The sequence below is a fragment of the Anopheles funestus genome, chromosome X (genome assembly GCF_943734845.2).
Source record: "Anopheles funestus chromosome X, idAnoFuneDA-416_04, whole genome shotgun sequence".
In the NCBI taxonomy this organism is placed as follows: Eukaryota; Metazoa; Arthropoda; class Insecta; order Diptera; family Culicidae; genus Anopheles; species Anopheles funestus.
Genome location: NC_064597.1, coordinates 13,753,300 through 13,998,947, shown reverse-complemented (window position 1 = coordinate 13,998,947; position 245,648 = coordinate 13,753,300). Strand labels below are relative to the sequence as shown.

The 245,648-nt window shown below is 43.8% G+C and overlaps 13 protein-coding genes across 26 annotated transcripts; 8 read left to right on the top strand and 5 right to left on the bottom strand.

The window, feature by feature from the left end:
* Positions 1–2,796: 2,796 nt before the first annotated feature.
* On the top strand, positions 2,797–22,400 carry LOC125760593 (echinoderm microtubule-associated protein-like CG42247). Of its 3 annotated transcripts, XR_007418018.1 has the most exons (10): positions 2,797–4,726; positions 16,037–16,231; positions 16,312–16,823; positions 16,888–17,037; positions 17,118–17,385; positions 17,946–18,083; positions 18,169–18,429; positions 18,511–18,931; positions 19,007–19,633; positions 22,308–22,400. XR_007418018.1 is itself a non-coding variant. In XM_049420861.1 (9 exons), exons 1-9 carry the CDS (start codon positions 3,203–3,205, stop codon positions 19,558–19,560), a joined length of 4,023 nt encoding a protein of 1,340 aa, XP_049276818.1. In that variant the 5' UTR covers positions 2,797–3,202; the 3' UTR covers positions 19,561–19,679. The 3 variants fall into 3 exon arrangements, 2 of the variants coding, with proteins under 2 accessions (XP_049276818.1, XP_049276830.1); XM_049420861.1 differs by lacking the exon at positions 22,308–22,400 and having other exon boundaries at positions 19,007–19,679; XM_049420873.1 differs by lacking the exons at positions 2,797–4,726; positions 22,308–22,400 and adding an exon at positions 13,111–14,534 and having other exon boundaries at positions 19,007–19,679.
* A 5,688-nt stretch (positions 22,401–28,088) lies between these two features.
* Positions 28,089–103,702, bottom strand: LOC125760522 (uncharacterized). Of its 6 annotated transcripts, none has more exons than XM_049420744.1 (18): positions 103,616–103,702; positions 96,155–96,966; positions 65,699–66,270; positions 53,264–53,377; positions 52,943–53,197; positions 51,656–52,860; positions 51,480–51,571; positions 51,083–51,340; positions 50,396–50,959; positions 49,295–49,601; positions 48,506–49,012; positions 46,046–46,256; positions 36,545–36,910; positions 34,415–35,506; positions 34,205–34,337; positions 33,839–33,984; positions 33,388–33,754; positions 28,089–31,445 (listed from the first exon to the last, which is right to left on the bottom strand). In XM_049420744.1, exons 3-18 carry the CDS (start codon positions 65,927–65,929, stop codon positions 30,040–30,042), a joined length of 7,254 nt encoding a protein of 2,417 aa, XP_049276701.1. In that variant the 5' UTR covers positions 65,930–66,270; positions 96,155–96,966; positions 103,616–103,702; the 3' UTR covers positions 28,089–30,039. The 6 variants fall into 6 exon arrangements, with proteins under 6 accessions (XP_049276701.1, XP_049276692.1, XP_049276685.1 ...); XM_049420735.1 differs by having other exon boundaries at positions 103,603–103,700; XM_049420728.1 differs by having other exon boundaries at positions 103,567–103,698.
* A 602-nt stretch (positions 103,703–104,304) lies between these two features.
* Positions 104,305–108,700, top strand: LOC125760650 (protein scarlet). The gene is made up of 4 exons (XM_049421007.1): positions 104,305–105,924; positions 106,858–107,732; positions 107,806–108,376; positions 108,449–108,700. The coding sequence occupies exons 1-4, from the start codon at positions 105,450–105,452 to the stop codon at positions 108,619–108,621; spliced, it is 2,094 nt and encodes a 697-aa protein (XP_049276964.1). The 5' UTR covers positions 104,305–105,449; the 3' UTR covers positions 108,622–108,700.
* Positions 108,701–109,703: 1,003 nt separating this feature from the next.
* Positions 109,704–111,758, top strand: LOC125760807 (zinc finger protein 467). Its single transcript, XM_049421329.1, has 2 exons — positions 109,704–110,236; positions 110,320–111,758. Exons 1-2 carry the CDS (start codon positions 110,021–110,023, stop codon positions 111,319–111,321), a joined length of 1,218 nt encoding a protein of 405 aa, XP_049277286.1. The 5' UTR covers positions 109,704–110,020; the 3' UTR covers positions 111,322–111,758.
* On the bottom strand, positions 111,738–112,601 carry LOC125761004 (39S ribosomal protein L22, mitochondrial). Its single transcript, XM_049421728.1, has one exon. It carries the CDS (start codon positions 112,433–112,435, stop codon positions 111,800–111,802), a length of 636 nt encoding a protein of 211 aa, XP_049277685.1. The 5' UTR covers positions 112,436–112,601; the 3' UTR covers positions 111,738–111,799.
* A 602-nt stretch (positions 112,602–113,203) lies between these two features.
* On the top strand, positions 113,204–123,640 carry LOC125760827 (post-GPI attachment to proteins factor 2-like). 4 transcript variants are annotated; one of them, XM_049421375.1, is made up of 8 exons: positions 113,204–113,473; positions 114,526–114,809; positions 115,507–115,973; positions 117,060–117,194; positions 117,921–118,082; positions 118,148–118,253; positions 118,336–118,554; positions 118,638–123,640. In XM_049421375.1, the coding sequence occupies exons 3-8, from the start codon at positions 115,608–115,610 to the stop codon at positions 118,796–118,798; spliced, it is 1,149 nt and encodes a 382-aa protein (XP_049277332.1). In that variant the 5' UTR covers positions 113,204–113,473; positions 114,526–114,809; positions 115,507–115,607; the 3' UTR covers positions 118,799–123,640. The 4 variants fall into 4 exon arrangements, with proteins under 4 accessions (XP_049277332.1, XP_049277316.1, XP_049277325.1 ...); XM_049421359.1 differs by having other exon boundaries at positions 113,204–113,573; XM_049421368.1 differs by having other exon boundaries at positions 113,204–113,590.
* LOC125762343 (SKI/DACH domain-containing protein 1-like) lies at positions 119,555–126,355 on the top strand. Its single transcript, XM_049424311.1, has 3 exons — positions 119,555–119,632; positions 125,695–126,285; positions 126,332–126,355. The coding sequence occupies exons 1-3, from the start codon at positions 119,555–119,557 to the stop codon at positions 126,353–126,355; spliced, it is 693 nt and encodes a 230-aa protein (XP_049280268.1).
* On the top strand, positions 125,699–210,971 carry LOC125760897 (protein scalloped). 2 transcript variants are annotated; one of them, XM_049421493.1, is made up of 9 exons: positions 125,699–126,394; positions 161,760–161,804; positions 188,461–188,603; positions 189,223–189,361; positions 204,606–204,736; positions 206,041–206,244; positions 206,318–206,541; positions 206,611–206,845; positions 206,921–210,971. In XM_049421493.1, exons 1-9 carry the CDS (start codon positions 126,358–126,360, stop codon positions 207,032–207,034), a joined length of 1,272 nt encoding a protein of 423 aa, XP_049277450.1. In that variant the 5' UTR covers positions 125,699–126,357; the 3' UTR covers positions 207,035–210,971. The 2 variants fall into 2 exon arrangements, with proteins under 2 accessions (XP_049277450.1, XP_049277442.1); XM_049421485.1 differs by lacking the exons at positions 125,699–126,394; positions 161,760–161,804; positions 188,461–188,603 and adding an exon at positions 205,190–205,375 and having other exon boundaries at positions 188,793–189,361.
* A 2,654-nt stretch (positions 210,972–213,625) lies between these two features.
* Positions 213,626–215,233, top strand: LOC125760988 (probable alpha-aspartyl dipeptidase). 3 transcript variants are annotated; one of them, XM_049421680.1, is made up of 3 exons: positions 213,626–214,018; positions 214,227–214,354; positions 214,426–215,233. In XM_049421680.1, exons 2-3 carry the CDS (start codon positions 214,257–214,259, stop codon positions 215,075–215,077), a joined length of 750 nt encoding a protein of 249 aa, XP_049277637.1. In that variant the 5' UTR covers positions 213,626–214,018; positions 214,227–214,256; the 3' UTR covers positions 215,078–215,233. The 3 variants fall into 3 exon arrangements, with proteins under 3 accessions (XP_049277637.1, XP_049277659.1, XP_049277648.1); XM_049421702.1 differs by lacking the exon at positions 213,626–214,018 and adding an exon at positions 214,025–214,148; XM_049421691.1 differs by lacking the exon at positions 213,626–214,018 and adding an exon at positions 214,068–214,164.
* Positions 215,234–215,408: 175 nt separating this feature from the next.
* On the top strand, positions 215,409–221,956 carry LOC125760949 (protein MAK16 homolog). Its single transcript, XM_049421576.1, has 3 exons — positions 215,409–215,625; positions 215,702–216,517; positions 221,254–221,956. Exons 1-3 carry the CDS (start codon positions 215,611–215,613, stop codon positions 221,440–221,442), a joined length of 1,020 nt encoding a protein of 339 aa, XP_049277533.1. The 5' UTR covers positions 215,409–215,610; the 3' UTR covers positions 221,443–221,956.
* A 2,682-nt stretch (positions 221,957–224,638) lies between these two features.
* Positions 224,639–226,386, bottom strand: LOC125761028 (enhancer of rudimentary homolog). Its single transcript, XM_049421765.1, has 3 exons — positions 226,130–226,386; positions 225,603–225,844; positions 224,639–225,535 (listed from the first exon to the last, which is right to left on the bottom strand). Exons 1-3 carry the CDS (start codon positions 226,278–226,280, stop codon positions 225,434–225,436), a joined length of 495 nt encoding a protein of 164 aa, XP_049277722.1. The 5' UTR covers positions 226,281–226,386; the 3' UTR covers positions 224,639–225,433.
* Positions 226,387–226,500: 114 nt separating this feature from the next.
* LOC125761042 (enhancer of rudimentary homolog) lies at positions 226,501–228,663 on the bottom strand. The gene is made up of 3 exons (XM_049421807.1): positions 228,478–228,663; positions 227,997–228,234; positions 226,501–227,930 (listed from the first exon to the last, which is right to left on the bottom strand). The coding sequence occupies exons 2-3, from the start codon at positions 228,183–228,185 to the stop codon at positions 227,808–227,810; spliced, it is 312 nt and encodes a 103-aa protein (XP_049277764.1). The 5' UTR covers positions 228,186–228,234; positions 228,478–228,663; the 3' UTR covers positions 226,501–227,807.
* A 131-nt stretch (positions 228,664–228,794) lies between these two features.
* LOC125761049 (enhancer of rudimentary homolog) lies at positions 228,795–230,359 on the bottom strand. Its single transcript, XM_049421819.1, has 3 exons — positions 230,099–230,359; positions 229,678–229,905; positions 228,795–229,610 (listed from the first exon to the last, which is right to left on the bottom strand). Exons 2-3 carry the CDS (start codon positions 229,864–229,866, stop codon positions 229,488–229,490), a joined length of 312 nt encoding a protein of 103 aa, XP_049277776.1. The 5' UTR covers positions 229,867–229,905; positions 230,099–230,359; the 3' UTR covers positions 228,795–229,487.
* Positions 230,360–245,648: the final 15,289 nt, after the last annotated feature.

Below are 245,648 nucleotides of genomic sequence, written 5' to 3'. Positions count from 1 at the left end.
GATATATGGTCACGATGGAGGCGCCTGGTGGCTATGGTGATACGAATGGCTGATAGAGGTGCCCTACGATGTTTTTAATCAATTATAACAAAAAAAACTTAAATACTTTTAATGTTTAAAAAAACATCTCATTACACTTTGTTTCAATTTGCTCCCTTTCTAATGGCTGTCTCTGTTATAGGCTATTACTCTTTTGAGCTAATATTGTAATTAAGGACAACGTGTTGTGTTGCCTTTGGTTTGGAAAAAAATAACCATTTTATTTGCATGCTACCCTGGCCACTGCACATTCCTGTATCGGGTGAGAGCTAGGGTTCGTGCTGAACCCACGGCATGCTCGTTCCCGAAAGCCATTAGTGTAATTACATTTTTTTGAAAGAAATCTCATTAAAATCGTTTAGCCGATGAAAATGATTGAAATACAAAAACAAAAAAAACTACAACATACATAACCTCGCAAAGTGAAAAAAAGTAAAACAAGAAACAAAATGGACGCTGGTGGTGCTTTGCGGGCAGGAAATTATGCCAACAATTTGTGCCCCGTTTCCAGCGCGGGCCACCTTCCTCGCGCTTTCTTCGACCATTTTGCACTTGACGGCTGTCATTGTTGTTTGTGCCCTAAATATGTGCCTGTAAATATGTTCCACCATATTGTTTTCTAGTGTAAATGACGTGTGACGTAGCGCTGCACCATGTTCGTGTTTTGACAGCTTTGCTGGTATTTGCTGTGCCATACACCCACACAGCAACGCACACGCCACACGCTTGCTACAGTTTTATCTCGCATATAATTTAGCACGTATCTGTGTCACGTTTTGGGGGAACGTTTCGTTTTTGCTCTCTCTCTCTCTCTCCCTCGCACACTCTATTCATCATGTGGCATCAGCATCATCACGCTATTCGCCATGTCGCACCGGTTGTCGCTATCTTGATGCATGACATTGTTTGGCTTGTTCCCTTTTTTTCTGGTTGTTGTATTGTGTACCTGTACCTGTAGCCTATTTGTTCCCTTGCGCCAGTGGTTTCGGTTCAGTTTCGGTCATCTCTCCCTTCCGTACGGGCAAACCATTTTCGTTACCGCACTATACGAAAAAAAAAGGCAAATATTGGCCCGAGGCGATAATTCTTTTGCTTTTGCTTTCGGTCCGCTGCTCTCTCTCTCTCTCATTTCAATACAATATTACAATATCCGTGGCTGATGGCCGTGTCGAAATAGCACCGTTAACAGCTCCTTCAATGTCCACTCACGGGATGATGGTAATACCGTGCCTTGGTGCGGTCACCAATTTTATGCTTCACAGTAAAACACAGTTTATTTTTTCTTCGCAGACCTTATTAAGGTGCTTTTCCACTTTCCTTTTTTTTTGGTTCTGCTTTCCCTCATGCTCCAACAATGGTGGAAAACGTGAAAAAATGAATATTTAAATTACACGCTAATTCTTAGCTCTCCCTTCAAAACGGTTTTTGTCCTCAAAAAGGAGCAAAAGAAGAAGAAAAAACCAATTGAGACGAGGTCAGCGTGGAAATGAAATGAACCGGTAGGGTGTGTACCTGTTTTTACATCGCTACTTTCTTACCGTGAATTGAATAATTTGCCGCTGTAAAACTGTTTCTTTGCTGCCACCAGTGGCCGTCACGCGCGGCGGCGGGGGGGACACTAAAGCAATCAAATAAAGCTGGAAGATTGGATGCGGTCGATAGCGCACACTGTTTGAAGGAGAAAGGTGAACCTTTTGAGTGTTTATGTACTCAAGCAGAAATGGGGAGAATGGAGGGGGGGGGGAGTGTTAAGAAAAGGATGACATACTGACATCCTTTTTATAAGCAAATTTGCTGTTCAAAGCTCCAACAAACGATAAGGAAGAAAATGGCCCCGAGTGCCAGAACAGTGAGCGGTTCTGGAAATTCCGTTTTACTGCCATGTGAAGCACGTAATTATGTTTAACGAAAAAAAAAAACCCGTACCGGTGGCCCCTTTTTGATGTTTGGCTTACATGTTGAGTGATATGATTTATAGCCTGGCAAAAGGCGGAGTTTCAGAGCGTACGTTGTGGCTGTTTTAGAAAGAAAAAAAAAACAAAACAAAAACAAACCTAAGGCTAGTGGCGTCATCTGTCGCTTCTGGTTGACATATAAATCGAACTGCGGCTGCGTCGAATTTCCGTTCGGTTTGTGTTTCAAATTGTGTCACCTGAAGCGTCAAATGTAACCATCAAATAGAAAACAAAGAGAGAGAGAGAGAGAGAGAGAGAGAGAGAGCAAGAGAGAAAGCAACTGTAAAGTATGATGCCGATGATGGTGTGATCCTGGTCACGGCACCAGCCAAAAGGTAGCGTCTATTGCGGTATGCGGGAAATGAGATGGCAAGGGAGAGAAGCCGTCGATCGAAAGCCGATTGGTTTGAGGGGAAGGAAGAAAGGTTCTGGGATAGTTAAAGTGGTCGGTGGGATAGGGGAGGAGGGGCGGTTTTGTGGTGCAAAAAAAAAATATAAAAACAAAAGTGGGTTAACCGAAATCCGTGTCCGTACTATTCGGGCAGGCTTCGGACCCATCGGAGACGACCTCTACCAGTGAGTTCTACGACGACGAGTACGACGACGAAGACGACGTCGAGGACAAACGCGTACAGCAGCCGGACCAGCGGCGGCGGGTACGGGGCAAAGGTGCTAACAGCGTCAAACAGTACGCCGGGACCGAGTACGACGACGAAGGGGAAGAGGACGACGAGGAGGAGGAGGAGGAGGCGGCATTTATTGACTGGAGCGACGGGACGAAGGGTGGCCGGTTTTTGAACGGTACCGAACGTGCGTACCATGCACTAGTGGACGCGTTTGGCGAGCCTGAACAACCGGACGGGAACGCTAGTCCACCGTACTTTGGCCGCGTGCCGGTGTATAATGCAAACAGGGCCAGTGGCCCAGTACCATCGACGCCCCTGCCACGTCCAGCTGCGGTACGACCGTACGTGCGGCCCGGTTCACGCTTTTACCGCCGCCATTCGCCACTAGAACCACCGTCAGTGCACGGTTCGTCGCTTGGCTGCTTGCGTGAGAAACCACCGGTACAGCCACGGTACAGCAGCTACACCAGCCAGCAGACGAAGCAGCAACAGCAGCGCGAACCATCGATCTCGTCACCGGGCAGTCCGGCATCGAGTGGGGACGGTCCGCAGCAGCGGGTAGCAAGGAGCCGCTTTCTCGCCATGTCCGGCGACGCAGACGCGGTGCAGACCGAGCACGAACCGGACCGTGCGAGAACGCCCCCAAATACTTCGGCATCGATCGGGGGCACCAATTCCGATACCGGAGCGCACGACGCACAGCCGATGTCGGTCGACACGATGGTCGGGTCCGGTAGCAGTGCCGTCACTTCGGGCCCGCCAGTAGCATCGACTGGCTCGAGCGCGACAGTGCCGTCGACAGCAACGCACGCACCGACCAGCAGCAGCAACGGTAACAACCAGCAACAGCAGCAGCAGCAGCAGAACCAGGTGAACAACAATCACAGCAACAGCGCAGTGGACGCACCGAATGATACAGGTGTCGCCGGATCAAAGCGCGATCTAAACCCGAAAGGTGCGGCACTGGTGCGGAGCAAGGAATCCGTATCGCCACTGCCGCTAAAGCGCCCGCACGCGCCCGGCATCGGGCAGAACGGTACCGGCGGTAAGGACACGAACAACAACGCACCCGGTGACGGACACCGCAGTCCGCTCGGTGCGGCCACGCAATCAACCAACGCAAACGGGCCGGGTCAAACGCCCACCAATCCGAACCAACCGACGCGCCCGATAGGTGGCATCAAGGGTCGCAAGGGTGGTGGCTGGAAGGCCCGCCCGGACAGTGAATCGTTCGGGAACGCGCTCAACTCGCCGACGGACGAGGACGAGCTGCTTGCTGGCAGCCCGGTAACGGTCCGTCGACAACCGATCAACGTCAATCCGGTCATCACACGGGATAAACTCGCCAGTTCCGGTGGTGGTAGTGGTGTTGTTGGTGGGGTTGGTAGTGTTAGTGGTGGTGGTGGTGGTGGTTGGGGACCAAGACAGCGTGGAGGGGCAGTTGAGCGTGGTAGCCGCATCCAGAGTCCAGCCACCGGTACAGTTCCCCATCTGCACGGTGGACTTGGTGGTGGTATAGGAGTAGTAGGAGTAGGAGGAGGAGGAGGAGGAGGTGCTGGTGGAGGAACCGGTGGGACGTCGATGGACGTTGGGAGTGAGGGTGCGTCGCAGCTAGCAGCCGCTAACGCAACCGGCATTGCCACCGTTCCATCCGGCGGTACCGCCGTACCAGGTACAGCAGCAAGCACACCGGGCACCGCCCCACAACAGGCTGGTCCGGTACCGGTAAAGCGCAGCCAGTCGCGAAACGACGTGCTGGACCTGGACAGTGTACCCGGACCGTCGGGGCTACTGCCGAGCAACCCGGGCGTACCGGGCACGATCGGGGGCAATCCGCAGTCACGCTACTCAAACCTGTCGTTCTGGAAGGCGCGGCGGGTGCTGTTCTACCGGAATGGCGATCCCTTCTTTCCGGGCGTCGAGTTCCGGTTCAAGCCCGGGCGGGACATCTGTACGCTCGAGGCACTGCTCGACAAGATCTCCGCCCGGATGGATCTGCCCCGGGGTGCCCGCTACATATTCTCGATGGATGGCGACCGGAAGTACTCGCTCGATGAGCTGGAGGACGGTTCCAGCTACGTCGTCTCCTCGTTCAAGGTGTTCAAGGTGAGTCGGGATGTGAGTCGGCCGGATCACAGGGAATACGGCTACGGACCCATTGAGGTGGAGAAGGTGGGCGGGAAGAAGGGGTTGAGGGGAAGAGAGGATGAGGGGAAGAAGTACAAAGACATACAACTAACTTTACCGGGTAGGGTACGCAATCAGGGTCACATCGGTTGTAGGTTTCAAATGTCGGTTTCTAGGTTAGGCTTCTAGACCACCCTCTCAAATAGGACTAACAAAGCACACCCCCCCCCCCCCCCCCCCCACACACATACACACACCAGAAAACACGAAGAGGACCTCAGTATCCTGTAATCTTGTTCCTTCATTCCCACCTTACGGTGTGTGGAACGATGGAACCCCTTTTTTCTCGTCTAATGGGAATGCAAATAGGTCAGCCAGGACGCTAGGCCGCGATGCGGCTCCTTTAAGGTGTTTGGTCAAGTAAAACCTCTACCCAAACGCGGTCAGTATGTTGCTCAATTATATCGTTAACGGGGGTAAAATGAGAGGCAAACACGCGCGCGAGAGAGAGAGGGAGAGCGCGAATCATAGAATGTCGGCGCGCCCTAAAAATGACCATTGGAACTCCTGGCGGTGGTGCGAACGCGCGCGCCCCCGAGGGTGGGAAAAGTAAAAGTCGACTTCGGGGTCAAAAGTGGAACAGTTTGCATGCCCAAGTGATTAAGAAGGCGACGTGTACCGTTGCAAAGAAACGGGCTGGCTAAGAAAACTGTATTATCGATTTTCCAGACCCCTTGTGTTGTGTTTCGGTGTTTGTTTTTGTTGTTGTCGTTTTGTAGCGCTTGGCGTACTGGAGTGTCCTGAAGGATGGTTAGATTTTTTCGTCTTGCGGGCAGTCAGCTTTTGCCAGCTGTAATGCATTTTACATATTTTCGAATTCTTAGCCAATTCCATTAATATGATTGGAGAGTATGATTTATGGCTATGGGAGAAACACCTTACTCCTCAAAATCGAATAAAGGTGTGGTAGAATTGCAATCGGGATTAATGGCACTTTATGCTGCTCCTCAATAATGGTACAGATATTGAGGACGTGTTGTAATATTTCCCAATTTTTTTGTTCTCTTTTGTTGCTCTTTTGCCAAAAAACCAAAACCCCTTTCAGTGCGCCAAGTACACATTAGGTAGATGGTTTGGTATAGGACGGTCATTTAAGTGATCCAGTTTGAGTGTCCTCCTTTTCGGGAGGCTTTCGCCGAAGCATAAGCCGCAGGATACTTTTTTTTTGGTGGTACAGGTGAAGGTATTTACGACACCAGTAAAACAGAGAGAGAGAGTGGAAAAAAACAAACCAAAACAAGTACAACTTCCCACACGACACGGTGCAAATTGGTGGCCACCGTACGGGCAAATTGGGAACAGGGTCAAGCAAATTAATTCCTCATCGACACGACTGGAAGCAGGACGGCAAAAGGCCACAACAAATGTTTGCCTTTAAGGCACCCCTAACCTCGTTTTGCTACCGATTCGCGCGACTTCGCGACCCATGAAAAGTAAGAGCAGCGATTCGGTACAAGAACATGGGAGGAGGGAATGTCCCTTTCTGTGCAGCAGCTAGAATCACTGCTCCTCGGTCGGCGGTTTGCGCAGACGTGTCCAACCGCTGACTATCAAACGGGTAGTGTCAGGCACGGACGACGTATCGGCGTGCTTTGTGTTGTGTGAACGTTTGTCTAGCGCGGGGGTTCGTCGCTTGACCGGGCGCGCAAGTTCACCGGAAGTGGGATCGCGAACAAAGCGCGAACACACGGTGCCAGTAATCATTACCTCTTCCGGTTTATTTCACCTACTGTCTTGTGCTCTCTCTCTCTCTCTCTTTCTCTCTGTCTATCTCTTCTTGTGTTCTTTGTGTGGACATGTGTGTTCTTTGTGTAGTGATCTCGATTGATGAAAATTGACGTGCGTTTGCTGGTAGGTGACACTTCTAGATATAAAGTTTATATTTACAATGTGTCAAAAGTGACAACTAGTATTTGTGATGGCTACGGAAGGAAATAGTAATCCATATCAACCATTAACAACTTATATTTTATGGTATAATGCTTTTGTTAACAGCAAAAGGATCATTCAATCATCAATAAGAAGATATTACGGCTAACTATAAGCTGTTGTTAAAAGTATTACAAATTAGAAATGAACAAGAACAATTATTCTAAGTATTATACATGAAATGGTTTATAATGGCAAGATAAAATAATTTTGATGTAAAGTGAAAACTCGCATTTCCCAAAAGCGTCCTCATTTCTGAGACCAACAAACGCCTTAATAAATCGGAATGAATGAAACTGCCCTCCAACCAAGCTGTATCGGAATGTTTGTTCCCCAAAAGCTGAAGGGAAGCGAAAACAAAACGGTCGATTTTTCCGATTCAAAACGAAGCAACACCCGAACCGGGGGGGGGATAATTTCTCCATTCTCCGTTCGGGCATTGGTCCAATCGGAACAAAGTAAACAGTACGATGACCACGTGCTTGAGTTTTCCATTCGAATATTTTATGCTTTTTTTTTCACACAATTTCCCCACACTGTCTTTCTCGTTCACGCGTACATGCGCGTTTGTGTGGGTAAAATATTTTCGTCCTTGTTATAACGGCTTCGTGTTACGCTCGGGTACGAAGTTGCTTCGGGTAACGCTCGTGCCACCATCGTGTGCGCGCCGATATACCGAATTGATAATTCCATCGTCCACTTACGCGTTGGTCACAATCTGTTAAAAATGAGCCCCCAAATTGGGATCCATTTCCTTCCCTTGGGTGACCCTGTGTTACCAAAAAAAAAGGGCACAATTTTTTATGGTAGAATGGTATCAAAATCAAACGAAAGGTTGAATGTGGGTTGTGCAGGCGTAATGACCACCGGGGGTCTTGGGATGTGAAACGGTGTGCACCGGACGTTACAAATGACAGTCTGATAAGCGAAAAATGGGTTTTTCTTCCAATTTTTGGAACCGCTGACAGCGGTTCCATCCGTCTGTTTCATCCGTCACTGTCGCCGATTTGCCGTAGCAAAATGGACGTAAATTGCTCACCAAATAACTGTTGAGGTTATGATTTGTGTATTTGCACTGGCTCAAGGACGGGGCGCCGGTGGTACTATAATCTTCATCTTCAACCTGAGCCCACGTTGATGTTGATCGATCGACCGATCCATCCTTGCCGCGATGAGGAATGGACACTTCCGTTTTTTGGACAGGGAGTTCTAACTTCTTTTTTTTTGTTGGACACAAAATTATTTGCAAAAATGAACCTAAAGTAGCCTCATTTCCAAGCGGAAGGCAACGAAACAGGGACACTTATCCTTCAAGGTTGCTCGTATCGGGCACGAGGTGCTCGCAATTTTCAAGTTTTCTTGGGTTTTTGTTTCGTTGGAAAAACTAGACCAACACGACGGATATCTTGCGGGTATTATTTTGGGTAATTTGATGTTCTCCTTTATCTTCAGCCGTAGAAAACAGCGGTTAGGCAGCAAACAGTTTAGCCCTTGAAATTGATTCAAATTAAGTGTAATAGTTTTGATGGGCAGTCAGCAAAAAAAAAAATTATCTGCGGTACAGTTTATAGTGCGTGTGGCACGCAGATGAAATACTACTGATGTATGGTTTCTGCCCCCTCCGGAACACTTTAGAGCTTGTGCTAATAGATGCTATTAAAGCAGAAAATTGAGGTTATCTTCATCGTCCACAAACACACACACTAAAGCAAATAATAATAGACCAATTTGATGTATTTTAGCAAAACTAGTAAAACTATTCCCCGTAGACGTTAATCCTATTCTCTCTATCGATCTGTCTTTCTCTTCCACTATCTATCTTTCTCTCTCTCTGTTTCTCCGTATATTTCACTTCCTTTTTCGGTATTCGATACGTCTTCGCTTCAAGTGTCCATTTTACGACACCGGTGTTTCCTCCGCTGGGGAAGCGCGACACCATCGTGCAACGGTGAGTTGTCAGCGATTTCGTTCTCCGTTGCACGATCTGTCACACGTTTACTTTATTTTATTCTTTTATATTATATTCTATCCAATTCATTTTCTCTCCACAAACACACACACACATAAACACACCCACACTAGCTGCCCTATACACTGACATTAGGCAAAATAAAGCAGAGCACAGAAACTAAAAACTAAAGTTGTAGTAATTGCACAAGTACACGTGAGTTGGAGAGGTATTCCAGTACCTCACAATACTAAAAAGATAACTCACAACTCATTCTCCACACACACACACGCACTGTGAAGAAAATCTCATCATCTCATTAGTCGATCTTCATCGTCGATTAAACGGTGTATTCAACAGTAATCCGAAAAAAGGAGATATAGTACAATAACTTGTATAGTCACAGCTAAGGGATATTGCGAAGGTTGGCATTCTTCGATATACTCGAAGAATTCGATTATCTTTACCAGTTAATTCAAGGACCGGCTAAGGTCAAATCTTCAGTCAACTTCAGGAAATTTCTGGAAAACATTTGGTGACTTCTGGAAACATTTGGGGATCTCCGTAAGTTCACTGGGAATGAATTCTCGTTTAAATTGATCCTCAAACGATAGAACACATTAACAAAAATAAAAAAAAAATTATCAAAATTGAAGACCCATATGGTAATGTACTCAGATTTCAGTTCTACTAAATAGTTATCATTTTCTAGTTGCTTTTGAGACCGATAGACGCCAATGATGCATGTAATCTTTTCATTCCAATGTACAACCTTAAACTTCCTTTTAGCTATGATGGTTTGTATGTTTGATTGTAATCTTTATTAATTATCCCTCCGCTTTAATAGACTTCCTAATGGACCGTTAAACGACTTACACGCGTGTATCTCATTGCTTTAATCAAGCTCATCAATCAAAAAAACCTTCAACTTGCAAACTTTGGTACGATTACGAGCAACATTTTCATGCTGATGCACACACGGCGGACACTAGAGGCATGGGTTATTAAAAAAAAACCCTAAATCCACACCGGCACCATGCAGGGAGTGTACACTTCCGCCCAAAAACACCCGGCAGGCGGGTCGATAGGCAAGGAGGGGCAAAATTCTGCAGAAAAGCTTCATTAATCATATTTCGCCATCGGTTCAGAAAAAAAATTTGACCTAAGAGGGTGATAAAAGTAATAAACCATTCATCGTCTCAATTTCCTTTCATTTGCGTTCGGTCGTGCCGTAAAGTAAGCAGATGCCCTTGCTGTTGCTCACTGCGTCACAACATTCGCACCGTGTCAGCATGATCGGTGGGAAAAGTGTAGCAAATATGAGCGATTTGGTCAGTTTGGCCCCGAAAACCAATCTCGTCCAAGGGCTCACACTTGTATGTGTGTGTGTGTGTGTGTGTGTGTGTGTGTGTGTGTGTGTGTGTATGTGGTACATAGTGGCGACCTGAACCACCCAGATCTGTCGTGTGGCACGCGTCCCGGTTTTTTTTTTGAAATGAGGTCTGAAATTGCTCGAAAATTTTCACCAAACCACCAACCCAAGGCCACTTTCATCGCTTGATGGGTTCGTTTCTTGTTGCTTTTCTTTACCGCGCTCCCATTTCACATTTGGTGTAACTATGGAATGCACGAACCAACGGAACGTCAAAAGCAAAACCTGCTTGAAAGAACAAAAAGGTGCGAAAGAGGAAGAGAGAAAGAGAGAAGAAAGAGAGAGGGAAAGAAAAACATAGGTGCAAAATTTAAATACATTATACATCGATGCCGCCATTGCGGGTAAATGCTGGTAAATGAAATCGATGGCCTACCTTTAGGCGCTTTGGTCACTTTGGGTGAAAACCCCCTCACGGGGCAAAAGGCGTGCATGTCAATAACGGGCAACGTTGCTACTTAATCATTCGAAGGTCGAAGAAACTCGGACTGTAAGGGTGTTTTTGGGGTGTTGGTGGTGTTGGTGGTGGGCAGTTGATATCGCATTTCGATCACGCCATCATGTGCTTCCCCTCTCCTCTTTACCCCTTCACCGCTCTCCGCCTCTTTTCTAACCAGCAAAAAAAAAAATAAGCCAGCCAGGATAATGACGGGCTGCACTTTCACCTGCAGCGGTAGCGGTGCGGGTTCGTTTCTTCGCTACCGAACTAGATCTTATCCGTGACCTCGACCAACCCTTTTGTTTGAAGGCAAAAAAATGGCCCGGTGTGCGGAAAATGACGAAGGCACTGCACTGGGAATATTGGTTTGAAATATGGTGGTGCCATCACCCTGGTGCCTACTGCTGAGCCCACTATAAGCCGCGAGACCTTCAGAAGGTGTCCAGGGCAGGGTTTAAAACGACTCCAGGATTTATGGGCCGTATGCCACCTTCGCTTTTGACGCTGATTACTGATTTTCTGGTGCGTCGCGTGAACATCTCTTCAGCATTTGCCACAATTTCCACACCACTATTTGCTTTCCCTTCGAAGTTGTTTCTGCTTGATTTGCAAGATGCCGATGCAGCCGACCAGACGGCAGCCACCCGGAAGAATGTACGTTGCGTGCACACACCTAATCGTGGCGCGCAAGTGCTATTAGATAACGAGCCATTTTTATGTTTCTTCCCATTCCGAAATGAGGGGATTTTTTTTTTTTTTTTGGTTTTTTCGTACGACCCCGTGCACGCGTTCGTTGAAGATCTGTCGTCCCGGCCGGTATGTAGTTCTGGAAAGCATTAGCATTTTATTGATTTCCACAACACAATTGCCACACGAACTCTTGTTGGGGGGGGGGGGGGGAATCCACCGATTCGGAAACATTGTGTGGTCATGTGTGTGTGTGTGGAATTCCATGTCCCAGGGTCCGGGGTTCGCGGTATGCCAATCGATCCAGCTATATTTGTGTACCATTCTAGCAAAGAATGGATGAAGCAAGGAGTTCCCAAATCGATCGGATTTACCTGGTAATATTTTTGCGTTGCTTCCCTTCTTCAGTTCACACAAGCCTTTGTGCTTTCTCACTCATGTTTTTTTTTTTTTTTGGAGGAATGATATTTTCGCTGGTCACTCAATTTTCGTACCACAAACAACCAAAAACCGGAGGTTTCCCTTTCTTTCTTTTTTTTGTTTGATAGACCCACCCGAAGGTCGAAACCGTCTTTTTCTTTGGATCCCCATGAAAACAAGAAGAGAGAAAAAAATCCCCACTCGGTTCTAAGATATAACGACGAAACGAAACGCCGTACCGGAACTCGCTTATCGTCGCTTGTTTCCGAGATATATTGTAATATTTACATCAGGCATTAATTAGTTGACAATTTTTTGGAGCAAGTCTCCTCTACCCAGCGGGGGGAAGGGGGACAAGAAAAAAAGGGGGGCGAAGAAGGTAGGTGGAGCGCGGCATGGTCACAATCGAGGCCAGCTGAACGAAAACCTGAAGGTCGCCTTTAAGTAACCGGTACGCCGAAAGCCGAAGGTGGCACTGAACAGAAAATGAAAGATGATTCTTATCGTGCCGGGTTCGGTCGGTACGGTACAAAAGCGAAAATCGTCCTTAAATTACCTTGCCCTAAGCAGGTTTTGCCGCTCCACGCGGTGGTAGATGGATGGATTGTATGATGATTGTTGCGGGCATGTCGTCGCAAAAGATTTCAACCTGATTTTACTCTTGCACTACTTTTGTGAACTCCTCGTTCGCCATTTTTTTTCTCTTCTTCTTCAAGGTAGTGTTAGGTTGGTATGAGAATGAAGGGCGAGCGTGAAGGGATGGGAAGGATAAAGTTTTCAATTTGTCTTAATACTGTGTTTCGTCAAAAGAACGGACAAAGTCCACCACTGTACTTGCATTCATATTTGTAAATTCCGTGCAAAATGGAGTAAGCGGATATGTGGAATACGTTGGAGCGAGAGAGACCTGAAGAAGAGATCCGGGGGGGTGGAGGGGGGTTTGGAGAATGTGAGTGAATGAATGGGGAAAACCCCGAAAAACAATTTACCGCACCAATTCAGCACGAAATTCAGCGAAATGAAGGCACATTGTTTGTTCGGTGTTTCGTTTTTCTTTTCGCACTAAGAACACAAAAAGACAAGTTTTTCAGGTAGTGTTGGTGGAGTCGTGTGAAGGCATAGAAGGGAAGGGAGAAAGGAAGGAAGGGAAATGAAAAACGAAACTGTTCCTTCCGTTTGTTTATTTTTTGTTGCATCGCCTTCCAAACGGATCCATTCTTTCTTTTTGTTTTTTTTTTCTTTCTTTTAAATGGTGGTTTGAAACGGTCATAATACATCGCATTGATATGGGGAGAGAGGGGAGGGGGAGGGGGGAGGGGGGGCTAAGGAAAGAAAACGAGATCGACCCGTACGATGCAGCACGAACGCCGAACACTTTTGGGTTGGTACAAAAGGAGGCAAGTAGCAAACGACAAACACAAAAAAACAAGTCTAATGAAAAGAAAAAAAAAACAATAAAAAATAGTTGAACAATTTAAATTAACTCATTGCTATGTGGCACCTTCCTTTGGTAGAGGATGAAGGGACATCCCCCCAAGAAGGAGAGGCTGGAGTTTAAGTTTTTCCTTTTTTCCCATGCATGTTGCTTCCAATTGCTAAAGATCCACTATCACGGTTTCGGTGACCAGCGTTAGCACAACAATAATATTGTCACGCGCACATAAAGGAAAAGAGGTCCCCCCCCTTTTATTAGGGGAGGATAAATTCCATTCCGTCCCCTTAGAGGGTGGTTATTAGCACCTTAAGTGGTGTGTAGAGCGGCACAAACAAATGTGTAAAAATGAGCTCGTTTCTCGTTAGTGTCCTTGCACCGAGGGGTTGACGTTCTAGCGTGGGGAAAGGGAAGGTGTGGTAGTGTGGGCCGGATGGGGAATCTTATGCTTGGAACCTCATTATGCTGTCCTTTCCACTGTTTAACCCGTAGCAGCTCCCACACTGACAAACACACACGGCAAAGCCTCATCAAGCTACACGCACAGCCACACATATGTGTGATGTGGGGAAGGATTAGGGCAACCATATGGGTACGAGCTGAAGAAGGAGACGCAGAAGGTGGAACAGTGGAAGGAATGTGAAAGTGGTACCTGGTGAAAGTTGTGGAGACACACAGCACGGTGCAAAAACGTCGTGTCGGCGCACCCAGTTGAAACAAAGAGCGAAAAATGGTATCGACTTCGCCAGCTAGTACTAGGCGAGTATACTAGCGACTACCCGAAGTGGACCCGAAGCTAGATATTACTTTTTTTTCGCCTTGTCCTTTCGTTTACGGGGTTCCCCGTTCGCCCCTTCCTTGGGCAGGAATATTAGCAACTTTACAATTCATCAAAAAAAAAAAACCCCCCGGTACAGTGGCCGGTTTGCGAGCACGAACACCTGGCAGCAGACTAGGCCGTGCTCAGTCGAGGGCAGAACGTGCTCCAGTGCTGACCAGAGACCTCTAGTGTGGTTGTACCCAGTGCGGGTACTGGTGTCGCTAGTTGTTCGGTGGTTCTTGCGGGGTTTTTTTTTTCGTTGTTGTTGCGTGCGCTGTTTTGCAATCTTGCTGGTGCGATCTTGGTGTTCTGATACTACTCGCGTTGTGCGTGTATACTGTGTACAGGATAGTGGTTATTGTTTTTTTTTTGTCATTCGGAATACTACCAACCCCACAACCAATCAACCACACTGGTTAGGCTGCCCGGTGCCAAAATCTGGTGGGCGATGCCAGTCAACCTGCGGAGCATTGCGCTGAACTAACATCGTGTGAAACATTAACACGCTTCTGCCGCGAATGTTCGACAGCGAGGAGGAGTCTGCGTTCGTCATACTGACCGCACCGATGTATCATCCGCACCATTATGGAGGTGGCGGCATCGGAGGCATCTACAGTCAGGTGTGGAAATTTACTTGATAAAACAGACATTGAAGATTAGAGCAGTTAGTGTAGTTCTGTAGAGTTCCGGCAACATTCAACCAGAAGAAGCAGCAATTCAAACATTTAGACATCTCTGGGGAGGTGTATCTATCGCACGGATATCCACTACCTGATCGGGATTTGTACGAACTCGCTAGAATTGCAATTCTGAGCAATTGGGGACATTATATTTGTTACTGTTATTGCATGTTCTATGCTACTTGTGTTACGAGTTGGAGTGTGTGATCCAGTTTCTGTTTGTCGCAAAATGATGTCGCCAATAGTACCTCAAAGTAGGTTGCGCACACCGTCCCCATCCATCTATTCCTTTCTGTGACCGTATGTACATGTGTTTGTGTGTAAAGCTCTGAAACTTGTGCCTACTAGAAGTTGTCTACTTGTATTTGCTTTGGATGGAATGTTTCTTCCATTGCTTCAGGTACCTGGTACGTCTACGTCGACCAGTGCAAAACGTTTCCGGTTTTGCAACCGGAGCCTGTGAGCGATGGCCTAGTGACATCAACTAATGGAGAGCTGTGATGGGAAAGGGGGTTTGGAATAAATTATGCTCTCACAGGGCTTAGTGATGGTACTTCAAGTTGCAAATTGTACACACATGCCCACATGCGGTACACACAGTGGTACAAAGAGGAAACGTTCAGTAGACGTCGGGTGCCTTCTATAGTGTGGCGGCGTATGGGCAGTTGGGGCACATTGTTTGGAGGATATTTTTTTCGATTTATTCATCATTCGATTTATTCATCAACGCAAAAAAGTAGCTGTACTTAAAAGCCAGAAGAAAGGTAAAATGTGCTTACTAATACACACGCGACATATAAACATAGTTGTACAATTAACATCCGAAGACGTCACATACGTTAGTTAAAAATGTTCTTGATTCTTCCATTTGGGGCGGGGGTGGACTCCTCTTTGGGTATGGGACTTTTATTCCACCTAGCTCACATTCTTGCGATCCGCCAGCTGGAATCCATAAACTTTGTAGAAAACCGAAACGGGCGTACTCGAGTGACTCCAAATAGTACGGTTAGCCGAACGAAATCGCTTGGGCACACGTCCGAAATGGTGCAAAATTACTGTGTTTAAGTCCGAGTCCGAGTGTAGCGGACCCTAGTTGGGCGAATGGATGGCTTGAGGGTCGATTGCATGTCGATAGTTCACGTCACGGTAAAAAATGTAAAAAAAATGAAGGAAATTCCCAAGGACTACCTTTGCCCGCGTCAAAACCCTCGACAGAACGTCACGCGGGATATAAAAATTAAATAGGACGGCAAAAGCAACAAACTTCTACCAGAAGAAAAACTGCAATAAACAAACCTCGTTAAAAGCGCGTAATGTGCTTTTGCCTCACCACTGCACTGGTGAAAGAATGTGTTTCTGTGAGGTTAATAAGCTCGTGGCACACTCTCACTCTTCTTCACTTCTGTCTTTCTCTGTGTGTTTTTGTTGGTGCGTTTGTATAGCCGGCCAGCTACGGCAAGAAGAACGGCGTGTGGTACGCATCACCGGGCAATCAGGGATGGGGGAGTGGTGCGGGCCCGGGCCGACTCGGCCGCAAACCGTCCGTCACCGAGGTGGACAACATGCCGTCCGGCAGCTTAAAGCCGAGTGCTGGGCGCGTTATTAGAATAATCAACAGTCACGATCACAGCGTACAGGTAGGTGCAGACGGTTGTTTTCCTATCTGCGATCTGCGAGAATTGACGAGTTTTGTCTGGACGTTGCGTATCTTCAACAGTGTCGCGTACTGCTGAACCTGCGCACATCGCAACCGTTCGAGGAGGTGCTGGAGGATCTCGGCCAGGTGTTGAAGATGATCGGAGCCAAAAAGATGTATACCAGCAACGGGCAGGAGGTGCGCAGCTTCTCGCAACTGCGCAACGAGTTCGCCGAGGTGGAGACGTTCTATCTGAGCAACACACCCTCGCTACCGGTCGGTGCGCTTGGGCCGGGTGTGATTCCACCCTCACCTGGTCGTCGTTCGCGCTCCCGGCTCGGCGGCTCCGTACCGGACGACCTGTCGAAGACGACGGCCCGGCAGCGGGCACGCAGCAAGAGCCGCCCGCGGGTACTGTACGCGCCAGAAAACGAGCTGGTCCGCGCCTCGTCCGACTATCCGCTGCTGGACGCGATGAAGGAGGAACCAACGCGCATCACGATCCGCGGACTGCGGCGTACCTTCTATCCGCCGCTGCACCATCCGCCGATAGATAACGCACCGCCCGATAAGAAGCTGTCCCTGTTTTGGGTGTAAGTATTCAGAGGCAGCTGTTTGTCGACCCTTTGCACTACTTGGTTGCTCTCACTTGTTTAGGCATGGTTACCGTGGAATTGATTCCAAGCGCAACCTTTGGGTTTTGCCGTCCGGTGAACTGCTGTACTATGTTGCCGCCGTTGCCGTGCTGTACGATCGCGAGGAGGACGCTCAGCGCCATTACACCGGCCACACGGAGGACATCATGTGGTAAGCCACGCCAGGTCGTCTGTATCATCCAACAAAACCCACTTTCAATCATCTCCTCCACTGTTCTCTACCCACCACAGCATGGAGGTGCACCCATCGCGGGAACTTGTCGGCTCGGGACAGCGGGCCGGCCGGGACCGGAAGTCCCAGGCGCACGTGCGCATCTGGAGCACCGAGTCGCTCCAGACACTGTACGTGTTCGGTATGGGTGAGCTCGATTCTGGCGTGATTGCGGTCGCCTTTTCACAGCTGAACGGTGGCAGCTACATCCTTGCGGTGGACGCCGGCCGCGAAAGCATCCTGTCCGTCTGGCAATGGCAATGGGGCCATCTGCTTGGCAAGGTGGCGGTAAGTAGATGGAGAGTATTCCGGGTTGCCCTAAATTCCCTTGGCAGTGCATTCGAGTGAAAGACAAAGTTTTTCTAGCGTTTTTTTTTTTGGTTATTATTTTGCAACCGCGTGTTGACGGTTGTTGGGAAAGGCATAATTGAAAACTTTTCGCAACACTTTAACACCTTCCATGTTATAGAGCTGGTAAAGGGGAATTGAAGGGTTGGTAGCCAGAAAAATATAGCGTGCCGCTTGGAAAAACGGCGGAAACACGTTTCGAAAACTTTTTGGCATGGCCAATAAAGAACCTCCGTGGGAGAACTCAATGGACAGGGTGGAACCTTCATCACCACCTGGTAGTTCTATCCTGTTAGGCCTTGTTTGGTGTGAAACTGTGCTTACTCATGAGTTTGCGACGGGTTTTGTGTGTGTGTTTTGTTTTGAACGCCTTCTGCATTATGTAATAGTTTTAGAGCATTTGTCCTCCAGCAAACTGTCACGATTGATGACTCTCCATGTTGTGCATTGAAGAATCTGTTATTCACTGTGAATGCAAACACTTTGCCATTCGTTTGCAGACTCTGCAAGAAGGTATCTGGGGCGCAACATTCCATCCACTGGACGATAATTTACTGATCACACATGGACGAGGTCATCTCGCGTTTTGGCACAGACGGAAAGACGGTTTCTTCGAAAAGACAGACATCATTAAGCCGGTACGCATGATAAGTTCTCACCAGCTTGCGCGCTGTAGGCACTTTCAGCTCATCTGTTTCCTATCTGCCATTGTTGCATTTGCAGCCTTCAAGAACATTTGTGACCTGTGTACAGTTTGAGCCAGATGGCGACGTCATAACAGCGGATAGTGACGGTTTCATCACAATCTACAGTGTCGATGCAGACGGTGCGTACTTTGTACGTATGGAGTTTGAAGCCCACAACAAAGCGATCAGTTGTTTGGTGATGCTATCCGAGGGTACACTCATATCCGGTGGCGAAAAGGATCGCAAAATTGCCGCCTGGGACTCGCTGCAAAATTACAAACGCATCACGGACATTAAGGTAGGGTTAACTGTGGAGATTTTAGGCGTGAACTGGTTCATGATGATTCATGGTTGTGGGTGTGTTTGCGTTGTGTTGCAGCTACCGGAGTCGGCCGGCGGTGTACGCTCGATATATCCGCAGCGACCGGGCCGGAACGATGGCAACATCTACGTCGGTACGACGCGCAACAACATCCTGGAGGGTTCGCTACAGCGGCGCTTCAACCAAGTCATCTTCGGACACGGCAAGCATCTGTGGGCGCTGGCAGCCCACCCAGACGACGAGGTGTTCGCAACCGGTGGCCACGACAAGTATGTGGCGCTGTGGCGCCGCCAGAAGCTAATCTGGACGACGTCTGTCGGGTACGAGATAATAGCGCTTGCGTTCCATCCGTACGGTGCTGCCCTGGCGGCCGGCAGTTCCGAAGGTCATCTGATCGTGATTAATGCGGAGAATGGTGCCACGATGCTAACGATCCGGGTCTGCGGTTCACCGCTGAATGCGGTCGAGTTCAATCAAGGTAGGATGGTAATGTCACTGGTGACCAAAAACTCACACCTAATATGTTGATTGTTGTGCCGGTATCTCTCTACAGTCGGTGACATGATAGCGATCGGGTCGCAGAATGGCAGTATCTATCTATTCCGAGTGTCACGCGATGGGTTCTCGTACAAAAAGATCAACAAGATCCGTGGTTCGCAACCGCTGACACATCTCGACTGGAGCAGCGAGGGCAACTTCCTCCAGTCGGTGACGGTTGATTTCGATCTGCTGTTCTGGGATGTGAAGTCACTGTCGCCGGAGAAGAGCCCGATTGCGATGAAGGATGTGAAGTGGTTGTCCAACAACAGTACCGTCGGTTTCCTGGTGGCCGGTCTCTGGAACAACCGCTACTATCCGGCACCGTCGAACACAATCATCACGACGACGGCCCGTACCGCGGCCCAGGATCTGGTGGCGGCCGGTGACGCCGACGGTTATCTGCGTCTGTTCCGCTATCCGTGCATCACACCGCGGGCCGAGTTTACCGAGGCGAAGGTGTACTCCGGTACGCTCGCCTGCGTTAAGTTCCTGTACGGCAACCACAGCCTGGTGACGGTCGGCGGTACCGACGCGTCGCTCATGATCTGGGAGCTAACCGAGGAATAGCCACTGTGGCCGCCGTGGCGCACCGGGGTCGGCGTCGCCGCAGCCGCAACCGCCGGGTCTCCCTCACCAGCAGGTAATCCTAGCACCGTACTACCCGTACCCGTAGCAAGCAACCATCACCATCATCCCCACCATACCCATCATCGGCCGGAAGCAGTCGCAACCGGCGGGTTCTGTCAGCGTCCGGGCACCCAGCCAGCCGTCACCGTCGCTACCGCCACCGTCGGCACACCGCCAGCGGTAGCGAGGCCCACCTCCGTCGACCATGCCAGCACACCAGCCACAAACGGTACAGCCGATCGTCTATGGGTATTTATACAACCGAAAAACTGCAACTGCAAATCTCTACCTCTCAGCGTCACTTTATAAAAGCAAACCCAACCCAAAAAAAACAACCCTTCTTTTCTGCGCAAAACCTCTGCAACTCTGCATCTCTACTCGAACCTCCATTTTCAAAGCCTGATCTTTGACAAATATTTGATTTTATCTCTCTTGCTCTCCGCTCTATCTATGAAACTACTTCCCGTATTTAAGCCCCCCCGCCCCAACACCCCCTTATCTCCTCCAAATGCTGCCATTAGTAGTCGCACTGTATACTATTTTAATTTACCTTCTCTTTCTACTAAAACGCAAACCCCTCTGTGTGAACGTTATCACACTGCTACCGATAGAGATTGATCGATTTGAACTTGTTGCGTGTCATTTTTGGCTGCCCGTAGGCAGTTTTAGCATGAGGTGGCATATACTCCTCCACACAAACGCTTCTAGCTCCTTTCAATACTATTTCCCTCTCTTTCTCTTTTCTTGTTTTTAACTCTAAATTAATTCTAAGTAGCTGATCTACTGATCTGCCCCTATTCGCTGACTAGTAAACATTGGCAAACCGTAGTACGCCTTATCTAGGGTAGTAGATATGTTGTGCACCAACTTTCCTTTTTCTATACTCAGCTTGCAGAAAGTATTTCTTGGTGCGTTATGTTTTTTTTTGTTTTGCATTTTGTAGTGACTTTTGTTTACTTCACTCGATACCAGTGATTATGTAACGTTTTTGTTTTATAGCGACAAGTGACGACCGTTCTGCTTTGGTATCTCTTTTGATTAGTTGAGCAGAGTTCGTAAGCGTATCGCGTAGTTTCGGTAAAGTTCTAACTCTAGACTTTATACCTGAAGTTTGTCTCGTTTTTTGGAAAAGTTTTTAGGTTAGGACACAAATATCTGAGGTGTGTTAGATTGTTTCTACACTAATACACTAATACATTAATACACTAAGGTATTTTTCCAACAAAAAATAAAAATGCTTTTTATCTAGTAGAAGAATTCGCCAAACGAAAACAGTAGGCGCCTGGCGACTTCTCCATGTATTTTTTTGTGTAGCAGAAAATCTTAGCTATCTGTCTTTCGCCATCTAATATGATTCTCCTTTCAATGATGGCTGTTACCGATTTATTTCTTTTGCGCGAGAAGATCCCGTTTCAGACTCAACAGCTCTTTTAACTAACCAGCAACACTCAACAGCTTCAAACAGTGTAACAGCAACGAACAGTACCTCAACTAGTGGGCTAGTCTACTAACTGTCAAACTGTCAAAGTGACAGTACGACAGCGTCATCGATAACGAATCATTCTATCCGCCTTCTTCCAGCTATCATTACCAGTACAGCACAGTCCAACTTCAGTACAACTTCAGCATCGGCATTTGACATTCGGGCGTAGTGCAACTGACAATTGGCTTGCTAACATATGATTTAATATTTAAACAAAACAGAAATCCTACCTTAAATTATTTCACCGTAGTGCCTTTTTTCTATATCTCTCTTTCTCGCTCTGTCTTCACTAGACACTAGATAAATCGGGAATTCTTTCACTCACCAACAGTTATTTAGTTTCGCAATTTAGTCAAAATTAAAACAAACGCTTCGAATGGTACGGAATGTAATGATGGGAAGAAGCAGTACGAACTATCGCATCCATTCATCTACAATCAAGCAATTCATCAATCATTTAGTAGCTCACCGTCACAAGCCATCCGGGTGTAGCATTATCAACCGATTCCGATCGCATGAGACCAAAAAAAAAACCCTCTTTTGCTCCTTACGTTATCCTGTTTCATTTCTATCATCCACATATATGCTATTTCTCTTCCATTATCTCCGTTAATTGTTCCTTCGCACACCTAGAACGTTATCTTTTTTCGCTCATGATCTCGGTTAATCACTGTTCTGTTCGATTCCCTGTCACATCTGTCTCACCTGTCTGGACACTTTCTCTTTTTCTCTTTCTCTTTTCTCTCTTTCTCTTTCTCTCTTTTTCTCTCTCTCTCTTTCTTAAAACATTTTTCTTTCTTTGATGTTCCCTTACTGGTATCATTTTATTTTTGTTTTTATTTTAATTTATGTTTTTCATTGTTTCATCATACCATAACGACATTTGTACGATTTACTCAATTGGCAAAACATGTGAATTTTTATTCATTCCATTCCATTCCCGATCCCTAATCCTGCTAAATTCATGTATTGGAATTTCGGAATTGCTATGATACGCACATTACATTTCTCACCAACGAACTCAATCCAACACAACGTACATAACACACACTACACACCAATACACAACACACATATACACCGGCACTGGATCACGTATAAACACTAATCACCAAAAATTGCTCCCGACTCCACACATACACGCATACCAATTTCTCACACATGCTCATTGTTGGCCCTTGCCTGTCCTGGTGTCGGTGGGAAGAGTCGAACTCGATTCACCGGACGACTTCTTCTTTTTGTTGTAACTCGTTTGTGCAGGATCAGGACCTGTCACCACCAGCCGGTGGTACCGTGGGTGAGCGGAAGACCCGCACCATACCCGTACGTGCCTGCCGGGCGCACGAGAAGCAGAATGATGAGGACAACGACGAGGAAGAGGAGGAGGAAGAGGAAGACGAGCGTAGAGCGTGCGGTTTCGACTACGAAGAGCAGGAGCACGAAGGTGACGATGAGGGCGAAAATGACTCCGAAGACAATGGGCACCATCAACCGAATACGCCTGCACACCACTGCCAAGAACAGGTGCAGCCGCGCCCAAGCGTCAGCCAGCAGCGCCGCATACGAAGGATACGGTCGCGGCAGGCAGCTGAACAGGCGAGAGGGCGCAGTGCCAGCTACGGGCGGTATAGGGCGCGCGGTATGGCGGTGGTGACATCACCTGCCGCGACTGGATCAGCCACACCGCCGGACATGGATCCATCTCATCGGGCGGGCGGTCCAGTGCGACTCGACGAACGACACACCGAAATGGATGATGATGAGGAGGAGGAAGAGGAGGAGGAAGACGTTGGGGTAGAGTATGCCGTGCTGTTGCCGGACTCGTTCGCCGTGCTCGATTCGTCCTTCTAGCCGGGCTTCCCCGTTCAGGAGAGCACACTTCGGACGTGGTGTGTGTGTGGAGTCACCTCTTAAGGCGCTTAAGACGATGTGTTCTCTCGTTCTCTCTCTCTCGCCCCTAGTAGTATCCGTTCCGTTGTCTTGCCCCATAAAAGTGTCACATATGATACAGCGGCAGTTGGAGGAGTAGCTGCTCAGTAGTAGTACTCCAAGCCTTACTGCCTCAGAAATGAAGCAAAGTCACCTTTGAGTTGTGCCTTAAGGATGATTGACAGCGCTAGTCTGCCGAGTTTGGAGAAGTTTGTTTGAAATCCAACATTATAGCACATCGATACAGAAGTGCAGTAACTGACATACTGGCGTTTCAAGTTTTTCATTCGAGCAGAACTAGACCCTGTCCTTTATCATGTTTGACAATTTAGTATTTGACTCTCTGATCTCTGGATGTGACTCACGGTCGTCCTCGTATATGTCTGCTACAGCTGACGTAGCCACCTTTAAGTAGCGATTGTCTGAGATCTTTGTACTGGTTAGTATCCTTAGCGCCCGGTAGTCACTATAGTGACCTCGTTTCGATTACCTTCTCGCTTTGCAGAAGCAAACATTGGAAGTTGTTGGAAACGTATAGTTGATCACTAGCGTGAGACGGTGGTATTGTCTTTGGCCATGTAGATTAGCAATTGAAGGATTAGTAACGGAACCTAGATGATGTGAGTGTGGACGGGGGGGAACAAAACCCACTAACACACATCGGTGTAGAACACTCAGCTCTGTTATATTCTGTCGTACACAAACACACACACACACACACACCTACACATACATACACAGTAAACAAAAAGTCCAATGGGAAATGACGAAAGATATGTACTGCCAATAGTGAAGTAAGAAGTTAATATTCTTTCTCTCTCTAGTGTATATCTTCAGACACTACTTCCTGCGATACTATTCAATGTCTCACTATCTCTCCCTCTTCTTCTATCTCATTATCACTTCTTCTTATATGTTTTAAAATTTTCATACAATAATCACACCGTATTGAAATAGACATTCCAGTAATTGATATTTAGTGTTGCGGTTGTTAGTGAACAAGAAACCAAACACTAGTTGTAAACTGTAGTTGTTTTGACATGACGTCAAAACTAGAATGTGATAGAGCGAAGGAGAGGAAGAAATAGAGAACATCGGGATAATATCGCACGACCGTTGTCATGTGTTTGTGACTGACAATCGTTCAGTCAGAATGTTTCTGTTTTTGTAATTGTTATAATGGCACGTATAAGGTTTTTGCAGCAAGAAGCATGAAACCGAAACTCTTTGTAGTCAATGTTCAAGTCCTTTAATAGAAATCGTGCAACAATCCTTTAGAACAAATTCTCCCATTCCCCCACTCTCTTCCCATTTCCTTCTTCCTTCATCCTTGCAAGTGATAGGAAACAGTGCACCTGTGTGTAGGGCGCATAATGCAACACTGTTCGCTTATACCAGCGCATCATCAAAACGATGGTGAAGGGTTCAATACACATTTTAACACAAAAAAAAAACATACACCCACATACACACAAACACATTCATTCCACTAAATAAAAGGCAAGGGCAACGGTAAACAACAACAGCAACACATTTACACAACCATACACACGGACACAACTAGCTTTGTATTCCTTACCCCAATAGTGTGGGGAAAAGAATTTTTACAACGAACAAAAAAAAACAATCAAATTAAACATGTTTCTAGTTGGGATATAGCATTTCTTATAATACAGTTGAACTACACATTTGAGGTATATAAAATGAGGTAAAATGTTAAAAAAAAACATAAGAAGTGTGTAAAAGATTAGGCGCCTCCATCGTTCTCAGGCAAACGCGCACCGACATCAGTAGCGTGGATAAGCAAATTTTGATGTAACAATTAGGAGAGAAGGTGGAAGCAGCACTGGTAAGAATCGTTATTAAAGGTTTCCTCGCCCTTTTGCTATAGCAACCGCGACCATCTTTATCCGTCCATTCCCATATTCCCGCCCCGGTTACAATTGTTCCTTCCAAATCTTCCTTCCTAGAGTGGTTGGGTGCGAAACCGAATTAAAGCAGTGAGCGAACATGCGACCAGGTTGGATAATCAAATTTTAGTAAGTGTATCTAAACACAAACAAAACATAAAACCAAAAAAAAAACTACTTATAACTTTAAATTAGAAGACAAAACGTAATAGTAAGCAAAACAAAAAAAGAACAAAAAATAAAACAACCCAAGATAGAGAGAGGAGAAAATGTTTTGTGTCGCGGGTGTGTGACCAGGGGACATATTGATTGGTTTGGAGGCGTTTATGAGCATGTGGCGGCATAAGCAATTCAGCAGATGTTTTAGAAATTTTTAGCCAGAGAAAAAAAAAAACAAAACGCCTGGACCAAATGTCACACAAGATACAAACACAAAAGAAAACAAAATTGAGGAATACAGTAGAAGCAGAAAGTGTGCATTGTGCGTGTATGGGAGCAGCATTAAAAGCGCTAGCTTTTCATAAAACGGCAGTTTAAAGTCTTTACGCGAGTCTCTTGAGCGTTGCAGTTTCAACGGTTAGTTGACGCAGGTTCAACAACCATACCATTAAGATGATTAGTGTGGCATTAAGAAGAAAAATGCATCCATGAAAAAAAAGAAACACTCTCACACACACACACAGATTAACAATCCCACAGAAAACACACTAACACATACGCAAAGGATGGAAAACAATAGTGGAAATGCAAGGATGCTTCAATGGATGAAGGAATAATTTAGCAATACAGTAACAAAAATAGCAGAAGAAGAAAATAAAACAAAGCGTAAGAAAAGTCAACCCATAAAAGATAAATCGAGTAGAAAGGTAAGAGTAGTAAGAAAGAACGTTAAATAAAAAAAAACGACAGAAAAGGAACGTAATTTTAGGGAAACGAATGAGGGAATGCAAAAAAAGAGAGAATAAATGAGTAAAACAGACACAACACACAAACACAATACACTCACCATACCAACAAAACAACGCTAACACAATTAGAGATTGCCCTCTTTTCCTCTCTTTTTAGCTCCCTTCCATTCATCGTATCCTTCTTCCCCCTGGGTCTCTGGTACATCAGTACATTGCATTGAACCAATTGGTTGAATTGGGAAATATTTGGTTTGATATTCGGAATTGGAATCATGTGCAAAATTTAATCAATTCCAAATATTGAAAACAGAAAAAAACAAGAGCAAAAAAACAACAAAACTAAAAAAAGCAATCAAAATAAGTAAATGATAGAGAGAATAGCGATAGGAGCAAAACCGAATTGGGGGCGGAAGAAAAGAGAACAAAGTTTAAAAAAATATCAGTGCGAGAGCATACACTTAAAACATGATAAAAAAAAACAAGTATAAGGAAACAAACAGTGATTAAAGGATAGCAATGAATGTTAAAAGTGAGATCTTTAAACAAAATACACACAGCAATAGATTTTTCTGTGTGGTAACGTATTAACAAAAAAGCCCCTAACATCTGTACTATTAACTAAAACAAAACCAAAAAAAATGGAATTTCAAACCCTTTTCTGCCCCCTCCCTTCCTGATTCTATCTCCCCAAAATTTGAAAAACTGCAAACATACAAAAAAAACAAACAAACAAAACGGTGTACGTGTATTTTCTTTCAAATGATTTATGCTGTTGGTTTTATTGTTTTTTTTTTTTTATTTCGATTTATTTATTTATATTAAATTATTATGGCATTTAGCCGTATTGTCAGTCTCAAAAGTCTGAAGTGTGTACAATTTTTACAAGGCATTTCCTCCTTGTAGTTGTGCCTTATCCCGGGCATAGTCGGTTATAGATGAGTTTTGGAGTTTTTTATATCTAGTAAATAGAGAAATTGAGAATGGGTTGTACAACGTTCTTCCATATACGTGATGTTTATAAGGTCGTTATCGACGTCTGCCCGAAGGCAAACATCTGACTCGCAAAGTCTTCAGTCATCTGCCAATATATTATTCCGGCGGCTTTGATGTATCATCGCCATCACACCATCTTAGTTTGAGCCTACCATGTCTCGTCTATCTATATGTCGCTTCAGATTAGATCTATATGGGGCCTATATAATGGTAAAATCCTCATGCTCATCGAATTGGTAGAGCCCATCATCATAGTGTATCCTCCATGAATCAAATCAGCCCAGAAAATAAGTCTTGCACTCTTCACTGCGCTCCTTTAAGATATCCCCGATGTGGCGTCAAAAGAATTGAAGAGAAAGGGCTCGGCTTAAACTTCGTAACATTTGAGAAGTTGTTGGCAGCTCAAAAGCACATTTGTAGATTCATTTATTTTAACTCTTAACGATTGTCTGGTATTACCGTCGCTATGCAGGTCTTCATGGACATTATTGTGTTGTTGTATTTGTTGATCCGATTCAAAATTTCATGGTTTCTATTCATTGTGGTGGTATTGGGGGTGGCTTGCAAGATCTCTTCCCCAACTCCCTGTCTCGTTGGAGGGTCTACACATCCTAGCTGTTTGAAGCTCCGTAGACGCTGGCAGACGATAGCTATTCCTCTTCCGCCTCAGTTTAGCCAAATAACCCATCTTCTCTAGGTGTTGGGTTTCCCCGTATACCCAGGCTATGTTCGGAGATATTCGGAAAGATACGTTAACTTTCTGTGGACGTATGCATTCGGAGTAGAGTATGGAGAGCCTGTATTATCCTTCGAGAGGCTTCGGATCCGTACACATATCAGTGCGATATTGCTACATACACTGACAACAGATCAGCGGCGATTGGAAGCAGCCCGTGTGGAGAAGTAGAATGAACCACGAGCTAACTGAGCTGTTTGGCGGTGCAGACATCCTGACAGCTGTCAAAGTCAGAAGGGGCACGTGGCGAGAATGCTGAACTCATACCCCACCAGGAAGATGTTCGTCAGTGACCCGTTCGGTACGAGACGTAGAGGAGCCCAGCGAACTGAGCAGGCCAAGGAAGAAGAAGTATTGCTGTAATAAAGAATCACTTCATATCAATTTAAAAAATCTTCCATTAAGTGTTAATAAGCTTAAAATAAGTATAAAATCATTAATTTAATAATAAATCTTACGGCTGTGATATAATTATGACAGGTTGCACTTTCCAGCAGATGAATCACACATTTCATTGTTTCAATTTTTATTAGCAATTAATATCACTTCTCCTGCCTTTGTGTACGCCGTTGCAATTGTTGTTTCCCTTTGTTTGATGTTGTTGGAACTCCTTTCGCTTCCCTACTTAGTTTACCTTCCTGCATTCGTGCTATCGTCTTCTAAATTGCCCTTCAAAAAAAAGCTGGCTAGAAAATCGTTTCGAAAATGGCGACCCGGCTTACGGATGCGCCCTTACTTTTAATACAGAGATGCCTAAATTTGATAATCCTTTATACTTCGCTTTGTGTTTTCGTTTAGGTTTGCTACGCTTTTTCGGGCCTATCTGCTCGCATCCGTGTAAAGCTTACCGAACTTTTCCCTAATTTAGCAGCCAATGGTCGATAAATTTCTTTTCCTAGCCCCTGTTTCCTACATTCCCACCAGGTGGTTATAATCCTTGCTACATAGTTCGCATCACGCGGAACGAGACGAGATGAAGAGAGAGATAGAGAGAGAGAACAATCTCCGGGAAAGTGGAGAGACAGCTTTTATTTATCGTTCAAGTGTACTTTTTTTCTTCTTCTTTAATGCTTAATTTCATCATTTCGCGCCGCTTTCAGCAGATTTTTGTTTCTACCACAGAAGAAAAACAAAAAAACAATAAAAAAACAAACACAAACAAACATGCAATACATTTTCTGCTCCATAAAAGTAAATGGGGGAGCATTTGTTTTTTACAATACATAGGCGCACACGTACAAGCACACAAACACGTACAATGATAAAGAAGACACGCATAAACACGTACACATTGATTGGGTATTGTATGTAGCGAAAGTAGTAGAAGTAGAAGAAAGCTAATGTAATATATAACGCAAAACCGTTAACACACGCACACACTCGGTTTAGCTGGTTCCGATACACGTAATTAGAAGTTAAAGGGGGGGCACAATAAGGGACGTAAGAATTGAAAATTAAACATTATACCATTGCGTACACACACCCCACCCACACGGACACAGTCTTATGTGGTTAGAACCAACCAATAAAATACGAACAATACGGCACCGATACAAACACGGTACGAGGTGGCGAAAGAGATAATAGCAATTATAATAATAAACAATAACCGAAGGGCTTCAAGCAACTTTGTTCATCTTGTGTTACTTATTCTTGTCGTTCTTTGCAAATGCATTATAATAATTCGTACTGAAGCCGCTTTTTTTTCGTCCTTCTCCCACATCTCATAGTTATCACAATTTTGATTTCGCACCCGTCCAACCGTACCGTTTGTGCTTCTTGTTGGGTATGCGCATATGTGGCGGTGTGTGGATGTGGTGTGTACAGGCGGTTGAATATGAAATTAATCTACTAGAGCACCGGCAGGCTAGAAGCAGCACGGCTTCCGACAGGCTTCCATCTTACCGATGCATATACATCTACCTTTACCGCAGATTGGCTCGTTAATTCGCTTCGAACTGCGTCGAACTGCTACGACCGGGTTAGCCTCCGGTTGTATTGTTTGGCGGTTCGGGGCTCGCTTCACTTATGCTTAAATACATTACTGTACTACGGTTGTATAAACTGTATGCGCGTAACGCGTACGCATATCGTTTCGATACTGTTTCGAAATTACAATTAATGTTCGCTAGCTGGGAAGATCTGCTATCTATCCTTCTATCTGTCCCCTCTCCTCCTATCCTCTCCCCTCCGTCTTCCCTTCCTGCCTATTCTAAATTCTTCCATTACACGTCTAATGCTCTCTCACACACACGCACGCATTGCACAATGAAACACTTAACACAAGCATGTAAAGGGGAGATATATTGTATAAATCGTGTCTATCAAATGGGCTGGGGATGAAATCTTCTACACAACCTGTACCTACAAACAACTATGCACTACAATAGACAGAGAGAAAAGAAGAAGAAGAAGAAAAGAAGAAAAGCAACGAAACAAAATGACGGCTCATCACGCAGTTCAGTTCTGCGGCACCGGACAGCAACCCGGTCCGACATGATTATGATGCGGCTGGTGATGCGGATGATGATGGTGGTGATGATGATGATGCTGGCCGTTCATTTTGTTCGAGTAGTAATCGTGCGTACCGCCCACGGTGTGGCGCCGCCGAATCGAACGGCTACCAACATGGCGTCGCTGGCGGGTGGAAGCATTCGGTGTAACCGTTGCCGGTGTCAGTATAATCTGGGGACCGCACGGTTCACCGCAGCTGCTACTGTCGTTACTACCGCTTGCGTTACCGTTACCGGTTACCGTACAGCTACTACCGCCGCCACCGGATGTGGCCGGTGCAGACGCTGTACCGGCCGGCTGGGGCGTTACCGATGTGTCGTGTATCTGACGCCGCCGGTTAATGTTTTTGTCCGTTTTTTCGTCCTTGGTAAGGGAGAAACGGGAACGCAGACTAACGATGGTGCCCCCAACACCTCCACCCCCGTTATGGTTGTGGCAGCTTGTGCTGTTGTTGTTGTTGAGGTTGTTGCTGATGTGTTGTTGCTGCTGCTGTTGATGCTGGCAGCAGTGTGCTGCGAGCGGTGCCTGGGACGAATGCGTCATCGGCAGACCGTGATGGGAGCAGCAGCAGTCGCCCCCTTTGGGCGATTTGTAGTTCAGCGAGAGTGAGCGGTTTAGATTGAACTTACGCTCCAGATTGTTCGCTTTGCGTTCCAGCTGCGTCAGGATGCGGTTCATCTTCTTCAGCTTCTCCGTATCGATGCGATACGTGGCGGCGGTTAGCTTTTCGCGCGGATTGCTCGTTGTCGAGGTGTCGGTTTCGTCCGAGCTGAGCGACACGTTGCGACCCTTGGCCGCGACCGGTTGCTGCTGCCCATCCGTCTCTCCCTCCTGTTCCTCACCGCCAACATCCGCATTGCCGCCGCCGCCACCACCACCACTACCGTCGAGTGTTGCATCAGCTTCGTTCACAAGCGTTAGGCAGCTGTTGTTTGTGCTGGAGTTCACCGTACTACCGCTATCGATCGACTTCTGCGAATGTGCCGTCAGTGCCTTCTTGAGCTGCTGCTTGCCGGGTGTTACAACCGCTGTTGGCACACTATCCTCCTGGTTGTTGTTGTTATTGTTCGCCGCAATCGTCAGCGAACGCTGTGGCTTCGCGCGACCCTGTATGAGTGGCCGTTCCGGGGACTCATCCGCGTACGGTATGTTCTCGCCTAGCGTTAGCGGCCGCGGCGAACGGCCCATGTGGCTCCATTGCTGGTGAAGCGAATGCCGCCCATTACCGTACCCGCCGCTAAGATCACCGTCACTCTCCTGCGTCTGATCGCGATCGGAATCGATCGAGGAGTCGCGCAACGAGCGCAACTTGTTATCCAGTGCGATCGTTACCGTCTTCAACGACATGGAACCTGCGGGTTGAAGACCGGATTGTAACCGGTAAACGGTAGAAAAAAAGCGGAATTAGAACAAACTTTGTTTGGAAAAAAATAACAACAAAAGACACAAAAACAAAAACATCCGCTTACGCCTACCTTTCGGCGTCCTACAACGCCTCTAGGTCAGAATTGGAGCTAAAGAATAACAATACAAACTTAACATGTATAAAACAGGGTAAAACAAACGACACACAAAACAAAAGAATCAAACGGACAAGCGATATAACTTCAGCATGGTAATATGGTGCGATATGAGGCTGAAGTTGGAACGGGAGCTATATTCTGTTGCAGGGGGTTGCTGTTGCGTGATGAAGTAAGTGAGAGTTAATGAGGAATCTCTTTGATTATTTGTTGGTCCTTTTTTTGTTGTTGTGAAGTTTCTACCAGCTTGCGTTAGTGTTATGGGAGAAGTTATACTTGTGGTAAACTTATTTTTTGAGCATGAGCATAAATTACTAATACTGTTATCGTATTGGGCCTTATACCTAACAATGGTTGGAGGATGAGAGTGGGTCCCTTTTCTCGTTTATTTACACATTTAAGTGAATTTTTGCTACCGTGTCTGACTTTGTATTAACATAGAGATTTTTTTTTTGTTTTTAATATAAAATTATCTCAAATATCTCATTGGTATTGTACACATCCATGTATAAATTGTATAAAAAAATAATTCTTCTCTATTTCCCCAACCTTCTGCATAGAGATTTTTGATAGAGTTTTTTTTTTGTTAAATTTTAAGAACAAGCTGACTCGCACAAATTCCTTTAACTGATACTATTTGCACAAGGTCAAGAAAGAAGGAAATATTCTACTTCTTCTTTTGCCTGTTCCACACGAATGTGCGAAGAATAGAACATGCACGAAATAAATGACGTTATAAATTCTCTAAATATTCCTTTACAATTTAGTCTATAAATGGTTTTTCTTTTGCAGTCTTGTTCTTTTTCCAAATGCCTACAAAAATGGTCTGTCCAGCTGTACACAAACCTGCTACGTTTGCAGCCTTGTACTTAGTACAGATTGTACTAAATTAGTAGAATAATTAGTACACGTCTAAACATGTCCTTACGTACGTCTACTGTTAAACGTAGTCAAATGGTTAGCATGATTTTAGCACGAAGAATAAAACAATACATGGTAAAAACATAACGCAACGACTCTGCATGCGCTGGTTGGCAAAAAAATGCGTGAAAAGTATAGAATAGAAAACAAAATGGATAGACATTCATATAGGCAGGCATATATAGAAACAAGAGAAGAAAGTTATATAAAAAAGGAAAGAAGAAAAATACAGTCAAAGACAATACAAAGCGCAGCACATCGCACGCGAGTCAGTTTGGTTTGTTTACCGGCAGGAAAAACCACGGCCGTGTTCGGTGCCTTCATCGTGACTAGTGGTATGATGAGGGGAAGGGTGAGAAAAATAGAGCGTTGCGGTGCGTCTGCAGTCGATGCCCTGTATCACGCAGCATCGGGTGTATCACTTTACCCATTTCGATGGGGCAAAAGCGACTGCTCGTAAAGAGGGGGGGTAGAATTGCTGCTGACCGGTGCTGATCGCTGAAGGTGCTGATGCAGTAAAGGTGTGGGACTGGTTTTGCGATACCAAACAAAAGTAGGAAAGAAGGTGCCCCGAATGCTGGCTTACAGCCTTCTTCTCTTCATCATAACTTCACCTCTTATGTGTGTTGTGTTTAGGGTGTATGTTTGTTTCTTTATCGGGGCAGAGGATGGTTTCGATTTTGAAAGTGAACGTAAGGACAAGATAACAAGACATAACGAGAGTACGACATGGGATGTCGTGTGTTGGCGATACGAGATGAAATGGGGAAGAATCGTGTGCAAATATGTGCGTCCCCCTACTAAGACCAGCGTGGCAGATACGGTCCGGTGGTCCATCCACCCCAGCGCTTACCGTTGTCGGCGAAGGCACTGTCGTTCGAGTCGTCCTCGGAAGAGCGATTTAATACTGATGACGCATCGTCATTGCTCTGGCTGCTGTGGTGCCGGCTACTGCTGCTGTGATAGTAGTGATGATGATGATGATGGTGATGGTGCAGCTGTAACAGACTGTCGTCAGTTGGCGGTTCGCAGCCGGGCCCGGCACTGCCAACCGAGCGCGGACCCCGAATCGTACCCGGTCCAGTAACATCGTGTACGACCTGCAAGGCACGCTCCGAACCACCAGAACCCGCACCAACGCTCATAGCCGTTCCAGGCTTTGGGCCCAGTTCCAGATAGCGCCGGATGACACGTGACGACTGCTCCTTCGATTCCGCCGACTAAAAAGAGGAACGAATTAGGTTTGGGCATGAAGAATGAAATACGGTTTGGTGTGACTCCAGCAAAATTTCCGCTCTACCTACCGTGGTGCTGTCGAGCGAGAGCGTATCGGGAGTGGTCGACGACATGGTGCTCTTGCGCTGTGCCGTACGGCGTATCTTTCGATTTGCTGCTTGTACAATGTTCGCGACAAAGCCGGATGTACTCTCCTTTGACTGCTCCTTAAATGCTGCAAACGATGTTAAAGGTATGACGTATGAATGAACTGCACAAAACGGGTTTGTAAGGTATACAATATGCAGAAATGGGGCACAAAGCAAGATGTAAATTGTTTGTAACCAGTGACTAGCGACTCTGGCTTAATGCTGATTTCCTTACGCGATCCCAGCTTTCACCCGTTACAGTGCGGTAGAAGTTACTTATTTCAACTGTCGACTTTTGACACTTACGCTCGATTTTGGCAACGTTATCCAGAAGCAGTGAGGTTGATGGTACCTCCAGGCCGGAGTCGACGACGGTACCGGTGCCGTTTTTGCTCTCGTCCACACTCGGCAACAGTCCATCCTCGAAGAAGTATTGATACTAAAATGTAGAAACAGAAACAAAAAAAACCTCAATAGACGAACGCATCTAATAAATCTCCATAAAACTTCACTTACGTAGTTGATAAGCACTTCGACGATCTGGCACTGGTGGCGCATATCCTTTACAGCCGTTTCGAGCGACTCGTTAGCCGAACGGACAACGGACGGTCCGAAAACGATTGCTAAATTACGGGGATCCATCAGGTTCACCTCGTTGTGCGTGCTGACACGGTGCAGATGTCGCATGAGATGCTTTAACGTTTCGTAGTTCATCGGTGGTACGCGACGGAGCAGCTGGCGCAGCTCGAGCAGCCGGCGCTGGCCGGTCATCTTATCGGCGGCAATGAACCCACCGTACAGTTCGTTCGGTAGCAGCGGTTCGGGCAGGTTGCGGATGAACGATTTCAGCAGCGACGAGACGACGTTCACATCCTCCCAGCGTGGATCGCGCAGGGTGGCCTCATCTAGCCCACGGTTGATCGTTTCGGTTAGCTGCGTGATGGCGGCGGTATTCCCCGGTATGCGATAGATACCGACCACACCCATGCCCTTCGATTCGACGATACCGGTACACTTGGTAAGCACGAGCGGTACGTACGGGTTTTCCTCCGACACCGGGCACTGCTGCAGTGGCACATTGATCGAAGCACCGTCCGGTAGGGCGAGTAAATCCGACCCACCCGTAGCAGATGCGCCCGGTGAACCGGGCGGTTGACCCTGCATCTTGCGGAACTGGCGGGCAACAATGCCCTTCCAGGTTTTCGATTTCGGTGAACCACTTTCCCGATCGGAGCTATCCTTTGTGCCGGCAAACTGTTGCTGCTGCTGTTGCAGCGTTAGATGTTGCGGTTGATGGTGCGGTTGATGGTACTGACCGGTTGGTTGATTGGAGGTAACCGAGACGGACACGATCGGTTGGTCCGCGCTACCCGTTGGTGAGCTGCAACCAGTTTGTGGTGTCTTACGGCTTTTCGTTACCGGCGACTGACCGGACGGTGAACGGGAACCGAGCGCATACTTTCGCTGCGATTTTGCTGGCAGCACTGGGGAGTAATCGTCCCCACTGTTAGCACCACCGCTCACACTACCCGCATGCACCTGTACGCTCGTTTGTGCTGCTATACGTTGCGGTTCTGCCTGTTGTCCTCCACGTCCACTAAGGTAGTCCTGGGAAGATAAAAAAACACACACCGGATGGTTAGGGATTCATCTGTAGAGGGTGTGGTGTTTCGCGCAGAACGTTCGCACACTCGTGTTCGGCAGACAGCTAACAGTACCAGCTGACCCATACGTCGCTGGACATCGACATACGCGTATGCCACGTCCCAGGGTGACGTTCTGGGGAAGTACTGCCGAACGATCGGAGCTGTCAGGATGAGATCCATCGGTGCACACTGAACATACTGAACTGTTGTTGTTGAGTGTACTAGAGGAATCCAACAACAACAACAAAAAAGCCCACACTGACCACACTGGCTAAGTTTGGTTACACGCGCCACACCACTTGCGCTTATCGGACCAGCGCTTATCGTTCGCGTGTATGTGGAGGAGGCTCGCAAACCAGCGACATCATCGATAAGAGGTTTGCACCTGTTACCTGTACACTCGCGTACGGCGCTACACTACTCTACATTCATTGATGTTGTTTTTGGCAATTGAATTTTGCAGCACCAACACCAAACGGTGGTAGTAGTGAGGGTGCTTGAAGGTGATGGTATCATCTATCGTCGACTGCTCCGAGGAACACTCGTCAGACAACAGCTATCTTATAGCTGACCAGGAGATACAAGATCTAACGTTAGTTCCGGTTTGGATTAGGCTTGTTTGCGTCTACTTAACTTATACAAGCGATACAATTCTTAAGTGGTAGTGGAGTCGCACTTGGAGGAGAGTAGAGATGGTAGTGGCTCCGATCTTTACAAGAACGGGTATCAAATCCAATCCTGGCCTAACCTTACTACGCAGGACCGACTATCCTGTTAGGTGTGAATAAAGTTAAGAAAAGCCAGTGATGGCCGGCCAAGACTTCTTGAGGTTGTAGATCCACAAAAGAAGAAGAGCAGGATCTTACTCTATAGGACTAAGTGTCGAGCTAGATATATAGCTAGATATAAAGGAATGGCAAAAGGCACCTGCTAAGGTTGTGATCCACAAAAAAAGACAACTAGGGATTATCAACGTGCAGTGATATGTACGACTACTTACCGGACTATGAAGCTGATTGGTGCTGCCTCCACCGCAAACAAGACGCAACGACTCCATCCACTGCTGCATGTCACTGTGACTGTCGGCTTGCAGCAGCAGTTCACGCTCCGACCCGGGCAATCCAACAGTGGACGCACTGCGAATGGATGATCCGCAGGTGCTGCCCGCACCGCCAACATTAGCCAAACCGGAAGCGGACTGTGTGCGGTGAACCTCGGCATGGCCAAACCCGGCGACGGCGGCCGCCTCCAGCGGACAGTACGAACCAACAGCTGTCGTCAGCTTGAACACGTTCTTGCGCTTCGTGTAGTTCCCTTCGGTAACGTGGAAGTTCGTCAGGTCGATCGTGCCACATGGTTCCGGACTCTGTGGGTGGTAGGATGAGAAACGTAGAAAGGAAGATACATCAGCACATCAGGTTATCGTATGTGTTCCAAAATCATCAACATCGACAATTTTTTTTACAGATGATATAAAATATAACACAAGACAAAAATAAAACCGAACGATATTAACCCACGACCCGGTTGAGTTCCAGCGACGTAGACGAAGTTTGCGCAGCCCCGGTGCATTGCGCATCCAGTTGAGTAGCCGCGCCCCTCCATGACTCGTACCACCGGTGCCACCGGTTGGACCGTCCGTACTACCTCCACTGCCGTGCGCCCCTGTCCCAACCGGACCGGCCGAACCGGCCCGACTGCGCGGATGACGGCTGGTGGAGGCAACGGTCGGTCGCTGTTCCGCCAGTTCGTTCTCACTGTAGTAGGACAGCCTGCCGGACCGTCCCGACCACTCCCGATTGACGGGTACTTGATGCAGCTGATACTGCTGATTGTGCTGCTGCAGCAGTGATCGCTGACGATCGTAGCCGTGGAGATGATTGTGATGCGCGTGTACATTCGGTTGGTGCATTCTAGCACGGAACAACCAATAGCCAAACCTCACCTCAACTGAACCACTTCAAATCTTTGCTTTCGTTCACGTTATGCTTTGCGCATTGAACCACTTGTGCACTGTAACGCTGTGTAAACCGTTTTATTTTTTTTACGCCCAAAAAGTGTTCAGTAGTTTCAGCAGGAAGACACGATTATCACATAGATATGTATAGCTTCAAGCTGGAATATCGATGATTGTAGTATCTTTACGATAAATTCAAGCGTATAAACCGATAAACTAGCATCATGAACCACTAGTCGATTTGCTATAATTTATTATGGCACCATGCCACTTAGTAACCCTAGCCAACAGTTCTCAGCAAAACACCAACAAGCTTGTTAGATGCTGCTACCTCGAAGCACAGAACACGAATGTGAATATCCACTGGAAGACATGCACTATTTCTACTGGTGCGCATATGCAATTCCCTTTTCATAGAGGACGATCGTAAAACGACTGACTCATCGGTCCAATCGCCAAGTGTACCGGCGACAGGGTGGTAGTCACCAATACATTACCATCACGAATGCGCAGTAGTGTAAAGGTAGAAGAAATACTTTAAAGTATTATTTTTAAACAATCGCTAACATATTAAACTCTTTGGAAGAGTTTTCGCCTAACAGTAGGCAAAAGGAAATGAGGGGTTATTAAGCGTTACATTTGGGTTTGTTTGAACTTTGGGTGTTTGATGTTTTAGGATCGATACATCACAGCGAAAGAAACCCCGAGATGAAGAAAGAAAGAACACATGTGGGTAGAAATGATCAAAGATTTGAGAACAAAGACAATACTTTATCCTTCTAACTGCACCAAAACTGTAAGTTCTTGCCTACTATTAGGCGACGACCTTTTCATTCCCTTAATACATGTTTGATCAATTCAATTTAGGAGTCGAGTTTCAAGTTGGTGTAGGAGGAGTTTGTGAACAATGACAACCATTGTATGCTGGATTCTTGGTGTTTGTGTTTCATATTGATTGTGGTGCAAGTATTGGTAAAACTGCAAGTGTATGGGTAACATGGAGGAAAAAAATTTGTTGCTACAAATGTCATTGAGGATTTGAAGGAATCTATTCAAAGAGGTACTAGGCATGCATTTGGAAGCATTGCTGAACCCAGCTGTTGCACTGGTGCTTGGTGACAAACGAAATCACATCAACCGCATTAATCGAACGCACAAGTAAACCGCTTTGAGAAAATATGTTTAACACCCGTTTGACGATCGTTTTATTTTATGATCGTCGGGGCGCCGACACACGACGAAAGTGATGAAAGAACAGACTGCAAGAAAGCAGGAAGCAATTGAAGATCGATTTTTTTTTCACCCACTGGTTAATATGATTCCTGACCCTTCTTCAAAGGACAGAGTCACACACGTGAATGAATAGTGTGTGGTTGTGTTGTTTTGTTCTTGCTTCACTCTCTGTTTGTTTGATGAAGTATGTTTAAAATACACACAAAACATTCGGCAGCTTGGTGAAATGCACCGGACAGGGTTCGCTAGGCAAGGCGGCCATCATATTGCAACCAGCTTGGTTTGCAATACCTTTTTTTTTGTTTTTATGTGCGTGTTCACACCGACCGAGGGCCATTTGCTGCACGGTTGGTCACGGGTGCGCGAACCTATGTTACAGCTATGATCGGCGGCATACCATCACACACAGCAGGCTGCACCACGCCTGCCTGTACAGCCAACAATCGAACACTTTCGAACCGTCCTAGAAGGTTTTGCCCAGAAGCGCAATTTGTTTTTGTTTTATCGTTCGGCAGTAGATTTCATACTGCACTCCAAATGTGTGCAGCCGCGAAGAAGTCGCACTAAATCGATGTGCAAATGAGCAAAAAAAAAAAAACAAGGGAGTATATGGATCTGAGAGACGGTGTCGTCGCCTGTTGTAAATAAACAAAGCACGTCAGATGGGTTGCAAATAGAAATGCGCAGGAAAAAAAAAGGAAAATGAAATTCATTTGTTTATTTTACAAAGGAATGTTAGCATAAAGGGTTATGTTTACCACTTCACGATCATTAATTAATTTATTTATAATCGTTTTTTTTTAAATTGATGAATTCAAGAGGATCTTTTAATTGCTCGTTAGAGTTGCAATTTTTTTTTTGGGAAAAAAATTCTATTGGCTGCACTTTTATTATTAATGTTTCTTACTGTAATAAAATAATAAAATTGAAATGATTTATTTTTTAAAGATAATTCTAACTACAGTGGAACTTCGATTATCCGTGCTCATCGAGACCCACCCTTTGCCGGATAAGCGAATATCACGGATAATAAGCACAACTCTTTTTATTGATAAATATAAGTGTTTAGTGCTTAATTGGGTGGACTTTTTTCTATAAAGCTAGATGTTAACTTTGTTATTTGCACTTTGCGAAGTAAATCTGTTCAAATTTGTTTCCTTTTTTTCGAATTGAAGCAACTTTTTTCATTCCCTATTGAGGCTTTTATTTTTTGCCATCATCGGTTTTACATTTCATATTTCAATTCTTCTTCGGAACTGTCATTTCCGAGCTGCACGGATAATGGGACAGCCGGATAAAAGGTACCCGGATAATCGACGCTCCACTGTAATACGAATTAATGTCTTGCAGTGAATATTTATATAAAACATAAAACAATTGACACTAGCAAATTTATTCACGATTTGCTCGCACACCCAAACAGAGAAGAGAAAAATTAGCTTCAAAAGTAAATTCACCCTTTGTGGTTTTCTTTTTTCTTTTGGTACTTTTTATACTAACACCGCCCCGCCCCAGCATTGCTTTTCATCCCCCGTAAACGATAGTAGCGGGTTGTGCTATTTTGATATTCTACTCTCTCAATTTGTGTGCCACTGTTTACCACCTTCGATAGTGTTTGATTGTGTTTTTGGTTTTGTTTTGTTTTTACTTCAAACCTTTGTAACTGCAGCGAAACCTTACAAAAATATAGGGAACCTGTGCAGTATTATTTTTTTTGTGTGTTTGTCTGGTCTGGCGATAAACGTGATGTGCGGTGGGTGTGATAGGAAAGCGATGAAGCTAATATACGAATGTGGGGTGAGATGTCGAAAGCTTCGCTTCCGATCGCCTTCAAGCACCGGTGGGTTCGTTGACGTGCTCACATCAAGGTCCCCCTCCCCCCTCCTCTCTCCCCCGAAAATGCAGGAAAGGGGAAGGGAGTAACCGTGGTAGCAGAGGTTGCCAATTTTCTTTGCTGCTCGTAACGGTACGCAAGACGCACCGAAAACATCCATACTCTCTACCCCTCTGCAACCCCCCCCCCCCCCTCAGATACGTCAAACGCATACGCATCAGTGAGGGCGGCGAGGCAGGGATGAAAGATATTGGCGATGCGCGCAACAAGACACGAACCCGCCCGAAAAAAAAGTAAAACACACAGCAGAAGGAAAAACTACACAAACAAAGAAGAAATTAAAAATAAAACCGATGGATCAAAGTTCAGTTCGGCAAACGGCTAAACGCAAGATGCAAGGTGTAGGAGAATGAATTGGAGAAGTAAAAAAAAAAGTATATATAACGCGCGAATGCACACTCGACAAATCGGCAACTTTTCACTTTCGTGTACGTGCCTTGGAAAAACGATCGACGGTGGGAGGGGGCGATGAAGAAGGGCGGAGAGGCGGAGAGACCCCGTGATATAATTTTTCGAAATTCACCAACTGCACGGACGGCGTTTGGAAGGCCGGCGGTGACCTACAGCCCTACAGAAGTATGGGGCCCCCGGAAAGAAAACTCACGGAGGACACGGAGAAGTAAACACAAGCTGTGTTGCTGTGTGTGTGTTGGTCGGTTGGTGCATTTTGAAACAAAATCAGCATTACCGGAAGTAAAAAATGATCGATTGATGGGCGTATGTGTTACAAGCCGTATACACACACGGTTGTCAGCAGTATGATCGTATCAGCATAAGGGAAGAAGCAAGCACCAAGTGTTAAATCTCCAAACCTTTCCCCTGCCCCCTGTGTCTTCTTTCTTTGGCGGTGCAAATGCTAACAGTACGCCCCGTGTGTGACAACGCCCTGCACAAACATGGTGTGGCGGGTTTGGGAAGGTTTTGATACGCGATTTGCATACGCAAGGGCCCATCCTCCCCTTCACACATCTCCCTCACATGGGGGGCTCCCTATTGCTACAGCGTTTCGATCCACTGTCCGGATCGGAATGTTGCAAAACCCTCTTAAGAATCGGTCTCCGTCGAATTAGGTGCGCGCGATATGGGACCGAACAAAAGGGGCACAGATTGTGGTAGCGGTGAAGGTTACCAAATAGGAAAGGGTGACCATATCCAAACAAGGACAACGGTGGACAAAAATTCTTCACCAATGATATCACGGCACGACGCGAGTAATAGTGAAAAGTCGCTTTCGAATAGCAAAAACAACACAAAAAAATAATTGGAACTTTGAAAGAAATAAATGAATGAAATAGGAGAAAAAAAACTCTTCCACCCGTACAGGACACATTTAGAAATGTAACAGATTAAATATGTTTTAAAAAAATGAGGAAAACAACTCATTAAAGAAACGAAATGAACGAAATCACTGATGGAGTCGCATGGTTTGCGGTTGGTTGCAGGTTGCTTAATTGAATGTTGGTTGTATTTTTTGGTTTTGTTTAAATCACACAACACAACACGAAGTAACGAAATCCACATAATTTACACAAACAAAACAGTTCACATGCTTTTAGACACTTCGCTTTTGTTCGACAATAAAAACACACGATTTTTTAACCAATTTTTGTTTTAGTCAACTTTTTTTTCAAATATGTAATAAATTGCTTTAATTTTGCGCTTGCACCAGCTGCCCTATTAAATCACGAAAAATGTAAACACCACACTACGATGACGGTTTACCGCGCGAAAACACTAAACACGGTTCGAGAAAAGATTCAATTTTCCCTCAACAGATTCACTCCCGATTCCTTGGAACTCGTCCGATCGCCACTGGATAGAGGGGGAGGTTGAGGGGGGGAAGGAAAGGGTGACGCGGGAGAGATAGTTTTGCAAGGGTTTATTATTTTTTTTGTGTGTGGGAAATATGAAAGGAACGATAGAAAAAGGGTTGGTACGGCACGGGACGCGTACGCGACTCGTACAACGAGGCGCTGTTCGAACTCCCGCTGCGTGCTGTTGGCATCGGAGGACTGAACGGTGTGGCGCACTGTACGGTCGGGATCGACCAACACCACCGAGGCGGGGCGACCGCGGTTGAGCACTCAAACGGATACCCTGCCCGCTCGCACGCCTCCCTCACCCCGCGACGGATCGTGATGCGGACAGAGTGGGGGTGTGGACTACACCACTCAGCCGCAATAGATGGCTCAGTGTCACTCAACGCGCGGTACTCCGTTGACGCACAATGAGTATTCGCTTTTAATTTTTTTTTTTTGAGTGAAATGATTCAAAATCGTAAAGAATATTACCAAGGTTCGCGTAAAGTATTTCAAAAAAGCATTTTTTATATTACATGTATATAGAAAAGGGTTGGAGTTCTTTGTCGAATGTTAGTATGTAGCAATGGACATAAATTCCCAAACGATTCTGAAGAATAGAGGAAGCACTCATCATTCCTTGTTTAGTATTTTATTCCTTTGTGTGTTTTTATGTGTTACTATCTTCTATCTCTTTTCTCTCTTTCTCTCTCTCTCTATCTTTCTCTTTTTTTTCTCTCTCTCTCTCTCTATCGTTATCTTTTTCTCTCTTTTTGTTTCTTTCTCTCTTTCTTTTTTTTTCGCTTGCTTTTATTTGAACTTGCAGAATATGCAATGTATTTCTTCTAGGACACTGCACAGCTGCCCGAGTTCTACTGGACTCTTTAGTGACATTGTTCCACCCTCCCTAATAAGCAGTATATACTAGGAAAATATTTTTTTTTTGTTATTAAAATACCCGACTACCTTCGGCAGCTAGCAATTCGGTCTCTCTCGCTATCGCCTTCCTCCTCCACCTCCCCCTCCTCTTCCCCCCTCATGCAACCCAAGTCTACTTTAACACCCTTTGCTACCGAACCGCCCAAAACAAAAAACGCTACTTCTGTAAACTTCTTTGGCTGGAGAAAAGAGAAAAGCGACAGCCCCATGAACCAGGGTGGCCCACCAACCCCCCCGTTGTATGCGAATGCCGTCCGTTTGTGACCGCGGATACGTGAAAATACCCACCAGACGGTACGCACAAACAAACAACTGCACACATTTGCTCGCATCTAAATGACGCGAGTGCCATTTGTGCGGTGCCATGTTTTTGGGTGTGCGCACACTCTTTCTTATTTTGTGTTGGTGAGCGGCGGGGAGGTAGGGAGGCTTTTCTTTACTTTTCTTTAGGCCCACAGCACCCGGGCCAGTGCGTAGTTATGGAAGTGAAAATGCCTAATTGCTCCGATTTTTATGCGATTCAACGCCACCCGAAGCAGCCGCATTTATGTATGTGTTTTTTTTTTGGGGGGGCTAATTTTTGGTGGTTACGGATGGCGAGGGAGGCGGAGAATGAAACATGAGGAGGAATTTTCGATAGTCAAAAAAACAACACACAGCGCCACAACATTGCAACGGTGCTAGAGCGCAAGATGAAGCAATGAAAGATGAGCATAGATGGTGGTTGTGCGTGTGTGTGTGTACGTATGCGGAATGGATGCAGCTGGGAGAGAGTGAATATTTAAAAGAAGAGCATTAGAGCGTAGAGGGAAAAAAGGTAAATTGATCGATCGCGAGATCGTGATCATGATGGGCAATGCTGCACCATTGCTAGCCGTTTGGAAAACAAATTGTTGTACAAAATAGTACACACGCACAAACACACACAGACACACATCAAACGGAACGTGTCTTCCAGTAGTGAAGATCGCGCCGGAAATGTAACGAAAAACCAGTCAACACCCTCACTACATTCGGTGGAGGGGGGGGGGGGTCGGTTGGAGAAAGAAAGAAGAAGAGAAATGGTGGTGCTATCAAAATTCGAAAAGAAAAGTTTTTTTTCCACCTTTAACCTACCCCCCCCCCCCCCCCTACCGTGCGCCTTCAAGCGCCGTGGAAAAGCTTCGCGTGCGGTATCGACCCTGGTCCCGGATGGGTTTTGGAGATCGGTTTCGGGTTGTGACCCGCAACCGTGTCCGTGTAGGCAGACCGGAGAAGATAACAAATTGAGGCGAGTAGCTGGACACGGCGACAAATTGGAAGGTGATTTTTCAACGTGGGCAGGGAGTGGGGAGGGTGTCCCATTGAAACGCTTTCTGCACATGAAACCACCCAAAAAGGGTAATGTGGAAGGTGATTCGCTTTGGTGATGGTGACTATTGGCGATAAGTTACATGGGTAGCAAGATCATAGCGCCCATTCCTATCTACACTTCACTTTCTCCTACTTCTATTATCATGCCATTTTAATGGTAATCGCGCGACGGAGGTGCTAGGCAGGGGGGGGGGGGGGAGGGGGTTGAAAGGGTGCGGGTTGGAGCGATACGAGGGGATGGGTCGGCATAATCACACGTACGCGATTGGTGTCCACACTTTATGTTGGAAAACAGCATATCAATCGATTTTAGTCCGAAAACCCAAACTTCATCGCTTAACCGGTCGTTGAAGTTCTTTTCGTGTTACTCAAAGCAGCCGCCTCGGTCGTAACCGGGCTGGGAAAATTGTGACCATGCATACGTTATTTCGGTTGCAATGTTGGCTACCCCGTGCGTTATTGCTAGCACAATTTCCAATCGATCGATTCCAACCACCCACGTCTGTGGTGGGACAGTCATGCGACATTAGGGCTGTTAGTGCAATCGCACGTACCCCGCAACTTTTTTACGACGCTCGTTAAATGTTTATTGGTCGTAGGAAAATATTTTAATCTTGATATTAATAAAGCTGACCGGTCAGATCCGGGGTAGGGCTGGTCAACGGTTCACCTTTCACCCGGGCTACAGGGTGACGGTCCGCAAAAACCGGAGACTTCAACGGGCGGTTAAGCCCTATCAAATCGTCACGCCGATCCGTTCTACAGTGCTTTGTGGGTGGGTATTTCTACGGGTAGAGGGAAAGCAAGAGAATTCACCACACATCAGGCAAATGACACGGCGCCCATCAACGGTTTGATTAATTTATGTTTATTATTAAACATTTCCAAAGGATTTCTTCATCGCGTGTGGGTTGGTGACGGCGAAACCGTACCGTATAGCCAGACGCCCGGTTTAATTGAGCAATAAAACTGCTCGCTAGTATTAAGTGAATTTGTGATTCGAAGTAAAAACGCAATTGAAAAGGGGAAAAAATAGCAAACGTTAACGATGCGAATGCGTATGACATAAGGAAGTAGTAAAGGGAACAGTTTGCCATATTTGCACTTTCACTTGCAACGTATCGTAACCATGTTTTATTCTTAGCAAACAAGAGTATGTCTTTTGTCGTTATTTTGAAAAAAAAATCTGTTCCAATAGAAATACAAACCCTGGGTGTGGGAAAATAAAACCGAACATTTTTGTTCAATAAAATATATTCAACCAAGAAGAAGCGGTTGTCAAGATATTTGCTTATGGAGAAGAAAGAAAACAAAACCATCCCTTACCTGATTTGAGTTCTTTCCTTCGCGTACCAGCGTCAGCTTCAGATGGTGACCGCGCAGTTCGGCATGTACGGTGCGCCAGCTACGATCTGCCGACCGCTTACCGTCGATCAGCGTCACCTTGACGTGCAGTTCGCCCCCGCGCACCAACGGTTCGGTGGTGTCGGCCGCCCCATCCCGGAAGTGTGCCAGTGCTTTCGATTTGGTTCCATGGCTGCCAGGAAGAAGAGTGAACATGTTAAGGCAAAAAAAAAAACACACACACACACAAATTAGAAATCGGTCTCGACCGCTGCCATGCATGACATCTATAGAGCATAACAACAACAACAATAGCAGCACACACACGCACTTACGCACTAAACATACACTCTCACATCAGAAAAGGGATATGAGATGAGCGATAATACATATGTATGAGACAGAGAGGGTGAGAAAGAGAGAGAGAGCGAGAAAGGGAACACTATACTTCGGAGATATGGAAAGAAAAGAGAAACAACAATGATAGTGAACGGTGGAAATTCGAATCCCCCGCACCGGTGTGCCCCTTTTTGGGGTGGAATTCAAATTCTTGCCCACATACAAACAAACACACACACACACTTAAAGATGGGAAAACAAATACTAGCTAACGAAAGGATTTGGTGGGTGTGCAATTTCACCTCAGGAAAGATAGTGTCCTAACCGGTTCAATTGGTATGACACTTGAAAACACTGAAATAAAAATACACGCGCGCACACACAATGGTTATGAAACACACATTGTTGAGGTGAGATGAGTGATTTGAAGAAGAGAATAGAAGCAGGTTCTAGCAGAATAAATTTTCTTTTGGCGCGAAACACCACTGAAGATGCCTTTATACACGAATTTTTACTACTGATGGGTAAATTATAATGGGATGGGTGGGGCGGCCCGGTGGTGCATGTGATAAACGGCGCCCGTCCACACGGCAGGGACCGGGTTCAAATCCCATCCGGACCGTCCCCCTGTAGCATGGACTGACTATCCTGCTACGTGGTAAAAATGAGTCTAGTAAGCCAGAAATGGCCGGCGTGACCTGTAAGGTCGTTAAAAGCCAAGAAGAGAGGAGAGAGAGAGAGAGAGAGAGAGAAGGGGGGGGGGGGGGGGGGCGGGGTAAATTATAAATGTTGTCGGAATCGGATAGGTTCAACTCCGCCCCTAGCTGGAGTCAGATTCGGAATCCGGTTGAAAAGAAGTGGGGAGGGGAAGGGGATCGACTCCTGTTGAATCTGGTCGAGTCCATTTCCATCCGACTCCAACTGAATTGATCGGACTAGTTGGGACTCATCTGTACGCATCAGGACTCATCCGGAATCGAGCGGACCCATCCGGACTCATCTGGAATCTATCGGACCCATTCGGACCCATCAGGACTCGGACTCGAACTCGGAGTCGACCGGACTCAACCGGAGTCGCCGGATTTTGATTCATTTGGATCAGTCGAAGTAACAAACAGCTAAAGAAGTAAATTGTGAATAATCCGGTTGGCCAGCTATCGGGTTGATATGGGATAAGTATGAGAAGGGAGGGTAGCGATCGGCTTCCGATGTGGTGTAATTCGTGTCGCTTTATAGTCACCATACCGTCGTATCGCAAAACGGGTTAAGGCTTTTCTTTGCTATGGGAAAAAGGCAGCTAAAGTCTTTGAAAAACCGATCAAATGTGCACCGAAGCAGCCAGACCGCCTTTCGTTCGATTGCATCTGGAGTGCAAATGCCCCTACATCAGTAGCGTAAAACCTTCTAACGGTTGGCTCGTAAAATGTCCATCGTGCGGGTGACAGAGTGGAGGAAAAAAGAGAGAGCGAAAGAGGGAATCCATGCGTCCGGTAATTCCCGCGATTGCTGATTTTAAATTAAATGTTTTAATCCCATCCCGGCACGAGGTAGCTCTTTTTTACGATCGAAAGCGAATGGATGTTGCAATTACACGCGTATGTCGCAGTTAGTACGTTTCAAACGAGCACTGCCCGTGCGCTTTTAACCCTCCCCCTTCGTGGGATCAATATGAAGATGACTTTATGTGGCATAAACATTACTTGTGTGTAACGTATAGGAGTAAAGAAGAATGGACAAACATGAAGTGAGAGGTTGTGTGCATGCTTGTGTGTATGTGTGTGTCTTTGTGATTCTACTGATTTATAGAATGAGGTAATTGTTAAGAGAATCTAAAAACTATAAGCATTTGGGCATATCCATACATCCAGAATTCAGTATGAAGTACGAAGAAAAAGAAATACAGCGGATAAAGAAATACAAGATGTCGGACAGTATACAGCGCGTTCGAATAAAATAGAATAAACACACACACGCACACACACACAAACACACACACAAAGGAGTCAAAAAACATCCATCAACAACGATAACAACAATGTAAGGGCGCATGTACAGGTGCGGTTGGTATGGGACTTGTCGTCCAGGAAGAAAGGATGCGCGAACCTCTGGGCGAAGAAGTAGTTGCGCGTGACGACACCGCCCGCAGTGGTTGTGGTGATGACGTGCAGATTACCAAGGCTGCTCGCCGCCCCAAACAGTCGCCCACCGGTTCCACTACCTAGCGGAGTGGTCGTGACCAGGGAAGCCGAACGGCCCTTCCCGATCGTAGACCGTGCTGGCGTAGGTCCGGGACGTGATGATGCACGCCGATCATCATCATCCAGATGGTCCACGTCGACGTCATCGTAATCGTCATCATCATTGTCGTCATCGTCCACGTCTACGTCATGATCGTCTTGGTGGTTGGGCGGTCGGGGTATGGGGCGGGGTCGTGAACGCTTTTTGGAGCTGGGTTCGGTGGATGGGGCGGATGTTCCGGGCGTATGTTCAGTTTCAGGGATGGGCGGAAGTGGTGACGATGTAGTCGAATCGGATGACACTGGATCGAACAGACGACGCAGCGGCTGAATGTCGGTAGTAAGACGAGGCCTTCGCCAAGGACGATAGGCACTGCACAAACGAATAAGTGTCACACATACACGACAAATGTCACGTGTATAGGAAGAACAAAAAGAGAAAGAAAGAGAGAGAGAGAGAGAAAAAGTACCAAAGGAGAGAGTATTTGTGAGATGGAAGACATTTAAAGGGATGGGACCGAAGACCGACTGGGCAAGATTACTGTCCACCACTGGAAGTGATTTCAGGGACGGGATCTATGTTTTGTGGTTTATCTTTCAACGGCATCTACTAGAAAGGGTGATGAAGCTGTCGGGCAGAAGCGGTAGTACCTACCTCTTGAGCTGCTGCGGCTGCATCTTGCCGGACGCTGTCGCCGAATCTTCGCTTGCACCATGCGAAACCGTCGTCGGCAGACCGGGCGACTCGATGACCGGTGGTTCCGTTGCGTCGGTGTCTGGTGTATCGGCCGATGGCAATGACATTGGACTACTGTCCGCATCACTTTCCAACATGTGGAAGAGGTTATCGTGCGCTGTTGCCCGCAGGTATGAGATCCGTCGCATCTTACGCTCATCATCCTCCAGCAGCAGCGGATGGTGCGGTTGCTTCTGGCGCATCACCACTGCCGGTACGGAACCATCTGTAGGCAGAAGATAAACACGGTGCATTATTAAACAGTATTCTTGTCTGCGTTTGTGTTGGTAAGTTGGTATTAGGGATGATTCTACTATTACGTAACGCTAAAATTATGAATTTTAGACCCCATATCGTAACAAAATGTAACGCTTGTAGTAACCCCCACTCCCACCTTCCAGTGTTACGCAATAGACGAATGATCCCTTATTGGTTAGATTAGCGATCTGCACGCATCAAACCGCAATCGCACAGAGACGCTCATGCAAACCGACCGTTAGAGAGTAGTTTTAAGAAGAGGTTTTAATAGTTTGAAAGCAATTAACAGTGGAACAATTGGTAGGCAAGGACCTCTAGCTAGGTTTCGCAAAGTGGTGAGGAATGTCTCTCGGTAGACATTCGATCCACCGGATATGGAAGCATGCCAACCAAACCTACGTCCAGGACTTTGAACAGCACACCACTAGAGTTACGGATGTTTTAAGGGTTTAAAACATACAGCGTGACCCGTTCCAACAATTCACCTGCTCAAAGTTTTGCTTTGTTCAGCACCTTCAAGTTAGTAGACATGCAGCGCTATTACAGTTACGAAGACTTCTCTTCAGCACAAGTTAGGAGCCAAAAAGGGGAAGGTGATTGTTTTGTTTAGGGAGCACATGCTCGACGTTATTAACGTTAGAACGTTGCGAAGAAGGTGTTGGATTAGTACAATTTTAGAACCAAAAAAAAAAGAGGTAGGAAGGTGACAACACACGACTCAGTAGGATGGAAGCGACAAATTTCGTGTAAGAGTGCGCCAACCTGTGCAAAGGTTGAGCGTTGTGGGACGGATCGGACCACTCCCTGGACGAAAGAAAGTTGATGATGATGTTGGCGTTGACGGTGGTGCTGCTATGCCGGATGTTACTGGACCAGCGCTGCCATGTCCGGTCGCGTGTTCAAGCGTAACGAGATGCGTGAGCGGTACGGACGAGGTGGACGTAACGGATGACGCTACCGTGAGCGGTGAGAGTGGTGCGAGCGGTGGCGAGGTCAGTGGTGGACGTTGAAACATCTCGATATCGCCACCGATAGCACCGTCAATACCACCGTCACCGTCACCGGCAAGGAAGTGACGCAGCTCAACAATCGTCTGGTTGCGGTGCAACATCTTCATACGCATCTGCTCGGTATCTGCCGCAGACAGTGGATGGTGGAGTCGGTGTGCGGCAGCATACGTACGGACCGGTGGTATCGGAGGTACCGTACAGGCCGTATCACTGTCCGAACCAACCGAGTAGGTGGACGAACTTTCTGCCAGCGCTGACGGGCCGTGCACCGAGGCCGATTCTGATGCTGTTGGTAGCGGTCCTTGCAACCAGAATGCTGAACAAATTGAACCATTCAAATTGGCACCCAAAGGGTACAGTGGAAGAGAACATCAATCATTGGTACGTACGTCCCAACCCCCCAAAAACCCGCCAAACCGTGCCACACGGTTAGCATTACCTGTCGAGTTGCGGACAGCATTGCGGTACGAATCGTCCCGGATCGGCTTCTGGCGCAACATCGCAACCGGTGGTACCGGGTGCTGCTGGTTCTCCCGTTCCTTTTCGGCAGCATCAAACGTGTCGGCCGTTAGCAGTGATGAGCTGGCGAGTGAATGTCGGGAATCGCGCGTTGCATTTGACTCTACCGAGAGTGACCGCAGACGTACCGGCGTACGTCGTGATTCCGAATCGGAGCTAACCGAACGGGGCTTGTCTTCTGCAAAGGTCGAAGATGGTTAAGAATGGTTTTAAATAAAATCTATTTCTTAGAAATAAGAAATTGTTGGTGTTTTTATACTTCTTTCTACCAGAAATTCTTCTGTAGAAAGAGAGCGTGAGAGATTAATGGTGCTTACCGATAGATTTTCGCCACCCCGTACTTTCGGCCTTCAGTTCAAATTCTTTCCTACGCACGGCCACATTCGGTACGACCTGTTTTGTGTTTATCCTGCAAAATTATGTACACTTGCGTTAGTAATTCAACTCGCTACACGGCTACAATTGGCAGCACACCAAAAAAAAAACTCCCTACCTGCTCAGTTCACTCTTGTACAGATCCATCCGGTCGATACCTTCCGGTGACAGTGGACGGCCAGACTCGAACAGTTTCGCCTTTTCCGAGACGGCATGCATGCTGTGCGGTGACAGCGGTACCGTAGCGGCACCGGTCGGTGACGATGGTCCCGCGGTCGTCGTGACGGCGACCGGTGCAATCGCAAGCGATGGTGGCGCCGACTTGGGTGGCAGCTGAAGCGAACCACCGATGCCGCTGGTAAAGAAATGCTCCCGTATAGCGGACAGCTGGGACGCATGCTCGCGCAGCATGTTGGTGGAGCTGACCATCGGTTTCGTGATGGTGCTGGTGGCGACGGTGACCGTTTGCGAAGATGGCGGTGTGGTTGGGGACACGTTCGTTGTTGGAACGGTACCAGCCAGCGAAGGGGGCGATACCAAACCACTGGTCGATTTGTTCGGTTCCGCTGGTAAGCCGTAACTGACCAGTGCCGTACCGGGCGTGGAAGTGTTTAGTTGCGTTTGGCTCGGTGGCCACACAGATTTCTGCAGACGGTTCGGGCGTGCGTAAAATTCACGCTGCTGCACATCATGTGCGGATGGTAGTCCGTTGATCGGTGGCTGCGCCGTTCCCATCGGTACCAGTGCACCCTGCATCGTCGTCAGTGGGCGGCGCAGAAACTCTTCCTTCTGTTCGAGACTTTTGCGCAACCGGGACATGATGGCACTGTCACCTTCGCCGAGCGGTGCATAACCACCGTCACCCGTTACCGATAGCGACTCCGCACCATCCTTGCCGTGTAGGGACATCTTCTGCAGAAATTGCTGCTGCTGCTGATGCAGCTGCATATAGTGCTGCTGCTGCTCGTACGGCATCGAGATCGGTTTCGGTGCGATCGGTACCATCGGTTTCTGCAGATGGGGCGCCATATGGTGCACCAGCGGTACCGCTGCATGGGTCAGCATCTTTGGCACTTCGGCGTGTAGAGCGTGATTCTTGGTGGCCGGCTGCGGTGCACCGACATTGTCCGCAACGATCTCCTGCAGCGTGCTGTACAGTGATTCCTGCTTCTCCTGCACACCCTCCACCGTCAGTGGATGCGGTGGTGCCGGTTTCGATTTTGGGTAGGCACCAGCCGCCATCGTTATCGCTTTTGGTGCGTACGGTTGCTGCGGTTGCGGTCGTTGATTCGTTTCCGGGTTGTGGGCGGTTTCGCTAAAAAACTGCACAAAAAAAATATAAGAGTGTGTTTAATGTGGTTGGGGATGTTCCACCTTACGGTGTTCGTTTCCTTCCGTTACTTACCGTTTGCAAGATATCATAGTTCTTCGGTACCACCTGCAGGGTAAGCGTTTTCGGCGTTTGCTGAATGGTGGCGACAACCTGCGAGTACGGTATGGAGGTAACCGGTACACCATTCACTGCCAGCAACCGGTCACCCTCCTGCAGGCCGGCCATATGAGCCGGCGTGTTCGCGTGCACCTTCTTCACGAACACCGTGTCCATCGGTTGCGCAAAGTTCAACACGCCCGCAGTGGTCAACGGATTGATCGTCGGTTCCTGTGGTGATAGCGGACGGGATTAGATAGATTCGATACTGTGTGCGAAACACGAGTGATTGCTTACCGTGAGCGAATCCGGTGGGTAGACGATGAAATGACGCAGTGTGAAGCCGAAATCACCATTGTAGCGGTGCAGGATCACAATTCTCGGACCGCACACCACACCGGTGGCGATGAGCTGGCGTACGATTAAAGACAAAAGTGTTATTAACCATGAACGATATGATAATTGTGAATAATTTCCTTAGTACAAAACGTCACTTGGATGCAGATGCTTTTGGGGTTAGGTTTGCTAGTATGGTAAGGTACATACAACACACTTCAGTTTAGTGATGTGAGAGCAGCTTGTTTAATGCACTGAGACTATTTTCTTTTGTCATATCGACCGATTTTTGACTCCATTTTTTTAACCTCAACATTGTTTGAAAAATTTTTTCGGTTTGAAGTTTTCCCAAAACAAGATTCTATCTCCGTCACATCTCAATTATATTGAGCGAGATATTGAGTCGGCGATCTTTGGCAAAACGATTATATTTATCGAGTTCTTGGAATCCTCGGGATCCTTGTGATCCATCACAAACTTTCTTCTTGCGTTATATTTTTTGACTATACTTCTTTTAGAATAGAGATCCTCTGTCATAGAGGTAAAGAGTCGTAGAGATTTCGTTGGGTTTTGATCCTTGAGAGCCTTCAAGGTTTTTCTATCCTGAGTCGTAGAACGTACCTGAGAATTAATTTGTTATTATATCCATCGTTTTGTTTTATCGTTTTTTAACGATAGATTCAAGTACGGCTTCAGAAAATAGACATTTGAGATTATTACAAAAATTCTTTTTTGTACAAGCGTACAAATTGGAGCAAAAACACATGTACGTCTATCGCAAGTCACCGGAGTATATTTTTGTTATGGTTAATGTTGTTCAATTGAATGAAAAAATGTTAACTAAAGTATCAGAAAAAAAACAATTATAAAAAACGAACAATAAAATATAATTTTAGTACAGTTAGTGCTAAATAAGAAGAAAATTAAAAACTAAGTTAAACTCAATGACATTTCAGTATCAGTGGTCAAATGATCAATCATGCAATATTTAAACGATGCTGGAAGGAGATGAAATACGATCAGCAGCATAAACGGTAGCTGCACCCGCGGTTCAAAATTAAGATCCATTACAATCCACACCTGGTTTTTTTGCAATTTTCTTTTCGCCACGGAATTGTTTCTTGTCTGCCGCCAAAGTTGTTTAGATGTAGCACGTATCGTATGTTTACATTTCTTGTTTTACTTCGCTAACAACACAGCGTACGGCGCGTGGCCGTTCACCACGAATCGGTTAAAGTGCTCGGTTTGCGAGTTGCATAATAAATTTTCCGCCAAAAGGTAACAACAACAAATGGCAAAAAAAAACCCTTGACTAACGTTGATCCGCACCATAAAATTGCACTCCAACCATGGGGAATGCTGCACATGTCGAAGGGATAATTGAAGTGAATTATCAACCAATCAAAACAATTTAGCTGTGAAGTTGAGTGGAAAAATATCAAACGGGTAAATAAAACAATACCGAAACGGACTGTTAAATCAGTGCATGGAATTTTTGTGTATTTTTTTCCATCCAGACATATAATTATGTGTGAACTTTTTTGCTCCCGCACGGCGTTACTTGAATGAGAATGCAAGAATAAAGAACCAATAAAACGCAATTACGCTACATGCACAAGTCCGAAATCATTCTGTCCCAAAAATTTCACACGTTCGAAACACGCACACACACACACAAAACCGCAGAATGTTCGGGAATTCGTGTTTTGAATGATTGATTGTGCTCATTCGTTTAGTGAAAGAGAAAAGACTGCAAACTTGGCACAAGCGACGAACCCTGGGACGTAAAATCACGATGCGCAAAATAATTTCCAACGTTTTCCATTCTGGCAGACAGTGTAAAACTATTAAATTACAGATTGATGGGAAACCGATAATGAGGAAAATGAAAAGAATGCAAGTAAATGAAATTTTTTGTGGTTTCTTTCTCATGACAACAACCAAAAAAAACTCCTGATTGACACACGCTAACGATCAGTATAAATACCCGAAAATAAATTTAAAAGCAACTTGAGCAAGGTAGAAAATTCGAAACGATGTGTTTCGATTGCAGGTTGTGTAGCAAATTATTAAAAAGTTTAAAAATTTAACTTAATATTAACACTAGAACTACCGGACCAGACTTTTTGACTGGAACGCTTAATTTTCGTCACATTATTTTTTGGGGTTAAAGGCTAAAGTCTGAAACACGACCCCCCCCACTCACGGTCACTCATCTGCGTGTCAATTTTTCGTACAGGGTGGTTCGGAGACTATGCAATGTGGCCTGAATTTGATTTTTTTTACAATTTCTATTAAATTGTAAGGAGGTTTTCGCATAGTGAAAAGTGATTTATTCATCGAGGAACCAAGTTCCATACGCTGTTTGTGAAACCGTAAAATTTTCCTCATTTTTGGCCCAACTTTGCCCCATAGCTCGGCCGGTATCCAAGATATCGCCAAACTTTCTTCTGGCCATGGCTAGATGGCACTTGTGGCTAGATTTCGTCCATGCACCACTAATCGCTACCATGTCTGTGGCCGGAGCTATTCGCGAAAGCTCCAACGGATCGCCAATCTTTGACCTGTGGTCGATAGATGGCACCAATTGCTACATTTTCTTCTTCGACGGCCATGCCCTCAGGTGTCTGTGTCTCGAAACATAATTAAAAAACACGCAACCGATTTCGAACCACCCTGCACGAAGAAAAGTCACTCAAATGAGTGCCCGTGAGTGGGGGGGGTCGTGTTTCAGACTTTAGCCCTATAAAATAGACTCCAACTCTTCGAAATTGTTTAAAAATTAACCACGAACGAAAAACGCTTAAAACGCTTGGTAGTTCTAGTGTTAAACACACATTTGCTCGAGGACTGATTCCGTTTCCGTAAGCTAGATTTGTACGTACGCAGCTTTACCACAAGCCATAAAAAAAGAAAGAAAGATCATCTTCCATATACAGCCGAATAAATCCCGTACACCGTTGGTCGGTGATGGTTTTTTTTTGCGAACGGAAAACGGCGGAAGCTATTCTCGTCCATCGTACCACATGTTGTGTTTATGTGAGGTTTTACGACTTGTTTAAAATCGTGTAAATCATGCAATCTACGTTTTAATATTTTATTACTCCAACAACAGCCTCCGGTCACGGTAAGATCGGACGGATAAATCGAAGGACACTCCATCGACGATGTGCATTATCGCATATTTATTTTCGCCCCACAAGTAAAACAAAAGACAGCACACAGGACGGATTGGGTTTCGGGGCGTGTGTGTGTGTGTTTTGGTTTGTCATAAATTTGGCGAGTGCGAGCACATCTAGACATCTGCTCACTTTATGATGCGATTGTTTCTCAATCAATGCAATGGATGCTCAAGGATTGAGTCAAGATCGCTCAAGAACCGGACAAAGATTCACTTGTTAAAACAATATAGAAAAAAATGCTGTTTAGCAATGAAATTTTTGCGAGAGGGAGTATTTTTTTTTTGTAAAGAATAATGTTATAAATTAGAAAATAATATTGTTTAATATTGGTAAGTAAATTTGTATTAAGATAATTACTGTGTTTTTTTATTCTTAACTCCCCAATCTACTAGACATGACATATTGAGCAGCGGTTTAAGTACTTCGTCAGTGATGTATCCTTGCAAACGGACCCACGCGCAGTCCTACGTACTTACGCAGCTTACTGTAAAATCAAGCGGGAACAAAAATTGGGTCACGCCTGGACTGAATGCTAAACCTGGAAAGCCCATTCACTGGGCACTGCTCTGGCTGGGAATTGCCCACTTCCATGAGCGTGCGCACCAAGCGCAATCGCGACAAAAAAGGACCTTGGAAGTCCTGCGACGGTAACCACTTTTAATGCTGTGGTGAAATTTACTTTTAACCAAACATTTTTTTTTGTAAATAAATTCAAGCAAAACATAGGTGAAAGAGCGCAAAACGAAAAGAGTCCGTGGAAGAACAAAATAATAACAAAAAAAGCTGGTTTCGATTGACGCGACAAAAGCCCACGGCATTAAACGCACACCAAACCAAAACACGCAGAAAATGGGAGAATCTGAATTATTTTTTGTTGTTGTCGTTAGTTTTTGAGCTGCTGGAGTAATTTATTGTCACCCGGTTTCCTCGCTAGGCAAAAGTCACGATGCACGGGGACGGATTATGCTCATTCCTGGTATCCCGCCTTTCCGCTTCTCTTTTCCCTCGTTTCCAACCCGTCCTTTTGCAGTGGCCAGATCAATACATGGGTTACATTTAGAGCTAATAAAATGTAAGCTAATAATGCTGAAGATGGTGGAGGCCGCCTGCCGCTTAGTCCGCTTATGATCAACGCAACACTAAAGCTTATCGTGGTTACACCATCCGTGGGCAGGAAGATAGAAACCGTGAAGTGGGGAAATGATCGTCCAGCACCCCTTTTTTCTGTTTTCGCCTCTTCCCCGAACCCCCTTCACGCCAGTTGGGGTTGGGTTTTTGGAACTGGTTCCTGAAGCCCGACCAGGAACAAAACCGCCCCGATGTAAAGATATTACAATTAAAAAAAAGGGACGGATTGGATCGGAATTTTTTGGGCTAGAATATCAGAACCGCATCAGCTATTCCTACTCTCCAAACGAGTACAATGACATCCGTAACACGCCATCGGAACCGGTGCACTGTTTTATCACACCTCGCCCGCTATTGGAAATCACAATCAGAAGCTTAATTATAGGTAGCTGTTGTTCTGTTTAGTGTCGTAAAGAGCGAAAGGGGGCGGAAAGGATCCAATTTAGAGATGTCCAAAATGAGGTTATGCTCATCTTTTGGAAATGGTTGTAAAAAATTAGGAAGCAAGCGAAACCCGTACAGCGATACTGAAGAGTATCTTCATCTTTACCACTTTAAATACAAGTTCTTAGAATCCTTGGAAATGTCACTTGGACAAGCAAAGTAAAAATTTCCAATAATATTCCAAAAATCCTCAGAACATAGACAAGACACATATGGATATGGTAAATAAGGTTTATTTGGCTGTTTCTTGAACAATATCTACCTCAACAATATGAACCTCATCATCATGACCATCATGATTCTGGGCGATTCAACCAATTCGACTCAATTTGACATCACAATTAGCGTAAAGTGATTGTAAGATGATCTTCATTAACACTAGAACTACCAAGCGTTTTAAGCGTTTTTCGTTCTTGTTTCATTTTTAAACAATTTCGAAGAGTTGCAGTATATTTAATTGTTTATTGGGGATCTTGCTATAGAATACGTATGTAAAATTCATGTTTCAACCACCTTAGAATTGTTTAATCCCAAAAAATAATGTAATAAAAATGAAGCGTTCCAGTCAAAATGACTGCTCCGGTAGTTCTAATGTTAAACCGTTCTAGGTGGACGAAATATTCAACAAACGTTAAACATTACTCATTCCAGTTTAAAAAAAAACACACACTTTTTACAATGTTTAAAATGAGTTTTTAATATTCTCGGGTATTTAGTTTCATTCGCAAAAATAAAATAAAAACTTCTTGCTGAGCTCTCGACGATTTTAAGTGTATAAATTCAATATTTTATTAATTGCGTTAAAAGTTTGTGTATCTGCTGGTCTACAGCGATTGAATACTATTCAAGAAACGTTACATCGTATGAAGGAATGTTTCCAATAAACAATCTTGCTTAATTAAAAAAATCGTTTTCATTCTTTTTGGTAAACTCAGCATTTTTTCATAAGTCTCATAACTGTTTCTTCATTAAAAAGAAATTGAAATAAATCTATAAATAAATGAAGAATCACATACAGAACAACATTATAATAACGTTGATTACTCAAGTTGAGTTTTGCCCATTAAACAATTGTTCAATTGTTCATTTGTTTACACGACAGGTAAGAAATTAAATTTTGTAATAAAACATGCACAAATATATGTGAAGCGATTGCAATGCCAAACAGGTTAAAAGCGTACGACAGCTAGAAGAGAGAGAAAAAAAAACAAAGTTCTGTGCGAAAATGTTTTGCCCCTTGCTTTGGAACTTAAAAAGGCCTTAAACTGCAACCAACGCTGTCAGCTCGTTATACGGTTTGAAAATCGGATAAACTAAAACAAAACAAATTTAAAAAAAAAATCCACCTAATGTACCAATTTGCCGAAATAACACAATTACCTAATTTCGGTAAGTAGACGAGCGTTTGATTGATTGCAGATTGAATTTTGACTGCTAGGCTTTTCACACTGTCACTTTTTTCTCGTGCTTTTTTGTACTGCAATATCCCTGTACCTCTTCATGGCCATCGCGCATTTCCAGCCCACCGTTACGCTCGGCAATATAGATCACCACGAAGGCGAATTGCACTTTAAAAGCGTCCTTCGTTACCACAAACTGCTGGTACGCGGGGTTCTTTATGCGGTTCGCTGCCATATTTTCCAGCATCTCGGACGTACGGTTTAATATCGGCATCGGACTGGGCAGTACGATCTCGTCCTCGGTATCGGAGGACGCCTCTAGCACCGGGTTCGGTACCGGCAGTGGAGGCCGACGCGGTAGCAACGGTGCACCCGGTGGTACGATCGGTGTACGCGGTGGTACGATCGGTGCAATCATTTCGTAGATCGGATTATCGCATCCGATCGGTTCGGGCCGCGGTTCACGCGAACGGCAACAACCCATTGCGGAAGAAAGGATTCGGTTTCGGTTTGGCAAATATGGATAACAGGTAGTAAGCCCACCACCACTTTAGGGGACAGAAGAAAGGGTAGAAAATTCGCAACTCACAGGAAGGAAATTCGAAATCTTCTGCAACAGGAATATCCCGCAGGACGAGGAATTTGATTGATATCGGGAGGTGTTTCACACCCACACACTTGATACACACACACACACTTGATTCGCAAAACACCAAAAAACAAAACGCACAAACCAGGATTAAGTGGCACTTTGAGAGGAGCAACCCAAATTGAAGAACTTTCTTCCAGCTTGGTCGACAATCGACTGAACGGGTTGCGCTACTCGATAGGTTCAAGAACTTCATTCATACCCGTATGCCATGTCGCCACCCATCTGCCCATCCGCGTATCGGCTCTCGATTTCCCCCGGATCCACTGTATGCGTGTACAGTGTATAGGCGATGGCATCCATGCGCATGTTACCCCGCGCGCCGAACATCCCGCCGGTTCGAATTTCCAGCGACCGGGGAAACGAAACTATCCCGCGGGACGCGTAACACGGAGATAGTGCTAGGGACGTACGTATGTGTTGGTGCTTTTCGATACCACCGTATGGGTGTGAGGGTTTTTTTCCCTTCTGTTATTCCTGCTGCTGCTGTTGTATTATAATTTTCATTTGCCGTCTCATACCCGCACGCAGATCAAGAACGGTGAAGAATAGTAACAACTACAACAACAAAAAACACTGTCGCCGCCCATCCTACACTAAACGGAAGTCGCTTCTTACCATGCGCACTAATCGGTGCAGGGATGCTGTTTTCCCGCGCAACTCGATCAGGTGCATCGAGGTCGAAAAATGTCTGCGCGAACATCTGAGGAACATCTCAGCAGGTATTTATGAACTTTTTGAATGATTTTTTTTTTTTAGAACTTTGGTCGCGAATCGAATTGCAGCAAATGTCCAAAAGTTAAGATGCACTTAAGAAAAAGTTTGGAAAAAATTAATTTTACCACCTTAGTAACGTATTTCAGATCGTAATAAATGTTACAAATTATTTAAAAAAATATATAAAAAATGGGATTTAAAACCGTTTTTATGATAAAGTACGGTTGAACAGTAAAGTATTTAAATATCTAAAAAAAAATCAACAAAAAAAATATACAAATCTAATCCCATTTTTAAGTTTTTTTTAATATATTTTTTCTATATTTTTTTATTTTATTTTCTTTATATTCTTTTTCCTTTTTGAAATGTTTAAATATTTACAAATTTATAGATTTATAAAATATTTTTAAAATTTAAAAACTATTGTTTTGTAAATGTTGATTAAAACCCCTAAACGTGAAATGAGTTTTAAGATTAAGATAAAGCGTAATGATTTGATTCATCTTAGATCGAACAATGAATGCACCTGAAACCGCAATACTCGGATGCGTAGCAAAACTATAAAATTTAAAAATAAATGTTTGTTGAAGTATGCTTGCCTTTGTACGCCGGGACCATGCATTGTGCTAATTCAAATACTAACTTCCTTCACACATGTTTAGTGTGCATTCGGGCAAGAATTGTGCTGCACGCAGCAAAAGCTATTGCCCCGCGCACAGTAGCAAACATACGGATGAATTTGTTTTCATAAGCCATTAGCGTTCGGAGACCGTCGCCATCGTAATATGCACGCACCAACAGTGGCTGATGTAGCCCGTGCGCAAAAGTAGCTAATGAACAACAAAAAAAAACAGTATTAAAGGATCGCCCTTACCCCCCCGGCGGGGAACACGATAATAAAGTCCGCTCTCAAGTGAAATCCCGAATTCAATACACCACTCACATGCAGCGTAGGTTAGCTACGCGCGGTTCGATCGTCCGTTCGTCGCAACCTACGGCATAGCGGCTCGTTGTTGTTTCCTTGCAATGCGCGCACATCTGCAACGGTTTTGCAATCGTACCGGGTAGCGGAAACGAACACTGCCTAAGGGCCCACCGTCGATGCGACTAAGACAATATGCCGTATTCCGGCAACAAACCAAAGAAAAAAACATAATTTTCCAAGCCGCGGTCGAAAAGATGCAAATGTTATCGTAGGTAAGGGATGGGGTGGGAGGGTGAAGGAGGATGAAGGAGGGGGAGGGAGAGTGAAGGAGCGGAACGGAGGGTGAAAGAGGAGGACGGAGGGAGAAGAAGGAGGACGGAGGATGAAAGATGGGGACGGCGGGTGAAGGAGGGCGACGGAGCGTAAAGAAGTCCGAAGGAGAACAGATTTTTTTTCACGCCGCGAATGTTCATCAAATTTCCGGTGCGTTGGTTTGGCAGGGGCACACATCAAGGCGTATGCAGTTTGTTCTATTTACATTACCAAAAGTACAGTTCAAAGGGTTTTACGTTGCATCAACTGATGTTTCCGCCCTTGAAAACATCACACAGGCGATAACTATTTCCCGGATTTGACCGAGACATTTTTGTATCAGCTTCTACGTCTCTAATACAAGAGGAAGGTAACAGGGTGGCGGGGTACAAAAGAAATACCTTTCTTCATCAAACGCAATGAGTTCCTTTAGTATACCTTCGTCAAAGGTCGTTAAACAAAGAAGGCGGAGTTTTCCTACTACTGCTGCTGCAATGCGTGTTGACTAACGCTAATGAACCTATTTTTAGTAGTCCAATAGTCTTATACTATCCCCGCTTAACAGCTTAAGCTAAGCCAATTTTGTGCCCTAAGCTTAAAGATTCTTTCTTCAGGCAGGCTGCCTGAATGAAGTGATTCAATTCGTAGCAAAAGATATTCAAATTGCATCTGTTATCAACACTGGATGGAAGATCCAGGAGTAGCACCGAAGGAATGTGCATAGATGCACATTCCTTTCCTACGTACATCATCCATCGACACTTATCAGCTATGGTTCCGCTCGATACTATCCTCGAATGATAGGGAATTGAAGCTGACGAACAAGAAATTGGAAACCACAGGAAATGTTTGAGGTATTCGTATCGGCAATGTTTATCTGCATGACTGTTAGACCTATTTCCAGGAGGTATCTGAATATCTCTAAAGCGCAGTTGATAAGACAAGACAATAACAACAAGCACGTTTGGGAGATAAAATCGTGACTGAACCTCATGCAGATGTTTCAATACTACTGGTGAATAGCACATGACAAAAATGTCTCCTATGGAGGAAGAAGGGTTTTTTAGATACGTTGGTATGTAGGTGGTAGCGTATGTGAATTCTCTCAGACATCGTTGATACACTTTTAGAAACTCGAAAAACATCTTCGCTGCCCACATTGAACTGCTTAGCACATTCAACGGATCTTCCCCAAAAAACCCACGATCAACATATTTCATTGTTTTATGATGTTCCATCACCTACAGTTATTAGATGCACAGCACACTTGGCGCCATTGAACCGATTTTTCCGACAAGCATCTTGCCGCCCATTTGAACGTTTGCTATTTTCGGTCGCGGTGCCATTGCACGCCGCTCTCGGCAAGCTTGCATCAGGCAAAAGCACAGAAATAATTTCATTTTACGAATTGCTTCCACCCGAACATGCGGTTCGGTTGGATTTCCAACGATATTTCCATCAATAGTTTTTGGTAATGATTTTGACTTTATCTATTGAGGTTCTCTAGCGGCAATGTCAAATTGGAATTTAGGTTTTTTTTCTAAAGTTTTGTACACAAACAGCAAGCATGTGATGTGAGCTAGATCGTGCAGAAAGTTGGTTGGCTGATTGATAAATTTATCACCATCTTAGCCGAAGCGTCCATCTGCAACCGGCCCGTGGTACAAGTCTCGACGCGAAACCATCTTTCGATTGCTTCCATTCAGTTTTTGCCCCAAAAGAACATTCTACATGCACGCTTACGTGAAGGAGGACAATATTTTTTGACGACCACGAATGGATAGACATGTTTGCACTTCATTCCCTTAAAACAACAAGACACAGCGCTTCTTCCCGAAATGTAAATCGGACGGTGCCGGGCCCAAAGAGTATGACTCTTGGGCTGCGATGTCACGCGATGATGCAGATCATTCCCAAGCTATAAAATCGTACAACAACGCGCGATGTATGGTTGCAAGATGAAAATGGTCACATGCATCGGCATTACTGCTCGCTACCGTGCTACGTGCTGGTTTCCGAGCTACGGTACATGCTAAATGCATGCTTATTGTGCTGTACTTTAGCTTCAATTTTTTTCTTCCTCCCTACGGGATCGTTCCCTTTTCGGTATTTGCATTGCGTGGGACATGGTTCAGATCGTCCTTGACGCCAAAATGCAATAAGTATGCGCCGTTCAATAATGTTGTATTGCTTAATTTTATGTATTTTAAAATTTGCTATAATTTTATGGCAAGTTTTATAATGAACAACAATAAACTTCAATAAAACATTTCGTGTTTATTGAGTTTTGGATTGTGATTTTAGTGTACCGGTGTACATTTGTAAGGCTTCCCCGGTAATGGTTAAAAAGTAATCAAAAGCACATCAGTAATTGACCCTGCCTCACCCTCTTTATAGGGCTTCTTCCACGAGTCGAAGTATATAAATTGTGCGTTTAACATATTTTTATTTTAAAGAATGGTTTTCAATCAACATTTTATTCTTTGAACGATGAATGAAAAATCGAAGATTGATATCACTGTTATTATTTTTTTGACCTCTTTTCATGGATGAAACAATTTCCTGCATGTTATTAAGTAGTCCTTTGTTTAAACGATTTTAATTTTTATCGCAATCTTTTTACGCTCATATCCAAATAAAACGATAAATGTAATGCCAAATGCATAACTTAAGGCGCATAAATAATTTGATAAAATAACGTTATGAAAATAAAAGTAAAAAACAGAGCACAAAACGAACACATCTCCTATCACAGGGAAAATAAGTGTGCCAATGTGCACTTCCTACTGACGTACACCTGCCATATAAGGGAGCGCAATCAAATGGACATAACGCATAAACGCATCCGGAGCGCACGTACGCACCTCACCATCTCCGGTTGCATACTTCCGCTTCCGCACTCGCGGCACCGGTGATGTAATGTGTTGCGTTACGTGAGCGACTAATTTGAAGCCACCAGCTAGATCTGCACACTTTATGGCTACCGCAATGTGAAGTGATTGGTTGTGGTATAAAGTTTTTGCAAACATTTTATAGCATGACACTGAATGACACTATAATTTGTAAGTAGTAAGACTCGTAATGAGTCTTATTTTCCATGTCAATGTATTTCTTGGGTAGAAATAATCTCTCTAAAGACTAACTTTCATTTTACTTCACTTAATTTTCGATACATTCGGCTTATATTTGTGATTGATGAGACGAATTGATGTGATTGCTAATATTTTATAGCTCCTTTTCTATTAGAGCAATTGAGCAAGCTTGACTGTAATTATGGAAAAGATAGCATACGCACCACCAGGATGGCATGGTGGTGTATGTGATAAAAGGCGCCGGTCTACACGACAGGACTGGGGATCAAATCTCATCCGGACCGTGTACCTCCGTAGCAACGCTTGACTATCCCAACTACGTGGTAAAAATAAGTCTTGATACGGCCTGGCCGTTCTTAACAAGCAAAATAAAAAAATAACAATCAAAAGCATAAATGCATTTCAAAATGGCGTGCGATGAATAAATATAATTTAATCAATTTAAAAATAAGTGAAAAAAATTTACTTTAAATCAAAAACATTTCACCGCAAGTGACGTTTTTAAAGATGGAACAGTTAGTGGTAGTTCTAGTGTCATAACACTTACCGCATTAGACGCCGGCTTAGGAATGCTGGAATGCGGCGGAGGTGCTACCCCCGGATGTACCGGTCGTCCGTGGGTTAGATTTCCACCCGGGGCCGGCGCTGTGTGGCCACGGGTCGGTCCCATACCACCCGCCGTCCCGTTCGCACCGGGTGCCCCACTGTCGGCCATCCTTCTGGTTGACGGGCGGTAGTTCCCTTGCGGCGGTGATGCGTTACTAGCGCCGCCAACCATCGGCAACACCGAGTGACATCTCTTCGCTGTTCGAACACGTTCGCTTCACGCACAAATGCCCAGCTAACCAAAACAAATCGTTACACATGCACGTAGGGCGGTTTTGTCTGTGTGTTTTTGTTTTTTTTTTTTTGGTTTTTGTTTTGTTTGAGTCGCACCACACTCGCTGCAGGACTGTAGACGACTGACGGCGCTTCGATACCTTGTTACGCTGGTAAGATGCAAATGTTGTCGCGTCGTTTTTTTTTTTGTTTTTGGATGACTTTCGCCTAGCAGCTACATAACGTACGGCCTCGGTCAACGGAACTGGCCAGCGGGCTGTCCTAAAATGGAAGGAAAAACTGGAAACGTACGATATGAGTGTCGCGTGTCACGTGTGTTTCCGTGTGCGTGTGTATGTTGTGTGTGTGTGTGTTGCATGACGGTTGAAATTCAATTAATCGAACATTGGTGAGGTTATCCCCAAGGAGAGTTGTGAAGGAGGAAGGGCGGGAGCGGAGGGAGAGGGAAAGGGGGAAGTGATGACTACGAGACGACGCAGACATTTATGGACGTATCAGTGAGACGCATTGCATGCTGCATGCTGTACTGGACCGAGAGTTGGCCGGCACTTTTTTGAAGGTTAGCAAAGAGAAAGGGATGGCGCACGAGCGCAACCGAACACGCGTGTCCTTGGGGCGACATGTTTGGCCGACGGTTTTGCAGGCGGTTGGACAATTACAACAACAGCAACAACAAAAAAAACGAAATAAAAATTTCTGGCAATTAGCATAAGAGGTAAGGTAACATTCGTTTCCCTACACGCGTGGGTGACGCGAAAAGGTGTTTGGAAGGTGTTAAACGGACGCGAGACGATGCATTTTATTTGACACTTTTAAGTGTGTCCCTTTTTTAAGTGTTTAACACCTGCGTTAGTTGGCGAATGAGCGCTAACCGCTCGCTCCACGGTGTTACGTTGGCACGTGAAAAGATTGCACAAAAAATCTGTTACCAATTAACTTCTCTGTCCTCAAAAAAACAACCAAACATCACTCATCTTCACAGTTTGCTGATGCGTGTCCCTTGAACTGGTGAGGTCCTCCTTGTAAAAGTCACAGACACACATACACACAAAACCGGAAGTGTAAAACTGTCTGTTCGGGTAGGGTGTTTTAAACATGAATGTTTGCATGCTTCTACCATCATCGCTGAAGGCCACCCCCCGGGGGGGAAGGGCATAATCGTGAAATAAATAAAAAAAGAGACACTAATAAACGGTCACTTTAAAACGCTTTAAATCGCAGCCTGGCCCGTTTACCATAATGCGACGTAAATGCAAGTTGATGATCCCATCCTCAGCAAAAACGAAAAAGGTCAAGCTGAGGGCTTCGACCAGCAGCGGGAAAGATATCGACTAGGAACGGTCACAAAGTCGACATAGTTCAGGATTATAACTGACTTCCTTGAGGCTTTTATCGGGCGTCTGTTACTACCGAAACCACAAAGGTTCAGACAACAAGTAAACCATTTAGTCTTCTTAGGTAACTTTCACGTAAATGAATGAAATAAAGCAAAAGTTTTGTTGACTAATTTGCTGTTCTTTAAATTTATATACTTAATTTTTAAGTCTTAAACGTCCGCCTGTGGACGATTGTGCCAGGGTCGCACAGAAGATATTCTTATGCCGATGAAGGATATTTGTCCTCACCGTACACCGATGTTTGTACACATCTTATTGTTGACTAATACCATTTATAATGTAAAGAAAAAAAAGCCACCTTTCACAACACACTTATCCAGCCACCTTAACCCCTCTCCCCCTCTCTCCTTCCTTTTCCGTAACCCCCCACAAGATGTCAACTCGCTTTGTACGCTGCTGGCGAGCGATGGAATGGTGGCGAAATCTCCATCCATCGACGAATGACCAGCACGGGCACTGGCACACTAGGGGGTTGCAATTATTGTGATAATTATCGAGCAATTTGCACAAATTATGAGTTGCTTGGAAAGGATGACGAAAGGGAAAAGCGTTTGGGGCGGTGGAGTTTGAGGGTGAGGAGGAAAGGGAATGCGACGGTTGTGTGTATGTCCAGCTGACCGGTGTTGTCTGTTGATTTTACCACTGGTGTGAAATAACAAAACTATTTCTTACGACTGTGACGAATCTGACGCTTCTTGCGGCGGTCTTGCTACGTGCTAATCAGTAGACCGTTTCCATCATACAAGGTATTTGAACTTTTAATCGCTACAGATGTTTGGTTAGAATAAGGATGGTGTGGTTAAATATTATATACGTTTTAAAAAAATTCTAGACTTTATAAAAAATACAGAACAGTACAAAAAAAAACAATTGCAACTGAGAAAAAATAGTTTTATATTATTTGACTTCAGTTTATGCATAAAAAACACACACACAAACAACATTTTTTGCGTGATAAGCATTTAATTTACACGAAGAAAGTGCTTGAAAATGATTTATGACATTAAATAGTACTGTGTTCTAAAATTAAATCACCCCCCGGTGTTTTATTTACAAACGACTTAAACGCTGCAATAGCCGACGAACTTTTTTTCTTCGTTTTGTTTTGAGTGAATTTTGAGCAAAGCTTAATACACACCCAATATTTCTGATACAGAACAAGTAAAATAAAACAAGAAAAAGCAAATGCATCAAACATGCGGACGCTCTCGCCTGACGATGACTAGTATTACATGCACAGGTTGTTATCTTGCGCAGTGCCGCGCATAGTTCCGCACTGTTTGCCCGGTATTACGTTACTCGTTAGAATGGGGTGGTGGAAGGTGTCTGCAGATGCAATTTTGTCGCCAAACCCAATTCATCCTCGCCTCGGTCGGACGATAAAATGTGCCACACAAAAAAACAACCAGGCGAGCGCGTTGCTTATCTGAAGTTTGTTTATTGTCCACACGGCACTTGACGTTCCATGATGGAAATAAAACAAACAAATAAACAACAACAAAAAATACAGGAAAGATATTCCGGTGGGGAGATGTCAAATAAGGGGGGGGGGGGGTTGAAAAAGGAAACAAAATAGAAGGAAAAAAAACGTAAAGCATAAAAATGGGCTTGTGCTTTGCAAAAACCTAGCGCCAACGCTTATGTAATACAAATCGAATGAGATTTGTATATTTTTTTCTCCCCTTTCCGCACTCTCGTCCAATCATTCCACACCACCTAACACCCCCTCTTGCCTCCCCCCAAAACACTCACTTCACCCTGCTGTATACTTTGTTTTGACCCGCGCAATGCAAAAAGCCCGTCCAGTGATAGTGTGTTTTTGCGGCTGTTTGGCGGCTAACGATTTCTAACGGCACATTCCGGCACGTTTCAACAAATGCAGCCGGTGCATTTTCTGCATCCCCACCTTCCGCCTCGGTTTTGTGTGATCAACCAGTCGGTTATCGCGGTTAAATAAATTGCGCCAGTGTCGGGTGGGTTTGGTGTACACTAACTAGCGCACTTCATGACATCGGCGAAATTGTCACGTTGTGGCAGCTAAAGGTAAGACGATGTGTGCGAATGGGAAGCGATGCAGCTGATTATCGTACGTATAATCTCGCAATTGCATCTCGCCCAGCGAATGAAGCTGCGCCAGATTGGCGTCTGATAGGCGGTACGGGAAGGGAGGGGGAGGGGAGGGGAACAGACGAGATAGTTTGTGTAAAAGGATGGCTGATTATAGGATGCCACGAGCAAATTTTCTCACTTCACGGAAGTCGACCCCAGTATGGGTGCGCCTGTCGCACTATGGGAAAAAGCAGGGTTTTAATGGAAATAATAGAGCGTTAAATATTTTATACTTCAAAAGTACAATAGGGAATTTAGTGTTAAGATTGTGTTGATATTTCAGATAAGCTGTATGTTAACTTTATATATATTTTTTTTAAAGTACGAAAAATTGTTGATTAATTCATTTTAACGCAACCAAATATAAAATTATTTAAACCGCTTTGTTAAAATGAATATTTAATTTAATTATACATATTACAGAATTAGGAATATTCACTTTGAAAAATGATTTAATTGTTTTTCATAATTTTGAACTTCAACTTCAAACAAATCTGCACGGAACACTGTATGTTGGCTTCGTGGTGACAATGGCACGACCGATTGCAGCCGGTTTTGAGAGGCTGAAATTGGCTGTTCCCAGCACAGCAGGGCGATAAACCCGTGTTGAGCTCTCGGACCGGAGTATCAAACTCCGACCGAGGGTGAGAGAAGGTAGAAACTAAACTAATTTATCCGCGGCCAACCGAAATAAAAAGGCTTTTTGTTCCGGTTGTGAGAAAGCTTATTTATTTAGGGCTACCTCCCCGTAGCCCCCTTTTATCGTACATGCTGCCTTAGCGATACATAATCGATACATTTCCTTGACGGCGACGCATAACCGTGTTTTCCTCGCGTTTCTCAACCCTTTATTCACCCTTTATCCTTTCGCCCTACTTCTTATTTATATTATTAATTCCTGTAACAATTTCCTAATTTCCTGTAATTCCTGTAATTTCCTCTAATTTCCTGTAGCTATTTCCTCAATTATTTCCCTATTTGCCTAATAAATTTAATAATTTTGGGGAGGATTTTTCGCGCCGATCCCCGCATTGTCCTTGCATTATCTGTCTGCGCCTGCAGGAGCAAGCGAGACAGACAGAGACGCTTAACTTCCCTCTCACTCATCGCTTCACGGTGAAGCGATGCGAGAGAGGTAAGCTTAGTCTCCTAGCTTATCTTTACGTTGAGAGCGGCTAAGTCCGCTCTCCTGCTACTATTCTCCTAAGCTAGGGACCTTTTTTGAGCGCGGACAGCGGTTCCTAAAAAGGACATAATTTCCGTCAGCGACATCCTCTCCCCCGTAATTCCTCGTAGAGGTGTTACAAACAATAATAAGCTGACGGAATTATGTCCTACCTATTTCTTCTTCGGCGCGAACCTCCAACCGTGCGACCTTTACCGCTGGTCTTCTAATAAATAAACTTCCTACTCTTATCGTTACGGATCGAACCTGTTTATCCTTTCCTTCTTGCACTTGCGTAATTATCCCCTTACGCCACCTTCCGCGAGTCTGCTCATCTGGAAATGCTACTATGTCGCCTATGCGCAATTCTTTCACTGGTTTTAACCATTTCTCTCGCGTTACCAATCGAGGTAGAAATTCCTTTATCCACCTAGACCAGTATTTTTGTGCAACCCATTGGGATTTCTTCCAATGTGTCTTTAAAGCTTCAGCTTCCGAAATCTCACACTGAGTTGGTTCTGCTTCTCCAGAACAGCCTATTAGAAAGTGGTTTGGTGTGAGAGGCTCATCGTTTTCGTGGTCCGCAGGACATATTATTTATCATGAATTGCATATAGGTTTCATTAAATAGCGAGAGAACGCTGTTTACTTCTTGTACCTGTGTCAAAGACCAGTCTTGGTTTACGTATAGGTTTGTTGTACTTTACTATAGCAAAGTTTGGTACATAATTAGCCTTGGGACTAAACTTATCTCTTATTGTCTCACTTCGATCGTTTTCACGCGCGCAATCTTTTTTGCCGTATGCGTCTGTTTCCTTACGGTGTAATTTTTCTGACGTTCCATCTCGTGTCAATTTTCTTTCCAGGCTTTGTAGTCGCCTCAAAGACTGACCACATTCTTCTGGTATACTGACGACTTCCGTTTTCCCTATCTCGTGAACAGTTTCTGTTTTCCTTATAGTTTTTTCTATTTCCACCCTCTTTTCGTCCTTGGGCTGCGGTATCTTATAATTCAATTTAACACCGAAATCTTCCTTTGGGACGTGATTTCTCATCGTGCTCGCTATATCCTTGTTAGCATTTTTTGCTTCGATTAGAGAAAAGAGTTTTGGTTGCTTGCTATTAAGATAATTTGTTCCTAACAATACCCATCCCAAGTGGGTTTGAATTGCTATCGGTCCGCCTGCTTGCCCAGTTCTGGTTTGCAATGCGCATATTAGATGCGCATGTGGTAATCCGATAATTAGCTTCGGAGCTCCATCACGATAGCTTTGTAAATCGATGCCTCTCAAATGGCGATATTTTCTTCTAAGTTCCATTCCGTTAACTGTTTGTTTTGGCAGCACCATAGATTCTACTGTCCTTAATCCATCAAGGCTTATAAATCTCCCATCCTGATCCTTAACCGAGATCGAGATGGTTTGACTTTCCGGCTCATCTTGTATTGATCCGTTAGTCCAAGCTAGCGAAAATGGTCGTGGAGATCCATTTACCTGCAACTCTTCTTTGAGCTCTCGATGTATTAAACTCGCAGATGAACCCGTATCCATGAACGCGAATGTATCAACCTCCCTATTCTTATGACGAAGCGTTACTGGGATGATTTGAAAATATAACTCAGGCAAATCAGAACCGTGGTGAGTATTAACATTCTCAACCTGTCTTAAGCCAGTAGGAGTTGCTCTATGTAATAGGGTATGATGTCTCGCTTTACATCCGTATTGCCGACATTGTGGTGGCAGAAAACAATTTTGGGCGTCATGATTCGACTGGTTGCAACAGTTTGTGCAAATGCGCAACCGTCTAACCGTTTCCCATCTTCGTTCGACCGACATGTTTTGAAATTGAAAACATTCTGTCGTCCTATGATTTTGGCCACAAATCAAGCAACCCATTCTACGCCTTGGTTGCGATTGGATATTCGCTTGGAACTGTTGTCGTGGTTGAGCACGAAAATTCCTATGACCTAACTGTTGGTTGTGCTGATGCGCTTGTGAATTCACAACATCATTAGCAACATCCGCTGTTAGCATAATAGCTAAATTTTCGGTGGGCTTAAGCCACTTAGCAAAATCCTCGAGAGTCCTAAGCTTGCTTCTACCATAATTCTCGTTGTCTGCCAAGATATGATTGTACCACTTGTGTTTTAAATTAGTGGGAATCTTATTCTCCAAGTCCTTTAAAAGACGTTGGTCGTTTAAATATTCTGGCTCTCCTATAGTGTTCATGTTTATGACCAGGTTGTTTAACGCATGCATAAACGTTATAAAACTTTTTGGCTTCTGCATCGTTGGGTTCTCTACTGCTAGCAATTCTTTTAATAACGCACTGTATATCAAATCAGGCGTACCAAATTCCTTCTCTAGTCGCTGTAAAATTCCTTCGATGTTTTGCGCATCGAGCATCAAACCACTCACGCATTCCAGGGCATCTCCCTTCAGAGCCTTTTGCAGACGATTTAGATTTTCCAAATCTGAAAATTTAGCCTCTTCACTTGTTTTATAAAACACTGATTTGAAATGGTTCCATTTCTTAAAATCACCATTAAATTCAGGAAGCTCCATTAAGGAATCTCTTTTAGACCGCTCGTTTAAAGCATCGACCAATCCCTTTATGAGCAATTCGGAAGCAGGGCTTGAGTTGCTTGTCGATGCGCTTGCGACTGTAGCACTTCCATCTTGCAATTCACGTTTCTGTCCCTTTTCCTTGCGCAATTTCTTAGTTTCTGCCTCTTTTTCCGCTAATTGTGTGACTAATTTGGTCTGTTTTTCTTGCGATTCGCGTTTCGTTTCTTCATGTTTTTCGGATAAGTCCTTATATTCCCTTTTCAACCTCTCTATTTCTTTTCTCATTTCGCACACATCACTCCCTACTTCCTCCTCAAATTTGGTAATTTTCTCTTTAGTGTTTGCCATTTTACTCACGGTTTGTTTGCGGGTTCGTCGCTTCTTGTTGTGCTGCTACTACTGCAGTTGCTGCTACTGCTTCGGCTGCTGATGCTGCTGCTGCCGCTGCTACCGCTCCGGTTGCTGCTGCTGCTGCCACCGCTGCTGTCGTTGCTGCTGCCGCTGCTACCGCTCCGGTTGCTGCTGCTGCTGCTGCCGTCGCTGCTGATGCACTCTTTTAAGCCGGTTTAGGCTTAACCACTGTTTCTGCTGCCGCTGGAACCGTCGCACTATTTTTTTTTTTTTTTTAAGCCGTTTTAGGCACCACTGTTGCTGCTGCCGCTGGAACCGTCGCACTATTTTTTTTAAGCCGTTTTAGGCACCACTGTTGCTGCTGCCGCTGGAACCGTCGCACTATTTTTTTTTTTCTTTTTTTTATGCCGTTTTAGGCACCACTGTTGCTGCTGCCGCTGGAACCGTTGCACTTCACTATCACTATACCTTACGACCGGGAATGAACGTCCTCCGGTCTTCACAGGGCGGTTGCCCCTCTCCTTCCTTTCGCTGACCGGGAATAACGTCCTCCGGTTTCCACAGGGCGGTTGCCCCTCTCCTTCCTCTCGCTGACCGGGAATGAGCGTCCTCCGGTCTTCACAGGGCGGTTGCCCCTCTCCTTCCTTTCGCTGACCGGGAATAACGTCCTCCGGTTCCACAGGGCGGTTGCCCCTCTCCTTCCTTTCGCTGACCGGGAATAACGTCCTCCGGTTTCCACAGGGCGGTTGCCCCTCTCCTTCCTCTCGCTGACCGGGAATGAGCGTCCTCCGGTCTTCACAGGGCGGTTGCCCCTCTCCTTCCTTTCGCTGACCGGGAATAACGTCCTCCGGTTCCACAGGGCGGTTGCCCCTCTCCTTCCTTTCGCTGACCGGGAATAACGTCCTCCGGTTTCCACAGGGCGGTTGCCCCTCTCCTTCCTCTCGCTGACCGGGAATGAGCGTCCTCCGGTCTTCACAGGGCGGTTGCCCCTCTCCTTCCTTTCGCTGACCGGGAATAACGTCCTCCGGTTTCCACAGGGCGGTTGCCCCTCTCCTTCCTTCCTTCGACCGGGAATGAACGCCCTCCGGTCTGCTCGAGGCGGGTGGCCTACTCTCGTCCTTCCTTCAGCCGGGAATGCGGTCCTCCGGTCTGCTAGAGGCGGGTGGCCCTCTCTCGTCCTCCTTCCAACCGGGAATGGGGTCCTCCGGTTCTCTTCACCACTTAGCGTCTTCCTTCCTTCCTTCGACCGGGAATGAACGTCCTCCGGTCTGCTCGAGGCGGGTGGCCTACTCTCGTCCTTCCTTCAGCCGGGAATGCGGTCCTCCGGTCTGCTAGAGGTGGGTGGCCCTCTCTCGTCCTCCTTCCAACCGGGAATGGAGTCCTCCGGTTCTCTTCGGCGCTTGGCGTCTTCCTTCCTTCGACCGGGAATGGGGTCCTCCGGTTACCTCGTGGCGGGAAACTTTCTCGTGCCTTGGAACGTTAGCAAGTACTACCTTCCTCTCTGGAGCCACCAATGTTCCCAGCACAGCAGGGCGATAAACCCGTGTTGAGCTCTCGGACCGGAGTATCAAACTCCGACCGAGGGTGAGAGAAGGTAGAAACTAAACTAATTTATCCGCGGCCAACCGAAATAAAAAGGCTTTTTGTTCCGGTTGTGAGAAAGCTTATTTATTTAGGGCTACCTCCCCGTAGCCCCCTTTTATCGTACATGCTGCCTTAGCGATACATAATCGATACATTTCCTTGACGGCGACGCATAACCGTGTTTTCCTCGCGTTTCTCAACCCTTTATTCACCCTTTATCCTTTCGCCCTACTTCTTATTTATATTATTAATTCCTGTAACAATTTCCTAATTTCCTGTAATTCCTGTAATTTCCTCTAATTTCCTGTAGCTATTTCCTCAATTATTTCCCTATTTGCCTAATAAATTTAATAATTTTGGGGAGGATTTTTCGCGCCGATCCCCGCATTGTCCTTGCATTATCTGTCTGCGCCTGCAGGAGCAAGCGAGACAGACAGAGACGCTTAACTTCCCTCTCACTCATCGCTTCACGGTGAAGCGATGCGAGAGAGGTAAGCTTAGTCTCCTAGCTTATCTTTACGTTGAGAGCGGCTAAGTCCGCTCTCCTGCTACTATTCTCCTAAGCTAGGGACCTTTTTTGAGCGCGGACAGCGGTTCCTAAAAAGGACATAATTTCCGTCAGCGACATTGGCCGTCTAATGGAATGGATAATTCAATCTGCGCGCGGGGGACACACCTTGGAACCTTTTTTTCGGGGGGGGGGACAAGCCCGCTGAACCGCTGTCGGTGAAATCCAATACCGGCACGCCGCACCGATAGCCGAGAGTGTGTGACGAAATTTACACCCGAATATAGCAAATCGCACACCCAAAAGCGTTCCATTCTCAAAAAAAGGGACGCGCTAGTAGTGAATGTAATTGCTGCATGGAGAGTTTTGTAGCTGTCGATGACTTTACTTAAACACTTCGCTCCACACACAAACACAGGAAGGTGTAAGGTTGCTTTGGAAGAGGTTGTCCACTTTCGCTATGAAATTCGAAAGCTTGTCAGGCGATGAATATTATTGCATGATCTATTGCGCCGTGCGCTAATAAACCTCTCATACTACTCTATATAACTTTGATGGCTGTAAACGGAACGAATTCATTGGTGTAAATTATAATCCTGTCAAATAGAACTTCAAAAAACATGAATAATCGTACCAAGGATGTGCAAACCAGAACACAAACCCGATACACATTTTAGCGTGGGAGCTTCCAAACGCTCAGCTGGTGACGTGATAATCTGTAGAAGAAATTTTTACTACCCATCAAAAACCTAGGCAGCTACTACACTGCCCTGTGTGCTTGTCAGTCCTATGCTTATGCTGCCAGCACTCAGCTGGGTAATTTAGCAATTGGCTTTATGAGCGATAAATTTCTCACTGTCATGCCTGCGTTTTACCCCTCATTCGTTTGCCAATGGTTTCCGTATTATTGGCACATTTCGGCACATTTGCGTTAATTAGGCCGTCCACACTTTAGACATGGGAAGGGTACAGTGTGTACTGGAGAAACGGCGCCAGAAAGAGAGAGAGAAAGAGAGAGCTCGCGCGAGAGAAAGAGAGCGAAAGAGTCAACACGAAAAGTTAAGGTCTGTTTTATAGCAAGCCGGAACGTGTGTACACGGCACTTTTACGTGTTTTGGTAACGTAAAAGTATGATTTATTTTTTTTGTGTGTGGTTAGCCGCCGGTTAAGATGAGCATGTGAGTATACATTAGTCATCGAGGTGTGTTGCCAGCTTGTGGATTTTGTTGTGGATTTTGGAGTTCCCCATGTGGAGTGCGCATTTTAAGGGAAGCACGCTAAAAAGCATACAATCAGCATAAAAAAAACGAAAAAAATAGAAAGTTGTAGAATTTTTTTGTTGCAAAAAGCATAACAGAGTATTTGATTTTTTTTTTGTTGCATTTTAAGTCATTTTAACACTAGAACTACCGGACCAGTCATTTTGACTGGAACGCTTCAATTTCATTAGATTAGTTTTTAGGGTTAAACCTAAGGTAGTTAAAACATGAATTTAACACATATATATTCGATAGTAAGATCTCCAATGAACAATGAAATATACTCCAACTCTTCGAAATTGTTTAAAAATTAACCACGAATGAAAAACGCTTAAAACGCTTGATAATTCTAGTGTTAAAACACTGACACACTAGTACTTTCTAGTTTTAGTTTAGCATCTGGGTTCCATTTCTTTAAATCTCACGTATGTCAAACGGATGTTTAATAAAACAAATCTCTGTCCTACACACTATGTAGTACTAGAATTAGTTTAACAATTATTAACTTTTTAAGATTATTTAACAAGATATACTATATAATTGCTTTGCAATGCTTCTAGTGATGTTAATTTGAATTTCACATTTGAAGTACAGTTGATCTGATCTAATCCGTTGGTAAAAGATCTGATCCGTTCCAATAATAAGAGATCGCATTTGTATGGCTATGTGATCCATAATGATGTGACATCACCTTGGTATGGCGATGTTATCTATTGATGGGTAAATCCTCAACATTCCGGAGAGTACTCCGGAGTAACTCCGTCATTATAAACGAGCGGGGGGGTTAAACTCCGGAGTAACTCCTGCATTATTTACGACCGGGGGATGTTGGAAAAGCAAGTTAAGAGATTGTAGAAACAATTCAACGTGTAGAAACGGAATTAAAATCGGAGATTACTTCGGAGTTAACTCTGGAGTGTTCCAGTACCAACTCCGGAGTAATTGAAAGTAAACTCCGGATATCTCCCGGAATTGAATCCAGTTTTTATACGTCGAAGTTGGAGTGGATTTCATGAATCCACTTCGGAGTTCCCATCACAAATGTGATCTCTCCCTCCTTCCTCCAATTTTGAAAATTTGATCCGGATCAAGTGATCCGATCTGATCTGGATCTGAAATAGAATGCAATGATCCGTTCCCAACATTCGGGATCATTACCCGTCAGTAAATGTTTCGACAGCTAATGAAGACTCAGCAATGTGGTTCCGACGACAGTTTGACTTAGTGTTAATGTCGTCCATCTTTTGTTGAGGTGGACAGAAATTATGATTATAGCCTTTAATAAATTAAAAAAAGTTCTCTCCTAATTTGACAACCACTACAGTGTGTAGAAAGATTACTTAAAGAAATTAAAAAAATCCCTTAAAACCGAATTAAAAGGAACTGTCAGCGATAAACAATGAAACCACCACACAGTCGAACAGTAAAGATTGGTGGGAATAAGCTGCAATGTATACATTACATAATTTAACGAGGGGACGAAAATTAAGATCTCATAACTTTATGACGCGATTTCGGCAGCAGAAGGACAACCATTGACTTCCAGCCTGGCCAGGCCAAGGTTAGATCCTTTACCCGTGCTCGCACCCCCGTTCCTCGCAGTCGAGGTCGTAATAATAGTCGTAAAATTAGCATGACTGCCCCTATACGTAAGCGTTCGCTTACTCGGGCGAAGTAGTTTTGCAAGTGCAGCACTAAACCCGGAGTGTACACGTTGCGTACGAACGCGCGTGCAACCCATTAGAACCGGGACTAACACCCTAACACCCAACCGATCTGGGTTCAAACATCAACGGGTTCTGAGGTTCCAAAGGGGGCCGCCTGTAAGTTTGCAGTTGCAGGCGACCGCACTAAAAATGATAATAAAATCTACTGCAATAAAAATGTGACCATGCGGGCAAAGATCGGGCAGCTATTTGGGGGGGGGGGAGGGTGGGAAGGGGAGGAAGAGCAGAGCCAAAACCTAACGTGTTGGAAGCGATTGAAGGTGTACGTTGGAGAGCAAATAGAAACTAATGAGATCATCTTTCAGCTCAATCAGCACATCTCGTCAATGTCTCGGCTAGGGGTGCACGGTATGGCGCCGAATGCAAAACTGCAGTCACAAATTAGCGGGAGAAAGTGGTACACCCGGCAAGGTGCGAGTAGGAGGAAGGCCTGCATATTAACTGCTGCGTTGCATTTTACGCCCGGAAAGTCGTAAAAAAGTGGCAATCATTTTCGTACCGTTTTCTCGGTGAGCGGTTTGTTTCGGTCGCATGTTCTTTTGTTTTTAACAGTCCAAAAACCATATGTTTCTTTTTCTTGCAGCGCTCCTCCTTCACTGTTAGCTAGTGATGTAGCGGTGCCGAGTCCGGGTTGCGGAGAAATAGCAGGCAAATTTAACGACAACTTTGACGAACTTACTACCGAAGCTGGCCGCTACCGTTCAGGTTGCGTTTGGAGTCGTAAAATTTTGCTCCACCTCAGCAAAAATAAAGAAGAAATAATCACCCCTAACACAAACGTCGTCGTTGGGGTTGTTGGGGGGGGGGGGGGGGGGTTTATGGCAAAAGGAAAGCTGGTGGGACGAAAGGAAGCAGCTCTCGATAGGTGATAAATAAAGGTTTTCAAATATGCCGAAAGTCCGAACGAAAATGCTAGGATGGGTGTGACAAAATCGGAAAAGTGCATTGGAAAAATAAGAACGAGGGTGGGGGGAGGAGGTTTAAGGGGAGAAAAAAAAACCGCCGGTGCACGCGGTATATATCGGGCAGCGTAATGTAACACGCAACCGAAGCGACCGAAGATCGGCCTTGGAGTGCATCCAAACCACATCCCAGCAAAACGGGGCGGGAAGGAGACGGAAAGGATAAACAAACAAATATCGTTTCACGTTCTAGCTGGGGATGAGTGTTTGCCGCCCGGCATGGAAGGAAGGTGCGCTGTCGCAAGTGAGGTTTTTTCAACTACCGCGGTCTGTAGAATATAATACCTCGTCTTTATATAATAATAGCAGACATATTTTGCGTCGTTTGTACCTTACTCATCACTGACAGTAGGGTTTCAACAATTATTTTTAACTAACTGTATAACATAGAGGTGCACTTTCATTAATAATTGTTATTTTATTGTTTTATTTAAATTTATGTTTAATTTAAACCGTGCACAGTGTAGTAAAGCAAATTATATGGGTAGGTACAAAGGACGTCTGTCACTTTCGGTAAGATGCCATTGGCCAAGGTAGTTCCTTATGTTGTCGACCCTGACACAAAGTTGCTTAGTGTAAAAAGTGTTAAAATGTTTCAACCGTGTTTTTCTTCTATTGCCTTGCACCCTACTTCCACTGTCTGTTAAGTGCGATTTACGAAAAAAAAAATTATTTCTCAACTCTTCAACCCACGCGTATGTAAACAGCCCGCTCATTTGACATTCCATATCAATGGCACACGATTCGATAACAATTTTGGGCGATTTGCTAACGTATTTCATATTCCCTTGCGCGATTCCCTAATGTGGGCTCTTCACACCGTCCGTTGGGAACGAACTACCGATCCAGTAGAAAATATATTGAGGTAGGCCTTGATCGTACTCATTTGATCTCCAGCTCAAGTAATATTAGTATTAGGTCAAAATCGCTATGATGAGGTTTTTATAGAAAGCTGTTTTATTTTACTATAAAAAAATGTAAGCAAAAAGATAGGCAAAATAAAGCGCTCTTAAAAAATGGTATGGTTTACCAACCAGCAATAAATTTTTAAATTAATCAATTTTCAATGAAACAGTTTCAGACGACTTTCGAGGGTACAGTGTAAATCCATTACGAATTATGATAAGCTCTACCGCCCCGTTTACCATTTGTATCTGTAATGTGCAAAATTAAGTAGCTATACTTTTATCTTATCTAACCCTAATGTCCTATTGAGGGGTTTTTTTTCTCGCACAGCCTGCTTAAATGTTTGCATGAAAAAATCAAATAAAACATAATCACAGTCAACGCGTTTCAAATCGAAAGGCATCAAAAGAGATCTAATCAATCTATTTACCTTGACACGAAAGTTTTAAATTAAGTAAATCTTTAATCGAGTTATTATTTTAGCTAATGTTAATTTTTGTACAAAATAGAAAAAAACGGAGAAAGGAACAAGTCCTTAGGAAAACCCTTTCGCCTTTGAAGAAACATTATTTTCCTACAATGATTAATTATTACACCAATATTAATTGTTTCCTTCAAGAAGTTTTTATACCATTTGAAACGTTTCTAAATAGTAACGCAGAAGCGATAAAATTATAGTTGCTATAAAATATTTATAGTCGCCATTGTTGGGATGTTCCGAACAAAGTTTTAACTTGTCTCGGTGAGCAACCCGGTAATGGTTTAGTGTTACTGTTTAGATGATCTAGTCTTACCTCCCACCCACCGTGTGTGTGTGTTCCGGGGCATTGCTGATGCACATTGGCTTTGCGGTGTGTGGATTTTTTGTTAATGCAATTTTCGCTTGCATCGCTGCCACGTCGGGTACCTTCGACTGGGCGGCAGATTGTGAAAACAACGCCAAAGATACAGGCACACACACACAAACAGGAACCCAACTAACCCTACCCTGGACATCAAAATGTGTATGTGTGTGTGTGTGTTTTTTCTTCTTCTTCAATTCCTTCACTCACTTTACCTCCCTCGTCTCTTTCTCTCTATCGTTCTTCCATTCTTAGTTCTTTCCCGTCCGCTCATCCGAACCGTGCGCGCGGGATGGATGAAATGTAAAAATAAAAGGGAACTGGCGGAGCTGGATATTTATAGCAGCCACGGAACAACGGTTCGCAGCGGTGCAAGCGGATCAACAAAACCCGAACAGACCGGACCTTAAGGGCGGCCTTAAGGCCTGTGGGAAGGGGTTTGTGGGGTGGAGGGAGTTGGGGGGGGTAGGTTCATCATACGCCTAGCTATTGTAATTTCTGCTCGAACTCCTGCTCGTCTCATAAACCCCCTCTCCCCCACCCCTTACCCTTTCTCCCCCATTCCATTCGCTTCATTCCATGTCCAGTGTCGTCGTTCTAGGGCGGAAACCCTTCATGTGCGGATTCTCGCTTATTGCAACAATACACCCTGCACCGGAAAGGAAATGGCACAGTGTTTTTACAGTGTGCGGAACGGATATTTTTCCTAAAAACTATAGCAAAAACCAAAAAAAAAAATAATTCCACTCCTTCCATCGTCCGCCAGAAAAATCTGGCACATAATAAAAAAAAATCTTGCGCGACCAAAGGAAAACTTTCTCGCCCACACCGCGAAACTTTAAACCCCGATTTTCCCCTTCACAACTCCAAACCCCGTAACCGGAAGCGCTACGCACGGATTGTGGTTTCAGCTGGCAGGTGTAGCATCGAACTATGAGCAACAGTGTGTGTGTGTGTGTGTGCGCGCGCGCACTCTAGTGTCTTTCGGTTGGTTTTGTTGTTGTTGTTGGTGTCGCACTAGAGCATGTCGCACTCGCATGCACGGTTTTGCGAAAGGTTTATTTCCAATCGGTCTCACCATCGTAGGGGAGAGTTTTCTTCACGTTCGCGCGTTTTTGGGGTAGTTAGATGTTTTTTTATGGCAAGCATTTATGGCAAGGTATGGAATGAGGGGTGAGGGTGAAAAATTCTTTTTCCATGAGCAGCGGCGTAACCGTTGGGAGAAAAAGGAGTGTGTACACGGCTCGCAAAACAGGCCGTGTGTGTGTGTGTGTGTGTGTGTGGACAAACACCAGGTATGTAAAAATAGCCAACAAAGGTGCGAAACGGCATGATGTATTAAAAACGGTTAAAAATACCGGTGTGATGGGTCCCGCACTGTCCACTGGTTGGATGACGGATGGGAAAAATTGTACGGAAAAAGAGGTGGGAAGGTGATTGGGCAGGGGGGAGAAGAAAGTTTTGAACTACCCAGATGCGTTGGAATGGTGGAAAATTTGAAACAATTTCTCAGAAATATTCCAATCACCTTAGCGAGCTATAAAAATGAACCCCAACACAGATAAGCAGCATCATATATTAATCTTTATGGAATTCTTCAATATTTCATTCGAAAATAAAGTAAATGTAAATAAAAAATTAACTATTTCCATTATGGATCGGGGTAGATTACACAGGAGTACTTCAAAAAACTAATTTTCGCCATACTCAGTGTCTTAAGAAAACATTAAATGTTCAAAACGCCATAAATACTAATCTTCAGGCGTACTTTATAGCATTAAGTAGTTCTTAAGTTGCTTTTTTATAGCATTAACGTTAGAACTGATGGATAAACTACATTTTTTGCCGAAAGATTCGAAAAGAATCGGCATTTTTTTAATTCGCTTGCTTGTAAGTGTAAAACTGAAATGAAATGGATTTATTCAATAAAAAAGTGTTTATAAATTAAAACTGATTTGTGTTTATATCACACAATGTCAACAATATATTAATATACGGTGGAAGAGAAATCACATTCTCTGTTTTTTTTATAATTTTATTACCTTCCGTGTATCTTTATTGAGTGTTTACTATATTGAGAAAATAAATAATTACTCACAATTGTTCGATACTTTCGCTGCGTTTCGCCGCACGTTTGATTCTCCACCGGTCAAACACTTCACGTAATCTAATCGCGTAAATTCGAAACAAATTTGCTTTGCGTATCGTTTCACATATTTGCACTGGGTGAGAGATTTTATTTCCCAAAAACGCGCGATATCAAATACATATGCATAAACGATGTAACTTTCCGCTCGCTCCAATTTGCCAGCTCGTTTGAGATTTTTTTTTTTTTTGTTATTTCTTCACTCCTCAAGTTAACTTCCCTTTCCTTGACTTTCCCCTTCCTCCCCCTCACACCACACATACCCGCTTCCCTTTGATGCTACTGTTTTGCATCTGCCGAATGTGTCCGAACAGTGCCCAAACAACCGTTTTGCCGGAATGAAATATCCAAAATTAGTTGCCGCATCATCACCGGTACGGTTCAGTCCCGAAAAAGCCGTGTCTCGACACGACATGCGGTGACCGTCAGGCAGGCCACTTCTTTCGCCCGGTTTTCCATTTTCCACCCTGTGCTGGGTTCGGGTCGAGTCTGTTTCATACACACAAACGATCGTACGAACGGTCAAGATGACGTACTGCTTCGAGCAATCTTCGCACCCAAAATCGACGACCGATGACCAAGAGCACACACATAATTTGATCCGATTTTTGGATAAACAGTGCGATTTCATGCTATCAGCAAAAAAAACCCCATGCAATATTGGCCTTGTGCCCCGTTGTGTCCAATGTCTACGATCATCGATACGCGCACGCACCCTCATGATGCATCATCCGTCGCCAACCGAACGTATGAAGATTTTCTCCTCTTTCTCCTATTCACCCACGCCTTTCGCTACGGATCCACGCATCGCAAATGAAGCGCGACATAACATCGTTTGACTGGGCATTGAACGGTTTTGCTGCCGTAACGGGTCCATGACGCGACACGACGTACGGCCGTTTCGCCGCTTATGACTCATAACCATCCGTCATCCGTGGCAGACATTGGCTAAACAAAACAAACCGATCACACTCATTGTTGGGCGAGTGTGTGCTTTGTGCATTTGTGCGACTATACATCAGGAACCGTGCCGGATCGGTCAAACCCCGTCAAGGCCATAGACCAGGGACATATTGGATGCTTCCGAGTTGTGATGATCCGGAATATTAAAAAAAACAGCGATAGTTTACAGTACACACCTGTGCTAATGAATACGCAACTGGTAAGGGCATTCAGGGCAGTGATGTTGTCCCCTCTTCAGCTAGACATGTGTACAAAGAACATGCGAAGAAAGAATATAAAGACGCGACCGTCTGGTGCAGTGACCCGACAACACGGTCTTGGGCTCTTTGGTTGAGTCGTCCACAGTAATGTCTCTGTTTCAATACAAAGGCTACAGTACAGTAATAAAAACTGGATAACGTTGGTTAGACTTCAAACATCTTGACTTCAAAAACTAAAGTAATAACGTCCAAAGTCTTTTATCATAGACATTTAGATATCTTGTGCAAGGTGTAGAGATGCAAGGTGTAGAGAAGTTCCGATGATATCTTGGAGCTTCCTAAATAGTCCCGGAACTTTAGACTTCTTTAGTCCGGAACGGAGTACTTTAGAACTAATATTCCTCAAAAATTAGTTATGATATTAAGATGAGGTTGACCCTTCTGGTTAGGTAGTTGTGTTGATTCTGTTTGATAAACCAATAAAATAATTCTAAACAAAACGCTCAATAATGCTAATATTGCAATCAATTAGGATAAGATGAACGAATGTCTAGTGTGTTGTAGCTGAACTTTGCACTAGACACGTCGCACAGGGGATTGCTTGATCAGCGTGACCAAGCGCCAGATTTGATTCGTTTTATTGAATTTATTAAAAAAAAAAAGCACCGCAAACCGCAAGCCTATGTATAATTTCAATCTTCAGTTATGTCGCCACAGTCTAGCTCAAGTTTCCGGGGCGTTGCTGTGGAACGAATGTACGCTGTAGGTCTACCCAAAAAACATGAAGCGACAAAACGATTCCAATGTCACAATGCTGTGTACGACGTGTAACGTCTTATCGATGTTTTGGTAGCCGGCTCGATTGAATTTCCTCCCTTAGCAGCACCAGAAGCAGGAAAAAGGAAATATTGAATCAAGTTGAACCGAGTTCAAGGCTACCGGTACGGTTCCGTGACAAACAGGATCAACAGGTCCTATCGTTTTGTTACGCTCCTTTCAAAGAGGGAAATTAAATAACACCAATAAAAATAAACCGACATCCAGTTAGACACTCTGATGTGTTCTTCAAGATTTTTTTTTTACGATAAATAATCAATGCGTTGACATCTTTGCTGTCGAAAATATTTATAGCAAATACATTCTTCATCGTGTTTTAAAACACTACACGCTACTGGAACCCGTTCTCCTTTCTTATGTCCTCGAATGGGAGGCTCACGCACTTCCTTTACCATAATACCCCTTCCTGCATCTGTCAATCATGAGACAGAAAGAAAACAAAAACCTCACCGATATCCATGTGTTAAGTGTCTTGTTTATGCAAAAGATTAGACAAAAAATAATGTCACATCTAAATTGTAGTAACCAACTGTCTGAGATGACCCAGAAACTGGCAACCCTTCCCTGTGGATATCACAATAAGACGTTTAATTTTATGGCAATTATGGCAAACATTAATAATGCATAATTTTTGCCCTTTCGAGCAACAGTGGTATTACTTCATCAAAACAAACTAAATTTTTCTCAAACTAAATCGTAGTTAATTTCTATTCATATGAATTGTCTTGATAAAAACTACTATTTTCTTATGTTTTATCTTCTTAATTATGGCACAAAAAATCGATCAGCAAATAAGTATAAGTTACCTACTTTTTCAGTCCAGAATTTTTGGGGCAGCAGTGTAAATATTTCATCAGTTCGGGGAAGAACATTAATGCTAGCAGTAAACTTTATGCCACACCTTAAAAGGTGAACCACGCGGAAGAACGTCATCCAATTTGCGTCCCGACCGTATGGTGTGTCTTCGGTTGGTACCGGAATTTCTAGCCCCTATCTTGTTCAAACATTGCCTGTCCATCGCTATCGCTTCCCTTAGCATCCAGTGCATCGTGTACGATCCCATCATCAAGATGCAAGCAATATTTACCGAACGAACGGTCACCTCGATTCCAAATAACAAGCTGTAGCGGGCGAGATAACGACCGTTGTCGTCGTCGCCGTCATCGCTGGGTCTATCTGTCGCCCTCCTAGCTCCTAGCTAACTTTTACGGTTTGTTGCGTTTTATCGATGGAAACGGAAAGCCAAACAACTAGAGCAAAGGGTTTTTTTATCTTTCCTCTTCTTTTTTTTAATTCTATTTTTGTTCTCACCCTCTCTCTGGCCCCGCTTTGCAAGGGCGATGACCACAAACAACATCAAATTCATCATAGATTATATTGGATCGAACCGATATTAGAATCGGAAACAACCGGCGTGAAAGAGAGAGAGAGAGGGAGTTGAGTGAATAAGGAGAAGAAAGGGGAAACATAACGTCACTCCTCTAGTCATGGATGTCCGGCTACACATCACAGTTTGGAGGTGTATTTTTTTCACACTTTTTTTTATTGTTGTAGAAGAATTTTTCACACTTAACACGCGCGCTTGGTAAGCGGGAAAGTTATGCGATGCGTAGAAGAGCAAAAAAAAAAACCCCAACCTTCCCTAACCACCGTTAACACCCCATGGGATGGATTATCTCGCGTATGCTCGGAGACAAACGTCGTCCATGGCAGATGCGGTGATGCCAAAATATTTTCCAACCGAAACGGAACCCCCTTTTCATCTCCCTCCTCTTGCTCCTCCTTACCTGTTCCTAAGTTGATGACCGCGAAAATGTTCTACTAGTAAACCCCCCCCCCCCTTCATCTCATTTATTTTCCTCTAGAAGGAGGTTGTAATTGGGTGGATGAAAAATGAAGTAAAATTTAATGTGCATGCAGGGGGTGCAAGAAAGAAAAAGAGAGAGAGAGAAAGAGAGAGAGAGAGAGAGTGAGAGAGAAAGTCCAGACCATCCTTTGGGGTTGTGGTTGGTGTGGGATGGGAGCAGGGGTTTGGAGGGGTAGGGGAGGATGAGAGGGTGAACTGATCAACAAACAACCCGCAGATGAGCTTACGTCACGAGTGACCGTGTGTTTCAAACAGCATGATAATTAGGAGGATGAAGGGGGCCAGGGGGGCGGGGGGAGCGAGAGTGGAAGGCTGCAGGGGTGGGAGGGAAACCTTTTCCACCCATATTGAAAATCAAACCCATCGTCTCTTCACACATGATGTTTGACTTGTTACGTGGTGGGGAAAGTGGAGATGCTGACCTGTCGTTCCGTTCTGACCTACCTTTGCACCGGAAGTAGAGGTACGCGAGCGCAATAGGAGGAAGGTTGGGTTTTGTGGGGCGCAGCAGAGTGTGACAGTTTCGGTAGCGTATCTTCAAGCCGTGTGCACCTTCACGTGTATCGAACCAGTTCGCACGAGAGTGAATGATAGAGCGAGAGAAAGAGAGAGAGAGAACGAATAAAATCAACACTTTAACAAGGAATTTTTTTACATGTCAAAATGACAGTTGCTTTCTCTGTTTGATGTATTTCCATTTGCTATCTTTATTTTTCTGCTCAGCTTTTTCTCTTTGAATTTTCATGTCTCTTAACCGAAGTCCTCCAAATCGATCGTATGCACATGTAGAAAGGTCGGGAAAACTTAGAAGAAGAAAAACACATTTTCCCTGCACTCTTTCTCTCTCCCTTTCTCTCTCTCACACACACACAGAAAGGTCGAATTTTTTTGTGATGAAAAATAGTGTCAGTGCCAAAATAAAAATAGATCTACACCCAACAAGCAAACGATGAGTTGGGTAAAAGCATTTGAAAAATTGTAATGGAAAATGAAAGCATGCTGCAAATGGTTTTCCAACGGTATGATGCAAGGATGATTGGAACGCAGAAAAAAGGGTCTAAGAAGCAGGGCTGGAGGGAGGGTAAGGGGTGGGACGATAAAAATTTAACTTGAACGTTTGCAGAGCATAAGAAATGTTGCGTTTAGCTTTAGAAAAGTTAAATCATATTAATCCACAAAACAGAGCAAACTAGTAACGACGGTCGACAATTACTAAAGGTCGTTTACATTACGAAAATCTCTAATTGTTTGGAGCAACCGCCTAGGTATAATGATTCGTGACACGTGCCAACGGAAAGCAAAAAAAAAATCGGGAAGCTTTCGGGATAGTTTTCGCACACGAGTACGTGGGGAACGGAACGTAAACAGCTGTGCGCCACACATCCTCTACCCCACCCCCCGGTAGATATGGTACGTATGCGGAAAAATGATTTTTACACGCTTCGACACGGTTGTGAAAATTGTTTTTTTTTCCTTTTCTTTTCCTTGTTGGGGACAATGAGGCGGAAAACGGTACGTTACGGTTGTTGTTGTGCAACCGATTCGTTACAGATTCGATCGGTTTGAAAAAGCAAAACAAAATCAAAAGTAAAGGAAACACTTTTCGTCTCGTACGCAAACTGCACTGTATTTGCAAAAGCATAGCGAATGGCACGTTAGAATGCAACACTTTGTGGATTTGTTTTTGGTTGTTAAGAAGTTGATTAGACCTTTCGGTTGAACATACCTTGTTGTGGAGAGCTGGTAAGAGTTGTAAGAAATATGAATTTATCCACGGTTTATGGTAAGCTGAAAAGTGGATGGATTCGTCAATGATCAACTAAACATAATAATATAAATAAAAATAAAAAAAATACATCTAGGCTGTTACTAAGGTATGATATTGATTTGAACCAGTCCTGACACTTAATAACGCTATACAAAACGCGAGAAACAAAATGAAATCAATTCCATTGTTTCGCTACATGTGCTGCCAGCTCGTCAACATACAGATACAGAACATATGAATGGTGTTTGGAATTACTGCTATACACGACCAACACCAGCCTCGGGGTAAATCGATACGCCCGAGTTTACGAGACCTTTCGCGCCCTTTTTGTGTTTAGTTGCCGTTCTTTTTTTTTATTTAGAATGGCACAACACCCAAGACCAGGCTGCAAGCTGGAAGGATCCGAATAGTGCAAGGAGAACATTTCACACTTCATGCCCCATAAGTTTGCACCATAATAATGTCTGCCTGCTGCCCGTCCATGTTCGCTGCTGACGCTATAGACGAAAGACGCCCAAGGGTTTCACTCCATTGACGGTTAACCTCGAAAGAAAACGAAGGGAACCAGAAAAGATAGAAAAAAAAATTTCGTATTACGTACGTTTTGAGGCTTGAAAACATTTCGCTTCGGAAGCGATTATTAAAACAAACGATTCAGTATTGAAGTTGTACAGGGTAATGAGAGATATTGTGAATGGGAATATATTAACACGCAGGGAAGACTACAAAAACTTTACAAAAGCTGTTCAAGTTAAAAGCAGATCGATTGATGTGCAAAAAGCCTTAGCTTTTATCTCTGCTATAAAACTTAGAACTTGGACTTTGATATTAATTAGGGTTAGCAGCATTTATGAACAACCGCTACTAGTACTACGTATCTATGGCAGCGAAATTCGAAGACTCATTGTTCAAGGAAATCGTGCTTCCTCCAGGCTCCACGAACTCTTGTGATCCTGTGAGAAGAGTCCAGCAATGGATACATCCGGTAGTCCTCTACGGGTACGAGTCCTGGGCTCTCCTAACGGAGGACACCAATGCACTCCCCATTTTCGAGCAACGGTTGCTAAGGACTATCTTATAGGAGAAGGAGAATGAACCACGAGCTTGTTTAGCTGTTTGGCGATGCAGATATCCTGACAACTGTCAGAGTCGGAAGGATAAGATGACTGGAGCACATGATGAGGACTCATGCCCCAACAGGATGGTGTTCCTCAGCGACTCTTTCGGCACGAGACTTTGAGGAGCACAGCGAGCTCTTTGGCTGGTGCAGGTGGAGTCAAACCTGTCGAAGATCAGAGGCAGCCGAGGATGGAGGACTGCCCTGGAGCGAGTTTCCTGGAAATTGATTGGAGATGTCCTGGCCATGTCTTCGTGACGTGCTCGACCTTGAGCAGTCCAAGAAGAAGAAATATATCTATGGCTATGGTGATCTTCTAGGAACAGCCAGGGGGCAGCCAGGAAGTCTTCTGCTTCTTCTTCATTTTTTTAGTGGACCACTACCCTCTATGAAACTAGGTAGTTCAAAACTCCCCAGTTATATTCAAGGATATATCCACCACTTTTAGGCTTTCGACTACTAGAGTCATATACCTCAGTCTGGAAGTCTGGCGGAGTACGAAGTTTAGGTTGTCTAGAATTCCCACTGGTTACATATAAAGAATGTAGACGTTTTACGTCGTTTTTCCAAATATTCTAGCCCAAATAGTAGTTCGATAAATAGGAAGCTGTCACTCTAGCTGCGAATCGGAACATTTTCTTTGGAACATTTCAATCCTTCCATAAGGAGGACACCGCACTATGGAACAGTACTCCACGGTTGACCTAACCAGAGAACAATATAAAGCTTAAATACATAGTGGATCATCCAATTCTCGAGTCCTAGGATTCTGTTCGCTCGCCCAAATATATGTTCGTAGTGCGCGGTAAAAGATAGTTTCCCGTCAAGAATGACAAAGTCTCGTATTCAGGTAATAGGAGTAATTAAAACGTACAATACAACTAACAACGATTAGATAAAACAACGCAAACGCCCGGAGACGTTAGGTTTCTGACATCATTGCTTGTAGAAGCAACCAGCCCGATGCAGCGTATCGTCTCGGGAGGGTGTTGTCGCGTGGCAATTTGACGCCGGAAGTTTTCGGTGTCGTAAGGATGTCCCTGCGTGCGGATGGGGTGGTCATGGATAGTGCATCGAGCACGAGGAGAATGTGAGACTGACCCCATTAACGGTGCGCGCACATTAACATGCGAGCAAGGCAAGACCTCGAATTGTGCGAACAGAATCTGCTGGCGAGACGACCTTAAGCAATGATGCTGGCGATGGTGATGATGATGATGATGATGACGATGGGACGAAACGAAGCGAATGTATGGCGACATTTGAACAGCGCGCATCAGTTTTGCGCAAACTTTTGCGCACGGATGTAGATGACAATAAAAATGTTAAGTTTATGGCAAAAGAATTACTATAAAGATAGAGGAGATTTCTTTTATCTCTTACTAAAAGCTTTACTTAACCTTTTGGAACCGGCATGAGTATTTCAATGGAAATAAAGTCTCAGGAAATAAAGGAATATATTTAAATAATACAAATACAAGTAAGAATATGTAAAAGAACCAACATATTGTATAGCAAAAAGATATTTGAGACAATAACGAACAAACAATATAAATAAATGTAAAATGTAATTAATAGTACAGTGCGTAACGTAATTATAAGCCAGCTAAGTTTTTTTTTTTCAAAATAATGAAAAAAAACTTAAGAGATTATAGATAAAAGAGATAGAATGTTTGTTATAGAAGATAAAAAACAGTTTTCTCTTTCAAACAAATATTACTCTCAAAATAAATCAAACATCAAGAAACCATACAGTTATGGTAGGAACTGTAGCATCGCAATGCTAGTAGTCGTACAACTACACAACACTTCCATTGTCCGGCGAACTTTAAACATCTTCACCAATGGCAAACCAGTCACGGTGACGGAGCATGCCGGGTGGAGGTCATGGCGCCTGTTACGATTCGTTCATTTCTGCCAATTGAGCTTAATTCTAGCGGTTCCAGCCCCTTGCCTGGACCGTTTATATGATCGAGTTTCACTCTTTATCGTGCTTATCAGTGTGGGTCCGTTACTCGAAGTACTGTTCAAGGTGAATTTTATCAGCAGTTCTCTATCTCTCTTCCCTTCTATTCAGTTGTGTTGTAATAAAAAAATTAAAGAAATATAAAAATATATACAAATTTTCATAACAGCAAATACGCAAGTTTGTGTTTTCATCTGTTCTAGCAGAATTTGAAATTAAATGACATAAAACTAATTTTATTTGCAATGAAGGAAAATAATAAATTAAAAACAGAAAACAGAACAATACATCAAAGGCAATATAAAGAAAACTCAAAACAAAACAGTTCAGTTCGTTTTGATAGAGAAAGTTAAGCATAAAAATCGATTGACCGGGAGCGATTCAAACCATCAGACCCTTTCTCTTTGTAAAAAAAAATCCCTTGCACTAGTTTTGTTCCTTCTTTTACTTCTGCTTCTTTTATGTTTGTTTTTGTTTTTGCTTTTCTTTGCGACACCGCTTTTTCATCTGTTTTTTTTTGTATCTCCACTGTTGTTTTATATTCTGCTTTGCTCTCTCGCAGTACATCTGTGGTTCTGATTTAGTTATTGTTTACCTTTTTTTGGTATGTTTGTTATTTTCCAGTTTCATGTGTTTGATTTATATTATTTTTTTCTTTTATATACTTCGCAAATATTTCATAACTTAGGCAAATAAAACTCCAAAAAGTGTAAAACAAATTTAAAAGCTTTAAAAGAAATCGAGAAGGAATAGCATTACAAGATCACTTCATAAAGTAAAAATCATATCAAAATAACAAACAACCTTCGGTGGCACACAGCATAAGCAGCAACAAGAAAGAAGAAATAGAGAGAAACATAGAGTAAGAGACAAAAAACATCCACCAAGCACTTCACCGTACCAAACCCCGTGCATATAAAGGCAAGGCCAACCCCCCCGCTACTGTAGGAGGCGGGTGGTAGAAAAACACAGAACAAAACAACGCGAGACAGCGCGAATGGGACAAAAACTAAACCAGTGCAAAAGGGAAGTAAGGGTGAATAAACAAAGTGACACAAATTTACAACAAACGAGACATTCTCCCGCTCGCTGCCGACTTGCATTGGTAAAAGGGGTGTTAGAGGGTGTAGAGGGAGGAAGGGATAGAGAAGAAGGGTAAAAAAAACGAGCAGCAGAAGAAAAAAATACACCCCAAAGAGGAGGAGAAAGAGAAAGCCAGCGCGCTAGAAAGGCGCACTCAAAAAAAACACAACAACAAAACACCACCTCCCGACACGGCTACCGGAGAATGGGAACGAAACCGAGTTTTCGGATCGGGGCCCCGTACAGGGAATCCGGAATTAATGTCCCGACACCTCGTGCCCATTTTACACGCCTCTTCCCAGCATCATCTACGCGCTTTTCGCAAGTAAATCCTCCTCTCCCTCTTCTTGAAATCCCTTTCCAATTCACTGCACTTCCAAAAATGAATGCATAATAATGCAAGAATAAAATGGTCCAAGCAAGCGCAGCAGCATTTTCGTAGCTACCGGTGGGGAAAAGGGCGACAAAGTGAGTAGATAAAAGGCGGGGAGATTTTATTCACGAAACCCTCTCCTCCTTCCGCCCATCCACTCCCTCCCTCACCAACAAACTTGATCCTCCTTCCTTTCATCTTTTCTTCCCCTTGCTCTTCTCCACCGTTTCGTTGGGCCGCAGACAGTACGATGCTCATTATGTATGCCCATGGGTCTCAACCGATTCGAAATCCATCCAAACCGGATTAGAGATGGATGCTGAGAGCCCTCGAAAGCCGGATGGCGGTTTTTATCCGTTTCACCCTTCACTGTCGTTGTTCCACAACCCCCGTCCCCGTGCACTGTGTTGCAAGTGCATACGTTTTGCGCTTGTGTGTGTGTGCGCGCGCGCAAAATTATATCGCTTCCGTTAGTGCAAGTAAGTTCGAATGGACTTTTTTTTTTAAAAGCAAGCCCAACCACCTTCAAAGGTGGCGGATTTATTGCACTACGGTTATGCTTTATCCTTGAAGCGTACACTTAGCGGTGATAGTGTTTCGTTTTATAGCGCCTTTTATAGCAAAATCATATTAAAGAAAATAATACAAAAAAATGTGCAAAAGAAACAAAATTATGGCATTTTCACAATATCGCACGTTGGAAGGATTGAAACAAATGATTTTCTTAAAGGTAGAAAAATGTTGCTAAATTTGTCTTATTTCCAATGTTGAGCGTTTGATCGCTTTGCGATCAACGGTGAAAGTCAACTACCGGTTGCTACCAGCAGTGCCACCGTTTTAGAAGCGTAAGTGAAAGTGAGCCAAACGCGGAAAGGGGTCGTCTGACTGCAACCGCTAACTGAGAGATACAAATAAAATAATGTTTTTTTTTTATTAAATTTTGGCTTCTAAGGGAATGGTCTGAACAACAACAATTTTGTTGGCAAAATGTATGGATTTTGACAGTTCCAGCAACATTTGTTGCCGACGATTTCAATTCAATTTGATTTTGCCAGCAACATCGCCAGCAACGTTTCAGACGTTTGAGGCTTCAGACGTTAGAGCATTTGAACTGTGCTGGTGTTCGTTGATCATCACTTTTTCTTCCTAGACAAGAAATTGGTTCGAAAATGTAGCTAAAACTGATAAACGGTAATAAAAAGTAATAAAAAGTATTCATTTACTTGCTTAAAACCCGTTTAAAAACGCGTGTGTACGACCAAAAATATAAACAAATATTTGGTTGACATTTTATTTGACGTTATTTTCTAAATGTTGCCGGAAACTTTCCTTTTTGGAACTTTTGGCAACAAGTTGCGAAACAAGGTTGACCGCAACAACATTAGACCAAGCCCTAAAGCAACTATACAAAGGCTCGTAAAAACAGTCAAAAAATTATTTTTTAAATTAAATTTCTTGAGATATTTTTTTTTTCAAATAAAATACACCATTGAACACATGTGAGCACATTCATGCGGCTAAAATGATTGTGATTTTTGAGCAATAAATCCCTTTTCCGTATAAAATTCTAACCTCCATGGCAATAACAGTTTATCGTCGAACTACAACATGCGTCAATTTCTTCTTCTTAAATTTTTTAATGAATTTAACTTTTACGCCATAACAGTCAATCTGAACGTTTCATCATCATTTTACATAGTGGAAAAGGAAAAAGTATTTTTCCTTAAGTGAAGTAAAGTAAAGTAAGTTTTAAGTAAGTAAGAGTCCGTTACTCGAAGTACTGTTCAAGGTGAATTCCATCAGCAGTTCTCTATCTCTCTTCCCTTCTATTCAGTTGTGTTGTAATAAAAAATTTAAAGAAATATACATTTAAAGAAAAAAATATATTTTCATAACAGCAAACACACAACTTTGTGTTTTCATCTAGCAGAATTTGAAATTAAATGACATAAAAATAATTTTATTTGCAATGAAGGAAAATAATAAATTAAAAACAGAAAACAGAACAATACATCAAAGGCAATATAAAGCAACTATACAAAGGCTGGTAAAAACAGTCAAAAGATTATTTTTTAAATTAAATTTCTTGAGACATTTTTTTTTTCAAATAAAATACACCATTGAACATATGTGAGCACATTCATGCGGCTAAAATGATTGTGATTTTTGAGCAATAAATCCCTTTTCCGTATAAAATTCTAACCTCCATGGCAATAACAGTTTATCGTCGAACTACAGCATGCGTCAATTTCTTCTTCTTAAATTTTTTAACGAATTTAACTTTTACGCCATAACAGTCAATCTGAACGTTTCATCATCATTTTACATAGTGGAAAAGGAAAAACTATTTTTCGTTAAGTTAAGTAAAGTAAGTTTTAAATTTACAATCAACCGAACAAACAACCCGACAAACCCTGTAATGGTGTACAGTTCCGCAATGTTAGGTAAAGTTTGCGCGCTACATACCTTGGTTCCTTTATTTTCTCTCTGTACGGCTGGTTTTTTTTTTTTAGCTATTCAGCACACGATACCGGGTCCGGGAGTGCTGATTGTAGTTACGTGCTACGTGTGTTGATTGTTGCCACTGATAGTGTGTGTGCGTGCAATCACACTTCCTGGATTGATCGATCCAACCGCAACGCTGCAACCAGCGTAATGTGACGATTTGAGTGACGATTTGTTGACAAACGGCGGTTACTACAGACGGTTTCGGGGCCCACTGTACTCCTGGCGGTCCGCCACCGGTCACACGCGGGCGCGCACACACACACACACGTAACCCACAGACACACAAACGCACAGGCTCACACCTGGGTCATACACGCGCAATGCATGGTCGCGTGCTGCAACGTGCACACACGTAAACGATGGCGTTGTCAGGACGTCGGATATTACGCAACGTAGCGACGTTACACGCACTCACGCACACTGTATAATGGCACTGTTTTGACGCATTTTTTTGCGTTTTGCTGCTGCTGAAGGCGCTTCCCTACACGGTACACCTCCTTACAAGCGAGAAAATCGATGCAGAGCGGCACAAAGCGGCAAAGTTGCATATCCGGGAATGCGTTGCGTTCGTGTACCAGCCACACGAAGGATATCTCCCCGCTAGCCGTAAACTATCGGCACACACGCATCCACCAGCACACGGCTATGGTGCCGGTGGTTTTCGGGGGGAGTAATTTTCGGACCGTTCCGGGGGAGGTGGGTCGTGTTTCACTTGCAACCTACAAGAAATGTTTTTACCTTTTTTTTTCGTCAGGCGAAGTTTGGTTTTTCTTTTGGGGCAGGAAAAAAAAGACACAATATATTATCTTTGTATGGGGAAGAGCAAAAAAAAAAACTATAGAGTTCCTTCCGGTCAGGTCGTGAAGCCAGCCGGTGTTGTGCCGTATCGTGAGGGATACGCGTGCCGGTACCGCTACACTAACACCGCATTCGATGCGTGTCGCCAAGGGAAATATGGAAACTCCACCGTACATTAGACTACAAACACGACGGTGGCAAGGAAAAAACTTACCACAATTGCGCGCGCATAGCATTTTGTTTGACCACGGCACATGAATGTTCCTCACTCTCTCTCTCCCTGGTGGGTGGGAGGGGAAGGTGTGTTGGAGGAGGCAAGATGACAGAGGGTGAGAATAAGCATACATAAAATGGCACACGCACACCAGAATACCGCGATTGCAATACGGGCGCACGCGTTCGAGTACCGATTTTAAGGAAGCGGCATTTAAATTGTGACCGAATGGGAGAACAAAAAAAAATCAATCAAAAAAGGGCTGCAAGAAAAAAAAACTGCAACATCCAAATGCATCCATATGCACACGTGTATGTTGAGTTAATTTTTTTAAATTTAGTTTTTTTTTAATAAAGACGTCATGACCCAAGACAGTCACCCATGAGAGGAGGAGTTGATAATAAAAAAATTGATATCATAAAATTAATTTTTCCATTTACATTCCCTTTTCCCTCTGTTTATAAAATGTTAAATTTGGAAAGGAGATAAAAGAAATCGATTATTATCGCAGCGCCCTCTGCAGCATGTCAACTAATGTTTGTATGTAAACAAAGTCAGCAATGTCAAAGTAGCAGATGTCACTAGTATCTACGGAGTAGCTGTTTTTTTTTTCTTTGGAAACTGGAATTTTCTTTTTGAGAATTCGAAATCGCGCTTGCTTTCTCTAAATCTATAAAAAAATTCCTTCTAAATTCTAAATCTATAAAAAATATCTTTACGTCAACAGGTTTTTTTTATTCTACAAGACTAAGTAGCTTTTGCTATAATATTTTGAGTAGTCTCTACAAAACTAAGAAAGTTTAATGGCATTAGAAAAATCGATCGAGTGACTTGAATGCTTGCAGAAGATGCAACAAAAAGAAAACAACAACAAATGAATAAATACTTACTCCAGTACTTTCTGTGGAGGTACTTCCTGTCTATCTGATATATGCGGACATGTTGGAAATTTGACTTTTCAATATTTGAAAAAAAGCTGATTGATAATGTCTTCCAACTCGATTCATTTTATTTGTCTGTGAAACTGTCACCTGAAATACTAAATGTATTTCAATAAAATGCGATTTAGTGAAGTCAACTCTAAGACATATAGGTATAAACAATATTACATCCAGATTCCAAATCTGCGGAAATTCAATTTATGCGAGGACTTCAATTTCCGAGCAAATATTGAATAGTGTATTCCAGGTAAAACACCTGTAAAAGCTAGTTCATTGCTTTCTCTCCTTTTCTACTAGACGGATCAACGTCGGTCCGGTGTGCCGACACCAAACGCTAACAGGATGAGCGTTGTGAAGTTTGCCGGGACACTGCCCTTATCTAGCATGCGTACAAGTGTCACCGTCAATTGCACTTTCGCACACGGGGGTATTGGTGTTTGTGTGCAGCTTCCACAGCTGCAGTCTGCAAACCAGAACAGCAAGCAAGGGTCGTTGCACATGTGTGCGACAGTTTAACGCTTTGATACACGTTGCGAGGATATCCCTTTTCCGAACACTTATTGACTATTGGCAGAAGGGCTGCTGCCAGTGGTTTCAACCGTTTTCTTCTCGACACCTTCAGGCTACTGGGTATAATCATTTCCCTCTAATCTAAGACACCCCGCAGTCGGGAGGGATTGAGAATAGCACGAAAGAGTATTAATACAAAAAAATACATCTTCATTTTCCCATCCACACCATATTTCTGCCGAGGAGCAAAGGAAAGCGAACGTATCATGTTGCGCGGAAAAGTGATGCTTTTCAGGACAATTTTTTTTACGCAATTCGTTCCATTGCTTTACGGCAAACATTGTGTGACGACCCTGTATACCAGCGGGGATTTTTTTTACATTTCCTCGGTGTTCTGGGAAGTGTGTTTCCTTCGTGTTTTGGAAGATGGGATAAAACGAACAAAAGAAAACGCAAAAATAAAAAAACGGAGCATATGTGCATATACGTCCATCCAGTGGCGGTTCTGGCTTTTTCGGTCAACTTTCTTTGCACAAATGTGCAAACGGGAATTTAGTGTTTGTGCTGAAAAAAAAACATGCTTTCATGCGAACGGATTTAAATGCAGAATGATATCTTTCTTTTTTCCTTCTCTTTAAATCACAGTCTTGTAAATGTGTTTCAAAAAGCGTTTCAAATGCGTCTTACAGAGCAACAAGCTTTATAAAAATGTGTTAAATAATCGGAAAAATTGGTATGTTTTCCTCAAGAAACTGGAGAAACTTCAATTTCTTCAATTTCTTACAAAATCAAAGTTCCATAGAGAATCGAAGTACTCATCACACTACTGGAGCGATCGAGTCTTGTGATCAATAAATGCGGTATATAAATTTGATCGACAAAAGACCCTGTTCTAGGTAAAATCATAAACGATTCCATCTGTTCCAACTGTGTCGCTTATCGTGCTGGATCAGCAGCTCCAACCAGGGGGAGGCATTCGCATCGTCATAAAACTGAATAGCCACAGCATACAGACCAACCACTTTCATGCCACTAAAACCTACTTTTCAGCGCGTTTTAGTGCATGTCCCAAGGGCACCCTAAAAGGGTTCAGACGGTGCGCGGATGATTGAATGAAATTGCGCTGAATGTTGGTGTTGTTGTGGAGTCGCAATTTTTTTTTTTCATTTGCCTCTCTATAGAGACATTGAACCGTACCCCAGCTTTAGTTCGCTGTTAATGGAGCAGCGGCATTCATTCAAATCTCGACTCACGCTTAATGACAATCTCGTGAAGGACGGTCATTGCGGTACGGCGAACGTACCGTGGCCGGACAACACACGCCTTTAAAAGAAGACCTTTGTCGAGACTTAAGTTCTCCAACGTTCTCGGGTCTTCTCCACAACCATTCCGTTTTCTTCTGCCTCTTCTGCCTTTATATGCCCTTCCTGCCCTTCCTCAAAAACCTTAGCTCGTATTAGCGGGCGTGTGTGTGTGTGTGTCCATATGTGTCTGTATTCCTCTGAAACCGGTGTCCATGTCTGTACGGCTTTTGCTACTTCCTACAATAAAAGGCTTTATATTCCCTGCTCTTTCGCTTAATGTACGGGCTGGAAATGGAATCGCTGTATTCATTGCCTTTTTGCTGCCCGATTTCAATCGTTCGGCGTTCCCGTTTCGGACGGCTGGTGATGCATACGGCTCCCTTATTATGCTTCCACCGCGCTAAGGCCCTTCATACTTCACACCGCTTCCTCACCGTGTACCGGGATATGCTTTTGCCGCATCAAACATCTTCTGGTATCTATCGGCTGTACTACAATTTTGTTGCTGTTGTTGTTCTTTTCCTCATTCTTCCGAACATAAACACCAGAAGCAGCAAGCGTCTCACAGCAAGCAGTAAATAGCAAATAGCAGCAGCATAAAAGCATAGAGAAAAAAAGGCTGCCCACTGCCGATGACGATGACGGTGATGATGATGTCGAACATGAAGAAAGAGAACAGATTAAGACAGAAAGAAAAAGAGAGATACAAAAGGGAGTTGTGTGATAGAGGGAACAAGACAGAGAGAGAGAGAGAGAGAGAGAGAGAGAGAGAGAGAACGAAAGAAAAGAAAAAGACGTTGCACATCCTGGAGTTTCTTTGGCGTAGCCAAAAAGGGCGAATCGGAAGAAGGAGTGGAAACTCAAAACGAGAGGGGGTGGGGGGAAGAAAACAAAAAAAAACAACATCGAAACACGGTGCAAAAGGAAGCGAAGAGAAAATCGAATGGTGAATGTAAAGTGTAGAAAAGCCGGGACACAAGAATAATGCGAGTCTCTGGATCGATTTTTTTGTTTTGGAATGAAGAAGAAAACCCGATGGTTATAAGGGAGGAACATTAATATTACAACAACAACAAAAAAACTTAAATAAAGGGAAGGCGAACACGGTAAAGTGAACGGGCTCTTGGTATGATCACGTTGCGCTTTAATGCGTGAAAGAGAGCGCAACCCACCAAACAGGACAGGAAAAAAAACAAAACAATATAAGTGTGGAAGTGAAAGAGATATCCGTGAAACTTGATGACTTCACAACTACAGGAAGGAAGGTGAAAAAGAGCGCGTAGCGTTGTCGTCGATGTTTGTGCGTCTGGGTGCGTGTGTGCATCTACAGACACAAACTGATGATGATCATCGTTGGTCGCATTCCCCTCTCATCCTCTTTCTCCACCTCCCTTTCCCCCCTCCCCCCAAAAACGGTTGTGAAGTGGGTGGACGCGGGCTGGTAGAAATCTGCGCGCAAAAAAAAAACCCGCGCAACATTGCGACACACCGTTGAGCGCAAGCACCGATGACGTGGGCAGGTGATAGGTGTTTCGCTGTACGATTCTCGACGTGAGCTGCACGTGGTGAAAGTGCGTGCATACCAGAAGAGTAGGGGAGGGAAGGTTCGTTAGCCAAGAGAGAAAGATAGAGAGAGTGTGCGAGAGCGAGAGAGAGAGAGAGAGAGAAATGCGTACAACATGATACACGACAGAGAGGGTAAAAAAACCTTTTATTTGATTAATCAACACACGCGTACTCACTCTCACCCAATTGCAAGCGTGTAGCTTAGTTACTTATACATGCGCACACCGACGCGTATGTAAAACAGTCTCGCGACAGTGTGTTCACGATATATTTTCCAATGATTTATCCCATTTATAGCTCTTCCACCCTCGCTCTCTTGCTTCTTCTTGGGAAGAACCGCAAAACTGTCAAATATTCATGCGTACCGATCACCGATCAGCAGTGAGAGCTGGTTCCAGCTCACAACAGTGAGATGGAAATTAATTATGATTAGATCATTCTCACCCACTGCTCATCACAACAACATTGTGCAGCAACTTCGTCAGCTAAAGCAACGGTGAAACAAAGCGTTGCGATGGGGGAAACGGTGTATAGTGCGGCGATCGTTACACTCCTACCTGTCTATAATGATCTCACCCCTTCCAATACACTTTCCTTCTTGACAGCGAAACGTAACGCATCTATACGTTATACGGAGAGCTCGATCACGGCAGCGACCCGGCCGAAACCGTTTGACAGCTGAAGATCGGTCGCTACGGTCGGTGTGATGCTGCGCTGCTGGTGATGGCGGTAGAAGATGCGGAAGATGACGTACGCGTTTGGAGGCTTTGTTTTCGCACATTTGTCACGGGTGATGTGGTGGTGGGTGATGCCCAGTCAGCCCCGGTACAGAACCGATTCGATTTGCCAGGTAACAACCAAATAACAAAAAAGCGCCTTTTCGTGATCGAACAATTTTTGACAGCTGAAGCGATCGGTTTTGAATGTCGGATTGAGAATCCAAGGTGCAATCGGGATGCTGGATCCGTTACGCACGGTGTATGGAAACAGCAATGAGTGTAATGGATGCGGACTGGTAAAGATAATGGACTTTTGATCTTTGGCACTCTATCTCACTCTATTTGCTTGGGTTTAAACACCTTCCCCCCGTGCAGGGATGCTGGTATTGGTGTTCAGCGGCGTTAGCGATGCACGCACACCTCGGACCCCCACTCAACAAAAGTGTGATGAGGACACCGGGAGGTGAGGGGGGGGGGGGGGCTAAATGCGGTTGAAGCATCATCAAAGGAAGGGGGATTTTGTTATATACCGTACATGATAACATGGCGTGGGTGATGAACAAATTACATAAATTATGGAAGATATGCACACAAACACATCAGCGCTCGCAGGGCTCTTATCGATCGGTTACGATCGCTGGTACTGTTCGGTACCATGTGCATATGCTTATGGGAAGATGCAGAAGCGCATCAGAAGCAGCTGGTTAGGAAAAAGGGACAGCTGATGAGACGGAGGTATTTTTTTTTTTTTGCAAATATACGGCCTTGCCTATTCGTACCTCTCCGGGGTTAGATTCGCACACGTAGCCGCAATTACAAACACAGATTGAACAATTTTGTGACCATTGTAGGCTCCTACCACAGGGTTGATTGTCGAACATTAAGCGGTGGGATATTGTGTTTTTTTCTCTTCCAAATGTACCATATTATTTGCTATGCTTAATGAAGCACATATTTTATGTTGTGTTATTTTTTGTTTTGCTGATAAACATTGCACTACTTACGATTGTTTTTACTATCCAATCCAAAAAACCCAACTTATGGGCGAAACACACACACACATATACACCAAAATTAAGGCACAGTTGAATAAACTATGGTCCGATTAATTTTCACGACCTGCAGGCTTCGGGAGGAACGCACTGAGAGAATGGTACCCGGCACGCAACACCGATGTAAAGCAGCATTCTGCGTGCGTGCGTCTACCTTGCAGTTTGCTTAGCTTTGCTGGCAAGTTCTCGATCTCCCCTTTTTTTTGTCGTTTGTTGAATCGTAATTAAGTGAACTTTTTATTATACCAAAAAACAAAACCTCTCACCCCAATAAACGTATCCACAATTTAACACGCTTTTACCGTAACAACGCACCGTCACACCGTGTGAACGACTCGCGTACACGTCCTTGCGCTTCGACGTTTTCTTGGGAAGTAACTGCAATCTCGTTTATCCGTGTTGTATCGTACCAAATGCCACGGATAAACCGGACGTGCGATCCACCATTTTATGACAGCTTCAGTTTCGAAGCGGGTGGTGAATTTAATGTTTTTTTTTTATTCAAACCCTTATTATCCCTTTCCGTTCATAATTTAGGGGTTTAAATGTTTTCCTCCCAAAAATTCACAATTTAAAAAGAAAACAAATATTATAAACATGAAAACTGCATTATAACCCTGACCAACGCGGTTTATCTTCACCGCTTGAAGGCTATGGAACTTAATTCAAAAAATAAAAATTAAATTATAATTTGAGATTTTGTTTTAAATGCATCAATCATAATTGGTTTGTGATGCAGTCAAATCGTAGGAAAATTCCAGTTAAAACGATTTTTCCAAGGTTATTTTTAAACATCGAAAAACATCGAAACTGCTAGAGAAAACTGCTAGAATAGAGGTGTGAAGCAAATAGTTAAAAGCATTTTGTTTTCAAGCAAATTTAATTATTTAAATTTAAAATTAACAAACATTTGACTAGTTGAAAAATAAATGTGTTGCATTTATATGTATATACGAATTACATTATTCGTATTCGTGCCAAACATAAAATTACGATCAAGGTCATGCAATATTCGAGCTGTTTTTGAAATACGTACTATAGATGTTCTTTCGTACAACATCTACCGGCTGAACATGCCGAGGGATCGGATAAAAACGAAATGAAAGAAAAGCGAAGAAAACATCAAAAGCATCCAGTGTGTGTTGTATATGTAACGCTTCAAACAGAGCGAACATATTTATTATTTATTTTAACACTGACACGTGCATACCAACCGATACGTTAGACTGGTTGTTACTGATCAACGCTTGATGTTATGATGACGGAAAATCCGAAGTACATCAAAAGACACCCAATACAGGTGCATTTGTAGCGGACTGTGAGACCTCCCCCCCCCCCCTTCCCAACCTTCCACGAATCATTACGGTCAAGCCGCTCCATCACCATCGCGGGCTGTTTTATTCTACGCCAATGCTCACCCCAGCACTAGTAAGGATTCACTTAAGGGAAAATTACTACACATCCTACCACACCGGTGTAGGACGTGCAGCCGCGCCACTGTGTCGCCAGCGTGCGCTGTATAGTGTTACGGGGTACGAGCAGAACCGGATTGATGCCGGTTCTCACCTCGGCCGCCGGGTTGTCGTGAATGAATCCTTACACCTCTAACGCCACCATTACGCCCCTGGGTGTATGAAGGAAAACATTTCATGCGAAGGAAACCGCAGCACTGCCAGCCCATCGTTCCGATATTGATTTCCATCACTGGTTGTACCGTGCGGGGTCTCGGTTACATTTGCATCCACATGTCTTCGCCCTGTACGTCTGCCGCCATTTTAACGCCAGTTTCAAATCGTCGGTAAAGAGTGTTTGTAGATGTAGGTGTGACTTAAACTTTTTTTTTTGGAAGAGAAACCAATTCGCAGTCACTTTAGCCTGGACATTAGCTCAGTTCCAGCTGAATCGTGTAGCAGTCCACACCGAAGTTACGTTGCCCACACGCACCAAACTTTCGAGTGTGTGTGTGTGTGTGTATCTGTGTGAGTTAGTATAACTGGATGTAAGTGTGCGGTGTCATCTACCTTTGGCTCCCGCCAAACAATAGAGCAGAAAGTGTGGTCCAGATTGGAGCATAGTCTATGGACCATCTCGTGTATATGTGGGTTAATATTTTTCGTGTTTTTCGCAAGTGTGTGAGTGAGTGGTTTTAATGGTTCTAGAAGAGTTGCCAAATCCCGTGTGCATGCCCCCAGTCGTCACTGCCAGTTCCATGACCAAGCAATCCGCTATCAAACTGCTCAATATGGTAGCGAACGGACGCAAGAGACACTCGTCGATCAATGAGCAACAGCAGCTAGTGCCATTGGAGGCTCCGGCAAGTTGCCTCTCGTCACCTCCGCCAGGCGGTACCAGCCGCTGCTATCAATCATCGCTCCGCAGCTACAGCAAGTGGTCCCCGACGGAGCAGGGTGCGACCCTGGTGTGGCGGGATCTGTGTGTCTACGCTACGGCCGGATCACCGAATGGTGAGCGTAATGTTGGTTCCGGTAGCCATCGTTCCTCGATCAAACGAATCATCAACAATGTGAGTGGTGCCGTAACACCCGGAACGCTGATCGCCTTAATGGGTTCCAGCGGAGCCGGCAAGAGTACGCTTATGTCTGCCCTGGCCTACCGTACACCGCGTAAGTTAATGCATACCTGCACTGGGATAGTCGAATTTCTTATGGTGTTCATAAGATATCTCAAGAGTTTCTCTGGCACTATTTCGCACAACAAATAGTACGATCCAATTCCTCAAGTGATACCTCCATTTCGCATGATTAGCTATCTAGTTACAATACTCCGATACCCCAATTCTCATGAATGCCAAGACTAGGCAGAGCAAATAGCCTTACTGAATAACTCACTGGATGATGCTCAACATCTTCATGAGCCAAAAGTACCTTCATTATAACATACCTAAACTGCTATTATAGACAACACACTATTCAGTAATATTATGTATCGTCTTAGTTCTGCTTAATAATGCCTTTCTTAATGCGTTACTCCCCTTCACGGGTAAATGGAACGTATTGGAATAGTCCTGCAGCATTAACAAGGCTTCATGTGGCGGCTTCTCAACCGGTTTACACATGTATTTCTTCGGAAGGTACGATTTAACGTTGCTTGTGTTAGGGTATATTCATTGGAAAAGTGCGTTGGGTACTTGTGTACGCCTCACTACCTATTAATACCGCGGGAACTCATTAACTATCATGCTTTTAAATATTATAAACAGTTCATTATATTGTGTAATGTCTGGCTTCAAATAATCGGTAGTAATGACTGTTTTCAAGACATAAATAACCTCAATCTCTAAGCAAAGACCATAACCATAGCATATAGGTGAATAGCCAAATGAGAAAAGGAAATAGAAGATTAATTTAAAAAAAAATATTACACCACTAAACATAAAAGGTTTCAGATCAGCAACTTCACACAATGTTGTGACACACAATCCTTCCAGTTTTCCCCTGGTTTTGAAATATTGGGTTGTTGTTCTTTTGGGTTTTTTTTTGGGCCCACCTTAACAATGTATGTACAATATTTTTGGTTTCATAATATCTCCTATCTAGCGGGAACAGTTGTGCAGGGGGATATACTCGTAAATGGACAACCGGTAGGCCCTTACATGTACCGATTGAGCGGATTTGTGCACCAGGATGACCTGTTCGTTGGTTCACTAACCGTCCATGAGCACATGTACTTCATGGCAAAGTTGCGACTTGATCGACGTGTCGGCCACCGGGCAATAGACCAAACGATTCGGGATCTGCTCGAACGGACCGGTTTGGCACGGTGCGCCAGCACACGGATTGGTGAAGCTGGCGACGGGAAGATGCTGTCCGGTGGTGAAAAGAAACGGCTCGCCTTCGCCACCGAGCTACTGACGAAACCGACGCTCCTGTTCTGCGACGAACCTACGACCGGATTAGATTCATACAGTGCCCAGTCACTGGTGTCAACATTGCAGCAGCTGGCCCGCCGTGGTACCGCCATCATCTGCACCATCCATCAACCATCGTCTCAGCTGTTCTCGATGTTCGATCAGGTGATGCTGCTAGCGGAAGGACGTGTCGCGTATGCGGGCCGGCCGCTGGATGCACTTGCCTTCTTCGCACAGCACGGTCACGCCTGCCCACCAAATTATAATCCTGCGGAGTATCTGATCGGTGCACTGGCTACAGCACCCGGATTTGAGAAGGCGTCCCAGCGTGCCGCCCATCGGTTGTGCGATCTCTTCGCAGTGAGTGAAGCGGCCAGCCAGCGTGATGTACTGATCAACCTGGAGGTGCATATGGCCGAGAGCGGTGACTACCGGGTGACGGAAGAGCAACATCTGTCCGGACGACCACACTGGTTGCACACGACACTGTGGCTCACGTACCGTGCACTGCTAACCGTGGCACGCGATCCTACCGTGCAATATCTACGGCTGCTCCAGAAGATTGTAAGTCATACAGGAATCCTTCCCTCTCTCTCTGTGAACTGCTATCTCACCGATATTCTTTCCCCACGGGCAGGCAATCGCACTGATGGCGGGACTGTGCTTTACCGGTGCCATCGAGCCCACGCAGCTTGGTGTACAGGCGACACAAGGCATTCTGTTCATCCTCATCTCGGAGAACACCTTCACACCGATGTACGCGGTACTGTCCGTTTTTCCCGAAACGTTTCCACTGTTCATGCGCGAAACGAAGAACGGCCTCTATCGCACCTCGCAGTATTACGTCGCGAACGTGGTTGCGATGCTGCCCGGACTCGTACTCGAACCGCTCGTGTTCGTCCTGATCGCGTACTGGTTGGCGGAGTTGCGCCCCACGTTCTACGCCTTTCTCGTGACAGCGATTGCGGCCACGCTCGTCATGAACGTGTCGACAGCGTGCGGATGTTTCTTCTCGGCCGCCTTCAACTCACTGCCGCTAGCGATGGCCTACCTGGTGCCGTTTGACTATATTCTCATGATCACATCCGGTGTATTCATCCATCTAAACACGATGCCGGCCGCAACACGCTGGCTGCCGTACATCTCATGGATGATGTACGCCAACGAGGCCATGTCCATCGCCCAGTGGGAAGGTGTCACTAATCTTAGTGAGCTAAAATCCAACTACCCCTATCGTTATTTGGCGTATATAATGAGATAACTTTTTCGTTTCATTACAGCTTGCCCTGCCGTTGATGACAAACTGCCGTGCCTCCGTACCGGTAACGAGGTTCTCGAGCACTATAGCTTTGACGAAAGCCACCTGGCGCTAAATCTGTGGGCGATGGTGTTCCTGTACTTTTGCTTTCACGTGCTCGGTTATTTATTCTTGTGGCGCAAAACTAAGCGTTGAGATGCGTGTGCAGACACGTTACATTTTGTCCGGTACCGAATATACTTCTTGTCCTGTTTAAATACACTAGGAATCCTCAGCTGTGCTGTTCGTTTTTTTTATTACTGTTCACAGAAAGAGAAATTATGTAAGTTTTTTTTTAATTCCATTCAGAATATCTCTATTCAGAATAGGTAAGGAACATAACGACGATTTTCAAGCATGTATTTATTGTGCACGTGGTTAGGGCATTCGAGCAAATAACAAATTCCCAAGTACCACATGGGCCAGTTGATCAATAGCAAAACGAAAAACATCGCCTGTTGGTGAGTTTCATTGTTACAGCATAACCCACATGTAAATAAAAGCAGCGAAGTTTGATTTTCTTCATAGAAATGATGCTTTTCCACATTGTAATGAGAAAGTTTGATTTTGTTTAAGTAATGTGTTTTTTTCTAGCTGGTATCCAAGACACAATGAAAGAACTGTTGTTTACACAAGCACTATGCGAGACACTATTAACCGGCACGCAATCAATTAAGTATATTAGTTTAGGTTCACAGTGTTTGAGCTGCAGGGGCGTTCTAGTAATAGAAGTGCAATAAAAATAGGCTTCTTCAACGCACAACCATGTCCACTAGCGATACCCATTTAGCAGCCTAAAACACGCGAAAGAAAATAATCCAAAATACGCGAGATTGTTCAATCATATAGTGCAAAGACGTAGAGAGACATTTCTCGCCGCGACATTTCTCAAAAGTAGCTCAATTTTGCAAACAAAGCAAAACCGCTCGACGAGACATTTCTGTGGCTACTGTGATGATATAATTCTATGTGTTTCTATGGAAATAACGTTTCGATGCTGTTTTTTATATATGGACTTTTCATCGCATTTCATCGAATATTGACGCGGCGAGAAATGTCGCTCTAGGTCTATTTGCACGGATATATAACAAAAAAGCTTAAAAAATAATATCGAATTTAGCAGCAAAATAATATGTACACAAACACTCACATCACGGAAAGGGCATATCAGTTTTGTCGCCTTTTTGAATTGAAGTGGTGAGTTTGTTATATTCACCACCACACATGACGTACATTTGACATATTGAAAACATCTTAACAATATTGCTACTTGGGTTATCATCTATTGTTTGCTGGTGTTTTATTTGCGTTGTTCAATGTGTTTTACTTTTGTGTGAAAAACAGCGATATATTTTAAGATTTATTACAACAGCAATAAAGGAAAATATTTCAAATGCGTTGTTACGAAATGACACTCGGCTGATACAGTGTCATCCATTCCTGTTGTGTTGACTGACCATCCCCGCAAACGGAGCGCGTAGGGCCATAACAAAAGCTGCGTCTTGCCATTATTCGTCCAGCGTTCGTGTGAGCGTCGTGTTTTGTAATAAAAAAAATGGCTCCTTACACATCGGAAAGCGATCGTCCAGCAACACCCCAGCAATCAAAGCCGGCGATGGAGGGAACCGACATTTTGAACCAGCAGCCATTGAGCGAAGTGCCGGGTCACAGTACCAGCAACCGTAGCCATCGCTACAAGTGTGAATTTTGCCAGCAAACGTTCAAGCGACGCGACGAACACGATCGGCACCGTTTTTCACATACCGGAGTGGTAAGCTATTCAGACGAAATGCATTGTAAGTTGTTCGGTTTGGCAAACATGTTAATGGTGAGAATTTTGCTGTTGCTTTCCAGCACGCATACCCTTGCCTGGAACCAAGCTGCGGCAAAGCGTACTCCAATCGATCACATCTGCTGCGTCATATGAGAACAAATCATCTCGAGCGACCCGAAACGTCCGGCCCGGAGCTAGCTTGCAAACATCCCAACTGCACTATGAAGTTCAGCAGCAAGCACGCCATGAAGCGTCACTACCAGACGAAGCACGTTCTTGGCAAACCGTACGCATGCGATGTGTGCAGCGAGCGGTTCTGGCGCAAGCTACAATTGAAGCTGCATAAGGTGCGCCACACTGGTCAGTATCCGCACCGGTGCGAACACTGCAGTCAGGGTTTCGTCAACCTAAAGTTGATGCGCAGCCACCGGTGCAAGCACCATGCGCAGAAGTGTGCCGACTGCCCGAAAGAGTTCCTCCGCTGGTCCGAGCTGGTAACGCACCGCCGGCTTGAGCATCCGAGCGAGTTCCGTTGCGACCAGTGCGACAAAGTGTTTCACACGAAACGGAACCTCAATCTGCACGGTCGCGTGCATCGTACAGAGGACGAGCGTGACGTGTTCGAGTGTCCGCATGCCGGCTGTCCAAGGTTTTACGAACACCAGCGCAATCTGTACGCACACATACGGGCGAAGCATGAAAACCGCAAACGGGAGGATCTCGTATGTACGGTCAGTGAATGCGGACGAGTGTTGGCCACCAAACAGAAGCTGGAACATCACCGTAAGTTGCATCTCCGCGCGTCAAAGACTGGTCGGGCACGGAAAGCGAAAGTGGTACCGTTGGCAGGATGCAGCAAGGATGTGACGGATGGTTCGCCATGTACTGCTGCACCGAAAGAAACAACAACCGGAAAGGACGAATCCACTGTGACGGTATCGTCCGATCAAAAAAGTTTGCTAGATGTGACCACTGATTCGGAGGTGGAAAACACGCAAACGGTCCAGGATCTGCTTGAAACGCATATGCAACACTTGTGCACACAGCTGGACACGCTACGGTCTGTTTTAGCTCCAGTGTAGCGCGCAAATTTGCATCTGTTTAAGTCGATGAGTATAATGGTTGGCACGCTTTATAATCTTAAGCAGCAATGCATTTCTTAAAGTGTAGGTAGGATTTGTATATCCTATGTGTATCTTTTCTATTTTAGGCAGTTCTATTTAAGAAGCATTTTCCACGGGCGTTGAGGGATTGATATCAAAACGCAGGATATAGTTTTAGATAGATACAAATCATATTTTTGTGGAACATTTATTAGCACCTTAAGTAAAACAGCTTAAAGTTGTAATTATAGTGAATTACGTTAGTTATATTATTTTGCCAATGGAATATTTATGCTACTGTACGTGGAAGTTAGTGCCATGTTAGGATTCGTTTTTTTAAAGAATTTCTTTCACACTGGTTTTTAATGTTAAGTCCCAATAAAAGGAAAAGTGAATTATACATACAGTAATAGAAATACCACGTTTGCTAAAGCTTTATTAACGACTGTCTTACACTTTACAGCGATCCGATTACCTTACGCTTGCGCATCGTTTCTTCCCATTCGGCTAGCTGCTGCTCGCCCGTCTTCGGTGCCGGTTGATAGTAGTGCGCGGGCGGTGTTCCTTCCTCCAGCCGTACAAAGTAATGACAGTGCTTGTACTCAACCTCGCCTGTTCGGCCTCGGGCGTGCCGCCGTAGCCCCTTGAAAACGCGACCCTTGCCGCAGTGTGATTCCGCCACCCACAGGTTCGTCCGGTACTCGACGTTGTGCCGCTTGACCGCCAGCTCGATCGCTTCCAGAATCGTTTCCTTCACGTAGCTGGCACCCTGCTTGTCGATGAAGGATAGCTGTTTGATCGCTTCGTCCACGGACATGCCGCGTACGAACGATGCAACGTACCACATCTTTTTCGGGCTGTACTTGATGTTCGTTTTCTGATGGCACACGTACGCAGGGCGAACCGGCTCGTCCGGTTGTTGGGGCGGGTAGATAACTTTGTTGTACTGCAACCATCGTTGCGGTCCAGTGTTGTGACCGTTCCAATTCTTGGCCAGTGCATTGCCCGTGTGTATCAGACGAAGTGCTGCACAGCTGGTGTTACGATCCGACAGAGCGAGTCGTTTGAACGTGTGCAATAGATAGGTGGCCATTGTGTAGCTGTGTAATCCCCTGCTAAAATGCGATACTAAGCCAAGGTTTTCTCCTAGTTTCGAGGGTACTTTTTGCTACCAGCACCCGGTCTGTGAAAAACACACCGCCGTGTGTTATGTATACACAATGGCATGAAACGTCAAACACAGTGACAGCGCCTACTGCTCGAGTCGAGCCACACTGTTCGGCAGCGGTTTTTTTTTTTCAAATATGTCACGAATTTTGTGGTTGAATAAATTTCAAAATTTAATAATAGGTTTTAAAAACTATTAAGGTATGCTTTACATAAAATCACAACTATATCGATAACCGTGCAAATGATCAAATTTCTCAATCGAGAAAATTCGTTTAGTTTCACACAGTGTTGGCAACACTGTTTCTAAATGTCATCAACCGCCACCAATCGGAACTCGCGAGTCCTTGTGAAATTTGATGAAAACTGAGAGCAAGCGAGAGCGAGTTGCAGAACACGCGCGAGAGCGTTTTTCCTGACGTTTCGAACAAATCGTGAAAAACCCGCACTCGCCCTACCGACAGGCGTGGGACAATGCGTGTGGATGCAGGGCGAAAGGAAGGATTGGGACGACGGAACGCACAGGCAATCGCAACATAATTTTCCCTCGCTCGCACTTTTTTTGTGTATGCCTTTCTGGAAGAGAACCCCTTTGCACAGGACACTCACACAGGTTTTTTGCTCTCCTGCCACCGCTCGCACCCTTACCCGTTCTCCCGCCCACAAACGTGTGCTTCAGTACTGGGCGCCAGCGCGCAGTGAATTTTCCGCTCTCCGTTCGTACGTTATTATTTTTCATTGCTCCCGACGCCTTGCACAATCGGTACCGACGGCACCTAGCAAGCAGGGCGAGCTCGTTTGGAAAATTCGGAAATATCGAATCACTGCTACGTTTGTGGTGTGTTAAATGGTGCAGGCGAAACACTAGGCACAGCACAGGACGGCCTGCCGTACCGACGTTTTCCGTGCCGTGCGGTGCAACTATTTCGGCCAAACGGCTGCTAGAGTTTCGGTTTCTGCAATGGTGCGTGTGTGGTGATGTGGCGCTAGATAGAAAGGATCGCATTTTGTTATGCATGTGTACGGTATAGTGCGGTATTAGCCGAGCGCAAACCTGAATCGAGGTAAAAGGCAAATGTTGGTCAGTACACGGAGATTCGTGCAAAATATTGCGTAGAGCAGCAAACGACACTGCTACTGCTGGTGGTACTATCTTTCTACCCAGCTTTCCAAGACCATCGTCTTTTTAGCTAGTAAAGCAAGAAATAATAACCGACGTTTCAGTACGCATTAAAAGTAGCAACAAAAAAAACTTCAAGTTAAAGTTTCGCTAGATTGATCCACTGTTTCATTTCCACGGCCTAAAAGCCTGGCCTGGAAAATCCTTCAAGCGAACGCATATACACACTCCCATGCACTCACACACGCACACGCATACACACATGGTTCAAACTACACGCGCGCGCATACACCCGCAACACAGGCAGTGGCTGTAGGCGCGCACCGTAGCACGACAGGAAACGGATGCTTGTTTTGCTGTAGAATATGGCCGTATTCCGGAAGGTATAGGCTGGGGGGGGGGGGGGGGGGGGGGGGGGCGAAGGTGAACTATATCCTTACCAGGGTGCGCACAACGATGCGTCTTGCTGGTGTATCTCCCAATTGTGTGTGTGTGTGTGTGTGTGTGTGTGTGTGTGTGTGTGTGTGTGTGTGTGTGTGTGTGTGTGTGTGTGTGTGTGGTTGTATGAAGGTGTGTTTGTGTATTTGTAGGTGCCTTTGCACACGCAGTTTTGTTGTCGCACCCGTTGCGTGTGTTTGTTCCGGTGGTTGTGCGTGCGGGATGAAAACTTTGCTCATGCATATCCTTGAAGTATAGGTGAAGAAACCATTCCCATTCACGTATCAATATTGGAAAAGAGGAAGAGAGAGAGAGAGAGAGAAAGAGAGTGAGTGAGAGAGAGAGAGAGGAGAACAAGGGAAAAAACAAGAATTGATACAATCAGGGCGGCATAGAGTAAACGAATGTCTTACGGGGTTTTGTGCATCTTTTGTTGGTATTGTTTCGTCTCCAAACAGTTGACGAGTGCAGAAGGATAGAGGCACAATCAGGCACCACGCGTCTCCATCCGGTGGTCGGCCATCAAAACCACTCGGTCAAGCGTTATCCACGCTACACATCCACCCAATCAAACGTCTACCAACCAACCCAACCGATTCAGCAATACAACTCGCACGTAGCAGTAGCGGCCACCTCCAGTGCCACTCGAGTACCTAAGGAGGACGGGACACTTGCCGGTACCCAGTAACCTCCATTCAGCAACACTTCCATTTGCTGCGTTTCGTCTACTTCACGAACGGAGGTAAGTATTTCGTAGTGGCAAGCAACGCAGTCGGCCTGCTGATTGATCGTGTTTACAGTGGAGGTATTATCTAATGGTGGCTTCCGCATCTTTAGTCATCGATGTAAATAGTGCCAGATAGATGAACGCATTAGTAGTAGTATGTCTAGCTTATTTAAATGACATCAGCAAAACAAAGTATTGTGATGGAAGTTGTTTCAGAAGTATGGAATGAATTTAATGAAGTAGAGAAAAAATTACATTGGATTATTTAGTTTTTAGTTGCATCTCTCTGGACGACTGTCTGGACAGATGTATTCATATATCATTTAAAAAAAAAGGTTATGTTTCACCCGCTAGATATGAACACTTAACACCTTTCTAAAGATGTCAACATTTTGATCATCACGTACCGAATGGTGAACGTTCCCGTGGTGGAGTATTGCTTCTTTTGTTGGCATCTCTCCACATTGCCCGGCCATTTTGCCTATCGTTTTTGTATTTTTGTTTTCTTCTTGTGGACAAATATAGAATTTTGAGGAGCAAACAAAAAATACACTCACACAAAAAGAGTTACTAGTAAATGGAAGGTAATCAATGCTAGATACGATACTGAGCTGATAAATGTCAACAGTGTATATACTGAAACTGATCGGGTTTGCCTTCAGGACCAAGTACTAAATTGCTTTCCCTACTCTCGTTTGATACTTCTGGATAGGTTCGAATTTCTGGTAGGCGCCCGTCGCCCCAAACACAGCCCACGTGCCGCAGCGAGGACGAAACCGGTCGACGCGAGCCGTCAGCTCCAGCCGGACTACGATGGATGCGACGGTGGATGGGCGAGTGCCGCCGGACGTACCGGCACCAGGCAGAACGAACTCTGGTACGGTCGGGAACTCGCAAACGCTGCAGCAACACAACCAAAACTGTCCACATATGCCGCAGCAGGACCTACACCAACATCATCAGCCACACCAACAGCAGCAGCAGCAGCAGCAGTGGAACTTGATGGACAACGCACACGCCAGTCTCCCCGGTGCCATCCAGCGAAAGTCACGCACCAACGACCGAAGTAAAGAGCGGTCGGGACACACCGAACCACCGACCGGCCCGTTGGAGCTGGACAGTGGACACTACGGCGATGACGGTGGAGGACCTAAAGGTGGCAAAGGTCCATCCGATAAGGTAACTTTTGGGCGAGCTGGTTTGTTTGTACATCTCTCGGTACATCCGGAAGGTAGATTACACAACGCCTGACATTTCGTGTTGCCCCAAAAACCCTCGGTGAATCACTGTTCCGGTAGCGGTTATACATCTCAAGAGGGTACTTCTGGGCCAGTGTGACCAGATTGATTTCCTCGTTATCGGTAGGAAAGCCAAAAATTTATCGGTAGTTGTCGGTATGATCCTAATTCTGTTCAGCTCATGTTCTCTTCAGCTTATACGTATGAGCGGGGAGGGGGGGGGGGGGGGGGGGGGTTTCGTAGGGAAAATAGAAATGTTGAACTGGTGTGAATTTTGTCGTTTTCTGCGGCACAAAAAGATCCAAAACTCTTAAGAAAAATGCAGTCTTTGATTGTCTATTGACAATTCATTCTTGGCATTTATGACTTCTTCAGCAAAATTAAGCCAAATCTGTGATTTCCGGTAGGACTCTTGAAAAATCGGTAGTTTCCGGGTGCTCGTCTGTGAATCGGTAGGCTACTCAAAAATCGGCAGGAATACAGATAAATCGGTAGTACTGGTCACACTGCTTCTGACTACGCTTCTTGTCTAGACTGCTGTCACTGGCACCCGGAGTACAAGCGGCCGCCTTTTGGGCAGCTGAAAGAGTATTTATAGAAACCGTTCTGCTCGCGGTGTGTAACGACCTACCGGGCGGTGGGATTTCTATACCGGCAAAAGATCATCCGACCACGTGTAATCTACCTCCGGGATGGGGCCATCGAAGAAAAAAAAAACATTTCAGTTGGAATTTTTGTAGCCACCCTGTGTTACTCACTGAATGTTCTCCCTAAAACGCAAAACAATACAACGTTCGTACATAACCTACTCCAAGGAACGCCAACGCCATTGTTGCGTTGTACGTGTCAGTACCACGTAGAATATGCTTCCGGGAGTGTAAGCTCGTTGCGTTTACCTTCACAGAACTATTACCACATTTTTCTCCCCCCATTACTGTACTTTCTCCCTTTCTCTTGTTTGTTTTTCTTCTTCTCTCCGGTGTTTTTTTTTTATTTGCTTACGTACCTCGTCGTGGTGTCGTGGTAGCTTGTGGTGCACCTCATCATTGGCTTCCGTGATATCTGTGTGTTTACACTAGTGCTACCGCTTGGTACCTTGTTCGTTTGTTTCGTCTCCGCTTACGTCTTCCAGCCAGAGGAAATCCACGAGACGCACTGTCGGGTATGAAGTTTTAATAGACTAATTTGATCGTATGTATACACCTGTGTACTTGTGTAAGTCATCCCGCCCCGTTGTGAGAGATAGTTCTACTGGCGGTATGTATGGAAATAATCCGTGCAATAGCTATCGAGAGTTGTTTCAACCGCTTCCATTACGGGAAGTTACTACAGTCGAAGAGTAAATGAATGCGAAACTCTAAAAAATAAAAATCATTCAAAAATGATTGTTCAATTGCATACTTTTAGGCGTTACATCGGAAGGTGTCCTTTCAAAGTAATGCGTAAAGAAGCATAAAACATTTGTTGTTTTTCTTTTGGGATTTTTAAACATTTGAACTACATAATATAATTACGCGGTTTGCCTTTTAGCGGTTGATATTACAAGAAACCAAATTTTATTGCAACTATTAAACTCCGCATAATCTATTCTTACTATTCATTCTATTTTTTATATTTTTATGAAATTTATTTTTCCCAAAAAAAATCATAAAGCTTGGAAATGATTTTTTTTCCGATTTGTTTCGAACCTGCCGACTGTATTTCTTCCCGTAAAAGTGTTTGAACAGTTACAGAACAATCTCTCACACCCGAAAGGGCAGTACGCAGTATGTTTTGTAATTAATTAAGTTGCGTTCGTTTCCGTTCCGTTCGGTAACTCGTTTACGTTTGTTGAATGCTAGTACCTTTCTGTCATAACTTAACACATTGTTTGTTCTCGCTGTTGTAGGTGTACAATATTATACCGTCAATCAGTGCCATCACTGGCGTTAGCCCGCAGCGGTACCTGTGGCGTGTGTCGATTGCACTGCACATCGGGCCACGCTTCATCATTGCCTTCGTCTACCGGAACTGGTACCGTGCCATGGTGGCCGGACTTAACGATCCAGGCGTAAGTAGTATTGCTCGGTTAATGTGTACCCAACTACTAATGCATTATCTCGTTTGCGGCAATAGCGCATGTCGAAAGCCTGCCGGATGATCAACATCGTCTACTGGCTGAATCTGGTCGAAATAAGCGCCCTCTGCGGTGTAACGTACATCTCCAACAAGGAAAACTATCGTAAGTGCCTTCTGTCAATGGAATTGCTTAATCAACTAACGACTGACAGTGTGTGTGTGTGTTATCCATTGATATTTCGCAGCACTGCACGAGAAGGTGTTTATCATCTTCATGACGACCTCACTGTCGTACATGCTGGCAACACTGAAGCTGCTAAAGCTGCTGCAACCGGACGGGCCACAAACGCCGTACGAGGAGTCATCGTTGCGCTACAAGCAAGCGTTTTTTGCCCTCTCGATTGCCAGCACGGTTGGTTTGATACTGTTTTTCCTGAAGCATCGATTCCTCTGCCAGGATCTCGGTAAGGATGCGACGTGTAAATTAATTTTCAACCCCTCGAATCGGTGCTATAATGCAAAAACCCAACCGTTTCCAACCATTCAGCATTCAGCTGGTTCGCACTGTGCGAGTACATCGTGGCGTCCGCCAACATGGGCTTTCACTGCACCACCATGCTGGACTTTCCGACCGAGCACTTTCTGATTGCCAAAAATGCGAAGCAGTACAAGAAGCAGCAGACATCGCTCGGCTGGAAGGTGGACTGAGCGGCGTAAACGGCGACCCTAGCGCGACCCGGGCACGGTGTACACAACCATGCAGCGGTTAACGTTTGTTTGTATTGTTTGGTTTTTGGGTTATTGATATTTGTTCGTCTCGATTGTTGTTGGCGGTGTTGGTTTTGTGGCGCGATCCCCCGTATGCGTACTAAAAAAGACGGCAGCCATTTTGACCGTTTTTGCACTACCTGTTTTTTTTTTCTTTCAGTCCCCATTCATACTATCTCACAATCAGGTGCAACTTCACTTTTGTGTAGATGTATGTGTGTGAGTGAGAGAAATTCATCAGAACCAACGCCTAAGCAGGGACGGTTGGGTTGTGAGAATTTAACTGTTCATGCCTAAACAAATGTTATCCGGTAATGGTAAACGAGCACGACGAGCGAACACGGTTTTTAAGTGCATACAAAGAAACGTATATAGGTATCGATTTAATAATATACTATAAATTTATATATTTGTATACATATATCAACCAACACAGCCTGCAAAAGTATATGTATATAAAAATATACTGTTGTATTGTTTATTATTACATCGATAGATTGTATATCGAGTGAAGAAAAACTAAAACACACACACACACACGCATACATGCAGACAAAAATAATTATTTAAACAGTCTCATCCAACCACATGTTGAAGCAAACTTATGTGTATATATATACATATAAATTACCAGATAAATTAACGATTCATACCTATTTATATATAGATATATATAAATATATGTATATGACAAGAATGGGAAGTATTGCGGCGATGGCCAAGTCACACGCCTGGAAGTCGCCGGACGGCGTGGTAAAGTGTGCAGGTGTGCAGGTGAGAAGAAAATAGCAAATGGTGTTTTACGGTGATCAGTAAAAACAAAAAAAAAACACAACAAAACAAAAAACTACTAGATGCTGTATCAAATCGATACTTCTTTCAACATCTGCCACTGCGTGTAGGCAGAGTGCGCATAGTTAATAACGTTCTGCATCGTATTCAGGGTAGCGGAAGATCAAACAGCAGGGTTTAGTAGTACGGTTTGATGAGCTCCTTTAGGTTAGGCGATGATGCAATAGCTGATAGCAAAACACTATATATATATATATAAATATATGGCCCCGTATCGTACAGAAGCGGGTACCCTCTTTTCCAGCTCGCAATTAACACTCTCCAGTAAAGGGGACATCTCAGCTACACTAGTACCATTTTAGTGGAAAACGTAGTCAGAGTCACGTTAGATAGCGCAGTAAGTCACACATCACAGGATGTCCTGAATTGGAAGTACTTCCCCCAAAAACACACACACACACACAGACACACGAATACACACGCATACAGCGAGACGCAGTTAATACCCAAGGCCAAGTTAGTCAGAACGCTCCTATACACATGCAGGTGCACGAGCGCTCGTCGATAGATATACTCTTCCCCACACTGATACGTACAACTGAGGTTGCAAAAAAAAACAAGCGTAAACACACACATATCAAATTTAATCGGCGCAATGATACGAACGGTACGAAAACGAAAGAATATTCGCTATACTTCTACCATCTGCTCCCATATACGAGAAGTACCTAACAACTACAACAACATCAGCAACAAAAAAAAAAAAACCAAGCTACTTTCCCGATGAGAACAGCGAAACATATTGCGATAGAATGGGAAAGTTAGAATACTTAACTTAATTGATACGTAATGCAACGCACAATTCATAACTGATGCTTCCCTACGGAATGGGTGGATTAATACTTAATGCTAAATCGTTGAAGCGGATCATACGGTGTGGCGTCCGAAGGTTAGAGATATTCTTCCCCTTCCATGTTATCCTGCTCTTGCCATGTACTGCACGTTAAACAATTGTACGCTCATTTTACCCAGAAGTGATATCTCGTACAACCCAAAAAAAAAACATCAAGAACTTAACGTACTAACGCATCTACCTGTTGCGTAGCACATGCAGCGATGCATCACATTCACACATTACCCACCGGTTTATGTCGGAGCATTTTTCTTCTGTGCATTTTTGTGCCGTAACTCCTTTGTTTCTAATATGTGATCTTAGAAAAAATAGGGACAGATAGCTTAGTAATTTATCGAAAAAAAAAATTTTTTTGGAAACTAGCAAGGACATTGGCAGGTGAAAGTGCAAGTAATTCAAGCAGAAGCTGCCGTTGAAGTTGTGTCTTGGTAAATTATAAGATATTTTTGACTCTAAAACAGCAATGATAAGCGTGGAAGCCGTGTATTTCATGTCTTCCACCAAGAAGATAAGCATCGACGACTCCAACATCATGTTGCCGAAGAACTTTCGGGAGTTCTTGCGATATAATCTCAAAGTTTCTCCGTGAAGCTGTTGCTTTCATCAGTGAGTATCACGCGAAAAAGTCATTTTTCGGTCGTGGTCGGAACTCCTTAATGGCAAGATAGGCTGTTTAGGGATAAACATTTGCCCAATAGCCCTCAGATGTGGCCATCAGAATTTTTATAGACAAACCTCAAATGGAACATTTGGTCCAATAATTTTGAGGAGATACCAAGAAAGAGTTTTTCGTTCGTCAAATACACGAAAAAGGAGAATCGAAAGCTATCAGTTAAATTTCGAGTATTATGCCAATCGAAATCTGCTCCTTTTTTTCTTAAATGCAACGACAAGGAGAAGGTTTGAGTGCCTATAAGTTCACCTTATATTCCCATCACCTACCTGTTGCATTTGCTTGCTTTTATAACCCAGCAAACGTGGAACAAAACCCCGTAATCTGTCGCGAATCCTAACCGTATTACAAACACGCGTTTATGCGTGTGGGTGTATGTGTGTGTGTTTGTGTGTTCTAAAGATTTATAGTGACGCTTAGAGAAACGTAGAAGCGGGCGTAGAGTCATGATCGAGCTCCACTTTACTGTACATCCCATCCCAGCAGCGGGTTTGGCGTAAACTAAGGCAACGAGAGATAGTATAATGATTTTTAAGTTTTTATTTTTAACTCTATCAAAGTCTAATTCTAACGGAAAGCAAAAAGGTCACGAAACGCGAGCAATGCGGAGCAGAAACGAACAACAAAGCGAACGAGAGTGATGAGCAAATAAGCAAACAAAGCAAATAAACGAGAGGAAAAGGGAAAGAAAAAAGGTTACCTGGTAGCAACTGTAAGTGCAACTCACACACTCACATAAACACACACATGCACACACCCACACGTACACTAGAGAAAATAGGCAGGAGAAGTTAGGAACTTCACTAACAAAAATACTAAACAAAAAGCGATGCTGAGGGTAAAGGAAACAAAAGCAGCTGAAGGAGAAAACGAGAAATGTAATGGGTGATTAGCAAATTAATCTGAGCGCGTAGAACAATTAACGCTATAAGTGTAAGATAGTATACAGAAGTAAAAAAAAAACAACAAACAAATACAAATCTCTCACAAATACAGTTATAACTGGTGCGTAAAGATATAGAAATGGACACTAAAGGAAGAAATGGACATGTACGATGAAGAAATGGCAGGTGTATAAGATCAACAAAAACAGTCAAACCACACACACACACATACACAAAAGCGCATTAAAAAAGATTAACATCGGAAAAATCATCTTTTATGCGTAGTTATGGTTTTCTGTAGCAACTGACTTTTTCGGCATTTTTTTACCATTCCTAAATTTGTTTTTACATAAACACACACACACGCACACACACATATAATAACACACAAATGCGAATGTGTAACGTTTAACACTCGCACACACACACACTCATACCAAAAAGGACTAAGCAAGCTGGGGAAAATGTATAACAGTGTATAACAATTGCAGCGATTTAGGCGCACCGCAGGCGAAGTGCAAAGGAGGAAGTGTTTATTAGTAACGAAGGTAAATACATGCGTGTAGTATGGAAATCAGGCAGTATTGTTCGATGTTAACTGGTGGTTTAATGCGATACAGGCTTAACAACGGTAACGGTAAGTGTCTGCGATTGGCAAACACGCAGTAATGCGAGCAAAGAAAGCAAAGATCATGAAAGCGGTACCTAATGGCTTTCGTCTGCTTTGCCTCTTGCACCCGTATCCTAATCGCTTCTAAAAACAACACCTGGAAGGGTTTGAAACTGTCACCATTTAGGTGCGAAGCGGAAATGTGAACGTGTGTTGCATTGCAATGTGTTGTGCTAAAGTATTTTTCCTAACCAAAACTTTCACTGCATCTTTGCCCATTACCGTGGCGGCAGTTTTCTTCAGAACAAAAACAAAAACTATACAAAACAAAAAAACACACACAACCAAAAAAAAAGCAAGATTATTAATAGCATAAGCAAGCGTTTTGGCAAAGGTGTGAAGTGGTTTTTGGGTAGACCCAAATCGCTAATCGACAAACAGTGCTCTGTAGTGTGTTTGTTTTGCAGCAACGGTGCAATTACGAAATGGATGGATGCGGGAACGATAACGAAGATGAGTAAGATAACAATTATAGTAGCAATGCATTTGAGCAAAAAAGCATAAAAGCGGATGAAAGGGTTGAGAAAAAGAAAAAAAAAAGGGGGAGAAACAATATAGTAGCATAATAATACGTTAAACTCGCAGTCGAAACAAACAGGAAAATAAAAGATGAACAACAACAACAACAAAAAAACATCAAAGCTACTAAACGGAACCAAACATACAGGCGATTGCGGGTAGAAAAGAGAAAAAAAAACTAAAATCCACACACACGCAGCAGCAGCAGCCGCAGCAACTAGAGACAGATAAATGATAACGGAGCATACAGGCTCCTAAATTAATCGCGGAAACGAACGTGAACACTAAGAAAGCGAAGAAGGCGAAAAACAAATAAAGAACTAAAATATAACGTTTTCTTTTTCTCAATTTTTACTATAGCGCTAAACCTTTTTCCCTTTTGCTCTTTCTTTTATTATATTCTTCTTCCTGTATGATCACTTGGCGAATGATCACATCCGAAAGCTAAAGTGTAATAGAAAATCATGTTTTATTCGCTGTTTTTAGTTAACCGAGAAAATGATTAAAATTTATGTTAGAAAAAATAAAAGAAATCAATCGTTTGCATCGAAAATGGGATGAACCGATTATGGAAAACATGGTAAAATTATTTTTATATAATCTAAATTTTTTTTTTAAGAATAAGTATTTACTAAATTTTGTTAAATATTTCATAAATTGATATACTCACTAGATGAAGTCGATCAAGTCGACTAAAGGATCCGGATAAGCGATACTTAATGAGACGGCTTGAAAAGGAAAATAAAAAAAGAAAAAAGATAAATGAACGAAATGAACACCACGAACAAAGTAACTCACCAGTATGATGGAGCCGCCCGGTCCGTGTTTCTTCACAAATGATTTCATTCACGCACCACACGCATCAGGCACCGTTGAAAGGAGGGAAAATCAAGTACACACGTACATCACCATTTTCCCCATTTGTCTCCACCTTTGTCACAAAACGTTTTTGTTTTCCACCTTCCGCATGATTTCAGTACCACTCGCGTATGCGACACTCACGGTCACTCACGGCATTCGTTGCGCGAGCGAGAGCACAACGGTTACGCACGCGAGTTGCGTTTGTTGAGTGACCCGAAACAGAACGGGGCACCGGGCCACAAGATTTGTCTACGCGCGAGTGCATGCGAGCTGTCACGCCGTCAGGAGCGAGGCGCCCTCTTCATTCGTTCGCACGCTAGCAGACGGTACAAAACGGTCACTAGGGGCTTTTACTGTACTCGGTATCGGGACAGCCCGTCATTTGTCATCCCGTCGGTGCTCTTGTGTGTGTGTGTGTGCTCGTGTTACGCGCTTTTTGCACTACGGTTCCGTTACCAGGTCGCTGTATGCAACCGATCTTCAGCGGAAACGGTCGACAAGACATTACAGGTGACAAAATCTGCAACAGTAAGGCGTTTATCTTCCGCCGAAAGATACAAGATCGTCGGGAACACGTGTTGTTGTTTTGGTTTTGGGAAACGCAAACAGTGCGTGTTGGGTGTTGTGTACGGTCAGTGCAATCATTCGAAATATTGGATGTGATTACAACAAAAAAAACACCGCAAAGTGTGATAGTGCGATAACTTATCAAAGCAAAAAAAAAAAACCAAAAAAAAAACGAAAAACTAAAACACCCAAAAGGAAAGAAAAATAAACAAACAACGCATTGTCGATATCGTAAAGATCGCAATTCGTGCCCGGTGTATGTTCAACGCCGTTATCGAACGTTCCACTACTTCAGTACGGTTCTATCGCTTGTCGTGATCGTATCGCACACGCTTCGGAAATTTTCATCCTGAACAGTGTTACTGTTAGCGTGGGTCCGCTCTGTGTGTATCAACTATCCACAGTGCTATTGTTGTTTCGGTGTGTGCTTTGTTATATGTGCGTGCTCGTTAGTGTGCAGGTGTGCAGTGACAAAAATCGGTTCACCGATAAGGGATCTAGCAACAACCCGGCAATCAACAACTTCTTCGCCTACAATCAAACAGCCTAACAACGTCACACGATCGCCATCTTGCGCCTTGTTTTGCCCACCATCAATCGGTACACCGTGTGCTGCAGTGCATCAACTTATCACCCGCCTTCTCCTCACTCGTCCACAAACACACACGCACATACCCATTCCACCTGCTGCGTCTTTTGTCTTCGATCTATTCCTTCATCCCATCTCGCCCCCCCGGTGTTTGGGAAGGAAATTGTTTTTCCAAATTTTCCTGAACTCCCAAAAATTTCAACCCGGCCTATTGTTTGCGGCGTGGTGAAAACAAGAGATATATATATAAGGTGGGAAAAGGAAAAGTCCGTGTGTGTGTGTGTGTGTGTGATTGTTTTTTTTTGGTTGGTTTTTCGCGGGTTTTTCGGTTTCGATCCCTTCGACGCGTTTCCGCGAGACCACTTTAGCGAGTGGTGTGCCGGAAGCAAGGTACGGCCGCCAAGATTGACAAAGGAAACTTCAACTTTTTGAACCCGCTCGCTTATCCGACGGCGGCAAGCGCGGCGGCAGCAGCGGCAGCGGCGGCGGCAGCAGCAGCAGCAGCAGCGAACGGTGGTACGGGTAGCGGGGGCGGCATCAGTAGCACCGGCAGCAGCGGAAGTACCAGTGGTGGTGGTACCGCAGGCTCGATCGGAACCAGCCTTGCCGGGTTGGGCGGTGCAACAGGTGCGGGAGCGATCGGTGGCAGTAACGTTGGTGCGTCGGCCAGCGGCGGCACGGCGTCGGCGGCTGCAGCGGCGGCGGCGGCAGCGGCAGCAGCGGCGGCAGCGGCAGTAAGCGGCAACAACCATCCGCACCATCCGCACCATCCACATCCGCATCATCACCACCATCACCATCCGCACCATCCGCACCACCATCCGCACCATCATCCGCACCACCATCCGCACTTTGGACCGTTGGGCGGCGGTGCGGACGCGGGCGGCTCGATCGGTGGACCGGGTGTCAGCATCGGCGGTGCCGGAGGCGGCGTCGGCGGAATAGGCGGTGGTGCAGGTGTCGGTGGAGGAGGCGTTGGGGTAGGTGGTGGCGGTGTGGGAGGAGGCGGTGGTGGTATACCCGGTCTAAGGATGGACTGCGACTACTCGAAGCTGTTCTACGCTAAACGTAAGTACACTGGGGCGCTGTATAATTATGGGGAAGTTCGTTTTTTTTTGTAATAGAAGCCGAGGTCTATAAAATCCCTCGCAAAGATGGCCGATGGCTGTCGTCCCGGAAGCGGGCTGTCCACCAAACCATGGTGCCTGGGAAATGTGACGCACATTTGTCCCCCCCGCACTACTCGTATCTTGCAAGGGTGTTGAAAAAAAAAACCCAGCGATACAGAGTGGAGGGAAGTGAAGATGGTTCATGGTGAAACAAGAACCACTTCCGCAACACTTTCTCGGCTGCACCGAACGTTGCTGCTATTTTTAAGCGCGTTTTATGTCTGTTCCGCGCCACCACGTTTGCTGCGCGTAGGTCATGGATGGCATCGGGTGCTTATTTGGGGTGGAAATATGGAATATATGATTCCCCGTGAGAGTGGCTCCGTCCAACAGTTCTACCCATTTGCCCATGTGCACGATCGTGTGATCCAGATCTTCATGGATGCGGCGGTACGCCAACAGTGTTTAATTATGGTGATAATTGTGCGGGTTTAGGGGTTTTTTTTGCAGTTAAACCTGTGCCTGCGGTACACAATAGACACAGAACGGTGGAATGGCGGTTTATCCGTGCTCAGCGTAATTCGACCCTGGCCGGATAAGCGAACAACACGGATGAGAGGATTAAATGCTTTTGTTGATGAATTTTAGAACTATTTTTGGTGATGTTTCGCTTGCTATAATCTGTGTTGCGGTTCATCCAAAGGGCCCTTTTGAAAAGTATCATTTCACAAACGGACATCAACACACGTTCCCGACCCAACATAAGACGGAAGTATGTGCTGACTGTACAGTGATTTAGTGTCCCATAACAGCAAACCTAAGTTGCTCCATTTGTGTTAGGCCTTGCCAATTGTAACTCGATCCTCGATCCGTTTCCGTATGGGTGTTGACACTGCCAACATCGTACAGAAGATCATCACTTTCCTGCTTCCTAGATGATCGGGGATGTTCTTTAGCGTTTTGTTTTGTGCCACTTGTTTTTGCTGACACTTCTCCTTTGTGTTAGCTTTTTTCCCCTTTCACAATCTTCAAACTATCCAGCGTACGATTGTGTCCGTCTGGGTGTTTGTATAAAAGAGTCACGAGAAATTCGTGCAACAGCAACAGACGATCTAAAACGATGAGACAAACCAATTTTAAAATACTCCCCCCCCCCCCCCCCCCCCAACAAGTGCTTCCCGCAACACGTTTTGCCAATCTTTCCACCGCAGCTTTATAATTTATTTGTTTGCTTATGTTGTTGTTTTTGGTTGACTTTGTTAAGCGCGCAACATTCTTGCTCTGGGCGTACCAGTGCAGCATCGGTTCTGCTTGATGGTCTGCTTACAGCTATAGGATGTCCATAGGTGGACCAGTAATGTAAACAAAGGCTAACATGTTTTGCAATCGATGACACGCGGTTGCACGACAACCTTCGTTACGATAGAACGGAGTTTAGACAGATGACACCATTGAAAGCTGCTGAGCAGCGCTGGTTTTTTTTCATGAACAAATGTGTTTAAATGACCAGAGAGATGATGACACTCTTGGTTTTACCATTAAAGTGAAAATTCTTGAATAATGACTGTTTGGAATGTTGTAGCTTATGTAATGAATATTAAGAAAACATTTTGTGAAATGTCAAATAATGCAATTACTTACCTGTAATACATACTACCTGTTGATATACAGGGCTATTATGAAACGCAAACGGAAATTTCATAAACGGAAAGTCACAATTCAAACGGAAAGCAAATTTGCATTATGGTTGCTCGTTGGAGTCGATGAAAGCTTCATCGACTTTTTTCTTGGATCAATCAATCTGTCAAGATGAAAACCATAAACAAAATTCAAAATAGCAGTTCGTCGAGAGAAGCAACTGTATGGTTGAACATAGACGAAGCGAGATTTACGCGGATCGAGTAATACGCGGGTGTCAATTTTGGTATAACGTCGGTCAAACAGGCGAGTAAACCGCGCCTCGTGTATGGACCAAACCGCGTACGCAGTGCCAATAGCTTCAGAAAATTTATTTACTGCAGCTATAAACCTACTCTTTTTGTTGTAGTTTTTAGTCCTTGTAGCGAAATCTTTATGTTTTGGTTCTTCTTAGCCAGAAAATCACCAACAAAATTGTAAACAACTCTTTATGTCATCGATCTAGCTACCGAGTAAACGCAGAGTTGCTGCACTTCAACAACTCTGCGGAAACGCGGGCGCGATAGCAGGCGCGGCAAATTTGACACCTGAACTGGGCTAAATCTGGTATAAACTAGCCGCGTATTACTCGATCCGCGTAAATCTCGCTTCGTCTATTTCCAACCTATGATTTTTTAACAAAATTTGAGTTTTGAAGTCGCAAATCTCATCACCACTGTTGTATTTCGTGTGAATAATGAGTTACAAAAGAAGTAGACACCTCCGTATTCACTTTTTTATAATCAATTCTCAAGAAAATTGTACTTTCCGTTGCTTTCGGCTGACGGAAAATTTTCTCTCTAACGGGGTTTCTGTTTGGCACAGGTAATGCAAATTTTTTACTTTCATTGTTATCAAGTAAAAGTATCTTTCAAGTTATCATTGATTTTTGAAACGTCTGAATGTGCCAAACGGAGAGCCAAACGGAAAGTCATAATATGAAAGGCAACTTTGTGTGACGTTTGAAAAGATGTTTGCGTTTCATAATAGCCCTGATAGTTTATAGCAATATTGATATAATAATACCAATGAATGCCATACATTGCCACGTGATATTACCGGGGTAGTAAACTCTGTCGGTTTGAAGAAAAAAAGAAAAAAAGATGATTTTAGAAATTTGATATGAAGATAGCTACACAGGGAAATTAATACTTTTTCCGTGTTATTAATAATTTTTTTTACTATAATGAAAAATCCTTTTAAAAAAAGTAAAAAAATAATATTGGGACTCAAAATTGGACCATCAAAGAAGCATTTCTTAGACCAAAAATAAAGCGCACACATTTACAGTGGTGCGTCGATTACCGTGCTCATCGGGACTCGGTCCCTCCCGAATAAGCGAATATCACGGATAATAGGCACTACTCTCTTTATTGATAAATATTAGTGTTTAGTGTGTAATGGGTGGATTTTTTTCCAAAGCTAGATGTTAATTTTTTTAGGTGCACTTTGCAAAATAAATATAGTTAATATGTCAATTCGCCTTTGGAACTATCATTTCCGAGCTGCACGGATAATGGGACAGCCGGATAAAAGTTACCCGGATAATCGGCACTCCACTGTATTTCGAACTTCTATCGAAAGTACCTATATTAATTATTAATTTGAGTATGTTTTGAGAGTTGAGCATCCCACGAAACTATTAGGCTTCTACGATAAAATTAAAGCTTTATAGTTTAAAATCACTATAACATGTTTAAGGCACTTCAACATCGTTAAAACCATGATCCCACGGTGTGCATCAATCGACAACTGTTGAATGAAGGAAACACACTGGCACTGCGAACGCGTCCGTGATGTTTTACAACCGAATCGTACCAACCAAACAAACCATTACGCCACTGTCGCCTTTCAAGCGTATCGATTGTGACCGAACAACCAAAACGTTGCGTCTCCCACGCTACAATTACATCGCTCAGTGGATGTGGTGGACGATCCGAGGAAATAAAAAGAAGAAAAAAAACCTTCTCCTTGGTCACCTTTTTGGCCATCTTGGCCGGCGGTGGACATACTGTGCTGCCGGAAATTCATTCAATTTTGTTCAAAGTCACAAAGTTTTTTTTGTGATAATGTGCACGTGCACCAAATGCAGTTGCACAATGCAGCTGCATCCCATGTAAAATCTTCACGTCATTAGGGAATACATCGCTTTATTTGCTGGTATTTGATGTGGTGCATCATGTGCTGTATCAAGGCGTCCAAAGAAAAGGCAAAGGGAAGCAAAAAAAAAAAAGAAAACGTATCAACCCTTGCTGCCCTTTTCTTGTCACACACATACAGTCCTTCATGGTTCTACAGCCGAACGAACTGAGATGGAGAAGGTGTGCGCACATCTTCGTCGAACGCGTGGGAATTTGCGGAAACATTGGCATCGGTCGGGAAGTTATTGCCCAGGCAGTGACTTTCGCGCGGCATTTTATTACTTGCCATCGGTTTGTCTGATTTTGCCGAGCCGGTGTTCAGGGTTGAATACGGCGCCGAGTAAAGTATAACGCACGTTTGCCGACCACCCATGCAATGGGGTAAAGCTGGATCACCAAGGGAATAGCAATTGGACACACTCGAGTGAAACTATTTTCGCATTGCTTGTGCTGGGTTCGATTGTTTGTTTTGGGTGTCTGTTTCGGTATTTTGCTCTCATTTGCCAATTTCCTTCGGGTTTAGTAATGTTTAATAAGCATATTTTAGTATCTGCGTGTTGTTTCGATCCTTTAGCTATAAAGCTTTAGTGTTCCGTGACGCGCGGTTTTATGACCCACGTAAGAAGATTTCAATAGGATATTAATTACTATCTTATTTTCGCATTTGATCCATACTGCCGAACTACTAAACAAACAAGAGCAACATTTTCAAACGGTTACATAGAACATAATTTTATGGCAAACAGGGCGCCTCCATTGAACGTTGTTAGTGCTTGCAGGGTAACGACATCTTTATACTAAGCTTACTATAATTAAGATGTTTTATTTTGCAATAAAAGTTATACCACATGATGCAACAAAAAACATTTTTGCTATAAAAAAATTATCTTCTTACGATAAGGTGATGATTTACCTGTCAAAAGTAAAAGTTATAAAAAATATCATTATTATTCTCTTATCATCAAGTTATCAATAGGAGGTATTACACGGTAATAAAAACAGTATTTATTAACTCCTTCAAACTGATCGTAAATATAAAATTATCTGGTAACGGTGACTTCTGTATTGAGAGCTATAATTTCGCAGTAGTTTGAATTTTTATGGCATGTACTTCTCTACACTTAACGCTGAATGGATATGAAATAATATACTGGGGAAAGATATTCCTCTTTACACTTGAAGTGACAGTATAAACAGCAACGAATCATTTCGTTAATAAATCAATTATATTTCATTGCTTTATTTTGACACATTTCACAACAAATTTAAAAAAAAACAATAATTTCATAACCTTATGAACAATGATAATTAAATGCTGTATTAATGCTTTTCTTTTTGTGAGGATTTTTGTTATTTATTTGTGATGCTTCGCACAATAATAAATGGATAAAAGCAATGGGGATTCATTATTTCGAGTGTACCCCCGGTAAATAGAAGTTAGAAATATCCTTGCCTGTCCTCTCTACCGTCCGTTACTTGCCGGTAGTCTACAGTTTTACAGTGCAGCTAGTGCGATGCATGGTATAACATCTTCACTTACACATAAGCACACTTACACACACACACACTCACATATCTATGGGGGAACACATACGCATCGGGGTGTTTTGCAAATGTGCGCGCTAACGTTGGGAGTGAAAAATCGCTATTTTTAGCGTTTCTCGCACGCAAATCACACCCGTTAGCCCGTGTGGTACGGCCGGTTCAAATGCGCGTTTGCCTCTTACCGTACCAAGAAAAAAAAATCACTGCCCCTCGGTATCCATTCTCACACCTACCCTCGGCCCCACGGTGTGTGAATGAGAAAATCAGATGATTTTTCCGTCCAAGAACAAATACAGGAAACGAATGGTCGGTAACGCTTGGTTGAGAAAATCCTTTTCCAAATCTAACTGCCGTGTTTTGGACCGATTTGGTGGTGGTGGTAGTGAAGGTTGGGCGGCGCAAATTTCTTGCAACTTCTGCTCAAAAACCGATAAAAAAAACCGTCACTTTATTCCGAAACTTTTCACCATGTATAACAAAAAAACAAAAACAAGTGCCTGTTTTACGCTCGTTTTTTTAAAACTCTAGCACACGCTCACCACCTCTTCCCCATCCCTTTCTTACAACTTCCTCCCTTCCCTAAATGGGTATGGGTGGTGATTGAGCAGCCAAGGCGGAAAGGGGCGGCTGGTTGTTTCTGCTAAACTGTTGCTATTTATGTACCATTTCAAGTTTTCTGGTTTTTCCCGGCGGTTGATTTTCATTTTCTCGCCTACAGCGCCCACCACGGTGACCACAGAATTATGATGAATGTTTGTACAAATGCATATACACAAGTGTGTGTGTGTGTGCAGGCGCTTAAAGTATGCGTAATGATGGGTGAGTATTTGCAGCAAAACAGAAATGGAAATAAATGTACGAAACTCGCACTTGCAGGACGCGGCACGTTGCCTAACAATCAGGGCGCAAAACATTTGGTTTACGACGGCCCTTGAGACTATTTAAGTACACCGGGAGAAGTGAAAAGTGAAGTAAAAAAAACCCACACTCAAACGCCGTACAAAGAAAGCAAGAAAATCTCTATGAGAAGAAAAGTAAAAGAACAAAAAAAACAGTACGTAAATAAAGCCAAGCCATCTTTGATGGTTGATGGTGCTTAAGTCGGCTTCACTGCTTCGAGCACCCGGTTGTAACATTGTCTCAACGTCGGGGCCGTGCCGTTGTGTTTAATCCCGCACCGTACCTTCCTTGTTCGTCGATAGCAGAGGAAAAGTAGTGTGGATTAGTGATTAGAACAGCTTTGACAATGGGTGTGAGTGGGTGGAAGGGAAGCTACCTTAACGCAAACACACCTTTCCAAGACGGGTAGCCACTTGCACACGGCAGCCACTTCACCGATCGGTGATAGATGCACGTGTCCGCGTGTTTCCCTTTTTTTCTGCACATTCTATCCCCATCCGCCTAGATAAAGTCTATTGCCAATCGGTGATGATCGGAAGGGAGAATGGAAAGGAATCGATGTAGACGGTGTACATGTGCAGTAAACACGACGGTGAAGGGTGCAACAAGAACCAATAAGGGATGAAGAAAGTAAAACATTGCATGGAATAACACTTGAGTAAATGTCCGGACTAATAAGAAGAGTAATACATTTGGTGTAACAACAACATCATTACAAGCAATGGTGGCGTGTGGGGAGGGGAAGATGGGTTATAGAAACGAAAAAGGAAAAACCACCCACAATGTTACATATGTTTTATAGTTTGTCCTGAGGTTGTAGTTTACCAATTGGGATACAGTTACTTAGATTTTACTTCTATAAACACAATCTACTGGACCAACAATGTGGCACGATATGGAGCTGACTGGAAGGAAAAACAAGGAACATTTAAAAAATGTTTGTGAAATTTTGGTATGAAGTCTGTATGATGATAACAGTGTAAAAAGTTAGAAAAAATGCATATCAAACTAGTCGCCAGTATTGGTGGGACTCATAAAAAAATATATATTATGAGTTTCTCATAAATCAGAATATTTTTATTTGGATTAATTCGTTAACGTAGTATGTAAAAATACTAGAAATAGAATTTAAAATATGTTTCGTATAAAAAAATTATAAATGATTTCGGTGGAACATGTGATAAATATTATATTATGAGTTTCTCGTATAAATTAGCATTTTAAAACGCATTCAATGTTAATATAGTTAATATACTCATAACGCATACAGTAAATGCTAAGTACACTTAAACTAACAAACTAGCCGGCAATATTGGTGGGACGTATTAAAAATATGCGTTATGAGTGTCTCATAAAACAAAATATTTTTATTTGGATTAACGCGATAATATAGTATGTAAAAATACTACAATTAGAATTAAAAATATGTTTCTTATAAAAAAATATAAATAAACTCAGTGGAACATGTGATAAATATTATATTATGAGTTTCTCATATAAACTAGCATTTTAAAACGCATTCAAGGTTAATAAAGATACGGTAAATGCTAAGTACACTTAAACTAACAAACTAGCCGGCAATATTGGTGGGACGTATTAAAAATATGCGTTATGAGTGTCTCATAAAACAAAATATTTTTATTTGGATTAACACGATAATATAGTATTAAAAAATACTACAATTAGAATTAAAAATATGATTCGTATAAAAAAAAATAAATAATCTCGGTGGAACATGTGATAAATATTATATTATGAGTTTCTCATATAAACTAGCATTTTAAAACGCATTCAAGGTTAATAAAGATACGGTAAATGCTAAGTACACTTAAACTAACAAACTAGTCGGCAATATTGGTGGGACGTATTAAAAATATGCGTTATGAGTGTCTCATAAAACAAAATATTTTTATTTGGATTAACACGATAATATAGTATTAAAAAATACTACAATTAGAATTAAAAATATGTTTCGTATAAAAAAAATAAATTATCTCGGTGGAACATGTGACAAATATTATATTAAGAGTTTCTCATATAAATAAGCGTTTTAAAACGCATTCAAGGTTAATAGAGATACGGCAAATGTTAAGTACACTTAAATAAACATTTACTTGTTGTGGTATAACTTAAACGTGCAAATCAATTTCTTGTTTAAGCCCCAAGCCCACTTCAGAAAGCCGGGAGTTGCAAAATCATCACAGGCCCCTCACGGGAGAGGTGGGAGGCTGGTTCATGTTATCGGCAAAATTTTCATCATTTTCATTGGGAAGCCGTGAAAATGAAATGATGTTGTTGACCGCTTCATTGCCGTTCATGATTTTTTGTGATCGCAGAAGGTGGCCAGTTGTAGGGTGCGGGAATGGTGAGCTTATTCTGTTGCATGGGAGTAAGAGGATTAAATTTGATGATGTGCGTAGGTGCGTTGAGTGTGTGTTTTTTTTTTTGCTCACATCTCGCCCAATTTTCCACCCGAAAGCTATAAACAAATCATTCAAGGGTAATCAACCGTCGGTCGTATGTGTGTACGTATGTGTGTATGCACGTGCGTGTGTGTGTGCGTGATATTAAATGCATTTGTTTGTTTATTTGCTCATGTCTCATTGAGCAGTTGGTGTTTGGAGTGGACCACCCACCCACAGTGCTAACGGGAAAAATTACGCCTTACGATCACGTTCTACCTTCTGAGAGTTTTTTTTTCTCTATTTTCCGCCGGGTTTTTTCTTTGTACTCTACTTTCACTTCATTTTAACCATCTTTACCAGGCCAGATGATTTTGAAAAACGTTTATTTTTGTTGAAGTAATTTAAACCAAACAGTCCACATCAATGGGTTCATTCGAATGTGTGTTCATGAGGGTGAGTTCCCGCACAACCGGTCACTCAACGCCTTCTCAGGTTCCCGCGTACTCAGGGCGCACACAAAAAGGCGCAATTTTTTAAGACGAATGCTTTCTTTTGTTGCGAAGTTTTATGTCGCACAATTGATTTATCTTCTTTTTTTTATTTCATCACTTTACTGAAAGACCAAAGGAAAATGAATCGCAAAGTTTTAGATGTTGTTTTATGTAATGAGGTTGTCAATCCGAAGCTCCAAATCGATTTTACAGCCTGAGTCTTAGACGTTTAGCTCAGTCACATGGGAGATGCTATTTTTTCCTCAAATTATTTTTCAAGATCTTTTCCTCTGACGGTATTTGTTTTACAAAAACTTGTGCTACCCTCTACCGGCTTCTTCTTATTATTTTGTTTCGTAATAATAAAAAAGATCTCACAAAATAAAACACCTTTTCTTAGAAAAGGGTTCGTGCACTAGTTGCCACCCTTGGTTTATACAATATATCTTTATGATTTTGTTTTTCATTCCCAAAGCATTTCAACATAATTTGCTCCCCGCCCTACACTTGCAGCAGCAGAAGGGGGTTTGAGGGGGAGGGGGGGGGGGTCTAGGTAAAAGGAAGGGAAGTTAGGGGCAACAAACCTTCCTTCTTGCCAAACCCCCTTTGGCTTTCCGCTACAAATTCTCACCAACCCATGCCTGGTTAGCGCACAACTGGCAAAAGCATAAAAATGTAGCTCATTTTTAAATACCATCGAAAGCGCGGTGTAATGGCGACCGGGGTAAAAGGCATCCCAGGCAAGGTTCCCAGCGGCGGCGGGGAACGATTGCGGCAACGAAAGGACCTGAAAGTGTATCGGTGTGGAAAGCAAGCAAGAACGCAGCTTTTCGGTAAGGGGAAGGTGAGATGAGGTAGGCGTGTGGCAGCGCGGGAAGAAGGGAGGTTGTTGAGGGGTGGGCAAGTAGGGGGGAAAAGTAAAAATTAAAAAAACGCGCGAGCGCGCACACACACAAACACACGCACATAAAAGAAAAACATCCATGGCGACAGAGTGCGGTACACTCGAAAAATTATTTTTCCTTTTCCAGTAACAAGTTTTTCATTCCCATTCCCTCCCTTGCCCGCCTTTCTGTCCCCATACCCCTCCACCCCTCCCCCATTTCCATGCTTCGACTCCCTCCAGCAGTCACCCTCTGTGCCTCATGTTTCATCAAAACTAGCGTCGCGAGTTCGCTTGATCAGCACAGCACAAAAATACTTCACATTCCACATCGTTTCATACCGTGTGCTTCGGCATTTCCCAGCGCACTCCTTAGCCGCCCATTTCTCGTTCCATTTCTACCAACCCGTAGCAGCTCCCTTTCGCTTTCCCTTCCTTTTTCCTCCGTTACGGAAACTCAACGAACGAAAAAAAAGGCGAACGAAGCTTAACTACACGCGCACCGAGATGCCGCCGATGCAAATAAAACGCGATACCAGTATCCTTCCTCCAACCAACTCCCCGTTTTCGGGGCTCCCTTCCCCTCCCAGGCAAACCCGCACCCCCTTTATCCCCTCGTTTGCTCTTTTTATTATCGGTTAGTCACCTTTTTCTTTCCTCTTTTTTGTTGTTGCTGCTCCAAACCATTTCAATCGATCCTAGCGCGAAAGCGAAACAGAAAGACAAAGAACGAGAGAGAGAGGATCGATCGTGTTCCGTGAAGAGTTAATGGACAGTTGTCCTTTTTTTTGCTTTTGTTTTTTGTTTTTATTTTATTTGTCACCATTTCCAAGCCTCGTGTTTCGCAACGAATCCACATTCGATTCGGAGTCGAACCGTTTCACACGCTGACACAAGATGCGGCACACAAAGACACAAAGATGAAGTAAGGGAACTAAAAATCATTCCACTTTTTTGCTTTGTTTTTTGCTACACCGCCCCGTGTCGACCAGAAGTTAAGATGCTTGTTTCGCTTTCATTTTGCCCGAATGAAAGATTTCTTCATCAATTTTCCACCGAAACTGCGCGATTAGTCCATGGCGCGATGGTTCGGGCTTTTTGTATATACGTGTGTATATATGTATGTGTGTGTGTGTTCCAGAATTCAACCGGCAGGATATGAATGTTTGCCGGTTGATAAATAAGCGTCCATTTGTTTTCCCGCAATCCGATTTCCGGACGCCCAGAAAAGTTCGCCCCCATTTTTTTTCCTGCTTCCCACCCCGGCCGGGGGGGGAGGGGGGGTGGAATTTTGTGGACAAGAAAGTATTGATGCTAAAACTTTAGCTTTACCTTCCACCCACCTACTCCCATCTGTTAGCAAGGGGTGGTTGTTGCCTCCCATTCTTTTCTTTTTTTTTGGCTGATCTTCGTCCCTCGTCTGCAAAATTAAGCTGGCGGGTTGAAGGTGATGTGAAGGGGAGGGGTTGAGAGGGTGTATAAATTACCCTAATTATTCGCTGCAAATTAAATCACTTATTCAAATTAATTATTTCTCCTTCGACACCCAGCAGGAGCAGCATTACCAGTGAGCAACGCAACGAATGGTGTACCGCGGCTTCCCCTTTTTTTTCGGCTCGGGTCATCGTAAATATTTCTATTCCCAACGAATAATTCATCCCATTTAGTAGTTTTCCTTGTGTTGCCTATCAGTTGATTTTTGCCTTCAACTGGCCTTATTCTATTCCAATGTTAGTGTCCGGAATGGAAAATAAACGTCCAGCCATTAGAAGGGCAACAGATTCCGCTCACGCATAGATATACTAACCGATGGAAGTAATTTATACACGTTCATCAACAATTCTCTTCTATCCATCTCTCTCTCTCTATTTCTTTCTCTCTCTCTCTCTTTATGGTTTTAACGACCTCTATGGTAACGAAGGCCATTTCTGGCTTACTAGACTTATTTTTACCGCGTAGCCGGATAGTCAGTAGTGATGCGTAATCCGGAGTAGAATCGTGGATCCACTCCGACTCCGTGTATGAAACATTGATTCCTACTATAAGCCAAAATTGATTCCGGCGAGTCCGACCGAGTTCCGCCGAGTCCCGCCGAGTCCCGCCGAGTCCCGCCGAGTCCCGCCGAGTCCCGCCGAGTCCCGCCGAGTCCCGCCGAGTACGGCCGAGTCCGGTCGACTCCGGTTGACTCCGAGTTCCATCGAGTCCGAATGAGTCCGGATAAGTCCAGATGAGTCAGATCGAGTCCAGTCATGGGTACATTGTAAATTTTGCAGGACTCGATCCATCACCCCCTCCCCTCACTTCTGCCGGAGTCATTTCGACTCCGACTCCGCCGCCAAGTCCAATCCGTGTCCGACAAAATAATTTACACATCACTATTAGTCAATCCTTGCTACTTGGGGACGGTCCAGATGGGATTTGATCCCTAGTCCTACCGTCTGGACCGACACCGTTTATCACATACTTCTTCGGGCCGCTCCGTCTTCTAACCATCTTTACCTCTATTTGCTAGGAGTTAGAAAGAGAGAGAGAGAGAGAGAGAGAAAGAGAGAGAGAATGTAATTAAATTATCAGCCCTTTAGAAGCTTGAGTTGTATAAGATTTTGCTAAATTACAGAATGAAATTGATGAATGTCTATCCTATTTCGGTGTAAATTATACACACAACAATGGCAATGGTAAGTTAAAACAGGAAGAACTTCTGGAGGGGATCCAACAGGAGAACCCAGGTGGAATGTTTCTAGCCAGGTAGAATGCAGCAACTGCAGACGGTGTACATCTTGCCCAACGGTGAACACCCTTCCTTCTTTCACCATACCTACGAAAGGTGATACCGAATGCCTATTTTCACCTCCTGCCATCCTTTCGATCTGTCCGATCGGCCCGGATTGTGTGTTTCGGTTCGTTTTGCGTGTGGAATCTGGAAATTGGCCTACGCGGTACGTGCCAGATGGTGGTGGAGCGGTAAGTGCAGCGTGACACCAGCGCTGCAACAGAACGAAAGGGAAACACTTCTTGGCAAAACGGACAAACATTCTTGCCGCTCGTTTGTCCCGATTCCGAACCAAAGCCTTAAGTGCAAACGGCACAAGGATCCGGAATTGGGTACTCCTTTTGCAAAACGGGGCACGCTGCATTGCTAGCATTGTTTCGCGTTGCAATGCCCGGCAGAGCATGTCCGCATGCAACGGTACGGTGGAGCACCCGCTGCAGGACTTTGCTGCATCTCACACGATCTCACCAAGTTCACATGTGCGCTTCTACAAAACAGAATATCTGTACAAACGATCCGAAAGAGAGAGAGAGAGAAAGAGAGAGAGAGAGAAAGAGAGAGAGAGGGAGAGAGAGGGAGAGAGAGAAAGGAAGGAAAAGGTAGGAAGCCGCCATTGCAGCAACCGAACGTGCGAATCCTGCCAAATGGTTCTTCAAGGGTCAACAGTGATGTGGAGCAATAGTGGGAGGGGAAGAACGGTGAAAGGAAGGCAATGGATGCAAGGGGATGAGAAGAGGGGGGAATAAAGATTCCTTCGGCGAAGGAACATTTCTTGCATAGTTTCAGGCTCGATTCCCGACCGACAGTGAAACCTGGACTGTGTCGAAAAAGGTGAAGTTCCTTTTTCAGACAATAAGGCTAAACGAGCAAAATTGAAAGGATGGCGGAAGGGAAGGAAAGGAGGAAAGGGTAAGGTATCGAAGAAGACAAAAAAAAGCGAAAGAGAAACGATTCTTACTTGCTGCTGTTAACAGAAATGGACACGACTTTACGGCTTTGTTGTTCCTTTTATTTTCAAATTTAGCTTTGTCTCTTTATTTCGGGTTTTTGTTTAATTTTAATTTGCTTACTTTATTTAACTTGTTTAAATTTCAATCAGGCCGGAAACTATTAAAAATTAAATGTCAAATGAAATCGAAGAAACGTCAAACGAGTGTGAATGAATATGTTTAAGAACGTGAATTAGCTTCATTTTTGTTGTGTTCATTTTTGTTTTCATTAACTGTGACGACTTCTCAACGTATTATCTGCTAAAACATTATTTCCTAACCTCATCTTCTGGTACTAAACGATCGCTACCACAAACGATATGAAAGTGCATTAAATCATGCTATAAAACAAACCGCACTGGCAAACCAAATACAACCGCTGTGTAGCTAATGTTCTTGCCTGCGATGTCTACACGCAGGCATGCTGAAAATCTCACCCATTTCCTTCCCGTACTACTCACGGTTGAAAACGAAAAGTGCTCTCCCACGGCATAGTTACCCGTACCGTCCGTTGGCAGATCAAGGTCCATCAAGGTGGACAGGAATGTTGCACCGAGTACATCCTGAGTCGGAGCATGGGGGTCGTTTGGAAAGATGGCCGCCTCGTCAGCCGTCACGATGGCGGGGAGGCGGACGATGAGGATCGATTCAGGAAAGGGGGAGAGTGGAAGGGGAGTGGGGGGGGGGGGGGGGGTTATGTTACGTTTCTACAAAATGCGCTAATTGGTGATGCGTTCAAAGCAACGGTTACGGCTCTGCTAGATAAAACAATGTTAATTATGTGCGGCGTGATAGTACCGCAAAAACAAGCAACCACATCCAAAGTCGTCGCCAGTAACGTCTGGCCATCTTTCATCTTCATCGTTGGTGGTATGGGTGGGAAAGGGGTGGGAATTATGTGGCACAGGTGCAAGAACGGTGTACATGTTTCCGTGCAACTGTTTGCCCATTTCTGGAAATTGCAAACTTCAACCAGTGCTTCCGGAGCAGTGCGTCAGTTGTGGTACGACGTCCACGAACTCATCATATTCAATCGAGAGTGTGAAAGGAAGCGGTAGAAGGGAAGGGAAGAGGGTGTGCGGGTAACGAGACTTATCGTTCAGTATGTCGATGATGGACGATAGTTCAGTCGCTCCTTTTTAATGACTTCAAGATGGATTGAAATAGAAAGGAATGAGGGGTCACTCGTTGGAATATCCTCACGAGGATCTTCGAACAAGATTTCCCCCGTTACGATATCAGCGTAATACTAATGTCACACTCTATCACTTAGTAAATGAAAACAACAACAACACAAATGTCACTCACAACACTCAGCTTTGCTGCTCGCTCGCTCTTTGGATAGTGTCGAGAGTGCGCACGCGCACCCCAATCGTGTGAGTGTGAAACGCGTGAGTGACCAATGAACAGGTGGAACATCGTCCGGTTGTCCTTAAATTGTGTCGCCTCGTCCGATGAAACGGACAATCAAGAAGCGAGACGGCGCGGTACCGTTTCTGTGGAGCCGAAATGGGATGGGCTTCGGGTTTAGCAATGGTTTTGCCACTTGATGGAGCAGCCCACTGTGAAGGCGGAGCAAACGATCGTACTCGATGCGTTTGGTTTTTTTTTTGTTGGGGTGGGAAGCAAAACCCGGGCCTATTATACCGAGGTACAGAGCCTATCGCATCCATCGTCGCCGGATTGGCGTGATGGTCACCGCACGGAGATGTACTTTGATCGTGTCTGATCCGTGCGTACCGATCAGATATCCTTCAGGTGGTAAATGCTAGCAGAAATGTTCGCACAATCGAATACCCGCGAAGAATTCCTGTATCTCGAAACCGCGTTTGCTTTCCCTGTGATGGAGATGGATCTTGTGGTAAGGTGAGCCTTTTTTTTTGGAGCCTCACTTGCGTCACACTGTTCGCCCTGGCGGAACCTTAGCAAATGCCGATATGCCGTTTGATCTTGTTGCGCTTCAAAGATGTGAACATGATTTTTTTGTTGTTCCTGTTGTTTCTTTTTTTATTTCTGCTACATCTCCTCGAAGATTGTGGTGGAGGGGCACAGAAGGGATCTCTGACTGAGACTTTACACCAAGAATGTTGAACGGGAAGATTTCTACGTGAAACCTCGCGTCGCTCGTTGTGCGTTGTGGCCAAAAAGAGGGAATGGAAGGGTGGGAGCGGAGTGAGGCGAAGCGAGATACAACACCGTGGCGGGAAACAGGTGGGGTTCTGGTAAGAAAATGTAACAACCCGTGGCATTCCTGGCTTCAGCCAACGAGCCCAAAGAAATTGACGCTCCCAGGGTAGAGCAGATGTGGACCGTCACCGTGCTGGTAGATAGCATCACGGCTAGCAACAACCAACCACGGGTACGATGGGCCACGGGTGGGGGGAGGAAGCCGTGGGACCGGTTGGCGGTCGCGTTGCTGGTGCACGAAATGTGAGGATAAAATTAAATAAATGATATAAGATTGCACGTATATTTTAATTCGAAGTCCGCAGTCCGTTCCGCACCCGCGCGTCCCCTTTTGCGTACTCGCGGCAACTAACAAACTCGCTTCCCAAAACATTCCATTCCAATCCGCACCGGTCCCGTCCGCAACGGTTCCGCCTGCCCATCCGCCCCCTCCGCGCACATAAAAGCCAAAGAACTCTTAAGGGCAGAAGCGTCCCCCATCCCATCGAATAGGGGGAGCCCCGAGGTTACTGTGTTGCTCTTGCTTTTGATATTTCTTTGTTAAAATACCGAAAATATTTTCTTACCTACAGTATGCGACTCGCTACGTTACCCCGCCGTCCCCTTACGCTGCTTCCATCTACGGGAAGGGTTTTCACCATCTTTCTTTACCCCGCAATCCACCCCTCCGCCCCTCCTCCTTCTCCAACCCCCTCCACTTTCTTAATTCTTGCAGCTTGCTACGGTTAAAGATCTCTAGATGGAACCATCATCTTCGGTCGGAGTGTGGGACAACCCGGGAAGCGACCGTGCAGCGTTTCGTGAAGAGGCGGAAGTTTTGACAGCCGCAACGAGAGGTTTGGGGGAGTATGGACGGCACGTCGGCAGTGAGATGGATTCCTTCCTATGCTATTGATGGTCTTTCGGTACGTTGCGGTCCGCTGTTCCTGGGGCGGCGGTAACTCACTTGCGATATTTGACTCAAGGAACTCCCAATGTTCGACTTTCATAGACATGATCTATTTATTTGAGCCGGTAACACGACCGTACCCTTCCAAAAATCGTCTTCAACATTACCAAAAGCTACTCCGATAAAACTGATACTGATCAGATGAACGAAATAGTCGTCACAGATTTAGCGTCGTAAACAAATCGACTTCGTACATAGCAGGATCTCCGAAGAATATCACTTTCATTGCTGGCGGTTCATCATTAATTGGCCCCCTTCGGGAGATACGTACGGGACTGCTGAAAAGCGTATTGGTGGAACAGGTAGAGCGAAACACCGATGGTAAACTATCAATGCACCGACATTGACATTTGCCCAGGTAACAATATAACCAGCGCTTGGTATCGGTGAGGGATGTGCATCGATGAGTACGGGCCATCCAGTGTCGGATGGTTGTATTTATTTGTGCTTTTGGTCCGTTCTCTCCAAATCCCCACAGCGTACTTTTTCTCATGCCGGCCGGGCACCATGCTCACCTTTTTAGCACAATGGCGCAACAAAACGGTTGAGAAAACCGAAATATTCACCTTCATTTGCACGCTCCATTGCACACTTCCTGCCACCCAGCCGTTTCTGCACTCCCGTTTCCCTCAGACCCACACCCGGGCTTGCATGCTCCTATTCAGACATTCCTTCCATTCCGTTCCCCTTCAGTTGTGCTCGGTGTGCCGTCGGTTCACTGTACGGTTGTGCCGTTTCCATTAGAACGGCACAACCGTAGCCGTGGCTAAACAAGGCGGGAAAAAGGGTCGACCGGGCTGATAAAATATTTCATGCCGATCATGAAACGTATAAGAAAACAATTAACAATGCCGACATTAGGAGCAAGCATCACCGTGCACGAAAGCAAGCGAAACGACGCTCATCCTGCCGCCATCTTACCTTCGCCCTCCATCATCTCCCCCCCCCCCCCCCCTTCACTTTCCATTCTCAAAATGCTTCCCGCGCAAAATAGCCCCGTTGGAGTTGTAGGGGCAAAAACGAGAAACAAAAAAAGCAGGCACAACAGAAAGCGGAATTCTCAAAGAAGCGCCCGCATTCCGGTGCTCCAGAATTTCTGCCATTGCCTACGGTAATCGGGGCTCTATCTCTCAGCCTAACGCAAGGGGTTACGACGCTTCGCCGACGCTCCTTTACGACATCCCAGCAGCGGAATGGCTAAGGTATGGGTTAAAGGTTCCGCTAGCTTGTCGGCGATTGCTCGCGGTTCCAAGAAACCCTGCTTGCCAGGATCGATCACGTTTGACGACTGGCAGGTCCCGAGTGACATCATCTCGTACAGTCACGATTGACAAGCACCGCTACGTTCACCTACCATCCCTTACGTCCACATGCGTCGTTCTTCACGGTAAAATCGAAAACAGCAAACAACACCGAAAAACCCCGAAAGCGCTTGTGCAAACTCCTGAGTAGCTCCCGTTGTGGACACTGTCCACACTTGCTGGAAATTGGAGTACACTTCGCGATGAGTTCCGGTCGTGGAACTGAGTGGCTTCACATACAAATCACCCGTCTCGTTGGGATATGCGGTTTTGTTTTTGTGCGAAACGCGCACGTGCAAAACACACAAAAAAGCGCCGGGAAAAAAAGGCACCATAGCGCGTAGGTGAGTCGTAACGGGTGTGTGTGTGTGTGTGTAAGGGAACCATCTTCCCTTTCACTAACGTAACTTTCTTCCCGTTCGCACACTCTGCTGCCTGTGTGGAACTCGCGGAACAGGTCTCGCTCCTTGCGGGAATGAATGAAAAGTACAAATTGCCAACTTGTTGCTACCGAGCACCTGATTTCCACCTTTTTTCCCGTATTTCTTTGTGATGTTGCCCATATTCGTCGTGTATATATTTTTTCCTACCTCACAAAATGATCCCCTATTCGGGAACTCTCTTCTTCCTTGCGCGAAAGTTGTTAGTATTTTTTTTGAATGAGCATACTATATGTTGTTACCACGTGTTTGTTACAAGTGGGTAATCTATTTGAATAAAGATAGATAAGCTGTACGTCACGTGAACGTTTCGGTGGGTAGGGACAAGGTATTTCAAACGGATTAGGAAGCTTCGCTTCGTGGAGTTCGTTCGGCAGATTGCAAAGATCCGGAGGTGTACTCACTTTCGAATGAGTGAATCCGACACCGTGTCGGAACAACTTCAGCTTGATCCTTGAGCCTGTCGTTATCTCGCTATAATGTCGTCACTCATTTACCCTCCCCCAGAATCGCCCCTCTACCGGATGCTTTCTTCGCACTCCATTTATTCATCAAATAAATTCTCTAACAAGGACGCCTTGAAAGGGTGAATTTCTTGCGAAAGGAATATTATGTGTTAGTGATGAATAGCCTTACCAATTTCCGTTGTTTTTGCACTGAACATCTTTCATTACCGCTTCCTCGGTATCTATCATTCTTGCTCACTATTTCTACTTTTCTCCTTTCCTCGTCTAATGTTTGCGAATAATAAAGGATTCGTTTTGCAATAGTATGAGTCAATCGTTTCTATTCCCAGAATTGAATGTGATGCTTTGCGTCACCATTTACCTTCTTCACTATATCCTTTCGACCACCATTATAACTTCTCTCCACCATTCACCTCCGATGGTGGATGGGGAGGGGTGTTGGCAACGGTCAAATTCCATTCTTATAAAATCTAAGTCAGTGACTCGTTCAATTGAATTTCTCCCTTCATCTTCTTCTTCGTAGCATTAACATCGGCTCTATGACTGGCTTCTTCACTCCATTACCAATCGCCACCACCATCATCACCATTCTACAACAATGGTAGAGCCGGACAAAACAGATCAATCAATTTTATTGATTTCCCAACAGCTCACCACCCTGTTACACCGTTATCCGGACACCTTTTCGCTTCATCGAGCGTCTAAAGGACAATCGAAGATGTGAGGTTGCTTTTGTTAGTATATATGTATATATACACGTGTATATAGGTGTGTGTTTGTGTTGGGAAAGGATGATTTTTGCATTATCCTTCCCTTTCTCGCGTATTCCGACTATCGGTGTGTAAGGTTTCGATTTCTACTACCTCCAATTGCACGAGGCTTTCACTCCACAGCAAAAGCAATTGGAGGTGGTTGAGAGCAAGGAGACTAATACATAGGGTGTGTTTTCCACCAAATCGTGACCATTCTAATCGATACGGCTATTAAATCAAACATTCAACATTGACTGGTTTTATTCTTTACTGTAGCTCCATTTGTTCGTTGTCTGGGTGTCTTAAAACAGCCAACATCGGAAAATCCCCAATCAGTTAAGGTCCTCCAACATTACCAACCTGTACCTGGCACCTTCGAAAGGGGGGAGTCACCTATACGCAAAACGATCTACGGCGTATTTTGATTTGTTTTTGTCTGTCTCCTTGTGTGCCCTCCGTTCGCATCATACGGTGCAGTAGAAGAGAAATAAAAACGCTAACGCAAAGCAGTGTGCGTCGTGCGCCCGTGACCCTTGTACATTGCTAGAGATGGTGGTCGAGTGTGAAACACAACTGTAATTCATTGTGTGATTAAAGATTCAATTCTTTAATGTATTTTATAGCAAAATTATAGCGTTTCTTCGTTGTTGTATTTTAATTTGCAGCCATTTCCCAATCTGTCAGATTATCGTTAAAAGATCTCACATTCTAAGTAACTCAACACACTAATACAGCGGAAGACAGTTTATTTGGGCTTTCCGGAACTCACTGGTCGAATAATCCGATCGCACGGATCAGACGGCGATCAGTGATTTTAAGTAAATAGTTTAATTTATAATATGACTATTTATTTATTTGAGTTAGTTATTATTATTAGTTTTATTTATATAGTAAATTATGCTTTATTTGCTAATTCATACTTGATTCTTACCAATGAAACGTTTAAAAACAAAATTCGTAATTGATTTGAAGTTCGCAGCAGCACGGGATAAATCAACATCCTCTTAGAATGTATCCAAATTAACGTCGAACTAATGTATAAACACACTTTAAACGTTTTGTCATTAAGTATGTGATTCGCCTGCCAGACAACTGTTTCTAACCTTAAAACAGCTGTGTACGATTTATTTCACCCTTTCTTCCCATCGAACAGTTTGTTCCATTCTGTTATTGAATACTTTGTATGTGAATTTTGTTCCCAAAACATACGCACACACACTCGAGTGGGAAAGTGGGGGAAAAAAACCTAACCTAGTACCGAAAGTTTTGTGGTGAGCTGTGGCTGATCTTACAAACTCTTGCAGTCATTCCGATAAAATAAACACAGTGCTACCTACAAAGTTGTACACATGTACACCAACGCTGTGTTTATGTTGCGTTCGATAGCTAAAATCCGCTGTAAACAATCGCGCTGATCAGTTATTTTCACTGTTACTTTTGGCCGGACACACATTGCAGCACGCAGATTTGCCATCTTGCCTTTAGCTGTTTACATTCGCCTTCCTGTGTTCGCGCGTTGCATTCTTAGACTTTAGTATACCTGTCAGATGTAACCCGTTTGACGGGTGTCTATCTACATAACGCACCAAACGTCACATCGCTATGGGTAAATGTTTTGTTTTGCGGATTCATTATTTGTGCCCATCAACAATGGATTCTCGCCGTACACTTGACTGCGTTGGATCACCTTCCGTCCACTTGGACTACCGGTGATGCCAGCTGACTTTAACAACTAACGGCGCCCCGTCAAGAATTCAAACCAATATATATCAGCTCCACATGTCGGCCAACTACTGCAGCAACGCATCACTGCCCTCGAGTCCTTCGCCGTACACACTGTAGCTAATCGACTATTCATAAGCATCGGGTGGAATGTCTTTCCGACCGGGTGAGTCGGCGACGCGAAGGGTAACTCGATCTGAATGTCCGAATGTGTGCTACACCAACAAAAACAAAAATAATAAAGGGCTACATTGGACAGACACTGAGCACCACACACCAAAACAACAGGAAAAAAAACACATGAAAAACCTCCATTGCTGGATGGTTTCTTTTTTTCGTAGAATTTAGGAATTCGAAAGAATTTCCAGCCCACTCGAGGAAAAGGGTGCGTTCCATCCATCATTGCCCTACTGCTGCAACTGCTGGTGGCCGGTGAACTACCATTCCTTCGTATGGCCACCTTCCACACAGTACGTTCGCATATTGGCCCCGCATTTCATCTGAAGTTGGTAGAAGAAATGAAAATCCAAAACAACGAACCAGCAACAGAAAAAAACTCGCTCTACTCTCGTATACGTCCCAATCACCTCTACCGTTGCACGGGTGTCGGTTCCGTTCCTTGGACTTCGAATCGAAGGGTTGCCTAGCACGACGTTGGACGGTATGGACATACTGAAGCACCCACCCCTATTGTCACCGACTATTTCTCTCTCTTTCTCTTGCGTTCTCTATGCGTTCGTATCAACTGCTCAGCTCATACATATATTAACATAAAAATTTATGCAAATTTAAATATTTCTCCCCAAGCGCTGGAGGTTAGACACTACCTTTCTTTCCACCGTCTCGGTCGGGTTTCGGGTGCCATGGGTTGATTTGATGTCGGTCGAACTACAGGCAAACGTAACGTTGGTTCATTCCCCTCTATCGCAGTCCTCCCGTACCTCAGATTTCCTAAAATGCGCTCTTGGGGGTTTCCCTGAAGAATTCGGTAAAGCCCTCGAGTGACAGTTGGGTCAACTGTCTGTCCAAAAGGCTCGCTTCTCCTTTGCTCCTCCAACCATGTGATAGATCTGGCTTGCCATTTCAGCGAGCTCAGAGAGTGAGATCTCCATGGGATGTGGCGACTTACAATACTAAACATAACCTCAACACTAGTCTTCAACATAAGTGTTCACAATTACCTCAAATAACTGGGGAAAAAAATTAAAGGGTTAAATTTTATTTTTAATATTATTAATTACTTTACAAGGTGTTTAAAATAAAATTTACCAGAACATGATACTAACGTTCTTGGTGCAGCATGCACTCGGGGCTTACATCCCCGTAGACGTGACGCAGTGTTATACAAGTGTACAAGCGAAACAAAGACAATCGCCGCCTGTACGCTGCTTAATAGTGGATGCGAAAGCGAAAGGTGTCGCTTAATGATGGTGGGAAGCTAGCGAACGGGTGGTGTGGAGCTTCCCTGCAAACCGTCCGCAGTAGGCGAATAAAATCGCAAAAAAAAAGCATCAGGTGATGGGGGAGAGGGAGATGGACGGGAATGAACTGGGGGAAATATTCTCACAAAACATGGAAGAAACATTCCACCGGCCGGATATGGAATTTCTACGCCGCGAACGCACGCAAAGGTCCGCGAAGACCCCGCAACCACCATCAGCCCCCCCCCACCCCCCCACCCAAAAGCCTTCCACCGAGTACGATCGAGGGATGTTTTTGGGTTTGCAACAAAGGGGTGAGGCGGGTTGAAGCGGGTGAAAAAACAATAACGATAAGAATAGTAACAGCATAAAATTGCAACAAAAAAACAAACCCACCAGCTCTGGACTGGATCGTCACATCCCTTCCACGGTTTTATGAGTTTGTAACAACAACAATAACAATCCCGAAAAAAAACCGACAACCCTTTAACTAACGATGGACACACACAACGTTACGCCATAAGGGGTTGGAAAATGTTGATAGAGCCGACGGCTGTTGAGGTTATCTTGCTGGAACCGGTAAAGTTGTTAAAGGTAAGGTGCGAAACTGAAGGGGAGGTTAGAAGAAGAAGGGAAAGAGAGAGAGAGGGAGATAGAAAAAGACACGATTTCGAGTGTCTCACGAATAGTGAAACAGGGTTGCAACGTAAAATGCCGCCATAAAATCACGTTAGGTGTGTGGAAAAGTTCTCACAATTGTTCAATAGGCTATCAATTGCTGAACGGGAGCATATGGATGTTTTGATGAAAATAAAATGCACTTTTAAAATAAACAGAAATTGTTGGATTTTTCAGCTCCTTTCACGTATTCACCTCATAGATTTTGTATGAATCCACTGCAACTAATCAAAAACAAACCCTTTTTATTCTTTTTTTTTATCAGTCTAACAAGTTCATTAAAAATGGCTAAGCCTTCTAACAGCACTCGATCCATGCTTCAATTATTCACAATTATTGACAATTTAATTTCTAACCCCAGTATGCCCGCTGTCCCACTGATACGGTCTCTTTACGGCCAGCGTGTAAACACCCAATCGACACTATTTGTGTGATGCATCTAATCCATTTGCTGCTGGTCACATTATTAAAGCGGTGAAAACGCTGCCTGAAATTCATTAAAACCGTACCACGTGCAAAAGCAGCACCCTCGTCTAGGGTTGAAACTGACAAGATGTGGCCCCTTCATTCTCAATAAGTGGATCCGTGGCTAGTTCTTTATCATGCCTGTCCGAATAAGCAATATTAATAGTAAGGGAGATTGAGATAGAAAGCGAGAGAGAGAGAGAGAGAGAGAGAGAGAGAGAGAGAGAGAAGATAAAGTAATAATTCTAATGTTTAATTAAATCGAGCACAATTTTTTTTGGTTCGTCCTAAACATTTGCGAAACAATAGAGCTGCACTGTAACGCATCGCCTAGCGCAATTGATCCTTTTGTGGAGAGCGATTTTTTTTTACCAAGCCATTCCTCCAAGTTCACTTGTACTTGAAAGGCGAATATATATATCACAGGGGTGAAATATATGGTCCCTAGCCTAATATGTGTGTGTGTGTGTCTTGAAAATCCCTGGATGCAGCTGCAGAGGGTTGCACCAGCAATTGCGCACTGCTTTTGATTGCTGCACGTACCGTCCAACAGCTTTATGTCCTGGACATTGAGCCGAGATCAAGGCTGCCTGGGAAATAAACGCTCCGGGTGGTTTTAAGATCTCGACTCGTGGTTCCTATTGTCCATGGAATAGGTGAGTGGGTGTTTTTTTTTTTTTTGCTGTTGTTGGGGTGGAGGCGTAAAACTATTTCTTTGCCCCAAAAACCGAACTCTCTGCTTTGCCTGCTGCACCCAATATCCTGTCGCTTCTTCGATCCGGTCAGCAGACAGGACGATTTCCGAAACAGACGCTATCCCGGAAAATTATCAGCTTCTGCAAAGGGGAATGCGATCGATTCGTGATACGGCCAAAAGGTTCAGGCTGTATAATTACGCCTACCGGTAGCACCCGCCGCCTCTTCCCCGACTGACTGATGGGATGAAGATACCACTTGCCATGGCAAGAAAATAGTAGAACCTTCAAACTCAAAGCTGTAGCTGGGAGTCTTGCACTCGGGACGTCCTGGAATGCCTCCAGACTGTTCAGCCAGAATCGAACGACCGGAGCCGGTAACGATAGAATACCACCAAAAACCCCCCGTTCTCCAACGTATCTCTCTCACTCGACTCGCTCAAGAAAGACCAACAAACATTCCAAACCATACGTACACGGTCGTCGATGTACGCGGTTTGTATCGACACCGTACGGCTTCGCATCTTGAAGTACAATTTCATTTTTCGGCCCAACTCAACGGCCCCCTGAAGCGCACTGGAATGTTCGCAGCGGTGAAGATAAATCAAAATTTATTTCAGAATATCTGAAGCTACCTATACCGCCTCATTGCCCACCCCTAGCTGCTTTCCGGTCCGGTGCTGTTCACTATCCGATCTGGAGACTGAGATTTTGCTAGCTACGTCTGAAGCAACGGTATGGAGGTGTTGAAGGTGGTGGGGTCGGTGCGAACTCTATCGGTGACTCCTTTGTCAGTAACACACACACACACATACACACAATACAACCATCTGTATCGTTTCCAAAGATGAGAATGCTTTGCTCAGGATCGTATCGAAGCAATCCCGGTTCGGTCCGGAGCACAAAATTCCTTTCAATTGCTCCAATGTTCCAGCAGCAGCAGGAAGTTGGAAAGCTTTCCCATAATCCTTGCCACAGGCGTCAGGAATGGGATCCGTGTACCAGGGTGTGCTGGGTGTCCCGTTTTGCATGTAAGACAAATGAAAATTAATTTTCTTCCGCCTTGCCGCGCGGTATCTGTTTTACATCGACCGCAAACATTGGGAGTGTACACGCAGTACACGATGCGGAACGTTGGGCTAGTTTGTGGGGGGGGGGGGGGGTGGAGGTGGGTAGGATGGGCGGTATTGCCGGCACATGGGAGAAGGTCAAAAGTTTATTGGTAGAAGAAGATGTATGAGATGCGTGAACCAACATCAGGAACATACCTCATCTGAGTGGTTCTGTGCATGCGGAACTCCTTTCGACGCTACATCCCAGGGCTGACGTCTCCGATCCGATGTGAGCGAGAGGACGACGGACGGTCGATGTTTCTGTGCGTGCCATGGATGCAATCCCCCCGGGGGGAACGACAGCGGCATTGAATGCAGCAAATCCCCTTTATTGCAAATATCATCATCGGCTATGCGGTGTGCTTCCTCTTTTTGCACTGGACGCTCATTTCTTCTGCCGTCTTCCGAGAAGGCTAGAACGCTTTAGAAGCAGCAAGATTGATTCCGGTACTGGGCAGTGTAATACAATTAACCATTCACATGCAGGAAGTCTAACCAATGTACGAAAGGACCTTTTACTATTCGATGATAGTCCTGCTAGCACACATCGCAGCAGCTCGAAAGAGAAATCGCATGATTAGAATGTGCCTGCCGAGAAATTGTTGTGCCTTACTCTTCAGATGCCTGACCGGATGTAAGGTATCCTTCACGCATTTGCTACTTTTTAAAGATAGCACGTATGCAGCCCAGTAACGGACCAATAAACCACAACAATGTCCGAATTGTGTACAGTATATTGAGAAATTATCCAACATGATGTGTTGAATTTGGAGCTCTCATTTTATTTCACCCAAAAAAGCCTCCTTCTGTCACCGCACGCGGATCCGATTTATGCGGTTGGTGTGAGAGGATGTGGTGAAAATCGGTAGCTCGTTATTTGTTGGTCGGTAATCCTTCTCACCTTCTACCCATTGTTTCCCTCAACCTCCCTCCCCCCACCCCCCGTTGCCTTCTTCGCCATATAACGGCCAGGGTCATGGTGTGGCATCCTTTATTCCCATTCCCGCTTTTCCCATACGGTGGGAAAGGGGATGGAAGGGGGTGGAAGCGGGTGGTAGATTTAATAAAACGCAACCCATCGCATCCCCTTTTGTTCCGTTTCTACCATCCGCCCATACCCCCTGTTTTGTGCGCTACCGCAGCACATCTTCCGTTGCGATGGATAATAAAATAATTTACTTCACTCGCACACACACACACATACACACACACACACACACACAGAAGGGTTGCATTCGTTGCACCGCAACCCTACGGTGTAGTCAACGGATACGGCATTTAATTTATGCTGCGCTGCAAAATTATTTGATTACGCCTGTCTGCCCGCAACCCGCAACGCAATGCCGCACTGTCCGCTTTACAAGCGCTTTTAAAGCGTACTGGCTGCTGCCGTAGCTAGGGTTGCGAATCGGTTGTGCGAGGAAGCAAACGAAAGAGAGAGTGAGAGGAAATGAGGAAAGGGGGTGAAGAGATTTTCCCGTTTTTGGTGGGGGGAATGACAAACCCCGGGGGGAGGGGGGAAAGGTTACGGGAATGCGAGCGATAATTAATTTCTCAAACAAAGTGCAGAAAATCCACACCGACACCGGATCACCATCACCTCCATTGTAACCTCTATCTGTTTTCCCCTACACCCATCCCTTACTTACCCCATAGGGAAATGAACGGGAACTGTCAAATCAAAATCCTGACAAACGATGCGTGTACCCAAACGGTTGAAAATCCTTTCATTTCAATTGAATGCTGGTGGCCATTAAATTGTTTTCTGGAAGTAAAGAGATGAAAACAAAATGTGAAGACAATTTTCTTGGACAATTTCTTTGGCAGAGGTGACTAAAACTAAAGTTCACGATTATAAACGATGTTCAACAGAAGCGATTTGAAAGCAATACGAACATTTTGTCACACTGATTGCATAACGTTAGGCTGTTTCCATGCAGATTGCATGGCCCGATTGATAAATCAATTTTAAAGGTATGCAATTCGCTGAAATAAAACAATTAGCGCTGAAACAAAATTAAGTCTATCTATTGGGAATTTTTACAGTGTGGCGAGTGGCGCTGTTATACAGCGGATCGTGCTGCTACTATCGCTACCACACCAATACCCGATGCTGACAATGCGTGCGATCGTTCTATGATTAGATGCAACACCCGATGCACAAACAAAGCATGCTCTAACACCGTTTAAAGACGAGGTGTAGCATAAACACAATGCAGAGGGAAGCAAAACCGTCTAAGTAAGATCGGAAAGATTGCTTCGTTTTCGTTTTTTTTTCTTCATTTTTTTTTACTTTTGCTGACATTTTTTTTTCTTCTTTCGGTGAAAAAATAACTGAAACAAATTTCAACGGATCGGCCCCGCCATACCGCCATAGCCATACCGCCCCCCCCAACCCCCAAAAACGGTAGTGGAGAAGTAAATAATAGAGAGCATCAGACAGTTATGTTGCACAGGGAACAAAAAAAAGGGACATACCGGAATTCCTGTGCGAAGGAACCACAAGCGGTAGTGAAGGACGTACGGGTATGTGGGGAGTGCAAGCGAGACGTTGCTCACAACAAAATAAATAAAATAAATGGAATTTGGTACCGACTCTCTAGGGGGGGGGTTTTCCGCGGAACAAACGGCTAGGATTGGGAACAAATATACCAAAAAAAAATAATAACAACAACAAAAACAAAGATGCCCTTCAACGTGGAAAGCCCATGAATGTAGAAAAGAAAATGTCGTCGCAAGCTAAGGAGAAAAAAAAACTAACTTCCATACACACTCATCCATAGATAGGAAGAAAAGAATAATACTGATAAAAACAAATAAAATAACGAACCTATCCAGACTAAATGGTACGCAATGTTGTCTTTTCTCGCTTCCTCTCACACACACACACACTCTCTATTTTCTTTTCTCTACGGCCAGAAGGCAGGGAAAAGTGGAGTATTTTTTTGTGGAAGGAGGGCTGCAGTGGAAGGTCTGATCGAGGCCTGCAATTCGCTGCGGAGGTAGATAAATATAGAGATAATAAATGAATTCCAAAAATATCAACCACGAAAATATGTACCCAGCATGTATGCAGCGAGCGATCCCCATTGCCCGTTAACCTTCCCTTTTATTCCTGGAGGGTACAGGATTTGGTATGCAACCCAAAGCCAGAACATAATCGTCCCCGTCTCCCATGCCTAGCTTCTTCATCCCTGTTTCTCTTCAACCTTATCCAAACTGGGATGTACTATAAAGATGTGAAAATTCAACGAAAAATGGTTTGAAAATAAAATAATATAAATCATATCGATTGACTAACGTAATTATTTTTTTTATTAGTTAAAACAAATTTGCCTGTAACGATTGAATTCGGTTTATTTTTACTTCTTCAAAGAGTATTTTAGTTAAAAAGAAAAAATATATTTTTATCTCCCTGTCCCGATTGGCTAACCCTGCATTCCGGTGTGCGATATCGAAGGATGCATTTTAGTACATAATTTTCCACCCATAAAAACACACCAAGATGGTCAAGAATGGTGACCTAAATTCACCCCAATTTAGACAGAATGGCAGAAAGGATGCGATTTGTGCTTGAAAAGGTAAATTCAACGACAAGTGCATTCAGCGGCATCCAATAGTAGCATGCGAGGGGTTTTTCTTTTTTGGCGGAAAAACATTTCCCCACCCCCTTTTGCTTCGGTAAAGGTTTGGCTGGTTTTGGCCAATGTTGCGAAACTGTATTGGCAAAACAGCATTTACAACCATCATCGGTAGGCTTCGTTGCTAACGTTGGAAATGTTACCCCCCCGTTACCCTTTTCCCGGGACCCCTCCCATTGCACAGCTTCCGCGGCGAGAATGCAAACAAAATTGTTAATTAACATGTTGTACAGCACAGTTGATGGTGAGTGCAGCCGGGGAAGTGAGCCGAGGTCTCGAAAATATATTACATTTCATTCCGGTAGTGATATATTTGCTGCCGCATTTGCTACCCGGCGGCAAAGGACCTGGTGTGTACGGTCGGTTTTGCCGATAAATCCTCGACGACCGGGTGTAGCCGCAACTGTGCAACAGACCCCGTACACATGTACCAACCGTCACCCACCATGTCCGTACCCGCTTGCTCCGTTGATCAATCGGTTTTTCCGCGCGTTTTCCTCAAAAAAAAAACGGGACACTGTTACTCTGGTCGGGTACGCTCATACACTAACATCCTCATCTGCTGGAATATGGGAAAAAGCAGGAAAGGGTAAAAAAGAGAGTCATATGCCAGCGGGAAAGTTGCAGCAGGGATACGGCTCTTTCCATTTATCGCAATTAAAAAAAAACAGCTGGAAAAACAAAAATTCCCACCCGAAAACGCATCCCAAAAAGCCGGTACGGTGGAAAACTTCGTTCAGTTTGCATATTGGCCCTATGAGTTTTGGCTTGATGGAAGTGGTTGGTGTCGGAGCTGAAAGGGTGAGATGGATGAGTGCGAGGGGATGCACGCGAAATGCGAAATCGTTTTATTATACCAATATTGCATTTATTTATGCGCGCGCGTTTCGCTCGTTTCACAGCAGGCCTTTACTTACATTACCCACTGCACTGTAAGAGAGAGAGAGCGATAGAGATGGACAGGTGGAGGGAATGATGAACGGGACTTTGGAACGGAGGGATGCACCAAGTGCAGTGTGGAACGTGAACGCATGACGACTTAATGAAGCTGCACAAGAGATCATCATAATTCTCGTTTATTGAGGCATTTACGCGGTTCGCGTTTTCCTGTTGACAGGACGAATTTTGTTTTTTTTCTTGTTTTTGATTTTTGTTTTTTTTTTGCATATCCTGGACTGCACCGTAAACAAATGGCCTTTAGTAGGAAGCGTTTTTTTTTCTCTGTTTGTTACTGCTATATTGGAAAGAGAATATGGAACTTCGTATTGAAAAAAAAACTCCATAGATGACAACGACATCTGTTGCCGGTGCCGCGAATGATCGCATAGGCCCGTTCTGTCATCCACCGATAGAACAGACAAATGAACAGTTTTTGTTTTCTATATGTGTTAAGCCATCCTCTAGTGGGTTCTACTGTACTCACTGTTGATGTTGGTTCTCCTGTTGCATGCTAGAATGCGTTAGTGTGTGTGAAAAATGGAAGGTAAGCAGGATAACAACACCTTTAGTACGGTGCTTCTACTGCTAGATGCTGCTAGGAGATTCTCCCCCGGGGTAGAGCGGGTGGTTATTACCCAACCTTACCGGGTTGTGTGATAAAAAATGAGGCGATGATACATTTTTATCGACTGCTCGGTCTCTTTACGACCGGATGCATCCTTCGTTAGGTGATGATGAATTTGTGCTGCATGTGGAGAACGTAAAGGACTGCAATAACTCGCACGAAAGTACTGCTGGTTGCACTCATATGGTCCCTGTCGCTGGGTACCAGTTTCATCCATTATTCGCACATAATGATGTGTGGAATGTTGGTAACTTTATAGTTGCTGTCATTCTACTGCAACGATGTGAGATAATTCTGTTACCTTTGATGCATCTCGGGCTTGTAATAGTGCAGTGCCCATGAGTTAACGCCATTAAGCCGTCTTCTGCTTCTGGTCTGCTGCACTTGCTATGCGTTTGTTTCGACATCCTGGTACAATATACGCATATATGTTGAAAATTTACCCGACAAGTGAAAGCCTGGAATCCACACTCCAAAATGCCCGGTTGTGTCCCCAACATCCGATGTAAAAAAAACATGCAATATAAACCAACATGACGTTGTTTACGCAAAACATCCGGAGAAGCGTTCATCTGTATAACAACAGTCAATAAAGATCTCATAAAAACCCTTTTTATTGCTGTTGCATTTTCGCACCTTAACAGTTCATTGGAAATGACAATATTGCACCGACGGCAACCCGCTATTGCCATTGGCTGCAACGCGTAAAGATGCACGCCGAACGTTTTGTTGACAGATGTGTTGCATACATTAACACGTCTAGGTGGTGCTAGGTAATATCAGCTGATACCAAAGACCTTGTGCGAAATGCGAAGTTTTGCCACAACCGGTACACCGGACGATCAGCTGCAACTTATAAATCAATAACCTTATGTTATGGTTGCGTACGTAAACACTGTACTTACAACTACAGTAGAACGATTATCCGGGGTGCTCGAGACCGGACTGATGCCGGTTAATCGATTTGAAATTCATTTCAAATATATCGTGACGATTTTAATAATTTTAACCAAATTGATATCGGTACAAATGTTCACCGCGGTTGAATAACCGTCAATTTGCGGCGCACGGTTAATCCGCTTCCGGATAATCGACGTTCTAGTGTAATTACTTGTTAGATGACGCGATGCATGAGGTTTAATGGGTGAAGATCCTGTGAGAAAACTGACAAATAAAAAAGCATATTTTGTTTGGATAGATACAACTGCCGGAAGCATTTTACTTAGAGATGAAACCAAAAATCATACAACACATGTTTGACAGATCGGATCTGTCAGATGCTTTAGTAACTGTCAGTATAAAATCATCATTGAAGCTATCAATAATCCTTATTGATTGATTGCTAGGAACGATTAATGTTGTCCATTTTTTTCTTGCATCCATAAACTACGCTAACGTTAATCGAGTATCAAGTCGTGCATTCTGTACGATCATGTATCTGATTGTGCGATAACGTCGTACCAAAAAAAAAATCACTCAATCGATCCCCCATGAAAAACCCTTACCATTCTGCTTTTTTTATACATTTCGTTTTTTCCCCTTTTACGTTACTCCTGCATCAGGCTGTATCTAAGCTTGTTCTACATGTAGTGCGAGCTGTCAGCGGGGCGCACCAAGCTTAGTTTGGGACAAAATTAGCTCTCCGGCTCGGGGCGCTATAGCGCTTTCTCTGTTTTCTCTCTTTCTCTCCTTTTCATTTCGCTCGCATACGCGTACTGCTGACACAGCGGTTGGAATCGAGTCCTGATCCACTTTTGGGCGAGCGCGAGAAACGTATGACACTGGGACTGGGAATAGAGGGAAGGGATAGCGAACGTGGCCGGTGACGCTCCATGCGGCCGAACCGGTTTTTTATTCCATTTTTGGTTCATTTCCCCGCTCGTAACGTGGTACCGCTTACTTCGACCCTTGTCCTCGCCACGCCAGGCATGGGTTCCCTGTGGATAACACACTGCATCATAAGCTGAATGAAGCTTAATGTTTTGCAATGGATACGTTTATTTTGCAGGACGAAAAATTTTTTTTACTTCAAAACTGAAGCAGGTTGACATACAAAAGAAATACGCCATATTGACAAGATAGTTTGCTACACCAAACTGCGTGACCATCAGCAAAATCACATTAATAGGTACTCCTGTGTGTGTGTGTGGCGGGATTGCAGGTGACCCAATATAAATGAGGCCAGACCAGGGAATTATCCGAAAGAGAAACTAAACGATAAGCGAAGAGAAACAGATGAACGAAGAAACACGCCAGTAAAGAGGGAATGAAAGATAATCGGTACGGAGGCAGGGAATCATGAAAAGTAGAAAGATTGATTGAAACCCTTCTGCAGGGAGTTTGAAAATCAATTTTCACAAACCGTCAAAAAAGATAAACATTCGACGATTCGTAGTGTGGTGATGATATCTGACCGTTAAAACGCACACAATTGACAGCTACTAGACATTAAATTCAATTATTACAATTATCCATTTCATCTGTTTACCCACTGGTGTAGAGAGATAGATAAGCCCACCGTATGGACTCACATAATTTTGCCATAAACACTTAGCCGAATTTTGCCATAAACACTTAGCGTTACGAGCGTTAAAAGTGTAATTTTATTACAACCGTGTTCATGAGGGAACGTTACTAACAATTACTCCAGGGCTTGTCAAATCGATTCGTTTCGTACGTGAAAGTTAAGTAAAAAAACAGATTCATGTTTTGTTCTCATTTTTTTTTGTCTACCATCACCTTTCTTTCTTTCGCATCAAGCGTTGGCTCAGTTTCTGCAGCACAATCACAGCTTCCTCTAGTAACCTTTTCCCTTTCCAGCCCGGTTGCTTCCATCCTCATACCGCTGAAGCTTTCACGCAAAGCCGCCGCGTGCACCAGAATCGGGAGAGCGTGCGCGCGAGCGCTCGCTCCCTACATCCAGAACCGGTTTATGATTCATCCCGCGTCGCGTGAACTAATCCCCGCAAAAAAAAAAACAGCGCAAAAATACACATAGAGACAGCGATACAGCGCGCACAGCTCTACCGTCGGGCGCAGCGAGTTTGATGCTGTTTTCCATTTCTTAATTTTGTACGGTTTTCGATTCACCTTTCCAGCCTGCTGCAGCAGGCTCATTCGGTTTCTTGCCGTCGGATGGTGGGTGATTTGGATGTTTTGCCTCGCTTCTCAACCATCACCAATCGTAACCCATTGGTGAACGGTTATTGATGGTTGGGTCCGGGTGCCTAGAATGGGAACTCATTGACCGATGACGTTAACCGTTCAGAGAAGGTGTCGTTTCGGCTTCCGGTGTTCCTGTTTTTATTTTATATCGTTTTTCTTTTTTCTTTTTTTGTTTCAAATCAATCCTATGCCCGAGGGTGTTGAACATCCGCTACGCGACACGGCAAAGCATCGTACCCCCGGACCTGCGAAAACGTTCTCTTCGCAAAACCCGTAATCCGCTTAGTCAGTCTTGCTGGAGTGGATCGTCCGACCGGTGAATGACTACCAGATGCGGATGGGGAAGCCGATGGCGGTGGGAGCGGCTATTTTTACTACCATGTTGTTTTTGGTCTGCTGCGGCCAGCAGCTTCAGCTGCTCCAGTTTGGTACCATGATTTATGGCCCGTCGCCATACGGGCAGCGCACAGCTTTGGCTTAGCCGCTTCTTGGAAGGATGCCTAATACATTTGTTTCTCAGTAAAGCACCATTTTATAGCCAGTTTGCAAACGTGTTTTTGGGGAATAAAATGGATTTTCACCCTTCGTTTAAAACTGATTTTTCCATTGTCAAATTAAACTGATAAAGTTTTATAGCAATTTTTTGTAATTTTATAGCACAGCTAGTCATATCAAAAGTTAGTCATATCTACAAGTATCGAAATATTATATCAAAAACTAGCGTCAAAACAACAAACCCCTATCTGACGCTTCTATCCTCAGGTGACAACATGAACCTGTTAATTGCTTTCAATTCGCTCCTTCATTTCATGATGCCATCTTAACCAATTTTCTTTTGTTATCTTACTTTTGCTACCTCCACATTCTGCACACGACTAAAGTTGACTTTCCCATGTCACCGCGCAAAACTTGTTTGCTGTTTAATCGCTTAATACGCTTCCTATTCTTCCTTTCGTTCTAGGTGAGTACGATGAATGGATTAAGGCGGATCTTCTGCAGTGTTTCGGTATGTTTGTTTTGGGATTTTCAAATTGAGATAATTGTTGCATTTCACTTCTCGAAGCATTAAAGATCGTAACGATCGAGTAGCAGATTCCGAGGTGACAGTTGAGAAAGACATCTAGAATTATGAAAGAGGCGAATGTCTGTCAGTAGGTGTCTCAAAACCCGCTATAAAAGAAATTAAAACAAATCTGGAATTATGCACATTAAGATTGAGTAAACACGAGTTGTGACAGGTGTATCCGATGTACTCCGACAAAGAAAAAAGGGAAACAACAATTTTTCAAATGAAAAGTATAATTATATGAAGCTGATGGGCAACAAGTGTCCAAACTATCGCTCATCCAAAAAACACCTCTCTGTTCCAACCTCTACTCTTAACCTGTGGCGTCTTCTTGAGCTTTACTCAAAGCACCATTTACAGCCATTTCTTTTGCTTAAGCGCTTCTTTTTGTTCCCTTACTTCTTCCCACTATTCGTGTGGCCCCGATCCAAGTTCTTCCACTTGGCACGTTACCTCTCGAACTATCGCTAGGTACCTTCCAAGAAGTAACGTTAGCGAGAGTCTACTGCCACTAGAGCAAAGAGATCTCATCTTTTAGTTCAAAAATGAAAATATCAATAAATAACAAGAAAATTGAACTCTTCAATAACCGCCATCGATCCGGGAACTCTTCAAACCCGGCGATCGGGTCGACGACCTCGTCACGCTTACACGATCTTTTCCAATGAGAATTGTGGGGTTTTGTTTCTAGAACATTTTAAAACATCAGATAAATTGTTGTTTTGTTTGTGATAATAAACAATAAAGTGTTCCGGTTGTTTAATCATCCACAAGCGTCAAAATTTTATCCTGAAGATGTGACAACAGTGACATTATAAAGTCAACCTTAACGTAGACAATCCATTCCAACAAACAAACGTATCCTGAGCCTTCTTCTTGCCCGGGACGCAGAAAGAGCTAGTGGCAATCGCGATGAAAGCAGAATAAAAAAAAACAAAAAGGGCGCACAAAAGGTGACAGGAGGCGGGACCACAAAAACAAGAACCACACGGCAGAGACACCGCAGAAGGATGACTCCCGGATGGTGCCCGCAAGTGGTGCCGGCTTTCCTTTTGCCATTGTATCCGTCAGCTTCTTCTGCATTTTGCTTTGCGTCCGTCCCGGTCGAGTGTCTTGGTTAGGTGGTTTTCGGTTCCGCTTTTCCTTTGCCCCGCCGTCGAGTGCCGAGTGGCAATCGGATGTAATAGGAGTACGATGCACTTTAGCGGCGCAAAAGCGTACGCCGTTTTGCGCTTTTCCTTTTTCTGTCCACGGATGTGTCGGGGTGTTTGCTCGTGTTCTGTACATCCGCAGCATAAACTTGACGGAACCCACGCGCCTGACTCGACACTCCCACATCGTTAGGGCGGACGACAAAGGGTCGTATGGGGATAAGGGCATTGGTTACTAGCTACACCTTGGTTGCGGTCATCAATAATTGTCCGTTGTGTTTTAACTTGTTGCACATCTTCACTGTTTGAGAAGAGTTTTCCAGCGCTTCTATGAAACGGCTCACACTTAACACGACCATAACCGTCAATATCGATAGGAAGATATCCTTCGGTGGACATCAAAGCTGCTTGGAATACCTGTTTTCTATCTACCCAAAAGTACAGCACGTGGAGCATCCGTGCTCCAAATGAATGAGTCATCGTACAATCGTTTGCAAAACGTGCTGGCCATCTGAACGCACATTTGTAGCTGCTACAGCCCATTTGCGTTACGGTGATACCCATGCGACCCACGTGTCCATATCGCCACGTGTGATGTGAGGATTTGTTTTGTTGCGATTGTTTCTTCTCACTTTGCGTGCAAAAAACGTCACCCGCGATGTTTTCTTTGTTGGGAAAGAAAAATCTGAACCCCCCCACCCCCCTTAACACCCCTCCCCCCCCCCCCCCCCACCCAATGTCCTACCCCTTTGTCCTAGGATCTGTATATTCTGAGCTTTCCACCGTACGCGACCTGTTTCGATTGCGCGATTTATGATACGCCGTGATACGGGTGTGCGACTCGGACGGAGTTAATCTCGCGATGTCTGGTCGATGGGTGCCTGACCCACGGGAGCTGAGTTTTGTATACCCGGCCAGACCAAACAACACGTCGACGCCCGTTGAGTCGAGTCGTTCTATACCGCCGATCAGGCTCGTACCGTGCGACAGACGTGATTGAGCGCACAAATCGTGCAAATATTCGACGTGCAATGGCGCTTTGTGTAGCGGCGTGTCTCGTTGTACGGCATGGCCCAATGGGTGGGATGAGTGTATCTTCAGCGTGACGCACGTGGCAACAACATGCGAAATCACTGACGCGGGCTATGCATAGTTACATTGTATCCGCACGGTGGTACATAAAACCACAAACTAGTGTACCAACCTACATCTCGCTAAAGAGAAAGAGAACAAAAAGCTAAAAGCGAACTACAAAAATTCTAATAAAATACAATGTCTAAACAATCAACCAGCCGGCACACGTCCGGTAAATGGAGTGCAGTGCCCGTTGTTGGTATTTTCTGATCCAATTTAAAACCCATTTTTCCAGAATTCAGCCTTCCAAAGAGCCTTCTCCGAGGACCTTTTCCACATTGTATCCAATATAGAGATTTTTTTTTGGTGTGTGGAAGCATTTCTGTAGCCAATAAAACGAAGAATGTGCATCTTCATCTTACCGGCTACTTTGTTAGTTTGCAGCCATGTTACAAATTCTTCCACAGTTCAAGAGTAGCGACGTTATTGCAATTCATATCTTCGCAACCTATCTCTGCTTCCACACTTATCAAGAAAAATCTCGTCTATGAATTTAATGCGAGCAACAACAAAATAACTTCCTGAAAAGTTCGTCTCCACATTACAATAAACCATCGCAACTGCGTCAACTTTGCAGTTGTAAAGCGTAGAACTGCTTGGTAAAGTTGTTGTCGATATACACAAATAAATCAAATACTGAGGCGAATGATGAAAGGTAGCTTTTATTTAGATAGAAACCTGGTGATGTTATTTAGGCTCTTGAGAAAATTGGTCCAAACTAACGAAACTAGTTAGAGTTAACCTGAAAGTCACACAAAGTCCAGAAGGATATTCAACACGGTGAATATTCCATAAACAACCTCATTGTACTGTCAGTGCACATTGCAGCTGTCAGCTAGTTAGGAGTCATCTCTCACATTGTGTTGCTCTTAATAGACTATTTAATCGATGTCCCATCGATACTCCCAAAAAGCTACCAGATGGGCGACAGCATCCAGCAAAACGGTAGCAAGCAGGATAGAGCGACGGGGCGCGTCAGTGTGACCAAAGCTATCAACGGTAGCGGTAAAGATCTACAATCAAACCGATCCACGATCAGCGTTCCCCAACGACTCATCCTGTATAGATGTATGCGCGCGGGCGAGCGCGCGCACTCGTGTGTGTGCGCTCATCTCTCAACACGAGATGAGATCTTTGGTACTGTGGAGATGCGAACAAAATTTCCCTCTCAATACCCTTTCACCACCAACACATCAAAAAGATACACACAGAAGAACAAAAAACTTCATCTTCAAGTGGTAGTGCGTTGTTTTACACGTCTGTCCTCTCTTTTTCGATCCCTCTCGCTCTCTCGCTCTCTATCCCATGGTTTGTGCGATCTCTCCGATCAGATACGATGCGTCTCCATCGTTCTGCGCACTGTTAGCTCATCGTATTCTATCCGCTTAGGGGGCAACCCACCCCAAAAACCTACCTTCGTACACACACCGCAAAACCATTTTTCAGTCTACTCGTCTACTCACGCTGGCGCACCTAAACACCGCGCAAACAGCAAAACCGTACCCGCACACAAATATGAATAAGTATAAATTTATACAAACGACCGGTTAGTCGTATGATCGCCCGTGAATGGATGGGAATGGCAGGAACGTGTGCAAAGCGGGACCGTAGCAAACCTTTGGAGCGTATGGGGGAGGGGGACAGGGGGGTTAAATGTGTGTTTTTTTTTATTTCCTTCTATTTTTGAAACAGGTTTTGCGCTCACGCGCAGCTTGTAACCGTGTGAGTGCACTTCTTCGATTTCAGTTCGGAAAACAGTGTATCAGAAGGAAACCATTGCTTACAAGAGGGTGGGGGGGGGGGGGGGAGGTGCTACTTGAGGAAAGATGGGGTTTGAGGTGGGTAGGGTGGTCGGCGAGGGAGGTAAAGGGGGGACACGATACTTTATTTTATACATACGAAGCCGTGATTTTGTTTTACAAACGTCATGGATGCGCCTCTCGCGCAAAGATGCTGCGCTTAATGCTTTCGTTTCATTTTGGGGCTTTGCTGTGTTAGCTTCTTCTTCAGCTTTTCTTTTCTTGTTTTATTTTTTTCTTATTTTGTGTGCTATTCATTTGGTACCGTGCATTAAACAGATGTCGGATCGCATCTGATAATGATCGATGTGGTGTGTGTGTGTGTGTGAGAGAGAGAGAGAGAGAGAGAGAGAGAGAGAGAGAAAGAGAGAAAAAAGGAAAATATATTTTTCCCTTTAAATATGTTTTTATTTATTTAAGGATTTTTCACCACAAGCCCACCGTTCTGTACAAACATTAATTAAAAGATTTAAATGATATTACAGTGCACACAAACACAGCCACACTGATACACAAATACACTGTAAATCTTAAACATGCTTCCCCTCTCACTCCCCCTTATTCGATTGTCTGGTTCTTCGCCTGGTTATTCATCGTTCATAGACGAGTGAAGGGGGTTTATTTTTATTTAAATGTTCCATGCAATCACGTCACACGCGCACACCAGACGTATAAACACCCTGGAGGTTCTAGCACACGACCCAAGCGATATACACTATTTGCTGACCCGCTGATCCTCCGGTCCTTCCGTCCTGCTCTTTCTCACATGTTTCCCTACCCTGTTCGATACCGTTTGCACCATGCAGCATCCTTTTCTTGTGAGTGCCCATCGAGTGCCGCAACTTATGTTTTCTTTCTCCAATGTGTTTATCTCCCTTTTACGCCATGATGCTTTCTCGCCAGACGCCGCAGCACTCTCGCCACACGCTCCACTCAATTTCACCCTTTCCGTACCCTGTCTCCTGCCTTTCTACCGCACCTTACGCTGGCACAGCTTCCGTGTGAAGTAGTTTTACCATCCTTCGCGCGCCCGCCCCGTTCCAGGGTTCGGGAAGCGAACTTTTGGACACTTTAATTTAATCTAATTTAATCTGACCCTCTTCTGTTGAAAATTAATTTCGTCGCAACATTCATAAAACTGAACTCTTCTCACTCTCCCCCCCTACCCGTTTCATTTCTTTCTCTTGCAGCGCGTTTTGTTATTATTGTTTTGTCTGTCGTTTTGGCGCCTTTCACCATCCCCATTTACGTTCTTTTCATTGTGTAAGGCATATAGTCTATCATTTATCAACCCTCCAAACCCCCCCCCCCCTCCCCCTCCCTCCTCAACAACAAAAAAAGCGAAATGAGCAAAAGTTACAGCGAAATTAAGCCCCAGAAGAATCGTGATAGTGAAGGAAGGGGATTAATCGGGAGTAGAACATTAAAAGAGAAGTCACAGCCCTGATGGAGGCGCGTGTGTGAATGAGACGGCAACAAGTTGGCACCAGCAGAAATGGGTTGCTAAATAATTCTTCATCTTCGTCGTCATGTGTCGTCGCCGTTTGACTTTCCTCGCTACAGCGATGACGATCGCGTCTCGCACACTTGTCACCCTTCCACCCTACCTTCCGGTTGTGTGTGTGTGTGCAGCCGCAGTGTTGGTGTCGTGTTTTTTGGCGGTGACGTGAAGATTTTGCTCTTCACCTTCCAGTGGCGTTTCTGCGCGTTTTCCAGTTCCTGCTTTAATCCATTGCTAGGGATTTCTTAGTAAACTTCTCTTTTTTCTTTGCTGATACGTCAATGAAGCATCTTGATATCTCTCGGTTTGTTCTGGCTTCTCGTTGATCCAGCGAGAGCGTAACTGCAGACGGGTGCAGCATCCCGTACAGTTGGATTGGCAACGTCCGTTGTGCGGACCTGCTTGACAGTAGCATCAGCGAAGCAAACGAGCTCAGCGAGAAACAGCTGAGGATGAGTGTACGATGGGACGATGAGTGACTGTGAGCTCCACTGCCCGATGATTAACCACCAAATTCGCGGAACGTTATGTCGGGTTCGATGGCGTACAGAAAGGGCTGTTTAAATATAGGCTTGCTGGGGGTGAGCGCGCTACTGTCTGCACCCTCGGCAGCCTTTGATTCGACGGGGAGGGTGCGAGAAACTGTACTGGCAATAGTTAACAGAAAAGTGATGAAATTAAGAAAACGGCACAATCAGGTGCGGGGCTGAAGGGGGAAAACCCCCCCCGGAAAACGATAACAACTACTTATGAGATAATCCGTTCCGGAGAAGACTTATTAAACCTTCATTCCTATGCAAAATAGACGAACAAAATGTACTATCGGGAAGATGACAAATGGAACAGATAATTCGCGTTTTAAAATTTTGAAACGTACCAGCGTCTTTTGCTTAATTGTATTAGTTTGCAACCGGGATAATTGGGTCCGGTATTAATGCGCTCGTAGCAGACTTCTTTTTTCTTTTAAAGACCCCTTGTCGTGACGGTGCAGTCTGCAACGTTTCACTCATACTCGCGCGTATTCCACGGCAAACTTCCCTTGTGGGTTGAGGTTTTATAGCGACTCTATCGCTTTATTGTCATTGTCGTCATGTTTCAACCCCGTTCGTTCTATCTATTACCCACACGGCCAAACCTGCCCTTTCCCTCTCTCCATTCCTGCCATTTGCAATCATGCCCGCCGGTGAACCATTTTACATCAATAAAACCGACTCGGTGTCGGGCATCGTTGTCGCACGGTGACGACTCTACACGCATCGGATCGTTCATTTGGACTGCGAGAAGTATGTACAGGGAGTCAGTGCTAGGCAACGTGTTTCACTAAGACTGATTAGTGATGCAGACGGGTTTTTCTTTAGCCTCTGTCTCAAAAAAAGTAATCTCTCTAAAAATCAGATGTCAAGCAAAGACGTCGTCTAACCTCATTCGAGACCGTTTGTCACAAAATACGGTCAATAGTTCATTAAAAAAATGTTTCTAAAAACATTTTACGATACACCGGAAGAAGTATATTTTAATACTTAAAAAATATAAAACAAAAATCTTAATAATACGACTGTAAAATATTAAAGATTTGAAGTATCGTCACTTAAAATTGTTAACATTTTTTTACATTTCATTACCAGTTGATAAACCCTGCCTAATTCCGTGACCGGTCTAGTGCAGTGCATTTATCCAATTAATCGACTCACACTCGCATTCACTGCATGGTGCAATCGGTTGGTTGCTTTATCAATTAAATCTTCTGAATGATAAGGATGAGTTCAATTCCCTGACATTGCGTTGAAACTCCAGACGCTGTGGGACGGGATTATGTCAAACGATAAACAAAATGGAAAAATCATTGTTTTGGTTTTTGGCGCAATAGCTAAATTGTTTTCTTTTTCTCTAGACGGCCTGGTCTTGTATAAGTACGTATTACGGTACAAATCACATAGGTTGGAAGAAATTTTTTTCTTCTACAGGCTATGAAAGGACAATAGCATATTGAATCCTGTAATGTAAGCAATATAATGTATTTACCTTATCCTTCCATCTTTACCAAAAAAATAAAAACAACCTTTTCCTTCCTGTTTTTCTTTGCCCTCACGCCTACAATTTATGTCGTGTGTGTTTTGTGTAATAAAATAATAATACACCCGTTTAGCGGTGTTTTGTTTTAATGGTCATCGTACAACCATCAGTCAAGTGCGCGCTCTACGCTCCCTCTCCCTCTCTCTCTCTCACACACACTCTCGAACACCAACTTCCACAAAAGTGATCGCTACTCCATGATAGTATCACCTTCCCTTATACCAAACCCCTATTCTTATGCTGTACCGTCGTAATGGCGCGCGTGTCACTGTGTGTGCGTACTTGCGTCGCGCGCGGTACGGGGCTTTAAGTCACCCGATTCTACGTATGTGCCGGTTTTATTTTGTCTTTCTGCTTCTTTCCCTTCCCTTGCACTTCGCACGTTTATTGTTGTACCGTTTTTTTTTCGGTTGTCGTCACTCTCGTTACATTTTTCATTTTTCTCTCGCTGGTGTGCTCTCGCACACACACTCTCTCTCTCGCTCTCGCCCCCTGGCGGGTGGTGTTAAAAGGGAAACCATCAATCGAAGGGGTTAAGCCCGGTGGCAACTCATCGGAAAAACCCGTCACCCATCATTTTCATTGCACGCGGAAAAACGGCAAAAAAATAGGGGAAAAGTGACACACCGCACCCTTACCTAGCGCGCACCTTTAATAACCCCTGGCCGTTCTGTATCAACCCCCGTCAAGCATTGGCTGTGCGTCTTTCTGGACGATTCTAATGCGCGCTCCATCACCTGAGTGTGTGCATGTGTGTGTGTGTGTGTGTGTGTGTAAATGCTGAGTGATGGAAAACTTTTCATCGACTGTTTGTTTCTCGAGCAGGGGTTGTTTTCTTTGTTACTCTGCCTCGTTCGCCTTAACGCGCTTACCCTTATTATGTTTCGCACTTTTCTTTCCCTTCCCAGGCGCTCTCTTTCGCACTGGTACGGGGCGCGCATCGTACCGGTAACGGTAATAACGAACGCACCGCGAAATGAGTGCCGCCCGTGGCCGGGCACTCAAGGCACTCACAAGTAGCCGAGCCGCGTGTGCGCCGTGATCACGGAGTCGTATGCGAGCTGTTGCGTTTGCTTCCCGCTTAGTTGCGTTTTGAGTGTTGTGCTTACAGCGTGTCGGTGCGTTCGTCCTACCAAAACGTGTTCCTGTTCGCTTGTGTTTCTCCGGCAGTTGTTTCGGTGTGTGTTTACTCGGGTGCGACGGTACGCTCTGCTTTTCGTCGTTCCTCTTCCACAGTCCGTACTGTGACCGTCTAGCAACACCTTTTCTCTTTTTTCTTGGCACCCCACCCACCCATCAACTCTTTAAATACGCAATACTATTGAAGCAGAAGTAGAAGAAGAAGAAAAGAAAGGAAGGTGTGGAAGCGTAAATAGGGGAGATCAATTAAAGAGCATCCCTAAATCGAACATCGATAAAGTAGGAGAAAGAGAGAGAGAGCGAGAGAGAGAGAGAGAGAACGAGCCGTAGAGAAGAAAAAAAAAGCGAAAGAGTAACAAAACATCAACAACGCCAAACGGCGGAACAAACAATCAAACAAATAAACGCAGAGTTTTCCTATCTGTATGATTGATTGTATTTCGGTGCATACGAGTAGGTGTATGTGTGTGTGTTTGTATGTGACTGTTTGTGTGCATCTCGTAATGGCGCGCGAAGACACTGGCAAGCGCCAGTTCTATTGAATAACAGCATTTAGAGAGCCACTAATGGTTGCATCTTGTTGCGAACTGTGCTAATTAAAACAGCGAATCCAATCAACTACGAGTGAGTGAGAGAGAGCGAGATAAAGAAAGAAGGAGAGAGGGAGAGAGAGAGTGTGTGAGAATGGGTATGTGCAGGAAGAAGAGAAAACGAAACGCCATGTAAGAAGGAATGAGAGAATTGTAAAAGGATGCGAAAAGATGGCGAGGAAGACAACGAACACAACAGATTTGATGCGTTTCTCTTGTCGTGGATCGAAATTAGGCAAATTAATTTCATTTCTTTTGCATGTGGTTAATGCCGTAGAAATCGCTCTGATCGTGCGTGCGTGTGTATGGGTTGTTTTAGTTGCTCGTTACGCGCTTCGCCGTGATAGGACGGGGACAGCGGGGGAAAAGATATTAATTTCCATTTGACATCAAGAAAAATTGCTCTTGCAGGGCAGCATTTGGAATTAGTTGCCACTTGTATGCTGGGCGATCTGGGCTCCCCTCCTGTTGGTTCCGATTCGGTTAGGTATGTGTGTGGGTACATGTTTTATATTCTGCGGTTATGATGCTGTTTTGCTCCGGTGTGTGAGGATAGGATTTTTTAAAGATTGATGTAAAATTAGAGTTAGAGATCTTTTGGGTCTTTGTTTACCACCAGTTTTACAGATTGTCTAAACACATTTACAAACACTCTTGCAACTCTAGGAGTACTCAGTAAAGTGACAAGAGACATTAAAGATTTTTTTAAATTCTCCGTAAAATTTTTCTGAATTTTGAGTAGTGATCATTACGGTGTCGATTTTTTATTGTAATGATCGTTATAATTTTCCTGGATGTGAACACATAAATGTCTTTCAATTCGATTACCAAGTGTTTCGTTTTCACATTCGATGAACCAAGGTAAAGATAAATAAAAGAAGAAAGCAAAATATAACAAAAAAACGCACACCGAAAAACTATTATGTTGGTCCCCTGGAAGGCAGCAAGTCTCGTTCTTTCCTAACACTACCATCGACGCCTGTCGCTGTCCGGTCACCCATACATTAATACACCAGGCAAACGCAATCTTGCCACCTGAGCGTCATGCTTAATTTGGAACAAGGTGGTGAGAAAGAGAAGCATACAGCTGGTCAGGAAAGTAACACACAACCACACTACAAAATACACTCTACGCAAGCAAGAATCAAAGTTGATGTTTGGTTTTGTTTGGCGGAACAGGAAAGGCGAACGAAAGCGTGAGAGGGTGAAGCGAGAAAAAACGAGAAACGCTAGTCCGGCAGCCACTGTCTGACAGGATTTGTGTCGTATCCAGTAGGAAAAAAACAGTGGACTGCTAGGGAATCGTTTAAGATCGTTAGAGGATCGTTCTAGATTAAGCGAAGAATTAATTACGCATGCACAAACGCTCGCACACATACACACGCCGGGACAGATAAGTTTCAAAATGATTCAATCCGAATGCGTGCACGATGAAACGGGACGAAGCGAACGAAAGGAGATAGAGCGCTGCGGGGAAAGGCAGCTAAACGAAATGGACGTACAATGGCGATGGAGGGTTCGCGATCGTTCAAATAATCCGCCGCGTCTAGATAATGAATTAAACAGAAAGGTACAAGCTGTACAGGAGCGAGATGGAAGCGCAACGAAAATGGGGGAAATAAGAGATAGGACAAAACAAAAAAAAGGGTGATGTCCCGCTACGTGGAACTGCGTGCTCTTCTATAGAAGAAAGAACTTCTATAGAGGAAATAAGGGATGAAAGCTAGCAGGAGAGAAAGCACAACTGAGAGAGAGAATGAGAGAGAGAGAGGGAAAGAAAAAGAGCGATCGCACAGAACATAAGGGTACAAAGAGGAGTAAAAACTTGTTTAGAAACTAAAAGCCGATATTATTAAACATCACGTACTGTCTGATTTTTAAAAAGCAAACAAAAAAAGGAAACAAAAATAAATCCAAAATAGGATAAAATGAGAGGTATACGAAAAGGACCTAAAAAATCCGTCATATTGCGTGAGTAGATGAGGCTGTAAAATCACGAAGGATGCTAGAAAACAGTACCATCGACACGTTATTAAAAGGGTTTTGTTTTGTTGATTTCGCAGTAAAGGAGAAGCTCTAGTTGAAGTCTAGTTTAGATACACTTAAGCAGCGCCATTTTTGTTTATCGGAGCCATCTTAGTGACTTTGTGCCAGAGCTGGTTTGTAAGGATAAAGTGTCCTTTTACTCTGTATAGAAATAATGCTTACATTGTTTTGTATTCTCGATGCTCAATTTTACTGCTGATGCACACAAAAGGGGGATTTGCTTTTGATCGTTGGAACAGGAGAGAATGTCGATCGAAGTCCTCTGCAGTAATGTTTGGGCTATTTTTTTTTGGTTATATCGTGTTGTGACGACACGAACTATCGGACACACACACAAACGTGTACACGTTGAGTCAGTTGAAAGGTAGGGTGGAAAAGAAGAAAAAGCGAATATAAAAACAACACCAAAAAAAAAACGATGCGGTGAAAGGATCTCGAGACGATATCTCGTTTTTTGCTCTCCATTCCGTAACTCAATACTCGCTAAGTAACAGATCGTCTGTGTGTGGATGATGTGTGTATACATGTGTTCTTTTCATTTTCTCCCGTTTTGCTTCGCGCTTGTAAAACCCCCATTTTTGTACCGTGAAGATTTGCTTAAAGTTGTTGTGTCGGGTGGGGTTGTGAGTGTACAAACGGGTGGGTGCCGGGGCGGTGGGAGGGGGGGGGGGGGGAGATTTTCGCGGGTGTGCAGATGTAGCAAACAGGAAAGCATAAATCAAAAAGAACAACCGTACAACACACCAGACCCCGGGGGTTGTATGATGTTGAACGGTTGCTCTAGCGCCAGTGTGTGACCCCCATTTGTATGAGTGCGCATGCTGAGAGCGAACGCGTGCGTATGCGCGGGCGCGCGCGCGTACTCGCATCTGTATGTGTGTATGTGTATGTGTGTTTAGTGCCGCTCAATTCAAAAGCAAATGAATCGGTGATCGGATTGAAATCGGAAAATCGGGCAAAACGAACACAACACCAACAAACCCACCAAGCAGGTCCGAGGGGGGTGGGAAAGGGGGTGATTTTCATCAGTCGCGTGTGTGGTGGGGAGTGTGTGTGTGTGTGTGTGTGTGTAAAGAGCGAGCAAAGAGGGTGGCAAAACCGGTTAAGTGTGCACAAGAAGACCCTTCTTTCCCTTTTCCTTTGTTGCGTTGTTTCTACTCCCTTTCTTCCCCCCCAACATCCCTCCCCCGTCTACAATAACACCAACAGAGGTACTTGGGTATTATGAAATCTCGATCGTACACGTTCGGCGCAGAACACCACGATCACCTCCTGCGCACACTGATTTGTGTCTGGTCTTACTGTCTTTCGCTAACGTAAAGCGAGAAAGAGAGCAAGAGATCGAGGTGCGCGAGCGCGCGCACGCACACTTTCAGTGATGGATCGAATCCCGGCGGCAATCAACCAGATGAAAAATAGCATAAAAAAGAAAAAAAAACAAGAAAAGGAAACTTATCGACACTCAATCTCCCATCGCTTCTATCAACCATGAGTGGCTTCCGATCAAAGCAAACGAAAAAATGAGAAATAAAACCCACAAGTGTTATGCGCAGCGTGCGTGCGTGTGTGTGTGCGTATGATTGTCGTGTTGTTGTGTTATTATGCGCCTAATGTGCCCCGTTCAGATTGTATTTCATCTCCGTACAACACAACCAATCGAGCGCGTTTGTGTGTGTATGTGTGGCGTGCGCGTGTTTGTGTGTATAAATTGTATTGTGCGACTCTTGGGGCAGCATCTCAATATCTCTTGCTTGAAGGGGGGGGGGGGGGGGGAGTAGAAGAAAAAATATGCCTAAAAAAATAGACAATATAAGGAAGGGTGACCTTAAACGGTGTGTCATTGGTCACACTACCTACCCAACGCACACTATTACTACCCTTTTCTGAACGCCTTGTGCGTCATCGAATTTCTACGTTAGCATAGAAATGAGAGGGAGAGGATGAGCGCGAGAGAGAGAGAGAGAGAGAGAGAAAGAGTTCCCGCACGCGTGAGTGAACTCGGCATGAGTGAAGAATGTTTGTGCAAAGAGGGGGAATGTAAAGAATGTTGAACAAAAATTCCTCACCTATGCGAAAACTGCGCACCGTGAGCGACGCACTCACATTCCGATCGCTAGCTCACTCGTGTGCGTTGCGCCGCGCATAAGCAGCGACCGCGGGAGGAAGATGGAATGAGTGGTTAGGCGAGGTTGACCGGGACCACCTGCCCTACTGGAAAAGGTGCTCCGTTAGGAACGTTTTTCGATGAGTCAGCCCTTATGCTGTCGAACGAAGCACACATCCCAAGCGCGTCGCTTGTATGTGTAAGAGGCTTTATTGTTTCTTTTTTTTTAATTTAAAATTTTAAATTAATCGGAAAACACGTCCGATTAAACTGGCTAATCATAGAGCTACAACTAGGATCGAGCTATTCGAATAGTAAATGGAAAATTACAAAATTACATGCCTGTTGCCTGGTGCCACATGCAATGGTGTTGGTTGAGTCTGTACATGTTTTCCCACTCTTCCTGTTCTGTGCAAGCTTCGATTATGCTACAGACATACACATACATACACTAGAGGGGAGTTGCGTTTTATGCTGTGCATTTAATACAATCCCGTCGAGAATCCCTTTCCAATGTTTCATTCATCAATTCCCTTACAATCTTCTCGCTTTCCCGTTCTCGTGCTTTTGTTGGTTGGTAAATTGAATAACAGCTCTATGGGAAAGGGGTCTGTAAAGTGAACGGAAGCCAAAGGAAGCGCGCGTGTGAGTGTGTCAAGCGAAAAGTTAGGATATTCATTATCAGGTTTTTTGGTTGGTTTTTTGTTTTGTTCTCTCTACCATTTCAACAATGATAACGTACATTTATATACCACAATTTCGCACGTTTATGATTTTTCTTGTTTTCATCGGACACTTTTGTCTGATGTACCTGCTCTTCTACAAATTGAGTAATGGTTATTTTTTGTTTTTGTTTAAACATACAGAAAATAGTGCGACATATAAAACGTGTCTCCACAACGTGTGTGCGCTGTAGTTCGATCGAACTCATCAGCATTAACTTGTCAACTGTCAAAACGCTGTGAGATAAAAAAACAGAGATAGAAAAAAACCAAGATTCATATAAACAAACAATTAGTCAAACTATCAGTGCGTTTTGGTTTTTGTTTATGTTGTGTGACACAGTAAAGAAAATCCATTTCCTTGCTGAAAGGGAATTGTGATAAGTGCGAGAGATTATCTAACTGTGTATGTGTGTGTGTGTGGATGTGATTTTTTCTCCCTCCTCGTAGTGTGCATTTACTGCTGATAAGCCGTGACACACAAAAAACACACAGCGTAAAACGAGGCAAACAGAGAAAGCGAAAAACAAACAAAAGCACTATCGGTGGAAAACCTTTTAGACCTGCAAGCAACAGACCCGTCAAGGTCGGGAAAAGCGCGTGTGTCCAGCGGCGACGAAGATAAGACGTCGGCAGGTGTGTTACACACATACACGCGGCGAAAGCATAGTAGTTAGCCAAACAAAGCTTCACCACAAACACCATCAACAAGCTTCGCCATCCGTGGGGCAGAATAAATGTTAATTTTTGGAGGTAAAGTGTTTTTTTTTGTTTTGTTTTTGGCTGTTATTTCCTTCCAACGTACATGATCGTACACCTATTGCATGAGTGAATTAATTGCCGGAAAATTATGTTTATGCTTTGCAATACATATATGTGTGTGTTTTTTCACCCCCTTTTTTCGTGCATGAATGTGTATGTGTGCGATGTTTTTTTTAAATTCTTTTATCTAATTTTATAAAAAACTTTTGTTTTGTTATATTGGCAAATGTTTATTTTTCTTCTGTTGTGTGCTGTAACATAAAATAATTTTGAATTTATTTTTGTATTAATTTTGCTATAAATTTTTTTTTACACAAACCCCCCCCCCAAATTTGCATGGAAAGCTAACTTCCCCATCGTTCAGCGCTCTGCCACCAAGGTTCATATGAGGAAGAAAACGATAAGTCGATTTTGTTTTAGTGTGCACATGTTAGTGTTTTGTTTTTTTGTTTTAACCTTTATCCCACTTATCATTAGTTCCGTATGCGGCTTCTTCAACAGGAAATCGTCCTTTCTTAATGTGTGTTAGTGCAGTAGTGAATAGCGCCCGCGGGCAACCGTTTCCTAACTGGCCGACCGTATCTATTGCCTGCGTACGGCACCGACGTGTATTTTTGTAGTGACAAATAAGATAGTGTTATTTTAGTGTTTTCGTTGCGTGCGAGTAGATTTGCACCAGCCGGTAGAGAGAGTGAGAAAGAAAACATAAATAAACGCGCTGGTTTCGCCTCTCACTTCACTCCTTCGCTGTCGGTTCGCTTTCGGTGATTTGTGCGTGTAAACACTCACACACATACACGCCTTGCATGAAGATAGAACACGAAGCGGACGACTGTAAGCTGCTCCAGTACAAGCGACAACTTTACCTAGGTAAAAAACACATTTTTTTGGGTTTTGTTTTATTTTTTGGTGACGGTTATAATTACATTGAATTAAGCAAAATGTAGACGTTTTTTTTATTTTGCAGACAAAGGGATAGATATATATTCCAGAACGAAGATGAGTTTTAAACAGATCGAATACAAACACATTTGTTCGGAGTGATAGTGAAAGGAGCAATTGTTAGGGTGTGGTAGTAACAGTCATTTCAATAGTATTGTTAAAAGCGATCAAGCGTTTCAAAATGTCACCTTGTTGACGTTTTTACTGTCAAAATAGAAGTTAATCGGACTGCTTTTATTAATATGTCTTTTTTTAACGGAAAAGAAGTTTAATACTGCGCCTGTGGTCACTCACTCAGTGTAAAATGAACTTTACGGTGCATGATTCATACACAACAACAAACCGAAATATCCCCATCTTCAATGTTCACAAATGCGTGACTTCAATGGAACAACAAGAAAATGTAACTGGAAAGATGGATACCGTGACGGTGCCAACGAAAGGCATCATTTTTTCCTTTAAAAAGTTGGTTGCAATCACCCAAAACAACTCGACCGGGTTCGGTGGGTAAAGGGAGGTGTTATGATTTATGAGTCACAGACGCATTTTGTGGTAAAGCGGTAAGCTAAAATCCCAGTTCCTTGTCCCGCTGCGTGCAGCTGCGTCATCAGCGTTTTGGCTGGTGTTTGTCTGTTCTTTCGCTTCCGTGCGTCCATACATTTACGGCAGTGTCCATCTTTCTTTCTTCTCGTGTGCGTATGGTTTTGTGTGTGTGTGTGGGTGTCCGTACGGGGTGGTTCCGATTTTTGGGGTGGTTGCGTCTTGACCTCAAAACCACTTTACTCACCGTGTCCAGATAAGTTTGTTGTTGACACAGTGAAAGAGAGAGTAGAGTAGCTAGGAAAAGAAAAAAAAATCTTGTATAGACAAATATTGAAAAAGATGTGTGAGAGAGAGAGAGAGACCGTGTTAGGAAAGATAACGCAGGCAACAAGTGCGTACGGCAGTTTAAGGTGATGAACCAGAGGTTCGTAAATGTAACATCAATTGCCAAGGTATACACATATTTGTCATCTTAGCAAGATCCCGCCACTAGGTATGAACGATCGGTTCGGAAAGAACGATGACACATTTCCACGAATACGAAATCAAACAGACAAACGTGATTATCTCTCTCTCTCTCGTTCTCTCTCTCTCTCTCTCTCGTTCTCTCTCTCTCTCTCTCTCTCTCTCTCTATCTCACCCTCTCCCCTAATGTACATCTTTGTAGTTTTATACTATTGTTTGTTTTACGTCCGTTTTGAAATCTTCCCGCTCATTCACCTGAGTGAAGTAAGGAGCAACTTGATCTTTACCTCTTCACCGGTACTGCGTCATCACGTATGGTGATGTCTTTACGGTGTGCTGTTCTTGTTCATCTCGTCTACCAAAAATCAAAAAAACAATACAACACCTTACCCGCCAGGACACACTCAGCACTATAATTTGAAATTCAAATTTGTTAAAACTCGCTATTAATTTTCGGGGAAACACCACCTACCCGCCGGGGCGGTTTTTTTTTGTTGAATGAGGGGAGCCAATTTTATATGCGATGAAACCTCCAACCATGAACCGATGGAAGTGTGGATGATATATTTCGTGGAATAATTTGTACTCGAAATAAATTTTTAAATAGATTCGATTAACACCTTCGCTCTAGGATGTTAAGGGAAAATATTTGAGAGACGCGAATGGCCATGCGTTCTGTTCTTTTCGATATCCAATATTCGATAGTAGAATTACGCATTTTTGCTTTTGACTTTCCGTTGATTTTGGGAAATACCGCAACAGCTATTTTCTGTCGAATGAATGCCTTATAAATGTTGTATAAGATACCTTTTTTTTGCTGAAGAACATCTTGATTATATTAACCTTGAATTATTCAAGAATTACTCCAAAACAAATTCTTCGATGCTCATCGTCTGACGATGAATTTTGGGATCTGACCCATGTTAAGAACGAATTTCCGAATGCTAAAAAAGTATGGATATCTAGCGTACCTATTGAAGTTTTATCTCATTTCACATCCTGCCACAGAAAAAAATTCTTATCAAAGCCAAGATATGTACAAACGATCCCAAAAATTATTTGTTTTATATATCATCAAGCATTTGGCCGTCCTTATTAAAATAAAAAAATATTAACAAGCATTTATAATATTTAAAATAATAAAAACTCGAGTTAGCAGTAAATATCATGTTACGAAAAAAAATATATCTCCCTATCCATCACTCAAGGAATGCCTGTCGGTGTATGTGTGTGTGTGTAAAAGCTAGAATTAACTTTACACAATCTTTCGAACTTATTTTTTCTTCTGTCAGTGACACAAACTGACAGCAAACTTATCATCACACCCGAGAGTGCTTCCGGGCTTATTGTCTATGCTCCGGTGCACAACTTTGGTCCTATCCTAGTGCACAAGAGCTAGAGAAAAAGAGGGCCCATTCTTGCCGTTCTCGCTATGCCTGCCGGGTTTATTGGGTCGCCCTGTCTGGGCGATAGTACGTGGCCGAAATATGATTTGCGTCGCGACACGCTCTAGCACTCATTAGAGCGACAACCGAAAAGACGCGACAAATGAAGCTTGAACGATGTGTCCCCGGGAACACCCGACGTTCCAGGTAGCTTCAGGAAAGGTTCCAGGATCGTTCGCAGGAACTCAGGAAAGTTGTTGTTGGGAGAGGTATGCTTTCGCTCCTCCGTGTCTTCTATGGCAATTTGCGGGCCGGTTGCACATCTAGCGATCGTTTGCTGTTTAACTTCTCAGGTCAAACAGCACTTCCACTTGTTGCTTCCAACGCGCCAAGGGAAGTCGAGGGTGCAATAAGAAGTCAAGGCATTTTGCCATCCTCTGTCCCGGCAAAACCCGATACGAAGCGAAGGGAATGGTGGCTGTCCATTGTCATAACAGCTTAACAACATCCAAGTGCATGTAATCGATGGCGCCCCGTTCGCGAACGTGAAAGGAAGCCCATCTCTTTTGCCTGTCGCTCGGAAGTGCGCCTCGGATGCATGTGTTTGTTAGCTTGCTTCGCAAAAACCCATTCACCGGGTTGCGTAGGTGACAAACATCACAATCACGCGGATGCTGAGGGAATCAGGCAGAAGTGAGGGAGGGGGGAAATAATATTTTCCCGCGTACGAATCTGACGGCGTGTGCAATAATGGGACGTATAGTGTGTCCCACCCTACATATCCGCCCATATTATGTCTAGCTTTGCACGCAAACATTACGACAAAACGATGATGAGGAGTGGCAAGGGGGGAAGCGGGGGGGGGGGGGGGGGGGGGAGGGTTAAGAGGAGTAAACGCCCCTTTGCACCCGCTTCAAGCCAAAAGGGTGGGTGCCGGGTGAGGAAAATGCTTGCAAACGAAGGAATCATAAGGAGGTTGTGTTTTGTATGCAAACTGCATCTCAATCGCTTTCGTCGTCGTCGACGTTTCCCTTTGTGGATAGGCAGACAACAACAACAAACAGAAAAAAAACAGCAACACAGCAAAACTGTCGTTCCAATGAACCGTCAAATGATTCAACTTGATCGGAAGAAGTAAACGAGACAACCGTTGGGGGGGAGGACGGAGGGGGTTGAAGATGGGGTAGGAGGTAGTGTTGAAGATGTCACTGGCCTTTTTCCTGGCGTTCTTCCGGGTGTGCATCCCGGTGCTTCGTCCAGCAAAAACCAAACCTTAGCGTTGATGTAGGTGGTTGATGTACGCTGCGTTTTGCATAATGATGCACAAACACACACACACAGACAAGCTCCACACCCACATGTATGGGCGCTCTCTGATGTAGCGCTTATGTTGCGGCGTGTTGATGAGAAAAGGGTTCGTGAACTTCAATGGGAAGAAGGGCACAGTCATAATAGCTGCAGACGGTCGTACCGTTCGATCGTGCGGACAAACAGCAACTTCGATGCGCGTATTCCAGAGCTGCCCTTCCATTGCTGTTTGATCTGTCTGGTGTATTGATTTTTTTTCTTTTTTTTTGGCATTTCATCCATCAATAATGAAACAGCTTTGTAGTGTTTTTTTGTGTATAATTATTATTTTATATTTCATTTTAGAGTTTTTGTGTTTTTGATTCTTTTCTTGAGTTTGTATTAATAAAGTTTTATTTGATGTATTACAATATTTAAGGAATTATCAAAAGAATCTCACCCTAGATTGTATTTTATCGCGAACTTTTTACGGTGGGATTTAAGGTTCAATAAAATCGATTTACAGTTTTTACCATTTTCGTGACGCACAAGGTCGCAACAACATTTGGTAAAAATTGCACATCAAAACAATGTTCAGACACGTTTTTCGGGTGTCCAGAATTTCTCGGTTCAGAACCTGTGAACCGATTTTTGTTTAAATTTTTGATCAAAAATCGAATTTTACATTTTATATGTCCGCCATTTTATCATAAATTAAACCATTCTAAATCCATTATGACAAGAGCGTCGATTATCCGGTGGCGGATTAACCGGCGGGCGGATTAACCGTGCGCCGAAAATTGACAGCTATTCAACCGTGGTGAACATTTGTACTGATGTCAGGTTGGTTAAAATTATTAAAATCGTCACCAAACGATGTATTTTGAATGTTTTTATTGTACGTTATAAATTTTAATTGCTATTTGATAGTAATTTGTTTGATTCAGTATCATTTTTAGCATCAAAAGGACCGTAGTATAGTATATAAACACTATATACGCTTTATTTAGATATATAAATGACCTTGATATTTAAGGGACTATTATCCGTGGAAATCGATTAACCGGCATCAGTCCGGTCCCGAACAACCCGGATAATCGACGTTCTACTGTACTGGATTTGTGTATCTTTTTTCTTAAAATATTCTGAAAGGTTTTTAATGTAATTTCATCCGCTGGTACTCGATTCAGGATTGATCATTAGGATGCAAAAAGAAAATGATTATTTTGGGGTGGGACTCATTCAAGATAGTATACCCTGAGCACTGTGATTCGGGTATAGTAATTAGCCACTAACTGTGTTAAGTGAAGCAGTGTCGTGTTCTTCCATGTCGATACGTGCGTGTGTGTGTGTACACCTTGACGACAATATTTGAGTCAGCAGTACGCCCGGGGAGTAGAGTGTTTTGTGATATATTTCTTCTGAAACTGTTCCATTCCCTTTCCATGCGACTTTTTTTTGTTCTTGCAAAAGCGTGAAAAACGCATTTAATTCGTGTGTGTGTGTGTGTTTGCTTTTATTTTCTTTTTCTCGCGCCGCATACACTAATCGCAATCATCTAGTGTACAGCATTCGAAACCAAATACACACAGACGCAGACGTTCACTTTTGCACCTGGTGTTGTGTGGTGTAGTGGGGGGAGGGGGGGATAATGAAAGGTGATCCGCGTCGCTGTGGTGGCAACTGGAGCGAACGAATGAAGGCCAGCTGTGCAAAGCTGTCTCACCCTTCCCCGCACTTTTCATCCGCCTCCCCCCCTCCTTCCCGCCCTCCCTCCTTCAAGCTTGAAGCTCAGTTGCGGTTTCACGTGGACCGATGTGTGAATGGGGTGAAGTGATCCGGAGGGAGGAGGGGGAGGGGGAGGGGGAGGGGTTGGTAAGGTGAATGGTATCGGGGAAGAGGTTTGATGAGTTAGGGGCGACAGAGGGTGTGTGTTATTAAGTTAGCTAGATCGCATGTATTTGTCGGCATGTGTATGTATATGTATTTGACAGCTCGAGGTCAATCTGAGCCTCAAAGGCGACAGTTTCTCTCTTAAGCAACTTACAACAACAACAGGAAAAATCAAAGACAACAAAAAAACACCATACCGCACGGAACCCTTCCAAGCGGTTCTAATCGAAACGTAATTCTAATAGCAACCTGCTTTGTGTAACCCTCTCATAATATTATCATAGGAATCTATTTATTTTGCTGCTAAGAATGGCTTGACATGTATGAAATATCCATTCGCTCATGTTTATAAAATTGTTAATACACATTATTGTTTAATTAAGGGTGGTCATGGTTGTTTTTTTATAAATATAAGAATTTAAAAAATGGCTGCTTCAACCCATGTAAAATAAAGGCTCGAACTAATGTTCCTAATATTTTTAGAGAAAATTGAAGAAACATTTAAAAAAAATTAAATAGAACAAAACGATTTTAATCCCTTTTGAGAACAACCCTTTAAATGTTAACCAAATATACAATAATAACAATAGTTGCTTTCCAGCTTACATAGATGTAATTGTTTTTTTTTCTTGAGCATTCTTGTTCATTTAAGAACACCCTTTTCATACTGGCCCATAAACATAAAACTACCTAGTACAAAAAATCCCCCCGCAAGGGAGCTTTTGTTTGACGGTGCCTGGGCAAGAAACAGCTTATGTTTATTGTCTGTTAACAAAATGGGACCATTTCACGCAGTGTTTTCCTTATAATGCTTTTGTTATCGCGAATGTTACCATCCTTGTTTCACTTGTGTGTGTGTTTGTAGTTCTTAAATGTGACACTAAATTCCTGAACGCTCCCTCCAACGACCATTGAAGTTCGCGTGCGCCTTGTGATAAAGGAAGCCAAACTTCTATTTTTTGCGTTTTTTGCTCTCTCTTTATTGTATAAACCACCACATTCCCATTTTTTTTAGAAAAAAAAAGTGTAAGTGTGTTTTCTTCATGTCCTTTTCTAACAGTAAGAAAACAGGATCTCACTGTTTTTTTTTTCGTTTTTATTTGTCTGTTTGTTTGTGTTGGTTTTATTGTTTTCTCGCAGCAACGTGTGCCTGGAACGAGTGTAAAGATGTATGAGTACCGAGGGATGGGAAGAGAAAGAGAGAGAGTGACCGAAAAGGGGAAAAATCCATTAAATGAAAATAACTTAACGTCGACACGTAAAATTTACTGCGCTTGACTTTTCGCCTCGAAGCACGACGGGTACGCTTCGATTCTACTATTTTTTATGGGGTTTTAGGTGTGACCTATAGGGGTAGTAGAAGGATGGACTCTTGCTGTTAGGTGCTGCGCTACGCAAGAGAAAAAATAAACTAGTTTTCTTTACTCCTGAGTATACTAAACTACAATAATTATTTTATTGAGTTTTTTTTCATAAAATTAAAAAAAAATAACTACAACAGGAAGTGAACTGCTATTTTTAAAAGGCTCCAGATATAATAAAATTATCTTCAAATATATCTTTTTTTTTGTTTGAGTGAACGAAAAAGTCTGTGAGTGAAAAACAGTCTCTTAATAGACAACAAAACATTAGAGTGTGCTGACGTAACGGCAAAGTAGAAACTGATCTTTCGCTATGGAACTGCACACACCCTTGAAGTCGTGTGTACACCGAAACATTTGACCTTCGTGGACGAACAGTTTCGATGGTAAACTCGCCGCAAGCGTGTTCTTCTGTACAAAAAGCACCCTCTCTATCTCTTTCTCTCGCGTGGGGGATGCATTGAAATCGTTTGATTTTCATCAATGGAGACGCACGGTGTTTGGTAATATGTGAGGAAGGGAGGGGGGGGGGGGTATGATGGAGGCGGTTATGGGGTGAGTGAGGGTAGTTGAAGAGAAATTATCCGGCTGACAGGGTGGTTTTATTTTTCGGAGAAGAAATGCTCTAGCAGCATCAATGCATACCTTACGCATCGAACACCCACCCTTGCATCTTACCCGTTGCCCCACACCTATATGTTATGTTAATTGCGAGCGAAGACAGTGAAAAATCTCCACCGAGTACACTGGTTAATTTTATTGATACGGTGAGGGGTGTGGGTGGGTGTTAATCCCCCTCCGTAACCTTCCCCTGGTTGAAGTACTTCAGTTACAGCTGAATTACAGCTGAGTTGCAGCGATACTGCTTTATGCTTCAAGGAATCCATGCAACTGCTCCACATTAATTTCTTCCACCTTCACGTACCTTTTACCCTTCCACTTACTTCCATCTTCTCACTCTCTCTCTCTCTCTCTTTGTTGCTTGTATGTGGTCCTACTAAGTCTCGTTACCATAGTCCGTTCTGCTGCACCGTTGTTCGAGGAACCGAAACCGACGAGGAACAGAAGACGAAACATTAATCAATCACGCACAAATGAGATCAAACAAATATGCACCATAAGCCAACAACCATCAACGATCATCATGCGCCTTGTTTTTGTTTGTAGGTTGGTGTGCGTGATTTGTCCGACGCATCGTATCTGTAGAGCCCCATTAGTGAAGGATTTGTTTTATATTTTATCGATATGAGGATTAACTTTTTGCTTTTTTTTTGCTTTTCTACTGTGGGAGAGTTTAATATTTGGATTTATTTTTTTTACGCTTATAGCGCAATAGCAAGAAAAATGTGAGGAGAAAGTTTTGTTTCTTGTTATTTGCTTTATTAATAGTGTACGATTGTACTCTACACATTCGGAAAATAGAAAATAATTAATTTAGCATTTTAATTTCTCTGTTAACGGCATAATTTGTCTGAGTTCAAACGCTTCTCATGCTTATTTTAAAGCATGATTTTATTTTACATTGTGATAAATTTTTCCAAAAACTATTTGCACTTTTTGTTTGCCTAATAATAATCTATGTGTTCTAGGTCGTTCTACCTGAATAAAAAAATCTTTGTGATGTTTGCATGCTTATTGTATCAGTAACTATCTAATCCGTTATTATGTGCCATTTTAGAGTATTCATGGGTAAATTACAAATTTTACCGGAGTCGCATCGGTCCGATTCTGTCGCGAGTTGGAGTCGGAGTCGGAATGACTCCGGCAGAAGTGAGCGAGGGGAAAAAAAGGGGGGAGTTGGGGGGGAGCTGGAGATATCGACGCATGTTCAGTTTGGTCGACTACGATCAACTTGGATTTGATCGGACTCATTTGGATCCATCCGGACTCATCCGGAATCGATCGGACCCATTCGGACTCATCCGGATTCGATCGAACTCGGACTCGGCCGAACTCGCTGGAATCAATTTTGATTTTTAGTCGGAGTCGGAATCAATTTTTCGTATGCGGAATCGAAATGGATCCACGATTCCACTCCGGATTACACATCACTATTATAGAGCAACACGAATAACTCGATGCCCCGGTTAATATGCACCCGGATAAGCGGGAGTTACGCCGTAGATGAGAACTGGTTTTTTTGTTGTTGATTTTTTCTCAACTTCTTGTAATGAGTGCCTCGATAAAGGATAGAAACAATTATTTTTCATTGAGACGGTGTATCAGACAGCGCCGGTCCACACGACAGGACTTGGGATCAAATCCCATCCGGACCGTCTCTCCGTAGGAAGGACTGACTATTCTGGTCGTTATTAAAAAATAAAAAAAATCATTGAGTTTTTACATAAAATTATGATATAAATGGCACTTTAAATAACAAAGTCTAGCATTTAATTTATTATTTTTTACAGTTGCCGAAAACATTATCACTGTAATAGTGCACACGATAAAATATTGGTTAAAAAAAAAACAAATCAATCTCACAGCAATTGTTTCCCCGTTGCGCTACTGGCGCTAGGACGCGCATTCTAGAGTGAGCAATGGCAACATAATACGCTTTACCTAGTTATACATTGAATTGTTCATTCACCTAAGGGTAAATGCTTAAGGGTGTGTTTTTTTATATATGTGATACAGTAAAACAAAATCATTCCACTTTGCCTGTGCCCGCATATGGGCGTTGGTACGTGAAGGGGCACGAAAAAAAAGGACGTGCAGCATAGCTGAAGGATACCGTGCAGCTGTCGTCACACGGATCAGTGATCCTACTGGTACCGGATATGGCATGTTATGGTCGCTATCTTTCCCTTACCCTCTCTTTCTCCCTCTATCTTTCCCATACACACATACACATGCCTAGTTTGTAAAGGTGTGCAGCAGTATGTAGAGGACACCCCTCGGTATTCTTATACACGGTCACTCTCTTCCTCTACCGTTGTTTCCCTTTCGTTTGTGAAAGAAAAAAAACCACCAGACCTGCATAAGCAGGGAATGCTAGGGTGGAATGTCCTCACGATGCAGTTTTGCCTGGCTGCGACGAATTCCAACGGCATGGATCTAATTATTTCCGTACCGTATCCTCTTGGTCGTGGTTTGGAGAGAATAGAGGCAAAGCATCGAACGCAAAAGAGGAAGAAAAAAAAAAGAAAAATACATACACAACGAAACGTTTCATTTCCTCTCGTTAATAAATGCATAATGTTCCGATCCTTGGTTGGTAAAAATTCCTCCCGAATATTTGTAAGCGGGGAACAAATACAAACAGCGCCGTGCTGCTAACGGTGAAAGTAGCTTGCCGCAGCGTTGCATCCGTTGTTGAAACGGTTGTGTGGTGATGAAGTCCTTTTTCCATTCCTAACGTACTGTTCGCGTGGAATGTAATGCCGCACCATTAATAAATGTGCGCCTCTATTGCCCGGTCACGTTTATTTGGGATTCTTTTTTTTGGCTCATTTTTGCTTTCTGGTTTTACAAACACAACCGATAGGAAGTTTAAGTGATGTTAGCTATACAGTGATGCAAAAGGGGGGCATTAAATGCCAAACAGGCTACATGTAGAGAACTTGACAACATTGCATTCCATTTCCACATTTGTGCGTGCGATAGAATACAACCAACAGGTTGCCGTTCGGCTTGTATATTCTTCATTAAATCAATAGATTAACGTTTATTTGTTTCTTGTTCGTTCTCTCTCGCAGATAGTGGACTGGGAGCCAGCACCATTACGGCAAGGTGGACACAGATGGGTCCAGGACCAACGGCCGGTTCGTTGGTCCCGGACGACACCAACGGTTCCGGCGTGGACGGTGGCAAGCATTTGGACGTCGGCGACATGAGCGATGTAAGTGTCATACAGATCACAGTTTTTAACCCCTAAATGTATGCAATCTGTATAGCAAAATCATGTTTTTTGGGCTCGATACAAATTATTAACATACGGTTCTATTTCTCTTGTCTTTTTTTCTTTTCAGGACGTAAGTGTAACACGTGACAACTATTAGGCAAGAAAAAAAATGGCATCACAGTCATCATCGCAAAGTCAGTCAAATTCAATACACATTGCAAACGGTTTAAAAGGATCATTTCGATTCTTAAACGTAAATTCGGTTTGAAGGAACCTCTTTAGAGGGCTTAATGCTAGGTTATGTCGCAAAATTACTTGTATGTGGAGTACTTTATCCTTCCATTAAAATTTTTAATTTAAAAAAAGCCTCAGGAAAGGAGCACATAACCTATAAATATGTTTTTGATGATGACTGATGAAGGCGACAAAACAAAAAGTATCCAACACACACCATTTTAAAAATGGAGTACTGACTCACACCATTTTCTTTCCATAACAACCATTCCTACCACCCTCCCCGTACCGGTTTCCCTACCAATTTTCTCTCGTTTTTTTTTTTTGGTTTTTGCCCCCGATTTCTAACTCTCTAAACTCCCACCGATACGGTTTGCGTTAGGACGATCAGGATCTGTCGTCGGCGGATGCCGAGGGCGTTTGGAGTCCGGACATCGAACAGAGCTTCCAGGAGGCACTAGCCATCTATCCACCGTGCGGACGTCGAAAAATCATTCTCTCCGAGGAAGGCAAAATGTATGGTAAGTAGAAGAATTCACATACGTTATGTTTCGGCAAGCGTGGGCGTATTTATTGTATGCAGGTGGTATAGCAAAATACCTGCCAACGGGCCTTTGCTAGACGGTTATCTTATCTCGCTTCGTACCGGACCGGACGTGAAGGTGAAGAAGACATAAATTGTACCATTCAGTCGTCCAGCGTTCAGCGCGAACTGTACGATGGTATCTGTGGGGTTGATTTCAGTTTGTTTTTGTGTACTGTTATCGATGAAAGTCCCCATATCGTGGTATGGTTGGACAAGACTATCAAGCTGTAAACGTTACCTTACCGAGCTCCGGAATCGAGATTTTTTTGTCTTCGTGTTGACTTTATTACGAGTACTAGAATTCTCTGGTGACAGTAGCGGAGATGACATCATAGCATATCAAAAGGATTACCTCGCATCAGTTAGGGCGTGATATATCTTTATTTCTGTTGCTCCACTGTTCGATAGGGCGAACATTGAAGATTGAAAAAAAAACAACATCGAATAACACCAGAGTATCCATTTAGTGTGAAAGAGGTGTAAAAGAGGGGATCTGAAGAAGGGACCAATAGCTTCAGCAGCTAATTATCGGTATCTCGCTGCCAGATCACCTTGCCCATGGTGATCTCCACCAGCACCAGGATTAATGCTTTTCTGGTTGTCGTTCTATTAACTCGACGCTTTTATCACTCCATCGGCGAGTGGTTTCGTGTTGCTTCTGTTGGTCCGCAAGCTCGAGAGTGCCACTCGAGTTATCGTCATCAGTTCCTCACGGTTGGTTGTCATGGCATTTAATTGAAGCCAAAGTGTTTTGCTGCTGGTACGCGAAAGTACGATGGGACGGTTGCGACACGTGTCCAGTCGGTGCACCAACAGCTGGACGGCGAAGACGGGGCAGCTTAGAACTCCTGATCTTTGGCCAATATCCAGTGGAAAAACTCATCGTGAAACACAGCGCGACAAATGATTACTCATCCACCGGTTGCCATCACCGTTTCGGCAGATCTCAAGTGGGTTTGAAGCTATCTCTTCTACCATGTTTCTTTTTTTTTTAATTGTCGTGTTTGGGATCAACTCTCTCCATTAGTCCGTTTCCCGCACCGATGAAACGAAACGTTTAGAAGTACGCGGAGGATTGACCATTTGGATGTTTGCTGTTACACACGCAAAACGTGTGTATGCGTGTGTGAACTTAAAACTCAACACCCTTATTTCGAAGCGTGTTTCGGCACAGCTCCTCTGCACGCTGCGATTCCGATATCGGTCGCGCGTGCTCACCTCGCTCAAACAAAGGTTCAAGTTCAAGACTATCAAGGGGGACCCCACCTCGGGAATGGGGAAAACGTGCACACGGTGCGGTATCGACATGCGAGGCCGGTGTGTGCGTTATGACCAGGTGGTGCGGGGAGGTTTTTTTTATTTTTGTACCGGCTCGCCTGCACCCGATATTGCGCTGCATCATCACTCCATGGCATCATCAGGCGATTTTATTGGAGCATTTTTGCGGCCGTCGGTTCATATACGATTTGGAAATGGTAAAAAACACAAAGCAAGCAAATCATTTCAAGCACACAATTCACGACAAAAAATATACTAAAAAGATAATAATGTTAAATGTTATTCAAATCGTCGTCCAAGTATATCTTCAGTAAATACTCATAAAGAGTCCTGAGTCCATTAGGTGATTCGTGATCAAACGAATCACGAATCTGAAAAGATTCAAGATTTTATAGCATTATAGCATATAGCATATGTATGTTTAATTTCCTCAATTAATCGTTATATGCGCTTGAAAATCTTCAAGCAATGGTAGTGATGATTTCATGAACAAATCTCTTAAATTTCACGAATCTTCATAACAGACATATTCATTCATTCTAATACATGAGCCAGTAAAATTTGATTGCCGCAAAACTGTGTAATCGATAGCGAAAACACGCATACTGTACTGTGGAGATACGTGAGATTCGAACTGACGACTATCTCTGTTCAGTGTACCGCTACGCTAACGTGTTGGGCTATTTACCTAGAATCGTAGGTGAGAGTTTAGAATTCAATTTCTAGGTACGTCTGGAATACATCCTGAAAGGTCCAGATCAATTCAATGGGAATGACGATCATTTTTTTATAGTAACCTTGGGGCAGTACTTATTAAAATAATGCTGCATTGTAGTTCTATAAATATTGGAAGAATTTTGTACCATTTCCACTTCAAAACAATCACCTCGAAGACTCTGTAATATACTATATAATTACATTTCTTTTCGCGATTGTTTCACATTGCAAATCCTACTCTCACCTATTTTTGGAAGCGTTCAGCTCGAATGGCATAATCAGCGTTTGCTCCTTGGTACTTTTTTCTCCGCTTCCCCGCTTCAATTAGCGTGCGCAAAACGGAGCCAGCTCAGTCTGGTCAACAGTTCTGAACAACGAGACGGTTGACAACGCCTTCACCACTTCCCATTGCCGTACGAGCGGCTTTACTTGTTCGCCCCGATGCAGGACAATCGGCAGTAGCAGTAAACAGCGGCAGCCGGTCGGCCGGGGTAGGGTATGTTGTCTCGAGTTGCTGCTGCTTGTCGTTGCATAATTTTTGCCTCCAGCTGGGCAATGCGAAAACCAGAATGCACCTAAAAGGCGCTAACATCGTGTTTCTGTGGGCGATAGGAACGGGAGGGAGGAGCGGAAGTGGGCACAAACTGAGGGCAATGGGGTGGTGGGAGAGGCGACACAGAGGTACGGTAGGCCCGTTATGCCCGCCATTCTAGCATGTTCGCCCGCAGCTGGAACAGGTCAAACTGGTCGACCCTCCGACGACCAACTCTTCATCCGCCGCACACCGTCACGAAAGGTTTATGAATGTGTTCCACTTACACACATGCCCGGTCCAGTTGACTGCGAGTCGCGGCCAACGACTATGTTGCTAAGGTGTTGTGTTCGTGTGCTTGGCTGGTGTGTATATGAGAATAAGTTTGCGATCAGTTTGCTTCGATAGCGAACGATAGTTGGCGCCTTTTACTGTACTGCAAACCGATTCAAGTCCCATGTAACCCAGAAGTCTTTTTAACGTTACAAACCGAACCATTTTTGTAATGGCTGTTAGGAGATTTGTTTCTGTTCTAACTGTAGTTAGGTTTGTAAAAGAAACCCCACATACACGCACACACACACAGATAGCAACGGATACAACTCACACAACTTGTTATTCTTGCTGGTGACGTGACCAGGATTTTGGTCTTGTTTCTGAGCAATCCGACCACATATAATGCGTCATCTAATTCCATTTCCGTGCAGTGGTACAATTGCTCGGTTTTTCGCACCCGTACGAATGAGCACTCATTTTATTACGAATAATATTGTCTGACATAACCTTCATCAACAGCATCGTAATCATCATCACCATCAGCCATTATCAGCGGAAGAAAACGGTCACATACTATCTCGCTTGATGATTGTGTATCTGTGTGTGTGTGTGTGTCGGTTTAATATTGCCACCTTAAGAGTCAGAATACTTTGGCAAACTGTTGACTTTTTGCCCACTCAACAAAAACTCCGCAAAGTGTGTTGAGCGTGGAACACAAGCCAGGGAAGGTGGAAACCCTTAAAGAAAACCACCACTTCTTGCGTCGCACAAGGGCAGCGCGGTTAAGAAGGGCTCATGAAACGGGATGCTGTTGATAGCGGGGAAAGGTGGGGCGGGAGAGAGTGTGTGAGTTGAGGAGGTTCGCAATTTGTCGGCAAATTAAATTTCTTACAAGTTTCTGCGCGCCACAGCTTCTCTTTCGTTTTTTCTCCGTTTCTCTCTCTCTCTTCCGCTCTTTCTATCGTTCTCTCTCTTTCTGTGTATTTCTCTCTCTCTAAGTTTAAGATGTATGTTGCGGGATACGATTGTCCTTTGGAGTCCATTTTACTCCCCCGATGGTCTTACGTATCATTGACCGGTAGGCAACATTTGTGCTTTGGTACTTGTGTGTGAGTGTGTGTTTATGTGTTGGTGAACGTGGTCCAGTAGAAGCATAAAACTCCCCCCTACCCCCTTCCTTCCCCAACCTCCTGAAGCTCCCTATTGTCTGCCACCGTCAACGAATAAGGCGGAGAGCGAAGGGCAGGTGGGAAGTTTATGGGGATTTAAATTAATTTTCTCAACCATGATGCTGCTTAAGGGCCAGCAAACCGAACCAAACGCGGACGATATGATTGGGAGGAATCCATATCCTGCTCCGCTAGCATACCCCGCGTTGTGTACTGTCACTGTCGGTAAGGGATAATATACCTCCATCTACCGATCCCGAGCCCAGATCCCAGAGGAAGAACTTGACGATAAGATCAAAGCCTGCACAATGAACGGCCACAAACCAGTGACCATTTGGTTGAGGATTTGAAGAGATAGAGAGAGAGAGAGAGAGAGAGAGAGAACGAATGAGAGCTCCCCGTTCTTCGTCGAATCCCTGGGAAGCACACAAGATTTGCGTGCCCTCTGCGATGACAAGCGGATAAACTTCTATCTCGGCAAAGACCATGAATCTGAAGTTCGCATTTCCAATGAATGTTAGACGTTAGACAGCCGGAAATGAGCAGGAGACGTTACGGGTAAAATCTTATCCTCATACACAACAAATAGTAGCAAAGAAGATGCACAACGGAACCGTCCAGTCGTGCGCTGTTTGTCGGACTCACTCACACGCTCGCGAACCGTTTTCGTTCGGTGAAGAACTTTCCCCAAGAAATAGAAGCACCCACACGGTGGCGGTTGGAGGCTTGCGGACATGGTGATGGTGGTTTTTCGGAGGTCTTTTGATCTTTTGTGCCCAGCTCGGTTCCGGTATCTATAACCCTCACCTCATCTTGGTATCTTCGTCCCCGGATATGGAGCAAAACTGGACAAACTGGCGAATGAAAGATGTTCCCATCTCTCCCAATCCCCGCGCAAACCATTCATCTCAGCTCAACTGCGTGGGTTCATATCGTTCGCTTCTAGTTGCGGTAAATGAAAATGTGCTCTAAACCGGTGGAAAACTTGATACGACTATAGACCTTCGTGCGTGTGTGTGTCTGGGTAGAAGAAATTTTCTTTGTTTTTACTATTCTGTAGTAAGCAAGAAAACGTTAAAGCAAGACAGAGATGGGATTGGTGGTAGGAGTTTTAGTTGAGGGTATAGAAAGTACATCACCTTGCACCTTGTGCAACAGTCGCGTACCAGGGAAAACGACACATCCGCAATCATAATTCAAAAGAGCAATTTCCACCACTTCCGGCAACTTCCGGTAATTTCCACGCTAGCGGGAAGAAAATGTGCGAAAGGAAGGGGAGGGGGGGGGGGCTTTTTTGGCTGTTGCATTCCGCTGCTTGCAGGAAACACCGCCATTTTGCCAAGAACCGCCATTGCCCCCGTCAAAGGTATACGAACGTATGACTAGTACAATTAATCGTAGCGAATCTTGCACAAGATAACGCGTGCGATGTGATGCAGTGACCAGGATCCCACTATCGGATAGCGTCTGTAGCAGTGGCACCGAGGCGAGTCTTATCTCGTTGTACTACGACAGTACGAAATCAAGTGAAATGGAGCAATGTAGTCCATATACGTGTGTCTGTGTGTATATATATGTATTTGTTGAGAATAGTTTCACCCAAAAGGGCAAACATAAATGCTAAATGAACAATACACATGTGTTCAATACGGGTAGATAAGGGGAGGAGATGTGGAGAAAGAATGGCAAGGAAGAAGGTTTTGCGCCATTCAATGCCAGGGAAAGATTTATTCGCCCCAAAATGGCTTTTAAAGGAGACTGTGACACACACACATGTAACACACCCGCGCACAGTGGTCATCCCTTTCTCATATAAGCCCGGGTACGATTCATTCCAGTTGACCGCTTTCGTGACATTGCCATCGGACAACAGCTCGAACCATTATTTCCTTTCACCCGCGAGAACAAGCTTGAGATGCGTGTTGGTGGGTTGGGAAGGGGTGGAAAATGTTACACCAAATTGCTTACCAAGGCGAACATTCGTGTTCTCCCAATATTCCCCGCGCGCCTCACCCTGACTACCCATTGGATATCCCGCACCATCAATCTACCATTTCTCGCTTGTTGTGCGAGTGTGGTTCGGCTGCTCTGCCGACCGTTGTCTTGTAACGAATTTGTTGTACCAGACCGTACGATTGCTGCGAACAAACGGTGTAAGGATACGGTCGCATGCTCACTGCTGCTGCATCGTGTGTGTGTTTGTGTCTTTAGCAGATCTCGGAAGGCTTTTGCGGCTCTGCTGCTTGGATATAACAAAAATTAATAAAAGGATGAACCAGAGAATACAAAAAAAACAACACCATCGGTTTAAGAGCTCCAGTCTAACCAATCGCCCAGACGAGCTGCTCTGTTAGAGATTCGGAGGTTTGGGTGTTCCATGGCGGTGTAGTCGGCGAACCTCGGAATTGCACCGGACACTGGCTCTCGTCTGTTGTGTGCTGTGTTGTTGAATATTTCTAGAACTTCAGTTCCACAAGTTGCTGGTTTGTTCCTGGGGAAAGATATGGTAGAACCTGGAAGAAGCACACGTTAGAACAGGACAATGTTACTGTGCTACTTTATCCCTCCTCCGTCCCCAAAAAAAACCATCCGTGTAGGGTGAAGTCACGAAGCCGAAGGTTATGGGCGAAGAGGTTAGGAGCTAGCTTTTGTGGGTGTTGGAAGTTGGAGGTGAAAAGTCAAGGAAAAGGGAAATAAACTGAACCATCTGGAAAAACCGGCAAAGGCCGTAGCTTTTCAACAACGGTTCTCGTCGGTTTGCGTCGTTGTCGTCATCGTCGTCCTTCATGGATGTGTTCTCCCTTTATCCCATTCTCTGCACACATGTGTATGCGTGTGTGTGTATCTGTGTATTGCAGAATTGTGTGTGTGTGTCTCTCTCGGTAGCTCTGTGTATATGTGTGTTGCCCTGCTGAAACCGTTCACTAATTGCACATTCTTGGCATAGTTTTCCTTTCCCATTCGCTTTTCCATTTCCCAACTTTTGCTTGGGCCCCCGGTTTTGTCCCGCCGTTCTCGCCGCTTCTACAGCAGTCGCAGCACTCATTTCCCCGTGCACTTGGTGTTCCGTCCATGCATACCATCATCCTACCCATATTCACCTCCACCCCCCCCCCCCCCCCTCGCCCCCTTCCTCCACCAAGGGGCCACAGCCTGTTTCTTTCCCGAGGCATTGACGCCACTCCACCCCATCCATTGTGCAGCAATATATGTTTATATCGCTTCCCCATTTCCGGGACCGCTTCCTCCCCCCCCCCCCCCCTCCCGGGGTTTTTGTGCACCACCATGCGTTCGTGTACATCTAAGGGTTATGCTTCCCGGACGTACATGTTTCGTACGTTGGACGCCAGCAAAGAAAAAAAAAAGAAAGGTTCACATCCCGTTTCGGTCACCATCCATTGCAATATAAACGCGTATCCAACGAACGAAGAGTTGAATATATGAATGAAAAACGAAATAGTAAAAAAAGGTGGAATGAAATAAGGAACTCTTCCCTATCTAGTTCTTAAGGTGTCAATCGGAGATGATGTCTCTCTCTCTCTCTCTCTTTCTCTCTCTCTCTCTCTTGTTGTCACGACACCCACCATAAGCGGGGAAAGTGTTACCGAAATCGCTCCGTCAACCCATCGCTTTGGCGCTTATTTATTTCCTGCTCATTGTCCGGAGTGTCATCATCCATGCTCTTAACCAGCGCAGTTTCCAATAATCAACACTGCATGTGCGTGCGCCGCATTCGACTTTCTTGGTTTTTGCCTGAACAACATCTTGCCATAATCTGCAAGCATTTTCCTACAAGGTGTAATAGTTTCATCTCTCTAACGGCTTTTTTTAGTGTTAAGCTTATTCGATCCATAGCTCGATGGTCCAAGGAGCTTCATTTTGGTTTCCAATCATTTTGATTTTAATGTGTCGCTTTCTTCGTTTCACTCTTCTCTTCTTCGCTCGGTTTCCTTCTGACTGGCCACTTCTTTATAGTTATCCTTTTCTTTTTTCTTCTTTTTCTTCTTCTTCTTCTTTCTTTACACGGAATCCTTCCTATTTCATAGTTGTTAGTTTTGCTTAAATTTACTTTAATCTTAATTTTTTTTCTATTTTCATAGTCTTAAGTTATATATTGTTAAACCCTTGAGGTCAACAATAATCGAAATGAAATGAATCTTTTGAAAAGAGTCATTCATGTGAGTCAATTTTGATAAATTTTAATGAATCCTGAAAGAATCATGAATCCTTTACTATTTGCTGCCAACACACTTAAATTAAAAGGGCTGGCCAGAGGACGAGAGGGGGGGGATGGTTGGGGGTGGGCTTAGTTCAAAAGAGTTGACACGGGGGGGGGGTGGAGGGGCAACCACATAAATCATTGGGCTAGAAACTCTAAGAACTCAATGAGGATTCATGAATCTTCAGAATACAGATTCAGAGTCACTCATTCGGTTCGAAGATTCGTTCAGATTCATGTATCTGAATCAGATTCACCAAACAGCAATTTTTATTGTGCTTTGTTTTTTTTTAACATTACAAAACGAAATAAATAATAATTTAAAAAAATGGTTATTTGACCATTCAATGCATGGAAATTCTCGGATTCACGAATAAACCTTTTCTTTTCTCGTGTGAAAAATTACTCCCATTTTGTTTTTGTACCAAACTTTACTAGAACCATTATCAAATCAGTAAGCAATTGTTACACCGCTTAAAAACTACGCACCGAACCTAATCGTCTGATGGTAAATCTAATGAATAAACGAGCTTTGCCCAAGTTTACTTTTATACCGCAAAAGAGCAAACTCCCTCCCAAAACAAAAAAAACTCATCGTTACTGACATCGGTGGTGTTAAGTTGACTGTGGTTTTACGCCACGTTGCATGATCCTTGCACAGGATGAGTAGTGATGCGTACCTGCAACCCATCGCTAGTTATCTGGCACACACTTTCGGAAGCAACATGCCCGCGGGTTTTGTTGTTTTGTTTTGGTGTTTCGGTTGTTTTTTCCTTCCTTTGGTTGAACCATGGTCTATATGCAAACACGACCGCGAACCGGTGCGTTTCGTTCGCGGGATCACGATGCAGGCGAATTAATTGATCATAATGGCACCATTCCAGACACTCCAGGCAAGTGCGCGGAACGATAGGACCATGATAGGATGAGCAATGTTGCAAAACAATGCTACGGCAATAGGGTTGTGATGGCTTCTGCGACTTCCCAAAAAAAAAATCACGCAAACACTCTCCATTGCATCAGGCGCACGATGTTTGTGTAGGAACGAGAAAAAAAAATCCTCCCCAAGCACACAAAATATCCGCTAGTTGTAGTTTTCGGCGGCATGAGCATGGTCTTTCGGTGAAATGTTCCTAAATGCAATATTCGCATCGCCATCGTACGCATCCTCGCTTGGCAGTGGTATGCTCGATGGCACCTAGTGGGCAGTGATTGTGCACTTAATTTACGGCGAGCAGCAAGCGAAGGTACAAATGCTGCTGTTGCACATCTGGAAAGCACGGCCCTTGTCAGCCTTGTACAGTGCATTATTGGCGCGCGATGCACAGAGAGAGAGAGATCGTTCCGATGCCTTCCGATGTGCCTCTTGACCGTTTGCTGGTCGTGTCGCACGGTTTTTGTTGTGGTGGTACGGCACCCGTTTTGTGGTGTTGTTCTTCCTCAAAATTCGCACCTTGTACGCGCGTACGCAGAGTTAAGCTTAATCTCCGGACAAAAGCCGGTGCTTGATAGGATATTGTTACTTTTTTTCTATCTCTATAAGAATGGCGATGATGTAGAAGAGAACGGTCCAACGTTCGTGATTGGTACCTTTTGGGGGGTTTTTTTTGGATAGGATTTGGTATGGACGTTTCTAATTAGATTGGAATTGCTTCACATTCTACTCGCTAGATGCATACAGTTTTCGGAACGATTAAATCGAGGAAGCCTAATTAGTTCGAACGATACTGAGAGCTGATCGCAATTTTCCCTTATCCTTTCGAGCAAGAAAAAATCCAAAAAGTTTAACTTTATTCTACATCCTACACCGGTTATTAAATGATACAACTTTTTTTTCCACAACACACACCATTGTTACAACAAGCTTTTGGCTTTCATTGTGTATGGGGTGGAAAATGAAGTAGAAAAGAAACCAATAACCAGAGGAGGGAAAAAATATTTTGATGAAGCTTTGTCAAGGCAATCGACGAGAGGAATGTTCAAAGCGGCTTGCCTACCTTGCAGGCGCTACACAAAACGCGCAGCAGCGCACAATTGGAGGCAGGAGCAAGCTCCAACCATTTTTCCGTCGCAGAAAATAGTTAAATCATGAACCATCCAGGAAAACCAGTGAAGTGGAAAACTGGCTAAAGGGAGGGAGAGGGAGATCTCATGAACGAGGCGAGGTACAAAAACAAAGAAACAAAAAAAAATTATATATATATCATCATTCCACGCAACGAGACCATCATGGCTTTCGAAGCAAAACTAAATGGCGGCACACGGGACAGACGACGCGCGGTGGCGGTACATGGATGCTCGTCCATTGCCGCGAATCTCAAAATTGTTCTTTCCCTCGACACGAAAATACTTGGCATATTTGCGACGGCACAAAATTCCGCGCTATATTATTTATAATAAAATTTATAAACGCGACGGCGTAGCGTTTTTTTCTTTCTTCTTCTCTACCACCCTCTTACTCGTTGCGCCTCTCTACCTATGTGTGGTACCTTCTATCCATTGCTTTGTAGCATGTTGTGTCAGCATTCATCTCCCCCGTTTGCCGTACTTTTATACCGTGTACAGTTTTACGCTTTGTCACCAACGCGCGCTCTCTGCGTCCCCTTATGCGGTATGGTAAGGCTTCATGTGCTGCCCGGATAGTCGTCATCCGGGCGCTATCAGATGATGATGTTGCAACGAACCGCACACATCACTCAACGGTTTTCCGAGGATTTTCCTTCCTTTTTTTCGGTCTTCCTTCCGTAATACACTGCGCTATGCCCTGTATCAACGTTCACGGTGCGCCATTCGCCGTGATATGGTGTTTGGGGCTTTTGCTCGATTGAGACGTCATGCGTCGTCCCGGTACGCGAAGCCATCCCGTCGAAAGCCCAAATCGAGACAATGATGCAAAATAAACTGTTCAATTTTTATCTTGCTTGGTACGGTACGGTTGTTGTACGAACTGCTTGATAAAGTCACACATTCACACACCCCTACAGTGTGTCCCCGGTTGTGTGTTATGAACTTCAGCTCTGAAGGCTTGTACATTATATTTGAAAGAGTGTGTTAGAAGAAGAAAATACAACAACACAAAATCACGCAAACCTTTTCGCGGGCTATGCGGGCACACTTTGATCTGTTGCAGATTCCCGCGATACAATAAATATTTCAATGGCAAGGATGCATAATGGTGATCGCTTTCAACACGCTGAAGAATTGTGCTCCATCTTGGTCTGGAACGGTGCGACGTTTCACCTTCTTTCATATGAATGCAAACATTTTCGTGCACCGGCTGAACAGCACGTTTGTAGCAATTGATCCATTTCTTTGCATGATCGGGCCCCCTCTGGGTGTACGCGTACACCGAGATAACTCGGGGGAAAGGTAGTCGTGTACACAAACGGTGGCTACATTTTTTTTTGCTTGAGGTCGAAGCACGTGACACATCCGCGATTTCTGAACCTTTGTTTAAATGCTTCTGTTACGTTTGTTATCGCTTGCCGTTTCTGTGTCTGTGTGTTCTGCGACCTGTAAGATGTTTACTGTAGGAATTATCTCATAATAGGTGATTAGAAAATGGAGACAATTTTGTTTACTGGACGATGAGTCTATGAGGTGGGTAATGTAATTTTGATGCATATTTAAACGTGATTTCAGAACATTGAAATTAATGGTGAAAGAGGTAATTTTAATGCAAGTTGATTATAAACTATCAGATGAATTTCTATCGTCTTCTATATGGGACTGGATGTGACGGAAATGATTTGTAGAACCTCGAAAGTGAACGCCTCCATGCAGCGAGAATTTTATTCGCTAATCATGAAGTCCAATTTTGTATGAAGATTGCATACAACCAGGCGGGGTGTTTACTATTAACATTCACGTAAGCGCCCTAAGGTATGCAATCTTCAGGAATCCTTGGAACATTACAAAAAAGAGTGTTTTCCTGAGTTTTTACTGTTGATATTGAGAAATCAACAAGCTAAACATGTGGCCCACATGTAAACCAGTCTTGATAGTTCCTTATTTTCGCTCCTTCTCTCTCTCTTTTCCCGTTCAGGCAACTTCCGAGCAGATTTTGTCATTTGCCATATTTTATCTCTTCTGACAAGCGTGATCAAACGCATTTCGTGAATCTGCCCGGCTCGCCCCACCGCTTTCTACTACCTTCTATTCTGTTTTCTATTCCTTACCGTTTACCACCCGTTGCAATGGGAAACCGTAAATCATGCTGCCCTATTATGCGGTAGCTTGGGAAACGGTGGACGATTTGACGTTATTCTTCCATTTTTTTCTGTCTCTCACCCCCGCCGGTCATTGTAAATTTTCCTGCCACCGGTAACCGGGCACCGTTAGTAACCGGCGGCGAAGGAAAAAGACGAAGTAAAAGGACGAATAATTAAAATTAGAATAAGCGCGCATACACATGCGAGGTGTGGCACGGTTGATCTTCCCCGACCCGCAACCGACTGATGGGTAGAAAACGGGTAGATTTTTGCCCCGCGGTCACAAGGATGACGAAGGTGGAAAAGAAAAACACATTTTCCCACTGTTCCGTAGGCACCCTGCGTATGCCCCCAATGTTAGCTTCCCGGCGGGCAAGTGGTTGAGAAGCGCTGGAAGCAGGAATTGTCTGCTTGGTTGGCTTGGTGTGGCCGGAGCACGGTGGGCTAGTCATCGAATCAATAAACGAATTCGTATGTTTATACTGTCAACAAACAAATATAAAGTTGTAGTTAAAAATCGTTAAATTTTTAAACGTTTTAATTGACTGTTTCAACCATCCAAACGGCAATAAATAAAGTTTGAAGTTCCAAGAATGGTGTTACTAAAAATGGACAAAGTTTTAAACTTTATTATTACACTCCAATGTTTGCTGTAGGTGAAAATATTTTCTTACTTAAAACACTCTTAAAAAGGCACTTAAAAAGACGCTTAATAGGGCTTAAGTGAATGAAAAAAAACGCTGAAAATAATGTTAACAACTGCTGTTAAAATTAATTTTGCTCTTTTTGCCCTCCTTTGCCAGTTTCATTGTGCATCCCTGTGTGCTGCCTTTGCGAGGCGCTTGCTCGCGGCAGCTGGGTAATAAATCTTGCCGGAAAAAAGGTTCATCGTGGCGGAGACGTTCTACTGTAATGGCGCATACACTTACAGTGTCGCCAGGCAAATTGGTCCTGGGTTCTAGGCGCCATCTTTACGACCTGCCCAATGCTCCCAGTCCCAGCGACCAGGAACGTTTGTGTCTGTTGTGCGTTGGTAGACGAGTAATTTGCGCACACCGCGAGCATAAATGAGCGCGGAATGCCTTCCAGCGACACTTCTGCCAAACAAGCATACCACACCCGTTGGCGCAACGAGCTGAAGCTTTGAGGATATGAAATAAAAAAAAAATAAGGAGGAAGAAAAGTTTAAGAGCACTCCTTCGGGAAAGCTTCAAGATATATACGAGCAAGAGTGATGTGCTCCGGTTCGCATTCTTCATTCCCCTTTGTGTGGAGGGTGTTTTTTTTGAGTGCGTCACCCATTATCTTGCCCCCAAAAACCCGACATCCCTTCTTAACCTGCTTCTTAATGGGTGCTGGAAATAAAATTAACGGTGCAAAAATCATGCCCTTTAAGGAAAATTATTTTCCAAAGGCAAAGTAACGGGGGGGAAATGGGGGTGGGAAGGAATGCTGGAAAAGGATATATGCCGCAGTACGGACGAGGTAGTTTAGTATCGTGACCGGCAAATTGTGTAAAGGTGCAGATGAAATTACATCCCTTGTATTAAGGGCTAGTCGGAAGCGGGCAATGCAACCTGAACGGAGTAAACATTAATGATAAAAATAACAATAAAAGCTGCTGCTTCTGAGTGTATATGTGTGTGTCTATATTACTAAAGCGCACGCAGTTGGGAATGTTTGGTTGTGTTCGCAATATCGTTGACAACGACATCGAGCCGGCAAAACGCAAGAAATTCAAAGCAGGACGAGAGATACAGTTGCGAAAAATGGTGCGATACCAAAAACTTATTTTTTTCCACCATCACACAGAGTCCAATTTCTGACGCCCACCCCCCTCCCCCCCTCCAACTTGGAAGGTAGTGTGGGTTTTGTAACAAAGCGAAACATACCAAACAGCGGAACTGCTTGAGGACAGTAAAAGAAGCATTGGCAGGGACCTGGTGAAAGATGGAAGAAATATAGAGAGGAAAGAGAAGTATACAGAAGATGGAGAAAAAAAAACAAAACAACGCAACAACAAGAATAAAAGAGTAAAGTTGTGCAGGAGAAAGGAATTTCGCTCGAATGGGTACAGAAATTAATTAGTAGTCGCTCGGTTACTGCTACCGTACCGGTGGGGGGGGTTGAAATAAACGAAGCGGAAAGTGGTGAAGAAATGGGAAGTGTTGAGCGGGGACTTTCACTACCCCATATTCTTTCCCTTAATTTCGCTTATTGCAAATCGCCCAAAAGAAAAGGAGTACCGGGACACTGGAAGAATGTAACGGAGAGGAATGAACTAATGGGAGGACAGTAAAAGTCATTGCCGAGATACCAAGGGGGTATTGGGGGGGTAGGGGTTCCCTTTGGAACGGCAACGTTCAAGAGTGTCCAATAACGATGAAGAATGTCTTTTGAAGATCTTTGCATCGTTCTGAAGCAACGCGTGCCTTAAAGCATCTGAGCAACGAACCGAAAGCCGAAAGTTTGGTTGACAGCAAAGGCACAGTCTCACATTCGTTCGCTTTCGACGAGACTTTTAATGGAAAAGGATCTTTTTTTTGTTAAAGTTTTTGAAGAATAAGATGTTATCTCCAAGTTGTATCCGGTAGTGATAAGTGTCGACAAGGCAGATGAGTAGCTTTAGAGTCTAAAGACTTCAAAAAAAAAAAAATCCCCGAAAGCATTTTAGATATTTCCGTATTTACTGTATGTACGCACCAAAAACCTCCGCCCAAGTATATTAAAGCAAATTTTAATTTTTCTTTTTTCCTTTTGGTTTTATTCTTCACCAGGTCGCAATGAATTGATCGCACGCTACATCAAACTACGCACCGGCAAGACGAGAACTAGGAAGCAGGTCAGCTCGCACATACAAGTATTAGCTAGAAGGAAGTTGCGCGAGTTCCAGGCCAAAATGAAAGTGGTAAGTGGCGCTCGTAAGGATCCGCATCCATAAGACACGGGCCAATACTGAAGGGAGAAGCGTTCAAAGGGTGGAGGGGGAGCGGGAGGGACCCAAGATGCTGAAGGAAAATCAATTAGGAAGGATACCCAAAAAAACACACATACACACATACATAAATGCTGTCCAAATAATATCCTTCTACCATATCTACACAGTGTTCCAATACGAGCGTGATACACTGAATATACTCAGAGTTCTTCAATGTTTGTTAATTTCCAAAAACAAGAAGGGAAAACCAAAACAAACTACTCACCTTGAATGGATGGCCTTATCGTTAGTGTGTTTTTTCTTCTTCTTTTGTACTCTTCTTTCTCTTTCTTTCTGTGTGTGTGCGTGCGTGTGTATGTTTGTGTGGATGTGTGGGCGCGTGTGCGATGTTTGCCTTTTTATCAACCCGTCCACCCGTCCTAGGATCACCCGCTGATGGGTGTGAAGGAGAAAGTCTTCCCGACGAACATGACCGGCATGAGCAGTGCCCAGATCGTGACGATGGCCGCAGCGAAAGGTCGCCTTCCCCTAGTCAATCCTTCCTATCAACACCACCACCACCACCACCACCATCTTCCGTACCACCATCACCATCCTAGTGCTGCTGGTGTAAGCGTACCACTCTATCTCACTATTTCTTTTTTTCTATCGCAAACGATTCGCTCTGTTTGTCTCTGCTCAGCTTGACATTTACACTTGGAATGCTTTGGAGTTGCGCTCGGAATGTTTGCCGACATTAATGCTCTGTGTGTATGTGTGTGTGTGTGTGCGTGTGTGCAGCTGTGTGGCTACTAATGCAGATCTGCTTGTGAGTGGAATTTTGAACGAGGGACATTGCTAGATGCCCCGGATCAAATGTGCAGTGTTTTGGAAAACTCTCGTCTAGCATAGCTGTAATGTCTAGCCCCACAAATAAGGATGTATAGTAGAATTTGTTAGGATGTAAAGCAGCTGTTCTAAACTAAAAAGACACACATCAGTATCTCGAAAGCTTGGAAAATTTGAATCGGGCACGCTGACGTCACTAATCGATAGACTCCAAGGCTATCGATAGATTCGTCCACTCGTTTGCCCATGTCCAAGAACCATCGCTATGAAATTGTGCCATCAGTTTCATACACAGACATTATGTACGCATGAGTTCGCTTGCCTACCTATAAGGATTGCTTCAAGCTTCAAGTGCCCGACAAAACATTCAAGTCCCAGCCTTCACAAACGGTTCCACAGCTTGCTGTCACTAATGTTGGTTTCTTGTTTCGTTCGGCACGATGCAGCAATTTTGGCAGCCGGGTTTGCAACCGAGCACTTCCCAGGATGTGAAACCGTTCGCCCAGCCCGGTTACCCCATGAAGACCGCCACCGCCGTCTCGGAAGGTGCCCTGCAGCCCACACACCCATGGGAGGGACGCGCCATTGCAACGCACAAGTTCCGGCTGGTTGAGTACAGCGCCTACCTGGAGTTGCGCGCCGAAGAAACCGTAAGTATCCTAACCAAGCGAGCGTTTTGCACGACCCCACCTGCTAACTGTTGTATCGTTTCCGCCGCAACAGTATCACAAGCACCTGTTCGTCCACATAGCGGATACGCCGGCCAACCCACTGTTGGAATCGGTGGAGGTGAAAGAAATCTATGACAAGTTCCCCCAGAAGTCCGGCGGCTTGAAGGAGCTGTACGAGAAGGGTCCGAGCAATGCGTTCTTCCTCGTAAAGTTTTGGGCGGATCTCAACACAAACATCGCTAACGATGCGGGCGCATTCTACGGTGTCAGCAGTCAGTAAGTAGTCGCCGGATAGTGTGTGGTCGTGCTTTAGTCTCATTAACAAACAAATTCTTCCTTACGCAGCTACGAAAGTAACGACAATATGGTGATTACCTGCTCGACAAAGGTGTGTTCCTTCGGGAAACAGGTGGTGGAGAAGGTTGAAACGGAATACTCCCGCATCGAGAACGGTCGCTACGTGTACCGGATCAGTCGGTCACCGATGTGCGACTACATGATTAACTTCATCAACAAGCTGAAACACCTTCCGGAGAAGTACATGATGAACAGTGTGCTGGAGAACTTCACCATCCTGCAGGTGCGTTGGGTTGCAATTCTTTGTTTTTATTATTTGCCATCAAATCTCATATTCTACCCCTTTCGTTTTCCGCAGGTTATATCCAACAAAGACACAGACGAGACGCTACTGTGTGTGGCGTTCGTGTTCGAGGTGTCGACCTCCGAGCACGGTGCGCAGCATCACATCTACCGTCTGGTAAAGGAATAGCAAGAAATCAACAATCACCGCGTGCACCATAGACTAGATAACACTAGCGACAGCATTATCCTAAGCAATCCGAACATTCTGGCCAGCGGCGATTACGGCAACACCGCCCACAGCAACAACAACAGCAGCAGTGATGGTAACAACAACAGCACCGCTAGCCTAAACCGCGAACGTACAGCGCCCACGAATGCGTCCGACCACACCAATCAAGATCCTTCTGCTCAGCATCTGCAACTACCACCGGTTGACCTTCCCAGCTGCCTCGTCGCTGAGCAAGGGGCCGGGGATCTAGCAGCAATAATTCCATCCCATCGGCAATCAACCGCTTCCCATCAACCGCACGGCGGAGAGTTACCGTTGGAGGTACTACCCGCACCGTCAGGCGTTACATCTTCCACCGGTGACGGCAAACCGGACCTACCGGAGATAACGCCATTGCACACCGGTACCCAGCAACAGCGTCACCAGTCCGTCAAGCAGGAGTATCTCGGCATGGAACCGGAGTACAGCACGGTAGCAACATTAGCTGCGGATGCGAAAAGCTCCCAACTGTTACTGCACCGTCCCATCCATCAGCTGCTGCGCGACTGAACGAAACACGTCCGTGACGGTGTATACGGAAGGGAGACGGGAATAGCTAGCGAACCTATTGCTATACAGAGGGCATGGGCGCAAAACATAAGGAAACAAAATTACATTAAGTGGAAAAAAACATGAAACAACAGTGCCTATAAACAGAAACGGATGAGATGGATGCTTAATTGTAGGGAAGCGTCAACACTAGGTATCAAAGCAAGCATGATATGAAACAAAAAAACACAAGACACACACACACACACTTTCATAAAACAAAACAAACGCAAAAAAACAGCCTGAAATGACGTTTACTATTAGTAGTAACGCCTACTACTGTATACGTTACATTTTGCCGCAACTAATTTTTTCCCCGATTTTGACATCTACGTTACACTATTATTTTTTTTTTAATTTGACATATTGAAAAATTTGGACCAACACAACAACAAATGCAAGTACACCCGCTAGATGTTAGTATTATTAGTTGTAATGGAAGTAGTAATCCCTCCCTCCTTGTGTGTGTGTGTTAGAATGTGTGCGTGCGCTACAGATGCTGTGTCAGAATGGAACGATCGAGCCATATATCCTAGAGCCTTGTGCATTACACACTTGCAACAAAAAAAAACGAAGGCATAATGTGTAATATAGCTGCTAGAGTTTATTATTTGCCACAGTACAAAACAAAACACGAGCGTTCGCTGTGCGCACTGTTCGAATGATTTCCATCCTATACATGAATGTGTGGGTGTGTTTATGCGTACATGGTGAGTGTGTGTGTGACGCTAGTAAAAATGGATTGATTCTGTGATTACTATTCCGTTTGACTTTTGTCGTGATGAAATGCTGAACGATTTTGCTGTAAAATTGTGTACACGTAAATTGTTTAAAATTTTTTCTTCACACCTACACCCACACACACCTGCACACGTGCGCAAACAGTCACAAATACGAACTTCTGTGTCAGTCATTTGCAGCTGAATTTATACACAGATTAGCTAAACGAAAACACCGGCAAATGGTTAGGGCAGTGTTGAGGTAAATCAGATTTGGCAAAAAAAAAAACAAAGGATAAATAGCTTCTCATGGAAGCAATGCGAGTTAAATATGTAAATAATTTCCCACCCTTTTTCCAACACCCTTTTTTTATTACTTTCCATCTATCACTTTGATTGGATCTGTTTGAGATTAGAATTTCGTTAAGTTTGGCTAAGCGGCCGCCCCCGGTGGTAAGGGTAACGGGGGGAGAGGGGCAAGGTGTAGTTGAGCTGTCGACGGGCACCACGGTCCAACCGCACCTCGGGTGCTTAGTCCAAAACTAGTTTTATGAGAATTTGATAATTTATCCTACCAGGCAGATAAAGAGGTAGGGGGCCATTCAGTGGGTCCCATTAGAGAGGAAGTGGTACGGGTTTTGCTTAACCGGTGCCGTGTTGCGAATTCGCATTCGATACGAACGTAAGAACATAATAGCGCGATACTGCACGAATAATGCCAGTATCCCTGCGTTGCCATGTTGTTGCGTAGAAAAAAGGTATACAATATTCGAGGCGTTATTATTATTATTTTTTTTTTTGGAGGGAGAGCGCAACGTAAATAGTCCATATTCGCCTTTACAAATGAAAGGGAAACACGCCAACGTTTATATTAGGTTCATGTACAAAAAAAAACAAAAGCATAATTTTGCTTACGAAACACCCACGAAGCTTAGGAAATCAATGTTAAGTTTCTTCCTTTTTTTATATTAGACTCATAGTGCGATAACTACGCGGAAGCATTAGGAATCCAACGATTATAGTGAAAGCAAACATGGTCAATAGGCCATATCAGTTCACTTCTACATAATGCCGCCAAGGCGGGCAGCGTGTATAACACCGTGTATAACAGCGTGCGAACGCTATCGAAATCGAAGAGTCTTTCCAATAGATTTCTGTGCTCCTTATTTTTTTTTAAAGAAAAAAAATGCATATAAGCAACACAAACACGTAAGAAGTATCCTTCACTTTATTTTTTTTGTTGTGCGATAGGTTGCGATCCATCGACGAAATAATGCGTACATGTTGTTTTTTTTCCGGCAAATTTATTATAATTTATTATAACTCTTAACCGTAGGTATAGATTTGAAAGCAACAACAATGTTTTTTTTTTCTTTTTTATTTTTTTGATTCTCCGTTCTTCAAAACAAAGCAATGTGCATTGGTAAAAACATACAAAACAAAATCCTACACAACAAAACACATACACCACGAGAGGAATCCGTTTAGGATAGATATTAAAGAAATTATCATCTGACACGACTGTAAGGCAGTGAACTAAAAACGTACTAAAAGGGTGAAACGTGCTGTAAAAAAAGGCACAAAGGAGTGGAAACAAAGCAAAGCGATCGTGAGAAGCTTAACGTGTATGTGTACTAATCAGCCAATCCAATAATTCATACTGATATATTTAAAAAGAAGAAACGAAACGAAATCACAACATAGCAAGATATGCTTGCAACAAGAAGCAAACACAGAAGCAAAACAAAACAAGCAAATAAACAGACACAATTTACAATAAGAACAAAAAAAAAAGCAACAAGAACGTTTGTAGGGAAATGTATCATATTTCTTCGTTGTAGTGCGTGTGCGTGTGTGTGTGTGTGTGAGTGGTAAAATATAGCAAATAGGAAGGCGGGAGAGCAGGTGGGAGCAATTTTGCAGCAGCCATTGTTTTTTTTTCATATAAATACTTTTTTTTTGTTTTATGTAAAGTACATCAATCAAAAATAATTCGTTTTGATCTCCCTTTAGTAAGTCATGCAAGAATTTAATAATTAATTTTAACAAGAAACAAGAATTGTGCCGATGGATAAACAGATAGGAGGCGATTCTGCTACGCATATGTCAATATGGATTTTTTTCATTTTCTTTATTTTTCATGAATTATTACGATCGTGAAAGACTTTTAATAGGGGCGCTCCCTTGCCTGGAGTAATTATTTTTCAGTATGTTTTTTTTCTCGCTTAGCTACCTACAGGTAAAATACGTCTATATCAATCCATAGTTTGCGGTCTTCTGTGAAAACCGTGTGAAATCGTTCAACAAACAAAATTAATTTCAAAGTAAATTACCACCCAAGAAAGCGATAAATTTCTTGAACAAAATACAACAAATAATATTGCAAATGCAGTGGGAAAAACATTCATTGACAAAATTAACCACCCCGCCGTTTGGTACATCGTGACACGTAAAATTTAACTTTCATCAGTCGTTCGATTTTTATTCTCTTTTATGGCAACGCGAGCAATCGAAAAAGGGAGCGCAATTGTAAATAAAAGCGCAAAGAAAAGAAAACAAATCCTAGGTTGGTGTATCTTCCCCCCCCCTTAAAAAAGGGCTCACGGGACAATAGTAACGGAACGTAACGTACCGACAGGCGTTACAACGTTGCGTTAGGCAGATTATGCAGCAATCAACTGTAAATAGTTTTTGTTTCGTTTCGACTGTCTCTAATCGGACCGGGACGACACACTACCGGTAGAAAATGGCGCAATAGGTGCGTGCATGCGTTCGATAGGAAGAGTTTAAATGACGCAAACGAAAGGAGAGAAAGAGAGAGAGAGAAAAAAAGAGAAAATAATAGCATTCTAGTACATAGTTGGAAGCAGCAAATGTTTTAGCTAAAAAAAAAGGATGAAATACAAATATACACACACATACACACGAAAGGAATTAATATACCATGTAAGGATCTAAGTGTAAATGCGAGCTCTCGCGCGTATGAAATTAGCAGCAATGAGCAAATTACTAAAACACTTCTAAACTAAACCTAAAGGTAATGTTGAGACAGTAACCATCTGCTCAACGTAAACGAGGGCATAAGTGGGGGGAGGAGGAGGGAAGGGTGACAGGAACAGGAGGGAATGTCCAGTTCTTGGCCCGGGGGGGTAGCCCCAGGAGCGAACCGAAAATGCGATGAGCATGGTGAGTGTGTGGAAAATGTGTGAAGAAAAGCAAATAACGAGATTCGCATCGAGAAGATTGATTTTAGTGTATGTTATACAAACCCAACCCCGCTCACACACGCGCAATCACATTTAAGTTTTCATTTGTAATAGATAGCAATAGGGTTTTTTTTTTTGGTTTTTTTTAATTTGCCCCCCCACTTGTTCATTAGAGTTCTGGTTCGACCTGGTATCGACCAGTAGTGTCCTTTATGTATAGCATTATGAACTAAATTTCGAAAAAAACACTCACACACACAAAAAACAGCATAGATGCACTTTTAATGGAAGTCGCGATCAGTTGATGTCCTTTTTCTAAAAGAATAGGCAATCAACATGCGTGTGTGCGTGTGCGTAACAGCTGTTACTCGACAGTAATCTTCATTTTAAGATTTTTTTTTCGCTGGCTACGATTAAAGTCCCCCTCCATTAGTTAATACGCCATACCAATGTGACAAAAAAAAGGGATTATTTTCTCTTTCGATCGGGATTTTGTGGATAAAACGTAAAAAGAAAAAAAAGAAATACGTATTACTTCTCGTGTAGCGTAACAGTAGTTGTCATTACATGAAGCTCCACACAACATGGCACACAACTATAGTTTTCTTTTCCGTTTTGTACTGGTGGTGACCGGCAGCTAGTGAGCTACTAATTTACATTGTAAGTTTAGGCTTAACACTCCCTTCACCCGGGACCAGTAAGGGAAGGATTTTTTGTTTAAACATCCCCAATATGCAATAACACAAAAAAAAACAAATGAGATTGTCCGTCAAATTAAAGTTCGGTACGAACGTTTACATTGCAATTCTCGATCAGACAGTGGACACATTCATAGCCGTATTTGCATTAGAAGCATCCAACCTCCCAACCTAAGTGGATGGGTAAGAAGGAGCTACCGTATTTCGTTCTTGTGTGTACGTATAACAGAAAAAAAACATCAAATAAGTTATAAAAAACAGCTACACCACCCACACAGTACCCATTTAACCAACACATAGTCAGCAGTGTATACTACTGCGAAAAAATGTAACTCGTTAAAAACAGTTTTTCGTAAGTTACACAAGTAAAAGCATTACGTATACAAACGAACATTACATACTTCTAAAAGAAAAAAAAACAACAACAAAGAAGACCGTACGCTCACACACACACACACACACTCACATAATTACAGAAAGACTTTACAAAAGCACCATTTATTTTTTTCTTCGTAATCGGTAAGGCAGGTTACACTACTGGTAGGCAAATGGGCAGCGATGATGAATAGAGAAGAAAAAGATGAGATGAGAAAGAGAGAGCTAATGAAAGCGGAAAAGCGATATTGGTGAGAATTAAAGTTAAAATTTTAACAGTTAAGTAAAACAAATGCGAAAATCCAATGGAAAAAAGGCAAATAAAAGTTGATAAATCCAATCGCGTGTTACCGGTGTTTGTTTCGCGGATGTGAGATGTTAAGTTGTACTTTCTGTTTATGATTTCTACAATCTATGATATATCGACGTTAATACAATCTGTTATACAATATAGCAGTATTAGTACAATCTGTCATATAATGTATTGGCGATACTAAAAACTGTTATGCAATGTAGCAATATTAATACAATCTGTTATACAATGTAGCAGTAATAGTACAATCTGCTATACAATGTATCGACGTTAGTACAATCTGTTATACAATGTATCATTATTAGTACAATCTGCTATACAATGTATCAATATTAGTACAATCTGTTATACAATGTATCATTATTAGTACAATCTGTTATACAATATATCGGCGTAAGTACAATCTGTTATAAAATGTAAATTCAAATGTACTTATCTGTATATGGTGCAGTTGAGAGTTAACACGGTAGTCAGATTCTAATGGTAAGGAGCAGTATTCACTGATACATCGAAATGCTATCAGGGAGCTGATATTATCAACTTCTAACTATCAAACTATGCACTTGAAGCTTCAAGAATGATCGTTAACATACTCCAAAGAAACTGCTTAATATCAGCGGATTTATATTCTATCCGTATACATTAATTTAAAAGCAGCTGCTTCAGCTCGTTAACATTAGTGTGCACTTGTTATAAACGTCAACGTCGTTTCATGCAATCGTTTGCAGTGTGTGTTAAATTCATTGTCTTTGTTATTCAGGATCTTTTTGTGCGTACGTCGTGCTATTACATTCCGGTGCTACTAGCGGTGGATGTACATCGATGATGATGATGATCATGATGCATCGGCCGTGTAACAGTAGCGCCACCAAGCGGTCAGCTGTGCGAAGCTCTACTAAAATCGAGCGCCAGGCTCACAAAACGTCATCTAGTGCTGGCTGATGGTATTGAATACGCACCGAGACAATAGAGACTGATTAGATTAGGCAACACCACATCTATCATCTATTGTGTGTGATCGTCTGTGCTTAACGGTGGCAAAGGTATGGTTTGGCGGGATCAGTTTTGCTGGTCATAAATCGTTCGCAGTTCGAGTGGACGAAAGCTTCAATAAGAGTGCTGATAAAGGGCAACAAAGCAAACAAACCGATACTACGGATTGTCTCCGTCCGGGTACACTATCGGAAGGGTGTGCCATTTTGTAACGAAGAAGCTTACGTTCTCGTGTCTTATTGCATTGTTTCGTTTTAGCAAACGCAAATAATCTCCACCTTGGTAAGAATGGGTAAACGGAACCTTTTCCTGATGTCATCCTCGGCGGTGCATGGATTTGGCTATCTGGAACATACCCAGGCAGATTTGACAAGTTTTTTCAAGAGGTAAGTACTGTTGATAGGATTTGGTTTCACATTACTTTATTTTTCACACCTACGGTTTGCTCGGTTTTTAGCAATAGCGTACAGAAGGTGCTGTTCATTCCTTACGCCTTAACCGATTACGATGCGTACACCGAGCGGGTCGGTAGCGTACTGAAGCGATGGGGCTTTTCCTGCAATGGCATTCACACCTTTGCCGACCCCGTTGAGGCGGTGGAAAATGCGGAAGCCATCTACATCGGTGGTGGCAATACGTTTCTGCTCCTTCGCACACTGTACGAGAAGCAACTGATTGAACCAATCCGCGACCGGGTATTGAAGCACGGTGTTCCGTACGTTGGCAGTTCGGCCGGTACGAATGTAGCGACGCGCAGCATCCAAACGACAAACGATATGCCGATCGTACATACGCCTAGTTTCGATGCACTTGCGCTCGTACCTTTTAACATCAATCCACACTACATCGATCCGGATGCGAATGGTAAGCACATGGGCGAAACACGTCCGGAGCGTATCAAGCAGTTTCACGAGCTGAACGATGCACCGGTGCTGGGACTGCGGGAAGGAACGACACTGTTCGTGAACGGAAACAATGCGACTTTGATAGGACCATCGATCGATACACCGGGTGTGTGTTACGATGCGCGGCTGTTCCGTAAAGATCAGGAACCGGTCGAATATGCACCATTGAGTAGTTTGAGCTTTTTGCTTAATGAGCAATCATAACTTAATCGAGTTTTGGGAAAATTATACACACTGCTGTTGAACGGCCCATGTAAAGAGATGAAATATTATTGTTGTTATTTTGTAAACAAAAAAAATGTAACCAAGTGGCTGAACTTGCCTCTCAATAATAAAGCATGAAAAGTACGCACCTAAAAAAGATAAAGAATTTCGTGTTAAATTATCATTTTAATTAATATACTTTATTGAACCAAGAGAGTGAACAGAAATGTAAAAACCAAAAATACGAATACGTAAAAAAAACAAAACATTTGAAAAAAAATAATGACCGAAATAACAACCAGTGTGCAGAAGCGATTCTGACAAGCGAAAACTGGCATCCCTGGTCGGACGTATTTTGACGTTTGTTACAACCGGTAACCGCATGGTGCACGTAAACATCTTCGAAAGCAAGTGTTAAAAATTACTTTAAAGTACAGTTTTTGGCGATTTGGGAAGCCACCACTTCAATCAACCGAGATTACAAAATACTGCGTGTCAATCATTCCGGTACTAACATCATTTAACCAAGCAACATGCAACAAGACGAGGTAGGTAGACAATATCATATGCATCGTCATGAAACGTGCGTTGCCTAAAACTATTCTTTCTATCGTTCTCGCAAAGATTACCTGGAGCATTATTAGCAGACAGTTCTGCTCGTTCCAAGTAAAAACAGTAACGCAAAACTTTTGCCGCAATGAGTACAACCTGACCGGGTTTTGTTCGCGCAGATCGTGTCCGATCGCAAACAGTCAGTACGCGACGGTGCGGGAGGATAAAGGGATTATCTATCTGTACATGAAGACGGCGGAGCGGAACGCGTTCCCGTCCAAGCACTGGGAAAAGGTGAAGCTGTCCCGTAACTTTGACAAGGCGGTATACCAGATCAAGGAGAATCTGCTATTCTGGGACAGATGGGTGCAGAACAAATGCAAGCAACGGTTTGTGAAGATCACCCAATACCTCATACGTATGCGAAAGTTAAAGCTGCGTCGACAGAAAATGTTGGTACCGTTGGCGAAGAAGATCGAGCGGCGAGAACAGCGCCGGGAGGAGAAAGCCCTGATCGCGGCCCGCATCGATAATGCGATCGAGAAAGAGCTGATGGAGCGGTTAAAGATGGGCATGTACGAGGACATTTATAACTTCCCGCAAGTAGCGTTTGAGCGTGCACTCGACGCGGAAGAGGTGGAAGAGGATGACGCGGAAGCGACGGACGAGGAGGAGCGTGAGATGGAGGAGGAGGAGGAATATCGGGAGCAGGAGAAGATGAGGCACGTGAGCGAAAGTATGCGGCGCGAGCTAGAGATGACGGATGAGTTTGTCGAGGGCGATACGGACGACGATGATCAGGATTCGGACATGGCGAGCGAATCGGGCGTAAGAGAACACGTCGAGGTGGACAGCGACTTTGAATCAGACGAGGGATCGGATATGGAGGTAAGTTGTCATGCTCCGTTGATGTATAATTATTATATATTCACTTCAAAGGTTGTTGTATGTTGCAAAAGTAGCTCCTTAGCTCCACGAAGAGATCTTATGTACCAAATTGAAAAGTGTAACTAATCACACGGTTTCAAATGCGATTCGATCATTTCATTTTGTCTGTTAAAAGTTTGAGTAAAAGTAGATTCAATTATTTGCTACTTTTGCTATCAATATAATACCTTTGATTAGTCTTATTTTAAATTTTATATTTAAATGATTTCACCTTGGCTTCGTTGGCTGAAAATTTGGCCTTCTTTTGATAAAAATAATGTAAAATAAATTGGTCAAAAATCGCTTTTGTTAAATACTAATAGCGAACCAATGAAATGAAGCCAATCGGTTGGTTAATCGACTTTTTTTTGGTTTAATTTATTCTTTAGACTGAAGCTTCGTTGCTTGTCGCTTTTTTGATTCGAAAATTTGTAGGATATATTCTTGAGGCTGTAGCTGATGGATGCAAATACAAAATCCCTTAATGGATTTTATGCGTTTAAACATCAGATTGCATGCTTCTTCTTGCCTTAGAGTCGATTTTTTTTTCAAACAGTTGATGTTACTTTTCCTTTAGTTTATGTTTAGGGAGGGCTCCCGGTGGTGTATTTGATATACAGCGCTGGTCTACATGGCAGGACTGGGCCTCAAACCCCACCCGGACCGCCCCCTCCCCCCTGTAGCAAGGACTGACTATCCAGCTACGTGGTAAAATACGTCTCGTAAGCCAGAAATGGCCAGCATGGCCTCAGAGGTCGTCCAAGAAGAAAAAGAAGATGTTACTTTTCGAGTGTCCTCGAGAAAAGTCGATCGTAGGCGTTAGCAGCCAGGATTTCATAATCCTGGTACGGTGATCTTCAAAATACCTTGAGCAGATACACCGCGCAAAAAAACCCCGTACAGCAATAGTCGGCACGTTTCGCACCATACCCTCAAACCGGCACGTCGTCTGCAACTGAGACGCTTCTTGACGTAACGCAGAGGCTAGGCACATTCTATTCTAGCCGCAGGGGGTGTGTTGGTTAGGCAGTTATCCGCTGTACGCGAAAGTGCAGCAAAACGTAACGGCGTGACGCGATATTAGCTGATCGTTCGTCATGTTTCGCTGCCGGGCAGGGCCTGTTCGCCTCGCAGCTTGCGCGTGTGTGCCGTAACACATGGGCTGCTGCGGGCAGCACAGGCACAAAACAGGTAAATCACAAACAGCTGTAGTGGCAGCAAGCAATATGAGGCCGCAGCAAATTGTGAACCGCGGGTTTCGTTGTAGCAGTCGCACCACGTTACCCGTGTCCGGCGGTACTAGTGCGCTTCCTGTTCACGATTTATTCTCGCTGCTCGCAACGTTGCGTCGCGTCGTGTGTTGTGGGTTTTAGTGTTTTTTGTTTTTGTTTTGTTGAGTAAAATAATAAATTTCAAGCACAGGACGACTTGGAAGAATTGCCTTGATCCTCTCAATACAAGGGGAAATACATTTTTTGCTTTTTAACGCTCTCCTGGAGGCTTAAATAAAGTGCATTTGTGGAAGTGTAAATCTTCGCGCGCCCGTTTTGCTTGTGTACACCATTTACGGGGGGAAGGTGGAAAAAGATATTGTGAAGTTGATATTTTTATCCTCCCAATATGCAAGTGTCTCATTACAACGTGTATTTAATAGATTAACCCCTTCCATCGTGCTTACCCCAGCATTGTCACCAGCGAGGCGTGACTGGTTTTGTTTTCCCTTGAACTTATCCGTCCCTGGAAAAGGGGACGAAGGGAAGGAAGGTTTATGTGTTAATAGTAAAGAATTACAAAAAAAAACATACACAACATACCTGAAGTTAATCGTGATAAAAATCGTGAGTGTTTGTGTGTGTGTGTGTAGGTGTGCTAACAGCATCACCATCTACACGTTTGGCAGTAGTTTGCATCTTGTGAGTAATTAATAATAACAAGACGACGTCAAACCGTTTAATTTAAGTGTTAATTGTTTGTGTTGTACAAATAGGGGAACAAAACCATGTTCTGTTCAACAGATATTATGAATATTAAGCTGCCGATAAAAACCCGGTTACTTAATAATTTCCATACTGCGTGTGTGAGTGGCCAAAAGGTTATGCCATAATTATTTTTATAGCACCAGTAACATCCCGATGAAGGTTTTTGAAGGAAGGTTTCCGGGGTTACTAACTGATGGATCCTTGGCGCTTGCGATTTGTCTACCGGCTGGCAATCATAAAATCAGCGATTCAGTTGCTGCTAATTCACATCGACGGCCGCTCATAAAGGAGGGGTTTCTGTCCAGTTGAATTATGTTTTATATGTAGAACAAAAAGTAGAATTACTTTTTTCTCTCTCTCTCTTTTAAGCATCTTTTAAGCGTTTGCATGCAAGTTGTGGAATGGTTCGCTCCCCCACACAGCATCCTTTTTCGATCACCCTTTGGAAGGTGATGTTGTACCAAATTTTTTTTTTCCAGCTTTTCCCGGTATACGATGCGGCTTTTAAAAAGCCAAACATTTACCATCTCTCGCACGCACCACTGTCCGACCATGACCATGGCGATATTATGTTGTTTATTTTTCCTCTGCCCGCATATCGTTACCAGAGCAATAGCCCAAGTTTGTTATTGTCTACCTTTTTCCACTGCAACAGCATTGGCTCGTCTCGCTTCTCCGCGCGTTTGCCTCGGTACCGGTTTTCCGGCCGTTTCGTGGTGTGTACAACTTCCTTGAAGTATGCTCGTATCGCAGTTGTGCAAAATGGAATCGGTGCCACACTCATTAGTACCTTCCAAGCGAAGTTCAAGACCAAACAGTTGGTCCGGTGTATGAGTGTGTGTGTGTGTGTGTGTCGGGCGCTTTTGGTAGCGTACCAGAGCTGCCAGCAGACCAGCGCCACCGTGCAAAACCGTGGTGTGTGCAATGGAGCGTTTTCCCTTTCTTTGTACCAATGTTGGACATTGCGATGTTTAATAACCGGCGATCTACGCTTTGTATGTTTTGTTGTTCTGATGTCTTTGGCTTTTTGGGCAGCAGTAATTGGTCGAGGAAGATGTTACTGTGTGCTTGATGGATTGCTTAGAGACAAATGGCGTAGCTCTCAAGTATTTAATTGCGAAGCAAAACTTTAATAATTCCCCCATTATTGGTTTATTAGTTCCACGGTATACGTAATCTGGAAACAATATTTCCATTTTAAGACAACAAATTTCCGTCTTAAAAATATAGATTTATTATGCAATCTTCAAATCAAATCAAATATACAGTAGAACGTCGATTATCCGGAGTGCTCGGGACCGGACTGATGCCGATTAATCGATTTCCACGGATAATAGTCCCTTAGATAAAGCGTATATAGTATCGCGCTATATACTATATAAAGCGTATATAGTATCTACATACTAGGGGCGGACCGGTGGTGCATGTGAAAAACGGCGGCGGTTCACACGGCCGGACCGGGTTCAAATCCCATCCGGACCGTCCCCCCGTAGCAAGGACTGACTATCCGGTTACGTGGTAAAATAAGTCTAGTAAGCCAGAAAAAATGGCCGGCGTGACCTATATAAGGTCGTTAAAGCCAAGAAGAGAGAGAGTATCTATATACTATACTACGGTGGTCTTTTTGATGCTTAAAAATGATTTTGAATCAAGCAAATTACTATCAAATAACAATTAAAATTTAGAACGTAAAATAAAATCATTTCAAATATATCGTTTGGTGACGATTTTAATCATTTTAACCAAACTGACATCAGAACAAAAATTTCACCAAGGTTTAACAGCTGTTAATTTTCGGCGCACGGTTAATCCGCCCCCGGACTGTAGTTGTGAATCATTCGTTCTACATTAAACACTTCTATCCACATGTGGAAAAAGAATTATGGCTTTCGCCAAAATAAGCGACAATTTTGTCACACAAAAGTTATAATATGATTGAAAATTAAATAATCGAATTTTATGTATGTTACCTGAGCACCAGAATATGCCACTGCCAACTGTGCTTGCTTTAAATTGCGAATTGAAACGTTGCTATAATGTTATATTACTTACACTTTATAGCTATAAGAGGATCAAATATAGCAAAGTATCGTCAATAATTACGCTATAATTATATATTCCGCTTCGACAGAGTTTACCTTGATCACCTATTTGCCATACAAAAAATTCACTCAAATCACAAAAATAGTTAAAACAGCAACTGCTTGGTTTGTCGCAAGGCAAAAAAAAACAAATCCGGTGTTAGATTACACAATGCTAGATTAAAAGACAAATGTAATGCAGGCGCAACGTCAAGACGTCCTTACGCTACTGAAGGATAAATAGAGCACATCTGCTCGGTTTTGGTTGAACTCTATTCTAGCACGTGAGTGTCACATGCACTGTAACGTTGCACGTGTCCATTTAGCGCAAATATTCTTCCCCTCCGGGCGACTCTTACCCCCGCTCGGCCCCTAAATGCAACTCAGCAGATTCGTTAGCCTCGATCACGCTGTGCAATGTGATGACATTGCACTGAAACTTGCAATTCCAGTTTCACTTCCGATCGGGTCTACTCCGCCCACCTCCGTAAATGCGTCAATACGTGGCTACTGGCAGCTCATCGACAGATCGTTTGCTATTCAGTTTTTAACCCATAAATAATGTGTTGCGTACACAGCTGGCTACAAAGATATTTTCTTCATTACAAATCGGGATTTTCCCTTTTCCTTTTTCCAGGACTATGTGCCGAAAGTGTCTCTGCGGCCACCGAAATCTGACGACGAGGAAGACACACCCGCTGCACCTGCAACACCCGTAGAAGCACCGACGGCGAAGAAAAAGTCGCGCAAAATCCGCAAACCGAAGCTCGAGCTTGAGTATGAAGTGGAAGCTGAACCAACGGCGCGGCGTCGCATACATCAGTGAGGTTGGTTGTTGTTTGGTGGATCGACATCTTACCAGGGATTGTGTCCGTTCGACCGCTTCTGGCCCTTTTTTTACCTTTTATATTTTTGAATGCATTTTCTTGGGTTTTTTTTTTTTGTTTTTTGCTTCTTTGAGGCGATGCCATCCCTGCATTTGCCTTTTGCGGAATTATAGCTCGTAAGTAAATCGCGTGAATCATTCGTGATCGACCATTACCAGCCGAGGAATGGGAATGCGCAAATGTGCGTTCATCTGTTTAGAGCTTATATTTTTTCTACTTCTCGCACAGCCTACAGTAATGCTGTAACGTCCATTTTTTTAGCCTTCCCATTCCTTGTTGTTCAAGCAGAAAAAAAGAGAACCGAATTAAAGAAATTGTTCCCGTGTCATTCAGAAGTGAATATTGTTTTTGCGTCTTTTTTTTTGCTGTATCATTAACGTCACACTAGCAAACATGCTGACATGAAGCATATTTATGATCTTCTAAAATAAATAATTACCGCCAAGATGGTAACGATGGGGTATTTCTTTATTTTGGAAAATAAAACAAAAAATCAGGTTTCCTTCCTAAGCTCACAGGTAAAGCAATTTGGAAAGGGGCGCCCTCCTCTTCCGTGGTTAGTTCGTCAACGTCAAATCGATAGAAGTTTTCGCCTTCCGCGACGTTTCGTCGTTTGTCGTCAATTCAGCCAAACCGGTTCGCCCGATTAATATTTGCGCATGATGCGTCAAAATCAGGCGCATAAAAATATGCATGCCAAGATTGGAGTCTCATTTTGGCTTTGCAGATATTTATTATAGCAACGGTCTTGCGGTGATAAAATAACGTTTGTGTGTACTGAAAAACCCGAATAAAACCCGGAGATTGACGCTATAAAGCAGCTTATTTATCATACTTACACAGTGCTGTTTGGCGTCAGTATCGAATATGAAAATAAAAAAAGGAGAAATACAGTATTCAGAAGGTTTGCTCGTAAATTTATCAACAACTTGCTCATATTTCTAACGTCCAACTGAATGCTGTGGGAATAGCTATTGGAGGTTCCCTAGCAATACAAAACTGCTGATCAGGAGAGGAGGTGTAAATTATTTAAGCCTTGAGGCAAACTGTTTTTTTTTAGCCTTCCACAAAATACACGACATTTTGCATCGCAGCCTAATGTTAAAAACAAAAACTAACGGCTGCCACAAACTGTTTTATCATCTTATTCTTTAATCATAAATCTTTGTTCCGGTGATTCGAATTGAATGTGATTCACTTACCTGCAACACTTGCATTTTTGTTCTGTTTAATGTACTTTGACACATTTACACACAGATTTAAATTAGGCACATTTTTCACGATTTCACTCAATAAGCTCATTGAGAAAAGGATTCACTTCCATTTCATTTTTTTTCACTAAAAAACAACGAACATTTTCCCTTCTTTCCGTGCCCAAAGACACATGCACATTTTAATGCTCTTTGGCACATTTAAAACAATATTAAAAAAGGCATATTTTTCACGATTTCATTTAATAAACAACAAACTTATTGAGAAAAGGATTCCCTTCCATTTCATTTTTTTCACTAAAAAACAACGAACATTTGCCCTTTTTTTCCGTGCCCAAAGACACATTCACCTTTTAATGCGCTTTGGCACATTTAAAACAAATTAAAAAAAGACATATTTTTCACGATTTCACTTAATAAACAACAAACTTATTGAGAAAAGGACATCACTTTTCACTAAAAAAAAACCAACACTTTTTTCACAGCATTTTCCTTTTTTAAAAAATTGCACAACACAAATTCACAGCACAACACACACTGAAATAATTTTCAAGTTTAGTACACGCACTGATTGTTAATTTTTTACTCCCACACACAATGATAACTTTCACGTTGGAGTTAGAACGCAAGAACATTTATTGTCTGCGCAGGTAAGCGTAAGAAGGAAAGAATCTCATTCACGATCACCACGATAGTGTTAAATCCGAAACATACATTGATAACTTATGGAATTTCAAAAGAGTTCATAAAGGAGGCACACACGCACTACCTCAACACACTTACACCCGCCCTGGCGTCACTTTTCTTCATCGTTTTTCCAAGCTCCGTATAATCTTTTCCTTGCAAAAGAAAAGTCGAATAGATTTAAAATGCAATAAGTAATGAAAATTTTACATTTGCTTCGAATGATCATTCTGTGATTTTTGGCTAGCTTCACTTTAACACAGCGGCTTTGTTCTTTCACTTACACTTAGTAACAGGTGTCACGCGAGAGTACAGTGACCCAAACCAAACCGACGCCGGGAACAATGAAACCGCGTGCTAACAAATCTTTACAATTTAACATCATTTATGAACGCACGAATTGTTGTATAAATCATTATTTGAATGAAATAACATCCGCGAAGAAAGGATATCACTTTTTTGGCAACAAAAAAACCAACTCTTGCCAAATGTTCTACGTACCGAAAGCTTTCTACTTTCATAGTTCTATTCGCCACCGATAACCGATCGCTACTGATCGCAATTTCTCCTTATCGCCATTATCGTTATCTCTTTGGCTGCACACCTACACAAATGCAATTGGCGAAGCGGCCCCCCTATCTCATTCTTTCGCTCATTTTTTCATCCTTGAGAGAATGTCGGTCAAAAAAACCGTTACAACTCTTTGGTCCTCTCGATCGTATCCGTTCTTACATTTATGACATAGAAACATGTTTTAATAACTCTTTTTAATAACATAAAATACTATTGCTGTGATTAGTAGAAAAATACTTTAAGGGGCATTTGTTCAATTATGTGGCAATGATGATTTCGAAAAGCCTCCACTTTCGCATACCACCGTGTTGGTGTAGTGTGCTTTGGCTAGAACAAAAGGCTCTCTCCCCTGCTACCAACATTCATACACATTTCCATTCTTTGTGGCCCCCTGCCCGGTGGGCCCGCCTACTCCGTCTGCCCCTAGATCTACCATTGCGCGAGGTTAAACTTTTCTTTGCGACTATTTGAACCTTCGTCATTACACTCTACGTGCTTCCTGTTCTGTACAAAATCGACCGTATATCCCTGGTTTGAAATCCCGTCCGGTCCTTGTTGAAATAAATCTGATAAATGAAAGTCTTATAAGCCAATATGGTTACGAAACAAAGAGAGGGAGACTTAGACTTAAAATCTCTATTAAACATTATTACGCGATACTGCCGGGCAACCTGTCTCAACACAATGTAAAATTTAATTGATAGAAGAAAGCAGACAACCGTTCAATGCTGAAGAAAAATAAAAGATTGCAGCGTTGAAACACACCGACGTATTGCTAATCTGTTTACTAGTCATCATCCCAACTAGGCTTAAATTTCCTTTAAATTAGCAAAATCTAAAACATCCCGATTGTGTGCCTGCTCGGCAAATAATTTTTCACTGCATATGACCACCGGTACGGGCAGCGCCCTCTAGCGGATAGCCGGAACTCAGAATCTTAAATTACAAATTGGCCGTTTGTATCCAATGGGAACGCGCGGCCAGAGCGGCAAATTCTTCACCGTTTTTCTTTCACTGGCAGTGTAGCAAACGTACCTAGTTTTTTGAGATCGATTTGAATGTTTTATGTTTTCACAATTCTCTAATTGGTTCAACGTAGATAATACGCTCACAAGATTTGTTTTGCAGAATGAAAACACCCAAACAGATAGGTGTTAATATTTATTCGAAGTTTGCCTTGCTTTTGATATTTGACAAGAGATGATATTTGTCTATTTCTTAGCATAAAGCTATCCTAGGCCAAACATTCTACAACAACTCGTAACGCAACTCGGTTTTAACATTTGTACAATGCAATATGTTCATAGATGTTCTAGAGTACACGAACATACACGTAGTTGTTGCTGGTATTCTGTCCTCACAGAAAGTAAATCAAAGTGTGAATAATAAGTAAAGTACATTTGACACGCATCGTGATGTAGATACGTGATGTACGCCTAATCTAGATGACTAAAAATGTTCTCTAATTCATCGCGAAAAAGATTTTCATTTTGATCCATTCCTTGTTGCGCGGCACGTAGGAATTTGATTCGCTAACGTATACGAGGCAGCTAATATCAAAAAACTGTGATTGTGAGCAGAAAGGAAGGTTTGCATTAGTTTGGAAACACACGAAAGGATTGTATCGTTACCTCGTCGATAAATGCATTCAGCTGATTTTGGTTGTAAGAACACCCGATCTCTGGGTTGCCGTCATTATCACCCTGCAGATACTTCTCGTATATCAAGCGTATACCCTGAACACACTTTGAAACACTTTCAAAGTCCATGTAGGTGCGGGAAGTCGGCTCGGAGTTCAACTGGAGCAGCAAAATGGTGTGTGCCATTATGATGGTGATTTCCTGGTGGTTGAGGTTAGAGATGCTGGATTTAGCTGGAAATGAAAATCAGAACATCAATGCTTTGCCAACAGCACACCAAATGAATGATGCAAGTGGAAATAGCTGTTTCTTGAAAGGAGTGTATAGAAAACGCAGGAAAGTTCGTGAATCACAAAAGAAAGATCCGGACGGTGCTACTTTTCATCAAATGCATTCAGTAACATGCTACCTTTTCGTTTAAAAGCTCGAAATTGGTGAATAACTAGAGTAACAGCAGGAAAACTATGATTTTTTCTGCGCAAATGTAAAGTACAGTGCCTTATTGTAATGGTGCTTACCGTGAACGATGTAAAACCGACAGAATACCTTTTCAATGAAGAAAATTCCGAAAATCTTTTCACCGGACTGCTTTGCTATTTGCCGCTGCATGCAAATGGGAATGACAGTTGCTACCCACAGCGCTGCCTCGTGGACAATTAGGGAAGACATAATTGTCAATTATAAATTGGCTGTTGGTAAACAATTGCTGCCCATAGAACGGCTAATGAATGTTTTTCTTTCGCAGAAATACAACGAATTTACGTTTTTTTGTTGATAAAATAAACAGTTAATTGTCTTTGGCCTTGAAATCTTGATTGTTATAAAGCAAACAGAACACTGTTTTTTGTAAGATGATAACACGCCCCCCCCCCCAACAGACAAGCGAAAATATTTTATGCACAGCAGATTTTATTTGTCTCTTTCCTCAAATAACACTATCCCTGACGATGACAATACATTCTATTCTTTTTGCGATATACTTTTACAGAATGCTTTGAAATCCTGAACAGTGATTTATTCGATTATTACATTCTAGGAGCGAGCCCTACAGGTTCGTGAACTGTGCTCCCGTAGGAACGCCTCCTTAGTTCCTGTTACATGGTAAAAATAAATCTAATAAGCCATCATTATATGGCAGTCATGATACCTAGTAGAATCGTTAAGTGAAAAAGAAAGCAAGATTTATTCATCTACGAAGAAAGGTTTTTGAGCACATGTACATGCACTTCATGATTTTTTCCTTTTATATTTTTACAAGAGACTGTTCGTATAAGAGTACAAAAATCAACTACGATTATTGCTTTTGTTTCTGCAAAATGCATATTACCAATGATGCTCATTCGTACTATTCACCTAATCATGCTGTTCAAACAAATGGTTTTCAACAGAAAGAAAATTTGCATCATGCTTTACTTGTAGAGTAGATGAAAGGTTGTTCTACGAGGAATATAAGAGGGTATTGATATATGTTGTAAGCGATTTTGCTTTTTTAATTCAATGTTATCTACATGCATTTGGGAATCAAGCTTTCTTCTCATTTAGGAGTATCAATATGTGGTTCCGGCGCTGGTGTGACACGAAAGGATCGGGCATCACAACATCTAGACCGTACAACAAACATTCAAAGTGCTCTGATGTTCTATTTAACATATTTTTATAGAATATATGTAGATATATGCGCACTATATTTTTGTAAATTAAAATTGCTAATGCTCCCAAAAGCTTTGACGAAAAGATATTGAATTAAACTTCATGATTTTTTTTATATTGTATTGTTTTCGAACAAGTTGGTGTAATTTGTAACTCACACGATCCAAATGCATGGCCACACACGCAAAGCTAAAATTACGTTACGATACAAAACTGTTCAACTGTTGAAGATTTTGTTTAAGCAGCATGAATAGGGACTAGGGATCTTGAGTTGTGTAGTAGAAAGAATAAAACGTAAAGTAAAGCTGGGATAATTTCAGCTAGAAAATGTGAGAATGACTGTAACGGTTTCAAGATTAATTGTTTGCACGCGTAATTGATAGGTGGTTTCCGAAATGTATCTACGCCTGACCACAAAGAGTTCAAACGCTATTCATCTGCTTATACGAGGTTACTAATGGTTGACTTATATGCTATGAGAAAAGACATATTAGAAACTGAAAACAAAAGAAAAGTGAAAACAGAAATGCAGAAATAGAATCATCGTTACGCGGTGTTGCCGGCCGCCTGTTTCAATAGTACGTAAATTTTCTCCTTTATCCATTCCTTGTTGTATGGTGCGTACGTGTTGGTAGATTTCTGGTACACGAGACAGCTAAGATCTATAAGCTGTGAAAGATAATATTGCATTGGTAATCGAACATTCTCGAAAGGATTATTTCGTTCAAGGATTACCTGATCGACAAAATCAAAAAGCTGGCTAATGTCGTAGGTGATGGTTGGTGTGTTTGGGTTGCGCCTTTTCAGCTGCTCCTCATAGATCTTGCACACACCCTCCATGCACTCGTTAACACTTTCATAATCGCTGTAGGTGCGGGTTTCGGGATGCTGACCCGGTTGTACCAACAAAATGGTGTGCGACATTATGGTGACCGATGTTCCGATTGGTTGAGGTTAGGGATTCTGGATAGGGCTGCAACGAGAAGTAAAACCAAAATATTACTATTTCTATCATAATTTTGTCAATAGGTTGCAAAGTTTTATTGTTATGTGGCACTTGAAGGCAATCGTTTCTATAGAACCGGTATAAAAAAACCTGTAAAATTTTGTTAATCACAATATAAACATCCCAATGATTTTTTATCAACACAAAAAACACACACACATATACACATATACACAAACATATGCTCATTACAAAGCCGAACGTGCTCACCGTCTCGCTAAAAACGTCGAATTTGATAGAAGAACACGGTTGATACAGCCAAACTTTGATTGAAGAGTTGAAGCACACTGGCAGATTGTTAATATGTATTCTGATAACTATCCAAAATCGCTTAAATTTCCTTTAAATTAGGAAAATTTAGAGCATCCCAATTGTTTGCCTGCTCTACAAATAATTTGTTGTTGCACACCAACGCGAATGACAACCGCTACGGACAGCGCCGTCTAGCGGATAGTTTTAAAAACAGAATATTAAATTACAAATTGGCCGTTTTGTAAACAATAGGCAGGCGCAGCCAGAGCGACAAATTGTTATGATTGTTTTTCTTTCACTGGAAATGTAGCAACGGTACCTAATTGGTGTAGATAGATTTGACTGTTTCATGTTTTCACAATCCTCTAATTGGTTCGACGTAAATAATACTCTCATAAGACATGTTTTGAAGGATGAAATAGCAAACAAGTGTACAAATTTTAATGACGCTTTATTTTTTGTTTCATATCAAAAACAATATCTTTTATCAACCGTGATAGTTCAATAAATGTTAAAAAACAGGTTTGAAATTCAATTTTGTTAAACCTATTCCGTTTATTTCAGCATCTTAAGAAAAGGTTTCGAGTTCACAAATAAGTATTTCATTGTTACATTTTCTCTATTCCTACGAAGATTGGTTCACGCTCGTGCTTATTTAGTTAATGTATGTTTCTTTTTCTATAATACATATTTAACATTTCTTCTTACACAATTTAGTGAGCGCAGAGAAAAAGAAAAAAACAAAAAGGGATTATAAAACTATAAGTAATAGTCGTTTTGTACATAACTATTTCAACCGTTGTCGGTTTTGGCTTCTCTTGCCTAATGGCTAGGGATATAGTTCTGCATATTGGGGACGAGGCTCTAATTCGGACACGCAGAATAGTAGAGTGTTATCGGTTCTGCTATTTATCCGACCTTAGATAATCAATACAGTATGGGAACATTTTACAGTAATTGATACAACGTTACGCGGTGTTGCCGGCCGCCTGTTTCAATAGTACGTAAATTTTCTCCTTTATCCACTTCTTGCTGTACGGAGCGTAGGTGTTGGTAGATTTCTGGTACACGAGACAGCTAAGATCTATAAGCTGTGAAAGATAGTAGTGCATTGGTACTCGAAACATTCTCGAAAGGATTACATCGTTCAAGGATTACCTGATCGACAAAATCAAAAAGCTGGCTAATGTCGTAGGTGATGGTCGGCGTATTCGGGTGGGATCGTTTCAGCTGTTCCTCATAGATCTTGCACACACCCTCCAAACACTCGTTAACACTTTCATAATCACAGTAGGTGCGGGTTTCGGGATGCTGACCCGGTTGTATCAGCAAAATGGTGTGTGACATTCTGGTGACCGATGTTCCGACTGGTTGAGGTTAGGGATGCTGAAACGAAAAAGTAAAACATTGCAACAGTTTCCAATAAAGTTATTTTTAATGAAAAACCCATGAAACCCATGATGCCGGCAGGGAAAACATCGAAAAGTGCGTGTATAACAACATAAACATTTTTATGAGGTTATTGGTTATGTGCACAAAACCACATACACACACCAATAACAAAGAGCTGTTTGCATACCGTCTTGTTAAAAATGCCGAAATTGATAGAAGGATACGATTGATGGAAAACGCCGTGCCTTGCAGAAAAAAGTAGCTCCCAATTAACAGACTAATAAGTTACACATAGGTAAATATTGACCACTGTTGATATTTCGTATTAATTCCAAAAAACTTGGAAATTAATCTTTCCTCCGGTTGCTATGTTAAAAGTTTGACGCTGCACACAAATATAATTGACACTTCTCGGTGCCGAAGCGTATTGGTGATAGCGCCCCCTGGTGGAAGAAGTACAAATCGTTTTATATCCGCTCGATGTGTATTTTATACACCTATTTGTGGAGTTGATCAATTCCAGAGTGGAATAAAGTTTACCTTCATTAATTTAGCTTGAGCAGGCTTATTCCCCTTGCGGAAAACTATCGTTTAATATACGGCACTTGTTTGAAACAATAGAAATGATGCTTCAATCGTTCAAATCTTCACTTTAGATTTCAAATCTGCCGTTGACCGGCTTAACAAGACGCAATATACATTACATACTCTACTGAAGATAATCGTAATCGTTTCCTAAATGCTGCTAAATTTTCGTTAAAACTAAAGTGCTCACATAAGCTTTTAAATACCCTAGGCATAGAGGAAATTGGATCGTATGCCTAATACTTGGTATTTCTGAATGTATATAAATTGTCTATGTCTCAATACAGGCCTGCTAACATATACGTTTATGCATGCTAATCTCTCTGGGGCATCTATGGTACCGCAAAGTATGCCTGCTACAAATAACGCTTAACAATTTCTTCGTCCATTAGCTAGAGACTCTAACTCGAGCAAAAGATATCGTGACCAGTAAGGCGTTAAATTATTACTGTCACTTCAGGTTAATTAGGGGCGGCTCGGTGGTGCATGTGAAAAACGGCGCCCGTCCACACGGCAGGGACCGGGTTCAAATCCCATCCGGACCGTCCCCCCGTAGCATGGACTGACTATCCTGCTACGTGGTAAAATAAGTCTTGATACGGCCAGGCCGTTCTAACCGAGCAAAAAAAAAAAAAAAAAAAAAAACTTCAGGTTAATTTTCGAACAGCAGACCTAATGAAATTACATTGAACGGATTTTATTCTTTGTTTCCCATTTTCTGCGTATAGATAGGACACTATTGCATTATATTCTAATGTCGGGCTGACTTGTGCGCAGTAGAGTGACTTTATACATAGTGGGTCAGCAAAGTCCTTTGTGATTTTAAATATTAATCCTAGTGTTCTCTTTGCGCTTGTTATGATTTCTTCATGGTGTTCCGTAAAACTAAGCTTCTTGCTTAAACTTTTCTTAGCTTAACGACGTCTAAAGTCCTACCGGCCATTTCTTACTAGACTTTATTTTTACGACGTAGACGGATAGTTAGTCCTTGCTACGCAGGAACGGCCCGGATGGGATTTGTTACCCAATCCTGTCGTGTAGAAACCCTAAGTCTCTTACTTCATTTTTTTTGTTCAAATATTTGTCCAATGATTAAATAGTCAGTTCTAATAACAGCCATGATACATAATAAAAGACATGATGCAACATTTATCGACGAATAGACATAACAGATTTCGGTTTCATTACTGACATCTTCTTCTTGGCGTAACGATCTCTGAGGTCATGCCGGCCATTTCTGGCTTACGAAACTTATTTTACCACGTAACTGGATAGTCGGTCCTTGCTACTTGGGGACGGTCCAGATGGGATTTGAAACCCGGTCCTGCCGTGTGAACCGGCGCCGTTTATCGCATACACCACCGGGCCGCCCCCACTGACTAAATACCCTAATTGAAACTAAGGGAACCATATTTATATACCATATATTTCGCATATCGATCCCCAATTTTAGAATGGTCAGAGTCATTTCCTTGGGGAGGGCGGGAGAGAAAGAATTGCCACGAGGCAAAATGAAAAAAAAAAAAATCGAATTGTCAAGATCCACATTGATCCATAACAGTACTTCATCACAAACAAATACAAATACCGTTGCGCGTACCTGCGGCACACTATTGCCGTGGCAGATCATTCAGAACATTGTTGTTTTGTCTCGCTTGCGCACGCAGCTCGGTGCAGCCGGAAAGAGATGCACGATATCCGTTTGCCCACCCGCAAGTAACCTACTTAAAAAACGGGGGGTGCGTGCGTTCCCGCATGGCTGCCCTCTATTTGTGCTCCAACACCAATACATACATGCTTGTGGAGGATGCTGCCATTACCGTTCTGCAGCACGATACGCGAGAGAGAAATATTAAAAACAGAACGAACAGAGTGTTGATGTGGAGAGTAGAATGAAAGGGAAGAGAGGAATCGCTCATAACAACGGGTTGTGAGCAAAAAAAAAAACCAACCCCAAATACCCCATCAAATGCGAACGTGTGTCTCTGCGGCGTCAGTGTCAGTCGCGTTCTTGCGTCGTGGATGAAGATCGCATTTTTCGCCGGCGTGTGTCATGAGTTTTTGATTGCGTACCTGTACTTGGTACACGCGTGTGTGTGTGTGCGTGTTCACTATCAAGTTAATTGATCTGTTAGAGCTTTTTAATTCAATAAAAACATTACGGTTGACAGATGTTTCACACGTTCTGTTGAAGTGACGCATCCAGCTAAGTGTACACCGGCATGTTCGGTTACCTGTTCCGAAGTGCCCAACGCATCGCTACAGTCACTCCATCAACCCAACCTTCAAAGAGGCCGGAAAGCCGGACTTCGGTCAATCAACCTGCAACGTTCAACGTACCGAACCGCTGGCCTTGACGCTTAAACTGACTGCCAAGGTTAAAGGTCCCCCAGGATGCATATGAGCTGGATCGTACGAGCCTAACGTAGCAACTCCCGTCTTCCTGGGCAGGGGTGTTTTCTTTTCGGGATTTTTCTGCTGTGTAAATTTTTGTGGAAAACCGGTCCGCCGAGAGAGTGATCGCGCGCGCGCGCCCGTTTATGCGGAGTCCGGATCGTAAATGTCGCGCGAAACCCGACCACCTCTATTGGTAGTTTACCGTTATCATTCGCATATTCGCTTACCCTTCAAACATCACACACCCCAGCCCCACTAAGGTCTGTATTTCGACTGGGATCGACCCCCTTTTTGTTTAGTGGTGACTGCGGCTGTTTGTGCAGTACACACTGCGGATCTAATTTGTGCGTGGTTTTATTGTGCGCTTAAGACGGAAGTGGAGTGCTTTGTTTACGTGCGATCGTTTTATTATTACCATTTTTGGTGCCTCATTGTGCTTGCGCTAGGTGTTCAGTGTTCAGAGCGGGTATTTAGTTTGTGTCTGTGTGTGGTTTTGTGTGTTTGGGAAAATAATCCGAATGTCGCCGGATACTAAATTACAACCTTCATCACAATCAAGGTAATATGGTGCTAAATGTCCTGTTAATAATAGTTCTGTAATGAACAGACATTATGCAGTTTTAGATTGTGGGTGGTTTGAAATTTTGCTATTTTTAAGTCGTTTCATGGATAAGCTGTAATGGGTTAATTCTAATTTATTTGCGAAAAGAAATAAAGCAAATGGGTCGCTAACGAAGAGGGTTTGTGTACTTTAACGTCCAAACAAACAAAACTAGCAAGCAATTGTAAATTTTCAAAGTGTATATTAAGGGTTGAGATCGTCGCGAAGACATGGCCAGGTCTGCAATCCGTTTCCAGGAAACTCGGTCTAGGGGTGCAGTCCTCCATACACGCCAGCATCCGATCTTCGACAGGTTCGACTCCACCTGATCCAACCAACGAGCTCGCTGTACTCCTCTAGGCGTCTCTAGGCGAGGCGAACGGGTCGCTGACGACCACCTTCTTGGTGGGGCATGAGTCCGGCATCCTCATCACTTGCCACAGCGATCGTATCCTTCCGGCTTTGACCACCGTCAGGATATCTGCACAGCTCAGATAGCTCATGGTTCATTCTCCTTCTCCATACGCCCTGCTCACACCACCAAAGAAAGTCCTTAGCACCTACCGTTCCTAAATACAGAGTGCGTTGGTGTCCTCCGTTAGCATAATCCAGGGCTCGTGGCCGTAGATGACTACCGGATGTATCAGTTGCTGGGATTTTCTGGATCACAGGAGTCTGTGGAGTCCGCACCAAGCACAATTTCTCTAAATAATACGCCTTCGGATTTCGCTGCTTATGTTGTTGTCCAAAGTAACGATTGTACCAAGGTAGCAGAACTTCTCTACCACCTCGAGATCATCGCCGTCAACTGATACTCTGCTTCCGAGCCGGTTCCGAGTTCTTTCACGGTCAGAGCCTCCGGCAAGCAGATACATTGTTTTCGTCACATTAATTCTCAATCAAAACCTACCGGTCTCGCATTTTAGTCGCCTATACCCGTCGCACACCGCCGCGACTCGTCCGTCCGATGATGTTGATGTCATCCTGCGAATCAGAGAAATTCGCGCTTCCGCATGATATCTTCCAGAGCGATGTTCAACAGCAAACAGGCGAGTTCACCCCCTTGCTTCAGACCCCGGTGAGATCCAAGTTCTTTTCAAGTCCCGTAGGATCACTGCGGTAGGAGCGCTCCATAACTCCTTTCCAGCGCACCTACAATACCGAAGCCGCGGGCCCTCACCTCGTTCGAAAGAATGCGGGTACTTTCGGGTGCTGTGAGGGATCTGCAGTTCCATGTCCCGAGTTTCCAATCGTAGTCCTTGTTCAGTTGCGTGGGTCGGTATCCGTTAATCCGACTCGAAATTTCTTGGTATCCTTTCGTTGCATTTGTATTGCGGGTGGCTTGCAAGGCCTCGCCCTCAACCCTCTGTCTCGTCGGAGGGCCTACTCATCTTAGCTGTTTAAAGTCCTGTAGGATGCCAGGACAGAAAGGACATCCAGCCGTCCCTGACATGGAGAACAAACGCTGGCTGTCCCCCTTCGCTATCTTTAGCTATATAACTCATCTTCCCAAGGAATTGGGTTTCCCTTATATCCAAGCTCAGATTTTTGGAGAGATATGTAACCATTTTGTACGACGTGGTCTTCGAGAGGCTTTGGATCCGTACACATAGCATACTGGTATCGCTACATACACTAATAACAGAACTAAAATTATGTACTTTAATTCAAAACTGTGTACGAGCAATTCTTTATTTCAAAAGTTACGTGTTGGTAGACTGTCTGCAAAACAAAGAAATGCTAACGCTGATTTTTCTTTTCTTTATACATTCTTTTTACATTTCTTTATCTTAATTGAACAATTTAAACGATAAAATACGGATCATAAATGCTTTAACGCATATGGAAAATAATTCAACCATGGTACAGTTATTAATTTTGATACAAATTGTCAACGCTTGGGTGAGTTTTGGTTTTCCCGAAGCGATACGGATATGCATGCGCAGAATGACGTCCAATAATTCTTCGTAGGGCTAACAAGCGTTCCAACATTTTGCGATTTTTTTTACCAACATGCGATAAACAGAATTGAAGTGTAATTGATAATGCAATTTTGAGGTATCGGATAAATTTCTGATTCGCTTGAAAAAGAGGAGGACGTATGCAAAAAAGGGGAGTAATAACTATGCGTTCAACGTTCAATTTTTATAACGCATTGCTTCATTCGTGTTGCTTTTTTTGCATATTGGGTATGCTGTAATCTGTATCCCAGGATATAACGTTTCGTGGAACTTGAGGCGGGTTCGATTTATGCAATAATCCATGGATGTGGAATAGCTGTAATAATTAACCCGAATTTGAGCATATTTTATTACATTAACAAGATCTTCTATTAATTGAGAGATGCATTTGAATGTACACATTCCGGTTGCATCGGTTTTCGGCCTTTTATGCTCTGCGTTGCAAATGTTGATTAAAAAAAAATTTTCTTTTTTTCTTTCGCCACAGATGCCGTACAGCAATGGAGCGACGTTACGGTTTCTCATACCGGCAGTGTTGCGCGGTAGCCAGAAAAATGTGTGTCGATTAACGCGCATCTCGATCAGTGCCGATTCGGTCTACTACGACGATTCGGACGATTCCGGTACGTCCAGCGTGATCCCGATTGCTTACCGTCCGGTCAGCAGCATCGGCAGCACGGACGGCGAATCCATGGACGACGGCAATCAAAGGTTAGTGGATGGGTTAAGTAATTGTAAAGTGCAATGAGTAATTACGCTATAAATAAGAGAATAGACGGGAGGGGTTTCTTCGCGAGACACGATTTTAAAGTAGTTTGTGACAAAATTTTCAAACAAAAATTATTTTAAATATTTATGAATAATTATTAGCCTTAGTCTTGTCTTCTTCTTTTGTGACACTACAACCTCAAGAAGTTTTGGCCTGCCAGTAATGGCTTTCCTTGGCTTTATTTACCCGTAGCAGAGTAATCAGTCCTATGTATCGAGGTTTCGGTCCGGTTCGGATTTGATACCCAGTCTTGTCGTGTACAGACCGGTGCCGCTACCATCTCGACTGGGTTGCCAGACATTTTTATTTATATTCATCACATTACTTAAATAGCACCACTATGTACGCTACTAGGCGTTACTCAACACAAGCGACATAACCTCAAACAGCCAGCTGTCGCTTATTACGATTTTAGAACTGATGCTCCAAAATACATTCGGTCGTTGTAGTAGTAGTAGTGTGTGTGTGTGGGCACAAGAACACTGCAGACGGTAGGGTATGACGTCATTTATTGATTTTTCAAATTGTCACCCGAGTGCGCGCACTTCAACCATAGTTTGGCACCGACAGTGCGCACCGTTAACGCATCTGTTGATGTCTTTGCGCAAAATTGAAAGATACACGTTCTGCGCTTGAGGTTTCTTGGTTTGGGGATGTCTAAGAACCCGGGAAGGACGTGGGAGGATAAGTGTTGTGTGTGTGTTGGGTCATTGGAAAGCAACACACGATGGAAGCGACGAATGTGTTCACGTGAGCGTTGGAAGTTTTTTTTTTGAACGCCATTTCCAACTGACTGGTTTTGTGACTGTGACAACGGGTGCAGGTTTAAATGTCGCTTTTTTTTGTGCAAAATATGACACTTGAAGTATGTTTTATGATTTTTTTGTTTATTTTTTCTCTCCTTTTCTTACCGACTTTGGAAAGAGATGACAAAAACAAAATCCGAAAGCGAGGTGGGAAGATGGGGATACCTAAAAATAAGCATCCAGCTCTCTGTGTACGTACCCCCATACGTATGTGCGCATGTTTGGTGTGTATCACGCGGCCATGTGTTTTTTTACTTTTTGGCCCCGCCGTACCGTACTGGTGGCGGGCCAGCTGCGCTGGGACATAAAATTTGGCTGCATGCTACAGCCCGGTTGATGTGCACGAGATTTTTTGAGAGATGTATTTATTTACGTTCTCCTTTACTGTTGTCGCGTGTGGTTTTCGTAGCAGAGCAAGACGCGTTGCACAGCTTCACCGCCGCGAGGAGAAATGGTTAAGTATCGTGTAAAATAGTGCAAACAAATAATAAAACCCTCAGTACATTAAATGCACATCGTAAAACTGATCCTGCAACCAGAAGCACCGGCAGTATTTTATTTGCCAAATAGCTTTATTTGCTGGGCAATGGATGCATTTCATGAAAAGAAAAGTAAAGGTAGATATTGTACTGTTTCGTTCGTAAAGTAGATGCTTCTTAATGAAGGAGAATAACGAGGAAGAATTTCAAAGGGATGTTTTTAAAATCATTATTTTTTTTTGTTTATTTCTGTTGTCAATACGTCCATGTGAATATTGAATAGTTACATTCCAACAGCGTTGTTGTGAAGAATAAGACTCAAGGATTTTGTTGGTCTCTTATAAACAAAGAAGCCACAAATTGGTCTTTATTTCCCAGTCGTTTTTACATGAGAGAGGACCGAAAGCGCGCCTTTCGCCCTAATTAATACTCTTTTCCCGCGGCCATTTTGTCAAACCAATTTAGAGATGTCAAATTTAAAGCTTTCTGTTGTTTGGAAAATGATTCGAAAAAAAAATTATAAAAAAGTATAAAGAAGACTGTCCGCAATTATTATCTTTAAGATGTTTAAAAACCATTAAAATGAAACCGAAACACAGCGCAGATAAGCTATTGGGTGCGATAGAAAATAGCGCTCACTACGCTTTTCGGTAAAACAATTTGTCAGTACAAATAAAACACAAATTGGCAATTGAGAAATCGTCAGCATGTCTCGTAATTGTGTTTATCGGTTTATTTTTCTTCGAGAATAACAAAACCCCTCTAGCGTTCGAATGACTCCGATCATTATGTAGTCCGGATCCCGTCATCCGAGGCGCTTAGCTTTCTAATGAGCAAACTCTAAACAAAACATGGAAACCTTTCCAAACGATGCAATTATCGGGACCGATTAACATTCACTGCGGGATTTTACATCCGGCTGTACTGGTATCCTTGACATCGAGTAAACCTAATTATTTCACCAACGTACGCAGAATATGGAGCGAAAATGTTTCGGACGACAACGATTCTGTTGCGAGACCGTAAACTATTCTGGGAAAGAACCGATCCATATCGATACATATCGGTCCATATAACACTCCCTAAGATTCTGTCGCGTTTTTGTTTTAGCTGGACAAAATTGTTGTGTTTTTTCGCAAATGCCTATAAAGAAATTCTCTTTCCATGCTAAATTTGTGTGTTTTTTTGGCTTGCACCATGGCGCAGTAAACGAGAATATTATGTTATACTCTTCGCGAGCAAGACGTTCGTGACACTGAGGGAAAAGTTCGACCGAAGCGTATTGATTTAACGACTACCAAATAGGTAATGCTAATGAGACGCAACGAAATCAAGCCCGGAGGGAAGATATGGTTGAAGTTAATCGGGAAAAGTGCACACCGTGCGTGGCGGCCCACGCACCTCTTTTAAGACAAAAAAAAAGGGACGCTACTCAATCCAACCCGCGCACAGTGGGCGAAGGACGGATTCAAAAGTTTTTTTTTTAAATTTTGTTTTTAGAAATAAAAAATTCCCCTTATTACGCTTTAAGCACTATTAATAAACAATAAAATGAAATGTGCCTCTTATCCGTGTTATTCACTTATCCGGCTAGCGCTGAACCTCGAAGAGCACGGATGATCGGATATACACTGTATTAAGCAATAGTTCGGACAGGTCATTTAGTATCCTTTGAAATGCAGCTTACAAGTAAAAAATTAAAAAAAAAAACAAACTTTCTCGCTCTTCTCCCTTTACCTTTCTTTTTCTCTCTCTCTAAAATCAAGTTTCCTTCTGTAATAATTTACGAATGGTTTAATCCACCTTTTACAACCTAAACTTATGTAGATTTCATTACATCCAATTTTTATTGGGGCATTTGTATGAGCTGCGTTCACTGTGCAGTGATTTTGTTTGTGTGCTTCTATGTAGAACGGAGGAGTGATGGGAGGGAGAGGGGGGGGGGGGGGGGGGAGATTCAGTGGGCCGCCCCGACCGGATCCGGGAGCGTTTGGAGAGGAGGAAGAGGAGTGGGCAGATTGCAGTTATAACCTGGTCAGTTATAACCATAAATTGATTAACCGTGCCATTTTTGTCCCATCGTTCTTCCATCTCCTGGGAGAACGATGGGTACAGGAGGCGGAAAAAGGAAGATAGGCAACAAGTAGGGGAGATGGAGAAAAAAAAATCCTACACACGTGTTTCCGTTTGATGGATTTTGTTGTCCACCATCAGGCAGCGTTGAAGTTTATGCAACTGGATCGGTTTTTTTTGCTAATAAGCATTTTATTAGAGCTTTATCGCCCTTAGGGGGATAATGGTAGGGCAATATTTAAAAACACTTCCTAATGGCCGGTTACGGTGCTAGGATACCGTCGGTTGTGCATCATTTACTTGCGGCCAATCGGACAGCGCTCTTGGACGGGTAAACAAGTGTAAAATTGGGCATCCATTTGTAATTCAAGCTCCAGCGAAGTGCGCCTGCAGTTAGGCAATTATACACGTGTGCGGTGCACTTGTCAACAAACGTCAATTGAATACTTGGGATTTTTTTGAAGTGCTTGCCTAATTGTGTAGGCGTGTGTGTGTGTGTGGGCGTACGCTTGTATGTGTGTGTGTAAGTAGCTCCATTTCGAGCAGTGATGGAGGCTGACCTGGTACGAGCGTCCGAACGTGAACCGTCCGTTGCGGTAGGCAGTGAAAGCGAAGCGGAGAATGTCTGCGATCATAGCAGTGTTGCCAGCCAGGGCAGCAATGGCAGTAGTGGCGTCTCCCTTCCTGCCGGTGACATCGGTCCGGCTGGTGAAAATGTGCAAATCGTCACCGAACCCGGGTAAGCTCGTTACGATCCGGTGGGGGAAAATGTAACGAAACAACACAAAAATCAATCTAACTAAACATTCCAAATGGCCGTACAAAACAATTTTAATAAGCCAATTTTAAAACGCGTTGGTGACAGTTTCCTAGGCCTACAAATGAGGCGCTTGTAAGCAAACAAACCAAGCTCGCTGTGTTGTAATAAAAAGTTAGTAAAAAGACCTACAAAAGGAGGAAGTGAATTTCAAAAAAGGAAAGCAAAAAAAAACAAATCGGTAAAAATAATATAAATCATAATGCACTGGGATGCAACGGTAGCAAATTTAAGTCAAATAATCATCGCCACAAAAACAAAACAAGAATAAACCAGCAATAAAACGTTCCAGCAGTAAACACAATCATCGCTGTACGACAAGCATGTCCGTATCCGCTGCAATCATACGGAGATCGGCACGATGTGCGACACATTTCGCTAACGAAATTAGCTTGATGTTAATAAAATTGTCAATGCCAAGGTTGCAATATCGTGCATTTTTACATCCATCCACCTACGTGTGTCCTGACAAGCGTGTGACAGCGTAGTGGATCGAAGCAGAAAAATAATTCGGATGGAAAAGAGAGAGAGAGAGAGACAGAGAGATAGAGAGAGACCGAGAGAGAGAGAGAGAGATAGAGAGAGACCGAGAGAGAGAGATAGAGACTGGAAAATCACAAAGGAAAAGTTGATAAAATGCATCAGTAAGTAGTAAAGTATGGTACAAGGGCCAAAATAAGGAGGGAGGTCGGAGGAGAAGGGATGCTTGAAATGGTTGCTGGTGAAGCTCATAAAACCCGATCGTTGAGATGTGCACTCTAAACACATCCTATTCCTTTAAGCAAACGCAAACGAATGCGAAAGGACAAGAGCGTTGTAAAAGCACAATCGCATGGTTTAAAACTCAATGGGCGGAAATCCGTACACTATCGCAGATAGTTAGGATATGGTAACGGAAGGGTAGAACTACACCATGCTGGCCACACTACAATACCCTGTTTAGCTGCGGATGCACATTTACACCGTTTAAATGTGGGAAATTCTTACAGGGGTTTTCGATTTAGTTCACATTAAATCCTGGTCTGCGTACTTGATTTCTGGTTAGCAGAGTGTTTTTTTTACTACTACTTACATACTATGGATTTTTGATTAGGAACTATTGATTACAACTGGCCAATTTCGAACAGCTTTCAAGGCTCGAGTTTATAACCCCCGTTGTGAAGGATTGAGTTGCATTTCGATTGAAAGAGATTGTTATTATACTTCTTCAATTTCTATTTCCGAAATGAAATTATAATTTTCAAACATAATTTAAATAACAACCTCCAGATTGTGCAGAATGTAACGACTAATACCATTTGAAGCGTTCACTGGGGCAGTTATAAACTCGAGCCTTTTAAAGCCTTAAGTAACCGCAAATCAAATGCGAAATCGAAAACCCTGTCTATTTTTCGAATTGGTTTTTTTCGCTCACAATTTTCTACCGGCACCGAGTCGAGATAGATGGTCGAGATTTTCAAGGTTAAAACCATACGTTCCTGTTACCCGTCACGTACATCATCGCAGCGCGACAGAAGAACAAGGGAGTTTATGTGTTTTTACCCATTTCCCGGTTGTTTTCCACATGCGCGGGGTTTGATCGGAACGGAATTGCAAATGAGTGGTGTTATCGAGTGGATTGCGTTGAAGATGGTATGGTTTTTTTGCTGTTGTTTGTATTTTTACAACCCGACCAACGAAACGCATAAAACGTTCAACCGGGCGAACGATGGTGTTTTGGAACAGATAAAACATTTCGGTAGCAAAAAATGTGTTTGTGTGTTTTTACCGGAATACATTTCCTGACACGAGCTAGAGATAAATAAAACTTGGAAATTTGCATTGTTCGCAACGAAGCTGGTTTTACGAGCATTTCGGATGCAATACAGCACCTGCGATGCAATTTTCCGTCCAATGTGTACTTACTCACACTTTTTGAACTGGTCACGGTTGTTCATTCCAAAAAAAACAAAACAAAAATATAGGTGTTTGTTTTTCACACGTTGAACCATAAACACCTCGAAACCAATCGAAAACGCAATCACGCTGCACTGATTCGTATGAATCAATTTAATTTATATAGCATTACCGATCCATCAAACCAACCTCGGTGACCTGCCTACGAATAGCTGGGTAGCTTAATTAGTTTGATTTTTGTGGTTGGGCGTTATGATATGGTGGAAAATTCTTGGAACAGATGATACGCCTGAAGCGTATGCAATTTTAGCGAGTGGTCGTTTACACCGGTTTGTTTTCACAATTCTCGGTTAGATTCGTCAAAGCAAATACTTTATTCTTTAGTTTTAGTTCTTTATTTTTATTTAGAAAGATAAATTTTATGAATAGTTAAAATTTTACAAACTCATAAAGAAATAAAATGGCGAATCGCGTTGGTTTCTTTAAAAAAATAAAATTCACAACTCCAATTCAAACAAATCAAACGCACCCGAGTGATAACGGGCTGTAGTAGTGTGAGTGATAGTACTTTAGTAGCAAGTGTGATACGGAAACTTTACGAGCTAATCGAATTATCAGCTGGCTGGCTCGCTTTCGCTTGCGCATGTGTAGTTGCAGAGTGAGCGAGCGAACGATGCTCGGGTTAGTACCGCTGCGCCTAGAAGCTATGCAATCCGTGTGACGGTGATAGTATACTCAGTCGTCTTTTTCGTGCATACGTGCCGAAGGGCAAAGCGGTTCGGTTCCGGTCGCATTTGTCAGGAGGAAGGAATGATTGATAGAGCAGCAATACAGCAAAAGGGAAAGGAGCACTGGAGGACCGGTGGTGACACTAGTGTACGCCCGGAAGCCTTCTAAGGTCGGGTACGGTGCGCCGTAGACGTATGTATGTAGGAAGGATGCTTCCATCGGATCGCTTAACGGAGACCGAAGTTAACGTGATAATTCGTGCAACGGTCGTACAGTCAATCGGCTCGCAGCCACCAAGCTAGTCAGTCCAGTTTTTGACAGTTAGCTCCCGTTCGGCTAAGTGTACTTTCCCTCCAAAAGCAGTTATCATACACAAAGTGTCAGTTTACGCGATCGACAAATTGAAATAGTGTGATTGAAAAAGTGTGTACTTCCGCTAGTACGAAAGTGTTTTGCAAAACGGTGGATTATTCTTCTTTTGTTTGGTTTGACATAAACACAACTCTGCAATTCAACCAAGTCAATTCAACAACCAAATAGCGTACGGCAAATCAAACAAAATATTTTTGCGTCAAGTGCTAGTGTGCTGTCTCGCTGCTAGTAGTTGCTAGTGGTTGGCTTTTGCCATCTACCCAACGAGCGATAGATACCGTTATACTTTCGTACTGTGTGGTGATTTCATTGCTACCCCGACCTACCCCGTATACTACTGTCTACCATTTTCCAAAAAACCCCCTCGGCACGCCCGCTTCAGTTCTGAAGTCCGTCTCAGTTCAACCGCTAGAAGCTCCCTGCGTAACAGCACCTCCTTCGTTACCTGCGTAACAACGCTACGCTCCTGCCCATATCCCATAACGAAAGATCCTCGCTTACAACCAGCCATCCAGTTTGCCGTAGCTACCGTTCCACCATGGCTATCTGCGGGTGTGGACTGGTGATCGTACTGAGTTTCACGATCATTGCGTGCTGCTACGTAGTGCTGCGAGCGATCGTCCACGCTACTGCGCGTGAAGCACCTGATCCCAACCTACCGATGTACCCCGAACATCCACCACCCTTTCTGCCCCGGAACCTTGCTCCACGTGCACGCACCGCCCCGAAGCGTGATAGGGCATCGCTTGAACCAAGGCCACACGACTAGAACGCAGGAAAGGTGCTTTGAGATGGCAAATGTAGAAGTGGTAGAAGCGGCAGTGCGAAACGATAAACAGCATTTAATAAGCGTTAGAAATTCTTTCCACATTATGTAGAAATAGCGAAAAATTTTAATAAAAGAGTAGTGTTTGCGAGGTAAAAGAAAGCGGCACGAAACTGAGATACGGAAAGTGATAAGAGAAACTAAAAACAAAAAAAAAAAAACAAAATCAGAAAACAGATTCTAACGCATTCCGTGTGTACGTGTGGTGTGTCCTGTGCTCGTTTCGTGTTGTGAACATCTACGTTTGTTCGCGTATGTGTGTGTGTTTGTACGTCGTTCGATATTCTTCGATCTTGTAGCTTGGGTCAGCCCGTATTGACAACACCACCGGGTTCACCATCAACAGTCTCACCCTTGCCATCACCGACCTCGTGCCGGTCGTGGTCAGTATCCATCGCGACAGCTTCCTCGGACGATATCGAGTACGATAATTACACCGACGACGATTACGACGACGAGGACGGTAGCGACCTATCCGGTGCGAGTCCAAGACGGCCCAAGCAACCACCGCTGCCATTATCCCCGTTTGACTTCGGTAGTGCTGCGGCCCCGGCACGGCCCAAAGGCTCGAAAGTGTCGTCCGCGGCTAGGAAAGCGGGCGGTGGGAAGCGTGGAAAGAGTGTAGCCGTGCCCGGTATCGATCGGGCTTCTTCGACCTCGCCCGTCGGCAGTGGCACTAACGCAACCGGCTCGACCGTAATTCGATTAGTGCCAGCGTCGGTCGACATCTTCCAGACGCTGCTCGATCTTGGTCCGGCACCGCGCAGCCGTAGCTCGTCGACCGGGAACGCTAACGGGGGTGGAAGTATTAGCGGCGGTAGCGGTGACGGTATAGCAGCAGCACGATCCGAACGATCGATTAACATGCCAACGCCGACGGAGGAGGAACAAACTAAAGGGGCTGGCGCCGGTGGAGATACCGGTGGTGCCGACGATAAGGAAAGTCGTCCAATGGCTTCCCTGGCCGTGCCCGAAATGACCGACGACGATCAGACGAGCGATGAGGTAGATGAAGAGCCGGAGGATGAGCTGGAGAATGCTGAAGCGGGGTGAGTTACTACAGGAAATAGTGGAGAACTCGATGGTTTTGTTATTGGACCCTATGGGTATCTAACGAATGTCTAAACGTCCCGATGTAGTTTGATATTCTAGAGATTCTTTAAAAGTTTGAAGATGACTTAATATTCTTGTGAAGTCTTATCAATCCTTCAAGATGTCTAGATATCCAATATTTTGGAGCTAACCAGTTCATCCTGCAGGAACTCGAAAAGGTCAAGAATAATTGAAGTTTGTGCCTATTTGCCCCTCTGGGCGCAATTTCAAATTCCCACTGCCATGTTCTGGAATTTGGAGTCAAGACACTCGCCGAAATAGTTGAATCGCCCACAGCTGCAAAGCGAAGCTTGACATTCCAAAAAATTCCAAC

Bases quoted from the DNA above. Each gene is read 5' to 3' on its own strand.
- LOC125761049 (XM_049421819.1), bottom strand. From the start codon at position 229,866: ATGTCACACACCATTTTGCTGATACAACCGGGTCAGCATCCCGAAACC. The intron at 229,611-229,677 runs GTAATCCTTGAA...TATCTTTCACAG, and splicing joins TTTTTGATTTTGTCGATCAG to CTTATAGATCTTAGCTGTCT.
- LOC125760807 (XM_049421329.1), top strand. From the start codon at position 110,021: ATGGCTCCTTACACATCGGAAAGCGATCGTCCAGCAACACCCCAGCAA. The intron at 110,237-110,319 runs GTAAGCTATTCA...GTTGCTTTCCAG, and splicing joins GTTTTTCACATACCGGAGTG to CACGCATACCCTTGCCTGGA.
- LOC125761042 (XM_049421807.1), bottom strand. From the start codon at position 228,185: ATGTCGCACACCATTTTGTTGGTACAACCGGGTCAGCATCCCGAAACC. The intron at 227,931-227,996 runs GTAATCCTTGAA...TATCTTTCACAG, and splicing joins TTTTTGATTTTGTCGATCAG to CTTATAGATCTTAGCTGTCT.
- LOC125761028 (XM_049421765.1), bottom strand. From the start codon at position 226,280: ATGTCTTCCCTAATTGTCCACGAGGCAGCGCTGTGGGTAGCAACTGTC. The intron at 225,845-226,129 runs GTAAGCACCATT...TTTCATTTCCAG, and splicing joins TCGGTTTTACATCGTTCACG to CTAAATCCAGCATCTCTAAC. The intron at 225,536-225,602 runs GTAACGATACAA...TCACAATCACAG, and splicing joins TGAATGCATTTATCGACGAG to TTTTTTGATATTAGCTGCCT.
- LOC125760897 (XM_049421493.1), top strand. From the start codon at position 126,358: ATGGACTGCGACTACTCGAAGCTGTTCTACGCTAAAC. The intron at 189,362-204,605 runs GTAAGTAGAAGA...ATTCTTCACCAG, and splicing joins CGAGGAAGGCAAAATGTATG to GTCGCAATGAATTGATCGCA. The intron at 206,846-206,920 runs GTGCGTTGGGTT...CGTTTTCCGCAG, and splicing joins AGAACTTCACCATCCTGCAG to GTTATATCCAACAAAGACAC.
- LOC125760593 (XM_049420861.1), top strand. From the start codon at position 3,203: ATGTCCGGCGACGCAGACGCGGTGCAGACCGAGCACGAACCGGACCGT. The intron at 16,232-16,311 runs GTAGGTGCAGAC...TATCTTCAACAG, and splicing joins GTCACGATCACAGCGTACAG to TGTCGCGTACTGCTGAACCT. The intron at 18,430-18,510 runs GTAGGGTTAACT...GTTGTGTTGCAG, and splicing joins AACGCATCACGGACATTAAG to CTACCGGAGTCGGCCGGCGG.
- LOC125762343 (XM_049424311.1), top strand. From the start codon at position 119,555: ATGGGAAGTATTGCGGCGATGGCCAAGTCACACGCCTGGAAGTCGCCG. The intron at 119,633-125,694 runs GTGAGAAGAAAA...AGACCACTTTAG, and splicing joins TAAAGTGTGCAGGTGTGCAG to CGAGTGGTGTGCCGGAAGCA. The intron at 126,286-126,331 runs GTCGGTGGAGGA...GTGTGGGAGGAG, and splicing joins GAATAGGCGGTGGTGCAGGT to GCGGTGGTGGTATACCCGGT.
- LOC125760827 (XM_049421375.1), top strand. From the start codon at position 115,608: ATGGATGCGACGGTGGATGGGCGAGTGCCGCCGGACGTACCGGCACCA. The intron at 115,974-117,059 runs GTAACTTTTGGG...GTGTCGTGGTAG, and splicing joins GCAAAGGTCCATCCGATAAG to CTTGTGGTGCACCTCATCAT. The intron at 118,254-118,335 runs GTAAGTGCCTTC...GATATTTCGCAG, and splicing joins CTCCAACAAGGAAAACTATC to CACTGCACGAGAAGGTGTTT.
- LOC125760988 (XM_049421680.1), top strand. From the start codon at position 214,257: ATGGGTAAACGGAACCTTTTCCTGATGTCATCCTCGGCGGTGCATGGA. The intron at 214,355-214,425 runs GTAAGTACTGTT...CTCGGTTTTTAG, and splicing joins TTGACAAGTTTTTTCAAGAG to CAATAGCGTACAGAAGGTGC.
- LOC125761004 (XM_049421728.1), bottom strand. From the start codon at position 112,435: ATGGCCACCTATCTATTGCACACGTTCAAACGACTCGCTCTGTCGGAT.
- LOC125760522 (XM_049420744.1), bottom strand. From the start codon at position 65,929: ATGGTTGGCGGCGCTAGTAACGCATCACCGCCGCAAGGGAACTACCGC. The intron at 51,341-51,479 runs GTAAGCACCATT...CGACCTTTGCAG, and splicing joins GGGGTGGCGAAAATCTATCG to AAGACAAGCCCCGTTCGGTT. The intron at 33,985-34,204 runs GTAAGTGTCAAA...CATCGTTTGCAG, and splicing joins TAACGTTGCCAAAATCGAGC to CATTTAAGGAGCAGTCAAAG.
- LOC125760949 (XM_049421576.1), top strand. The intron at 216,518-221,253 runs GTAAGTTGTCAT...TCCTTTTTCCAG, and splicing joins ACGAGGGATCGGATATGGAG to GACTATGTGCCGAAAGTGTC.
- LOC125760650 (XM_049421007.1), top strand. From the start codon at position 105,450: ATGGTTCTAGAAGAGTTGCCAAATCCCGTGTGCATGCCCCCAGTCGTC. The intron at 107,733-107,805 runs GTAAGTCATACA...CCCCACGGGCAG, and splicing joins TACGGCTGCTCCAGAAGATT to GCAATCGCACTGATGGCGGG. The intron at 108,377-108,448 runs GTGAGCTAAAAT...GTTTCATTACAG, and splicing joins GGAAGGTGTCACTAATCTTA to CTTGCCCTGCCGTTGATGAC.